General features: G+C 41.5%; 2 protein-coding genes and 3 long non-coding RNA genes across 15 annotated transcripts; 2 read left to right on the top strand and 3 right to left on the bottom strand.

The window, feature by feature from the left end:
• Positions 1-106,662: 106,662 nt before the first annotated feature.
• LOC122466503 lies at positions 106,663-125,928 on the top strand. The gene is made up of 3 exons (XR_006292096.1): positions 106,663-106,706; positions 113,307-113,419; positions 125,393-125,928. It is a non-coding gene; the product is annotated as an uncharacterized LOC122466503 (long non-coding RNA).
• A 16,616-nt stretch (positions 125,929-142,544) lies between these two features.
• Positions 142,545-209,270, bottom strand: LOC102939922 (solute carrier family 22 member 15-like). 8 transcript variants are annotated; one of them, XM_037904542.2, is made up of 12 exons: positions 209,021-209,270; positions 204,812-204,958; positions 187,634-187,766; positions 184,182-184,346; positions 182,337-182,466; positions 178,256-178,477; positions 169,686-169,826; positions 167,166-167,251; positions 161,217-161,325; positions 147,212-147,284; positions 146,340-146,503; positions 142,545-144,739 (listed from the first exon to the last, which is right to left on the bottom strand). In XM_037904542.2, the coding sequence occupies exons 1-12, from the start codon at positions 209,102-209,104 to the stop codon at positions 144,736-144,738; spliced, it is 1,458 nt and encodes a 485-aa protein (XP_037760470.1). In that variant the 5' UTR covers positions 209,105-209,270; the 3' UTR covers positions 142,545-144,735. The 8 variants fall into 8 exon arrangements, 7 of the variants coding, with proteins under 7 accessions (XP_037760470.1, XP_037760468.1, XP_043407302.1 ...); XM_037904540.2 differs by having other exon boundaries at positions 146,345-146,503; positions 209,021-209,251; XM_043551367.1 differs by having other exon boundaries at positions 142,545-143,212; positions 146,345-146,503; positions 209,021-209,251.
• Positions 201,036-203,077, bottom strand: LOC119566800. Its single transcript, XR_006292217.1, has 3 exons — positions 202,503-203,077; positions 201,361-201,931; positions 201,036-201,307 (listed from the first exon to the last, which is right to left on the bottom strand). It is a non-coding gene; the product is annotated as an uncharacterized LOC119566800 (long non-coding RNA).
• Positions 209,271-221,832: 12,562 nt separating the features above from the next.
• On the bottom strand, positions 221,833-287,867 carry REEP3 (receptor accessory protein 3). 4 transcript variants are annotated; one of them, XM_043550907.1, is made up of 10 exons: positions 287,609-287,696; positions 276,722-276,822; positions 260,405-260,477; positions 248,503-248,579; positions 247,812-247,932; positions 247,155-247,268; positions 239,692-239,839; positions 230,017-230,168; positions 228,391-228,462; positions 221,833-227,496 (listed from the first exon to the last, which is right to left on the bottom strand). In XM_043550907.1, exons 3-10 carry the CDS (start codon positions 260,462-260,464, stop codon positions 227,440-227,442), a joined length of 801 nt encoding a protein of 266 aa, XP_043406842.1. In that variant the 5' UTR covers positions 260,465-260,477; positions 276,722-276,822; positions 287,609-287,696; the 3' UTR covers positions 221,833-227,439. The 4 variants fall into 4 exon arrangements, with proteins under 4 accessions (XP_043406842.1, XP_037759880.1, XP_037759879.1 ...); XM_037903952.2 differs by lacking the exon at positions 276,722-276,822 and adding an exon at positions 285,591-285,689 and having other exon boundaries at positions 287,609-287,670; XM_037903951.2 differs by lacking the exon at positions 276,722-276,822 and having other exon boundaries at positions 287,609-287,773.
• LOC119566777 lies at positions 230,304-247,156 on the top strand. Its single transcript, XR_005226108.2, has 4 exons — positions 230,304-236,329; positions 237,295-237,459; positions 239,737-239,907; positions 246,760-247,156. It is a non-coding gene; the product is annotated as an uncharacterized LOC119566777 (long non-coding RNA).
• Positions 287,868-288,358: the final 491 nt, after the last annotated feature.

The raw sequence follows: 288,358 nt of genomic DNA, 5'->3' as shown, positions 1-288,358 counted from the left end.
AATTATTTTTAAACGAATCTCATCATTTGGAGGCCTGGTTCATGATTTTTGGACACTTGGTATTAGCAATACATTATATATATTTTAAAGCTAACAGATCTTTTTGAAATCTCATAAGAATCAATTTTGTCTTTACAAGTTAAATGGAGAAAAATTTTACATAGTGTTAAACTTCAGCTCCTAAATGTCTTTTTCCAAAGTACACTTTTGAAATATCATTCCTTAACATTCATTATCAGTGCATGAATTATTGGTCATTTTTCCTGCAACCATTTACCCTACTTTGAATGTGAGTTTAATACAGTTCTATAATCATTTGTATAAGTAATTGATCTTTTATAGTAAAATTGAATTTTATTTGGAGATACTCATTATTACACAATCTAATATTTGATCTGAACATATAGGATTGTACAAGAAAACCATCTCTCTCAGAGATTGTCATTTGTGCTACAAATGCTGGGCATCAGTTCCACACCTGGGGATAAATCCCCAAGTGGTTAAAAAGTGTAAGCAGTTAACTCCATGAGATTCCTGTCATGGGAGTTTCCTCTTCACAGTCTCCTCAAATGGAAGGATTTGAGGAACTGTGCCAAGAGCAGAAGCCAAGGCCTGCAAACTACACAAAGCCCTAGACTCTACTAGGGAACAAGTTGTCATCCACAGGGATCTTGGTGCAATAGTGCATGAAGGTCAGGAAGATGGTCACTGGCCTCCAAGACCATCCTGATTAATGTGGCTCCTGAGAAAATTGTACTACCTTAGGCTTTACTCAAAGCTTGGGCTTTACCCTTCAAGGTATAAGCAGTTAATGCTTTGTCAAAAAGCATTAAGTACAGTGCAGGTATCTGCTAAGAAACCAATGGGCAGGAGACCATGCCACATAGACCACATCCCCAATCTCAGGCCTGCCAAACCCATATGCAGAAAAGTTATTGGTGGGGTAGATAAACATCCCGGAGAGGTGTTATCTCCCCTTTTGCGAGTGCTGAAGGCCTCCCATCCCTTCTTGGACAAAGGATTCAAAACTCACAGTGGGGACAGGCATGGAGCAGCACTTATGAGACAAGCTCCACCCTTCACCCCGATTCCAACGAAGGCCCTCCAGGTGGGTATGGGGGAGGGGAGGACTACGGAGACAAAAAGAATGGAGCTGGAGAGCAGCCACTCTATGTAACATGGTCCTCTGGCAACTTGGCAGGACCCCTCAGCAGAAATCTATGTGGAGTTAATTTTTCTCTCCTTATAACATGCCTTGACACCTTTGGAGTTGGGCGTAGCAGCATTTTTGCAATGAGGAGCAGATGGCAACATGACTCACTCTATGTGACCTGTGTAGGCAAAGGGAGTGGATTAGTTGAAGATTAGAGGGCTGGTGATTAATCAGATCCCATGGAATTGATGGGAACCAAACTGGATTTGCCTGTGGATCCTCACATTCCTTGAAACTGCAAGGCCAAGGCACCTGAGGAGATAATGACAGAAGTTTACTGTCTCATAGATTGAAGTACTTTTCACACTCTCCTGCCCTTTTGTTTTGTATTTTTGAGGAAAGGAGAGTTGAATCCCTATCTTGTTCTTCTCTTATCTAAGAAGCTGAGAAATAAAGACAACTGGAAATTAAAGATATCAGTCTAGGAATGGTAAATAATTCAGCCTAGAACAAAATGCCAGACCATCAGTACCTCTAAAGTACAGAAGTAGAAATACTTTTGAAGAAAAAATAATCATCTACCTTAAAGTCTATTTCTGATACACAATATTTGACCAAATTCTATACTCAGTTACACACAAGGCCTCATCCACCGGTGGTGTAAATTATGGTACCACCATTGATGTCAATTGACTTCAATGGGACCTGTGTGCATGTATGAGGGCAGAATTTCACCCACAGTTTTTATGTGTTACGCATTGAAAAGGCTAGTGGTTATCTGGGAGGGTTTGTTTTGGCTTACTCTGCATCTGTAGTCTTAGGTCAAAACTCTGTTCAGATCCACATGACGGATCTGGATTTCAAAGTTCTATTTTCCCAATCCATGTATGTAGGCCTAGTTCTTCAGTCCATTCGGCAAAACTCCAGTTGATATCAACACTGTACTTCTCTGTGGGAGTATGGCAGGAGGAAGCCAGTGGAGAAAGCCAGAATATTAGAATGTAGAGCTACTTAAATTCATGAGTATTTTGCCCGCTGAATTTATTTATCAGTTAATAAATGTATTTGGCTGCAGCAAGGAAGAAATACTAAGAGAAAAAGGACAAATATTTATGCTGGATATTTTTGGATGGAGCTGGGGGAAATGTATATGGAATTTTAACAGAATAATGTGATCTGTATTTTAAACTGGGTTACACACACACACACACACACACACGCACACGCAACAATAACTGCCGGTACAGTGACAGGCTTTTCTGCTGGTTGGGGTTTAATCACAGAAGCTTCCTGCTGACAACTGTGGGTCAAGCAGCTTAATCCAGCTCAATAATTCTGAAGCTTCTCATTCCTCTTTCCCCAACATTCATTGTGGTGCACATCCAACATGTTGACATACCTCTAATTGAAGTTTCTACCCAAATTGATTATGATATTCTCACTTCACTGCCCTCAAATGCAGCTGAATTAAGACACCAGGGTAATTAATGGGCCACCATTAACAATGATGTTTCTTCCCATTCCACAGAGCAAACACCAGACTAATTTTCATGTGGAAGTCACACTGTCAGAAGACTTCATTGCTATTAAAAGAATCAGTTAAACATTAACTAATAGACATTTAAACTTTTACTAGGATATGTTTAGTGAAAAATGTTCCTTTGGCAGAATACTAATTGGCGTTCTAAATATCACAGGTCTTTTTAAAATGATCCTATGTGCACTCTCTATTGTGCAACAGTTTCACTGTATACCTCTTTTAATACATATACACATACATAACTATATACTTATCTACAGGCAGACAGCAAAACTATTTCTTCCCATGTTTCATTAAAAACCTCACAAATTGGATTTGCTCATTTCCTAACTGTATTGAAACTTCAGCAGTAGCAGAAATGTAATTGGAGGCTCTGGTCACCTTTAAAAGAAACACATGAAAAGATTGTTAATGTTCCAAAATTCACTGACATTCCAAAAGAAATAGTCATTTCCAAGTACCCTTTCCAAACGTGAAAACATAATGGGTAAATTAAGCTTGCTGTTGCCTGCTTCATGCTACTATATCTCCTCATTTTGAAAAATCAATAGAGGCTATTAATCATTTCACCCAATGTCCAGAGACTCTAAATGCCTTAACGGTGAACTGCAAAGGTTTGTGAAGAAAAAAAATAGAAGAAGCAAAATTGCCATATGAACACACTAATAAGGAGACATTTCACACCAATGTCTGTGTTATATCCTGTATCCCTCCTTTTACAGATCACAAACTCCTCAATCAGCTGAAACCTCCCAGCACACATAAAGATGGTGATTTTACCACCCCCCCAACCAGTCCAGGAGCAAAGAAAAGTTAAATCTGATTTTATTCAATAGCATACAGCTCTTTCAATTGTTCTTTTGCTTCACTTTTATATATGGGGAATGAAACTGTACAATGCTGAACAGACACCTTCCACTTCTCCTTAGGCAGACTCCTTGCTCCAGCACGGATCAGTCGATACTGATGTTACCAACTCAGTGCATGTGGGTTCACTGCAGCAGACCAAAAAGTTTGCAATAGTCAATCTGCCACTTTACAAAGCTGTAAAGTGGGGGGACATGGGGAAAAGGAGAGAATACTATTTTGAAATGGACCCAAATGATACTAATTGGATTTACTTGGCAATTCTGTGGCAGATTCTATTCTATTCTACATAGGTTCTTTTACCACCTTCATCACCATAGTATTTGAGCAGATCCTGGCGTAAATTGCCATATCTCCACTGACTTCAGCTGAACTATGCCAGTTCACACCAGTTGTGGACCTGGCTCTCTGTTGTTTGTAAGGAAGATTACATGTTTTTCTTGAACAACCTTCCAGTGCATCTTAAGTGGAACAAAGTGAGCACTGATACCTGTTGGAATAATATCACCTCCCATCCCTCTCTCATACACAGAACACTGTAACAACAAACCCAGATTACAGTGTGAGTGTAAAGAGGAGCACACACCACCAGTGCTGTCTAGTGGTCAGGCAGGGGTGCAGCAGGTTGTCTCCCTCCCTTTCAGTTATAATCCGGTCTTGTGGAGTCTGTCCCTTCTTTTGTGGCTCAGTTCTCCAGCCAGCTCACATGTTCCAGTCCACGCCTTTCGGCGTATACTGACAGAAGGGCCCATCACAGAGAAGTCTTTCAGCTTCTACATGGGCTTCAGGGCTTTCACATTAGTTCAGTGACTTGGGGTTTGGGCCCTGAACATCCAGGGTCTTCCCCAGCTGGATTCTTCACTGAGGTAGAAACTAAGTTCTGCACCTTGGGGTGCTAAGCAGCTGCCTTCCTGGATCACTTCCTACATAAGTCCCCTTTGTACCCACCGTCAATTAAAGAATCGCAAATAAAGTCTCTGACTGTCCAAGTGAGTCACCAGTCTCTCCTTTGTAGTCTGTGTTGCCAGGCCTCAAGCAACAAGAGCTCCTGGGCAGTACTTCCCAGAGCTCAGGTCTGCTCCCTTCCATTGCCTGCCTCCCCTGACTGGCTCTACTTCCCTTTTTAAACTCCACCTCCAGCTTGTTCAGGCTTTGCAGATATGGCTGGGTGGGGCTACCAGAACTGCTCCTTAACCCCTCGTTCTCTATTGTGAGGTTTGTATGCCCCACCAAAGTGAGGTAACACACTTCAGTTAAAAAATGTGCAAGACAAATTAAGATACACAGAATTGAAATCTTGTCTCACAGGTGGCTCAGGATATAAACTATGAGAGAGCTGGCACCATTACAGCAAATTCTTTAACAACATTTTTATTATTGAATATATATTGAAAAAAATATTGCAGTCTTTCTCTGTTACTGTATGACCAGATTGACAAGCATCAAACCTTACAATAAATGATAATTCTAGATACACAGCTTTTTAAATTTTAATTTTAAACACAGAATTTATCTAATACCAATGAAAAAGCTATTTGTCTATCCATGAAGACATAATGACCCCATCACTGTACTATCTTTAATTTAATGATACCTTTATTTTTGTTATAGTGCAGTCTAATTAAAGTGTTCACATTTTCAACACTTTTTGATTTGTATGATTTATGAATACAAAGAAAATGTAAGCAGTTGAAATATTATTTGGTTTTTTCTTTGTGTTTGGGATTTATTTGAAAATTCTTCTTTCAAAGCATAGATGGGCCAAGCCTGCCCCCTAGAGTATTGTCTTCCCCAGTGAAAAGAAACACGTCTATAAAAACTCATTCATACTCAATATCCAGCAAAGAAATTTGAATTTGTGGGATAACTGTTGTCCCTTCTTAGATAAATTGCAAGTGACAGAATTTCAGTTAGAAGTATTTGAACCCCTGAGCAAAAAAACATTTGAAGGCTCAAGGTTAAGATATGAAGAATTCTCAGCTATTTGAGAGGAAAAGACACTTTGGCAAAATTTATTTAACAAATTAGAACATGATGTTTTAGTACCACGTGAGCCTCCAACAAAGGAACAGAGAAAAATGCCTTTCTGAGACAGACTAATAGTCCCATCAATAACCAAATGCTTCAAAAGAAAACAAAGCTCCCATAATGACAAAATTTCCATATATATTCAGCTGAATTAATCTGGCACATAATACCAGTTACAACACATGCCACAATTTATGCATGTATTAGGATTATGATTATTTCTCTGACCGTGCATTAGTGTTCAATACTTCCTGGAGCTGCCTGATACACAAGAGAAGCACACACCAGCTGCTACATCTCATAAGGGATGCGGATGCATTATGTTCTGTCCTCTGCAATTAGGCAGGTATATTGCCAATAGTGTGTTTTAGGAGGGAGATTATGGCTCTGACTTTTCATCACCCGGCACCCCTCCTTGCCTCTTTTGGGATGGTGAATACTGCTAGTTGCACTAGCAAACAGCAGTCCTTGAGGAGTGCAAGGTCTTCAGTTGTGGCTGGCCCCTATATGGGAGCCCAAAGGGAGATTCCTCAGATCCCTCCTCACTTGCACACCCTTGCACAGAGCAGTCATAACCTGACTCAGTAATAAATAATATGTGATAATTGCACTGGGATAAATGCAGGGGCGCTGAACACCTGCCACTCTCCTAGACTCCAAAAAAAGATGGGTATAATCATTACCTCAGAGGATTTGGCCCATAGGGCTTTTTAACCCAATGTATTTTGACAGCAATGGGGCCAGATTCTCAGCTTCTCTAAGGTCAGTTTACTCCATGTGCTGGCAGATGTCTGTCTTAAACCTTGACTAAGCAAGCTGAACACTGGTGCAGTGTGCACTGGTCCAATCCTCCCCCTAGGCAGACCACCACACTCTGACTTATGCTACTCATAGTGGTGCTGTAATAGAGAAAAAGTTGTGGGGTGGGGATGCAATCTGAGTTATAAAAATTCTCTTCACTGATCCACCCACAAAGGGATGGAAAACCACAGTGTATGTTAGAACAGCCCAAAGCCTTCTCTACAAGGCTTTCGAGTGGGAGATAGCTGTGCAGTGGGGTCCAAGGATACACTAAGGAGCTCCCCAGACCTATCCTGCTCACTTGTTTTGTTGCTCCCTCCTGGACTCCCATTCCAATTTTAGGATACCACAGCTAATGGTTATCAAGGACAGAAACTGAAATTAGGAGAGAGTTGTAGCCAGGACTTGAGTCATACTGAACACTCTAGAACACCACTCCGGCTCTGTTTTTGGGGAGCTGGAATGCCGTTCCAGTATTTCTGATACTTCCAGTAGTGATAGTAGTGGAATAGTGATAGTAGTGGAAGTGAGGGTCATGTCAGATACATTCACATCATAACCCTTTGTAATCTCCCATTGTAACTAACCATGGGAAAGACAAAATCTGACAATACACACCAAGACTGCAATAGAAGCCAGACATAAATGTCGACATAAAATGGCCCCTTTCAGGGCCTCAGCCAAAGACAGTACTTAAAATCATCAGTTTCTGTGTGGAGGGATTTTCGGCAGAGAAGTCTGGCTTGCTGTCTGGAATGAAAGCAGACATTATGTACTTGCAAAAGAATGCAAATTACTGCAAACGTTGAAAGTAACATCTATGCCAGCACAATACTTATACGTGACAAAAGACTGGTGAAAAAACACCACTCAGACTCCATGGTATAATTGAATTTATCATGGTTGAACTCAGTCAAATAGCAGTAGTTTCTATTTACAAACCACCAGGTGAACAGTTTGCATGTCCAACCAACTTTCCCTGTCAGAAAATTCATGCCTTATTATAGGTGTTTCAACAGTTACAATGCCATCTGGAGATACTCCAACAATGACAATATGTGGGGAAGAAATTGAGAAGTGTGCGGCAACAAACAACTTGACCCTGTTCTGGACAAATGTACCTTCCAAAGTGCATGATGGGAAAAGGGGTACAATTTTGACATAGCCTTTGTCACCTCTAAAAGGGCAGACAACCTCAGAAGGGAGGTTATAGCAGTAATCCCAAGATCGCAGCATAGACCAGCTCAAGTGGCTACAGTACAACCCAGGAAAACAAAATACCTTCTGAGAGCCAACTTCAGAAAAGCTAACTGGCAAAACTTTACCTCTGAACTGGATGACTCCATCTATAATATTACTCCAACACAAAAGAACTATGGAGAATTTGTTTCCCTGGCGTGGAAGACTGCCAAAAGCACATCCCCTGGGGGAGGTCGGACATAATAGGTATGTGGGATTTCAGAAGAGACAAGCCAACAGTGTAAGAGATAGTCAGAACTCTGACTGGGATCCCTTTGGTGAACAAATCACTGGGTTCAGAAAATGCTTATTAGAGAAATGGGAAAGATGTGGCCCAATCGCTGAGGGAGCTGATTGAACCAACAAACCTGTGCCACAATAGCAAAAAAAGCATAGGCCACCATTCGTACGCTGAACCATGATGCACAACAACCAAAGCACATTGCTGCAGTCTCCCCCAACCAAATCACACAGCAACTCATTCTAAATGGTAAACCTGCTCACAAAACAAACGTGCAGAATGAAACAAGTCAAGCAGGAACTTTTTTCGCTCCTTAGAGTCCACAATGAGCAGCTGATAATAGACATGAAAATCCTGAAATTGCAAAGACAGCTGGACTTGATGGTATATCTAATGAACTATTATAGTACACTTCGGGATGAGAAAGCAGAAGTCACTGCTTGATTTCAACTCATGCATGGAGACAGGGCAAAGTGGTTGTACTACTCATAAAAGCCCTAATTTTGCAAAGAATTACCACCCAATACCCTTACTTTGTTCAACCTGCAAACTATATGAGCAGAAGATAATGGGAAGAATAGCACCAAAAGTAGAAGGGCAGCTGACCAATGACAAAGCTGTTTTCCGCCCAGAATGTTAGAGTTGTGGCCAAATTGTAAACTTAATACATCAAAGATGGCTTTAAACCTGCAAAATTATGGAAGCTGCACTGGTTGATCTGTAAGCTGTTTACGACACCATGAACCACTGAAATTGGAATGTCATCTCCTCCCTAGTCAAGAATCAACCGTTCCTTTTCAAGATGGATGGTCAGAAAAGTCAATGGCATACTCAACAGAATAGATTGCCCTGAGGTTCAGCACTATCACTCTTGCTGTTTAATATCTATATAAATGATCAACCAGAGTTTCCCGATGAGCAAAGATTTGTTGAAGAAGATGGTATTTACATTGCTGCCCAATCTGAAGGAGTTGAGGAGAGAGAATGCATTGTAACTGGCTCCCTGAGCCTACTTAAATACTATTTCAAATGATTCCTGAGTGCCAACCCTAACAAGACAAGTGTGCATGTTCTATCACCAGGCCAAACAAAATTCCAGGCAGATCATGAGCACAATGAACATCTGATGTATCTCTGGGTCATGTTAGACCAAATGCTGACATTCAAAGGGCACATGAAGAAGCTGAAAAAGAAAGGGAACTCCAGGAATTGCGGACTCCAGAAACTATCCAATACAAAATGGGAAGCTGACCAAAAACACTCTGAGCAATTAATCTCACCCTGTGTTACTCAGTTGCAGAGTACTGTGCCCAAATATGGTCACACTTGAGCCAGGCACACAAAATTGATATTGAACTCAATCAATCCTATAAGACCATCACAGGGACTTTGAAACTGACTCCCACATTGTCGTTATGCCTCCTTGCAGGGATTGCACCACCATCAGTAAAAAAGGAAACACAAAAGTGGATGTACAATTCAAGACATCCACTGTATGGCCACATTCCACCATCTAAGAGGCTGAAGTCCAGAAAGATCTTTGCTTCTGAAAATCCCTTACCTCAAAATACCACTGTGGAAGGCTAAAAAGTAACAAAATTGCAGGAAATGTTGATGAAACTGGAAAACCTAGTTCCTTCAGAACAACTCGCTCCAAGAACTGACCTCAGACAAAAAAACAGGCATAATCTAAATTGAGCGAGAGCCGGAATGGCAATATGACTAAATAGATGCTCGGGAATGACCCCAAAAGTGAATGTGGAGAGCCTATGCAAACACTTGAACATTACCTGATGCAGTGCCCCCTATCAACATCCTGTACTCTTGAGAAATTATTTGAAACAAGTTGTAACACTTGGTCTTGACTGATGAGTCTTGATGAGTCTTAGAATGCACTTCTGGTACTTCCAGTACTCATCTTCCACTTCCAGCACTGTTGAGTACTGTAGCAGTAAGCTGAATTGTGTAGGGCAGGGGCGGGCAAACTTTTTGGCCTGAGGGCCACATCGGGTTTCCAAAATTGTATGGGGAGGCTGTGTCTCCGCAAACAGCCAGGCTTGGCCCAGCCCCCACCTCCTATCTGATCCCCCCCTGCTTCTCACCCCAGAGGCCCCCCTGCCCCATCCAACCCCGGCTGTTCCCTGACGGCACCCCCAGGACTCCTGCCCCATCCAACCCCCCGTCCCCTGACAGCCCCCCCGGGACTCCAACCCCATCCACCGCCCCCTGACAGCCCCCAGACCCCTCACCCCTGACTGCCCCCTGCAGCCCCATCTGACCCCCCCTCTCATTCCTGACTTGCCCCCTGGAACCCCTGCCTGATCCAACCACCACTTCTCCCTGTCCCCTGACAGCCCCCAGAACCCTTGCCCCTGACTGCCCCCCGCCGCCCCATCCAAACCCCCCGTCTCCTTCCTGACTGACCCCCCCGGGACCCCTGCCCCCATTCAAACCCCCTGTTCCCCGCCCTCTGACTGCCCCGACCCCTATTCACACTTCCGCCCCCTGACCACCACCTCCAACTCCCCTGCCCTCTATCCGACCCCCTCTGCCCCCTGACTGTGCTGTCTGGAGCACCAGTGGCTCACAGCGCTATAGCTGCACCGCCCAGAGCACCAGGTCAGGCCGCGGCTCTGCAACTGTGCTGCCCAGCCCCCCAGAGCATTGCGCTGGTGGTGCAGCGTGCTGAGGCTGCAGGGGAGGGAGATCAGCAGGGAAGGGCCGGGGACTAGCCTCCTGGGCCAGGAGCTCAGGGGCCGGGCAGGAGGGTCCCACGGGCCAGATGTGGCCTGCGGGCCGTAGTTTGCCCACCTCTGGTGTAGGGTCATGAGGAGGAAGTAGTGCTGTGGAGTTAAGTTATTGCAGTACCCCCTTGTCCCTGCAGAGAAATGCTGACATGTCATTTGAGCCTACAATATGTAGTGGCTATCTGAGAGTAAGGAGGGTACCTTTTGGCTGATGCATTCTGGGAGATGAGAGAGGATTTATTTCTGGTAGATGACAGAGGTGGCAACATCAGCACAGAATGAGCAGAAATGTAGTAGAATATCACAGTGGCATGCTTTTTTCAGTGTGATTGCATATATTATGTAGAGAAGTGGTTCCCAACCAGAGGTACGTGTACCCCTGGGGTATGCAGAGGTCTTCTGGGGGTACATCAACTCATCTAGATATTTGCCTTGTTTTACAACAGGCTACATAAAAATCACTAACAAAGTCAGTATAAACTAAAATTTCATATGATTTGTTTATATTGCTCTATATCCTATACACTGAAATGTAAGTACAATATTTATATTCCAAATGATTTATTTTATAATTATATGGTAAAAATGAGAAAGTAAGCAGTTTTTAAGTAATAGTGCGCTGGTATACTTTTGTATCGTCATGCCTGATTTTGTAAGCAAGTTGTTTTTAAAGTGAGGTGAAACTTGGGGTACACAAGACAAATCAGACTCCTGAAAGGGGTTCAGTAGTCTGGAAAGGTTGAGAGACACTGATGTAAAGCTCCTGAACTTGGTTTACAGTGCCCCCCACCCCGAATCCTGCTTCATATGTAGAAATCACTTCACCCATCACCGAAACATCTGTTTCCTGAGTGCTATACAACAGCTGTTTAACAATGTACAGATACACTGCACAGCAGGATAAGACAGGAAGTTAGCAATAATGTTTGGCACTTACATGCTGTTGTACATCTTTCAGATACTTTAAAAATCGTAACTAATGTTAATTGTAGAGGAATTTAGTTAGACAACTTGTACCCAAGTTGTACTGCGGCCATGACAATGTGAAAGCACCCTAAACTCTTACAAAAAGTGCCCGAAGGCATGCCGCTCTCTGGCCAGTGAACCCGCTGGTGGCTGGGTGCAGATCAGCAGGTTCTCCTCCTTTAATGCTAGGTCACAGAGTCCCACCCCTACTGGGGTAAACTAATAATCTAACACATAATAGTCCATCAACTTCACATTGGACCTTCAGCCCAAATCTGAACGCACTAGTCCTTACCCCTGCTATCAGTGGGTTTCAGTAGTCCTTACCCCTTGTCAGGCGATGGTTTCCACTCCACCTCCCTCGTGGGGCTGCTAGGGGTACACAGAGCCTCCCACTCCACTGGATTCCAGTCCAAGGACCCTTGAATAGGCAGTCAAGACCCGACTACACAAACCCCTCGCTGACTCCCTGGACCACTTCCTGCCTTGGGGCCTTTGCCTCAACCTCTTCCAGGGTTCCGGCCTCTCTAAGCCTCTTCCACCAGCTCATCGACAAGCTTCTTAGCACTTTCTTCCACTCATCTGCTTCTGCCTCAGGAATGTTTTTTCCACTCCCCCTCGCAGGGCAGTCCCTGACTCAGGAGGAGTCTTCCTCCTCCCTGCAGGTCCCTTCACCAGTGTGTAGAATCTTAGGTAGCCACAATTCCTGCCATTTCTTTCTTAACTGCCTTGAGCTTCCTGTGGCAGATGTACCTCCTTTCTGGGAGGCTTTGTCTGCTCTCTGACTCAGCTCCCTAGCTCCAGTCAGGCTTCTCTCACTGACTGAGGGCCAGAGACCTTCTCTTCTTCCTGGTCAGGCCCTAACTGAGCCTGTTTCAGCACTTTTAATTCCTCTCTCCAGGTTTGACACAACTGCAGATGTAGCAGAGTGGGGCTGATTGTACTCAGAGCCTCTGCCTAACTGGGCAGTTCAGGCCCTGTGTGAGGTTGGTACTTCCTCCCCACCACAGTGCCAAAGGGTCTTTTAATGACCATAAATGGTTAAACATCAGTTTTACACCCCATCAGAAGACCACACCAGCAACACAGTGCCCCTAATGCCATGTTGAGACTTAGAATGGTCCAATACTGATTTAGAGAGAAGAGTACCATCATTTAAATCACCAAAGTCAGTAGTACCATAGGTTGTGCTTGGATATCTCCAATCTGAGTATTAATCTTGCCCAATCATGCTTAATTTTTGAAAGTTAACAAAACTACAATCTGAGGCAATAAGGGTTCATCTTTAGTTATTTACTTTGATTATTTCTACCAATTTCTTCACAAGTTGACAGTTTTACCTATCTCGGCAGCAACATCTCCAATGATGGATCTCTTGACAAAGAATTCTTGAACAGGATACGGAAATCTTCCGAGTCATTAGGAAAGCTACGTAACAAAGTCCTGCAATCCCACAACAATAACCCTCTCAACAAAAATAAAACTTTATAATGCTTTTGTGCTCACATCTCTCCTTTATGGCTGTGAGACCTGGACACCATACAAATGGCATATCAAACAGCTAGAGGCCTTCCATATGCGGTCTCTGTACGCCATTATGGGTCTCCATTGGCAGGACAAAATTACCAACCTGGAGGTTCTCCAAAAGTCAAATGCCATAAGCATCAAGGCCATGCTGATAAAAGCCCAGCTACACTGGGTTGGACACATCATTAGGATGCCTAAATATCGACTCCCCAGAAAAATTTTCTATGGAGAATTGGCACAAGGACATTGGAATCAAGGCCGCCCCAGAAAGCGCTACCAGGACAGTATTGAGAACAGCATACATTTTGGTGCAATAAAACCAGATGATCTTGAGAAGGCAGCTTTAAATAGATCAGCATGACAACACACAACACTCAGAGCTTTCCAAACCTTTGAAGAGGTCAGAAATGATCGATTGTAAGCTGCAAGGGAAAAGCATCATATTACTGATATAGCTACCAAGAAACTCACCAAGGACTTTGTTCATGAGCATGCATGTCACGCTTTGGATTTCACAGTCACTCCACAATCCACAAAAAGGGATTGCAAGAAAATGTCATTGTCAAACCGACGGACTACACACACATGCACACACACACACAAACCAATTTCTTCAGTCTATTATAGTCACTAGAGAACGCCAACTGCATTGATACATTTTACTGAACAACTTCAACAGTGACTCATTTAAGTTCTTCCAGAACAGTAAGTGTCATTCTAATGGACTTAACTTCCACCTCGGGATAATGAATGTGAGATGAATAAATCATCATTGATCTGAGAGCCCACCTGTACTGTAGACTAAGGTTAAAAGGAATGGCACCTATGAAATGTTTGCTGTCATTAAAGTGTTTTAGCGGCTTTACATAATATTCGTTCATATCACTAGAAGACATTTCCCTTGCTATTGAAAAGGCCACCATGTAAGTGATGATGATGTTGTACTTTGAAGATTTGAAGAGTAAGATGCAGTGACATGAAAACAAGAACATTTTGTGGTCATCTAATTCTCACTCTTTCCATCATCCTTTGATTCAAAAATAGTGCACTTAATGGCAGAGTACAGTACTTCAACAGAGGCAAATGTGCATTCAGTGTTATAGTTTACTGAACAAGCTCTGGTCTTTCATATTGTTTTGCATTCTTGTCTTCTTTATTCAGTCGAATTCGTTTCAGCAGAATGCACTTCCTTCACATTTTAATGATACTATGACATTTGCAGAAATGCCCACAAAGTATACTGATAACATATTGGATTGATTAAAGCTGAGAAAACTCTCAAAAGCAAAATAATACCATTGAAATACTTCTTTTACAGCAGTGTTCATTTTATGTCACTGTATTATTTAAAAACAAATGAAAATGTATTAGATGTAGGTGAAATGGCAGGGAAATTTTGTGGAATTTCATATATTTTTCCAGTTGATTTTTTTCCAGTTGAAATTTTGAAGGAAATTTTCCACAGATCAACTTGCAAAATCCACCTCTAGTTCAAAAGTTTGCATTCAGAATTTTGCATGGAAGTACCATCTTTGCTCTGCCAGCTTGTGAAAAGAAGATGTGGCATACAGAGCAACAGTCAGATAGTCACACACATTTGTAATAAAAGATTCTGTGTGTGCAATGCACACACACACACACCCCAGATCAGGCAGGACAGACGTAGCCAGAGATTTATATGCGCTGGTTACACCTTCAAGAACCTTGCAAGAATACATACCATGTTCAGCATCCTCAAGTTCCCACCATTCATGGTCTACTCAGGGTGGAGGTCCAAGCTGAGATGCTGAGAGTCTCCAGGAGTTGGGGGCACAGCAACTACTAGATCTTTTCATTATCTGGAAGCAAGCAATGAATATTGGTACTGTAGGGGCTTCTTACACTCAGAATGAACAGGCACTAGAAAGAGTTGAGCTGATTGTTTCCAATCAGGATCCCACATGTGTGCCCCAAAGCACTATTGATTCTTATGGCCTGATGGTACACTCTGACTGCCAGTGATATAAAATAAAGAACAGAGAAATCCAGCATTTACATAGACAAACTAGCTGTAAAAAAACCTCTTTTTACCTGCCTCTGCACAGCTAATCTGCATGTAAAACGTACGCAGGCCAGCCTCAGCATAACAAAACCACATATAGAGAAAGAATTTCAGAAGACTAAACAACAAACACCAAGTGGCTAACCAACAAAGTATAAGAAGCTTCCTTTAAAAAGTGGAAGTTAAATCCTACTGAGGAAAAGAGAAAGGAGCATAAATTCTGGCAAATGAAATGTAAAAATATAATTAGGAAGGCCAAAAAAGAATTTGAAGAACAGGTAGCCAAAGACTCAAAAAGTAATAGCAAAAAAAATTCAGTACATCAGAACCAGGAAGCCTGCTAAACAACCAGTGGGGCCACTAGATGATCAAAATGCTAACGGAGCACTCAAGGATGATAATGCCATTGCTGAGAAACTAAATGAATTCTTTGCATTGGTCTTCACAGCTGAGGATGAGGGAAATTCCCAAACCTGAGCTGTTCTGAAGGAATTCAAATGTGACATTTCAGAGCTACTAACTCTAGTTTGTAACCTAGTATTTAAATTTAAATCAACTTCTGTACCAAACGACTGAAGGATAGCTAATGTGACCTCAATTTTTAAAAAGGGCTCCAGAGGTGATCCCGGCAATTACAGGCCGGTAAGCCTGACTTCAGTACCAGACAAACTGGTTGAAACTATAGTCAAGAACAAAACGGTCAGACACATAGATGAACATAATTTATTGGGGAAGAGTCAACATGATTTTTGTAAAGGGAAATCATGCCTCACCAATCTACTAGAATTCTTTGAGGGGGTCAACAAGCATGTGGACAAAGGGGATCCAGTGGATATAGTATACTTAGATTTTCAGAAAGCCTTTGACAAGGACCCTTACCAAAGGCTCTTAAGCAAAGTAAACTGTCATGGGTTAAGCGGGAAGGTCCTCTCATGGATTGGTAACTGGTTAAAAGATAGGAATCAAAGGAGGAATAAATGGTCAGTTTTCAGAATGGAGAGAGGTAAATAGTGGTGTCCCCCAGGAGTCTATACTGCGACCAATCCCATTCAACATATTCATAAATGATCTGGAAAAGGGGGTAAACAGTGAGTTGGCAAAATTTGCAGATGATGCAAAACTACTCAAGATAGTTAAGTCCCAAGCAGATTGCGAAGAGCTACAAAAGTATCTCACAAAACTGGGTGACTGGGCAACAAAATGGTAGATGAAATTCAATGTTGATAAATGCAAAGTAATGCACATTGGAAAACATAATCCCAACTACATATATTGTGACAAAGCTCCAACCTTGTCTCAGTGGGTCCCACGCTTCCTGGCGGATTACTCTAGCCTCAGAGGCTCACTGTGACCCACCACGTAGCCCTTCTCTCTCTAGAGGCCAAGGTCACAGCCTACTGAGCCATTTTCATCATAAGCCAGTAAGGGAGGTGAGGAGAAGCTATCCTCCCTCACACAGTCTCTGTTGTCTCCCAGTCTCAGTGATTAGTCAGGGAGGGGAGGGGAGGGGGGAGCCCAGGCCCGCCCTCTACTCCAGGCTCCAGCCCAGGGACCCTGATTGTAGCAGCTCTTGGTAGCTGACTTTTTGGAAACAGGACAAGTACAATTCCGTGGGCCACTTCCCCACAGCAGCCCCCACTCCCTCAATATCTTCATCACCCTTACCTCAGGGCCTCCTTCCTTGTGCCTGATACCGTTTGTACTGCTCCTTTTCTCCAGCAGCATAGCTTCCTTCTACTGCTCCTTACACACACACACCCACCTGACTAAGTGGGAGGTTTTTAACTAATTTCAGCCAGCCCCTGATTGGCTTCAGGTGTCCCAATCAACCTAGCTGTCTCCACGGCTTTCTGGAAGGATCTTAATTGGCCCCAGGTGTCTTGATTAACCTGGAGCCACTGCCATTTGGTTACCATGGTAACAGGGATTTGTTTAGCCTGGGGCTAACATACCTATTTCTCACTACTTTCCTACAGCCATCTGGCCTTGTCCCGTCACAATATAAAATGATGGTGTCTAAATTAGCTGTTACCACTCAAGAAAGATATCTAGGAGACATTGTGGATAGTTCTCTGAAAACATCCACTCAATGTACAGCGGCAGTCAAAAAAACGAACAGAATGTTTGGAATCATTAAAAAAGGGATAGGTAATAAGACAGAAAATATCAGTTTGCCTCTATATAAATCCATGATACGCCCACATCTTGAATATTGAAGGCAGATGTGGTTGCCTCGTCTCAAAAAAGATATATTGGAATAGGAAAAGGTTCAGAAAAGGGCAACAACAATTATTAGGGGTATGGAATGGCTTCCATAAGAGGAGAGATTAATAACACTGAGACTTTTAATCTTGGAAAACAGATGAATAAGGGAGGATGTGCTATAAAATCATGACTGGCATGGAGAAAGTAAATAATGAAGTGTTATTTACTCCTTCTCATAACACAATAACTAGGGATCACCAAATGAAATTAACAGACAACAGGTTAAAAATAAACAAAAGGAAGTATTTTTTCATGCAATGCACAATCAACCTGTGGAACTCCTTGCTAGAGGATGTTGTGAAGGCCAAGACTATAACAAGGTTTCAAAACAGAACTAAATAAGTTCTTGGAAAATAGGTCCATCAATGGCTATTAGCCAGGATGGGCAGGGATGGTACCCCTTGTCTCTGTTTGCCAGAAGCTGGGAATGGGCGACAGGGGATGGATCACTTGATGATTAGCTGTTCTGTTCATTCCCTCTGGGGCACCTGGCATAGGCCAGTGTCAGAAGACAGGATACTGGGTTAGATGGACCTTTGGTCTGACCCAGTATGGCCATTCTTATGTTCTTAAAATGGAATCTGGATGCTCATCTGAACCTCTAAAAAAATACACCAGGCCACCAAAATCTGTCTTCCACAATGCCATTTCCCTCCTGCCTGCTATATTCCATTGAAAAGGGTCAAAGGTCTGCTTTCCTCACTAGAATCTTTGATAAACTGCTGTACCTCCTGTGTCTTCATGGAGGAGAGAGGTCCACTGCTCCATAAGATCCTGGATGATTTCAGGAACGCAAAGTGACCCTCACACACACTACTCTCTGCTGCTGTGGCTGCTGCTAACAAGATTTTTTTTCTGATTGACTCAAAGAGAACGCAAAATAGAGTCACTCTCTATGAGAAAATGAGTCAAAATGGCATTTTTTAATCCTCCTGCACAGCATGTGGCCAGCCAATCAAGGAACCAGTATCAATACCATGCAGCATATGTAGGTAATCACAATAAACCAACCCAGTGCAAAAGCTTTCTAAAAATCATTTGTCAGACTTTTTCTTTCAGATTTTGAAAACTCGTTTCACTTCAGTAAATCTTTCTTCAGTTGTTGAAAAAGGCCAATTTTGATGAGAAAATATTTTTTCATTCATATTTTTGTCCAGATCTAACAATGTACAGAGTAATAACTGCAAAGATGCAGAATTAAGCCCCAGGTTGGCCAAATCATGGCTTTAAAGGTTAGAAAGGAACCTTGTGTTCTTCAAGCAGTCATTCTTGTAGGTAATCTAGAGAAGAGGTTTCACTGTCTCAGCTAGCAGGGTACTTACATACTCTGTCAATGTCAGTCATCAAAATGGCTTTCTGAAATGGATTCTTGACATTTCTTTTATGGTCAGCATCATTTACAAACAAAATTAAATTACACATGGACAAGACCATTTACAGCAGATCACCAGCATCCTACTAATGCACAGGTACATGTGATGTAGAAAGCCAACAGTACAGTTGGTTGAGCACCTGAAGAACATCTCTGGAAAACATGCCTCCTGCAGTTACAGATAATGCCACTGTAGTTATGGTTGCAGCAGCTCTTCTACTAAAAAATCCAGGCTTCTCAGGGGTTTGTAATTCAGCCACAAAAATCCTCCCTGGACTGAAACTTAGTATATAAACTCTCTGAGCCAAATTCTCCCCTGATTTTACACCTTTTGCAATACCATCATGGGGTTGAGTCAGGGCAGAATTTGACCCTTTGGGTGGTAACTGATTTTGGAATATTTAAAGAAAATGTCATTTTTTGTCATTTCTTGAGCAATGTGAATCAAAGAACCCCAGAAATGAGAATATTTAGGGAACTGTATAATGATTTCATAGCTCAAAAACTAATTTCAGAACTCAACATGAGTTAATTCCAGTTGGCATTATACCTGCCAGCTGACTAATGCAATCCACAGGTTATTTAAAAAACAAAATTATATTAGCCATTTACAGGTACTTTGCTAAGGGGCAAATCCAAAGGCTCCCATCCCAGGCAGCAGAGAAGGTGTGGATCTGCTGCAAAAACACGGGAGCTAGAACAGGAGTGTGCACTTCCTGTGCCATCTGGCGCTCAGCTCCACATAAGTCCCCTGCACAGCAGTGCACAGGAGGTGGGAGGGAGATGGCCAAAGGATCCATCACTGCACACACACGCACCCAGGCCAGCCGGAATACATGGCTGGAAGAACGGAACTTTCTCCATCTGACCAAAAAGGGACAGAGTCTAAAAGTTGTGCTTCTCCAAGCCAAGGCAATACACTGTCAGAAACAGAGTACTCAGAAGGAGGAAGTTGAAATAGGAGGGACTTTGTCTTCATTAAAGGAATTGGACCAAACCCAGGGACTCATAAAGAAGGCAAGAGCAGACTGAGGAGAATTGAATTCAGGCATTTGTTGTGTTCCATAGGTCTGTAACTTACTTACGCCTTTTAAGAGCAAAGTATGTGTGTGTTTAAGAATTCCGTTGCTAAGCCTGCATTCTTTGCTCTATAACCACATGGTCTCTAAGGGTGTAACTAGGGAAACCAGAGCTCCCAAAGCAAGGTGGACTCTGGGGAGAATATATGTGAGAACTGGGGGGCTTTGGAGGTCTGAAGAACTGGCACTAAGGTCAAAGTGTCCAGACTACAGGGTCCTACTGCCCAAGAGGGGTCTCAGACAGAGCTAGGATCAGTGAGAAGTCACTACCCAGACCCAGGTAGGATGATCAGACAGCAAGTGTAAAAAAATTGGTGGGGCGGGGCGGTAATAGGAGCTTATATAAGAAAAAGACCCAAAAATCGGGACTGTCCTATAAAATCAGGGCATCTGGTCAGCCTAGACCCAGGAATCTTAGCAGCATGTGGGATTCAGAAGTTGGATTCCTGCAATCCTACTGGTGTCCACTCAGAGAATGGGACTCGGCCACTTTGTGACAATAACCATAAACATTGTTGATACATGCTGCAGTACTTATAGTAATTATTGTATTGAATGATGCATGTTGCATTTCACCTTTAAGGGTGTGATCATTATAATAATAGAATGGAAATTGCTTTCTAATAGAATCTTTGTTGGATGAATACAATATGTTAATTCTGTATTTGTACTGAATTGGGATTCTATTTATAATATAGGATATTTTAGGCCTAATTCATTTCTCACTCATGTAAATTAGGAGTAAGTCCTTTGAAATCAATGTACCTATATTGGTGTAAGACTGATGTGAGAAAAGAATCAGGCCCATTATATTTAGAGTCTGATCCTTACATATGAAGCTGATCCTCATCTAGTGTAAATTGGCATAGCCTCATTGAGTGCAATAGAACTACACCAATTTATCCCATATGAGGCTCTGAGCCATTACTTTCAATTTATACAAATTCAATTAAAGTAAAAATAGTATAAAATGCATAGGAATAAACTTTATGCCATATTCTCCTAGACAGGTCTTAGCTTTTAGTTTCAAAGCCTGAAAGTTTAGTTGGAAGCATAGACTGGACATTAATTAATGCCTCTGGATATCACGTATGACATTTCTAAATCTGTCTGTAAAAGAATGACTACTAATGGTTTATGACTTTTAGAAAAAAATTAAGAAATATAGTAACTTTGTACTTTGGCATAATTTTTTTTATTATGTTCTGGGATTCATTATTCTTCGTTGAAATGCATTAGAGTTTCCTTCCAGCATAAATCTTTGAACGGCAAGATCTTTCTGTCGACTCATATTTTAAAGATTTGGGGCCTAATCCTCCTCACACACTGGCTTTACACCAGTCTAATTCCAATGGCTTCAATGGACTCCTGTTGCACATGCAACATAAGAGAGAGGAGAATCAGACTTTAGGCAGCTGAATAAGTGCAACATGAGAGGCTCCATTCCTCCCAAACACTCCCACTATACTGCCATTGGAAGAGAGATATTCTACCCCTCGAAGGAAATGTTCCGGTTTCCACACTATTGATTAGTGTGAATGATGTGCTTATTTAATCAGCTTCTGGGAAGTGAGTTTTAGTGCTATGAGTGACATTTCCTTAATAACTGCCTAAAGATCCACTTTCTTGTTGCACTATTTTAAAATCATTATTTTGTTCTAAGATGTTCTTTAAATGGTCAAAGATAATTCCCTTTGATAGGAAATACTTGCTTGTTAAAAAAATACAATTGTCTACTTTTTTCTTGCACACTTATATTATCACCAACAAGAGAAATATTCCTTCCCTTTTTTATTATTTTCCTCTCAACTGTTTCTTAGAATGAAGTAGATCAGATGCCAAGGATTCGGGGAATGCAGGAAGAATCTCCAGGAAAACATTTAAAGCAGAAAATAATGTTTACAAATCAGATACAGGATGGAGATGGTCCAAGAGCTGCAGACATTTTCTTTGGTCTTATAAAAATTCCTTATTTTCTTCCATTTATTCAAGTCCAAGCCCTTAAGTTAAACACCATAAACTTTTTGTCACTGCATATGGTCTCTAACCCTCTACTGAAGGAGTTGGCTACCTAAAGAAGATTTGAGTCTGACTTGGCCACCGAGTCCCACAAACAATTCCCATTACATTTGGAATTCCACATGTGGATGATGCTTCATGCAGGGATTGAAGGCAGGATGAGGTTAGGCTATAATATAGATTTTGCAGGCCAAACGTGTTGTACCACACAGTGCAGGGAATGCAGCAAGCAGATACTTTGGATAAATGAAAACTCCAAATGTATAAATATCTACTGTAGACACAAAAGTTAATAAATAAACCCATAAAAGAACAAACTTTGATGAGCAGTTTTGCATTAGATTTTAAAATATGCTTTGTTCAAATAGTAAGTGACATTTTGTCAAGGAGCCAGTTTTTCAGTGCCTTTCATTTTATTTTTGTGACAAAATCCAGCAGCATGTCTTTTACAGTTCCCCCTCATTTATTATTTCCATGAATAAAAGATGTTATTTGTTACTAATTCACCCTGACTTTTTGGCCACCCAGCCTGGCCTCTGTATTCCTCTAGGGAACGGGTTTCCTTCCAAATTGAAACTAAGTCACTATAGAATTCTTTATTGATTTCATAGTACAGAGGGGGTACCATTCTTCATTGTGGAGTTAATTGGCTCATCCTTCTATGACAAAAATCCCAATTTTTAAATTAAGCTGTCTAAATTACATTAAGCTGTCTAAAGAAAAAACATTGAGTTCAGTGGAACTACACTGATTTACACCAGCTGAGTATCTGGCCCTGAATGTTTAAGACTGAGGATGAGAAGACTCTTAAGTTAGTCATGGCATACAAACAGCAGGGCCCATGAGAGGGCTAATGCTTCAGAAGAAAGACTAAAGCAGCATTAGCCATGACTTTGATTTTATCATGGGCACTTCTGTGATTATTGTTATCATAGATAGCTTTTAAATAATAATGGCATCTAAATTAGCAAAAAAAGCGTGCCAATAAGACCATTCATTAGGATGAAATGATAAAATTCTGTGTCATTGTATTATGACATATTACTCAGTGATAACAGCTGTCTTCTTTGTAATTGGTACTAATCCCAGCACACCAAATTATCTGTGTTAGTTAAATCAAATCCAGTCTTTTTATTATTATTGTGCAGGAAACAAAACATAAAAATAAATGTCCTTTTGAGCAAAACCAAGGAATAAATCCTGACCTGGCTGAAGTCAGTGGCAAAACTCCCATTGATTTCAATGGAGCCAGGATTTCACCCCAAGAGTACTGTTACAAAGCAGATAAGCAGCTTCTTCAGGAGCTCTTAACAGTATAACAGTAGAAACATAGGAATGCTAATACTAGATTAAAACAATGATCCATCTATTTCAATAACTTGTCTCCAACAGTAGCCAGTACCAGCTGCTTCAGAACAAGGTGCAAAAACCCCTGAAGCAGGCAGTTATGGGATAACCTGACTCAGAGAATTTTCCTTCATACTCCCAACAGTTAAAGGTTGATTTATGCCCTGAAACTGGAAGATGTATCTCTTTTCCAAAAAGCAGCAGAGATAGATGTTGGAAAACCCAAGAAATCACGTCAGTGTAATAAAATTAAAATAAATAAAAGTCATTTTATTAGCTTTGGTGTCTGACATAGACTGAAAGTAAATTGGCTGTCCTAGACTAGCTTTGCTACAACTGCTTGCTTCCCCGGCATTGGGCCAGAGAAAGGCTGCAGAACTTCAGCTCATGCAAAAGAAGAAAACTGTCATGTGTTGAAAAGGGAGTGACTCTCTGGCAGGCGGATTTGTGAGACTGAGGCTGGGAGGACTGCACGCAGTGGTTCCTGGAACAGAAAAACAGTTAAATCAGGAAGTTTCAAAGAGCAGAGACAGCACTCCACCTTATGAGGTTAAATTGGGGACAGAGAGAATGGAGCAGAAAGAGCAAATCTGAGACCATCTTCTCTCAAAATAACTAAGCCCTATGTGTAAGTTTACATTTTACATCTGTTTACTGCAGAGTGTAAAATAACAAAAACAAACAGCAACTAAAAATGGAAGGACTGCAAAATAACCATGGTCACCAAAGTAAATGCCATGGCCATTAAGAAATAAGTCAAAGGTTAAAGGTCAGTGTCAAGCTATGTTTCCCCACTTACATATTCCTCCTTTTGTTTATATTAACTGCTAGGAAGCTAGAAATGGAAATATGTATCTTTGCCCAATATGCACATTGGGCTCATACAGGTCTTTTGTCTGCTAGGTATGTTCAGCTAATGACATTTTTTAAATTTTTATTTCTTTTTCTTAATTATTTAGAAGAGAACACTGAAGTGTTTTGAAATGCCACCACTAACAGACAAAAAGAGTGCATAGACTTGCTACAAATGCATTTGCCATAAGAAAAAACCCAAAGTTTGTGATATTTGAAGCTTTCCGAACTTGGCATTTTCCCTTCAGCAGCTGTGTCATACAATCATCAATTAACAGGGTGACCAGATGTCCTGATTTTATAGGGACAGTGCTGATATTTGGGGCTGTGTCTTATATAGGCACCTATTACCCTCCACCCCTGTTCCGATTTTTCACACTTGCTGTCTGGTCACCCTATCAATTAAGGACCAAATTCCACCCTCTGGTATTTGTGTGAGGCTCCCATTGACTTCAACAGGAGCTGTGCTGCTAGTGGAAATCACCTCCCAACCACCACTATGGCTGCACCGTAGGCATTGTGGCAAGACTCTGCAGAAGTTAACATTAACATTAACTCACTCTTGGATTTCCTCTAAAACACCTGAGAAAGTCTTAAGTGGAGCATGGCTTGGAGAGTGGATTCCCCTGCTGTTCCTTCTCCCATCCTCAGACAGCCACAAAACTCCTCACAGGGAGAAGGCACAGAGGGAAACTGCAGCTTAGAGGGAATGGGAGTAGCATGTTGCATTGGTTCAGTTGAGAGCACTTTGCATTCTAATTCCATGATCCTTTGCTTCCCCATGGGCCTTCTGTAGTAGGTGGGAAGCATGGCCACAAGGCCACAATTGTGCTGAGCACCCTTCACTCAGTGACTTCAAATAGTTTTTGGTGCTCAGCACTTCAGAAAATTAAGCATTTAATGATATCTGTGCAAGCATTTATGGGAGGCACCACCAGTCCTCTTGCATGCAGATCCCCCTTGACTTCCGTAGGCGTTTTACACAGTAATGGACTACAGGCCTGGGGCCTGCTATACTGGCCCTGAAGTCAGTGTATAATTCTAGACAGAAATTACCAGTGTCCTTCTGATTTAAGTGGACGATACCATCCTGCATCATTTGCGATTTTATTTAACATATACAAAATTCTTTTTCAATATGGCAGAGGCGAAAATCAAGAAAACATAAGATGAATATTTACTGAGAGTGCAGTTAATAGAGTTTCATAGGGATTAAGTTAGGAAATTGAATAGCATGAGAGGCACAAGCAGGGATATATTATTAAATTATACATTTCTCCTCACATTTGAATAATTTATTGCTTAAATTGATAAATTTAGTAAATAAAAGGCCTAGAGACACCAATTTAATTTCTTATATTATTATATAATATATAATATATATTATATATATATATAATTAACCTTATAATTAACACAAATTTAAGTAGTTTTATGTAAGCATTGCACATTTACATTAATTGTACAAAAACACAAAAGCATATCAATGCTTTAATTCTAATTAATATATATTTATATATATATAAAAACCATAAAAAAAACCATCATGAGTAAATCACACTCCAGAAACACAGTTTCTATGGGTATGGCTGGACTTTACATGACACGTGATTATTATTTTTTAATTACTTGAGTTAAAATAAATAGCTTAGCTCTTCATGATAAGGGTGGCAGTTTGGAGATTCCCTGCCGACTAAATATTAGGGCAGAACCTGCAAACACTCCCTATCAAGCATAGTGCTTAATAACATGACTTGTCCGATTGGGTTCTATCAGAACTACTTAGTAGTACAGGTGAAATCCTGGCCTCATTGAAGTCAATGGGAGTTGGCCATTGATTTCCAGTGGGGCTAGGATTTCACCCTATGACTTTGCAAGATCTGGGCCACAGGTAGGTGCAAATATGTATTGTTCTGTGCATTCTTACATTTGGCAAAGTCAAGTATTTTATAATTAGCCTTTACGAGTCATTCTGATAGAATGATTCTTTTATCATGTTTTTTGAAAATAGTTATTAATGTTAGTGATTTGAATAATAGAGTCACAAAAGAGAAAAACAAAACCCCACAATATTTTGTAATTTCTATCATATTTGAAACTAAATGTTTGATTTTCATGCTTGCCCTTCCTCATCCCCTTCTTCCCTGCGGTTTTGCCACCGAACAAACACACACAACTAATTTTGAAACTTAGATTGTAACGTCTTTGGGAAGCAGTATGGGACAGACATGGTAAGGTATTTAGAAGCCTAAAGATGCACAGATGACACAAGAGTTTAGAAAGCAGATGACACAAGGAGTTCAGTTTGTAAAGGTATTAGGTGCATAGTGGGATTTTCAGAAGCATTTTCAAATTGAATTTAGTCACGTAGGACGGTGCTTTTGAAAATCCCACCAGGCACCTAATACCTTTACAAACTGAACTCCTTGTGTCATCTGCTTTCTAAAAAAAATAAATAATGATTCAATTATATCTCAGACTGTGAGCCCACTGACCTATTGAAAACCATTATGCACATCAGTGCTGGTGTTTTGTTTCTTTTTTCCCTGCTATGGATTTTAAAGGGGCAATGCCTGTTGAAGACCCTGGGGAGCTGTGATTCAAAACCAATGCATTGTTCCACCCATTGACTTTAGATGTTTATTTTGGAGGGGCTCATTTTGTGTCTTTAGTTTATTAGAAAAATAAGTTTCTGTAGTTTATTTAATCTGTAACTGTGTAATTTTGAGATTAAATTGGTTGTTTCATCAGTACAGATGGTGATTCAGAGCAATGGCAGAGCCATCACTGACTCAGCTTCTAGCACACACAGACTACAGCACACTCAGAGTAGAACATATGCCACTTCCCAGGCTGCTGATGTACTTGACCTAAAAATCATAGCAGACAGCCATCACAGGACATAAACAGGTTAAAATGAAATATTATCAGTTTCATCTGTTTCTTTTGCTTCTATTAAAAATTAGAATCCATGTGTTTTTGGAAGCTGTTGGTTGAAACAAAGTACTGTAATCCCTAACTTTGCAACTCACACACACAAGAACTGGCTTTGGGTTTGAACTCGGTGTTCTGTATATGCTCTCCCTTTCACTTGTTCCCTCTCTCATATGCTTTGTACTGGGAACATCATACAGGCAATTATTTCAGCTTGGGGATGTATAGCCTCTGTCAATCTTACTTCTCGCAGCAGTACAGCGACACTATACTTGTCAAGATACAGGATAAATTCATAGAACAAGATGTGAGGAAAAGAGCGGGCATCTGAGTAATAATAATTAAATCTACTGTCCTGTAAATACCTCAGAATAACCTCATTACTGTATTATGCACCTTCAACACAGTATTGAATAGTAAACAATCTCTGTAGGAAGCACTGGAATAATATAATGCCAACTCCTATTTCAGCAAATGGGCAGATTTGTATATTTACTTAACTCCATGGCAAGGCATGGGTGGCCTAGATCTATATTGTGGTAGATGACAGTATGTGAGCAGTTAAGGTTCACCATCTTCACCTCCACTATCTTCAGAGCTTTCTGTTGCAGGGCTCCAGGCTCTAGTGCCCCATCCCCACAGGCCATCTGCCTTGGTGTGTGAGAAGCATCTAGTTCAGTGCCCTTTCGGGGCAACAAAAGGGGTAACTAATGTCCAAAGTCCCAATCAATCAGCCATTCTGCTGGGCTCTGTTCCCGGTCCCCTTTCTGGGGCTCCTTTGGAGTCTTCTCCCTACCTCTGCTATTGAGTACAGGCCCCTTCAGATGAGTCTCCCTGAGATGTCTAGACTCCTGCCAATCCTGACTCTAGACCCTTCACAGGAACCTCTCTGCTCCTTGTGGTTTCTTCCCTAGACTAAAAACTCTCTCAGCTTTTTTGAGGGCAGGTGTCCATGAAGTTATGACCTGACCCCCTTTGCTGAGAAGCAACTAGTTAATTATAGCACAAGTATAGTCAATGTCACTAACTGGTGTTTAACACCTTATTGTCCCTGATGGGGTTTCAACCCATCACAGAGACCCAAAGACATATATCCCTCCCCGTTTTCTCCCCTATCAGCTGACGCTTGCAGAGATTCACCCCTATATAGCAGACAGCAACAGAGAAACTGACAGATCCCTGATGGTCTCCTAGCCCCATGTGTGGTAAGCACCTCAGAGCAAGCTGGGCTTATGTGGAGGAAAGATGCCCTCTGTCTGAGGGAGTTGTGGGGATAGTTTACTTTTTTTTTTTAAAGGAACTAATAATGCTAGGAACAAGGATGGCTATGAAAAAGCTAAATAGCAGAGGGAAAGCAAATAAATAAAATGCATAACTAGCAGATAGCAAAGGGTGGATGCCAGAGAGGCTATTTCAGCCTCAGGAATGAAGTAGCAATTGTAAAGTGGCTCCCAAACTTGTGGAGGAGGATTTATCTCTCTCTCTCTCTCACTCACTCACACCTCCCACAGAGAAGGTCAGTGCACTTCTCAGTACCGAGGTTGTGCACTGCTGCACAGGATTTGTAATGTGTAGGGCCTTGTGCCTGACCTCTGCCTTAGGCACTCTGAACTTTATCCTCCATGAAACTGGGCACTAGCCCTACAAAAAGGGATGATTTTCGCACAAAACACCCTTTCAATAAAACACCCTCTGCTACCCTGTGGAACCTGATGACATGGAAGTACACCACAAAGAGATATTTTATTTTACAATTATTTATCTATTAATTATTTGGTATCTGGGAAAATTACAAAGCTGGCTTGTGCAGCAAAGGATCCAGTGTATAGAATCAATTGAAGCATTCAAGACAAGAGACAAAGGGTTTCATTTCAGTTGCTGGCTCAGGTTAAATTCATCCTCACAATAAGGAAAGGCGTTTTCAATTGCTCTCCCCTTGATTATTAAAAAGGGTGGCTACTTAGCGTCTGATTCTTCAAGAAAGATACAATACCCTCAAAGAGTTCTGAGCTGTTGGGCACTACTAAGCCAACAACGACCACAGCAAATTTCACATATTGGTAGATTATGTCAAACAACCCACCACTTCAAAACAAAAAGAAAAGGTTGCTGTTCTCATCATGAATAGGTCAGAATATGAACAAGAGGCTGCTAGGCGGCTCTCCAACACCACTTTCTACAAGCCATTACCTCTGATCCCACTGAGGGTTACCAAAAGAAACTACACCATTTGCTCAAGAAACTCCCTGAAAAAGCACAAGATCAAATCCGCACAGACACACCCCTGGAACCCCAACCTGAGGTATTCTATCTGCTACCCAAGATCCATAAACCTGGAAATCCTGGATGCCCCATCATCTCAGGCATTGGCACTCTGACAGCAGGACTGTCTGGCTATGTAGACTCCCTCCTCAGGCCCTACTATACCAGCACTCCCAGCTACCTTCAAGACACCACTGACTTCCTGAGGAACTACAATCCATCGGTGATCTTCCTGAAAACACCATCCTGGCCACTATGGATGTAGAAGCCCTCTACACCAACATTCCACACAAAGATGGACTGCAAGCCGTCAGGAACAGTATCCCCGATCGTGTCACGGCAAACCTGGTGGCTGAACTTTGTGACTTTGTCCTCACCCATAACTATTTCACATTTGGGGACAATGTATACCTTCAAATCAGCAGCACTGCTATGGGTACCCGCATGGCCCCACAGTATGCCAACATTTTTATGGCTGACTTAGAACAACACTTCCTCAGCTCTCGTCCCCTAATGCCCCTACTCTACTTGCACTATATTGGTGACATCTTCATCATCTGGACCCATGGAAAAGAAGCCCTTGAGGAATTCCACCATGATTTCAACAATTTCCATCCCACCATCAGCCTCAGCCTGGACCAGTCCACACAAGAGATCCACTTCCTGGACACTATAGTGCTAATAAGCGATGGTCACATAAACACCACCCTATACCGGAAACCTACTGACCGCTATGCCTACCTACATGCCTCCAGCTTTCATCCAGACCACACCACACGATCCATTGTCTACAGCCAAGCTCTACGATACAACCACATTTGCTCCAACCCCTCAGTCAGAGACAAACACCTACAATTGGGCAAACTGGACAGTCTCTACGTAAAAGAATAAATGGACACAAATCAGATGCCAAGAATTATAACATTCATAAACCAGTCAGAGAACACTTCAATCTCTCTGGTCACTCGATTTCTGATCTCAAAGTGAGTATCCTTCAACAAAAAAACTTTGAAAACAGACTCCAACGAGAGACTGCTGAATTGGAATTAATTTGCAAATTGGATACAATTAACTTAGGCTTGAATAGAGACTGGGAGTGGTTGAGTCATTGTACTAAGTGAAACTATTTCCCCTTGTTTATTCCCCCCCAACCCCCCACTGTTCCTCAGCCGTTCTTGTTAACTCCTGGAAATGTGCTGGAAATGGCCCACCTTGATTATCACTTCAAAAGGTTTTCTCTCCCCCCACCCCACTCTCCTGCTGGTAATAGCTCATCTTAAGTGATCACTCTCCTTACGATGTATATTTTTTCATGGTCTGTGTGTATATATAAAATCTCATCACTGTATTTTCCACTTTATGCATCCAATGAAGTGAGCTGCTTATGCTTATGAAGTGAAAGCTTATGCTCAAATAAATTGGTTAGTCTCTAAGGTGCCACAAGTACTCCTTTTCTTTTTGTGAATACAGACTAACACGGCTGCTACTCTGAAACACTTCAAAACAATATTTCATCAAAGCAAATACTTTTTGAAAGTATAGGGGTTTAAAACAGAAAGCAAACATAATAAAACAAATTGTCAAATCAGGAGAAGAAAATAAAAAGTTCAAGGAAAAATCATCAGTTATTGAGCCAGTACTTTACAAGCAAAAAAGATCTCTTTCAGTAGATAGAGTACCATATGCTCTATCCTCTGTTACTAGCATCTCTGGTTCTGAAGATATTTAGGTACAATTAACACTGTGTTCATTTCGTCTGATGAGTCCTACAATGCAGTCAAATTTGGGTTAAATTCATTCCTGGGATGAACTTGTGACACTTGGAGTTTATAGCATAGTCTGCTGCCACAAATTCAGCATTTTAACTTCATTACAGGATTGATTCAGAGGGGAGACAGCAGGAAGCAGAAACTGTTTGTTACAACATAAATGTTAACTGATTAACCAAGTGGTGATGATTTGTTTGTGGGAGATTAATGGGCAGGATGTCCATGGAAGCTGTATTTTCCTAGAGGGAAGGGGAGCGGTTCTCCTCCCCAAAGTATGAAAATTGTAATGTTTGCTCCTCAGGAGTCAGGCACTGGAAAGAGTCAGCAGCAATCATGTAGAGGCATAAGTGCCATTCCAGAAAGCAAAGGGAACAGTTGCATTCTACAATAACCTATGATAATCAGGTGGAACAAATCAATGCAGGCAGAGGGACTCAGGGCATCTCCACCTCCCTCTCCAGACTGCATCTCCATCTGTTGTGAATATGTCATTAGCAGCAGCCTTCCCAGTCAGAACACCTGAAATCACCTCTGAACTTGGGCATATTTTATGCTTTGCATTCTTGGTATGTGCTTGCACTGTAAATATGCTAGGAATGTGTAAATATGCGAGGGATGCTAGCTTTTTACCTTTTACTTTTTTAATTAAGGGGCAGGCCAGTTCTAGAGAGGGGTAGCAGTAGTCAAGCCCTTTCAGCTGAATTCCCAGAAGATATTAACCTCTAGATGTCCAAAGTGGTGCAATGCAGCTGAGTTTCTGTTCTACAGTATGACTCCTTGTTGATGTTTAAGGGAAAATGTAGCTTTCTTTTTAACCATGATCACTTTTAGGGGTAAAATATGTGTAAGTCACTAGAGATATTGTTAACATTTTCTATTAAATGCTATTACAATCTAAAAGTAAAATTGCTAAAGAAAGAAGCTCCGGTCACGTAGGAATTTGGACTGATTTCTGTCAAATAGACGTGTAATTCTCCCTGAAGACAATCAGTATTTTCATCTCCAAACTCAGAATATGACCCTTTGTAGGTAAGTTTATTATTTTGCAATTCATGTATTCTAGAATCTATCTTTTTACGAGCATATGTTTACATATAGTAATTCGCAGGTATTTCTTTTTGTGACCTACTTACAATCCTCACCAAAACCTTGCACCCCCCTTCCTGGGGAAGGTTTGATAAAAATCCTCACCAATTTGCATAGGTGACCACAGACCCAAACCCTTGGATCTTAAGAACAATGAAAAGAAGCATTCAGTTTCTTACGAGAAGAATTTTAATAAAAGAAAAAGTAAAAAGAATCACCTCTGTAAAATCAGGATGGTAAATACCTTACAGGGTAATCAGATTCAAAACATAGAGAATCCCTCTAGGCAAAACCTTAAGTTACAAAAAGACACAAAGACAGGAATATCCATTCTATTCAGCACAGCTTATTTTCTCAGCCATTTAAAGAAATCATAATCTAACGTATATCTAGCTAGATTACTTACTAAGTTCTAAGACTCCATTCCTGTTCTGTCCCCAGCAAAAGCATCACTCAGACAGACCCAGACCCTTTTTTTCTCCCCCCCTCCAGCTTTGAAAGTATCTTGTCTCCTCATTGGTCCTTTTGGTCAGGTGCCAGCGAGGTTATCCTAGCTTCTTAGCCCTTTACAGGTGAAAGGGTTTTTCCTCTGGCCAGGAGGGATTTTAAAGGCGGTTACCCTTCCCTTTATATTTATGACAGACCCGATCAGCGGTGCTGACTGGAACCGCCGAGTCCCTTTTCAATGGGGTGTTCCAGTTGAAAACTGAACACCTGGTTACCCTAGGCAGGAAGGGGCAAGGAGAAGTGGGTGAGCTGGGGAGAAGATCATGTCCGCCAGTTGTGGGATTCATTGCTATATTTAAGCAGAAAAAGTTATATAACCCCAAGACGTATCTTTTCCATGGTGCTGCCCCTTCCATACTGAACCATGAGGCAGCCATGGCCAAGGAAGCCCTTGTCTCCAATGGAGTTACACTGGAACAGATAGGGTTGCAGGGTACCACAGCTGGTGCAGAAGCAGATCCAGAAGGTTTGGAGATGGGCCTCCCTGGCTCTTCTTCAGCACAAAGGAGTGAAGCCACTACACTGACTCCTGAAGTAGTTTTCTTCCCCAGGGCCACCCTCCTGTGGGTTTTCCCCTGGGAGGGGATGATCTGGGCCAAAATAGCTTTGTTTCTAAAGTCCACAAACCAGCCTTTCATGTATCAGAAGCCATTTTAGTCCTCTGTCAAGTCAATGAGAGTTTTGCCATTGACTTTAAACAGGATGGGACCCTAGATTTGCCTTCCACTGGCACAGAGCAGAATATATACTTAAGAATTAAGATGTTCTTAATTATTCAGAGCAGCTTGACATATAAACTTAATTTTAAAACTGTTCCAAACGAATATCCGTTTCTATAAAATTGTGTTCCAGCTGTAGAAGCTTAGACATACTTGCATTAAGTTTGATGTATCTTTTTGGAAAGATCTTTAATTTCACTCAATCCATTATATTCTGTTAACAAAAATTATTTCACTTCTGCAGTCTCCGTACCCACAAGCATTCACTGTTATCTGAAAGATGAATGACCTTGAGATGGTATTAGAGGATCATCATGAGAAAAATGCAGAGTAGTTACTTGTATTTCACAATTAATATGGATCTTCTCCTCCAACGCTTATGCACTTGAACTCACCAAACAGATTAAATAAACAGACAAATTATGTTTAAAGACAGGTTTTGTAAATGGATTTAAATGTCGGACAGATTCTTGTAGTTGGCATGGATATGCTATTTATGTTCATACCATATGGAACCTTTCTGCTTCACAATCTTAACATTTCTACTCTGTGTTTAAAAATAACTTCTTTTAAGACAATTGTAACTATTACTAACATTTTTAGTGTAGCCTGGGTCCTTGATATTCACCTCAACGATATTATGCCCAGATTCCTGAAAGACTGATCTTCTGTCAAGTGACAGCTGAAATGCTGTCACTTGCAGCTAGCAATCATTTTACCTTCTGCAAGTAACAAATAATGGATCAGTTGCTATTTTTTTATTTGAGCAATAATCAATATCACAATAATTGAAATTAAACTCTTGATGTGGAAATTGTTATAGTAAATTTTAGCGTTAACTGAAGATGAACAACTAGCAAATTCGATCAAACTAATCTGTGAGAACAATTGTGGTTGTCTTTATATTTCACAGTAATGTAATAAATGAGAAAGGAAACAGTTGTCACATTTCACAGCAGGTGAATGAGTGAGAAAGCAACTGTATAATATTAATAGCACTACAAAACTGCAAATTTCAGAATGACACATACATTACCATTGCATAACAGAATGAATGACAACAATCAATCCTTTACCTGAATTGTACTTAATTCACAATTTTCCCTTTTATGCCTTTCATTATCAGCAAAGAACATAAGAAAGTGTCTAACCATGTCTGGCCAAAAACAACAACTAAAAACCCCTTAATACCCTTTCCTTCCCATCCCACCAGTCTGTAACAATTGTAAAATGCTACTTTTGAGGCATAATAGCACTTGAATTGGTCTTCCCATTATGTTGAGGCTATTCTAGAAGAGAACATGTTATGGTTCTTGACAGGAAGAGCAGGAATCTCAGATGTGACATTGCGTGAGAGCTGAAAGATGACACTTGTTACTTTGAGGGAAAATGAAGATAAGTATCACTGTGGCATAATGTTCTCTGGAGCAGTTACTGTAGACAGCTCTAGTGACAAAAAAATGCCAAGTGGTTTTGGACCTCGCAGTCATCCTAAGAATGACACAACAGCCTAATTAATTGTATTTAAAATGCAAAGAGACTGGGGGTTTGAAAAGTCAAGTGAAATCTTTTAGAACCCAGAAGGAAAGAGATTGTGCCAGGATTCACTGTTAAATCTTTTAAATTTGCTACCATATTAAATAAAGGACAACTGCATACATTATACTCATCTCAACAGTCCAAGGGCATTGGTCTTCACTCTTTTGCACCCCAAGCAGAGTTTCTACTCCAAAAAAGGGAGACGTGCCAGAAACTCCCTGAAGCCCACTAGGACTTGGTTATTGCTATCAGTTTTACGCAGGAAGCACTCTCATGGGTGATCATACAAAATAGAGAGAGAGACCCACTTACCTGTCCCTGAGCAATGTGAATACCACTGCCAGTGTTGTAAGGGAGTAGAGGATTCTGATTTGGTCGTAGTTTACACTCACTTTGCACATAATGCTGTAAATGACTCCTATGTAAGGTGCAAGGTAGTGGAGAAGTAAGACTTTAAGGGTATGTCTACGTGGCAATTAAACATCCACAGCTAGCCCCTTCAGCTGAGGACTCAGGCTTACAGGGCTCAGACTACAGGGCTGTAATATTGTAGTGTAGATCAGGGGTTCTCAACCTTTTTCTTTGTGAGCCCCCCCACCCCCAACATGCTGTAAAAACTCCACAGCCCACCCGTGTCACAACAACTGTTTTTCTGCATATAAAAACCAGGACCAGCATTAGGGGGTAGCAAGCAGGGCAATTGCCCGGGGCCCCACACCACAGGAGCCCCACAAAGCTAAATTGCCCAGGCTCCTGCTTGAGCCCTGGGTGGCGGGGTTCAGGGCCCCGGGCTTCAGCCCCGCACCATGGGGTTTCGGCTTTTTACACTGGGCCCCAGAGAGTCTAACACTGACCCTTCTTGGTGGACCCTGGTTGAGAACTGCTGGTGGAGATGTTCAGGCATGGAGTAGAGCCTGGGCTGTCAGCCTCCACCCCAAACCTCACTTTGCCATCAGCATTTATAATGGTGTTAAATATGTAAAGTAGTGTTTTTAATTTAAAAGGAGGGTTGCACACAGAGGCTTGCTATGTGAAAGGGACCACCAGTACAAAAGTTTGAGAACCTCTGCCTTACACAGCCCAAGGGAAAGTGACCTGGATGCAGGAAGCCCTGACAACACTCCTTGCTCCCCTCACAGCCTCCTAGGGCTGTGCGGGGTGGACAGGGTGGCAAGACAGCAAGTGTGAAAAATTGGGACAGCGGTGAGGGGTAATAGGAGCCTGTATAAGAAAAAGACCCCAAAATAAGGACTGTCTCTATAAAATCAGGACATCTGGTCACCCTAGGGGTGGAGGAGCAGCAGCCCAGTGGGGGATCGAGCAGCAATGCCAGCTGCTTTGTACATCCAGGTCAGTTTCCCCATGTGGGTGCAGGAAGAAGGCAGGGGTTCGGGTGAAGGGGGCACAGTGCAGAGATTAGGGGCACAGGAGGGGACAGGTATTGGGGTGCAGGAGGAAGGCACGAGTTGGGGTGAGAAGGCATGCATAATGCAGGGGTTGGGGCTCAGGAGGGAGGTGCAGGGGGTAGGAATCAAGTGGTGCAGGGGTTGGGGCACAGGAGGGGGCAGGTGTTGGAGTGCAGGAGGGGGGCAGAGGTTGGGAGTGAAGGGGTATAGGTTTAGGGGTGCAGGAGGGGGAGCAGGTGTTGGGGCAAAGGGGGCACAGTGCAGGGGTTAGGGAGGAAGGGAGGGTGGGGAGCACATGGGAGCCAGGGGCAATGGGGGGTGCCACGCCCACAGGGGCCGGGGCACCAAAATGCAAGTTTGCCCAGGGTGCCATTTTCCCTAAGGCTGGCACTGGCAAGGGTCCTGGCTTGACTCAGGCTTCAACCCTCCACCCCACTGTGGTCCTGGGACCTTGGTCTGATCCCTGTGTTAGTGCAATTTGTGTTTAAACTAGAGCCTAAATGTGAACCTTAGGCTTATGTTGCAGTGTAGACATACCCTTAAAGAGCTGTAGCAGTCTCACTAAACCAGAAAGTAGTGCTCAGTATCCATGTCACTTCTAGGATAATAGTACTAATAAAGCACTTGTTTCCTTTGCAAATTTAACACCATCAGCTCAGGATTAAACAAAGACTGTGAATGGCTAGCCAACTACAAAAGCAGTTTCTCCTCCCTTGGTGTTCACACCTCAACTGCTAGAAGAGGCCCTCATCCTCCCTGATTGAACTAACCTCGTTATCCCTAGCCTGATTCGTGCTTGCATATTTATACCTGCCTCTGGAAATTTCCACAACATGCATCTGAAGAAGTGGGTATTCACTCACGAAAGCTTATGCTCCAATACGTCTGTTAGTCTATAAGGTGCCACAGGACTCTTTGCCCCTTGTTTCCTTTGTAACTACATAGGCTTTTCTATGTTTCTTGTTCCTTCCCTGCCTGCACCACAAGACCAATTTGGCTTAGCTCCTCATTCCTCTTAGAAGAACTGGAATACTAGAGTGCAGGCTTGTCAAAAATTAGGTTACTAATCTGAAGTAAAAGTGCCACATGCTTACTTCAGTGACATTAAAGGCTTGACTCTCAGCCCAGAATTGCATGTGCAACTGTTCAACTACTTTATAAGCCTACTACCACATACACGAACACAAGTTCTTTGGCCTGTGTTATGCAGGTCAGACTAGCAATCATAATGGTCTCTTCTGGCCTTCAAATTGAATCTATAAGAGAGTCAAAAGTTAAAAGAACACCTGAATTTTGGCATCCATCTGCTAATCAGGAGAGAAACTTCTAAGATTCTTTTTAAAAGCTGGCAGTGAACCCTTAATGATTTTTATATTATTTTTATTTTTTGGGTCAAATGATGGACCGTAAAGTATTCAATGACTACACATGTCAGTCTGTGCACCAATGAGGCAGGCAATATTAACAATTTCAAAGCAAAAATCAGCCCTTAAACAATAAGAATTGGCATGTTCCCACTGTAACATTCTGCTACTATTGTTCTTTGTTGACTGTTACTGAATTATTATTGTTGCCTGTGACAGTCAATGCAAGATGTTAGTACAAATGCTATCAAAGGCTCATGACCAAATAGCTACTTATACACCAAACTAATGATCAGAAGGTTATTTTCTACCTTCTACAGCTAAAACTGAAGGTCAAATACATCAAAAGAGGTTTTAAATTGGAAGTATGTTTCTTAATTTTGGACTTTAAAAAAAGTATTTCCAAAAGATTTGTCTCTACTGTCTGCCTAGCTGAGACCAGGGTATTCCCATGGTCAGTGGTGAAAAGGTGAGTGGAACATGAATTGTCAACTCTTTGGATTCAATTCTCCTCTTACTCTGGTTTTACACTGATGTAATTCCATTTAAATCAAGTTAATGATTTACACCATTGTAAGGAAGATGAGAACCTTTGTCTTGATTCTGTATTATGGAAGTCAACTGTAGTTTTGCCATAGACTGCAGGGGTGCAGGATTTGACCCTGAGACTGCAAAACTCAGTTTTTCAGGGATCTACTAAATTCCATTGCCGTTCCCTGGCTGTGGAATCACAGTTTACAGAGGATGCCATCTAGCTGAAATATTTTTGCTGTCCACCATTTGACCCAAAAGTGTCATTAACAGTACACTGCCAACTCTTAAAAAAAAATCTTAGAAATTTCTCCAGTGATGAGCAGAAATAGAGTGAAATACCTGACGTTTAGTTTCAGCAAATAGCAGCAGCAAGAAAGACAACAGGATGAGCACAAGGGACTTGATGCTGCAGGAACTTGCACTTGTAGCCCCTTGTTCAACCGAGCAGACCCAGTGAAGTCAATGGGACTGCTCCCATACATAGGGAATTAAGCCCTGAGTTACAAATCCTGCAATCTGTGTGGTTAAAAGGCTAAGAGGACAAGACCATGGGCTACACTGGGTCTGACCTATATGTTGTGGGCTAGGTTGCAGGGAAGGCACAAAGCTCCTTGTGCAAATGCCAGGCACAATTCCAGGTCCTGTTCTGAGGAGCTGGCCCTATCTAGCTTCCTAGGTATCTTCTTTCAATCCCTTGATATAAAAAAATGGATTTCACCTGCTGTAGGCATATTCAGCATGTTTCAATACCAATTTCTTTTCTAATAAATAAAGGGGCAGGGAAGGAAAAGCACTATTAAATATTCATAATACCCGATTAGTTTTCTGGGGTATTAATGAAAGGCTGTGGTTAATGAATCTTAATTTCACCTCAGACCATCAATTCTCAAAACCATCATTAATCCCCAGGAAAAGCATTGAGGTTTTATCATTATTACTTAATTACACGGAAAAATAGACAAATTGTTAATATTAATTTGCATTACAACAGGTTAAATGGATAGTTTGCAAGTTTATCTTTAACTCTCAGCGCACTCCACAGCAACCTTTTAATGCAAGGTAGCATTTAATAACATTATTAATTAATTTAATCAGGACTCTGTCATGAGTAACCTGAGGGTAGAAAATCCTTATATGGACACAGTTCTCAGATTTTTCCACTGAGATGCGACTGCATTTTGTTTACCCTATGTGAGCCCCCAAGCTAAAGCAATTGTAAGCTTTACTTTGAAATTTCTATGTAAATTATGTGACGTTATATACGGGAATCTCATAATGCAGGTTCTGTCTTGCAATGAAGTGAGTAGAATGCTGTTCTAGAGAGTGGAAGGACAAATTTCAGATGAAGGTCATGGGGGCAATAAGGATTTCAGATGTATTTCAAATAAAAATCTTAAGTGCAATGTGCAAAACCTTTTCATTTTTGACATGCTTATGTGGAAATCTCAATTACCTCCTAATCTTAGATATTAGTCCTCTATTGGCCTTAGAGGTAGAACTGAATGAAGGTGTCCATTTTTTAGTCACAGGAATAGTCTCATGAGTTTTCTGGGGTGTTCACTAAGCAGTCTAAGGGCAATTTCCATATCAAAATGGAAAACAAAAAAGTGTTGGCATACACTGGTCAACCAAACTATGATGAAGTTAACATCTTGTGCAGGCTTTGCACCTGAGTGGTATGCCACTTTACCTCCTCAGTGGGCCTGAATCAAGGAAAGGATACAGGTAAAAAAGACGCATACCAGGGTGTCTGAACTTCTTGTATGCTGGAGGGGTTCTTCATATGAGCTCTTGTAGAATGAGCAAGTAGAAGGGCATACCTAGCCCCAAGTCCCTCCATACCAGATGGCAGGAGCAAGGTGGAAGACTAGCCAGGGAAAGGATCCTGTTGGAGAGATATATAGTTTTCCATAAAAGGGGGAATTTAGAAAATTATGATTTTTTATCAAATCATCATCTACAAAACTGATGGACAATATCACGAGAAAGTCACTTTTGTGTTACTTAGTATCCTTCTCTTTTTCAACTCTTTGCATGTTAACATTAAGCCAGAATATGTAGTACCAGTGAAGTAAAGTGACAGAATGGAAGTAGACTTCTGTTATTTTCTGTTTCTTTTCTGGAGAGTACACACTGTGACAGGGTCGGGCCAGATGGCTACAGGAGAGTAACAGAAGGCAGATATATTAGCCCCAGGTTAGGTAGGTCCCTTTTCCCTGAGTAAGGTAACAGGGAAGGTTCCAGAACAATCAGGAACCTTCTGGAGACAATTAAGACAGACAGGCTGATTAGAACACCTGCAGCCAATCAAGAAGCTGCTAGAATCAATTAAGGCAGGCTAATCAGGACACGTGGGTTTAAAAAGGAGCTCACTTCAGTTTGTGGTGCATGTGTGAGGAGCTGGGCGCAAGAGGTACTAGGAGCCGAGAGTGAGAACGCGCACTGTTGGAGGACAGAGGAGTACAAGCCTTATCAGACACCAGGAGTAAGGTCCTATGGTAAGAATAAAGAAGGGGTTGGGAGGAGGCCCTGGGGAAGTAGCCCAGGGAGTTGTAGCTGTCGCACAGCTGTTCCAGGAGGCACTCTAGACAGCTGCATTCCACAGGGCCCTGGGCTGGAACCCGGAGTAGAGGGTGGGCTTGGGTTCCCTCACACCTCCCAACTCCTGGTCAGACACAGGAGGAGTTGACCTGGACTGTGGGGTTCACGAAAACGGCTAAACTGAGGGCTGCCGTGAAGCTCCAAGGCGAGCAAATCCGCCAATAAGTGCAAGACCCACCAAGGTAGAGGAGGAACTTTGTCACAACACATAATTTGAGATTTGTAACCTCACTATATAGCTGGCCATGTCATGCCATTCAGGATTCTAGGATTTTCTTGTGACCAGATAAAGAGACAACGTAGAAAAGAAGGGAATTAAACCACAGGAGGAGTTAAGTGTGACACTTCAGTCAATGGGACTCACCTTATAAAACTTTAATGAAGTGAGATCATCCTGATGAGAAGAGTCCTGAACTTATTGACCAAGAGTCAAATGAATCAACTGAATAAAACTGTCCTGAGTGCCAGAAGATGTGCAGATCTGGATGAATGGTGGAGTCAGTAACTCATCTGGATGTGTAATATATTGTTAAATATTCTCATTAAGATTGTTTATATAGTAGAAGGGTGTGGGGGCAGGAGTGGTGCTGATGTGAATTATCTGACTTAGCTTGGATTTACAGAAGTACAATCCCAAATCTTTGTCAGCTAGACAGAGGAAAAACATCTATTGTAGAGCCTCAACCAAGTTTCCTACCAGAAAAAAAAAATCATCACAGCTCTTCTGGATTCCTTGGCAACATATCCCTAATGCCAAATATCAGCTCCTTTCAGAGTTCCTCATTCTGTAGTGTCTGAATGTCAAAATATTACAATAAAATGCAAGGTTTGCATATTTAGATCCAGCACCACATTTACATGGTGCCACAACAGGCAGTATGAACTGTGATGTAAAAGACCAACAAACAGAACAGAGGTCCCCAGCAGAAAAGCTTACAGGTTAAGGGTACAATGGTGTCCTATTATCTACATTTTAGTGTTTGAATAGAAGGGGAGTGGGTAAGGAAAGATTCCCCTGTGTCTGAGGGAGTTTTACCCTCCTCTCTGTATACTCCAAAAGCAAACAGAATAAGGACCCCTTTTTTATCAAGAGTGATATCTTCACCTTTGGAATACACCAGACTCCACTAAATGGCAGGTTTTTCAAAATTAGTATCAAGGAAGATTCCCCCAACACTTCTCTTATAGGGAATTCACTTCTTCCCGTCCATACCCACACCCTCTTTCCCCTCTCATTTCTCCCTTTCCTCCACAATATACTGAATTAGTTTCTGAATTGCTCCAAAGACATTTCCTGTGACCTGCTAGTCTGGTCCCACCTCAGCTGATCTTGTTGGCTGAAACAGCCTTCTGGTCTCTCTCGGTCTCTCTCATCAGCTGTCCATCTTCTTTTAAATCTCAGTGGAAAACATCTCTTTCCCCCTTTACAGTTAATATCTCTCTGCCTCAGCTTTTATTAACTCCCTAACTGAACTAACCGAACTATTTAATTCTCTAAAGGCATTTTGGAGTTGAGCCAGTGTGTCTGAAAGTTGACAGACAAATTAAGGCTCTAATCTTGCAAACACTTATGCATGTGATTAACTTCTATGTACAGAGTGTAAAGTTAAACATGTATTTCATGCTGGAAGGGCATAATGAGTGGGGGGATCAGTTCTGGGTCTGGTTCTGTTCAATTTCTTCACCAATGATTTAGACAATGGCATAGAGAGTACACTTATAAAGTTTGCGGATGATACCAAGCTGGGAGGGGTTGCAAGTGCTTTGGAAGATAGGATTAAAATTCAAAATGATCTGGACAGACTGGAGAAACGGTCTGAAGTACATAGGATAAAATTCAATAAGGACAAATGCAAAGTACTTCATTTAGGAAGGAACAATCAGTTGCACACATACAAAATGACTGCCTAGGAGTACTGCAGAAACAGATCTGGGGGTCATAGTGGACCACAAGTTAAATATGAGTTAACAGTGTAACACTGTTGCAAAAAAAGCTAACATCATTCTGGGATGTATGAGCAAAAGTATTGTAACAAGACACGAAAAGTAATTCTTCTGCTCTACTTTGCGCTGATTATGCCTCAGCTAGAGGATTGTGTCCTGTTCTGGCTGCCACATTTCAGGAAAGATGTGGACAAATTGGAGAAAGTCCAAAGAAGAGCAACAAAAATGATTAAAGGTCTAGAAAACATGATCTATGAGGAAAGATTGAAAAAATTGGGTTTGTTTAGTCTGGAAAAAAGACTGAGAGGGGACATGATAACAGTTTTCAAGTACATAAAAGGTTGTTACAAGGAGGAGGGAGAAGAATTGTTCTTCTTAACCTCTGAGGATAGGACAAGAAGCAATGGGCTTAAATTGCAGCAAGGGAGGTTTAGGTTGGACATTAGGAAAAACTTCTTAACTATCAGGGTGGTTAAGCTCTGGAATAAATTGCCTAGGGAGGTTGTGGAATCTCCATCGTCAGAGATTTTTAAGAGCAGGTTAGATAGACACCTGTGAGGAATGGTCTAGATAATACTTAGTCCTGCCATGAGTGTAGGAGACTGGACTAGATGAACTCTCGGGATCCCTTCCAGTCCTATGATTTGCAAGATCAGGATATATGATACCATATGTTAATTTAGGTGTGAAAAATATGACTCCAAGAGCAAAGTGTAAAGAGAATACTTGGCATGTGGGATTGTAGAGAAAGTGTTTATTTGCATGAGTTTGGGATGCCCTCGTTTTTAGTCACAAGACACCCTAAACAACTGCCAGCTGAAGCTTTGTACCATACTAATCCATTGTGTATTTGTTTATGCCATGTATTTTGGAGAAAAAAGAAGTTTTTCCTAATGTCCAGCCTAAACTGTTAGCTACTTTAGAAAATGTTTAGAGAGTTTTATTTTAATTTCATTGGTTCTATGTTTCATGTCCCTCTGCCTATGATTGCCCTCTTCTGCTCAGCTTTATAGGAGAGGTGGGGGCAAAACAGGAGAATCACTTTAAAACTCATTTTTATTACAAAACACTTGACAAGGGCTAGGGAAATGGTACACTGTGTCTGCTACTTATTTCACTAACCCTTAATTGTCCCATTGCTACCATTGTTCTCCCAGCTATTTGTTACCTCCATCTGTTGTCTCTCATCTTATAATTAGCCTTTTATCCTGTAGTAGTTAGCCCGGGGGTGGACTACTGCACCCATGCAAAACCCCACAGATGTCAATAGGGCTCAACACACGAGCACAGTTGCAAGACCAGGGCCTCAGATTGCCAATTCAATGGGACAGGGGCTATCTTTTTGGTATGTGAATGTACAGTGTGCTTGGCACACTAGGATCCTGAGCTCAGGTTGTGGCCTCTATGTGCTACAATGATACAAATAATGAAAACAGGGAGTCTGTTATTGTTCTGATGCTCCTAGTTAAGTATAGATAAGTGCAAGTAATGTTCCAAAATGACTTGAAGGGTGCTGTTTTTAGTGTTGTTTCAAAATCTTACTTGGTTAAATAATTCAAGTGAAATAAAGACATGATATATGTCTCATATCAAAACAAAATGAGTGGGAACTTAATATCATATATAAAAACATTAATTTTGATTGATCCAAATGTCCTTACATACCAGCATCCCAAAGGGTCCATCTAGAAGTAAAACATTTTCCTAGAAGGTAAAGTGCCCATAAATCTTTCCATTTCTCACATCTTCAGCACCAACAATCCATTCTCTTTTGATGGACGTCATTTTTTATAGCCAGTAATATAAGTGGGTATATATACTTAGCACAGCGAAGCCACGCCTCCACTCCCACTACCCATGCTACCATGGCTACGCTGCTATTAATACATACACAAGCTCAATGAGAGCTAGCATGAGAATGTATACACAAGCAAGGGAAATCACACCCCTAGCTCATAGCCTTAGTTGCTAAAATTGGTCTATTTCTCCCCCTCTTTTTAATTATTCCTTTACCCTGAACAGTCATTAAATTGAGGGCTTGGTGTGTGACTTTAGTCTAATGATGTACCATATTAGGGCCAAGTTTTCAAAAGTTTGTGGGTCTTCCTGGACTTTGGCAAAGGTCCCAGAAGTGCAGACACAGCAGGTACGGAAGTGGGCTGGCACAGGGAAGCACCTTTTCAACACAGTGGTGCTATGCAGAGCCCCGATCTCTGTGCACCCAGACCTTGGACACATTTTTGAGAGGCCTACTTTTCATTCTGCCTGCATGTGTCCACAAGCCTCACTGAGTTTGTGAAAGTAGTTCTGGGAAAGTTTAGCTTTTAGTTCCATACTGTTCAATGTAACCTGTGCAGGTGGCCTCTTACATCTGCACAGAGTCTCCGTGACATCAATGTGGCTTTGCACAGACACACACAGGGATCTGACTGCAGGTTCAGGACCAACGTGCATGTTTCTAAATTCTCATCTGAACAGAGTTTAGGACAACGCATTCACCCACCAACTAATTTCTTGCATCCATTAACTCTAACTACCTTGAAAATCTTGTGAAAGATTTCAGATTTCATTTCAGAAACAAATGCAGCCCATCATAAAAATGTTGTAAAATAACATAATTCTTTAACTCCTTCTTTCAAAAAACCCAAGACAAAAATGAAAGAAAAGAGAATGTACTGCTGACTAAAAAGCTTTTTGACATTTTCAGAAGAATTCTCTTCATAGAGGTAGCTACAATGTAAATCAAAAGTATATTCTCAATTTTGGTTCTAACAACAAAAAAGCCATTATACTAAATCATTTCCCCATGGTAAGATCTCAGTATATATGAAACTGTCAGACCCCTCCATTATACACATAAAGGGTACTTTTTTATACTTAGCATTGAGGAGTATATAACTAACAAAGGAATGGGAAAGATAAATGAACACCTATGCCAGAAGCTGGGCAATTCCAAAATGGGAAAAGGTCAGAAGAAATCTTCAGGTTATACTATGAAGCATTTCTATTGTCTTCATGACTGAGTAGAGCACAGGGACGTCCATCAATAAACGGCCATATATATTTTATAGTGTGGTTCAATTCAACTTATTTTAGTTTCCACTGACTTGTTGAAAAGAAAGTAGACTTGCCCACAACCACATGGGAAGGGATTGTTAAACACACTGTTTTACATTTAAAATGTTCAAAAGAGAATGAGTGCAAATCTTCTGAGCTGTATATGTCTATTTCATGAAGTATGACTCTGGCCCCACTTCCTGACACAACCAGAAGGAAATGCAAACCATATAAAATGTTAATTATGTTTTGTCATGTCTCTATCCTTCCTCTATAGAATTGCATTAAAACATTCATATCAAATTATCATAAAACCTCCTGTTTTTGAGGAAATGCAGTGGAACTATAACTGATGCATATAGGATTAGTTTTGAGTTTCTATTCACAAGGCTGGATTCACATGGGGTCACCTTCTGATGTTAGTTACTCCAGTGTAAAACCAAAATGACTATACGAATGTCAGTGGACGTACACCAGTGTAACAGAGATCACAATGTGATCCAGTCTCTTTGCAATTTTTTTCCATATTAACTGATGTTATCTGTAATGTGTTTACGTAAAGGGTCACATAAACCCAGTGCTGAGCTGGAGCCAGTTCACACCAGATCGCACAAACCGGTTTTTAAATTTTGAAGTCGATTTAGAACCGGTTGTTAAAGGGGTGGGCAAACTGTGGCCCGCGGAACTGTCCTTTCTGTCCCGCCTGAGCTCTTGGCTGGGGAAGCTCCCCTGAGAATTTTTACTCACCAGCGGCACTCCGGGTCTTCGGTGGCACTTCTGCAGCAGGTCCTTCACTCGCTCCGGGCCTTTGGCGGCACTTCGGCGGCAGGTCTTTCACTCGCTCCGGGCCTTCGGTGGCACTTCGACAGCAGGTCTTTCAGTGCCGCCGAAGACCCGGAGCAACTGAAGAACGTGCCGCCGAAGTGCTGCCGAAGACCCGGAGCGACTGAAGGAACCGGTTCTTCAGCTTCTGGCAGCTCATCACTGCATAAACCTTTGCTTTTTTTTTTTTAATTAAAAACCTTTTCTCAATTTTAGCCTATAATACTTTACAAGGCCTCCATGGTCCCTGATGCACACTAATATAGCAATCATCTGCTCTTCTCAGTCTCATTCTCACGGATAAGAATCAGTGTCATAAAACATTAATATTTCCATCTCCAAAACAGATACAGAATAATTGGCCTCCCAATCTAAAGCCCATTCTGCAAATCCCAGAATAATGTGCTTGTTCCCAACACTGAAATCGTTTATTGCTTTGTTTCCTGTGCATATCTGTCAAACTCAACGAAAGATTAACATGGATGTTTGCTTTATGTCACTAGCTCTCCATTGTGCTGCTTTATGCCGAGCTAGGCAGAAGGGTAGGAGCTCTGACTGTCTCTATAGTCAATAACTTTTTCTTGACCAGTACACATGGGAAATTTACTCACCCTGTAGTTTAGGATGCCATTCTCCACTAAGTAGGATGAATTCCTATTTATTTCAAAGGGACTACTCTCAAAGACTGCAGTATTGGGTCCCACATTCCTACTTTCTTCTTGACTCTGATCTTTGACTGTATTCTAGTACCAATCCTGGTGGTTAAAGAAAGCTAATCTTTATGGAAAAGCCCCACAAAACTTAACAGAAATTGACTGTCCTACAGAATTTAATTTAAAAAATCCTCTGTTGTGCGCTGTTGCGTGGTTCAAAATCCCTAGAAAAAGGGCATCAATTCTCCATTACATTCTATAGATTTTGAGTGTAATTTCTACAGGTTTCGTCCCTATTAATTAAATTCTATAAAACTGTTCTGTAATCTCACACAACTACTTAAAGTGCCGTAACTAAGTGTTGTGATTTATTAGAGCAGTAAAAAGTGCAATCTTGTATGTGCAAGTTGGTTCTGATACAAATCCTGTCTAATTTGACACAAAGGAGGTAACTAGTCTGAAAAAGAAAGGATGCTCAGTGATTAGGGTGCTAGCTTGTGACTCAGGGGAATGGATTCAGTTCCCTGCTCTGCCACAAACTTCCTGTCTGACCTTGGGCAAGTCATTTAGTGTCCCTGTGCCTCAGTTCCCCTCTGTAAAATGGGAATGGTGGCACTTCTCTACCTCACAGGGGTGTTGAGAGGATAAATACATTGACGATCCTGGAATGTTCAGATACTGTAATAATCGGGACTATACGAGGACCTACAATAGATATTGAAAGGTGTCTGCTAGAGAAGCAGTGTATTCATGAGTGCTCCTTTTGATCTTAGATCATTTTGGGGCCCTACAGCAGGAATATTACATTTGTTATAAACTATGATGTCAACACTGGGTGATCTTGTTTTGGCATCGAGCACTATGAAGGGCAGAGAGCCCAGCATGTGTTGGTATTTTAGTGGTCACTACAAGGTCCTGGAGTAAACTTAACACCTCACCAAAGCAAAGTGGCAAGCTTGCAATTCCCTGGGCCTCCCAGTCTAGCTGAGAAATCAGTAATATTACAGCGCAAAGATGCAGATAGTCCTTCCACCAGTAAGGCAAAGAACATCTGAAAAATATGGAGTTACACCAGGGATGATTTAGTCTCATGGAATCTAAAAATAAAACTGTTGAATATTAAGGGCTCAATTCTGCCATTTGCTGAGCATTATGCCCCTGAACCAGGGAAGTACTTAAACTGAGTAGTTAAGCAGCTGCTTAAGAGCTTTGCTGGATCAGAGTCAGAGCCCTCAGTATGATCAAGCCCTAAATTTCTGGAAGTTGGCATGAAGCATAATGCCCATTTTAACATGATTTATGTAAAACAGTTCATTTAAATCTTCTGGTGCTGATTTGTTGCTACAATAAAAGTCAGCATTCGTTTCTGGGCATTACTGACTGTCTTTTTTATTGCACTCCCATCCCCTACTGATCAGGGCTATGGACCATATTATAGGACCATATTTTTGCATTCAGATAGTGCCACCATTTAAGCATTTTTGTTCATGGGAAGGGATTATATAGGAATTGTGTGTTTGTTTCCTCTCACTCTTTACTGTACTATAAGTTGAAAACCCGTTGCCACAGAGAGTACTATTGCATAGTCTGTTATTTGATGTCTGCTTTTAAGAAGACTTCTATAAAGAATGGTAAAAATGGAATCCATTTCTAAATTTGAAAAATTATCAAACTTGCATGTTAGTATTTCTTTTGTCATTTCACTAGCACTGATGCTTTAAAGCATGAGAACAATTTTAATTTCCATAGAAGTTAGCCCTGCCATGATAGAAGTGTAAAATTAGGTTGAAATAGATGTTTTCTTCTGCATAAACTAGGATGGCATTACATGCTTCTCTTTGATATTTAAGCAGCTGAGGCATGCAGAGTCAACACTTTCATCTCAGAACAAAGCATTCAGTAAGCAATACAAATAGCAGTGGTAGCATTCTAGCAACTTTATGCTGCACAAAGGAAAGAGGCTGGATATAAGGAGAAAGTGAGTAAACAAATCAAGTACAATAAATCATATTAACAAATCTATGAAAAAGCAGATAAGATCACAACCTCTGACGTTGTTCTTGTATTTGCTATGGCTGTTCATCTCTGCTTTATGCATATGACAATTTGATTGTGAAGCTTTAAGTTACCACTAAGTGCTGACAAAGAGGGACAAGAAACTTAGAAGGAAAAGACACGTTCTTTTATCTCAATCTCAAATTATATGTAGGCAAGAGCAAAGCTAGTTTACTGCTGCGCTTTCAGCCTCTGGTCTTTGCTTTTCTGTATGGCACATCCAATACTACTTCTGATGTGTAGACTTTTAACAAAGCGGGAACTAGTTAATTCATTTCATTAAAAAGGTTTTAAATTGCAAGTACAGCATTCACCATGAGAATGAGAGATGTGCGAAACTACTTGGAAAGAATTCAGGTCACTCAGAGCTCCCAGGCAGTAGATGACTAGAAAATATTTGCAAAGAAAGAAACTTACTCCACATTTGAATATTTTCATATTGAATGGGTCCATTTTACTAAAAAACACCCATCTTTCACACTTTATTTTTTTATTTCTAAGCACAAAAAGATCCCTTTTGCAGTGGAGATGACTTCTCACTGAAAACAGCTAGCTCTGAAATTCAAAGTTTGAATGCAGTTTGAAGGGAGGGCTCAAGATCTGCTGAAGTTAAATGGCAAAAATATTGGTAGGAGATTCCTGGGGAAATGTACACCATCACTTGCGTAAGATACCAACACTGCTCACCAGGGTTCCTAGGGACAAGTATAAGACAGAGGACCCACATGGATTCAGAAATGTGTGCGGGTTTCTTGGGGTTTTTGGGGGGGGAGGAGCAGGTTTGCAAGAAATACAGATGCCATTTCAATTTTGCTGAAATGTTAACACAATTAAAAGTGAAAATGAAAAAAATATATAATATTATCCTCTCCTCCTTCCCACAAAATATTTTTCCCAGTATGTGTTTTGAAACTAGATAACCAACATTTACATCTCAAGTAATGGAGAATGCATCTGGTTTATTTCTATATATAACTCTTTCTCTTCATCTAACATCATTGCTTCCACTGTTTCAGTGAAATCTTTTATTTTGTGTCATATCTACTATGTGTTACTTCTACATAAAATGTGATTTTGGTTTGCTCTCAGATACATATGATTTCTGTTGGGGCTCTTATATCTTTCCAGTGTCCAGAAATATACATATTTTTGCCACCATCTGACTTAAAGAAACCCATTCATGTGTGCATAATGAATAATTAATCCTGAAACGTCTTCCAAATTGCACAGAGTTGAAATTAGAAAATAGTTATGATTGTATTGTAATTATATTATCCCAGAATTTTTTTCACTCTCAGGCAAAAATTATCCAAAATAAGTGGTTTTCCTATTTTCTTTGAGTAGATCCAGCAGAGATTATTAACCAAAGCTGAGGAAATTTTGAGCAAAAAGATAGATTGGGAGAAAAAATTTAGACAGAGAAATGTGAATGAAAATTAGGAGTTTGAGAAGAGTTTATCAAATGGCCATATCAAGAACAAGGATAGCTTTATCTAAAAGGCCCCTTGGTTCAGTGGCAAAGTGAAGACAGCACTCAGAAATAAAAAAGCAATATATAACAAATGAAAAAGGGGTAAACAGATAACTTCTTATTGATATTGATTGCTATGAAGTGCAAAAGATTGATAAGGGAAGCTAAAGACATCAGGGAACTATCCATGTGCTGCAGGGCTAAGGAAAAATCAGATGGAGTTTAAGAAGTCATAGTAATAGTATAGACTCATTGCTATATGGAAATGGTAAAATTGTTACTAATGATGCAGAAAAGGCAGAAATGTTCAAATGTTTCTGTTCTGTATTTGAAAAGAAGCATAATGATGTAGTTCTGTCATGTAAGGATAATGAAGTACTTTCCAGTCCATTAATAACTGGGGAGAATGTTAGACAACATCTACTAGGGATAAACATTTTTTTAAATCTGCAAGTGTGAATAATTTGCACGCAAAAGAAGTTGGCTAAGGAGATCTCTGGCCCACTGATGTTTAATTTTAAATAGATCTTGGAATACCAGTGAAATTCCAGAAGAGTGAAAGAGAGCTAATGGTGTGCCGTTATTCAGAAGGGCAAACAAGCGGACACAGAATTCAACTGATAAAAAAATTAAAGGACAGAATACAATTAATGCTACACAGTTTTATGGAAAATAGGTCTTGTCAAACACGATATCATTCTTTGATGAGAATACAAACTTAGTTGCTAAAAGTAACTGTATAGAAAAAAAAAGACTTGTGAGGCATTTGACTCAGTATCACACACATTAAGATAAAAAAATTTAGCTCTATACAATATTATCAGAATGATTCAATTGAATTAAGAAGTGACTAACTGGCAGATCCCAGAAAGTAGTTCTCAATGGAGCTAGTTAATATATTATATTATTATTATTATTATATGTTCTAGCGGGGTTCCACAAGGGTCTGTACTAGACCTGATGCTATTCAACGTTTTCATCAATGATCTGGAAGTAAATTTAAACTCGCAGCTGAAAAAAATCTGCAAATGACACACACATTGGCAAAGTGGTAAATAATGATGAGCACAAGGCGGTCACACAAAGCGATATAGATCACTTGGTAACCTGGGCCCATTCAATCACAATGTGTTTTAATACAGCCAAATGCAAAATTATCCATTTAGGAAAACGAAGGCAGGCCATACCTACAGGATGGGGAACTGTATGCTGTAAACAGGAGTCATACTGGGGTCATAGTGGACAAGCAACTGAACATGAGCCAAAAGAGCTAATGTGATCCTTGGATAAATAAACAGGGGTGGAGCGAGTAGCAGTAGGGAAGTTATTTTATCTCTGTTTATAGCATTGGTGAGGCCAACACTGGAGAAGGGCATATAGTTCTAGTGTCTGCATTTTTTAAAAGGATGTTGAAAGAAAGAGAAGAGCCACAAAAAAAGAGCCACAAACTATTCAAGGGCTGGAGAAAAATGCTTTAGAGTGAGAGACTTAAAGAGTTCAATCTCTTTAGTTTATCAGAAAGAAGATTGTAATCAAGTAACCTCTCAATGTATAAGTACCTTCATGAGGAGAAAATATCAGGTACTAAAGTTTCTTTAATCTAGTGGAGAAAGATATAACAAGAACCAAAGGCTGAAAAGTTGAAGCCAGACAAATTCAAGTTAGAATTTAGGCACAAAGGGGGTTTTGTTGTTGTTATTTTAATTAAGAAAATGGGTGTTTTCACTACATAATCCAAGGGAAAATCCTTGAATCCTGGTGTGCCCTTCACAGATAAAGTATTTGATCTATGGATCTCACAGCACCTTATAGCCATTAATTAATTAAACGTTACAACAGCCACTACAGATCATCTTGTGCTCATTTTGAAAATGGGTAATCTGAGGCAGGAAGAGTTTAAACCAGCATTTTCAAATTTGGGAATGATTACCAAATCTAAGAAGGTCTCAGTCAGTCATGGTCACAGCATTCTTATTTTTCTGCCTTAATTTTCTCCTGCTATTGTGCAGAAATAACAGTGTTAATACTATTATGAGCCTGGATAACAGAAGTGGATCTGTGCGAGTTAATTATAGCTGAAGGATTGCATTTTTAACATAGATAATATGGTAATTGCTGCATAAAGATAATTTTAAATTTTATCTTGTGGCTATCATGGAAGCTAAGAGTACTATCCCTTTATGGGAGCATCCACAATGTCTAGGTAGAACTGTACAAGGCAGTAGACAGCTTGACAAATCGAGGAAGCATATAGTTAAATATTTCTAATTGAGCAGTTTTCTGATTAAAAAAATGACTCAAATTGAGACAAGATTCACCAAAGTCCAAAGGGAAAGACGTGTCTAGAATAGTCAAACACAAATTTCTTCCCTGCCTGACTTTCAGCCAGTTTCATCCACTGAGGATCTGCATGCACTGAAGGAACTTCAGAGTTCAACCTGGGAGTTGGACCTAGGCCCCATTTATGCCGAGTGAAATCAAGTGTGGAATAAGTTATTGGCTAAAATCACAAAATAGGACAGAGTGCCAGCTTTGATCTAAAATTCACTCTCAAATTGACAACCTTGGTAACTATTTCCCTTCCTGTGAAGGTGGTGGGAAGGCAACCCTGGCATTACCTAGAGTCCTCAGACTTCCTTGATCCTGATCAATCAGGCTTTATGCCTGGTTATGTTATGAAAGGTTCATCGGCCTAGTTGGTCATTAATTTCCTTCTAGATAATGAAGAAAGCAGTAAATATGGCATCAATACACAGGTAGGAACTCTGATATGACACACTTACAAACATACAAAGCAAAAACATGCCACCACATTCTACACCAGCGTTGGACAGAGCTTCAACGAGAACCCCATTTACAGCACATTACAAGGTAAGAAGGCTGGATTACAGAGGCCAAATCCACATCCAAGTCTCAATCATTGTGCCAAGAAAAGATGTAAAAAGGCAGCCCTGGCCACCACGTCACCCAAGACTCCAGGAGCAATCAGGTCCAGGAGTACACAGTACCAAGATTCACCATCACCACCACCACCATCACCACCTTCACCATCACCACCTGGATTTCTTTGGCCCCTTCCCATCAAAACTCTCACCCCTGCTTACCCATTCTCCTGCTCACTCTGTTTCTTTTCATCTCTCACCCTCTCCTTCTACTGGCACTCAGTTTAATTTTAATCATCTCCTCTGACGTGGCATTTGAAGCATTTGTCTCTCTCAGCAACCTCTCTTCCTCACTCACAGCCCATCCTGAGTCATCACTATGAGCAGGGTGTAGAGATATGGAATGAGATATTAATGCAATTCCTGTTTCATTAAAATGATCAGAGCTGATGCAGTCTGAATCTGGTTACCGTATAATAGCCACTACAAGTCACAGAAGTAAAAAGAAAGAAAAACTACTGTTAACAAAGTAGACAAAGTAATGGAAATATCTATATATCTATCTCTATGGATATATTTTATTTCTGTGGTCATGATATTAGTTATTTGTAAGGCTACAGGTCTATCATGGAGGTTGCGTAAGTCATGGATTCCATGACTTTCTGCAACCTCCGTGACTTCCACAGCTGCAGCGGCTGATGAGGTCAGCCCTGGGGTCAGCCACACCAGCCACTGCTGGAGCAGCCCTGGACCCAGCCACGCCAACCACTGCTGGAGCATCCCCAGGCTACTGGCCCCAGAGAGTGCCCAAGCAGCAGTCCCAGGGGCAGCCCCAGGGAGCAGCCCCTGGGAGCACCTGAGCAGCGATCCTGGGGCAGCCCCGGAGCCAGCCACACCAGCCACTGCTGGAGTGGCCTCAGGGCCAGCCACTTGGACAGTCCCCGGGGCCAGCTACACCAGCCACTGCCCAGGCGGCCCAGGGCAGCTGGCCCCAGGGAGCGCCTGAGCAGCAGCAGTCCTGGGGGCTGCTGGAGTAGTGGCCCCAAGGAGTACCCGAGCATCTGTCTGGGGACAGCCCTAGCAACCACCCAAGCAGCAGTAGTTCCAGGGACGGTCAGAGCAGCGGTCCCGGGAAGCGTGCCACCATTGGTCTTGGGGAGGCCCCAGGGATGGCCCATGCAGCAGCAGTCCTGGAGGCAGCCCCTGAGGCTGTTGGGAAAGTGATCCCCGGGGGCCTCAGAGCAGCGGGCCACTGGGGGCAGTCAGCCCCCACCATTGGAGCAAGGGCCCCCCAGAGTAGCCGAGCCCAGGAGCAGAGATTTAGCAATGGGTATTTATAGTAAAAGCCACAGACAGGTCACAGGCCGTCAATTTTTGTTTATTGCCTATGACCTGTCCATGACTTTTACTAAAAATACCTATGACTAAATCTTAGCCTTAGTTATTTGTGAATATTTATACAATTGTTAATATTCATTAACATCCTCAATGTTTCTCATATTTGTACCAGAAATGTGTTATTCAATATTCATTGTTATTTATCATTCATTATTCTCTCATTAAATATTTTCAGTCAACCAATTAGAGAATAATAAATACACCACAAGACTAAATCAGACATAGTAAGCAGCATTAATAAATAGTACAAATGAACTGTTCCCAATTCACAACAAATTCTATAAATTATCCTCACAAACTATTGAGCAAATACTTACAAATATTAATAAGATTGGGACTTTTCAGCTTGGAAAAGATGATGACTAAAGGGGGGATATGATAGAAGTCTATAAAATCATGACTGGGGTGGAGAAATTAAATAAGGAAGTATTATTTACTCCTTCTCATAACACAAGAACTAGGGGTCACAAAATGAAATGAATAGGCAGCAGGTTTAAAACAAACAAAAGGAAGTATTTCTGCACACAATGCACAGTCAACCTGTGGAACTCTTTGCCAGAGGATGTTGTGAAGGCCAAGACTATAACAGGGTTCTAAAAAGAACTATATAAGTTCAAGGAGGATAGGTCCATCAATGGCTATTAGTCAGGATGGGCAGGGATGGTGTCCCTCTCCTCTGTTTGCCAGAAGCTGAGAATGGGCAACAGGGGATGCATCATTTGATGATTACCTGTTCTGTTCATTACCTCTGGAGCACCTGGCATTAGCCACTGTCGGAAGACAGGATACTGGGCTTGATGGACCTTTGGTCTAACCCAGTATGGCTGTTCTTATGTAATACATAAGTAGAAATCAAAAATAGTTCGTGAATCATTCACAAACTAAAAGAGGCCTATGTTTGTCAAAGTGTTGGGTCAATGAATACTGTTCAATGAGCTGTAATTACTACAATAGTTATGTATTACATCTAAACCAGTCACTCAACAACTCTTAACAAAGCTAAGCAAAAAGGAGATTTCCAAAGGCATTTAGGTGTCTAAATCCCATTTGTGCCTTTGAAAATCTCCTTCATAAATCTATAAATGCTCACCCTGTATGTATTTGATACTTCTCTGTGTGCAATATTTTCAAAAACAAGTATTTGTATTAAAAAGTAAATTAAATAAATTAAAACAAAATACCATAGTTACATTTTTGCAATATAATTAGTCATTCACTTTTTTCATACCTTGATGAAGATGCCACAAAAATAGAGGTTTCAGAGTAACGGCAGTGTTAATCTGTATTTGCAAAAAGAAAAGGAGTACTTGTGGCACCTTAGAGACTAACCAGTTTATTTGAGCATAAACTTTCGTGAGCTACAGCTCACTTCATCGGATGCCTACTGTGGAAAGTACAGAAGACGTTTTTATACACACAAACCATGAAAAAATGGGTGATTATCACTACAAAAGGTTTTCTCTCCCTCCACCCCACTCTCCTGCTGGTAATAGCTTATGTAAAGTGATCACTCTCCTTACAATGTGTATGATAATCAAGTTGGGCCATTTCCAGCACAAATCCAGGTTTTCTCCCCACCCCCCCCCACACCCAACACATACACAAACCCACTCTCCTGTTGGTAATAGCTTATCTAAAGTGATGACTCTCCTTACAATGTGTATGATAATCAAGGTGGGCCATTTCCAGCACAAATCCAGGGTTTAACAAGAACGTCTGAGGAAGGGGGGGAGGGGGGTTGGAAAAAACAAGGGGAAATAGGTTACCTTGCATAATGGCTTAGCTACTCCCAGTCTCTATTCAAGCCTAAGTTAATTATATCCAATTTGCAAATGAATTCCAATTCAGCAGTTTCTCGCTGGAGTCTGGATTTGAAGTTTTTTTGTTTTAATATTGCAACCTTTAGGTCTGAGATCGAGTGACCAGAGAGATTGAAGTGTTCTCCGACTGGTTTATGAATGTTATAATTCTTGACATCTGATTTGTGTCCATTTATTCTTTTACGTAGAGACTGTCCAGTTTGACCAATGTACATGGCAGAGGGGCATTGCTGGCACATGATGGCATATATCACATTGGTGGATGTGCAGGTGAACGAGCCTCTGATAGTGTGGCTGATGTTATTAGGCCCTGTGATGGTGTCCCCTGAATAGATATGTGGGCACAGTTGGCAACGGGCTTTGTTGCAAGGATGGGTTCCTGGGTTAGTGGTTCTGTTGTGTGGTATGTGGTTGCTGGTGAGTATTTGCTTCAGGTTGGGGGGCTGTCTGTAGGCAAGGACTGGCCTGTCTCCCAAGATTTGTGAGAGTGTTGGGTCATCCTTCAGGATAGGTTGTAGATCCCTAATAATGCGTTGGAGGGGTTTTAGTTGGGGGCTGAAGGTGACGGCTAGTGGCGTTCTGTTATTTTCTTTGTTAGGCCTGTCCTGTAGTAGGTGACTTCTGGGAACTCTTCTGGCTCTATCAATCTGTTTCTTCACTTCCGCAGGTGGGTTTTGTAGTTGTAAGAATGCTTAATAGAGATCTTGTAGGTGTTTGTCTCTGTCTGAGGGGTTGGAGCAACTGCGGTTGTATCGCAGAGCTTGGCTGTAGATGATGGATCGTGTGGTGTGGTCAGGGTGAAAGCTGGAGGCATGTAGGACTGAAGGTAAAAAATCCATTACAATCTACATACCACACAGACTATGCTTACAGCTTGTGCCACACGCTCTCAAAGAAACTGCAGAATCACCTGATCAACAGCCTCTACAGCAAACAGGGAAAGATTAAGAATGAGCTCTCAAAAATGGATACTCTCATAAAAAACCAACCTTCCACACAAACTTCCTCGTGGCTGGACTTTACTAAACCTAGACAAGCCATTTACAACACACACTTTGCTTCTCTACAAAAGAAAAAGGACACTAAACTTTCTAAACTACTACATGCCACAAGGGGCCACAGCAATGGTTCCCTCAACCCACCCAGCAATATTGTTAACCTATCCAACTATACTCTCAGCCCAGCAGAAGCAGCTGTCCTATCTCGGGGCCTCTCCTTCTGCCCTTCCACCCCCACGAACATGATACAGTTCTGTGGTAACCTAGAATCCTATTTTCGATGTCTCCGACTCAAGGAATATTTCCAACATACCTCTGAACAACATACTAATCCACAGAGACCTCCCTACTAACACTACAAAAAGAAGGATTCTAGGTGGACTCCTCCTGAAGGTCGAAACAGCAGACTGGACTTCTACAGAGAGTGCTTCCGCCGACGTGCACGGGCTGAAATTGTGGAAAAGCAGCATCACTTGCCCCATAACCTCAGCCATGCGGAACACAATGCCATCCACAGCCTCAGAAACAACTCTGACATCATAATCAAAAAGGTTGACAAAGGAGGTGCTGTTGTCATCATGAATAGGTCGGAATATGAACAAGAGGCTGCTCGGCAGCTCTCCAACACCACTTTCTACAAGCCATTACCCTCTGATCCCACTGAGAGTTACCAAAAGAAACTACAGCATTTGCTCAAGAAACTCCCTGAAAAAGCACAAGATCAAATCCGCACAGACACACCCCTGGAACCCCTACCTGGGATATTCTATCTACTACCCAAGATCCATAAACCTGGAAATCCTGGGCGCCCCATCATCTCAGGCACTGGCACCCTGACAGCAGGATTGTCTGGCTATGTAGACTCCCTCCTCAGGCCCTACGCTACCAGCACTCCCAGCTACCTTCAAGACACCACTGACTTCCTGAGGAAACTACAATCCATCGGTGATCTTCCTGATAACACCATCCTGGCCACTATGGATGTAGAAGCCCTCTACACCAACATTCCGCACAAAGATGGACTACAAGCCGTCAAGATCACTATCCCCGATAATGTCACGGCTAACCTGGTGGCTGAACTTTGTGACTTTGTCCTTACCCATAACTATTTTACATTTGGGGACAATGTATACCTTCAGATCAGCGGCACTGCTATGGGTACCCACATGGCCCCACAGTATGCCAACATTTTTATGGCTGACTTAGAACAACGCTTCCTCAGCTCTCGTCCCCTAACGCCCCTACTCTACTTGCGCTATATTGATGACATCTTCATCATCTGGACCCATGGAAAAGAAGCCCTTGAGGAATTCCACCATGATTTCAACAATTTCCATCCCACCATCAACCTCAGCCTGGTCCAGTCCACACAAGAGATCCACTTCCTGGACGCTACAGTGCTAATAAGCGATGGTCACATAAACACCACCCTATACTGGAAACCTACTGACCGCTATTCCTACCTACATGCCTCCAGCTTTCACCCTGACCACACCACACGATCCATCATCTACAGCCAAGCTCTGCGATACAACCGCAGTTGCTCCAACCCCTCAAACAGAGACAAACACCTACAAGATCTCTATCAAGCATTCTTACAACTACAATACCCACCTGCGGAAGTGAAGAAACAGATTGATAGAGCCAGAAGAGTTCCCAGAAGTCACCTACTACAGGACAGGCCTAACAAAGAAAATAACAGAACGCCACTAGCCGTCACCTTCAGCCCCCAACTAAAACCCCTCCAACGCATTATTAGGGATCTACAACCTATCCTGAAGGATGACCCAACACTCTCACAAATCTTGGGAGACAGGCCAGTCCTTGCCTACAGACAGCCCCCCAACCTGAAGCAAATACTCACCAGCAACCACATACCACACAACAGAACCACTAACCCAGGAACCCATCCTTGCAACAAAGCCCGTTGCCAACTGTGCCCACATATCTATTCAGGGGACACCATCACAGGGCCTAATAACATCAGCCACACTATCAGAGGCTCGTTCACCTGCACATCCACCAATGTGATATATGCCATCATGTGCCAGCAATGCCCCTCTGCCATGTACATTGGTCAAACTGGACAGTCTCTACGTAAAAGAATAAATGGACACAAATCAGATGTCAAGAATTATAACATTCATAAACCAGTCGGAGAACACTTCAATCTCTCTGGTCACTCGATCTCAGACCTAAAGGTTGCAATATTAAAACAAAAAAACTTCAAATCCAGACTCCAGCGAGAAACTGTTGAATTGGAATTCATTTGCAAATTGGATACAATTAACTTAGGCTTGAATAGAGACTGGGAGTAGCTAAGTCATTATGCAAGATAACCTATTTCCCCTTGTTTTTTCCTACCCCCCCCCCAGACGTTCGTGTTAAACCCTGGATTTGTGCTGGAAATGGCCCACCTTGATTATCATACACATTGTAAGGAGAGTGGTCACTTTAGATAAGCTATTACCAGCAGGAGAGTGGGTTTGGGGGGGGAGGGGTGAGAAAACCTGGATTTGTGCTGGAAATGGCCCAACTTGATTATCATACACATTGTAAGGAGAGTGATCACTTTAGATAAGCTATTACCAGCAGGAGAGTGGGGTGGGAGGAGGTATTTTTTCATGCTTTGTGTGTATATAAAAAGATCTTCTACACTTTCCACAGTATGCATCCGATGAAGTGAGCTGTAGCTCACGAAAGCTTATGCTCAAATAAATTGGTTAGTCTCTAAGGTGCCACAAGTACTCCTTTTCTTTTTGCGAATACAGACTAACATGGCTGTTACTCTGAAACCTGTCACCAACTATAGTTGTTGAAACTTTTACCCTTTTATCCAAATCTGAGTCTGACATGCAACTGAGTATGGGCTATTTCTCTTCAGCTTGTGACAATGTTGGTCTCACAATCAACATCAAGAAGACAGAAGTGATGCACCGGAAAGCCTTACGTAGAGCCTGCTATCACAGTGAATGGCCAAACCCTCCTGGCAGTGGACAAATTCATCTACCTTGGGAGTACACTGTCACATGCAGTTCACATCGATGATAAAACCAATGTGTCCTTTGGCAGACTACATGCAAATGTGTGGGAGTGCAGCAGCATTAGTCAACAAACAAAACTGAAGGTCTCCAAAGCCATCATATTGCCAATTTTGATGTATGTATGTGAAACCTGGACAGTGTAGGATGCCATGTTATGAAGCTGAATCAGTTTCACGTGGGCTGTCTGGGGAAACTGGTGAGGATAAGATGGCAAGACAAGGTTCCAGATACTGAGATTCTTACATGGGCAGGTATTCCAAGCATCCATATTCTGTTGATGAAATCACAGATGAGATGGGCAGGCCATATCACCAGAATGTCAAATAAGCAACTGCCAAAGAAGATGTTTTATGGTGAGCTAAAGGAGGGAGGCCAGAAGAAACGTTTCAAAAGACTCCCTCAAGTTATCCTTGAGGCTTTTCAACATTGACCCAGAGTTTTGGGAAGATCTCATTCATGATCATTCTACTTGACAAAGCGTCATCCATACTGGAGCTGCAGTCTATGAGCAGAGGAGAACTGCTGAGGCCGAGCAGAAGCGCCTGCAGCGTAAATCGCACAACAGCAGCATGTCCGCTGTTAATCAAGTAACCCACAGTGACATCTCTTGTTCAGTGTGCCACAGAGCTTTCAAAGCTCAAATTGGCCTGATCAGCCACTCACGTGTTCACAGAAACTAAATCAATCAGTGATGTCATGGGTCATCTTTGAACTTGAAGGACAAACAACAATCCTTTGAAACTCTCTCAGTAGAAGCAGGTTCAAGCCATGCTCTCAGCCCTCCCTATGATCCCACTCGGATCTATGAACTGAAAACATAGGATTTATTTGGCACTGATTAGCACACTTGTTAGCCATCCATGACTTTTTTGTCATCACTAGTTGTTTGAACTGACTTGTTAGAGGAGCTAACAAATTAATTAACAGGCACGAAAACTAAGCTACCCTCTCAACTCTTAAAAACCAGTATTTTCTCAGGGAATAATGCCATCTCTGAGTCTGATAAGATCCTCTATCATCAGATACACTGAGGTTACTGGCAGATTGAGATGTGGGATGGCAAAAAGGAGGACCAAAGTATCCTAACAATTTGGTGTATAGTCATTGCTCTTCAAAAGGTTATAGTACAGAGCATTTTATTGATAAGGTGGAGTGTCTGAATAATGATCAGTATTGTAATGGAAATAACAAAACTAAATGAATTAATCTTCTTGTCACCATATAGCATTAAAAATTCCATGCTTGAATAATAAGAGTATTGCAGGAGGAATATACTATCCACCACCTGACCAGGATGGTTACAGTAATTGTCATATGCTCAGGGAGATTAAAGAGGCTACAAAAACAGAAAACCCAGTGGGAGATTTCAGCTATCTCCATACTGACTGGGTATATGTCACCACAGGACAGGATACAGAGATAAAATTTCGAAATACCATTAATGACTGCTTCTTGGAGCAGCCACTGCTGGAACCCACATGGGAAGAAGCAAATCTGGATTTAGTCTTAAGTGGAGCACAGTATCTCATCTAAAAAGGTTAGTACAGTTGAACTGCTCGGTAATAGTAACCATAATGTAATAAAATTTAACATCTTTGTAACAGGGAGAATACCAAAGAACCCCACCATGGTAGCATTTACCTTCAAAAAGGGAAACTACACAAAAATGAAGAAGCTAGTTAAATAGAAATTAAAAGGAACAGTCACAATGGTGAAACGCCTACATGCTTCAAGGAAACTATTTAAAATCCACCATAACAGAGAGGCTCAAACTAAGTATATACTTCAAATGGGGAAAAAAACTCAGTAAGAGGACGAAAAGAATGCCACCATGGCTAAACAGCATGTGAACTATCTATGATAACTTAAAGACTGTTAAGGCAAAAAAGCATCCTTTAAAAATTGGATGTCAAATCCTACTGAGGAAAATAGAAAGGAGTATGAACTCTGGCAAGTCAAGTCTAAAAGAACAATAAGACAGGCCAAGAAAGAATTTGAAGAGCAACTAGCAAAAGACAAATATTTTTGCTGCTAGTTTTTGGTAAGTATATCAGAAGCAGGAAGCCTGTCAAACCACCAGTGTGGCCACTGGACGACTGAGGTGCTAAAGAAGCACTCCAGAAAGACAAGGCAGTTGCTGAGAAGCAAATTAATTCTTTATATAGATCTTCATTGCAGAGGATGTGAGGGAGATTCCCACACCCGAGTCATTCTTTTTAGGTGACAAATCTGAGGAACTCTCACAGACTGAGGTGTCAATTGAGGTCAATTGAGGTCATAGAGGAGGTTTTGGAACAAATTGATAAATTAAACAGTCACCAGGACCAGATCATATTCACTCAAGAGTTCTGAAGAAATTCAGATATAAAATAGAAGAACGAACATGGTTTGTAACCTATTGCTTAAATCAGCCTCTGTACCAGATGACTGGAGGAAATAATACAACACCAATTTTTTTTAAAGTCCCCAGAAGTAATCCTGGCAATTACAGACCGGCAAGCCTTACTTCAGTACCAATCAAAATGGCTGAAACAACAGTAAAGGACAGAATTTCCAGCACAGCTTTTGTAAAGGGAAATCATACTTGTGATGGGTTTGACTCCATTTCCGGGGTACCACCTGATGTGCTGGGGTCCCACTGAGCCCACCTGTGCCACTAGCCTGGGTTCTCCCCACTCTGTGCTGCTGACAGGCTCTCAAGCCCTCTTCAGCACACACACAGGTAGGGACCCACCCAGCTGTAGAATTACACAGAGTCTGCAATGAGCTCTCTGTGGGAGGGCTCAGCTCGGGGAATTGCCAGGCACTCTGGTGCACACACCCTCTGGAGCGTAAACCCAAAATTATATTGTCTTGCACTGTATCGAGATCTATACAGTATAAGCTCATGAAATTCGGCCCCTCCCTCAGTGTCGAGAAAGATATGCACAGCTTTCCACTCCACCCCCCCCCAGTTATGAATTGCACAAACTGGGTTTAGAACAAACAAAAAAAAACAAGTTTATGAACTACAAAAGGTAAATTTTAAGTGATTATAACAGATAGCAAACAGAACAAAGCGGATTAGTGAGCAAATAAAACAAAACACGCAAACTAAGCTTAATCCACTAAGGAATACTGCCTACAAATAATAATTTCTCACCCTAAATGTTGTTTCAAGCAGGCTGCAGAGTTTCTTGAAGGTGAATGGCACTGCTTTCAGCTTAAATCTCCAGGGATTCATTTTACAGTCTGACTTTTCTTGCCTGGACTCAGCCCCTGCCTCCCCCAGCTTAGTTCCTTTGTTTCTTCAGATGTTTTTAGTAGACTTCCTTCCTGTAGCAAAATGGCAGATGAAATTCATTGACGACAAGAATGCACATTGGAAAACATAATCCCAACTATGCATACAAAAGGATGGGTGCTAAATTAGCTGTTACCACTCAAGAAAGAGATCTTGGAGTCGTGTTCAAAGAACTATCCACATCTGCTCAATGTGCGCAGCCAAACAAGCTAAAAGAATGGTCGGAACCATTAACAAAGGGATAGATAATAAGACAGAAAATATCATAATGCCACTATATAAATCCATGATACACCCACAGCTTGAATACTGCATGCAATTCTGATCACTCCATCTCACAAAAGTTAATTTAGAATTGGAATAGTTGCAGAAAAGGTCAACAAAAATGATTAGGGGTATGGAAGAGCTTCCATATGAGGGGAGGTTAAAAAGACAGACTGTTCAGCTTAGAAAAGAGATAACTAAGCGGGGATATGATAGAGGTCTATAAAATTATGAATAGTGTAGAGAAAGTGAATAGGGAAATGTTATTTACCCCTTCACATAACACAAGAACCAGGGGTCATCCAATGAAATTAATAGGCAGCAGGTTTACAACTGATGTAATAAAGTATTTCTTCACACAACATACCATCAACCTGTGGAACTCATTGTCAGGGAATGTTGTGAAGACCAAAAAGTATAACCATGTTCAAAAAAGAGTTAGATAAATTCATGGAGCATACGTCCATCAATGGCTATTATCCAAGATGGTCAGGGACACAACCACATTTTTGAGTGTCCCTACTAAACCTCTCACTGCCAGAAGCTGGGTCTGGATAACTCAGTTGCCTTATTCTGTTCATTCCCTCTGAAGCATCTGGCACTGTTGGAAGATGGGATAGTGGGCTAGATGGACCATTGTTCAAACCCAGTATGGCCATTTTTATGTTAAACTTCTTGGACAGTTTTACAGTCACAGGATAAATTATGAATTATGTGTATTGCACATAATCACACAGCTCTGGGGGAAGCACTGCAAAGGTGAAATCCATACCCTTCTGTTCATGAATGTCAATGCAGCTGAAGCCATGGAAGCCAGTGTAGCTATCAAACTGCTACAAAATGAAAAGGACAGAAAACAGTTTGAATAGATGCTTGCCACAAATAAAGACAGAACAAAAATCTCACTATTTGAGAATAACCAATAGTAGCACCCAACAAAATGGAATCCTAAGGGTCATACAACAAAGTCACTTAGAGTTTTCACAGGCAACCCAAAAATAAATGAAAAAGTATGTCCAATGTATTCCCTTTGGTTTATCTCATAACAGGGGAAAATGGAAAAAAAAGTCTTCTTTCAGACTTGGTGTATCAGAGTTTCCATCACCAAGCATTCAAAAAATCATGACTCAGACTCCATCAAAAATCATGAGAGATGAAAAAACCTGACATTACTATATTGCCCTCTGAGTTGAGCATTTAAATGAGAAAATCTCCTGCCCCCAATTTGTGTGTGACCTTTTCAAGCTCTGGAATATAGAAGCAGAAAATAGATGAGTAGCAAAGTGAACAAAGAGACTGAATGGAAGATTCAGGTGATGGCAACTCAAGATTATTTTGAAATATACATTCTCTCTCTTGTACAAATGTGCATTTCTTGGACACCTTTTCCTCTTTCTTTTGATATTATTCAGGGTACTCTTCAGATATTCGCACCTCTCCTGACTTTTCCAGTAAAAGATTTGATGGAACCTTGAACCAGCATAATTATCCTGCTTTCTTTTTACTAAATTGAGATTAGCTGTGTTTTAACATATATTGAAACAAGACAATTGAATCTGTAGCTGTGCAGGATTTAAGTACTTTGCAATGCTAATAATGTTGTAAAATGAAAAAAATATATAAATGTTAAATATAAAAAGAAATGCAAACTAACTTGCACAAGTGAAAGTCTTTTCCCCAAGTATTAAAAAGCTCATATTCCCTACTACCAATTTGTTTAAACATATGCAGATAATTTGACATTATTCTAGTTCCAACATTTTTCCATCCAAACTAGTTACTGTGACTACAAAAAATTGCGAATTCTAGGTCTAGATAAAGCAATGTTACATGTGTCTTATCATTTCCACATAAGTTGCATGGCTTGCACCTCCTGTAACGTGAAAAAATGCAACCCAAAGAAAATGGCTAGCAAGTCATATGAATGCAAGTGTGAATGCTTAAAACTGGTATAAATGAAAATGTAAGCATAAATCCTGACAACCAAAATTCTGTACTTTGCAGACTTCTCAGACAGCGCAGTCAGCTGTGTTATGGAAATCCAGAACCTTACACCTGAATTTCCCTGTGGGCCAAACTCATCCCACCATGATTCAGCTGGTCTCAGAGGAATAATGGAGGGATGAATTTGGACTTGTGTTTCCAAACTTGGTACCATATTAACTGTACAACTTGAAACTTACCCCTAAACTTAAAAAATGTTGTTGGGATTTTACCTAAGAGAATACGAAGCTCATGTCAAAAACAGTGGAAACCATGGTGCTAAAACTCTATGAAGTTTTTAAGATATGTTTGGAGTGATTTTTTAAAAACAACATTTAGAAGTAATAGGCACTGCTGGCACCATTTAATATAGCATTCCACATAATCAAATATTTTATTGATGTATATGTGCTGCCAAATACCTCCTGACACTTGATTTGACAAGTGATACCCACAGGAGAGCATTTCATAACAGTGTTGTATATTGAGCTACACAAACAGACCTGTGAATGTATCATCACTGGCACAAGGCCAAGCTTATTTTTTTCTATTCCTGAAAGAGAAGAATAGACCATAATTCTAATGGCAAGACATGTGGTACATCAAGGAGCCCTTATCATGGAAGAAATATTTGCTTTTGTTTACCCTATGCTTTTGATGAAAAAGTTGCCCCCCAAGAAAACTGTGTTCACAGGATGCTTTGAAAGAGATAATCAGGTGATCACATGGAGCACATGGTTTGGATGATTATAAGGCTCTTCCAAAAGTGATAGCTGTTCTAAAATAAAATCTTTTCAAAACATTTTTTTGCTTTGATTCTGCCATGAAACCTACAAGAAGGAGGCACATCTACTGTTAAAAAAATCTGACAAAGTTTGAGTGTTGGATGAAAAACAAAATTTTTACTATTCATGGAAGAAGAAAGGGTGTTGGTCCAGGTTAGAAACTGATCTACCTCCAGAAAGCATTTGAAAGAGGTGGTGAGGTTGAGTTTGAATTAAATCCATACCAAAATGAAAAAAAAAAAATCTTATGCTACTAAAAAGCAAAACCCTGATTTCAAAAAGAGTGAAACTATCAGCATACAAATAACAGGAGTTTGTTCATGATGGGATTCGGTGTGTTCTTTTGTTATTCTGATAGCTAATGACCTCCCCCATTTTGCATCACTTGGTCTTCTTGACCCTGACAGGTTAAAAAAAAAAGAGAGATAGTTCTGAGAAATAATCTTCCAATAGGCCTCCAAGATTTCACTACCTATTCTAGTATCATAATTCTAAGCTGCATGCTTGTCCAGTATAGCTCTTTATATTTAATTAATTACAATTTTGAAAGTGTCTGTCTGATTCAGGTTCTTTATTGGTTGAGGGGGGCAGAAAGGAAGAAACTTAAAAATTCTAAAACAATCTCCTCTCTCTCTCTCCTCTCCCTTTCTAACTCTAATTTCTATGCTAGGAAGGGGCAGTGGGTTGCTCATTTCTTTGGAGCATGCCGTTCAGGAAAGCAGTACAATCAACCTGCATTGTGAGAGCTCAACAATATTTGGTAAAGTTCCTGTGCCCTTAAACTGATTTTTTTTTTGTAACAAACAAAAAAAAGGCAATTCTTATGTGGAATAAATCATGTTCAAATCCTCCCAATCATCTTGTTTCCAAGGGTCCTAGCTGAGACAACAGTTCAAATTTCGAAAGAAGTGATAAAAAGATGATGCTGGACTACTCCAAATGATCAAGATTCCAGCTGAAATATAAGACAACCTGTCAGAGTGCTATACTAGCTTTCAATGGGAATAAAGAAACTGACTTGGAATTATTCACTCACTTGAGACTTAAGGCATCCAAATATAGAAGGTGGTCTGCTAAAGAAAGCTATTCAAAGAGAAAAAACCAAGACTATCATGTCAAAAAAGAACAGGAGTCAAGGGAAGACTTAATACAACTTTACCTGGGGGGTGACTTGTTACTAAAATCCATGTTCTACAAAAGGATAAATATGACTATTATATCAAATTGGGGCTCGCCTGTATGGTGCATTAGTCTGCACCAGAGGGGTGCAAGTTCTAGGGCACACTAGTTTGTCACACACTAACTGGCACATGTGGACCCTGTTGGCATGCACTAAAAGTTCCCTTGTGTGATTTAATTTCAGACAGTGCTACATTAATATGCACTAAGGAACTTTTAGTAAGGAATCTAGGAAATCACACACAAAAATACTACGTTAAGAGAACATTGTAAAGATTACAAAGTCAAGCACTCAGAAGTTAGGAAATGCCAGAATTAGGGTAGCCAGTGCAACCATAGTTCATCCCCCTTGTGATAAGTGTTTAATTACTTAATCATATACTATATTTTCCACAAGACCCCTTCCTGATGCAGTTCTGACTGAAATACCCTCCCAACCCAACCAAGCCAGAGAAGGGACCTCTGGTGAGTGTACCTTTTTAAATATAACATGTTTTAAAAGCAAGCGTTTTTTAATGACTAATTTGCCCTGAGGACTTGGGATGCATTCGTGGCCAGTACACTACTGGACAAGTCTGTTAACGTATCTGGGGATGGAGTGGAAATCCTCCAGGGACATCTCCATGAAGCTCTCCTGGAGGTACTCTAAAAGCCTTTGCAGAAGGTTTCTGGGAAGAGCAGCCTTATTCTGTCCTCCATGGTAGGACACTTTACCATGCCATGCTAGTAGCAAGTAATCTGGTATCATTGCATGACAAAGCCTGGCAGCATATGGTCCTGGTGTTTGCTGGCATTCAAGCAACATCCGTTCTTTATCTCTGTGTTATCTTCAGGAGAGTGATATCATTCATGGTAACCTCGTTGAAATACGGGAATTTAATTAAGGGGACATTCAGAGGTGGCCGTTCCTACTGGGCTTTTTGCTAGTGGCTGAAAAGAAAACCTCCCTGCAGTTAGCCAAGTGGGGGGCGGGCATTGGCGCTGAGCTGTTCGCATTTGGCTAGCAGGGATCTTCCCTGATACCAGCCACAGTGAGGGGAAGGGGTAAAGCAATCATCCCAGAGAACTGGATGGGGCGGGGGGAGTTTGGTTTCTGCTGCTGCACGTTAACACGAAAACCTCAGTACTAAATGGCCAACTCAACGGGCTTTGCTTGCTATGGGAAGGAGGGTGTAGTGTTATGAAGGTTGTGGAAGCCGAAAGACTATGGCTTACCATGGCTGCCTGCAAGCCGAATTCTGTTGCCCAGCACTGTGTGTGTGATCTCTAACACCAAAGCTGCAGGCACTCAATATAAGATGCAAAATGCGACCTTGTTCCAAAATCACATGAGCTATGTAATGTGAATAGTGTTGTTTACCGTGAAAGAATATAGCCATTGTTCTGTAAAATGTATCTTTTTAAATACTTCACTCCCTTTTTTTCCCCTCCGACACCTGCAAATGTTTCAAGCCTCCCTCCTCCTTCCCAAAGGCTATCTCAGATAAGGCGGCAAAAAAAAAAAAAAAAAAAAACACACGCGATGAAATGTTCTCTGAGCTCATGCAGTCATCTGTCACTGACAGAGCTCAGCAGAATGTGTTGAGGGACACAGTAACACAGTACAGGAAAGCGGCCAATGAACATGAGGACAGGAGAGACAATCGAGATGAGAGGTGGCGGCAGGAAGATCAGAGGAGGCAGGATGCAAAGCTGGGGCTACTGCAGGATCAAACGGACATGCTCCGGCGTCTGGTGGAGGTTCAGGAATGGCAGCAGGATCACAGACTACCACTGCAGCCCCTATTTAACGGCCCTCCTTCCTCCCAAATTTCCACAGCCTCCTCACTCAGACGCCCAAGAACGCAGGGTGGGGGGAGGCTCCAGGCACCCAACCACTCCACCCCAGTGGACAGCCCAAGCAACAGAAGGCTGTCATTCAAGAAGTTTTAAAATGGCCTTTTCCTTCCCTCCGCCCCTCCTCCCACACCCCACCTGGGCTACCTTGTGAGTTATCTCCCTATTTTTAATAATCAATTAATAAAGAATACATTAATTAACAGGCTCTGAATGTTGCTCTTATCCTCAGGTGCCACCCCCAGAGCTCTCATTGGCTGCAGTTCCTGGCCAATGGGAGCTGGAGAGCCAGCACACAGAGCAGGGGCAGTGCGCAGAGCCCCCATGGCCACCTCCGAGCCAGAGGAACATGCAGGCTACTTCTGGGAGCTGAGTAAGGAGCCTGCCAGCCCCGCACCAACTGGATTTTTAATGGCTGGGTCAGCAGTGCTGACCTCAGCCACCAGGGTCCCTTTTCGAGCGGGTGGTCCTGTTGAAAACCAGACACCTGGCAACCCTACACCTCACCCTGCATCTTTTGAGGTGATGGGCACTATTGGAGACTTATGGAATGGATAACAGTTTCATGGATCTTCACAAAAGTCAGCAACAAACTCATTCTAAATGAGCAGGAGTTTTGCGTGAGTGTGGCACGGAGAACAGGACCTTTATGCACTGTTACAGTGAGTTACTAACATGGAACAGTGCCTATGTTTGCAGAAGGAGCAGCCCTGAAATAACTAATCCAGCACACTTAGCAACTTCCAGTAGAAGGAGAGGGTTATTTTCCACAAAGACAACATCACACAATTGTTTTTGAGTTTGGAAGATACACAAAGCAGAACATTAAGTTAATTTTTTAAAAAATTACTAGAGATTTCTGAAGACTAAAATGAGTCAGTTTCAAATAAACAATGAACAAAGGAAATTCTAACGATGTATGGAATTCCTTTAAAAATTCCCAGGGATCCTTTAAATACTAGTTGTCCTATAGCACTCAGAATTTCCTTTGATTTTAATACCACTGTAATATATAAATCAGAGTTATAAAACTGGACCAAACGTATGTATTCCAGACTCTGCAGGCTGAGATTTAACACTCTCTGTTCCCTCCCTCTCCCACACAGACGCACTCCTGACCTCACTATTCTTCTTCCAAACACAGTGTGTCTTGGTCCTGACCCTTAGCAGTGCTACATGCCCACTATAGTCTTCATTAATATCACAGACCATGATACATTTTAGTTGAGGTCAAGGGCTCCTGTTTTCAAGAGGTCTCAGAGCTATTTAAACATTGTGGGTTAGCATTTTCCAGAAGAAGCTGACCCTTTTGGTGGCTATTAGCTAATATGTACTTACTTTTACAAAATAAAACACACAACAGCATTTAATAGTGTTGTGAGATATGACTCTAAATAATTAAAACTAAACTCTTTGTGTAAATGTAAAAAGTAGTTAAGTAATGCATACTGCAGTAGTGCCGCTAAAAATCAGTAATAATCACTAAACTTAGATTAGCTCTTTGCAGAGAAGTGTAATGAAATCATTTTTGATGAGGTAATGAGATCTTCCTACTTGCAAAATTAAAGTTAGCAAGGTTCTAAAATGTATATCCAGAGTCTGTAGTTCTTTTATAATACTTTTCATTTAAATAGCTCCTTGTACCCAATGATCTAAAAGCACTTTACAAAAGTTGTTAAATACTGCTATTCCCATTTTACCCACCCAAGGTCACTCAACAAGTCAGTAGCACTGTCATATATCCTAGATGTAGATTTATTCTGCGGCTTATTGTGCCTTCTCATTCTTTGTTTTCTTCTTCTTCTGAATCCAATGATAAACTAAGAAGAATTTACTACTCTCTGCAAATATACATGATTACTCATCTACTTACATTATGGCATGTTATCACTGTTTATTTTCACTTGTGTATATCTTCGCAAGTGAAAGAAGTCATTGCTATTTGCAAGGCCCTTAAAAAAAAAAAAACAAAAAAAATCCCTACCATCAATCACAGGTTCAGCCCTGGTGCTTGTCAAATCTATTAGGAAAAAAAGTGTCATTTACAGTGCTTTTCATTTTCTGTAGCCCTAACCACTAGCAGGTGGATTGAGATTGCCTTTTCATAGTTCACAAGGGACTTTTACAGCTGTCAGATGTAAGTAAGTCTTAAAAACCATTTCTCAAAGCAAGATTTATTTGAGGGCTAGCATCTGGTGACAAATGTTGAAGGAATAACAAAATCCCTTGTACTGTGGGTTCCTTGATGTTCCTGTTTATTAATGTTCATCTTGTCTCAGAACTCAAAGTCATAGCATTGGCATATGCTTAGTACACCCTTTGGAGACAAATAAAATGAAACATCTCTCTTTGCTTCTCCAAATAAGAAGAATCAGCTCCTTAAAAAGTTAACATGCCAGTTGCCCATAAATACATTTAGTGCTTCTCCAATGCAACTTTAACTATGATGTCACTACTAATGCTTCCATAATATAAAAGAAAGTGATATTCTTCCTCTAGTTTTAAAATAAAAATAAAAGAAATACCTTTTTTATTTTTTTAAAAACCGATCTGTGTTATAAATAGGAACCAGAGGGAAAGGATAAGAGCAGTAATTTCAATACACTCTTAAAATCTAAAGGGGGAATTGTCCAATATGCTGAATATTTAACATTGCTGACTATTAGGTGAGGGAGAAGTTTGTCTCTCGCACCAACGGAAGTTGGTCCAATAAATGATATTACCTCACCCACATTGTCTCTCTAATATCTGACATGGCTACAACTACATTGCACGCATTGTTGGCTATAAGCAGTTTATTCTCTATCTTTTTAATACGTATTTAATACATGTTCTACGTTAAAGAAAGAAAAAAAAAAAAAAAAAGATAGGAGACCTGACCCTGCTGTTTTTACTCAGGCAAAACTCCCATTGCCTCCAGTGAGAGAGAGTTTTGCATGAGACACATCCACAGGTTTAGACGCAGAGTCTGGTAAGGTGGGGAAGGCAAGACTCCCTTCCTTACACAAATGGAAACATAATTGCAACAACTTACTGATGTGTAAGGCACACTAAATTAGTGTAACTCACACTCTGAAGAGCCAGAAGAAAGCTTTAAGGGCCTGGCCTACTTTAAGTTACACATTCCTATTAGATGCTTTTGCTCCATTCCTCTCTTCTTGCCCCTTAGTTTCAGAGAGCCAACTTCAGAGGTGGTGGCTAGACCTCCCTACACTAATGTAATCTTTCCTCATAAACCTATCCCTCCAGCTCCATTGCTATTCTTTGAGCCCCCCTCATTCTGTCAATGTCACACTGATAATGTGGGGCCCAGTAATGGGCATTCTATTCAAGCTGCAATAAACACCAGAGCCATATACAAATGCACCATTACCTCTCTGCTACATGAGGAACTGCTTCTGTATACGTAGACCAAACTTCATTGCCCCCTTTTTGCTACCATGGATAACTCACTGCCAACTATCACCACTCATTCTATGTCAGCATTAATGCTTTCCAGGTTTCCACTTCACATGGAAATTAAAAGTAAATAATGCAAAATATTTAGGGAAATAAAACATATTAGCACTATAACCTGATTCTAAGAATAACCCTTATCCTACTAGGAAACAGAAAGAATAGCCACGTTAACTACGCCCAATCAAAACTAACCAACAAAGCTTGAATTTCTAATATTTATTACAAGCTACTTACAAAGAAACAATCTACAGGCTAAGAATTAGGCCATTGATTCTGCAAAGATTTACATTTGTGCTTGACTTTACACACTGTAAATAGTCCCATTGTCTTCAGTGGGTGAAATCCTGGCCACACTGGGGTCAATGGCTGTGACATTAAGCACTCCTGTATTCACACCCTACAAACTACTGTAATAATCTTTGTACAAAATATGCCTGTGAGGTATCATTTGAAAAGCAGGAACTCACTGATCATTAATATTTTTGCATGATCTATCTACACGGTAGGTGTCAAGGTTCCTCCCCCACTCTGAACTCTAGGGTACAGATGTGGGGACCTGCATGAAAAACCTCCTAAGCTTATCTTTACCAGCTTAGGTCAAAACTTCCCCAAGGTACAAAATATTCCACCCTTTGTCCTTGGATTGGCCGCTACCACCACCAAACAAATACTGGTTACTGGGGAAGAGCTGTTTGGACACGTCTTTCCCCCCAAAATACTTCCCAAAACCTTGCACCCCACTTCCTGGACAAGGTTTGGTAAAAAGCCTCACCAATTTGCATAGGTGACCACAGACCCAAACCCTTGGATCTGAGAACAATGAAAAAGCATTCAGTTTTCTTACAAAAAGACTTTTAATAGAAATAGAAGTAAATAGAAATAAAAAAAAAAAGATCCCCCTTGTAAAGTCAGGATGGTAGATACCTTACAGGGTAATTAGATTCAAAACATAGAGAATCCCTCTAGGCAAAAAACCTTAAGTTACAAAAAAGATACACAGACAGAAATAGTTATTCTATTCAGCACAATTCTTTTCTCAGCCATTTAAAGAAATCATAATCTAACACGTACCTAGCTAGATTACTTACTAAAAGTTCTAAGGCTTCATTCCTGGTCTATCTCCGGCAAAGACAAAATATAGACAGACCCACATACCCTTTGTTTCTCTCCCTCCTCCCAGCTTTTGAAAGTATCTTGTCTCCTCATTGGTCATTTTGGTCAGGTGCCAGCGAGGTTACCTTTAGCTTCTTAACCCTTTACAGGTGAGAGGAGATTTCCTCTGGCCAGGAGGGATTTTACAGGGGTTTACCCTTCCCTTTATATTTATGACAGTAGGTATTAAGAGTTATGGATACATGCTAGAATTATGACTAAAGTGTGTTTAAACCAGGCACGTTAGGAGGAATTGGTAAACATTCCTTAGAAAAGGAATGTCTTTGATTGTCTGACCAGCCTGATCCTCAGACAAAGAAGGTCTAGTTACACCTTATTTAAACAAAGCTATTAAACTAAGGAGGGGTGGCGAGAGCAGAGCTTCCTTTACCACCAGACTCCATGTCACCGTCCTCACAGCTTGAATAAACTTCACATTGAGGGGTAACCCTCAGAACAATCCATTTCAAAGTTTTACTGGTGTATAAAGACAGAGGGTTTGAACCTCAAGTGATAAACAATGGAATCAACTGACTGTAGACAATATTAGTGTCTTATAAAATCTTATAGTGTGAGGTCTTCTATGAAAGCTTGTGACACACTGGTGATTAATATCATTGTGAATGGTACTTATTAACACTACATAAGGAATTATGCATAAATCACTGATATTAGGCTTTCCAGTCTGTGACCAAACAGAGGGAGAAACAGGCTTTCCCTCCTATCTATCTGTCTCCAGTGAAATTAAGCAAGCTGTGACCTGAAATAATGGAAGCCTCATTTACAGAAATCAACAGGGACATGGGAAGCTCACAGGAGGGGAAAAACAGCATGAGGTCATCCTTCCCCTTGAACAAAGGTCATTGAGCTTTGGAAGATGTAAGCACATAGAGAAGCCATCTTTGGCATCCATCACAGGACAGATGCAAAGAAACAAAGCTCTTGCAAGCTGTGAAAGATGGGTCCTTCAACCAAGTGGGGGTTGAAGTCTCTGGAAACTGAATAGAGGTGAGAAAACATTTTGAGCAAAGCCTATACCTTACTAGATTAAGTTTTAGACTTTTAGGGTATGTCTACACTGCAGTTAAAAACCTGCAGCTGACCCGTGTCAGCTGACTTGGCTCACAGGCTCAGGCTAAAGCTAAAGACTGTTTAATTGCAGTGTAGATGCAGTTCACTCTCAGTGTAGACATACCCGGTAATGCACGTTTTCACTTTTATTTGCTTCTAACTTTATTCCTTTTACTTGGTATCACTTAATATATGTTATACTGTTAATCAATTTATTTTATTCTTACTACAAACCAACTCAGTGTTGTGTTTAAATGGAAAGATACATATTCCCCAGTTAATAAACCATGATGTGTTTTTGTCTCTGTAGAGAAACAAGTGAACCATATTATGTCTCTGAACTGTCCAGGAAAGGACTGGTCATTGCACAACATATGGTTTGGGGAAATTTGGGACTCAGGGTACGTTGGGGTCACCTTGCTGGTTGCAACCAAGGCTGTTGGAAACCAGAGATGGGCTGTAGACAGACCAGTGGGGACAGAGCTGCTGAACTGGGGCTGTCTAGCATACAAACATTCTGTGCTTGCACACAACGGGGGCTGTCTAGCATGCAAACTTAGTGCTTGTAAGCTGGTTGTGAGCACCCCCGGCTGGGAGTTACAGCAGCAAAGCATCACACAGCACCCAATGTTGCAGGGCAAGTGGTGACAACACTTCACTGGTCTGGATTGCACCCCCAAACTGCAGTCACAATGACAAACTCCCGTTTATTTCAATTAGGCCAGGATTTCACCTATGATCTTCAATGGGACTACTTACAATATGTAAAGTTAAGCACGGGCACAAATCTTTGCGGGATCAGGGCCTGGGGCCTGGTCTACACTACAAAGTTTTACCGGCATAAATTACCTTCTATCAGAACATTTGCAGGCATCCACACCCATCAACCCTGTCACTAAAACAGACACAAGAATTCTTCTGGCCTGTGCAGGATCCATAACTCTGACAAAAACAACGAGGAGTCCTTGTGGCATCTTATGGAGGAGAGATTGAAAAGCATCACAAGAAGTTGTGCAACTTTAAAAAATAAAATCACATGAAAGAAACTTTTTTGAATGAAAAAAAGGGAATTGGGGGAACTTGGCCCCAAGCTCCCATAATTCTCTGAGCAAAGTCCTGGTACCCCACAATGAATTGAAAAAACATCCCAGAAGGCAGTGTGCTGGTTGGTAGCATGGGGAACATTGGAATGCCTACACATGATACACTGTAGCTTTTGCCAGCACAACCTCTCCTGGCAAGGACACATCACACATGCAAAAGCAGCCAACTGTGCACATGCTTTACTGTTACAGCAATGTCAGCAGCTGGCAAAAAGTTCTACTGGTAAAACCTTCTAGTGTACACATGCCCTTAGATTGTAGACTGTCTGGGGCAGGAACTTCATACATATGGATCTTCGTATGTGTTTGTATAGAGTCTACTATAATGAGGCCCCAATCCTGATGTGGGTGTCTGAGTCCCACTGCGCTACAAATAATGAAGTGATGAATTATTTGTAGTAATTATTCAGCAAATCATTTTGAATATCAAATACATTCAGAGAAATCATCAGCTGCTACCAGAAAATTTGCTGACAGAATAAAGGGATAAATTCATCAAATAAATTATTCACTATGAATTATTTTGCAGTTCCAGTAAATATATGGCCTTCCCCCGTTTTTATTACCTTCTTTACAGCGGCCATGTTGAAAATGCCAGTGATCGGCTGTACAATAAATATTAACGGTTCATAAATTAAATGACATTACTCTTCCTGACATGCCACCATTTATTTCCGCAGGGTCCCACAGAAAAGGCACAGTCTGCTTGTTGAACAAGTTCTGAACAAAGAACAATACGCCTCTCCTTCTTTTAGAAGTGCTTGGTTTGTCAAACTTTATGGCATATATCCAGAAGGCTATTAGGGCAAATTTTTTAGGCATATGCAATAAGTCCACAAACATTGAAGAGGAAAAAAAACAGGAAATTATTTTCTATGAAAAATACCTGAGTTATACAATTTTTGAAATGTAATTATATATGCTGTCTGTATAAACAATTTGTACCAGAGGGGCTTGTGTATACCGTTAACACCACATCTGCATAGACAGAAGGCATTATTATTATTTGTATTACAGTAGTGCACACAGTTACGGACCAGGGTGCCATTGTACTAGACACTGTACCAACACAGAACAAAAAGTTGGTCCCTGCTCCAAAGAGCTTCTGATCTCAGTTTATAAGAGGGGGGGAAAGGTAGATACAGATTCAGACAGAGGGGGACATAGGCGCTGACTCTGTGGGTGCTCTAGGGCTGGAGCACGCATGACAAAAAAATAGTAGGTGCTCAGCACCCACCAGCCAACTGCCAGCCAGCTGTTTGGCAGTTGGTGGGAGGCGCTGGGAGGAGGGGGGCGGAGCCGGAAGAAGCAGAGCAAGAGTGGGGCCTTGGGAAAGAGGCCGAGTGGGGGCGAAGTCTCGAGCCAGAGCGGGGGTGGAACACCCACCTGGAAAAATGCAAGTCTGCGCCTGTGGATTGGGGACCAGAAGGTAATATGGGTCTGCACAATGGGCAGGGGACTCAGCACATCAATGGCCTATCCATTGTCTAGCTTCTTGCAAGCATCACAGCAAATGCGGACTTTAAGGAGGGATTTGAAGGAAGATAACAATGTAGCTTTATGGAGGTTTATGGGGAACTCCTCCATTGGAGGAGGAGAAGAATGGGAGAAGACAAAGGCACTTGTTTGAAAATGTAACAAGTGGGCAACAAAGGCTACCTATCAGAGCAGAAGTGGGAGTCAAAGATCTCTATAGCATGAGGGATGATGTCAGGATCCCAACAAGGACAGTCAGGGCCAAGGGGCAAATCAGGGGCAAATCTGAAGTGAAGAGCAGGGCTGGCCTTAGTGATGGGCGAGGATGGCCACCGCCCATGGCGCTATGTACAACACATGAGTACATGCTGTGAGGTATCTCCCAACTGACCTGCTGAAAGCCACCCAGACTTAGGGAGGCAGCAAGGCAGGCGAGCAGCAGAGTCTGGAGAGGGTGGATGGACCCGAGCTGCAAGGGTGCAGCTGAACCAGCCAGGTAACTCCTCTGGAGCAGGGATGCCCCTCCTCTCCCCACTGCCCAGCTCCACTGCTGCTGCTCCTGCACCGCCCCCACCATCAAGCTGCCCCTGGCCAAGCTTCTTGAGACCAGGAGCCTGCCTCCTCTCTGCTGTGCAAAGCCAGTGGGGGTGGGGGGGAGGACTGATGTTGGGTTGTACCCCTCCCCCACCTGTGTACCCAGTCTCGGCTGAGCTGTGGTGAATAGACAGGAAGAAGCCAGTCTGTACTGCTGCCTCTGAGTCAGGAGTGGGTGCTGCCGGCAGCTGCTGCCCGAACAAGCATTCAGGCTCCTGAGTGCTCTGCTGACACACTCTCTCTCTCTCTCTCTCACACACACACACACACACACACACACACACACTCCCTCACCTTCCCTCCCTCTCTTACACAGTCCCCAACACAAACACACACACACTTTCTCACACAGTTCTCCCAACACACATACACTCTCTCTCTCTCACACACACACACACTTGTATTATTATTATTATTATTTCTTGGTACTTCCTGTCAAAATGCACAATGCACAAATATTCTCTGTAATTATATTCTTTCAAAGTTCATTAAGGATTACAGTACTGTTACTTTAGTTTTTTTGACTGATCTGTGCATTTCATAATTTTATTTCTCTCTTATGCTTAAATTTAAGTCTTTGAGTAGTGAGTTCTAAAATGCCTAACCTGTCCTGGCTGGAGTAAGTATCATTATTACTTTTATTACCACATTGTGCTTTGTCATTCATTATTTAAAGTAGTACAATCAAATAATAGAATCCTTCTAGAATGTAAATTTAACTTGTACTCATCTTAGCAGTGCCAGTTTAAAAAAAGTTTGCTAAACATATAACTTTAGACACTGTGCAGGTGAAGGTCGCTTATTTTCAAATTGCATTTTTAGTTATGTCTGTAAAATAACAAAATTTGTCCAAAAATAAATGCCGTTCCAAGTCTGATACAAATAGTAATGATGGAATCAAATGTTAGTGAGTCACTTACTTGATTGTGATTAGTAAACATAAATGGAAAAATAATAAGAAAAATAAATTCCCATTCTTAATAAAAAGAGAAAAAAACCTTAATCGCCTAATTTAAAATTAAGTAAATATGTTTTTAGTGGAGTGAAAAACAATTGACTAAAGTAGAGTAGATAATGGTTGTTACACAGTGTGTCTGTTAGAGAAAGTAAGCAGATTTTAAGCATCTCTACTAAAGATAGTATACAAAATATGAAACTCGTGTTTCTGATATCTGTGTTAAGGCTTCAAAACTGATCTCAAGGCTTGGGATTGGGAATATCTTGCTGTATTATCTCCTGATTGTTCTAAATTTACATATAAACTTAATATATGGCTTTAAATGGTGTTTGTGTATATTTTTTTCTTTCTTTATATAGAAATTACATACAGTGCTCCTGTCAGCTAATTTCTAAGTTATTATCTGCAAAAATACCTAGAGTTCTCAGGTGCCTAAGCAGCCCTTGGAATCACGGTTAAGGCTGCCACTCTCCAACCCCCCAGTTAGTTCTTAATTTGTGTTGGGTCCCGGCACCTCTTTCAATACAAATTAAGCGGGGAGGCAGCAGGGCCTAGAGGTGATGGGGGGAACCTGGGGAATCCACAGAGACCAGGGGCACCAAAATACAAGTTCACGCAGGGTGCCATTTTCCATAAGGCCAGCCCTGGCTTGGAGTAGCCAAGGCATTCATAGGCAGTTCCAGGCCAGAGTTAATACCAAGGGTCTGAGTCAGGAGGCAAAGTGTAAATCAAGCTGAGGTCAAGCCAGGAGTTCAAGAGCATAGAACAGGAATGGTCATGGCAGCTAGAGGAAATCAACGCTTGTTGCCTGGACACTTCCTGGAATGCTCCTTGAGTTTATACAGGGCAGGGAGCCAATCAGGACCGCTAGGGCTGCTGCCTGTCATATCTTTGAGGTGGAACTTCCCATGGTGTGTGTCCATAGCGGGTCATGGGAAGTGGAGCGGAGGCTGGTTACAGCTGCTGTGCGTGGCAGTCTGGAGATGTCACGTGCCTGGTAGCTCTAGTGGCCTGGGCTCTAGATGTGTGGGACATTACAGATGATAGTCAGGATGGCAGTCCTCCATGAAGGGCCTTGAAAGTGAAGACGAGTAGTTTGTGTATGGTGTGATACAGAAAGCAGAGCCAGTGGAGAGATGCAAAGAGAGTGGTGAGTGGTCAAATTGACAAGCCAGGGAAAATATCTTTGCAGCAGTGTTTGGAATGCAAGTAAGTGAGGCAAGAGCACGTTGGTCAGAGAAGATGATATTGCAGTAATCAAGACCTGAGATGAAGAGACCCGGGATGAGAGTTTTAGTTGTGTGGATGGAGAGGAGTGGCCATGTTTTAGACATATTCTGGATGTGAGAATCTAAAAAGAGGGCCAAGTTGAAGATGACATCTAGGTTACAGGCCTGAGTAACAAGAAGGATGGTAGTGTTGTCCACAGTAACTGAGAAAGGTGGGGGGCTTCAGTGGGCCCTATTCCTTTCCATTTTGACTTTGTTAGCTCCTGTCACCTGGGATCCTGGAATGGCAAAGCCAATGCACTGTCCAGAAGGCAGAACACTATGCTGACTTGAAAGGGTCTAATCACGAGCCCTCCTACCTCCTTAAGCCCCATAAACTTCCTCAGTGTGATTTTCTGCCAGGATCTGCTTGCACTATTCTGTACATCCTCTAACCTGGGGATTGCACTCAGTGAACAGGAAGCTATAAACAAAGAATAGCACAACACCTGGAACGGGCTAAGTTTCATTAAGGGATTCACATATGTTCCACCCTGGAATTCCACGTGTTGCAACCCCACATCTATGCCATGATTCCCCCTTGGTGGGACGTTTTGGTGGCTACAAGACCCAGCACTTAGCATCTCATTTCTTTTAGTGGCCCCAAATCCCAAAGACAAGACTGGCACATGTTGCCTCCTGTAATGTGTGTGCCTGCATCATGGTGCCATGCAGTAAACCCATGAACTCCTTCAACTTCTAGAAACTCCACTTAAATTCTGGGTGGCTATTGCACTAGACTTCATCATGGAGCTATCTGAATCCAAAAGGTATACAGTGATTTTGACTGCTTTTCACAAAGACAGTTTACTTAGTTCCCTGCAACCAACTGTTCTCTTCTGAGGAAGCAATCTGGCTATGGGTGAACAAGGTTGTCCTCCTTCATGGGCTTCTGGATTGCATCACTTCTGATTTCAGCTCACAGTTCATCTCCCGTTTCTAGCATGAAGCACTTGGAATATGAGGGGTTTACTTCTGCCTTCTTCTCCCTACCACCCCCCAAACAAATGGCTGGATGGAGAGATTAAATCAAATACTAGACCAGTACCTACACTATTATATCTGCCATCACCAGAACAACTGGTTTTTGATGTTACCCTATTTGGAGTTCGTATAGAACAACACAGAACTTGCCTCTACTGCAAAGCTCCTCCCACTTTTTTGTGCAAATTACAGGTTCCATCCCAATTCCACCAGAAGCTACCCGTGATCTCTTCCAATCTGGCAATCTCAGATTGGATACAGCCAATCCACCAGACCCAAGAGAATTTAAATAACCACACTGAAATAGTGAAAAAAAAAATTAAAAGTGGTATGTGGATCCACAATAGCAGAATGGTCCCACTTTTTCTGTAGGCCAGAAAGTGTGGTTCTCAGCTAAACATCTCCACATGGAGAACGTCCCGTAAACTAGATCAGCAGTTCCTCAGCTCTATTAGTGTTGACAAGTCAACCCTGTTACTTTTGAGCTCCATCTGCCTCAGTCCCTCAGAATACACCATTTGTCATGTGTTGTCCTGAAGCCATGTAGAAAGAACCCATTTCCCCATCGAACCCAACCCCACCCCATCCCCCAATCAGTACATATCCAGGACCATAAAGAGTATATAATCCATGAGGTCCTCTATACTAAGGTCAAGCAAGGCAAACTTTGGTACTTGATCAACTAGAGGAGCTACAGGCCTGAAGAATGCTCCTGGGAGAAAGTAAACCCCCCAGAGCTGATGCAAGCCTTCTATAAGAGTTTCCATGAAAAATCCAGTCCAGTGATGCCCTGAAGGTACCCTAGGGGAGTGGGTGATGTGAGGATCCACAGATCTTCAACCTAGGTCTGCAGGCCCCCAGACAGCCTTCACATCCCAGCCACCATCTGGTGGTTTGTTAGAAACGGGGGGACTGAGTAGCTAATGGAACCCTAACCCCACCAGAGGCTCTCCACTTACCCACACAGGCCTAGTTCCACTTGTCACTGAAGATGGAAATGGGGCAATTGCCCCATTCCCTCCTTGGAGGCTAAAACAAGGGAAGCACAAATACAATGATTGCACCTGGTGCATCAGAGAGGCAGAGAGAATGCATAAACTGCACTTGTGTACACAATTGTACATTCTCTCTCTCTCCCTCTCTGAAGGACTAGATGCAATCATTGTCTTTAGTGCTGTGCTCTGTAGCCTACTTATGATATAGTTTAATAAATTCTATAATCCCGAGACCAAAATGTAACTAACTGAGGAGGCACTAAAACTCAGAGAAACATGTGTGATATGTAAATGCAAAACTAAACTATGTTTGTGGCTTCTGTTCCCATGCAGTAAAACTATTCTCTTCCGCTCAGTTAATTTTTTTCGCAGTTCAGAAATCCATGAGACTGAAAAAGGTAATAGCAGTCACAGTGAATAGAAATTCTCTCCACTCGGTTAATGTTACTTACCTAAGTATTTGGAGTTAGTTCATTTTTCAGATACTTTACAATAAAGGAGAGCTCTACTGGGGGTGCCTTTTCTGCAGTTTTACTGCGACCCTGAATTGTGCCTCATGCTGCTACTTGAGCAGTTAATGCCTTTCTAAATGTACCATTTCTGTTTGCATTCACTGCCTGGGTCAAAAGAATCATGTATCCAGCATCCAAAGAACCCCACATACCTGTCTTTTCTCAGGACCAGTAATAAGTATAATATTTATATTGAAAGTAAAGGATATAAAAATACAGAACACCTGCTCGCTACCTTCTAAAGGACTGCTGGGCTCTAAAACGATTAAATGTGGTAATTTGTAAATTTATCAAGCAACAAAGGCAATAAAGTAGGAAGCAACACCACAAACAGAAAAAAAAGTGGGCGAGTCAGGTGGGGGGAGAGGATGAGTAGAGGTAATCTGGCCAGAGGTGACATAGATATTCCTGCTACCTTCAGCAAATAAAACATGTTCTGTCAGCCAGAAACAGCATTCTGGCTCTGTCGTCCATCTTACAAGAAGGATGGTGTTGAAAGAAGGTCAGCTGGCACTGCTGTAGAATATTTAATGTGATTTTGCTCTTGTGATGGAGAGTAGTGCTGGGGCTTCTAATAATCTGAAAGAACTCCATTTTATACCCTATTCAAAGGGCCAATGGGCAAGGCTTCAGCTGAAATTTCAAGGAAGAAACACTAAAGTCAAACAGCTCTTTAAAATCCAAAAAGATCCTGCCTCATCCCAGACCATCAGAGTTATAGAATGTGGAGTGGGAAACAAAAGAATTAAACATTATAAGGTGTTCACATGAGCCTTTGCCAGTTCACTCTTCCCCTCTGCCCATTCCCCCTCTCCCTCCCAAGGGTTTATTTGTACTATACTTTCCTCTCCCATCCCAAAAGTTCTTTCCGTACAATGGCCCAGATCAGACCAGGTGTAACCACCATTGACTTCAAGGGAGTTTCACCTGTTTACAAACAGAATGGAGTTTGCTTTACAAGGATTTCTTATGCTCCTGGAAAGTTTTGACACCAATGTCACAAATCTAAGTCCAATGAAAATAAAAGAGTACATCAAATCGGTACATACACTTCTCTTCAGAAAACAAAAGAATGTCTGGGGCTCAAGATCCTATCACTCAGAAACCACTATAGGAATATGCCCTTATTATGTAGAGATTTGGTGGGTTAATCTGGATGTGGATCTACCCAGTAATTTGAAGACTTATTTTTTTTAAACTAAAGATCACAACATTTCCTCGAGATGTGATAAAATTATGTCTCTGCTGAATAGTAATTACTTGTTGAAATTACAATAACCGTGATCTTTAAAAAACAGGCTGCCCTCTTCCCCCTGCAAACAAAAAAATAATAAGGAAATATATTGATGTTTCTTATTTTCATGAGAGTTAACTTTCTACACAGAATGGGGGTGGGGGTGGGGAAAGAGAGTGTATAGCAAGAAAATCAAACATTTACTTGAAGGAGAACTGGGAAATTCCACACACAGCCCTCCCAGACTTTTGTTCACTGCCCCTAATGTTCAATAACTTCCACCAAAGAAGGTGCTGTTGTTCTCTAGTCAGCATCATAATTTGCTGGGAGCCAAATTCTCCTCTAAGGCATGTTGGGTAAATCTGTAGTAACTCTGTTGGACGTCAATGTAGTAACACAGGTTGATTGTCTTCTCAGACCAGTTTATACCAATATAGCTCCAGTAACTTCAACAATTTTGCTCTCGATTTGCATTGGTCAATAATAACCAGAAAAAATAGAATTTGACAATATATAGATCTCCACTATGCACTTTGAAACTGGCATGTTGCTTCCTCCAAGCAACTGCACAAATACATGTAAAAACGGTGTGGAAAAATCCCACAGTTCCACACAATGTGAAATCAGCCAGTGTACATCGCATATATTCCTTTGCCTTTGTTGCATCTGACAGGTGTTCAATTTGTGACTGATGACAGAAATGGTCTGCTCATCAAGCACATAGGAGGATTTAAAGATAGAAACCTCTTGAACAGAAGTACTTCAGCTGTGGCGTCAAGTCTGCAATGTCACCTCCAACATGGTAATAATTTGTACTCTATTTTCCTATAATGTAACTTTTTATAAAAATATTAGAGAGATTGTTAAGCTGAATTTAAATGCTTTGGGTGGATTTTCCTACTGCACAATAAAACTAAGAAAAGTGAGCAACTGGCAGATTCTGGATATCATAATATATGCAGAAGCACCTTTCACCTCTAAACTGCCAATTCAAGAAAATAATCTGCCTCGGTCAACTGTTTGCTGACAAGAAAAATTAACTGGTGGAATCAGTCCAGCTCCAGTGAAGAGGAGATTCTGATCACATTTAAATCAGTGTGAAATAGGAGTAACAAAACGTTATTGGAGGAAACCCCAGATTTTTATTGGTGCAACTGGGATAGGAAAATCGTGTTGCTGCTATTGACATTACAGTAACTATCACCATGAGGGGTGCTAAAAGTTCATCTCAGCGGAGAGAGCAAGGATTTAATAGACCTACGGACTAGAACTGGGGTAAACTTTTCAGGGCACCAAACCTATCCGCAAATTCAAGTCAAATTCAACAATTATTTTGGCCAAAAAAAACGAACACAGAAACATTGGAAATATTGGAACAGTTTGTTTAGAAAAATTTAAATGAACCATTGAATTTCATTTCAAATTAAGATTTCCTGAATGAAATGTTGATTCAAATCAACACTTGAACTGTTTTGTTTGACCCTGAATGAAATTTTCTTCATTTTCTATTTCATCAAGAAAAAAGAAAAAAAAACTTAGAAAAAAATCAGTTTGCTTGAAATGAAGCAATTTTTTTCTAATTTATTTATTTGGTCCAGCTACTAAACTGGGTGGGGAATGATTCTCTCATATCTGCTAAGGAAACAAATACTTCCTCACACTTGTGGAGATGGTATCTCCAAGCCAGGTTTGGCATAGTGTGGAGAACCTCATCTGACCCCTAGGCTACTCCTGTTCTACTAACTAATTCTCCAGCGTGTTTCACAAATACCAGATTCACAGGGAATGCTTTGGCTTTTCAAAGGAGCTAATAGCATTAGAAGATAATGTTCCACTTATAACAAAGAAAAAGTATACATACCTTATCAGCCTGCGTCTCATGAGGTTTGATGCACCAGTATCAAGGAGAAAATGAATAACTGTACAACTAAAATGGCTTACACTCAATCTAGCTTTAGGACTTGGGTCATTTACATGAGTTTTGTGTTTATTTGGCAGAAGAAAAGGGCAGAATGAACATTTCCACCGGAAAAAAAAAATCTAGTTTTGCTATTCAACATGATCTTTCTACTCTGTAACCAGACATCTTATTTCTAGATTATGGGAATGTGAAACATAATACTAAGGGGAAGGAGGCACCCCTGTGGAAGCATCAGAACATAAAAAAATTGATGAAAGAAAACCATTAAGGCCAAAGTTGAGTAGGTTTCATGATACTATAGAAACTCATTTGGATTTTATGCTGCTGTAACGTGGAAAAAACAGAGAAATCCCATCAATACTATTTATACTGCATTTTTTGAATGTTAAAGTACAGTACTGTAAGGAATCCCTATTTGGACCTAAGAATTAGGCTGCTTGTTTAAGGCAAGACAATAGCAAATAAAGGGTGAATGCTGTTGGTTATTTTACTCTACTTTTATTTACGAATCCTTGCAGAATCTGTGGCCAGAATGGATTTCAACAATGAATGCAGTTCATGGTTGCACTGAGAGATTAGCAGATTTGTGATCTCACACAAAGCAGGCTACACAGCCCGGAGCCTTTCATTAACAATAGAATCATAGAATATCAGGGTTGGAAGGGACCTCAGGAGGTCATCTAGTCCAACTCCCTGCTCAAAGCAGGACCAATCTCCAATTTTTGCCCCAGATCCCTAAATGGCCCCCTCAAGGATTGAACTCACAACCCTGGGATTAGCAGGCCAATGATCAAACCACTGAGGGTTTGGTGACTCAGTGGAAACACTGATCATATGCTCCCTTACATGGGTGTGCACAAGATGTGTGCTCTCAAGAACAGCAAGGGCCACTACTCCACAAATATACACACACTGGTTCCTGACCTCCTGCATCTAGGTAACCCTACAGCCATGGCTCCATGCTTGACTTTAACAACAGATCCATGATATGGCCTCAGGGGCCTGGGCTTTTTAGCTATGCCTACTATATTTATACCACTCTGGCTTGCACTCATATGAGATGACATGATGCAGTACCATTTCTGACACCACTTCATTTCACACATTAGTGTGACTGTCAGCTCCTCCAGTGTTGATATTAGCAATATAGGAACATACTATCCTTAATATCAAATTCAAGCTGACACTGAAGAAGGTTCCTCAGGAGTTAATAATTGGTTTTACATTCACTGTCCTCTGCGGTCACGATAGTTGAGTAGGTGGGTCCTGCTGATTCACAGAGGGCCAATCTGGCTCCCATTAAAGTCAACAGCAGAACTCCTATGATTGAATCCTACAACCTTTGGTAGGATTCAGGGCTTAAATTCAACTGGAGCTGTCCAGAGCAGAGCTCTGGTAAATATTTTCAAACCCTCTGGAGTTTTATAGTATGTTGAGGGGAAGGCAGGGGGATTCCAGGAAATACTTAATAAGGATTTAAGCCCTGAATAGGATACTAAGTATCTTATTGTTATAGAAGCAAAACAATGAGAACTTTTCCTGCTTGCACATGCTAATTTTTCCACTTTATGCAAATACCATTAATATTCATTTATAATATAAACCAACTATTCCCCCATACATACCACGATACATCGGGAGATGCCCAAAAGCCACCATACACCTACATGGCAGTTACTCCATGTGTATTTATACATGTATTTTTTATTAATTTTCCTTAGCAAACATTGGAACGTATGCTGCAGAAAATGAGGACTCAAGTTGTACATGTTGGACAAGGAATCTAAAATAAAAGTAACAATTCTTGTGTGATGAATAAAAGTGAACAGCTGAAAGCTGTTGCCAGCAGTCACTGTAACAATCAATGCAAGAAAGTAGTGACACTAAATTAGAGTAAATGTTCAATGACAAGATGTTCTCTGTGCCCTTGAAGTCTGTGTCAACTTAAGTTGCCTTCATGAAATTTCAATATTGTTGGATCTTTGGCTGTTTTACATTAAATTAGAATAACCTTAAACAATGATCACACTTGGATTTCCTAAGAAGCCATGTTGTGAAATAATATGTATGCAGGAAGAGGGTATTAGAGTTCAGGGCAACTGCACCTGTTTTCCCCCTCCATAGTCCCTCAACGGAACCACAGTATGCTCTGGGCTCCTCAGCCATCACCCCTTCCAGAAAGAGACCGTGTCTCTCTCCCTCATGGCTGGTGTTTTTCCAGGCTGCACTGTGATATCCCTAGCAAGCCAGACTGCCTAAACAGGCTAGTGTCTTCACTTTGCTTTCCTCTTTGAAGGCTATAAATAACTAATTGACACCAGTCACAACTCATCACACAGCTCTTCATAAGCAGGCACATTTATTCTTAAGGTGAATGAATAGAAAAAATTGCTTATATGCGGGCTAATAGCTTACCAGAAATCATCCATCAATCTCATGGGGAACACTTCCAGCTGCAGGGCAGACATACCCTGAGCTTCAGCCTGGCTGCACTAACTCCAAACTCTGGCTGTCCAAAAAAAATTTTAAAAAAAGTATTCTGAAGTGCTCTTGAGCAACAGGGACAGAGATCTTAAAGTCTCAGTATCCATATGAAGGACATCCAGATTCAGCACAGTACCGCCAGTAGCATTGCGAAAGCACTAGAGATAGAACTCTATAGCTAACCAATATCAAGGTGAGTTCAAGGTCTAGCTCTATTACTGAACAGCCTGCCTAAGTCCAAGAATGTTCACAGCTGATGCAGTTAGCACAGGTTCTATAACAGCCAAAGATCAGCATTTCCTTGTGTGTATAAAATGTAACTGTACTGCATTACTTATTAAACTGAAACTAATTGAAAAAAAAATCCTAACTCATATCACACAAGGTACTTATTTCTTTAAATTTTATTTGTTTTCCATCTTATCGCTTATAAACAATGTAGGCATTGGTGTCAGGCAGCTCACAGCTCATGATGGATATAAATGATATTGGATAGATTCACTATGATACATTTCTTCTTTCTCACAGTTTTCAGTGGGAAACTTAAACCCTTGCCCCATCTTGCATGTACCACTGTTTAATTACTGTTACTTATATATCTGATTATTTTGTACTTTCTTCCACCTCATAATATTTTCAGCTTTGTTAAATAAGATCTCATTTGGATTCCCTAGGTCTGACATGGTGTTAGAATAACTTGTCATAACTGCTTACATTGGTACACCACATTATGCATGCCAGCAGGCAGGATGAACCCTCCCAACCATATGTCAACCCTGCTAACTTCAAAAGGACAGTTCACTAAAATTGTGTGGTTGGCATTGTTTATCAAAGCACACTTCCTACAGTTTACATTGTTTGTATAAAAGTACACGAAAGAACAAGTGCATTGGCATTGCCTCTTGCCATGAGTCAGAGCATGTACTGAGAAGTTCTCACTAGCATAATTCTATTGATTTTTTGTTGTTTATATTCTGAGGATTACATTGCTCTAACTACATAAGAACTGCCATAAAGGATCAGTGGTCCATCTAATATTGGCCAAATGCTTCAGACAAAGAGGCAAGAAAGCCTAAGATGGACAATTATAGAATAACCTGTTCTTAGGGAAGGTTCTCTCTGAACAGATGCTGTCATTTACTGCAAGTGAGAAAATTACTAGGTGCAGGCTGTCATTACCTGACCATGCAAGAGCCTTTACTAATGACAACACCATTTAAAAAGATTACTCATCTGAGTAAGGGTTTGCAGAACTGGGCTCCAAATTTATTCAGAGACAACCTCTTTTCCAATTCATCATATTAATGCTTTTCTTGTAAAAAAGTTTTTTACTGAGCATATGGATTTTCTTGTGTTAGAATTATTTACCAATTTTACTTAATTTGATAAAGATAATTTTAAAAGTATGTTTTCTCTTTTACCATCAAAATAACCTAACATGTATACAGCACAGAGTCTGAAAACTGTAAGAACAGGACCATGTTAAGATTAGGTCTCTAGACATGGTATATAGATTAAACAGTGCCATGTAAATGGGGAACAAAAATGAACACTATTCTAATTTAAATCAATTGTTAGACATGACTCATGGGGGGCAGGAGGGAGAAGGAAACTTTCTCTAATCCTCTAAGTCCTTGAAAAGGTAATGACTTAGCGTTAGGAGAAGTTAACCATCTCCCTAGATGATGGATTTTGAATGCTAAAAAGTCTAATGTTAGTTCTTCCCATTCAAAGATATTCAGCTAAATCAAGCCATCAGCTTTATCTGTAACTGTAACTACTTAGAAGGCAACATCTCCAAAAGTGGAAAAATACACATTCAGTTTTTTTCATTATGTTATATTTTGTGCACATAATTAGCAAGCAGAAGGCACAAATTATAGCACCCAAGTTATTTTTAGCAAACGTTATATCCAATCTGAGATATAATAGATATCCAATCCAAGCAGAACTCTTTACTCTCACAACCAGTTCCCACACTGAGTTGAACAGGGCTATTCAAGATCAGGTGTTTTTATTGTTTTTTGCAAACTTCATTAGCATTATCTAACAAATGTAATTTTTATCTTTGTCCTATGATCACACTGCCCCTAGTGAGAAATCACCAGTTCCACAGGAGTTTAGATCAAAAACGCAATTATTCCTCCCTATACTTGCTGTGCAGAGGTGGCCTTCTGCACAAATCCTCACCATCCCATGGGGCTTTTCTGGATGAGGGAGAGTCATCCACCTCCACATGTTCATTCTCACCTTCTCCTAGACCCTCCCACATGGTTGGAGTTCCACGGCTGCGAATGACAATGAGTGGGGCCAGGTTGGGAGCAAGGTGACCCATTCCTACACACACATCCTAATCAAACTTGGGGGGGGATTCCTCTTTCACCCTTTCAGATATCCCTTAAAGGGGGGTTCCCTCCAGTATGACAGCCTGGCTTAAGCCCTTGCAGCCTCACTCTAATACAGCCGCACTATCAGCAAGCCATGGGAGCTGAAGAACCAACACAGAGACACAGGGCTTCCATGGCACATTTGGGCAGATCGATATCTTCTGGGGCAGTACCACCATCTGTTCCATTGCAAACCAAATCCAAGCACCACAATCATGGACTAGCTCAAGGGAAATTCAACAGCATCTTCCTCTCTCCAGAGCCTGCTCCCACAGGTATTTCAGAGGAAAGGACTAATGATTCACAAGCTTTTGTTCATTCATGAAGCCAAGATCAATCATTCAAAATCTGATACTCCTGCCTTTATTCAGCCTATTTATATGGCTGGGACTGAGTAATTTTTGACAGACAATATTACTAGCTCCTTGGGACGAGCTTCATCTAAAAAAATAGCAGTACTACTATATATATTTTTCAGTTTCAGAATTGAAATAACTCAATGCCTCACATACTTTTTAAAATTCAGAATTGTAGAGATTATGAGCAATAATTGGGATTTTAAAACAATTCTGATCCTTCCGGTTCAGTTAAGGCCTGATTCAGTCCAGGAACTCTCCCTTGAAACTTTACAAAATACATAAAAATACATAAAAATAAAAATAAATAAAAATACATAAAAATACATAAAAACTATTAAATATATCCACATCACTAATTTCAGTGCTTTCATCTTGATTTTCTTGTGACTTTTTCACATACTTACAACCTATTTGAACATCTCTATTATAATTACGACACTGGATTTTCATACATCCAGTCTACAATCCAATAAACTCATTACCTACAAGACACTTTAGAAATCTACTGATACCCTCCAATGCAGTCGTAGACTTCCATACTGACTAGTCGTCAGAGATAACTAGTTAAACCCACACTCCCTTTATCCCAAGAGTTTCCATATACCACTGGGCTGGTAATAGATACATTTTCTCAGTGCCACTTACTTGCTACAGTGCTGCTTATTTTAATATTCTGCTTCTGGAGCTACTCTTGTTTGCTTGTTCCTCGTGACTCACCTTTCTGAACTTTAGTCTCCTGCACTGCTTTTTTCGCATTTATATTTGTGACAAGTAACTGAAGTTTGTCCTGTTGTGAGCAGTAAGCTCATGACAGGATGTTTCCAGTATCTAATGCAATGAATTTGTCTAGGCTCTTTTTTTCCTTCCTTCCACACATTAAACAACATTAATGAAACTGTAAGTGCTCTCTCTCATGCTATATCTCACAGTATCTACTGACACATCTAAAAATCTTATATTCTGACTTTGAGCAAATACTTTTTTTCTACAAAAAGAAAAGGAGTACTTGTGGCACCTTAGAGATGAACAAATTTATTTGACCATAAGCTTTCATGAGCTACAGCTCACTTCATCGGATGCATTCAGTGGAAAATACAGTGAGGAGATTTATATACATAGAGAACATGAAACAATGGGTGTTACCATTTTTATGGCTGACTTAGAACAACGCTTCCTCAGCTCTCGTCCCCTAATGCCCCTACTCTACTTGCGCTACATTGATGACATCTTCATCATCTGGACCCATGGAAAAGAAGCCCTTGAGGAATTCCACCATGATTTCAACAATTTCCATCCCACCATCAACCTCAACCTGGACCAGTCCACACAAGAGATCCACTTCCTGGACACTACGGTGCTAATAAGCGATGGTCACATAAACACCGCCCTATACCGGAAACCTACTGACCGCTATGCCTACCTACATGCCTCCAGCTTTCATCCAGACCACACCACACGATCCATTGTCTATAGCCAAGCTTTACGATACAACTGCGTTTTCTCCAACCCCTCAGACAGAGACAAACACCTACAAGATCTCTATCAAGCATTCTTACAACTACAGTACCCACCTGCTGAAGTGAAGAAACGGATTGACAGAGCCAGAAGAGTACCCAGAAGTCACCTACTACAGGACAGGCCCAACAAAGAAAATAACAGAACACCACTAGCCATCACCTTCAGCCCCCAATTAAAACCTCTCCAAATCATCATCAAGGATCTACAACCTATCCTGAAGGACGACCCATCGCTCTCACAGATCTTGGGAGACAGGCCAGTCCTTGCCTACAGACAGCCCCCCAACCTGAAGCAAATACTCACCAGCAACCACACACCACACACCCAGGAACCTATCCTGTATCACATATTCCCCAGACCAGAGATAATGGACGATCGTTAAACCTTGATGGCTCCCATTCAAGTGCGAGCACCTCAGGACAATGAGATTGCTGAAGCCTAGGGAAAACAGTCTGACCAAGTCTGTGTGTAGGGCTGGCGTTTAGAGCAATGTAATTTCCTCAGGAGAACAAAGAAATCATGTGTTAACACTGAGGGCAAGTCTATGCTACAAGCACTGCTGAAGCTATGGCACTGTAGCACCATAGTGTAAATCAGAGGTTGCCAACCTGTGGCTCCGGAGCCACATGCGGCTCTTCAGAAGTTAATATGCGGCTCCTTGTATAGGCACCGACTCCGGGGCTGGAGCTACAGGCGCCAACTTTCCAATGTACCGGGGGGTGCTCATTGCTCAACCCCTGGCTCTGCCACAGGCCCTGCCCCCACTCCACCCCTTCCTGCCCCCTCCTCTGAGCCTGCCGTGCCCTCGCTTCTCCCCCCAGAGCCTCCTGTACACCACGAAACAGCTGATCAGGAGGTGCAGGGAGAGAGGGGGAGGCGCTGATCAGCGGGGCTACCAGTGGGTGGGAGGCGCTGGAAGCAGGGGATGGGGGGCTGCTGACGTATTACTGTGGCTGTTTGGCAATGTACATTGGTACATTCTGGCTCCTTCTCAGGGGTTCTTCTGTCAATGTAGGTAACCTACCTCCATGAGTGACAGTAGCTAGGTCAACGGAAGAATTCTGTTGACCTAGCCAGGTCTACACTGGGAGTTAATTTGGCTTAACTATAGTGCTCAGGGATGTGAATTTTTCACACCATTTAATGCCATAGCTAGGTCAATCTAGATTAATAATTCACATACATTATCAGTTTTACTCTTGGAGTAACAGTATCATACTTCACCCTGACAATAACCAAAAAAATAAGATCAGCCAGGAATACAAATAATAACAATAATAATGTTAATAGAGAAGTGTAAATAACAGGCAAGATTCTCTCCTGTGCCAGGAGTTCCATTCAGCCCAGGAGAGATGAGGGCATCAGGGAACCAGTTCCAACTCTCTGATTCTTGGGCCAACCCTGGCCGAGACACAGCTTCGAGCTGCTACTGGGCAACTAAGTCATGCCAGTGACATCAAGTCCTTAGTGGAGCAGGCATCAGTGGAGGAATGCTGCCTTCCAAGTTCAAATTCTCAACCAGTTCTCCCTATTTGTCAAATCAAATCTAGAACAGCGTCTCCTCAAGTTGCTTCTTCCACCTTCTAAGAGAATAAAACAGTAAACCACATGGCTCACACCTTGGGATGGAGTTCTGGGAGAGGGTAAATTTAAGAGACAGGGGAATCTGAAACATCAGCCGTGAGCAAGGGGCAAGGCAACTTGACAACAGGTTCCAGCTTTTATGAGAGCGTGCTAGACAAAGGGTGTGAGCCTTGAGAATGTACCTAGGACACTCCTCTCTTAGAAGACGATGGCAGGGGCTGGACTCTGTTCAGACTCCAGCGGCTTAAAACACCCAGTGATCCAGAAGTTTGGATTTCCTTCACAGCAGTTGAGTGGGTGGACAGCAGGGGGCACATGACTGGATCTGTGACAGATTCCATACTATACAGTAAATCAAGAAAATATGAGAGCTGTTGAACCACAATTCAGAAATGGGCTGCCCTCAAGAGCGTTTATACACGACTCTTCACTTGCTTAAAAATACCTGTAACAATGACAACATAGGTCTTGTGACTCCATTTTATAAAACCTATGTCAGGTGGATAATTTTACAATGGCTGAATTTGACACACTGATCATTTTAGATATTGCTTTCCAAATGAACATCCTAGTTTTGTTAATTTTCTGACGCTTCAAAAATCAGTTTCCCAATCAGCCTTAATTCAGCTATTTCCTAACTTTTGAGCACTAGACTTTATGGTCTTAACATTCTCCTAACATTGTTATTTTGAATGTAACATATATAAAGGGTGACGTTCAGACTACCTTAATTTTTTCCTCACTGATCCATGAATAAGGAGACTGGGATTATGCTGCACTCTTGCATGCCTTTTAACTCTGGGAAAATGCCCTTGTTCTACAAAAGTACAGAAAAATATATTTACTCCTACATAATCTTCCCTGAATTTCTGTTCTATGCATAATCCCCAAAGGAGGACAATAGCAGAAGGGTGAAGAGAAACAAAGGGGAGCGGGGAAGTAGGTGGCTGATAACACAGGTATTAACCAGGTCAACCTATACACATTGCACTGAAGGAATCTGCTGTTTGCTGACTCTACACATAAAGATTTTTGACTCTGCTATATTAAATATTTTATCAGTTCTTTGTTGGCTCTTTCAAGCAAACATGGAGGACTCGCTTAGCAGGGGCTATGGAGACCTAGTAAATATTAAATTATACCTCAGAACCCTCTAGGGTCCCATCCAGTGGTGATGAGAAAGCAGGAGTACCTATGGGGAACCTTGAGGAGAAAGAATTGGAGGCACCTTAGTTCAAGCAGCAAAGCCCTTGCAGGGCTTTCTTAACTGTGCTTCTCAAACCCAGATTGCCAGCAGAACTGAGAACCCCTCAGTTGCAAGGAGCCTCAGTCTCTCCTTATATGAAATAATATTTGCAGACCTATTATCAGAGGGTCTGAAGAGTCGGTACTGCCATCTCCTACTAGCAGGCAATTGTCAGCACAAGCACCCAAATGCCATGGCTGCAGCACTAGGAATGTTCACCAATTGCTTTCACAGATATTTTCCTAATACAATTTACAGTGACTAATTCCAGTCAGTTTTCCATCAAACATTGGTGATTTTGTTGTGGAATTTATGGGCCCCTAAACCTGTATGGTCACAAGGCCCCAGATTTCTGCACACTGGCTCCTACATCTTTTACCCAAGCACTTGAGGAACTAGAAGCCATGTGACCACAGTCTGGAGATAAACAGACTTTGCTGCTCATCTTTTTCTTTCGTTCCTTTTCTTTCCTTGTTTTCCTACCTGACATCTGGCGAGCTCTGCCTTCCTGTCACACCTGCCTCCTGCAGACACCCGAGCTGACTGTTCTGAGGCAGCATCTCCTGCCTGTGCAGGATAAAGAAGACACTCAGAACTTTCTGGAAGGTTGGATTTTCTCTCTTCTTTTTCTTTCTCTCTCTTCTGTCTGTTTTCTCCTTCACTCGCCCTTGCCTGAGTGCTTTCTCCCTTCGTTTTCCTTCTCCTCTCCCTTGTCTATGTTTTCCAACCTTTTCTCAAACATATCTGCCTCTCCCATCTCACACTCGTCAGTGCTGGTCTGAGGCTGCTCACTGGACTCAGCACAAAGCACTGAAAAGGAGTCAAGCTCTCTTCCTTTGACACATTCCCTAAGATCCTTGTCCTGTCTTTCTTTCCTCCTCTCCCCATTGTTCCTCACGACACACACATCCCTTCCCACCCCCCATATATGTATTCATTCCTACCCCACATAATACAACTGTAAAATGGTGGCTTTCCAATGGGCAGGAGAGCCTGGTGCTAAGCCAAGCCAGCCCTGATTAAAGATGAGTCTCATCTGAGGAGGATCACATGCTGTAATATAAAAGGCAGCAGGAAGCTACAGGTGCAACTGTGAGAGAGAAAAAGGAAGCAGAGATAGAGGGGTCAGCTTTTCCCAGAAAAGGCTGCAGACTAACAACTTCAGGTAGAGCAGACTGACTAAGAGCCAGCTGTAGATGTGGCTAAAGAACCAGAGCTAAGTATGAAGTGCTGAATTATGATTTTGGGCTATGTTGAGGATTCTTTGGCTTATTTTGAGATTAATGACTCTGAAGTCTGTATGAACTTTATTTGAAATTAAACCAGCCCCAGAAAGGGGCACTGTGAACCACAACACAGACTGACCGGAGTCTTAAGGAGCCTGTGAAAGAGAGCTAAAAAGGGCAGGCTGCCTGTAAAACCACACCATAGGCCAGCAGGGGGCACTCAAGAAGCAGCCACAGCAGTACAGCAACCTTCAAAATTTAGGATCCCTTACATTTGAACCCTGACTGGTATCCCTTCCCATCAACTCAAACTGCACCAATTACACAATACATATGGGCCATTGCCCTTCTCCAATATCCACATGTCAGAGTGAGGAGTAGAGCACTGATGCCAAGGAGCACTGTGATGGTAGGCTTGGTAGTATGAGAACAGCACAAAGAGCGTCCCATGACTGAGGGAGAACCCAAAGCTCTTGATTTTAGCTTCCATACATGCTCTGTTACCAATTCCATGATTACAGATTAATTCCCCTCAGCAGATTAATGTTACACTCTTTCTTCCTTTTCACTGCTTGTCTCTAGCCAGTCAATTTTTAAGTTATTTACCTATCTTAGGTTGTATAGTGTGTATTTAACAAGAACACCCCATGGTACCTTTTATCATCTTGTCACAAAGCTGTAAGGGGAAACAGCAAAGCAAGAGTCTATTAGATCCAGGAGCTTCTTGTTGCAGACTGAAATATATTCAATTATTTTCCTTTCCTACTGCAAGAACCTACTAATGAGACTTGTGCACACACAGTGAGGGGGAAACACACACACACACACAGGTATATTTGTAAAGGCAAGTTAACAAATACCAACATTATTTCAAGTCTGACATTCCTCCTATACAGTGGGATACTTTTTCCATTTGTGCATCCACATGATTAACTTTCATCTCCCTGGCCAAGTGTCAACACACCAGTGAAATCATGTTAGTTGAGCATCTATACACTTGCAATCAAAAATATTCTTACATTTTTAATCTCTCAACTTCATTCAATACATAGAAAAGTTTTCAGATCAAGTAATAAATAATATAGAATTGTGACAGATATATAAATTTAGATCATTTATCTAAATAATTACTACGTTAGCATGCCATTGAACACCTGTGCAACTCTGAGGTTTATGATAGCAGCAAAAATCTGAGTTAGTAATGAACAGTAATAAGTATTTCTATTTATATAGCACTTTTTATCCAAAAGAAACCAAAACACTTTCATGCTTCATATATAGAGAGAGTCATTTTCCCTCCTACAAAGAAGCAGCCTCTTCTGGGATAGTAATCTGTAATTATTGAAAGAAAACCACAGAAAGTAGGTAGCTAGAGACTCCCACCGGTAGGGACAGAAGAAACAGCCAAAACTATGACCTTTGGACTTCAGACATTGAGAACTGTCTACAGTTCTGACTAAACTTTCTCTGCCTTGTGCTGATTGGCTGTTTGCCACAACCCCATAGCTCTCCTCCCCCACTCCTTCAGGCTCTTCACCTCAAATTCACTCCATCTCTGTCCCCTCACCCCTCCTTCTCCTTCGCTTTTCTTTCCATTTTGCTTATTCCCTCCTAAACTCACCCCCCACACACAAACATTTGCTGCCTTCACATTGTTCATGCTGCTTGTGTGTTCTACCACTCCCCTTCACCCTGGGTCTGTCTTGTCGTCTTAGATTGTAAGCTCTTTGGGGCAGGAACAGTCTGCTATTCTGTTTGCACAGTGTCTAGGACAACTGGGCCTCATTTTTGGTTGGCCCTTAAGCACTATTGTAAAACTGGATGGATATTTGGTAACTGCACCAATATTTCTACACAGTAGTTCAGGACAAAAAGCATTTTATTTAACTGGAACCACACAGAAAACCGAGAAGACAGTATATTTACTGGGTTTGGAATTTAGCCAGGACACCCACATTAACACTTTTACTCTTAGAAAAGGAGCTGTGGGATCTTTTATTAGTATGGGTTGTCAGGAGCTTAGTTTTGTCACATTTGAGACACAGCACTACTGTTTATGCATTTCCCCTTGGACAATGCAAGGCTATTTCTTCAGTACTCAGAGAGAAGAAAGCTACATGTTCAGTCACCACTTTCTGCAGTACCTGAGCTTCTGAAGAGGTCTATTGCAAAGCAAACTGCACATGGTTTGTGAGAACTGGAAAGTTCACAACCTGAGGTGATAAGATTGCAGACAGTATTCACTCTCCTCCTTTGCATACGACTAATTACAAAGTAGAACAGTAATATTTTTACACAGTTCAAATTTTAAGGGAGGTGCTGGAAAGAATATGTAGTCTATTTCTGACCAAAAGAATAAAGGATACATCAAATGTCTACATGGTGTACTGTTACATAAAACAAAAAAAACTACACAGGCAAGAATTCTAGAATTAAATTACTGTACAAGCTAAAGAGGAAAACTGAGCAAATATAGGCAGGAGCCACAGAAAACAGATTCTGCAGCAGGGAAAATTGCATTCAATTGTTGGTCAGCTATAGAATTTAGGGCTGGCCAGAGAAGCTGCTGAGATGAACTTTTTCTCTAGGTCCCTTCTCCTCATTCACCCATCTCAGGTGTTAGAGATGCTATATTAATGAGTGGCAAATAATAAGTATCTACAAAAGTATAAGAAGAGAGGGAGGCACTATAGAGGAGGGGTGGAAGAGATTAAGAATGTAGGATGGGAAAGGAAGAGTGCTATCCAAGTAGGAGGAAAGCACGCATTAAGAGAAATGTTTGCAGGAATTGTTAGATGATCATATCCTGTCACTCTGTCAGTTCAGGGCACAGCTATAGCTTCTGCATATCAGAATAAATTCTAGTTCATATTTTCACTTTGCTTATAATGTGTTTAAAATGGTACCAAAACTACCTAGAATTTTTATTTTCTGGTAGTTTAATGAAGAATTCCAGATCATTGCTATGGATGTGAATACTGTAGTGCAAGCTTTTTGTTGGCATGATCCCATTTTAATTGATTTACTCCAGGACCCCAGACAGCCTGGAGGGTACGATATTGCTCAACCAAATGGCATCCTCACCACAGAAAGACTTCACATGCATCCTACTTGCAAGGTCATGCGGTGTGGAGCAAAATGGCATCCTCTGCACAGTAGGGATCTTTGCAACCCCATCTGGTGATGGTGTTACCCCATTTGGGGTCATGACCAACAGTTTGGGAACTGCTGCTGTAGTATCTGAAGCCAAAAAGAAGAAGAGTTTTTGTTCGGGCAAATTAAGTAGGGCGAGAGAGACAGAAGAGACATATTCCCTTTTATTTCCTCTTTTAACCTTTCGCTGAAGCTTTCTGTTGACACGTTTTTCTGTGTTCTGTTTTTTTAGTACTAAAACTTCTGTCATGGGCCAAAAGACCTGTTCCCTGCGCTGAGCTGCATCAGTCCAGGATCATGTGCAACAGTGGGACTGACAGCCAATTTGACAAAAAGTAAGCATGTATTTGAATAACATGGGTAGAAATGAGCAAAAAAGAGTGGATTTGGCTTCAGAGATTTTTGACTTAAAACTGAAAGTGTTTTAAAATGAAAACTTTAAAGAGAAATTAAAAGTGAGAAAGTGTGCCAAATTCTACAACTGTGGAGAACTACTTGCTTCCCCCATCACAACTCACTTTTTCATTTACATCAAGTCTTCAGAAACCTTCTATGCTGGAGAAACCTGAAGATTGTTCATGGCAAACTTAGCAAAAGTTCAGCAGGGAGAAGACCATTTTCCCTCCTCTTTACAAAGGCACGTTTCCTTATTTTTTTGCTATGGCCCTGATTCAAGAAAGCACTGAAGCACATGCATAAGTCCCACTCAAGTCACCATCTCACTGCACTCTGACTTCCGTGGGACGTAAGCATGTGCTCAAGTGCTCTCTTAAATAGGAAATCCTTCCTGAATTGGGGTTTATATGTATGTGACTGTTTATACCTCTTGATAATCACCAGTAGCAAGTCACTCCAACAACAGCTGGAGGGAAAATGCTACAGGTAACAGGGGCCTATTATGTCTAAGCCCACAGAGCTAAGTATAGTATGTGTTAACAGAAAGGAGGGGTTTTAATACAAATTTTATATGAAGTGTTCTCTCTGTGTCCCACTTATCAAGTTTTCACTTTGAAACTTTAGCTTTCTAATCTCTAGGTTAAATGCATTGGAGACAGCACAGCATTTCTGCCTTGGTTGTCATTGTGAATGGAGCCTGGCAGCAGCAAGAAATATTGAAATCCCTGATGTATTTCTGTTGTTTCTTCAAGAGGGACCATACCTTCCAGTAATGAAAATCTTCCAAAAATAGTGCCAGGCATGAAACTTCACTCATCATATTGCCCAAATTTGGCAGTTCTGACAGTTTTATTCCAGTGTATTATTAAAGCTTAGGACTATATTTACATAATTAAACATTGATCTGCTTTTTCTCTCTGCATCTGTCACTCATTTCTGTGGAATACATTAATTCAATCTCTTCTGCATAAGTGAGATTTAGGATATATCAGGTGGTGTCACTCAACTGTACAAATTGTCCACTTGCGGAAACGTACATGAAATGTTTTAATCATAAAGTCAATACATTGTTGGGATAAACATCAGAGTTAACAGAAGGAAATGTCTGTGTAAACAACTATGCTTTGGTACATCAGTTCCCATATTATTCAGTTATATGTATTCAACATTTTGAACAAAGCACAGAGTGTCTGTAGATCTGATGTAAAAAATGCATACATCCCAAAGTAATTGTGACATTTATATTACTAAAATACATTTTAAAAGCACCTACACAGAAGAGTAGACACTTTCACTATATGCAATCAAATCATACTAGCACAAAATAGCCTCTGGTTCCTCCTCCTTCCCTCAAACGCCCAATCCAGCCACTAATAGCAGCCTCAGTTTTGAAATACCAGTACTGAAGCCTGGGAAAAGAGATGGGCTTTGATGTATATTACATACAAATATCTGTAAAGGCTTCTTAGTTAAACAAGACTGTGTAATTCTGTGATAAGTCTTTGGCCTTGAGCCTAGTTTTCTGAGTCCATGTAAGATTCTAGAGAACAATATTAACACAATATAATTTGCCTTTGAAGAGAAGCACACCACTATTAAAAGCTTTTGGCAATTGTATTTGTATTACTCACAGTCTGATCCAGAAATTGACTCAAAATGAATATCAGGTGCACAGCCCTAGAACAGGCAGATACTATAAATGACCAAGTTATTGATAGAGATGGAAGAACCTATTAAAATATATTTCAAATTCCATTGAACTTCATGGTCTTACATATATTCAGGGACAAAACTTTTATATAGTTTTAAGTTTTCTACCATATAAGGTTTCCTTTTAACTGTACAAAGTGCTTGCAGAGGTTGACATCCTCACAAAACTCAAAAGCACTGATTCAGTCAGAATTTGCCTCTTTCAGTGTCAGTTATTTGAGGTTTTCTAGTTAGTTCCAGAAGGGTGGAGTACCACCATTTTAGGATTCTCAGACGTTATCATGAGGAAGGTTGTACCCTGAATAAGGTAGCAGCAAGAGAAAACCTGTGATGCTTTCCAGGGTGCCCATGGCTAGGAGCTGATCCACAGCAGGCACAGACTCCACCAGCCCCTGGTAAGCATTACCGTCCAGGTCTCCTTAGGCCTCACTCTCTCTCTACAGATTAACGATACAGACACACCAACTGCTTCATCCTCCAGAGTGCTCTGTTTCACTGAACTCTTGGGGCTTGTCTTCACTACCGCACTAAATTGGCACCTCGGTGCAGTGGCATCAATTTATCAGGGCTGGTGAAGACTCAAATAGTCAACAGGAGAGCACTCTCACATCAACAACATAGCAGCAGAAGTTATGTCAGCAGGAGAGCATCTCCCACTGACATAGCACGGTGTAGAAACTGTGTTAAGTCAATGTAAGTTATGTCGCTCAGGGGAGTGGGGTTTTTTTACACCACTGAGCAAAATAACTTACATTGACTTAAGCAGTAGTGTAGACAAGGCCTAAGGTCCTCTAAACCCTATGGAAAAGTACACACCAGCTTAGTGTATTCAACTGAGGATCACCACTCTACTTAAGACACAGTACTTAGCTGTATTTATAGTGAATACAAGAATAAGTTTATCATCAAAGACAAGATTCAAATGATAGTAAGTAATATTATTGGAAATTTGGTTACCTATAAAACAAACACATTTTCTAGAGCCTAAACTTAATTCACAAAACCTTCCCCTGTCTCCTGCAGGATAGATTACCCCAACTCCTTTTCCCAGCATTTTCAACTAGGATGGCTGAGATCCCCTTTTCATAAGTTTAAGCCCGCTCTCAACTTGTCTTCATAGACTGAAGGATGCCAGAGCATTTCTCTGCACCCCCAGCTATATCAGTCCTTCAATTTTTACCAGAAAAGAGGATCTCCCCTTCCCTGCTGTTTACCTCTTCCTATTAATTTCCTACTGAAGTCTTCGCAAGCTCTTCATTAGCATTTGATTCAGTATGCTAATAGATTTCTATTGTATGACACACAATGGTCCAAGACAGAGATAAGTGTCTCCTACCTCCTATCTGGAGAAGTTTGTCTCACTGCACACCTCTGAGGGACCTTCCTTTCACTATAAGGCCTAGAGAACATAATTTTCATCATGTATACATAACTCCTCCCATGTTTTGCATAATACATCTCTCAAGGATTATGATGACCAGTGTGACACAGTCTTTCATGAGGGGCATTTCTTTGATGAACCCAGAGGACACCTGTGCCCTCCGTCAGCTGGAATCAAGAGATCCTGGGGTCACAGGTCTTGAAGAGAGACCCTGAAGAAAATTAACATTTCCTCTCCTGTAAAATGAGATTGAGAGAAGAAAAGCATGTAAGCCCCAGTTCTGTCAAGTATTTAAGCACTTGTACATGAGCTGCCTCATTGACTTCAGTGGGACTGCTTACATGCTTGAATGATTTTCTGGATCAGGGCCCTAGAGAGGAGAAAAGAGAGGGACCTAAGAGCATTGGAGTAAGCTTTAAGGTGGGCACAGCCTTAAACAAAAAGAAAGACCCTAACAGATGAAGAGGAAGAATTGGAGGGAGGGGAAGAAGGAAGAGAATGCCCTTTAAAAAAAATAAAAAGCTTCTCCCTCTGAGTGGCAAGACCACTTAGGCCAAGACATCACAATGGGAGACACCGAGGTATTTGCACAGGCAAGGAGCAGAGATTTTAGTTCATTTATTTACAAAAAGTCATTTCCTTGGGTTTTAAAAAAAAAGCGTTTCTGAAAAAAATCAGAAGATAAGCACAGTTGTCAGAGAGCAATCCTTACAGGGCCTGAGACGCAGAGAGCAATCCTTACAGCGCCTGAGATTGAGTCACTGTGTTAAGTATCAGGGGATAGCCATGTTAGCCTGTATTCACAAAAACAACGAGGAGTCCGGTGGCACCTTAAAGACTAACAGATTTATTTGGGCATAAGCTTTCGTGGGTAAAAAATCCACTTTTTCTGATGCACGGAGAAGTGGGTTGCAGCTGAAGAAGTGGGTTTTTTACCCACAAAAGCTTATGCCCAAAAAAATCTGCTAGTTTTTAAGGTGCCACTGGCCTCCTTGGTGTTTTTGTAGTCACTGTGTTGATCATCATGGAATTACTGTAGCTATTTGTCCTGTTTCCGTTGAACCTAATGTGAAAAAAATGGGTTAGCAGTTGTTTTGTCCCCTGAAAAAGAAAAACAGGCAGCTGTCCAAGGAGGTAATGAGTGCCATTGTGGAAATTCTACTGGCCATAGAGAGCTAGTAAAATTTGGGGATACGCTCATATGGACTTTACACCCAGCTAAATAGGTCACAATTTATTACTAATCTTAATGAGGAATTAGTCAATATTTCTTTGCGAAGAGTGGTGAGCTCAATGAAATTACTGACGGCGATTCAGGCACTGATTGCAGAAAGGATGAGAGACAGTGTGTACAGCCCTCACTAGCAGACTTATGAACTGTGTTCTCACAGGTAATGTTATAGTTTCTAACTTTTGATATTTCTGTTTCATGGACAAAAAAAGGCTTGTTTGTGGATGACTTTTCATGTTTCATTAAAGACAAATCAAATGGGAATACACAAATGCTGTACCAAAAGGACTCAGCTTTATTCAGCCAAATGCAAAAAAAATCTACTTCTCTCATACGCATTGATGCTTAAGGGAGAAGGCACCAAGTGAGTCTCCCCATAACTCAGTCAAATGACAGGGAAAAAGTGACACGGCGCATTGCAATGGCAGCATCTGGCCACCTTTTGCTAGTCAGAAGAGAGTCCTCCTGATGCCACACTCAGAAGTTTGAAAATATTTAGCATTCCTATTCTCATCAGAGTGCTGGAGTAATGAATGATGCACCATTCTGTCAACACAGTGGCTGAGCCTGTCACTAGAAAAAAAAAAAGTTACCCAAGCATCCTTCGAATTCACCACAATATTGTCTGACACTTTCGGGATCCTGAACTTCTCCATGGCAGAGTCTTTTTTTCTTTGTCAATTATTGCGCTGAAATATTTAGGTCATCTAGTAAATGGGTAGCTCAAGTCTCTCCCTGAAGTTCAATTTTTGTTAACAGGATTGTCATAAATATAAAGGGAAGGTTAACAACCTTCCTGTATACAGTACTATAAAATCCCTCCTGGTCAGAGGCACAATATCCTTTTACCTATAAAGGGTTAAGAAGCTCAGGTTACCTGGCTGGCACCTGACCAAAAGGACCAATAAGGGGACAAGATACTTTCAAATCTTTGGGGGTTGGTGGGGGAGGCTTTTGGTCTGTCTGTTCTGTGTGCTTGCCGGACACAGATCAAGGAAGCAAGCAATCCAACTCCATTAGAATTAGTAAGTACTAGCAAGGGAATTCATTCGCTTATTTTTGTTTTGGTTCGTGATTTTCTCTGTGCTGGGAGGAAGGTGTATTCCTGGTTTTCTTTTTGTAACTTTAAAGTTTGGCACAGAGGGAAATCCTCTGTGTTTTTGAATCTGATTGCCCTGTAAGATTATCTTCCATTCTAATTTTACAGAGGTACTTCTATCCTTTTTTATTTTTATAATAAAGTTCTGTTTCTTTTAGAATCTGATTGGGTTTTTTCTTTAGTGTCCTAAAAAAACCCAAGGTTGGTCTGTGCTCATCTTGTTTATTCTCAAGCCTCCCCAGGAAAGGGGGTGTGGCGGCTTGGCGGATATTAGGGAGGAGTAGGAACTCCAAGTGGTCCTTTTCCTGAGTTTGTCTAAATCACTTGGTGGCGGCAGCATTACCCAATCCAAGGTACAAGGGAGAATTTGTGCCTTGGGGAGTTTTTAGCCTAAGCCGGTAGAAATAAGCTTAGGGGGTCTCTCATGAGGGCCCTACATCTGTACCCTAGAGTTCAGAGTGGGGAGGGAACCCTGACAAGGATGGAGATCAAGTTAGGATGCAGATCAATAGTCAGGCTCTGAAAGCTTTAAGACTGACTTGCAGTCATCACAGAATGTGGGGGTATGTGTATTCTTACTTTGGCACTGGTGAAGAATGATCCTCAAAGGATTCAGTTTCACCCAATTGTTCAGATTTTTAAACAGATCTGGCCCATAGAGATTTTGATGAGAAACTGGGCTGAAAGTCTGATAGCAATAGCATTTCTTCTATGAAGGCTGTTACCGTAGTTTCTGCTTCCAGCTGGGCCTCAAGTATTGCATACCACTAGAGTGCCCATTTTTGAGGGATTTTGGTAATTATATTTCTGATGTTACTCAGAAGCAGAAAGGCCAGTGAAAGTGAAAAGTAATAAAAATATTCTGAACTTTTTCAGTTCTGAGGTTTAAACTTAGCTCAAGTTTTGGGCAAAGGGTCACTTGCCACCAGAATACTTTCCCCAATACTATTCTTAGACTCAAACAGTGATGGGCAGCATAGTGTGCAATACCTATGACTGCAGAGACCTGGAATTGCATGTGCTTATCTGACGCTATGGTACAGCTTCTATGCTTTCCAAAAGGTTTAGGGTAAGATTGATAGAATGTTTCATAGCTGGCTAAACATCCCCTTCCATGTGATCTTAGGGACATCCACAAATGGAAGGCTCCATTCACATGCATAGTGTGTTCCAGTGTTTTTAAGTGCTAATATTTACATTGGGTCTGTACATTAGAGGTCTAGTCACAGCACCACTCTGTTGAGATTCCCTCTGAGACCGCTTTTCCACTCAGCTTCTCTAGAACTCATTGTGACTCCAGACTGTAACTGAGATCTTTATTGGGCATACAGCAACACTACACTGAGTTAATTAGACTCGTGGGATGGGTGGGTGTAAGGTACAATCACAGCTCCAAAGTAATACAGACACCCTCTACCTTTGTATGCATTGCACATTTTGTTGCAATTATATACAATGCATTACATTTTTCAATTTGCTTGGTTACTTTGCAGGAACCAATCCCTGTGCAGGATGAGCTATCCACACACTGTCCATGTTCGACCTACTCTTTACCTCATCTGTCTTCCTAGTTTCTTCACAAATATAGGAAGCTACTACAGGTAGTATTCACTTCAGCTATGGTATCTCTTTTCTGCCTAAGCCACATCAACAACTACTAGAGCTGGGCTCTTTGAATGAGCGTCCCTTATAGGCCTCCCAGACCATGCCCCTTTTTTAGGGAATTATTTTCTCATTTATATACCATGTATGTGATTTCTCTATGTAAACACAAAAATCATACAGAATACATGAAAATACTTAAATGAAATGTTTATCCAGATGAAATAGCTAAAACTTCAAAAATATCCAAATTCAGAGAAGTTTGGGAGCTGAAAACAGAAACTTGTATTTACTATTTTACTAGAAATGATGATCCCATTTAAACACAATCAATAATATAAAACTTACCCTAGGCAGTTTATCTGCTGATACATAAAAAATATAATATTTTCCCATTTTAATTTAACCACATTCATTTTTGTTCTATTTTCTAACACTATAAATTGAAGAATTACCATTGTCTGGATACAAAAGAATGTCTCCTAAGAGACAGTTACATTTTCTGAAGTTTTATCTCTTTAATCCCTATCAGAATTTTTTTTGTAAATGCACATCCTGAAATCCTGACTAGTAAGTGAGAGATCTGTTATGCTTGACATTTGAGATACATGTTTTGCCTTTTGTTTTGGGGCCTGCTTTAAAGGGCAGTGAGCATCAAACCTAATCTGACTTCTAATGACTCTAGTAAACATGTCTGAATGAATAAATGCCAACACATTTAAAATACAGTGTTAAATGTACTTGTTTCTGTACAGAATGAAAGACAAAACTACAGCACTAGTCAGACATTGCAATTTATAGACAAAGGTGACATTTTATATTTATTTAAATAGTCTTGTCTTGACAATCTACTTGTCTTTGTAAGACCATTTTTCTCTCCAAATGTTATCTTTGTTCACTGCTGTATAGTATGCAGTGCAGACATTTGGAACAAAATCAGTATCTTTCACATTCAAGAAAATAAATGTTAAGGAACGACTCATTTTCATTTACTTCATATATCTGTTACAGGTGCAGTGAAATCTAACAGGCATATGCCAGAGGAATATTATACCTGATCACATAAGTTGCTAAGGAAACTCACTGAATACACATTTTAAAATTTTCCCTGAAGGGAAAAGGGGAACAAGGAGGGAGTTAGACAATCTGGGTGAATCCTTTGAAGTGGAAGCAGAGTCCCAGGCTCATCTGGTGAGTGGATCGAAGACTTGCTTAAGGATTGAGTTGTCACTCCCACGGTGTAAATAGCAAGTCCATATGTGCCTTTAGACAGTTGATCCAGGTTGCCAAGGAATAATATCTCCAGTTTCTAAAGCAGCAGTTGGAGGAAAACAAAATCTATTCAATTATTTTTGAACAGGACAAGATATTATGGGTGGGGCTGGCATCACCTGTCCAGACAAAGCATGACAACCTAATGGTTACTCCATTTGTTCAAGCAGCAGAGTGCTGTCATGGATCTGAAAGTTTCCAATCTTGCTGATGAATCTTGTGGGGGCCAATAGGATCTCTGTGACTCAAAGCACCCTACACACTATTCTAATATTTTTGTACAAAATATAGCTTGTGAGGTATCATTTGAAAACTAATAACTTGCTAGTCAATAATACCATGGTGAAAAGTATGTACTGTTAATCTAAACCAACAGTGCTGTGTTTGTACGAAAGCAAGTGTCAGCTCCAGTTAATGTGGTAAGCTGTGGGGTTGTGTCTCCTTAAAAAAGTAAATGGATCTTATTGTTCTGAGTTGAAACAGGACTGGAAATTGCAGAGCACATGGTCTGGGGAAGTTCAGGACTGGGGACATGTTGGAGGCACCTGGTTTCATTAACCAAGTCTAGTCAAGACAAAAAAGTGTGTCCGTGATAATTGTTAGCAAGATAGTTGGATTCAACCACCTTGAATCAGAGCTGTATAGCACACAGAACATGAAGTGCATGCTGGCTGTATGTCTCCAGCAGAGAGCCACAAGTAGCAGAAGCATTTTGGGGAACTCAGGATTATAATACAAGTGGTGACACAACCTCTTACTGGTCCAAATTTCACCCCAGAATGTGACAGCCACATGATAGAATTTGTCTTTTCAGTTTGCTTTTTTTAAAAACCTATGAAATTACACATAACTCCTGTTAAAACGATCATAAAAAGGTAGTAAAGTCAAGCACTTACAAGTTAGGAAAATGCCTGAGTTAAGGTTGCCTGAGCAACCTTAATTCAGCCCCTTGTACCATCATGAATGCAGTCTTTCATGTTATTTTCCCTCCCTCCGCCAGGTCCCTACCATATTTAGGATATGTCTATACTTCGTACACACTTGGGGCAGCTAGCCCCTCCCTCCACTCTTGCCACTGTGACTACACTTCTATTTTTAGTAAGCTCTCTCAATCAGAGCTCCTTGAACTGGAAACATATATCTTTAGTGCACAGCTTGGACAGCACTCACTCAATGACCAGCTATTCAATATTTTGTTTTCTCCTCATTCAGTGTGACACGCACTAATTCTATCTTCAGAGCAGGATTTAAATGATGTTCTTGTGGGCTTTTCTATGGTACTCATTACTATAGTTCCCCTGTGAGGTGAGAGACTGTTATCCTCATGTTACAAATGGGGAGCTGAGGCACAGAGTATCCACTAATTCTGAGTGCCTGAGATTTTTTTTCTGTGTACAAAGAGCTATATAATGCTAAGCACAGCTCCCATGGATTTCAACTGCCGTGGTGAGTGATTAACGCTTCTGCAAATCTGGACCCAGGGTTTCAAGTTGGACATCTTGAAAATTCAGAACACAACCCAAATTAATGGTAAGTGATTTGTCCAGCACTTCACAGGATCTCTGGGGCACAGGTAGAGAGGAGTCAGTTCTCCAGTGTTTTAACCATGTGTGACAGAATGGGGAGTGGGGAGGATTGACCTGGGGATGTTGCAGGGAGTTTTACTGGTACTGTCTGCATTGGTGATGGGATATCAGGGTGTGACTTCACTTGAGGGAGGATACCTGAGCATGTAACCTGAGCCCAGGATGGGGTTGGGGCCAGGTGACACCTTTTGCCCAGGAAACTGGACAGAGGCTGGAGGAAGAGCTGGGGAGGCGGGGGTGTGGCTGGAGGAGATTGCTGGAGGGGGTTTCAGTTTGGAGCTGGCTGGCGAAACAGAGGGAGACACAGGGCAGGGATCTAGGCTCCCTGCCCCCCAAGATGGACCAGACTGAGGGGGTCCTGTTGTGAGTACCTACAAGCTCTGTTTTGGACTGTGTTCCTGTCATCTAATAAACCTCCTGTTTTATTGGCTGGCTGAAAGTTACAGTGAATCTCAGGAAGTGGGGGGTACAGGGCCCTGACTCCCCCACACTCTGTGACACCATGAGACGCTGCTTTCTCTTCCTGCAGTCCCCTGACTTATTCACTACTTATCTTCCAGCTTCTGCAACAAATGAGGCCGGGATCCTACAGACATTATCCTCCTTCACTACAGAGCCTTGATTCATCCCCAGAGCAGGTTCACATTGTGCATTGAATGAGGCAGGGGGCCTGGAGAAAAAATAAAAATAAAAAAGTTTATCATGTAATTATAGATTGTATCATAATGCGTACTCACAAGGAGGCTGAATTTAGCATGCACAGGCCACAGGAAATGGAGCCATGTACCCTGTATTATCTTTACCACATTGTGTAAAGTGCTAGAAAGCTCAGCACTGCAATCTTTATTCAGGCCAAAAACTTGCATGAAAGTTAAATCAGCATTTTGTGTAATTAAGAACTTCAGGAATGGGCCCCATCATGAAGGAATGTAGGCATTAAGAAACCAGATCTAAAGTCCATTGAAGTCAAGACTCCCACTAACTTCAGTGAACTTTGAATCAAGCCATATTTCTGCAGAGAGCTGTGAAATGGAGTTTAACAATGGAAGCGTATGAAAGAGTTGTATTATAGTTTTCTCAGAGAGGGCATTAATCTTGTCTGTTTCCTCCCCCTCTTTAGCAGGCTTATACTTAGGCCAACCGCCTGTGCTTTCTCAGGGTGCTATAATGCATTTTATAGCCACCTGACAGTTAGGGCATAAGATCAACATCTTGTGAGCTATTCTCCTGTGCTAGGACAAGAACATCTTGTCCTCAGTGTTCTGTTCTCTGATTGCCCACTGAATGAGAGGACTAAGGTTATTATACAGGTTGTTACCATTTAAGACACCAGGCTGGCTACTACAGCATTATTGAAACAATACCACCGGTAAAGAGGAAATCATAAAAGAATCTAGAGTGACCCCACACAGCACAATTTATTGGATAACAACTAGAATTGGCAAAAGCTATTTTTCAAGAAACTTTTTAGTTCATTTTAAACAAAGCTTTGCTGCAAGGACATTTCCAGCTGTTTCAGTCAGACACAGGAATAAAATAAAAAGGACAATGGAGAACATTAGGTCAGGAGGGTAATAGAGGGCTAGATTGTGGTATTCAGCTACAGCCCTGAGTAAGCGGCTCAGAAAACTCACAATAATTCCTAGAGCACCGATCTTGCCTAGGAGATGAAGGGGGAAAAATTTACTACAGCTAACTAGAAATTTGATTAAATGTTTTCATTAGAAAATGCTCATTCATCCAAAAATATTTTACTTACCTTGCAACTGTGATTCTTGGATGTGTTGTTTACACAGATACCATTCTAGGTTCTCCATAATCTTTTTGAATAGCAACATCCATTGTTGTTGTGCCAGCACCCTAATGTGCCCTCACAACCACTGTAGCAGAGGGTGGGGCAGGGTGGCCTCAACCACCACTTAGTTCCTTTGGCAATAAGAATCCCAAGTGGATAAGACTCCAAATTGGTGGGCAGGTTATGCAATCTGCATAGATAGCACATCTCAAAGAACCTCAGTTGCTGTAGGGTAAGCAAACATGCTTTCTTTGTGTGATTGTCCACACAGATTCCACGCTAAATGACTGACACACAGTTCTCAAACATGGAGGTGGGAGTAGGAGTTCTACTTAAAGAGAGACTGCAGGACATCCCTATCACAGCTGGCACCTAATCTGGAAGGTAAGTAAGTAAGTATGAACAGAACTCAGGCTATACCTAAATCTGAAATATGTAGGTATCTTACCCAAGAAAACAGAGAGGCTGCCTGAGGCCTACTGCAGTGGACTCTAATGTGACCCTTTTACAACCAGAAAGTGAGCAGTCTAACCTAGCAGACAGAGTGGGAGTCTGGAGTCAGCCCAGGTCTGGCTGGCAGAACTTGAGAGCCCAAGATAGGCCAGAGGGCAACTGGGAGTCAAGTGTCATGAGGGAGGCCAGGTCAGGATACTAAGAATTCAAAATCAGGTAGCACAGGGAAGGCCAGTTGCACAGATGACTTCCTGGACCCCTGTTTGGTTTACATAGAAGTAAAGAATCAATCAGATCCCAGGACTGAAGTCTTCTCCTGAAGTTGAGCTTTGAGTTCTGGTGACTGTTACCAGGTTACTGGGTGGCAGGTTGAAACATATTGGCTCCTAAGAGCCTTCTGGACCAGGGTTTGGAGACCTGTGGAGCACCTGCTGAACAGTGTTGGACTGGAATTTTGGGGTGCTTCCTATGGAACACTTGTACATTTTTCCAATGGCTCCCAGGTGCACTCCTCAGAACCATATCCCTCCCAGCTGATAAACAGGGGAGGTTGTGGTACTTTGTCCAGAGTTCAGGACCTTGTAAAGCACAACCCTGTACCTAAGCTGGAGGAGGCGATGGCTGGGTCATAAGAACATAAGCTTTGCCATACTGGGTCAGACCAAAGGTCCATCCAGCCCAGTATCCTGTCTACTGACAATGGCCAATGCCAGGTGCCCCAGAGGGAGTGATCCGAACAGGTAATGATCTAGTAATCTCTCTCCTTCCAACCAGTTCCACCCTCTGACAAACAGAGGCGAGGGACACCATTCCTTACCCATCCTGGCTAATAGCCATTAATGGACTTAATCTCCATGAATTTATCCAGTTCTCTTTTAAACCCTGTTATAGTCCTAGCCTTCACAACCTCCTCAGGCAAGGAGTTCCACAGGTTGACTGTGTGCTGAGTGAAGAACAACTTCCTTTTATTTGTTTTAAACCTGCTATCCATTAATTTCATTTGGTGGCCCCTAGTTCTTATATTATGGGAACAAGTAAATAACTTTTCCTTATTCACTTTCTCCACACCACTCATGATTGTATATATCTCTATCATATCCCCCCTTAGTCTCCTCTTTTCCAAGCTGAAAAGTCCTAGCCTCTTTAATCTCTCCTCATATGGGACCTGTTCCAAACCCCTAATCCAGTGGCTCCCAAATTTTAACAACCTGTGAACCCCTTTCACTAAAATGTCAAGTCTTGCGAACCCCCTCCTAAAAATGAATATTTCCAGGGATTTTCTCCTTTACCTGAATATAAATTATAAAAGCAGTGATCTTGGAAATATAAAATTTGTTTTTATGACATGCTTATTACACACTATTTATTATTTATCACTACAGTATTTTTATTACATTATGAAAACGGCAACACTCTTCCAAGATCTCACTTTCATATCACTTTGAATAAGCCTGTTACAAGACAAGGCTCCTATGTGAAACAGCATCAAGGTATTTAAGAAGCCAACTCAAAGAGTTCCTCCTATAGAAGCATTCAGGTCTTGTTTGCCTAGACTGCTCAACTCACGTTACAACAAAACTTAAACTTGTTCTTCGTAATAATTTTAAAAACAATACTAGCTGCCTATTTAATTTTAAAAACATCAAAAAATATCCACCTCCTTTTCCATTTCTTATGAGTCTTGAAGTTTAAATCTCCTCAGTGTGTGCTTGCTTTGATCTGTTTAGCTCTTGGAAGTCTGCTGTTGGCCCCGTGCTGCCTGGGGTCCCTATGGACAGCTCTGTCCACCATTAGGAAATTCCCCCTCCCCCCCCGAGAACACCCTGTAACATTTTGTGAACCCCAGTTTGGAAACCACTGCCCTAATCATTTTAGGTTTCAGAGTAGCAGCCGTGTTAGTCTGTATCCGCAAAAAGAAAAGGAGGACTTGTGGCACCTTAGAGACTAACAAATTTATTTGAGCATAAGCTTTCGTGAGCTACAGCTCACTTCATCTGATTTTAGTTGCCCTTTTCTGAACCTTTTCTAATGCCAGTATATCTTTTTTGAGATGAGGGGACCACATCTGTATGCAGTATTCAAGATGTGGGTGTACCATGGATTTATATAAGAGCAATAAGATATTCTCCGTCTTATTCTCTATCCCTTTTTTAATGATTCCTAACATCCTGTTTGCTTTTTTGACTGCCGCTGTACACTGTGTGGACGTCTCCAGAGAACTATCCACAATGACTCCAAGATCTTTCTCCTGATTAGTTGTAGCTAAATTAGCCCCCATCATATTGTATGTATAGTTGGGGTTGTTTTTTCCAATGTGCATTACTTTACATTTATCCACATGAAATTTCATTTGCCATTGTGTTGCCCAATCACTTAGTTTTGTGAGATCTTTCTGAAGTTCTTCACAGTCTGCTTTGGTCTTAACTATCTTGAGCAGTTTAGTGTCATCTGCAAACTTTGCCACCTCACTCTTTACCCCTTTCTCCAGATCATTTATGAATAAGTTGAATAGGATTGGTCCTAGGACTGACCCTTGGGGAACACCACTAGTTACCCCTCTCCATTCTGAAAATTTACCATTTATTCCTACCTTTTGTTCCCTGTCTTTTAACCAGTTCTCAATCCATGAAATGACCTTCCCTCTTATCCCATCGGTCCTGCATGGGAAAGGGATTTTCATGTCAGGTTTCAGAAGTGATGCCTGAAATATTGGTCAATCTTCAGAGATTAGAGTAGTTGCAGTTCAAAGGGACTGGGTTGATCTGTTGCTGGATCCTAGGAACTGAAAGTCCAGTGTATGAGTGGGTCTGCATATGGAGGTGCAGAGCCATACTTTTCCCCACTGAATAGGTGAGACCTTGCTGTTGATGCTGATCCACGTACTGTTTGTGGTCTATTCTCGCCTTTTCAAAGTGTTTCACCAGACCCAGGAAAAAGGTGAGGAATCTGCCACACTAGGTGTCAGGCAGCCAGCTTCAGAGAGAACACGGTAGTTGTGGGTGGAAGCTATATCTGTTTTTTTTTAAAAGGGGGTGGGGTTTTGACCCATGGATGTATGGTCTGCATTCTTATACGCAAACTCCCTGTAAGGGAGAAACAAGGACCAATCATCCTGGTGATGACTGACACACCATTGTAGATACTGCTTGAGGATCTGGTTCATAGAATATCAGGGTTGGAAGGGACCTCAAGGGGTCATCTAGTCCAACCCCCTGCTCAAAGCAGGACCAATCCCTGATTTTTGCCCCAGATCCCTAAATGGCCCCCTCAAGGATTGAACTCACAACCCTGGGTTTAACAGGCCAATGCTCAAACCACTGAGTTATCCCCTCCCCCCCCCGATTGGTCATTTCCATTTGGCTGTTGGACTGGGGATGATAAGTGGAGGAAAGGCATGTGCAGAGCCCCATGCCAGAACTGGGCCAAAATTTGGGACCGCAATCAGAGGTAATGCACTCCAGAAGGCTATGGAGATGGACTTCATGGCTAATCCATAGCTGGTACATTTCCCCAGTGAGGGCAGAGGAGACCTGTACAGGGAATGAAGTGGTTCAATACAGTCAAAATTGTTGTAAATTTGTTGGACTCTGGTAATTCTACAATGAAGCCTGTGGTGATGGCTGTCCAGGGATGAGATAGGGTGCCCAAGGCCTGGAGGAGACCACAGGTTTTGTGGTGTGGCATCTTGAGAAAAATTAGGAGAAAATACTTTCCACCAGAACTGCCAGTGGTTTAATGTTTTCATGCTATGCAGGCACTCCAGTTTTTGATCAATGAATACCTGGAATGGGTGGTGAGCTACTAGTTGTGTTTTAATTTGCATTCTGAAGCATCAACTGCATTGTTGTTTCCTATAGTTTGTTGGTGTTACTTGTCAAATAAGGGAACTTACTCCTTTCAACTATTGCAATACAATTTCAGTATCCATTTCTATAATCAGAATATAATTTTTTAGTAGCATTTACCTTTCTCCTGTGAGGATGGAGCCCAAATGCAGTCTGAAATCCTAACAAAAAATTCCTGGTTTAAAAAAATTCCACTTTAAAAAGTCAAAAATAAGTAGCTTTCATCCTTCTGAACCAGCTACTGTGTATCATTTGATACAATATTTAATACAAAGATCAATCTCCAGCACTTATCTGAGTTAGGAGAGAATGGCTGACTATAAAAAAAAAATAGAAGTAATTTTCAAAATGCAACTGTTGGCAGAAGTCAGGATGAGCAAGTTGTCAGACAGTATTCAACTAATACGTGTATTACTTTTGCTAAGCCCACTAAAGATAGTTATGAGACTCTTAATACACCATATTGGTGCACACACAGAGGAATGGAAGTGTTTAAATTAGATCAAGACTAGACCTTTTTGAGGAATGAAAACATCCTGACAATCTAGAAAGAATATATCACACACACAAAACAGGTATCGTCAAACAGATCACATTAACTGAGTTTTAAACATCCTCTTTCTACACAAGCAGTGCAGTTAACAGGGATATACACTGTATAAAATAGTCCACAGTTATTATAGTCTCACCAAACACTTCTGTAAATAGCTTAATGCATGTTAAGGCTAGGTTTATTGCAGGCTGCAAGGACCCAGATCTTCAGCATGTTAATTGGCAGTTATGTTTTGGAGGTACACTGATTTACCCAAGCTCGGATCTATCTGTTTATTTTTAGATAAAGCGAATGTTGACAGATATAACTGCTTAGGGGAAAAGAGACTGAAATTATACAGTACTAAAAGTATGCACCAGCAGGGTCTACACACACCAATTAATACACAACACATTAGGTACACTAAAGGCATGTGATTTCTAAGGTGCACTATTACCCCACCATGTAGACAAATCCTTAGTCTTTAATCACTATTATATTGTAAAAAGTCCTGTATTACAAGTATTAATTTTTCTAGTTATCTAAATCTTGTTCGATGTTTTTCTCTAACATACGTTTTGTCAAAGTTCAAAATTCTTAGTTATACCAATTCACAAAGTCAAATGGACATAATGTTTTGATGTGTTATATATAAAGATTTCCTTAACCCCTTACTTTTTATCCAGTTAGAACAAATAAAAGTTTAATGAATGTTTCTAGTATTGTGCCAATGCTGTAAAGGTTTACCAAAAAAAACAAACCCTGAGTAGAGACACAGTGCTGTGCATTCAGAAGTGAGCAATGGAATGTTATTAAAATGACTGGAAATGTGTTACTCTCCACTCAAGAGGAGTTGTCAAGTCCTTAAAAATACACAATGTTGGGCTTTAACAAAAGTTTTGCACCAACATTAAAAAAATTGCAATCTGCAAAGCCAATCTGGAGAAAGGGAATTAAACACATACTTTCTGATATCTTAGCCCTTGCTGCCACCTGCAGCTCTCATAAAAAACAGTGTTTTCTCATTAAGAGTTTCCATTTCAAAGCCCTAGACACCGTAAATTGAGAAACCGTTTCAAACACACTAACTATAAACTCTCCATTACAAAACTGTGGTAACAACTTAAATAAAGCTATTGCCACGATTGTCAGTTCCAATGTAAGTGTTGTACCTCATTTAATATCCACATTACCCAGGAGAATACAAGGAGCCAGACTCTGCTCTCATTTACCTCACTGTATATCAGGAGTAATACTACTGCAGGCAATGGTGATAGAGTGGTATAATACCAGTGTGAGAGCAGAGTCAAAACCTGTATCTTTTTGTTAAAGCCAAGGTTACCAACTGTCTTACTGGGAGTCTCACAATATTTAGTGTTTTTCTAAAAGCCCCAGTCCATGGAATCACATGATTAAAAGAGAATCTCAGTTTTCATTTTTAAGTAGCCTTTGGTTACAAGGAAAAGCTTGAAAATCTATGAATGCTACACTCTAGGCTCAAAAACTAGAAGGCAAACAAAGAGAACCCAAAATGTATCATTTTTAAGATCTCATGATTTTTAAGCCAATATTATGACCTGAGTCTTGAACAGTTGTGGTCAGTAATACATCTCATACTTATCCACGTAGGTTGTTGTTGACAGTATATTTTTACAAAGCAGGCTATAAAGGATAATGTACACTATATATAGTGCATTTGATCTGGATCTTCAGCTAACTGGCCTCTCTGAGTAAGCAGTCTGTGCGGTGTGCCCATTTGTCTTCTCCTCAATACTCTGGCCCTTTATATTAATTTTCTGGAGGGAACTTGCCCAGGGTCATTCCACATCTGGACAGTTATCAAAATACAACTAGATTCTACTTTGCATCACAGCAAGCCTAATAGCCCCTTGCTTTGTTCAGCCGCAGGACTAGAACCTGGCACCAGACCGATGCAGGCTCCATTGTGGCTGGGAGGCTCCTGGGTTCAGCTGCTCCCTGAATTACCCCGTCATTGAATATTAAGCCTGATTTGGGGAGCAGAGAAGATATGCTAGTCTGAATAACTATGGTTATGGCTACTCTAATCGGGATTTACCAGGTTGGTCCTCCAGGACTCCAACCATAGAGACCCATCCAGGAGGGCTCTACCCAAAAAGATGTAGTCCAGAACATCGTTTCCTCACCAAGCAGGTTGCAACTCCAGAGGGTCACAGAAAGTAATGGGGGGGAGCTGGATAGAACAGAAAATATTATTACTATTTAAATCAAAGAAAGTCTGACTTCTCTATACCCCACACATTCTTATCCTTCAAGGCCATATGTTCTCCGTCAACCTTTCAAAACACCCACACAAATAAATTGTATAGACTTATCATGGGTACAGTTTTTACTCTTATTTTTATAGCAAGTATAAACAGGTCGCAAAAGTGTTTTGACTTTGAATAAGAGATTGACAACCTGAGAAGGCTGAAAAAAACTGGCCTTTCAAGCACATCATCTCACAGTTAGCTATAGCTTGGAGCTACGGCTAGAGCACCATCTCTCACCCATGCCTAGGAGCAATAACCAGGGGAAAGCAGATAGAGCTCATCCCACAAACCAGGGTGCAACCAGAGCTAGACACCCAGCAAGGGACCAGTCTCCCAGCCAGACCACCCCTCACAGACCAAAGAAAGGAGCAACTGGCACTAGGGGCTAGCAACCCCACCCCAGCCTTCCACCCACTCAAAGGTTGGAGCAACCACTGTCAGAGACAAGGATGTGGGTAGTAATACCTACTGGCTACTGCAGGAGTCAGGAATCAGTGCCAGAGCCAAAGGTCAAAGCCAAGGATCAGGAATCAGAGCCCAGGGCCAGGATCAGAGCCGAAGTCAAAAGTCAGGAATTGGAGCTGAACGTCAGAATCCAGGTTACCTGGAGTAAAGCAAGAGTAAGGCCAAGGTAGGCACAGGTCTGAGAACAAGCAGACACAAGGGCTACCACAGCCATAGGCAAATGTTTAGAGAAGCTACTACATTGCTGCTTCTGGGCTTAAAACCTGATCTGCTGACACTTCTAACCAATCAGGCAGTATAGCCTGTCAGGCAACCTACTACAGACCAGCTGCGCTTGTTAAATTGCCCAGAGACTGGCTCTGCTGCAGATCCTGCTTCCAGACTGACTCTATTGCAAGCCCTGATTCCTGACACCCATCAAAGTTTTCTGAAGAACAAAGGCAGGGAGATAGCCCAAAAAGCCTGCCAGAAGCATAGCAAATCTTATGTTCCTGAAGCTCATGCCACACTGTAGCCTTGGCAGGCTTAAGTTCCAGCAATCAGAATATTTGCTGTTGCTTCTGTAAATAAGGCAGTACATATTCAGATTTGCAAATTAGCATTTTGAGTAATTTGCATAAAATCTCCACATTTTTATGCCTTCAGCTTTGACAGGCATTCCTGAGACCTTCATGCTACAGCACAGATCATTACCACTTTACAGAGCATGAATAATATCAGGAAAAGGTTATCTGATAAGAACTTATGTGTCCATGTAATCCATCCATTGCTTTATGGACAAGCAGTCAGTTCAGCATCCAAATCCATATAATATTCCTGTATGCTACAATTTCCATTTTGATTGCTGACACGTGAAAAACTATATGTTACCACACACCTCTTCTGTGATTACATACATGCAGCTGCTGAAAAGCTCACGTTATTCCAGCTAAAGTCAGCATCAATGCAAGCTCAAAATGTTTCATTCTGGTCCACTCTCTGCGATTATATATTACAGTTTAGTGTTTTGTTTTGTGTTTTTTAAAGATTCCACTAACTTTTCCTCAGACCTCTTTCAACACAGATCTCCAGATCTTCTTTTTTATTTTTTTGCAACAGAGCAGCATAGAATCTGAGCCCATGAAGAGAAGATGCTGTCAGGTTTTCAAACACATAAGTAACATGACATTTCAGAAATATGCAGTGCATATTTATTTATATTAATATGTCATTAATATTCTGGCATTTGGAATCATATTTAATAAAGCATTTTGGAATGGAGTTAATTCCTGTTTTCCCCAACTACTGTCTATTTTTTTATTATAATCACCACCACTCTCCTACTTTTCTAGATCAGAAGGTAGACAAGCAACTTTATCAAGATTTGATGCTGTATCTCAAATCATTGTTATTCTGTGCTATATCTGAAATGCAACCTAGTGTGACTGGAAGCATGTCGCCATAGGCATTAGTCAGAATTTTTTTTTTCTCCATGTGAGTATATTTTACAACCATGGCAGAAACAATGTTCTAATTTGCTCTTCAGATATTATAATTTAGTTTATTATGGTAGAGTCCAAAGACTCCAGGGCTCCACTGTGCTAGACACTGTACAAACACAGTGAGAGACAATGCCTGCCTCAAAAAGCTTACAGCACACCTCCCAAATGTTCTGGATTTCCCCCCAAACCTCCTGTTCCAGTTAAAGCAGGGCATTTCCCATATTCAGGGACATCTGGGGGGCAGTTTGCCCCAGGCCTCCCATTTGAGAGGGCCCTTAGATCAAGTGGCATTGCCACCTGGCACACAGGGTCTCCGTGCCACTCTGGTTTGGTCTGGCCACCTCTCTATCTCCATTTGCAGAGTGGTGGCCAGGTCAAACCTGAGTGGTACTGCTTCCTGTTTTAACCAATTGAAATGCTGGGAGGTACGTTACAGTCTAAATAGATAAAACAGATGGGGCAGAGTGGCAGGGAAGGAACAGAAGCTTGCCCAAGGTCACAAAGCAAAGAAAGGAATAGAACCCAAGTCTCTTTTGTCCTAGTGCAGTGCCCAACCACTGGACCGCTGTGCTTCTCTAATCCTTAGCCACTCATCTAGATGTTGCAATCAAATCAAGCTGCAAAAAGATTCTATGCTTGTTGCCATGTATTAGGAATAATTAGGGAAACAACATTCTTAAAATATAATGCCTTTATGGTAACACTACTGGCATTTGTTTTCTTAAGTCAGCCCTGTTTCCTCATTTCTAAAAACCTTCACTCCAGCAGTAGGGAAGCAGGAATCAGAGGGGTAACCGTGTTAGTCTGTATCCACAAAAACAACGAGGAGTCCGGTTGCACCTTAAAGACTCCTCGTTGTTTTTGTGGAAGCAGGAATGGTTCTCAATAATAAATACAGTGATTAATGTGTTGGCATTTATTATGTCTACACTGCAGTTAGAAGGGTGTTTCAAAGTGTGAGTAGACAGACTCACGCTAGCTCTGCTCAAACTAACACTAAAAATAGCAATGCAGCTTGTGGCAGCATGGGCAGTGGCTTGTACCCAGGCAGAGCTAGCACACGTCTGTCCATCCATGCCAGGAAGCATGCTCCCAGCTGCAGTGTAGACATACCCATACATAGGAGTTAGTTCTCCTCACACTCTGTAGCTTACCTAAGGAGCACTAGCTATCTTTAGATGCATGAAGCAACAACATAATGTACTGGGGTCGACTTGCTGTTGAAATGATAGATTTCATTATTCTCAGCAAAGGAAGGGGTGAGAGCAGCAGAACAAGGACAGTGGACTTCAAAAAAAAGCAGACTTTAACAAACTCAGAGAACTGGTAAGTAAGGTCCCATGGGAAGCAAATCTAAAGGGAAAAAAGAGTTCAAGGGAGCTGGCAGTTTCTCACAGAGACAATATTAAAGGAACAACAGCAAACTATCCTGATGCAAAAGAAATAGGAAGAACTGTAAGATGCTAATATGGCTGCATCAGGAGGTTTTTAATGACCTGAAAATCCAAAGGGAATCCTACAAAAAGTAGAAACATAGACAAATTGCTAAGGATAAGTACAAAAGAATGTTACAAGCAGGTAGGTACAAAATCAGAAAGGCTAAGGTACAAAATAGTTATACCTAGCAAGTGACATAAAAGGCAATAAGAAGAGGTTCTATAACTACGTTAGGAAGAAAAGAAAGATGAAGGAAAGTATAGGAATTTTAAAAATTACAAAAGAAGAAGTACGTGTAAGTCCTGAAAGGGTGGACCGCAATTAGAATTTTACAAATTACATTTGCAGCAACGTCTTGCATAATTCTGACAAGAAAGCAGATTTTCAAGTTAAGAGCACATAAAGTCTGGTGGTTTTTGGAAACTTAGTGCCATCCAGTGCATCAGGATGAACACTACATGATGTATATAAAGATGCTAGTAGAAGGAAAATTAAAGAGACAAGGTGGGTGAGGTAATATCTTTGATTGGACCAACTTCTGCTGGTGAAAGAGAAAAGCTTTTGAGCTTACACAAAGCCCTTCTTCAAGTCTGGGAAATGTACTCAGAATACCACAGCTAAATACAAGGTAGCACAGATTTTTTAGCATAAGTAGTTACTGTTACATATTTCAAGGGGCCATTCAAGATGAAGTGGCCTGTTAATGCCTCTCAAGTCATAAGGGGTAAAGAAAGGGGAAGGGAAGGACAGCTGGGGAGGGAGGTTGTTAGAGGAAAAGTAATTTTTCTGGCAAGTATGGTGTACTTGCTAATGAATTCTGACTAGTAGAAAACTTATGGTTTTTATCAGGATACCACAGAGTAGGGAATTTTTTTAAAAAGTTTCTATATTATGACAACACTGGCCAAAATACAAATTGAAAGAAGTCAGACACATTTCAGTAGGATTTTTTTAAATGTTTGTTTTAGAGGTGATATGATAAGATCCCTGATATGGTATGGAGACAAATTGATGAATGATAAGATTATACAGCAGAAAAGGAATGTCTTTCAGATAATTCATATAATTTCATCACCCATGTTTCTATGCCAGACATAGAATGTGAAAAAAAATCCATTTACCTCAAGAAAGTTTTAAATAAAAATTAGCATAATGTTGAATCTGTGTCCAGCACAGCCTGACAAGAAATAATTGTGGGTTTTTTTCCTTCCTATTTGTAAGAGGCTGAGAATAAATGGAAAAAATATCAGTGAGTTACTCAGAACTTCATTACTTTTTAAAAATAATTGCTAGAGCATTTTAGCTGCAAAGAAAAGGACAAAAATAAGGATGAAAGTAATTCTATGTGATTCAGTATTTTGGGAATAAACTAGCAAAGCACATTTTCTCTACATACAAGACTGAATCCAAGTGCCATTTAAATCAATGGCAAAACGCCTCTTTGACTTCACTGGGAGCAAGATCAGGCCCACTATAAAATGACAAAAGAAAGTGCAGGGCCTGCTATTCCTCTTTCCCAGTTTCTTAAAGAATTTCCAGTTAGCTGGACATGTTGGGTATAATTGAAATTGGCTAATAGTTAAACTTGCACCAAGGCTTTGAGGGTTTTGCTATTCATTCATTTAAGAGGATTCTTCTGTTTTAGGTAATGTATTGTAATTTGGTAAATGGATAATACATTTTTAATAGATCTATTCTTACATAATATCAATTTTTCTTGCATTTTACTTTTTGTGTTCTTGAGGTTTATTCTTTTAACTCAGTGTTCATTTTCTATGTTTTCAGTGTATTTCTGGATGGATTTTGGTTCAGTGCATGGAAAATATAATTTTAACTTTTTATTCCTTTTCCAGGAATCCAATCACTGTGACCTCTGTGTACTTGTTCCACTACTCAGTATGTACAATGAACCAGAAATCGTAAAACAGAAATCAGATTTGGAAAAGGATTATACTGAATGCCTACCGTTGTATCTCATAAGCAACAAAAGCTTTTTTCTGAAAGATGAGGAGACTTCTCCTGATGGGAAGAAAGAAAAAGGGAATCGTGTACTGTAATGAGAAGGATGAAGAACATGAATCAAGCTGTCTCACATGAAGGCATATACAAGTTATTATAACTGTGAATCACACAGTAGGTGAAGCTCTATGCCAAGAATAGCAAGGAATGTGAAGTGAGAAGAGAACAGCGATTTCATATTGAAAGCAGCAAAACAAAAGTAAAAATCAAGCCTATCCAAACCATAGAGTTTCTGAAAGCCATGTTTCAAGCTCTTTGACTTTTATTTACAAATCCCATAACATGATTCTTTCATGGTTTTATGTTATAGAATGTTTTATTGTCTAGCTGAAAGTATTCATCAAAATCACCAATATAATTTATTGTTGTAACCTGAAGTAGCAAGTCGATCATCAAACACTATTACAAAAATATTCTGTTCTCATTTCCAGAAATAAAGTCAATTAATTTGAATTCAGATTAATCAATTCAGATACTACAGTGATAGCAACCATGTAAATACCTGGATAGATAGACCGACAGACAGACAGACATATTTTGTCAGTCCATGTACTTCTTCGATACAAGCTTAATTGTGATCTCAGATATTCAGATATATTGCCACATTTTTGCACAAACACAATTTTACTCAGCACAAAACTAACGAGCTTTGAAATTCTTGAGCAACAAGTTCATAATATATGAATCATGTCATTACCCCAGTCTACCACCATATTTTCAAATTGGAAAAACAAGTACACAGGCTGATAGGTTCTTTCATAGTAAATGTTTTACATTCACCATGGGAAACTGGTATTTTTCACTTAGCACATAAAAAATGCAAATTATGTGATGCCATACATAAATGGAAAAAAAACGGTCTCACCATAGTGGCACAACAATGTGCTGCACCTGTGAAAAAGGCTAATGTAATTCTGGAGTGTATTAACAGGAATGTCATGTGTAAGACACAGGAGATCATTGTCGTGCTCTATTAGGCATTGATGAGGCCTCACAGCTGGAGTACTGTGTCCAATTCTGGGCACCCCAGTTTAGGAAAAATGTGGACAAATTAGAGAGAGTCCAGAGGAGAGCAACAAAAATGATAAAATGTTTAGAAAACCTGAGCTATGAAGAAAGATGAAAAAACTGGGCATCTTCAGTCTAGAGAAAAGAAGACTGAGGGGGGGACCTCATAACAGTCTTCAAAGATGGCTGTTATAAAAAGGACAGTGGTCAATTCCTCTCCATGTCCACTCAATGTAAGACAAGCAATAACGAGCTTAATCTGCAGCAAGGGAGATTTTGGTTAGATATTAGGAAAAACTTTCCAACTATAAGGGTGGTTAAGTTTTGGAATAGGCTTTCAAGGGAGGTTGTGGAACCCCCATCAATGGAGGTTTTTAAGAACAGGTTAGACAAACATCTGTCAGGGATGGTCTAGATTTACTTTGTCCTGCCTCAGTGCCAGGGGCTGGACTTGATGACTTCTTGAGGTCCCTCCCAGTCCTACATTTCTATGATTCTATGATACATACATACAAATAATATTTTTAGTTGGAAAACCACAATCAATTCATCAATCCATATTTCAGCTAAAGGAACATGAATTGCTGAAGCAAAACTTGCTCTTCAAAAATAGTAAACTTTTTCCTTTTTTTGTTGCAAAATGAACACTAACAAAAACAGAAACTCCCCTTATAGACTTGGGTTCACACATGTGACGTGATACTATAACCCAACATTTCCACACACAACATTTCCTGCCCTCTCTAAGATGCCTTATCATTGGATGAGGAATGAATCAGAAAGGCCTTATGTTCAGCAAAATCCTGAGAACCAAAAACCTTGAAAAGGTCATAAATTTGGCTTTTAACATTCTGACAAATCAAGTTCTTCACTGGGTCAATATCCATCATCTATCTCGTGGGCCACAGAATCTTCTAAGGTGTAAAGGGCTTCATCTGTCCTGCTATTGCACAGCTCATTATTACAACTAATCAAAACACAGAATTTGCCTTCTGTGGGAAATTTCAACATTTCAAACTTTCCAACAACAGAAATTCCATTAAATTTTCATTTTGGAAATAATGACACATGGTGCTTCTGAAACAAAATATGTTCTCTGAAATCCCAATAATTTGTGTTAGATGATTGTTTCCAGGACCTCCATTTGGATTCTGAAGAACTGAAAACATAGCAACTTCCTCATGGCCCAAACAGACACTGCTGGCCAAAAGAATCTTAACTCACATGCACAGAGCCCATGAGTGGCATGAGTGCGGACAATCACTTAAAAGAAGACAATAAGATTCCCTAAATACTCTCAATTAATCGTCAGACAATTTCACCAGTTTATTATTCAGTCAGATTGGGGAGAATGTAATAGGGTTATATATAAGGAGAAAGATCCTATTAAACATTTTTTTCCACAAATAAAATTAGCATTTCCTGAAAGCAAATTTCTTCTTCTTTGCTGATGGTGTTCACAAATACAATTTTATGGCTAATAATATAACCATAAATTCTACTGTACAGTATTCACTTTCAACAGCTCAAGGTTGGAGATAAAGAAAACATCTATGAAATTTCAGGAAGTTAATAGCCTCCTGTTCTAAAAGCTCAGTTGTTTTCTTCTTCTTGCTGAAGAATGTCTTAAGGGGCCCAGCAACTTCCTGCTGAAACCAATCAAGTTTACCTTCAAGAGATGTTCCACTATCGCACCCTGGGTATTGTAACTGACCGCAGAGCAGAGTATGGCTGAGAGTGTTGTGGTACTCTAGGCCCTAAGTGTCTGGTAGCATGTTTGATGTACCACAGCCTTGGAGGCAAGTACTGTTGATGCCCCAAGCGCTACACTGTTCAGGCTCCAGCCCTCTGTTAGTTCCCAAGAACACTCACACACTTCAAGTAACCAAGAGTGTTTCTTTACTAGAGTTGCCAGAAATGAGAGCTGCAAACGGCCTAGGCAACATTGTTTTAAGTAACAGCACAAAAGAGAAATAACAGTTTCTAACTAGGCCATTAAAGGCAGCCCAGTTCAGGGCTGGGAAGGTAAGAGTACAATTGCAACCCTTCCACAATGTCGTCCTGCCTGCAGGCCACTACTTGGTATGCTATTGTAGCTACTGCTGGCCACCTGCAAGCAATAGGATGTGTCTCTGGTCAGCTTTCCTGGCTGCCTGTTATCCAGCACTCCCTCCATAGCCTGCTTCCAGGCTGTGCCTCCAGCCTCCCTCCTCTGCCTGGTCCACTCTGACCTGAGGATATTAATTCTCATTCCTGAGGTTAAGGGATTATGGAGCCCACTACTGGCTAGAAGTTAAACTGGGTGGGAACAGTGCCCAGAAATGACCTAGCAGGTTACAATACAGAACTGCAGTGTCTGTTTGGCATACCTCAAGACTTAAAAGCTTTTATTATGTTGGTTCCATTGTCTCAGGGGGCCTCACTGATAATGTATCCAGCAATCTGCCATTTATCAAGCATGACTAGAAGTGTCTCCAGAATAAACGTGCCCATGAGTTTGCTATCAAAATCCTTGGTGTGCAGCACAACTGTGTTTCTTATTAACTAGTTGCTTCATGTCCACATATCCACAGTAAGATCCCAGTCAAAGAACTTAAGACACTGCTTCACTTTAAGGATATGAATAAAAGTCAGTGGGGCTAGTCACATGCTTAAAGTTAAGCACATGCAAGGTGCTTTGTGAGATTGGGACTTATAGGAGTAGAATTTCATGCTTTTAAAATCTAATTTATTTGCTTCCAAACATTTTCACACATCTAAGACATAACAGCATGGGGGGAAAAAACTTTGGGACTGGAACAGGTAATGAGGGTCTAATAGTTTGATGTGCTGACCCAAACACAAATCTTTAGCAACTGAAATTGACTACTGAACAAACTTAGCATTGAGGACAGTTTCTCTTTGGGTTTGGAAAATAAATTTATCAAGAACTCATTGTCCCAGGAAAGGCAACAAGATTTGTCCCTTCTCCCTAAAAAGCCAATACTAACATTAAAGTAACACTCTATTTTCAAGTATTTTCTTCTTTAAATTTAGCATTTTATAACTTTTCAGTGGGCTGTCCAGCAGCTTCATTGTAAACAGGGATTAAAATAAGGGAGGGTGAGGTAGAGTTTAGTTTCCTTCCTTCCTCCCTCCCCTGACCTTTATTGCATCACTGTGACCTTTGGTAAATCTTATCTATATTCCAGAGTGCTAGTCTTGTTCTCCCAGTTATTAAGCCAGTATTCAACAACCCCAAGATTTTATAAGTGGCTCATTTTTCACTGTATGCCCTTCATCATCTGAACAGTATTTTCTAGTACGGCGGCTGATGACTCTTTCCTTCTACCTAGACTTGTAATGGATTGCACCTTGTGGGAATTTCAATATACCAGTGGTTCTCCAACTTCATTGCACTGTGAACCCCCATTAGAATGACCATCACTGTAGTTTCTGGGTAGGAAACATTTACAAAATCCTAGCCCCCCGGACTTGAACAGAGGGATTTGAAATTGATGGTGCTGTAGCAGTAGTGCTAGGATAAGCAGTACATTTTGTCACTGTAGATTTCCTCATTAGCGCTCCGGATTTACGCAGGCTTCGCCTAAACTGTTCAAGAGAAAAGACCCTACCTGGTGTCCTGAAGCTGGGGAACAGTGGTTGGACGATAACGTCCACCAAGAATGCAGCCCCAAATATGATGAACTGAAGGAGCAGCAGTTGAAAGTTTAGAGAACACTCTGTGATTTCTATATTTCACTTATCAACTGAGTCCTCAAAGTAAAAATAGGAAATGTCTTATGCCCAAATCTGCCTCCACTGAATGCTGAAAGTCCTATCATGACTTGCAAGAGAATATGCATGGTATGCCACTACAACATCACTGGCAATTATAGCTATATTTTTCTCAAATAAATCTGCGTAATTCCAGATACCTTCACTATCAGTGGATTCATGTACTACATGAATTTGAACTGGGAAATATTAGCCCCAGAATCTGTACCTGCAGCCCAGTTTTCAGAGCTTACCCGTTTTCTCTAACCAAATCTCAAATCACTGCTGTAGCTGTTCTCTTAGGAGAGCAGTTGTAGCTGCATGCCAAAAGGGGAGATAGAAGACATTTGCTGGGTAGACAAATGGGCAGGGAGGTGCAGTTGCAGAGATGGCTGAAGAATGCTGGTCCTGAAAATAGAAAGAGTACTGTAACTCTTATCTCTAAGCTGTTCCCGAGAAGCTACTAAATTGGTTTTTGGGGACTAAAGGGCTAAGTACGCTGCAGGGATAGAACTATATAAAATTCTCATTCTCTGTCATACTCATCATGTGATCCTGGAATGCAGCAGGAAAAGACTTGGTGCAAATGTAGGGAGCCACTTTTCAGAAGGTAAATTAATGAAACACCTCACAGACACTTTGTCAGGTTGGTTCTTCCAGGTGACTACCTGCATCTATTGTTCAGATACTAGCAGATAGCTAGGCAAGCTCAAGTGTGGTACTTCAAAAGACTACGTATGCTTAGTTTAGATTTTTTTTAAATGAAGTAAATGGTTTATTCTGAACTTTTAAAAACATTTACTTCAGCATTCATACATTTTATTTCATGGGTAAATGCGAAGAGTATTAATTGCTCCACTTGTACTGGTAAACATTCTGCATCATGCCATAGATCCATTTGAGACCATCCATCAAACGTGCAGTCAATTTTTCTGCACATGTACCCTGCCTTGAACATTCTATTTTAAATGCTACCCATTATTCCTCTATGCTAACTGGCACATTAGTTATAGCAAAGGGCCATTTGCCTACTATCTCTTAAAATGTCTTCCAAATGCCTTGATTTCCCAAAGCCTCTCTAGATTTACAGTGTACTGACTTTTGGAGTCCATACAATGGGGAGAAATGAATGTGAATGAAACTCTATTCAAAATAAAACTATAAATGTTGCTCTTAGCATTCAGATACTCAGCAAGTTATTCAGTGAGTGACTTTTTCACAGCTGGTATTCTATTTCACTGGTAGTGCTACCAGTTTTGCATTACCTTTCCATTGAAATCAATGTAATATTAGGCTCTAATGGGTACATTCAGTAACACAATAGATAGTTATACCTAGCTGTACAATGCCTATAATATTTCACAGCACTCAATTATTTAACACATGTGCCTTTCATTTCTGGGGTTAGGTTTAATCCATGGCCAGGATACATATGTGATATGAGTTTTAGTTGTTGAACCTTTGATCCTAGTTATTGATTTCTGTGTAATATTTTGGTTTAATCATGGTTTGATATACAATACTTTCATACCTACAAAATAAATGCTAAACATTTAGTTTATTATGAGGTTGCAAATGCATGTTGGCCCTATTCTCTTCTAAATGATGGTAGCATGGCTGTAAAGTGTATGTTTAGACCTTCTTCTCTCCTTCACAAGAGCAACCGGTCTTTGGCTTCGTCAAATACACCATGCAAACCACAGACCTTATTCCAAAGCTCCTTCCTCTTCTGCAAAAGCCACCAAAATCTTCTGTGGTTCTCATAATCCTCCACTGCAAACCCCTGACTCTCACCGAGCTGAGCCGAGCCTCTCCAGATTCAGGGCTGCAAGATTAGTCCCATAATTTAAACAACTGTGAACTTTTTCTTGCAATACATTCAGATTAGGCTTCAGTTCTGTTTAATCATTTGCAGAGGGTTTCCAGCTCACAGAAAACAGACTTCATTCACCAATTACAGTTAATTAGCTTCACTTCATTTTCTGACATGCACGAGGAAATTTATCTAGTTTTACATTTTCTGAAATAATTATTTCAATATTCCACACTACAATTTTTGACAAGTTGATTAATGGCCTAGAAAAAACAGTGACATTTTTGGCATATTATTACATGCATAGCATATTATTGTAAAAGTGATAATGTAGTCTTTTGTGAAGCAATTTCTCATATTATAAATACTTTGTGGTATGCATGCTATAAATCCTGTGCAAATTTAATTATTTGTAATTAGTTAGTTGTGTGTTTGTAAACCTAACAGTTTAATCACGTTTAATTATACTCATTGTCATTGAAACATTTGATAGCTGCATGTTGTCTTATTAAACTGACGAACACCTGGAATGTGTAATTAGTTCCACCAACAACAAATTAACTTTAACTAAAATCTGCTATTAATAATTATTCCCCTTCCTTTCTGGTTGATGACTAGGCAGAGGATCATAATAAATATCCAGTTTACAGCCAATGTAATTTATTTTAAAAAGAACATGGCTGCATAAGCCCATCAACTACCAACTTTACTCTTCAGAAACACATACTAAAATACATGGGTGCCTTAACAAAGATGCCTATGTATTTTTGCCCAGGGCATTGTTTTTCCTGTTATAAAAACAGCAGACAAAAGTTTACTTGTATTTCCAACACTAATTTTCAAACTCTAGAGATTGGGTGAGGCGTAAGTGGGTGGGTGGGTAGAAATCAAACAAAGGGGAAGCCCTTGATGATACATTTTCATGTACTTCCTCAGCACTGGGAATTCTTTCATGGCATTTTCAAGTAGTCTTAGGCTCTGGAAGCTATTTTGATAAATAACTTGAAAGAGCAGGGTTTCTTCTGTAAAAATTGTCCATCAAAACCAAAATTAACAAAATAGTCATATGTGAGGTTAAGATTTTGAAATGGTTAATTTTAGTAAAAGTCATGGACTGTTGTGGGCAATAAATAAAAATTCATGGGAGCTCTGACTTCTCTGTGACTTTTACTAAAAAGAATGGGAGAGAGAAGGTGGGTGGGGAGAGGAATGACAGCTGGAGCCCCATAGGGAAGGACTGACAGCCCCAGCCCCAGCCCAACCAGCACAGCCCAAGCTCCAGCTCCTGCTGTAAACAGAGGAAAAGGCCTCAAAGCCCCAGCTCCGGCCCCAGCAGACGCCGCGGGGAGGGGGTACACAGCCCCAGTTCCATTACCGGCTGAAGCCACGGTGGGCAGGAGGACCCCCGCAGTTCCCCAATGTGGCAGCAACAGGGGGACCCCTGCAGCTCCCCTCTGCGGGGGGAGGGGAAGGGCCGGGGGTCCCTGAAGCTCTCTAAGTCCCCATGGGTGGTGGGGGGCCCCAGAGCTCTCAGCTACCCGCAGCTGCCCAGTCCCTTCCCATTTTATCATGGATATTTTCAGTAAAAGTCAGGGACAGGTCACGGGCTTCCATGAATTTTTCTTCATTGCCCATGACCTCTCCCTGACTTTTACTAAAAATATCCATGACAAAATTTTAGCCTTATCTATGGTAGATCTCCAGCCTCAGTGGAAATTAGTACTGTAACCATGACTCGGAGCCAATGGATACTTATCCCTGTCATGTGACATTAACCTTTTGTAATCCTGACTCATGTTAGGTGGGTGGGGATCAGGAAATATGGCCAATGCCTTCCCAGCACTCCTGTGTTCCACATCCTTATCACAACTACAGCCCATCTTGTGCACTTCTTCTAGTCACAAAGAAGAGAGAGAAGAAGAGGACAAGAGCCTCTTCTCTTATTTTACTGTACAAATTTTAAAAAAAGGTATATGCTTGACTTTCAGGCAGGAAGTGCCTTCCACTGTCAAATGCTGCTAAGAGGACACTGGGGGCACTGCACCCAATCAATCAGTCCTTGTTCAATTAATAGTTACCTTCCTTATCTTCTCTCATCCTTCTACCTCCCATTTGTCCCAAATAAAATAGAGGGAGGTACACCTCAGCCTAATGCACAAAGAGTTCTCTCTGGCTAGGACTGCATTTGTAATCTGTCTGCCAGGGATCATTACTCTGGCTCCATGATCCCTTTAAGGATTTTCCCTGTCTGATTTGATAGTTAGCTAGGGAATACAAGCCCACATCTAGGGTATTGATCCTGTTCAGTTTAATTTTAGACATTATTCACTATATATAGCATGAACTTTCAAGAAAAATCAGCCCAAAGTAGACACATAACATGGAAAATTTCAGCCCGAACAATCAAGTTTCACAAAGTTATAAGCAACTGAAAACTGGGTCTTATAATGGAAACTGTCAGACAACTCTAACTATAAGCACAGTACTACCTGCACTGCCAAGAACATAGAGCACATATGGCCTTTAGGAGGTATCAAGTTTGTCTATTTCCCTGGACTGGGACTAGGCTGCCACATAAGAATGACACCAGAATGACATCAATGGTCTGAGAGATCTGTGACGAAGGTTGAAGGAAACTGAAGCTAGACAAATTTAGACTAAAAATATGAAGTTTTTTTAAAAAAAACAAACAGTGATTGCAATTAAGTATTGGAACAATTTATGAAAAGTGGTGGCGGATTGTCTATCACTGAAAATTTTTAAGTCAAAACTGTATTGTGATTGAAGTGGACCAGATAAGTTATAAGGTTCTGAATACTGTAGGTGTTGCTCTGTATTAATCATAGAATCATAGATACGTAGGGCTTAAAGAGACCTCGAGAGGTCATCTAGTCCAGCTTCCTGCACTTAAGCAAGACCAAGTACATCTACACCATCTCAGTTAGCTGTTTGTCTAACTTATTCTTGAAACCTTCCAGTCATGGGATTCCATAACCTCCCTTTGGTCACCCATCCCAGTGCTTAATTACCCTTAAGAGTTAGGAAGTTTTTCCTAATGTCGAACCTAAATCTCCCTTGCTGAAGATTAAACATTACTTCTTGTCCTGCTTGAGTGGACATAGAGAGCAATTGATCACTGTTCTCTTTAAAACAGCCTGTAACTGGGGTCCCAGTGAGGGCCAGCCGTGGTCACCCAATTAGGGTGAACTGCAATCCCCAAAAAAGCTGGTGGATATTCCAATACTTAGATTTATCAAGCCAGCATAAAGCAGCTTCTTTATTACCTCACTGGTGACTCAGAAGTCCAAACAACACAGTTCCCTTAAAGTGATTCATCCTCAGGCTCCATCTAAGTCAAATATGATGATTTCTGAAAATCTTATTTCATCATATAAAAGAAAAGTTTCTACCAATCCCAAAGGATTGGACACATTACCTCCCAGGTTAATGAATGTTTCAGCTCTTGCCCAAATTCTTATTAACTAAACTAAAATTTATTTAAAAACAAGAGAGAGAGAGAGAGTATGGTTAAAAGATCAATATACATACAGACATGAGTTCAATTCATTGAGGTTCAGATTCATAGCAGAGATGGTGAGCTTTGTAGTTGCAAAAGAGTTCTTTTAGAAATAGAGTACTTGTGGCACCTTACAAGTACTCCTTTTCTTTTTGCGAATACAGACTAACACGGCTGTTACTCTGAAACCTTTTAGAAATAGTTCATAGGTTATAGTCCAATGTCCAAATATCATATTCAGGGTATACCAGCATAACTGGGACCGAAGTCTTGTAACTCAAACTTCCCCTGATGAAGCCTAAGCAGTTCTGAGATGACAGAATCAGGACCCAAGGGTCTTTTTATACAGTGTTCTAGCATCCACTTGACCACACAGTCCTGGTTAAACAATAGGCTTTTGATGTAACCAATTGCTTTCTAAACACCACCAGTAATTAGTTACACAAATTAACATAGGACAATTTATCCATTAGGCAGTCTATTACAAACTTCAAAGGGTGTGTCTACACTATGAAATTAGGTCAAATTTATAGAAGTTGGGTTTTTAGAAATCATTTTTATATAGTCGATTGTGTGTGTCCCCACACATAATGCTCTAAGTGCATTAAGTGCATTAACTCGGCGGAGTGCTTCCACAGTACAGAGGCTAGCGTCGACTTCCGGAGCGTTGCACTGTGGGTAGCTATCCCACAGTTCCCGCAGTCTCCGCCACCCATTGGAATTCTGGGTTGAGATCCCAATGTCTAATGGGGCAAAAACATTGTCGCGGATGGTCCTGGGTACATGTCTTCAAGCCCTCCTTCCCTCCCTCCTTCCATGAAAGCAACAGCAGACAATTGTTACGTGCCTTTTTTCCTGAGTTACCTGTACAGACGCCATATCATGACAAGCATGGAGCCCACTCAGCTCACTGTCACCGTACGTCTCCTGGGTGCTGACAGACATGGTACTGCATTGCTACACAGCAGCAGTTCATTGCCTTGTGGCGGCAGATGGTGCAATAGGCCTGATAACCATCGTCATCGTGTCTGAGGTGCTCCTGGCTGCCTCGGTAAAGTCAGTCAGGAGCGCCTGGGCAGACATGGACTAAATTAGGAGTGACTCGACCAGGTCATTCTCTTTAGTCCTGCTAGCAGTCCTATCGTACCATCTTATGGCGAGCAGCCAGGAGATGAGGATGGCTAGTAGTCCTATTGCACCATCTTCTGCCGGGCAGGCAGGAGATGAGGATGGCTAGCAGTCCTATTGCACCATCTTCTGCCGAGCAGCCAGGAGATGTGGATTGCATGCAGTCCTACTGCACCGTCTGCTGCCAGCCAAAGATGTAAAAGATAGATGGAGTGGATCAAAACAAGAAATAGACCAGATTTGTTTTGTATTCATTTGCTCCCCACTCCCTCCCTCCGTGAAATCAACGGCCGACAATCGTTTTGGTGAGGTTTGTCAGGGGCACCTTGAAAAGTTTAATGGAGATTCAGTCCTGCCTGAAATACCAGGGGAAGGGACAGCTCAGTGGTTTGAGCATTGGGTTGAGCATTGGCCTGCTAAACCCAAGGTTTTGAGTTCAATCCTTGAGGGGGCCATTCTGTGTGACAGTTGTTTTTGTTTCTCCTTGATGTAAAGTCACCCCCTTTGTTGATTTTAATTCCCTGTAAGCCAACCCTGTAAGCCATGTCGTCAGTCACCCCCTCCCTCCATCAGAGCAACGGCAGACAATCGTTCCGCGCCTTTTTTCTGTGCAGACGCCATACCACGGCAAGCATGGAGCCCGCTCAGATCACTTTGGCAATTAGGAGCACATTAAACACCATGCGCATTATCCAGCATTATATGCAGCACCAGAACCTGGGAAAGCGAAACCGGGTGAGTAGGCAACGTCAGCACAGTGACAAGAGTGATGAGGATATGGACACAGACTTCTCTCAAAGCATGGGCCCTGGCAATGTGGGCATCATGGTGCTAATGGGACAGGCTCATGCGGTGGAATACAGATTCTGGGCCCGGGAAACAAGCACAGACTGGTGGGACCGCATAGAGTTGCAGGTCTGGGATGAATCCCAGTGGCTGCGAAACTTTCGCATGTGTAAGGGCACTTTCATGGAACTTTGTGACTTGCTTTCCCCTGCCCTGAGGTGAAAGAATACCAAGATGAGAGCAGCCCTCACAGTTGAGAAGCGAGTGGCAATAGCCCTGTGGAAGCTTGCAACGCCAGACAGCTACCGGTCAGTTGGGAATCAATTTGAAGTGGGCAAATCTACTGTGGGGGCTGCTGTGATGCAAGTAGCCAACACAATCAAAGATCTGCTGATATCAAGGGTAGTGAGTCTGGGAAATGTGCAGGTCATAGTGGATGGCTTTTCTGCAATGGGATTCCCTAACTGTGGTGGGGCCATAGACGGAACCCATATCCCTATCTTGGCACCGGAGCACCAAGCCGGCGAGTACATAAACCGCAAGGGGTACTTTTCAATAGTGCTGCAAGCGCTGGTGGATCACAAGGGACATTTCACCAACATCAACATGGGATGGCCGGAAAAGGTACATGACACTCACATCTTCAGGAATTCTGGTCTGTTTCAAAAGATGCAGGAAGAGACTTTCTTCCCAGACCAGAAAATAACCATTGGGGATGTTGAAATACCTATAGTTATCCTTGGGGACCCAGCCTACCCCTTAATGCCCTGGCTCATGAAGCCATACATAGGCAGCCTGGACAGTAGTCAGGAGCTGTTCAACTATAGGCTGAGCAAGTGCAGAATGGTGGTAGAATGTGCGTTTGGATGTTTAAAAGTGCGTTGGTGCAGTTTACTGACTCGCTTAGACCTCAGCAAAACCAATATTCCCATTGTTCTTACTGCTTGCTGTGTGCTCCACAATATCTATGAGAGTAAGGGGGAGACGTTTATGGCGGGGTGGGAGGTTGAGGACAATCGCCTGGCCGCTGGGTACGCGCAGCTAAACATCAGGGTGGTTAGAAGAGCACAGGAGGGCGCGGTGCGCATCAGAGATGTTTTGAAAATCAGTTTCATGACTGGCCAGGCTACGGTGTGAAAGTTCTGTTTGTTTCTCCTGATGAGACCCTCCCCTTGGTTCACTCTACTTCCCTGTAAGCTAACCACCCTCCCCTCCTCCCTTCGATCACCGCTTGCAGAGGCAATAAAGTCATTGTTGCTTCACATTCATACATTCTTTATTAATTCAGCACACAAATAGGGGAATAACTGCCAAGGTAGCCCAGGAGGGGTTTTGGAGGGGGGAAGCACTGGGAGGGGTGGTGGAGGAGGGAAGGACAAGGCCACACAGCACTTTAAAAGTTTAAAACTTTAAAACTTTATTGAATGCCAGCCTTCCATTGCTTGGGCAATCCTCTGGAGTGGAGTGGCTGCATGGCTGGAGGCCCCCCCCACCGCATTCTTGGGCATCTGGGTGAGGAGGCTATGGAACTTGGGGAGGAGAGTGGTTGGTTACACAGGGGCTGTAGCAGTGGTCTGTGCTCCTGCTGCCTTTCCTGCAGCTCAACCATACACTGGAGCATATTAGTTTGATCCTCCAGCAGCCTCAGCATTGAATCCTGCCTCCACTCATCATGCTGCCGCCACCTTTCAGCTTCAGCCCTCTCTTCAGCCCGCCACCTCTCCTCCTGGTCATATTGTGCTTTCCTGACATTGTCTGCCTCCACGCATTCGTCTGTGCTCTATCAGTGTGGGAGGACAGCATGAGCTCAGAGAACATTTCATCATGAGTGTGTTTTTTTCGCCTTCTAATCTTCACTGGCTTCTGGGAAGGAGAAGATCCTGTGATCCTTGAAAAACATGCAGCTGGTGGAGAAAAAAAACAGGGACAGTGGTATTTAAAAAGACACATTTTATAGAATAATAGGTACACTCTTTCACGGTAAATCTTGCTGTTAACATTACATACATAGCACATATGCCTTTGTTACAAGGTCGCATTTTGCCTCCCCCCACCACATGGCTAGCCCCTTCCCCCTCCCCGTGGCTAACAGTGAGGAACATTTCTGTTCAGCCACAGGAAAACAGCCCAGCAGGAATGGGCACCTCTGAATGTCCCATTAAGAAAAGCACCCTATTTCAACCAGGTGACCATGAATGATATCACTCTCCTGAGGATAACACAGAGAGATAAAGAACGGATGTTGTTTGAACGCCAGCAAACATACACTGCAATGCTTTGTTCTACAATGATTCCCGACTACATGCTACTGGCCTGGAGTGGTAAAGTGTCCTACCATGGTGGATGGAATAAGGCTGCCCTCCTCAGAACCTTTTGCAAAGGCTTTGGGAGTACATCCAGGAGAGCTGCGAATGCCAGGGCAAATTAATTATTTAACAGGCTTGCTTTTAAACCACGTATACTATTTAAAAAGGTACACTCACCAGAGGTCCCTTCTCCGCCTGGCGGGTCCAAGAGGCAGCCTTGGGTGGGTTCGGGGGGTACTGGCTCCAGGCCCAGGGTGAGAAACAGTTCCTGGCCGTTGGGAAAACCGGCTTCTCCGCTTGCTTGCTGTGAGCTATCTACAACCTCATCATCATCATCTTCCTCGTCCCCAAAACCTGCTTCCATGTTGTCTCCATCTCCATTGAAGGAATCAAACAACACGGTTGGGGCAGTGGTGGCTGAACCCCCTAAAATGGCATTCAGCTCATCATAGAAGTGGCATGTTTGGGGCTCTGACCTGGAGCGGCCATTTGCCTCTCTGGTTTTCTGGTTTGCTTGCCTCAGCTCCTTAAGTTTCATGTGGCACTGCTTCGGGTCCCTGTTATGGCCTCTGTCCTTCATGCCCTGGGAGATTTTGACAAATGTTTTGGCATTTCAAAAACTGGAACGGAGTATGGATTCCTCTCCCCATACAGTGATCAGATCCCGTACCTCCCGTTCAGTCCATGCTGTCATCTCCTTCTCTTTTAAGTAGCTGACCTACAATGTCCTTCATCTTTTTCCTGTTCCTAACATATTTATACAACTTATTATTATTGCCTTTTACATCTCATGCTAGTTGTAGCTCACTTTGAGCCTTAGCCTTTCTGATTTTATCTCTACATGCTTCCACTATTATTTTGCACTCATTCATAGCAATTTGTCCACATTTCCACTTTTTGTATGATTCTTTTTTGATATTCAGGTCATTGAAACGTTCCTGATACAGCCATATTGGCCTCTTAGTGTTCTTATCTCTCCTTCACAACAGGATAGTTTGCTTCTAAGCCTTTAATATTGTCTCTGAGAAACTGCCAGCTCTCCTGAACCCTTTTTTCCTTTAGATTTTCTTCCAATGGGATCTTAGCTACCAGTTCTCTGACTCTACCAAAGTCATCCTTTGAATCCATTGTCCTTATTCTGGTACTCTCACTCCTTTCTTTCCTTAGAATCATGAAATATACGTGTTTCATGATCATTTTCACCCAAGCTCCCTTCCACCTTCAGACTCACAACCAAGTCTCTCTGTTAGTCAGAATGAAGTCTAAAATGGTTGCCCTCCCAATTACTTCCTCCACCTTCTGAAAGAAGCTGTCTCCAACAAAACCTTATTAGACATTTTGTGCTTTGCCCCATTACTACTAGACCTCCATTATTGCTGTGAATCTTAAAATATGATAATGGTACTAAAACTGTATGTGACCAGGTGAGTGAGAGAAGTTACTTCATATTCAGTTATAAGACTTTCATGTGTGATTGCATTAATCTAAGTTGTATTGGAATAAGTGGAACATTTATTAGATGCCTTATAATGCTTGAAATCAATGAGATGGCAACAGATAAGAATACCTAGATGCACACAACAGAGAGACACTGGGGGCAAGTTGTTAGCTTCCATGATCCTTTATCTTGTCTCCAACATGCTGTAAACCCAATAGTGTAATGCTAGAAACTACCAGACCAAAGGGCAACAAACCATTTAAATGTGTTTTGATTCCTGGAATGGGGCTTCATTTGTGAGCAGCTGTCTAGCGAGAAAGGCTGGCACAGACAGGCTCTGAGGAATAATCTGAAGGAATTTCCCCTCCCCACATCAGATCCAGACAATGGTAAGCCTTACACAACAACCAGATGTGTATAGTATTCTTTATTGTTTTTAAGGTATGTGTCACCAGCTATTGGTTGAGAACTCCTGATGCAGACCACCTAATAGCTGTCAGTAGTTAGGACTTCTTTGATACAAAATGATTTTTGAACAAATAACCAAATTGTGTGTATTAAATGTCCAAATGTGAATTTACTGTATTGTCTGTCTGACTTCATAGGAGTAATCATGACCTATCAAGTATTTAGATGTTGGTTTTTCCTTTGTGTTTTTGTTTTTAAATATATCTTTAAAATTAATATAATTGAAGTAAATTCACAAAAAAATGTAAATTAGGAAGTCTAGCTCCTTCTTTAACACAATCTGTTGTGCCTACATGGTGTGCTAACAGGAAATCTCAAAAGTGGCTGATATTTTGTATAGCTTGTATATTGCAGTACCACCTCACCCAAAGATTCTCCTTTTGTGCAAAGCAAGGGGAAATAAATTCTGTTCTGCATTTACAAAATAGAGCAGGGGTAGGCAACCTATGGCACTCTCACTGCCCGGGTCCTGGCCACCGGACCAGGGGATTCTGCATTTTAATTTAATTTTAAATGAAGCTTCTTAAACATTTAAAAAACCTTATTTACTTTGCATACAACAATAGTTTAGTTATATATTATAGACTTATAGAAAGAGACCTTCTAAAAACGTTAACATGTATTACTGGCACACGAAACCTTAAATTAGAGTGAATAAATAAAGACTTGGCACAACACTTCTGAAAGGTTGCCGACCCCTGTTCTATATTAATATGCCTAATAAGGAATCTATTTGTCAAAAAATATTTCTTGAATCTTTTTTGTTGTCTGTATTATTACAGACATACTTGCTGACAGGTATTTTCAAATAAACTACCAAAATAATTGCAAATGTCAGGATTATATTGTGTTAATTTTGATTAATAAAATAAGCAGAATTTTGCAGAATTTTAAAATATTGTGCACAGAATTTTTAATTTTTTGGCATAGAATTCCCCAGGAATAGACTTTCACAAACTGTCAAATTTACAAAAATCTTAGTAAATGCTGAGCAGGATACATTCCAAATTTTAAAAAATTGGGAGATATAAACACATTTTAAATACAATTTATTTTTATTACCTGTTTTCTACAAGAACTGGAATAAAAGGATGTGGAAAATTCATTATTGAGGCTGATACATTAAACATCTGGCAGAAGGGGCACATGAGACATTCACCATACAATGATGTATTTATGGAGATCCTATCTCAATGTGTTATTTCTGCTTCTAAGAGAACGATATGTTTAAGATTCAATTTTTATTACCAAAAAAATAAGAATCAACAGAGCTTTTCATAATAAAAAGTTCTAAAGCTCCTCTTTACCATTTCCTTGATGATGTAATTATCCTTTGAAGAGGTATCCTCAGTTGTTGTGGTTATGAACATTAAAGGAAGGTAAGAGACTACCAGAAGGTATTCAAGAACACTTTCACCAGCTGAGTTCTAAAGCCTGTAAAAATGGAATATAAGGCAACTAAATATACATAAGAAAATAAGAATTGTGTGCTTCGTGTTACTTTGAACTTTGGCACAGGTCTTAAAACAAATGCAAATATATAGATGTTTTATGCAATCTAAAATCACAACTTTCTCTGCAAACTGTAGTTTGTGATTTTAAATATTTTTATACAATTCAAGGATTCAATCATGCCATTTATAACACTCAGATGGACTGTTGTGCCCCTACAGACTTTACTGGGGTTCTACAGAGGCACAGCAGTCTGCCCATGTGTTATAACTTGCAGGCTCATAGTCGAAATATGAAAATTATGTCAAAATACACTGGCTTTTCCTACCAGATGCATTTAACAAAGTCCAAATGATAGGAAATATCCTTATAAGAGCATGACAAATTTATACGTAAAAGAGACGCTAATTTTATATTTATATATATATTTTTATTTAAATTACAATACTGTTTTGGTGAACCAATCGTAACAACTATGATATCCCTACTGCAAAATAAATATTTTAATTGGTAAGTGAAATCTATTGAATTAATTTTTCGTATTGCAGATATTTCCAATTCTAATTGAAAATAATAATTTTTGATTATATATCATATTTGATACATTTTTGATAATTTTATTCTAGTTTTGCAATTATAGCTAACATTTAGCTACTGGATAATTGCATTTTTTGAATTAATATTTCACTAAATGTTCAGTACTAATTTACTCCCTCTTTTACATGTACCTCTTGTCTGCAAAGACCTATTATTCTTTCCAACGTTGCAATTTTTCATGTTAAATTCCTTTGTTGTTCAACTGGATCTTATAAAAAAAAAAACCCTACTGTATCCAGCATTAAAGTTAATTTACTTTCCTTTGAAATTTCCTGATCAATTTGATTGAGTTTCTTACATTATTAATGTTACGGTTAAGGCAATAATCTATACAAATCTTTGGTCTTTTTGTATTATGAGGTATGCAGTAGTCTAAAGAAAATGAAAAAAGAAAAAAAATCTGTTGAGTACATTAGCATCCACAGGATACAATTATTTCTAACAATTACAGAATACCTGAATATACTAGGCTGCCCTGCAACCTTCCAATCAGAAAATATCTTTTAAAAAACACTTATTACATATTACCTCAATTTCATTGTTACATTTCAATTCACAGCTAGCAGTTACATCTTACAAAACAAAATAAGGAATATTACATTTTTTTTATATATAAAAACTGTATCTTGTGTCCAAAGAGTGTGCTTAAGTAAGTCATTAAATTAATGCAAGGATTTGCCATCTCGTTTTCCACAAATTTTGGCAAACTTTCTCCATTTTCTCAATTGACCTCCACATAAAAATAAACAGTGCAGCATACTGGAAGTGGCATTATACTTTATGCCCCTTGACATTTCCATTCTGGTATCTCAGTGGCTCCACATCTTCACTATGAAAGCACTTTACCAAAAGATGCTTGATTTTTCACCAGAAAGATTTTTTTGAAATTGTGTTTTCTCCTAATTGGTTTACCTGTTAAACAGATGAAACAGAAATTATTAAAACCATTTTAAGTGTCTTATTTTCCTGATGTTCACAGGTTAATGTCAAATGGGGAAATCAGCACACATTCAGTTGATCAAAATTCAAAAATGAAGTGAAATTAAAAAAAAACTGCACAAATCTGAGTATAAGAAAAAACAATGAGAAGTCCTTGTGGCACCTTAACAAATTTATCTGGGCATAAGCTTTCGTGGTCTAGAACCCACTTCATCAGATGCATGGAGTGGAAAATACAGTAGCAGGTGTAAATACACAGCGTATGAAAAGATGGGAGTTGCCTTACCAAGTGGAGGTCAGTCTAACGAGACAATTCAATTAACAGTAGCCAATTAACAGATACCAAGGCAGAAAAAATCACTTTTGTAGTGGTAATGAGAGTGGCCCATTTCAAACAGTTGACAAGAAGGTGTGAGTAACAGTAGGGGGAAATTAGGTTTTGTAATGACACTGTTTCAACTTCTTTTCATTTCAACTGAATTCAGTACTACCAAATATTAAGCTACATTAAGTATATATGGACTTTTAATTTCTTAAAACTCATTAATTCTTTAGTACAATAATTAACATAACTAACAAAACTCATTAATTTGTTAGTGTGTTAAGGACACTTAGTATTCTTTTATTTCCAAGCTACCTGTGTTGACTTCATAGGATAACCTTTGTTGTTGTCATTAGAAATCCTACCATTCATATTCATCTGAGTAAGACGACATACGCAAAAATCTTTGAATGTGTTACACATTCTATATCATGAGATAATTACGTTTTGATTCTTCACAGTAAAGTTTGTGTCACCAAACAGGATTGGAGGGGAAAATGTTTTTGTTTCTACAGTATAACAGTGATAGACTGATGCTTGCTGATTTCTTTGAAGAGACTTTATGCAAATTCCATCAATTTGCATGAAGTCACTGTACTGTTAACTGTAGTAATAAATTTCAGCTAAAAACTAAAGCTACAGTATATCTTTTCAAATGGTCCTCGTTGTATTTTTGAAACTACCATTGTTGACCATTAATCAGAGAAAACTAAGTTACTTTTCAGTTTCAAAAGTTTTATTAGGCATTCATCTACTAGAGGAAAGTATTCCAAATGCTTCTAACAATAGAGGAGAAATAAATAAGCGATTAAACACTCACCTCAAATATCATACACTGTTTTTTTAAATATTATATTCTAGTAAGGGACTTGACATAAATAAAAAGGGTACAATGCAATACATGAGAGTGACTTAATTGCCTTACTGTATCAACTGTGACTATTTCAGGTTGCTTTTTAAAATTATGTTCAACAATAACAAAAATGCACTATGGCTTATGTGCTGTATCACATGCACAGGTGAAAATGAGTGCAAGAAAATTTATTTTAAAGCTTTCTTGTTTGACATACAAACTATTTTTAAAACTCTATTTAACAAATACAGAGCAAAGATGTTATTAATAAAGAAAAAACAGAAATTTAAGATTAATGCCCAAGCTGAATAACTTAGAAATGTGTGCTACAGTGGGACTTGCATAAGATGTATGGAAACTGCTTTAATAAAAAACTAGATTAAAAGAAGTTTTTTTACTCTGCCTTTTTGTTTTTAAGCATTTGGCATACAGGACTCTGAAGGTCTTCAATGCTCTCTGCAATTGGCTTATTAAGAGTTTCCGGAAGAAGAAAAGTCAAGAATCCTGCTGATACTCCACTGATTCCAAACACCATGAATGGTAAAGATGGGTGAAGAGATTTCTGAAATTAAAAATCAGTGATAAAAACCCAAAATTAGCTCATGCCCCAGTATATTTCTAAAACTATTGCAGCATTATTTGTTCATGTTTCATAAATATATTTCAATTAATTATATACAAAAACAAGTTATATCAAAAGATCTGTTCTTCACAGCATTCTTGTAAGTAATATCCATTAACAACAATGGTAATTATTTAGACATACATTAAGAAAAGAACAGATCAAAAATTCACTATACAAGCAATTATTCAGATCAAAATCTCCATTATGAATGTTTGCAAGCCAAAGAGCATTCAAGTACTAACTAGGTATCCATACAAAATTTGCTTACAAAGACAGCAGCAGCAGATAAATACTAGGTAACTCACTTAATGTAAAAGATAAAATGTTAATTTGCGTTTTTCTCAAAGGAATGAAGTTTTATAAAAAGATATACTGTTTTGTAAATACAGAAAAAACAACCCCAAAACACACAACAACCAGAACACCCTCTCTCATTAGTTAAGTCTGGAATTTGACTATATCAATATACTGTAATTAAATAGAGCTTAAATATACATTTGCAGAGGTAGTATAAGTATCCCTTGAAAAAGATCTACCTGCCATGCCAGAATCATGAAAGCAATTCTGAGATTATTCCAATAAACTAGAAGTCTTGGGGGGAAAAGTGTCAGTAATTAACATGAATAAAATAAAAAGTTAACTTACCATGGATGGCACAAATGGAGCCAAAACACCACCAAATCTGCAAGTCATTGAACAGACACCCAAGCCAGCATTTCTGTACCAAAGGGGGGAAAAAAGGACGTGTAGTTTCACAACGTGATATGATTAGAATGATCCCTTAACAAGTAATTCTATTGTCAGGTATCATCCAAGGTTTGTTTTTCTTTTTTAAATGAAATTTATACAAATACATTTTTAAAATGTCAATCCATGACTCGAGAGACCCTAACAATGGTTGGGGTTTGGTTTTTTTTGGACGGGGGGGAAGGGAGAGGGGAAATCAGTCTATTAATGTAATTAATATAAGTCCAGCAGGTAAATCAACTGTGTAACAGTAAAAATTACTATAACCAGCCAATGGAGAAAATATCCCACCTATCTCCCAAGGATATCCATGCCAAAAAACCCATCCTTGGATGCAATCCAGTACTTCCCAAAAGTCTGAACAAACAGGTAGGCTTTACATCATGCTCTAGAAATCAATAAATGTGGGCTACTCTGGACTGGGCTACAGAATGAATTCCAAAGTTGACAGGAACCTCATGGAGAATGATCTAGCAACTCCCTCCCTTATACACTGAGTAAACTCCAGCTTAAGGACCTCTAATGCAATATCTCACAGGGAGAGAGGCAGTCTCTGAGACAGGCAAGGTCCTAAGTCATTTAAGTCTTTATTGATCAAAAAGAAAATCTTAAAGTTCACAAAGAAGCCAGTGGCCTGTCAGTGCAGATCCCAGAGCACCAGTGTATCACGTTCCTAGAGAGATACACCAGCTACCAACTGCGCTGCTGCATTCCACTCAGCTTTCAAATTAACTTTAAAGGTACAACATCATAAAGGGTGCACTGTAATAGGACATGGATAAGCCTAGAAAGGTCCACCTCAGAAATAAATGGTTGCAACTTCCTGATCAAATACAAATTCTTTTTGGGCCACTGCAACTACATGACTGCCTAACAGCAGCTGGGAGGTCTATTAATACCACTGGTTGTGAACCTGAGTGACAGAGAATAGACACAGATGATATTATCTTCAACAAATCTTTCAGTTGCTTCTCCCAACCTATCATCACCTCAGTCATATCCGGTCTGAGCTTCAGCCTGGTTGTCCTCATTTCCCTAATCTCAACCACAACCTGGCTACATCACTGAACCACAGCTAATGGATTAAACAAGACAGATATAAAATTAGTGATAGGTCACCAACATACCAAAATGACTGAGGTCCAGGTCTTCTCCTCACTAACTTCTAAAAGCCCTTTTCCCATGTTGAGTAAAACAGATGACTGCAAAGAACCCCATGGAAGCCCACACAAGAGTAACTTTGGGTTTTAAAAAAGAAGCAATTCACTACTATCCTCTGGCATTCTCCCAAAAGAAAAATAAGGAAGTCACTCAGAACCTCTGCATCTACCCCTCTCATGTTTTCAGGAAAGCCAATAATGCCTCAGGCAATGGTACCACAAGTAGCTGGCACATCTAACAGCAGCAGTGTGGACATCTGATCTTTGGCCATTGCCAGTAGGAGTTGTGCCAACAAAACTCAGGGCAAACCCATGTCTTCTCCCAGGATTACATGGGTCAAAAATTCTTAATTCTCATCCTTTATCAGGTATGGTTAATATTCTCCCAACCCCTCTAGATTACCACCAGCTCCAAACACCTCCTTTCTCTGACAGAATCCATACAAAGAAGAACAACCAGTTAACATATTGAACAAAAAATCATAATAAAATGAATCTTTCCTCTCTTTTCCATAAAACCTAGGTCTCTCAAATCCAGAATGTTAGTGGATTTTGTAATAATAATGGGGGAAGAACACAGCGTTCTAAATGCAAAATACTTACTTCTTTTGTATGCAGATGAAAATATGAGTCAATTAAAAAATTAGTACTTAACTAACCTAATCCAAAATTCAACAGAATGTTGCTCATGTAAAACACTGTCACTACAACTCAGAGAATTGAATCCATTAGCATTCCAGAATAATTTAGGGAATATTTTCTAACATGGTACATTTTGTTCTAGCTGACTAGAACCTCCATTACCTCAATAATATATCTACTGCAGGAACTATCAAAACTGAAATGAAGGATTATGGTTAATAAACAAAGTATAGAAAGCCTATGCCAAAGCAAACCATGGATAAAAAAGGCAAGTGTGTTTTGAAGAACAAACATATCTACCATCCTTCTCCTCCATTGTTCACATAAAAATTTTATGACACCTTTCAGACCATTGTGAAAGCAAGTCTTCAGATGCCATCTCAGACAGTCTAAAGGCCTGATTCTGAGATCAGTGTAATTCCAGAGTAATTACACTGTAGTCAACAGAATTACACTGGTGTAAAACCAGTGTGAAATCAGAATCAGGCCCTAAATGTTGTTCTAATTAGAGGTCATCTAAAATTCACCTGTCAAGTTTATTGTTTTACTTCTACTATATCGTTTATACATCAGGATTGTGGAAGCACCATATAAAGCTTCTCACAGTCAAAAGTGGTGGTAAGCTTATTATATCCAATTTATCTATCATATACGTAGAATTTAGTGGCAGGTAACTGAAAACCAGAAGAACATTTAACATTTCAGTTCAGTGGATACAAAAATTCGTCAAGCAAAAAGGAAATCTGTTCCCCATATTCTTAAAATTGATTATTTGCAAATGCTTGAGTTTCATATACAAACAAGAAATAAGTATTGATAATATACAGTTGTCTATGTGGTTGCATCAGGGTGAATGACAATCCATCCAAAGGAGTTTAAAAAAAATGTTAATACATTAACTTTTATTGGTCCAACTTCTATTGGTGAAATAGACAAGCTTTCAAGCTTAAACAGAGCTTTTCAGGTCTGGAAAAAGCTCTGTGTAAGCTTGAAAGCTTGTCTTTTTACCAACAGATGTTGGTCCAATAAAAGATATTACCTCCCCCACCTTGTCTCTCTAATATCCTGGGACCAAAATAGCTACAACAACACTGCAACCAATAGATTAACTGGAATTAACAAAGATTGCTTCACTGCCTAAATATTCAAATAAATTGGTGTTTAATATTCTGGGAGGTTCACATATAAATATTTTCTCCGTGGTTTTATCTTAATGAATTCTAATGATTTGTTCCACGCATCTGAGAGTTTACACTACATTACTACTGATGAGGCTGAAGATCTCGCTATAAACATTCTGTTCACAATATGTACTCTTAAAGGGTAAGGTGCTAAAACATATTCTCAATAACCAGAGTACTCATTTTCTGAAAAACTGTATACCCTATATTGTATTAGGCTCTGAAGAATCACTGACTGATATGTTTAAGAAGATTAAAAGAACAAAGAAAAATGATTTCTAATCAGCAAAGACCACAAATAGTCTAGGGGTGTTCCTGAATGATTTTATCCTGTTAAGGTAGTACCAATGCCCTTACTACAACTAGTGTACATAGCTTAGTTTCCCCAGGGTTGAGTGAGGCTTTGGGAAGAAAATTGGGAGATGAATAAACTGGTTCATATGACCTTTAAACAACTTTGGGCAAGAGGCCTGAGAGCAATCCTGTCCTTAGAAAATCATGTGTAGTAAGATGAGGCCCTGAAACATAAACCTTTTGGTATCAGAGGCACGGTATGAGACCTACGGCCTGAGCTAAAGTAATGATCAAGACTTTGCTTACATAAAGCAAAGTTAAGCTGTGGGCCAGAGGCAGGCCCTGCTCACAGAAGCTGGCAAGGAAAGGGCTGATGTTGCATAAAGATATGCTGTTGCATAAACATATATCTAAAGTGCATTAGATACCAGAGCCACACACAAATGGTACAAGAACATTCTTATACCGTCCACATAGATAACAAGGACAGGGGCAAAAGGCTAGTATGATGGACAGAGTTATTTTGTTCGAATCAACATGTATAAGGTAAGAGGCGGCACCTTACTGTGTAGAAGCATGGTGCATTGTTACGTAAAGGGGTTGCACCTCACTACGTCAGGAGTGTTATGTAACTTGTTTGTATCTGTGTATAAGAATACATCCCTGGGGTGGTGGTGTCTTTTGTCCGGCGTAGGGGGCAGTGGAAAGTCCCGCCACTGACTGAGCTGAGTCCATTGCCAGGGAGCACAAATTCATAGTATGCCCTGTAGAGTCTATAGGGAACTATTACTGTGCTTCGTTTAACAATAAAACTGGCCGATGTTCCTTCGTACCTTACTGGAGTCTGTGGTCATTGGGGGTTCTCTCGGGGTCTGCTGTGTTAGCTATCTTCGCAGAGCTGGGGCAGCACACAGAAGGAACACGCACGCAGCTGACTGTTATCATCATCGAACAAGAGCAGAGCACCACACCGGTAGCTACTGACAACATCATGTATAGTGGGGACCTGACATAAGGGCCTGAATCTCCCATACCCTTCAAACTGAAGTAATGGCTCCAAAAAAGTCTTCACTGACAGGTGATATAGCGAACAGGTTGCTAAGGGCTCAAAGTAGAGGACCCATCAACCTCATTAATGCTATACTGAGGTCCCAAAAGGGAGCAGACTACTGAACTAGAGGAAAACCATCAATAAAAGCCTTTTAGGAATCTAGCCATTGGAGGGTGAGAAAATACAGTGATGACAGCCCTGGAGAGGAGGGTGATATGCAGATATTGCTATTAGATGGATTGTTGTGGAATTAATGCAAAGATTGTTTCAGAGCTAGTAAATAGTCCAAAAACAGTGTTGAGAAAGGAGCCAGCTGGTGCTGAGATGCCCAAACAGAAAAACCTTTTCCACTTCAGCTTTCTAAGTCAGTCTAGATGAGACTTTCCTGCTTGGGAGCAGAATGTTCTTTACTTCAGCTCAATAAGTTGTTTCAGTGGATATCAGCCAGTCACATCTAGGCCGTCAGACATAACTATGATGGGTTTGGATGGAGAATGACCACTATTCTGCAAGACTATGTCAGGCAGAGCAGAGAAGGTGACTGGGGCTGCACTGAGAGGCTGGTGAGGAAGGCTGACATCTTACAATAACCTGCTGTGGTCATCTTCCTCAGATCAACTCATGAACAGACTATGGGGCAGACGTGGATCACTTGTCTCTAAACGTGTGGTTATCTCTAGCAAGCACTTGGTGAACACCCTCAGTGCTATAGAAAGACCAGAGGACAGGACCCTGCACTAGAAGTGAAACATTCCCACCAAGAATCTGAGGTATATTCTGTGAGCTGGATGTTGAGACATCGAAGGTACAGGGGTAGGACTTCAACCCTCTTTCTTCTTTTGAATGAGAAAATAATGGGGAATAAAAATCAGAATCTCATGAAAGAACTCCTGACGAGGGACAGGGAAGGTGGGTGGGCATGGTGGTAGAGAGATATTAGAACATGTACAGTACAGATTGCTAACAAATCTCATGGTATTTCCAGTCCAGGTGTCCAAAAAAAAGGCAGTTGCAAAAAGTGATAAGGATGTAGCAAGGCAGTGAACTTCAAAAAGTTCTGCTAGGCTTTCAACAGTGGTGTAGAAACTGCTGTTCAGAGGATGATGTCAAGTGGGCTGTAACTGAGAAAGGTATGTTGCAACCTCTTTATTCCTCAGTGGCTCTGATGTTTTCTGTGAATTAAAATGAGGTCACTGTCCACCATACTATCTGAAGGAAGTTTTAGGTCTGGCTTGCTTTCTCCTTGGATAGAGTATACAAGCCCAGTGAGAATGCACAAGTAGCTCTAAAGTCCTTTAATGAATGAAGGGCTTTATCAGTTTTTGACTTGAAGAGATTGTGGCCCTCAAAGAGAAGACTTGCTATGGTGGTTTGGACCTCGCTAGGTATTCCTCATGACTGGAGCCAGGAGGATCTTTGCATCATCTCAGATAGCTACCCCCCTCCCCGCCCCGGGCCAGGCTCTCAGCTCCCAGCTCTCTGCCACAGCCGGGCGACTACCCACATGCTCCCAGATCCCCGCTCAGAGCCTGGCGGCTGCACTGGAGTCCAGGAGCCACCCAGACTCCAGGCATGGAGCTCACAGTAGTAATTACTGCAGTGGTTGTAAGACGACCTACGTTTCTAGTGTAGACGTGCCCTAGTCTCCTCAGGAATGCGGCTACCAAAGACATATGTTTTGTGAAAACTTGAGGAGCTGCCGACAGGCTAAAAGGAGCACAGTGGATTGGTAATGTGAGTGCTTCACTGTGAACCTGAGAAACTTCTGTAACCTTAAAATATTGCCACATGAAAGTAAGTGTCCCTTAAGTCAAGGGAAGAATACCAGTCCCCATGTCTGGATAGGGGAAGGCACTGATACAGAGACAGAAGGAGGAGATTGTCTAGGCCTATAACCCCTACTCTTCTTTCTCTGCAGGTCTAGCTGAGGAGCAGGTTCAGAGTAATGGTGGGTCTGCAGCATTGGCAGGGAGGCTAGCCCTCCCAGCCCCACCACCTCTGTCCGAGGCTCCCCCACAGTGGCTGAAGTCCTGAACACCCCCATCCCAGAGAAGCCCCAATGCGTGCCCCTGTGGCTGGAGCCCCGAGCACCCCCTCTGCTTTCCTATGGCTGGAGGAGCCCCGGGCCGGCTGGAGCCCCGGGCCAGCTGGAGCCCTGCCAGCCACACCACACCTCCTCTCCTGAGACCCCAAGCCACACAGCGGGAAAAACTTATGTCTCTTCTGAAGAACCTGAGCTTTTTATATGTGCCATGCAGCTTCCAGGGCAGTTGAGGAGACAGTATGTGTTATGTAGCTTCCTGGGTTCATCAGTAATCTCCTAGAGTTCAGGGAGATTACTGATGAACCCAGGAAGCTAAGTAGCACATGCAGCCTCCTCAGCTGCCCCAGAACATGCATGGCGCATAATAACAAGCAAAAACTTTCTCACAAATTTCGCAACTGGCGTCCAGCAGCCACAGCTGTGCCAGGGAAGGCTTAGCCTGCACTGGCCTATTATACCCACTGTCTATGGTCTGCTGCAGGTAGAAGTGCTTCCTGGAAGGTGCTGGAGTATACAATCACAGGGACTTTAAGGTTGCCCTCAAATCCTTCAAGCCACTGAGCTTAGAGACTGCTTGCTCTGAAAAGAGCAAGGACCCTTCAAAGGGCTGGTGCTGCAAAGTTTGTTGGACCTGCAACCAGGCGCTCCTGCACATGGCCACTGAAGAAACCAGGGACCTGGTCATCAAGTCCACTGCATGCAGTGCACCTTGCAATGAAGCTCTTCAACACAGATTTCCCCTCATCCACTAATGAGAAGAACTCCTCCCAGCTTCTTCTGGGAGCAGGTCTCTAAACTTGGGCATAGAATCACAGACATTAAAATCATATCAGCCCAAGAGAACATGCTGGTTGGCAATTCTAAATTGCAACCCCCCCCCCGCCCGCCGCCCCAGTAGAATAAATTTTTTTACTAAAGAGATCTAATTTTTTGCATCTTGATTTGGGGGTCACGCTTGGATGCCCATCATTCTCTCTCATTGGTCACGGATACCACCAGCGAGCCTGGGGGTGGGGAAGATGAGAAAAGGAGAAACTCAAATCCCTGTGCTGGCACATAGCATTTGCACGTGGTCCTTTTGAGGTGGGGGAAAAAGACGAAGATCTGCCGGAGCGCCTTAATGGGGTCCATAATTCCCCACTGAGAGGCAAGGCCACTCTGGAAGGACCTTCTGTTGCCAAAATATGTTGTGGGGGTGTAAGAATTCTTTCACTTACTCCACCTGGATGCCCAGGTTCAATGTCACCCTCTTTAACAACTCTTGGTGTGCCATATAGTCATCTGGGGTACGTGAAATGCCTCCTGAGGAGACTACCTCATTGGGAGAGGATTAAGAGGAGCCCGATGCAGATTGGGACTGCTCTTCCTCAATCACTTGTCCAGCAGGGTCCACCTGAGCCAGCTCTTGGTGCCTAGTACTGGGCTTGTTGCCAGGCTCAGGAACTGGTGTTCTCTGTTGAATAGGTGCTGTATGCCTCTCCGAGGCCACTGAAAAGGAATGCCTCGAATATGGTCTGGAAACCGGGAAGGGGGATGCCACAGATTCCAAAAAGGCCACTGGACAGGTTTAGGACCCCAATGACCTCCTGGCCACCCACTCGATGGTGCTCCGTCTGAAGGATCCATGGCAGGGTAAGTAGTGCCTCAGTGGGGAGTAGTGAGGGCAGCTGTGAGGTTGGGAAATGTAGGATTCAACCTCTGAATCAGAGCAGGATAACTCTCCTTCCGTTGACTGATGGTGCTAGTGACTGATGCCGAGCTGGAAAAGGAAGCAATGTAGTAAGTGTTGCAGGCTTCCCCTTTGACAGTACTGAAGGATGAGCCATACGAGGCAATCAGGGCTGACCTGGCACAGAGTCCTGCAGTGATATTGTTGCAGCTCCCAGGTCTGTCGGTACCGAGAGCACAGACTCCTGTACCGTTGGCAATATCAGTATTGAAAAGCTCAAGAGATCTCTGGCAGCCACAAATGTCTCCAGCATAATCAGTACCAAGATGGTGTCAGTACAGTGTGGTGCTACAGATGTGGAAGGTGCTCCCTCAGGCTCCAGACTCAACAGTACCTGCCTCAGTCCTGGAGTCAACAGTCCCTGTTTCTGCATTGCCAGAGAAGAGATGTGCTTGGACTTTGGCAGCACTTTACTCTTAACTGCACTTCTAGCAGATTTCAGTCCCAGAGATCTACTCTCAGCGGTCTACTTGGAGGCTTTATGCCTCTTCTTAGGCAATGGAGAGGGTGAGCAGTGTCAGGACTCAGGCAAGCAGGAGATGCATTCCTCACTGAAGCCAAAGCACTCAGTGCAGAGTCCAACTGACCTGGCTCTGACGGAGGTCTCAAGCCCGCCTCCATAAGTAAAAACTTTAGTCTCTCTTCATGGCCCTTGTTTGTGTGAGGCTTAAAATTTCTGCAGATCTGGCAGTGATGCCAAACACAAACTTCTTCCAAACACTTCAAGCAGCCTAGGTGTTGGATGCTCACAGGCAGCAGCTTACTGCAGGAAACACAGAGGCTTGAAGTTCAGTGACTGAGGCATCCCTCTGTACCAGGTATTGGATGAAATCATCAGGTGTGGTAACACTTAATCTAACTACACTAATAACTAAATAATAACTTTAATAATACTATAAAACCATTTACAATAAAATCTAGAAAGAGCCTACTAAGAATCCTTGCAAAGGCAAGGCCGGGTGGTAAGAAGAAACTCAAGGGGCTTGAAGTCAGCTGGACCCTTTATATTGGTGCCCGGAGGGGCATGACAGCTTGAGCTTGAGCCACCCCAACAGGTTTCACTAAGGGAAAAATTTCCAACAAGTGTAAGCGGAGCGCACAAACACCAAGAGTGGAATGCATCTGTGCAACCACTCAAAGAACTTCTGCTTCATGAACTACTTTGAGATTTTGAAATATGGCTTAATTTCAAATCTGAGCAAAACCCAAATTATTCAAAATTCTCTGATGGAAAATTCCAGAAAAAATTGTTTTGGATTGAAACATTTTGTTTCAGCAGAACTGATTTGTTTTGGCTTTGACTTTTTATTATTATATATTATCTTCTAATTTATAATACAAAAAAGAAAAACAAAGTAATTTCTAAACAAAAACTGATTTTTTTGGTTTTACTTAAAATTTCTGTGAAAATAAAATTTCACAGTTTCAATTTTGACCAAGCTGTATTTTCCATCAGAAAATGTTCTGTCAAAATGTTTTTATAACCAAATCTATTAATACCTATCTATGAAAAATTAGTATGAACTAGTACAGATTTTAATTTTTTATAAAGCCAAGAACCAAACTAAAAGTTACAGTAACACAAACTGTAACAGAGTCACAGAGAAGCACACGGACACTGCAAGGGTTCACAGGTGATAAGAAGGATCTAAGTGACAATTGGGCCTGCCTCTACACTTTATGACCTGGGAGTGGAGAGGTGGAGAAAAATCTAGGGTTGGGGTGTGGCTGCAACAGACACTCCTGGCCAAAAGAATCGTCTTGCATATGCCTGGGGTGCTTGTGCACCCAATAGTAGAATTGATATGAACAATCATTTGAAGAAGAAACAAGTGTTCTTAGTGGGTACTGCAGCTTTGTGTTGGTTCTAGTAAACTATATTCCTAGAGTTAGTCATTTTCTGCCATTGTTTCTGTTATAGGATTAGTCTCTGGACCAGCAGACAATGCACTTTTGTTTTCTTTCTATAATTTCTGGATGCTGGGAGTCTTTGGCACTAAACAGGTGTTAACTGAACTTAAAACCTGCATGTATTTTACAAGTAATAAAATTGAAGAAATGGATTATACTATGACATCTCTGGTTTCCTCTAAGTTTTTAAATTTTTGCTTTTGAACAAAATATTTAATTTAACATACAGCATAGTTACACTTCAATATAAAATGAGGAAAGGAATACTGAAGATGTCTGCAAAAGTTCATAATACCACGAGGTGGTGCTAAAGTTTTGTTTTCAAATTAACCATCTGGCACAAAAATTGAAGTACTAGTGTGACATTTTTCTTGAATAAAACAATGAAAATATTTGAAACTGATTAAAATATCAAGAATATATAAACATATTTATATGTTTGTGACACAATCACTAACCTGTAAGTGAAAACAGTTTTGGTATGGGACGTGCGATGCAATAGCATACTGTTTTATTAAACGTAATCAAATTTCAAGAATGAAGATAGTTTAGAAAAATGGTACTCTTCCTCTCCCCACTGCTACACTCCACCTCTCCAAATATAACATTTGGTTATTTCTGTTCCAGAAATAAGTGTACAGATTCTCCAGGGGGACAGAGCTGTACCTGATTAACTGCCCCTCTCCCCCCCGCCTCCATCACAGAGGACTTATTTCAATTACAATTGAGTACTGGTATAATTCTCAGTAAATATGAGCTGTTGCATATCTGGCAATAGCAGCAATCTGACTTCGGAAATAAAATGTTTAAACCATGTGATCACTGTGAAACAAACAAAAGCCAAGAAATTAAAACTTATCACTCCAGGCTTAACTCACACAATTCAGACTCAGAGAATGATAAGTACAGGATGAGGAGGCAAACATTAAAAATACACAAAATGTTTGTAACAAAACCCAAATTCAACTAGTTTTTAGGTAAGTTAGTTATAAACCTAAAACTTGGCCCAGGTTTTCAAACACAGGGATTTGTTTCATGTAAAGCTCCTCCCATGGTCTGTGACAGAAATTGCAAAATCCTGAAGAGTCAGAGTGTGCAGATCTCCTTCAATTGTGATATCTTATAAGCTGAGAATTACTATGAACCTTTAGTGCTTAGTGCAGTTCAAGGTGTTGGTGACCACTTTTAAAAGTTCTGGCTCTCCTACGACCACCCTCAACTCAATGTTAACACACTTACTATTAGCTGGGATGCTTCTGTTGTAGTTCCTAGCTTATAACTCTCCAGGAGCATCAGTGGGTTTTCCTAAATGGAGGGCCTCAGCCTATGGAATTTGCTCCCATTGACTGTCCCCTAGAGCTGTAGATTCATGTATTTCAAAGCAGAACAGCATCTCTTGGGTGTGCAGCCAGCTCCAATGAGCTGCAGGGAATTCGATAGCAATAGAGCTTGGAACAGCAATGACAGCAGAGCAGGCAGAGGCTCAGCCAAAGGGGTTTTAACTACCACGTTCTCCTGACCTCTACAGCTAATGAAGTCAAACTGATTTTTACTATTTGAACTCTGAACATTATTGTCTGGTGTTTGGTCCAACCTCTTCCAACCCCTCTCTCTCACATTCCTTCCACTAACAGCCTCACTCTCCTTGTCTACTGCTCCTTCCTTCCCCATTTCACTCAGCATCCCTATCCCCTTTCTTACTATTTACTCATCTCTTACTGCTATTTCTCCCTACCTTCTAATAAAGGAAAAAGAAAAGGAACTAATAAGCAGTGTGCCTACCATATTCCTGAGGACTTTGCTTATATGTGGTTGCCCCTCACCTCTTTTCTCCTTACTTATTGTTTTACTGTCCTTTCTGACTGTAAGCTTTCTGGAGAAGGACTCATATCTTCCTTTATATTTGTTTACACAGTGGCTAGCACAACAGGGCCCAAATTCTGACGAGCATTTTTGGGACACTACTCCCATATAAATGATAATATTTTGGTGGCATGGGAAAGAGGGGGAGAACAGGAAGGGTATTGTGTACTTCACTTCTGTAACTTGGCTGTTAACTTACTCTTGATAACAGGTGTGATAATTCACAATAGGTTGACAAAAAACTATGTAATATATGGTGCGGTTTTCAGTTCATTTGTTTGCATATTATACTTCTGTAAAACAATGTGTGGTTGCTAAGGCTCTATATAAATTCTTTGATAAAAATATTTAATTAAATAACATGAAGGTATAAACAAGTAACTGTTTTTCAAAAGACATCATATAATTACTACATAGGGGACTTTAATTATACAGCAGTGTTATAAGAACTCAGCTTTTTATTGCATGTGCCATACTGAAGAATTAAGTTAAAATGTTCTTCCATCATGTCAATTATGGTATTTTGTATAAGAGCAAGAAAAGGGGAAGTCATGGAGTAGAAATTTGTTTTTATGAATAAGAATTTTACTAGTAAAATTAGTGATAGAAATAGGAAAAATATACCTAGGATTATATTTAAGGAAGGATTTTTATTTTACCCCGGTGTAGAACATGTGTCTGACATAAAAAGTATATTCAAGTAATAAATTTTATTATCAGTTGCCTTGATAAGTGTGAACTCATGTTATTTTACTAAAAAATTAACAAACAGAAATTAAAATAACCCAGCCACTAGTAACTCCTTTTGTGTGAAAATTGTTTACATTTACATACATGCTATATCAACTGTTTCAGACTCTTTAGCCTAACTAAAAGAAGGCTATGGGGAGATATGATTGTTCTCTATAAATACATCAGACAGATAAACACCAGGGAGGAGGAGGAGTTATTTAAGTTCAGCGCCAATGCTAACACAAGAACAAATAGATATAAACTGGCCATCAATTAGTTTAGGCTTAAAATTAGACTTCCATCAGAGGAGTGAAATTCTAGAAGAGCCTTCCAAGCGAAGAAGTGGGGGCAAAAAAAAAATCTAACTGGTTTCAAGGATGAGCTTGATAAGTTTATGGAGGGTATAGTATTATGAAACTGCTACAATGGCATGTAGTTGATCTGCGACAACTATTGGCAAATATCTCCAACAGCCAGTAATGGGACACTAGTTGGAGAGTGTTCCGAGTTACTACAGAGAATTCTTTCCCAGCTACCTAGCTGCTAGATCTTGCCCACATGCTCATGGTCTAACTGATCACCATATTTGAGGTCAGGAAAAAATTTACCACCAGGTTAGATTGGCAGACACCCTGGGGTTTTTTGCCTTCTGCTGCATCAAGGGGCATGGATCACTTGCAGGTTTAAACTCATCTAAATTGTGAGTTCTCCGTAACTTGAAGTTTTTAAATCATGATTTGAGGACTTCAGTAACTCAGCCAGTGGTTATGGGCCTTTTACAGGAGTGGGTGGGGCAAGATTCTGTGGCCTGCAATGTGCAGGTCAGACTAGATCAGGGGTTTTCAAACTTCATTGCACTGCGACTCCCTTCTAACAACACAAATTACTACATGACCCCAGGAGCAGGGAGTGAAGCCTGAGCCTATCTGAGCCCTGCCACCCCAAGCGTGGGAGCCAAAGCCAAACCCTGACCCCACTGCCCCAGGCAGGGTCAGGGGCAAAGCCGAAACCCAAGGACTACAGTCCCAGGCAGTGGGGTTCAGCTTCAGCCCCAGGCCCCAGCAAGTCTAAGCCAGCGCTAGTGGCTCTACTCACTTTGGGGTCCAGACCCACAGTTTGAGAACCACTGGACTAGATGAGCATGATGGTCCCACCTGGCCTTAAAGTCTATGAATCTAAATGTTTTCATTTGAGCCAAGATTAACAATTAATTCAGTAATACAAATTTAAACAAATCATTAGCCAGAAGTTACATTTCGTACGTCAAAAATTATTCAGATCTAAATTTTCAATTACCTCACTACTGTTGGGTAGAGTTCAGAAGTATAAATATACACTATATTGAAGGCAGCACTGACGGTCAATTTTCCGCACAAGGCTAACAGAGTTGGACTGAAGAATAAACCTTTGGAAGAGAGAAAATAAATAAATGTGACTATAAAGAAATATACACACTTTTCTGGGTTTTTTTGTACTAAGTTGAAAACATGGTCCTTTTCAAGAGACTTAAACACAAGTATAGCATTTACTCTTTGCTACTGAAGTTTGTTCGTCCAGCGTAAAAGCTATCTATCCTATCACTTACCAAATATCCTCCTGAACTGGGATAGGAAGGAATTAAAGACCTCTTTCCTGCAAAAAAAAAAAAAATTCCCCTACAGTTCACTAATTAAGTATAGACCTTTTTTAAAAAATTATTTTAAACCACTTGTAAATGGGTTTCGCATAGTAATATTTTTATACATTTATTGTCTGACCTTGTGCATTCCCTGTGGGATCATAAATTGATGCCCTAGCTGATATACTCTAATTTATGATGCTACTGCACCACATATACAGGACTTCATCACACTGACAGATGTCTTTCCGACAACTAAAATCCTTGCCTCCAGAGAAAACATATATTCTGTCATGTGACTAAGATGTATATTTCTGACCAAGAAGTCTCCCCCAGTGCTTTTGGGAAACCCAAGGTTACTAGCAATAATAATGACGAGAGGGAGAGAGAGACACACACACACACAGAGAGAGAGGGAGGAACAGAGAAAGACAAACACATACACATGCACACAAGAAAAGATGGGACTTTTTAAGGTAAAAATGAAATAAAAACATGAATGTATTATGACAATACAAGTACAAAATCATGTATTATGTGACTGAATTCATAAGCCTATTCAATCAAAAGGCATACATTTTCTAAAAGGAAAAGCTTGAAATTATGTAAGTAAAAACAAGAATATTGTAATTGATACCCTAATCTACTAACTAGATAGGCCTACTACTCCCTTGTATTTTTCCTTAGATAATGACACTTTTACCAACTTATTTGCCTTTCGCTAAACACACACTCAATTGATGCTACATTGACTGGAGAAGAGTGCAGATCTTTTAAAATCTGAAAGAATTAAGTTTAACTCTCCTGTTAACATGATTTTACTTCCACCATTTTGATAAAACAAACTATGACACAAACTCATTTGTAAAAAGATGTTTTGGGTAGAAATCTGGATCTTCAATTTTACTTGCTAGAAAAAAAGGAAGAAAGTCAGAATTATGTTCCAAGAACTGTATTTCAGATTCTTCCTCCAGTTCTGGGTTCAACTTATTTGGATCAAATCATGTTGGCTAATTATTGGAATAGATTGTTTCTCAATTGTTTATTTTGTCCTTGTATGATTCCAATTCTTTTTAACTGGATCAAGCCAGATTTCTACTTGAACTGAAATACTAGGCTCATCAGCATATACACTGGAACTCTGAAACTTCCTTCAATTGCTTTTCCAAGTTTCATGTCTTCTTGCAGAAACCTTTGTAATGTAAAGTGGATACAAAGATTATTTTAAAAAATCCTCCATGTGCTCAATGCAAATTTCAACATACATCTAATAGCTGGATGCAAACGCAGAAACCCAGTCTTCCTGATAGTTACACTGAGCGTAACTGAGAAACTGGAGCATCAATTTTCTTTTTTTCAATCAACAAATCATGAATCTGATGGTAGCTGCAGTGCATTTCAGAACTTCAATTTTTACTGCTTTTTCAGTGAGGCTTAAATGATGTGCTGAACAGCCATACATTAGACATTTAGGATTATTATACCCGAGATGTTATCGTGTTATTGCTGAGGCAAAAGACTCATTTGCCATATTTCCCTTTGCATTCCTGGATGGCATTGTTAGCAACTCTGACACAATATTCCATGGCCTTTTTTCCAGAAGTAGAATCAACAGTATTAAACACATTTTCTCCTGAATGGATGTTGGTAGCCATCAGTGAGGCAATTCTAATTTTCAACCAGCAACCTCACATCAAGTGTCAACGTGAAACCTTTCAGTTCTTCCTTTATTTCTTCACCTGAAGCATCTAGTGGCGGCCTTGTGAATTTAAATCTGTCTAGTGGAATATATCCAAAGGGAAGTTCTTCAAATATTTCTGAAAATGGGTAATTTTGTGCTACTATTTTGGGCAGAATTTTGTGAAAATGATGTTAGAAAATAAGAAAGTTCCAAGTTTCTTATCAAGCTCAAATATTTGCCATTCAGTTATTTTTTATGGTATAATCACCAGTTGGTTGATCTTTGCCATTTTGTGTGTGTCAGAGATGACCAGAGATTGTTCATAAATGAAATTGATATTAAGAAGCTGCTGGAGCACCTGGAATGGGAATGGTCACCATGACTATGCTTTTATGATAATGGCATCAAAAATGTTGCACATGGAGTGTCATCATACACATTAAGGTTTTGCTCTTCTACTTCAGTAGGCAAAGTTTCATTCAGTGGCACTTTCCATCTTGAAGAACCCAAATATATATTTACATTTTACTGTAGAAGAACTATCCATGCAGGATAATGTAGCTCTCAAAGTCCCTATTACACAGATTAAAACTCTGACTGGCACTCACGGTCAAACACTAGGAAAAACATCCCAGGATATGATTAATTCAATATGAATTGCTTTTTAAAAAAATTTCCCTCCCAGATACACAAAATAACTTTCAACTTCAATGGACCATTGACATCAATGGAAGAGCTGTACAAGTTAAAAGAACATTCATGTTGTATACTACCACGCAAATCTGAGTAAATAATTTTCTCCTGGTTGGAACTTGCTACCTTTGTTCACCAGAGTCCATTACAAGAGATGAAAATGGAGGAAGCTGCTCCTACCTCTTAGAATTATTTTTGAAATCAAATAAAATTATAGCTTAGTTTGCCCCATCTTCCAACTCAAAGTTCCTATGAATGAATGTCTTAATCCTAAAGGAATGGGAAGAAAGGGTGGAGGGGGAACTATAAGAAAGTTCTAATTGTGTTTTAATTTAAAAAATAAGTTTTTAAATTGACCAATAGACATCATCTTTAATGGCTGAAAAGCTATAATTTGTCTTATTCCACGTGTGAAATTATTTGGATCTATTTTGGTTGATAAACAAGCTGAGCTATCTAGAAATCAAGTTTCTGATAGATGAGGACATGCAGTGCATGTGTTTAGTACCTAATTATAATTTTAAATCCACTATAATAAAAATCAAGATTTTTTTTTTGTTAAATACTTCAAGGAATGCAGACTGAGACTAATAAAAATTGCTTTATTCTAATAACTACAGGGTCAGATTAGAGAGGGAACAATCCTCACTTCATGCTGGGAACTGAATCAGACTGTATGATGCTGGGAGCTGAATGGTTTAACTGACTACAAATATTCTGGGCCCAAGAACCAACTTTACTCAGACCAGGCTAGAAACTGACACACACATGGTAACTTTATCAGTCACCCACAACATCAAAACTCCAAACGGAGTAGATTTTATGAAATTCAGCAGTGCTTTAGCAATCCTTACTCTGTTCTGGTGCACTATCTTTAAAGATGATTTTTTTTTTTTTTTACTCTTGCTTTGACACGTGGATGAACAGACCTACATGCTGTTTTTAAAAAATCATCAGAAAAAGTAAAAAATTAGTTTGGATTGAAAGGGACTGAAATGAAATGAAATGGGGGGGAGGGATAGTTCAGAGGTTTGAGCATTGGCCTACTAAACCCAGGGTTATGAGTTCAATCCTTGAGGGGGCCATTGGGGATCTGGAGCAAAAATTGGGGATTGGTCCTGCTTTGAGCAGGGGGTTGGACTAGATGACCTCCTGGTCCCTTCCAACCCTGATATTCTATGATTCTATGAAAGTCAGTCCATCACATAAAATAGCAGAAGTTACTAGTTATTTCCACCTGCATGCCAAACATAAATATAACTTTTTCTTAAATCAGTCTATTTTAAAAAGTGGTTAGAATTCAGTGTCTATGGAAAGCTGATAATTGGGGCTGCAGCCCCACATTAGCAGAATAAGCTACCTGTTGCACTGAAACTGACACCAATGTTATATGGTTTTAATAAATGTTTGATCCTTCACTTGCTCACCAGTATAATATAAATGGAGGTTGCAAATGCTCAATGCAGTTTAATATTTCAGACTGAGTGATCTTGCATTCTATTACCATTGTATTGAAGTTTGTTATGGTAATATAGTATACCTTATCCTCCTCAAGGACTCATGCAAATGAGATGTGTATCTCATGAGGCTATCCCATTGAGAAAAGTTTTACATTAAAAAGGGGAAAAAATGCTTACTTCTACTTCTGTTTCTCTGAAGATATAATTCCAAAAAGATTTCTATTCCTAAGCCTTGGGTCATTACCACAAGCCTGGAAGAACTACCTCAGTGCTTAAAGAATTTTGACCCTTGAGGCTTGCAGTAGTAGGACAGAGAGAGAGAGTCAGGTCCCCTACTGGCTGATGTATGCTGGATATAAATGCTTCCCTTTGAATATTCCAGTCAGTTCCTTTGGTTTCACAGGACGTGAAACTCCCAGGATGGTCATCCAATTCAAAATGGTTAATTAGGACTCAAAATAAGTCCCACCCCCAAAACACAAAAACTAAGTGCAAACACTGAGGCACCTTAAAGAGGGACTAACCCCCAAACTCTGAGGAGAGTTATGATTGCTGAATGAGAATCCCTTCATAATGGTATCTCCAGAGAACAAGACTTACACATAAGTAATTCTTTCTTCTCTAAAGATCCTATCCACCATGATTCTTACTCCTAAACAGTAGGAACCGGGGAGAATGTCCCAAAAGAAAAAATAGGCAATCTTGATACATGCAGCAACAACATGCCCATTGCCAATAGCGAGAAAAAGAAGCAGGCTTAGTTTTAATTACAAATGAGTTCAGCACTTTGATGACAACTGCCTATCTAGTCGTAGTCAGGGGAAGGATCTACACCAGCATGGGAGGCGTTAGCACCAAGTCCTGGAGCTCAAAAGCTGTGGCTAGCTCAGGCTTACACTTTGAGAATTTACCCTTTGTAGTACTCCGGTCTGGCCTTGGGCTAGACTTACAGGAATCCCTATGATTCCTTAAAGAGGGATTTCAGGCACTCCAATATCTTTTTCAGTACACTGGGTAACAAATTGACAGGCAAATTGACATACCCACATATCAAGGTCAGCTCCTAGGCAAATGATGTACCAAATACAGCTATGCAAACTGGACACAATCGTGTTGCACTAATATTCATATGTTCGCCGAACTTAAAACTACAATCTCTTTCTAGTTTCCATTCTTATATTTCTTTCCATTCAGTACAAACTAAAAATTCATACAGACAATGACTTGTTTATATTGCTCTATATTCTATACACCGAAATGTAAGTATAATATTTATATTCCAATTGATTTATTTTACAATATGGTAAAATAAGAAACTAAGCAATTTTTCAGTAATAACTTGCTGTGACACTTCTATATTTTTATGTCTGATTTTGTAAGCAAATATTTTTTAAGTGAGATGTAACTTGGAGGTACGCAAGACAAATCAGACTCCTGAAAGGGGTACAGTTGTCTGGAAAGGTTGAGAGCCTCTGCCGAACTGTATCTCAATAGTAACACTACTATTTTGTAACATTAAGTAAAATAAAATGTACATGAGTAGATAGCGCAAGATTCTACAATGAATCTGGTAGGATTTTTTAAAAACTACTGTAATTGTGCAAATACAATTTGTCACAACTTTATTCAATAGTTTGTACCATGTCCAGTTCTAATGCAACCAAAACATCTCCAAAATATACAGTCTTTACTAGGTCCCTACTATTTCCTAACAGATTAGTTGAGTTTAATTGTAAAACAATTATCTGTAGATAGACTAGCTCAAGTTTACTTAGACAACAGTACATACTCACCAGAATTTTCTGGTAAAAACATGGTAAATATACATGTAAACCCTGCAAATATCAGGAAAAAAGTTGTAGTTTTACGTCTTCCAGACCTAAGAGGAAAAAGAGTACATGGTTAGATAAGGTTAAAATCTAATCTCATCAAGACAGAAAACTTGCCTTTTTGTATTTGTCTGTGAAAAGCCCAGGGCTGTAATAATAATAATTATAGACATATTGTACCATGTTTCAGACAGCGGTTTCAGTTATGTAATTACATACTTTTTTAATTACGATGCATTAGTATTCTCAGAGACTGCTTTCTAGCAAAATGTTTCATTTTTTTCAAAACAGTTTTAGTGAATTCATTGTTCATGAAAACTATCAACTTCTGCAACAAATGAGCGAGGGTGTCCTACAAACAGCAGCCTCATTCACTACACAGCCTTGATTCATTCTGTGAGCACAATCCATTCTGTACAAAGAATGAGGCTGGGATCCTGTGGAAAATACAATACGTGTTCGAGTAATTAAGAGATTATATACTAATGCATACACACAAGGGGACTGAATTAAGGCTGGATAGGCAACCTTCATTCTGGCCTTTCTAACCCCTGAGTGCTTGATTATGAAACCTTAATATTCTTTTACATAGTTTTTGTTGTAATATAAAGTAAAAAGTATAAAATTCATTTTATATTTAAGTCTTAACAAGAATACATACGACTCCACAAAGGCTATTTCCACACCTGTTTACTCTGGAATAAAAGTGAAGTGGACCTGACTGAGAAGCACCAGCCAACAATCATATTTGCAGTACTATATTATATACAATTGATATTTACTTACAAAGGATTACAAATAAATTTGATTCTCAGTCAGTAAATTAGAAAATCACTGATAGTTCAACTGAAAAGTTAAATATATTTCTAGAATAGTGAATGTGCCTGTTACTCAGTTTACACTGTAAAATATATTAGCTATATCTATAGATTTCTCTTATCAACAGCAGAATTCTGGATTCTTTACAATCAATGTAGAATATTTGCATTAAAATGATCCTTTTCACCCTTTTGAAACAAAATGTAAGAATTTCTTAATACGTTGTAGATTAAGGCTAATACCAAACTTCAGGCTACCTGGCTTGTTACAGATAATACCTTTTAAACTTTTATAACTACATACATCGCTATGCCCTCATAATAATGAATAAAAAAAAAAGTTCTCAAATACAGATGAATATATTTTCAACAAATTACACAGGGACTAAGCCGCTTATGTCCCATGAATGTATGTTATGCAGTTTAAATTGAAGTCCTTGATCATTTTAGCTTGGCAATCTTACAAGCTCAGTGAGTTTATATGTGAAATCCTGGCCCCAATGATGTCAGTGGAGTTTGCCACTGATGTAAATAGGGCCAGGACTTCACACCAAGTTCCTTGAATGGCAGTGGGACTGCAGTTTTACATAGCTTTGGATTTCTAGAGCTAATGCTTAGCTTTTGGCACTGACAAAATTTTTTGTAACTGAGGGCCTCCAAAAACAGAGAGAAATACGAAAAATTATGGTCTAAGTGATTATGACTTTAAAAATACTGAACCATTTTTTCTTCATAACTGGCTTCATATTTTAATGCTTGATAAAAACAAGCTAAGTTCAAAGTTCTTGCTACTTCAATTTGTTTAGTTATTTGGGTGCAAACTTTCTAATCCTGTGGGAATTCTGCGCCACTGCGCATGTACAGAATTAATGTCCCCAACAAATTTCTTTGTCTCTCCATACTAAGCCCCTCTACTTTTAGATTCTGCTGGGCTGAGCCTGCCTGCCCATACCTGCTGTGCCTAGCACAGAATGACAGGGCCTGGGGTGTTTCTGGGACAGGCCTAACCCTTGCACTGTGTCAGGGTTGGGTACAGCCTCACCACTGAGTCCCTGCCCGGGAGTAAGGGGGCTGCAAGCTGATCTCCCACCTCTATGCAGCCAGTGGCCTGTGCTCCTCACTGCCATGCTGGAGCCTCCATATTTATATATTGACAAAAGTTTGCAGAATTTTAAAATATTGTGCACAGAATTTTTAATTTTTGGCACAGAATTTCCTCAAGAATAAGATATATAAAAAGAGTATTCTACCCATACTGACAATTATTTTACTCAGATTTTTTCAAAAATAAAAAAAGTTCCTACTTAGGCTGACACTAAACATTGAAAAATTCAACCTAATAGGACAAAGTTAGGTGACACCAAAAAGAGAGGGGTGGAAAATGCTAAACACATTCCTACCTTAAGTACAGGAAGCCCTACAGTTAACTGCCTCCCAAGAGAAAGACAAAGAGGACAAGGTAACATCTTTTATTGGGCCAACTTCTGCTGGTGAAAGAGACAAACTTTCAAGCTTACAGAGAACTTTTCAGGGAAAAACAGTTTCAGGAGTACATAGTATCTTACCATTAGAAAAAAAAAAGCTAAAATAAGCTTTTCCCTATTTTATATATATATGATTCTAGCCTTACAATACAGATATAAAACTATAAAGTTAATATTCTTACCAGGATTTCTCAATAAAAAACATGCAGAGAGGAAATGCAGGAACTTCTATAAGGCCATAAAGAGCTACATTTAGATATAGATTTCCTCCTAATTCACCGGCATTGAATGTTAGGCCATAGTATACAAGGCTGCAGACATACCTGAAAACATCCATAAAGTTTGATTAGTTTTGGTAATAAGCATTTAAAGCTAAGATCTTAAGTTAAAATTTCTTTAAATACGTACTAGTAGTACAAAGAGAATTATTTCACACACAGCATTATGGATCCCATTCAAAGAAAGAAAAGATACCACAGTTTCTACTTAAATTCACAAAGAAACCCGATCTTCTTGCCAAAGTACCACCATAAATATTATATAATATTATATATATATATATATATACACACACACACACACCCCAACCTGGGGAGATTTGACATTCCATAAGTATTTTTAAAAACTCTTTAATAGACTGAATAGATGTTAACTTCTACTCTATTAAATATATAGCTAAGTTTGCTATATATCAGACAGGTCAATGAAAGTAGAACAGATTGTCCAGCCTCATGAGAAAAATTCATGTAACAAATATAAAAAAGGATAATAAAGTATATTGTCCAGGTAGGAGCAAAGATTCACTCTCATGGATTAAATATATTACCTCTTTTGACACAAGCAGTTTGCCAAATTCAGGGCGTTGCAGGTTGTTCCAGTTAGAAGTTGATATTGAAGTCAGGTATTTTCTTTGATGCTGTCACTGTGCCTCAGTGGGTCACAGCTGAGAATGCCAGATTCAGGACTAACTGCTGAGAAATAGGGCAGACTCTCTCCAAACTGGTGGTCATTCTTTCATTCGATTATACCAAACCAGTAACAAAAGTAAACTACTGGAATAAACTGCTGGCTTGTAAAGTCTCTCTGGTAACTTCTGTTGTTCAATGTTTGGCTGCGTGTGTGTTCTCTCTATTCCAGTTCTGCGCAGATAGTTGGCACAGACTTGACTGAACGGCTCAATAAGCATAGACCCGTTCGTAGTGAAGGAAGATGGTCAGGTTTATTGTTAATGAAGCACAGTTCTAATGTCCTGACTCAATGGTTACGGGCATGGGTGGCAGATATCATACGTTGTAGGAGGGTGGGCCTCCCCAAACAGCCAGGCATGGGCCTGCCCATGCTCCGCCCCCAGTTCCCCCTGTGTGGTGGCCCCAGCTCAGGCAGCTCAGCCTGCCCTCCGGGGCTCCGGCAGGGGGTGGGACTGGGGGGCTAGGCTCCCCCAGCTGGCAGTTCACATGCCGCCCATGGTTACAGGTACACTAACATGGGATTGCCTGTTGCAATGGACTAGCTCAGTTAACAGCAGGACTTCCCATTATCCCCTAGGCCAGCCAAAGACACTCCCTCTGAGATACCGCTTTATACGCCGATACAAACAAGTTACGTATTGCCCCTCTGATGTGGTTAGGTGTCATCCTCTGATGTATTTAGGTGACCCTCATTACCCTGTACATGTTGGTTCAAACAAAAAAAATTTCTATCCATTATGCTGTCATCCTGACCTTATCTTTAAGATGGGTCAGCGTGTTCCTATTATCTTTGGGGAATGTGTTGGTATCGAGGTGTTCTGGTACCACCTTTCTGGAATCCGTTTGCATGTGTGTTCTGTACCTAGCACTTCTTAGTAATGTGTGTTTCTGAAATATCAACCCTGTTCTTACCAGATGCTGTGAGCAAGGCCTGTCTCTTGCTCACAGCCTGACTTTGCTTTATAGCAGCAAAACTTTGACCACTACTTCAACCCAGGCCTCATACCAGGCCTTTGATACAAGGGCTTATGTCTCAGGCTCTCTTCCTACTACAACTTCCAAAAGTTTTTGTTGCAAATCCACAGTCTAGAGAATCAGAGCAGGAAAGAAACAAAATGGAGATTTCAGGGGTATTTCATATCCTCTGCCATGTGCCTGGAAATTTACTGTCTCAAACAAAGCTCACACCCCAGTTTGTGGAAAGTTACTGACACAAGATGGAGTCCAGGGTCACAAGAGCATATCACATGTCCTTACACCGCTTGATGACTCACAGGGGATAGGCCATTGGCCCCTTGGAGGCTAGGGCATCCACAGGAAGAGCTATCTGGGCGGAATGAGTTTCTTCTATGGCCCATTGTGAGAGCTAAGTGTCATTGATGAGTTATCAATACATAGCTGTTTGGTCTTGATGTAAATCTCATCTGGTTGGTGTTACCCAGGAATACAGCACATATGTATGATGCCAGCACATAGCCAATATTTATGACTTCAGATTAAAAAAATGATACATTCATATAAATAGGATAATCATACTTACAAATCATAACTTTTCCATTGACACCTCACATGACATACTTTGGACAAGATTTCTTGCAACTGTATAACAATGGCAATATCAATGATATAAATGGCCCTATTCAATCATTCACCATCACAGATGCAATCTTGTTTATTTACAAAGAATGTGCAAAGTCCTCTTTGCCGCAAACACAGGAGGAACCCAAAAACAGGTGATAGACGTGAGGGTTAGGATTAGCAATTCTTTTGCCAGCACCAAATCCAGAAACCCTACTGTCTCTACGCTTCTCTCAAAGTCACAGACCACGCTTGTCCAGGCTGTGTGTGTCATAGAAATCACAGAATATCAAGGTTGGAAGGGACCTTAGGAGGTCATCTAGTCCAACTCCCTGCTCAAAGCAGGACCAATCCCCAATTTTTGCCCCAGCTCCCTAAATGGCCCCCTCAAGGATTGAACTCACAACCCTGGGTTTAGCAGGCCAATGCTCAAACCACTGAGCTATCCCTCCTCCCTAAAGGAGGTGTCTTTCTCCCTATATTACTGCACATGGTGAGTAACCTTTTCTTCATTGAGTGATGTCCCTATGGGTGCTCAACTGTAAGTGACTATATAGCAGTGCCCCTAATGGAAGGCTGGAGCTTTGGAGTGGCATTTAATGCAGATGATAGGACAGTGTGTCCTAGCAGAGTATTTGATGCCGCGTCCTGAGTAATGGCGTAGTGAAGGCTAAAAGTGTCCACTAATGCCCATTGGCCACTTTGCTGACATTTGCAATCGGAACATTGTTGAGAAAGGCAATCAAGATGGAGAGAGAGTGGGTGGAATGTGCTCTAGCTCCAGAAGAGTGTTGATTGTGTAGCTGGTAGGACAGAAGTATACACTGCAAGATCCCCTTGGAAAGGCGCTGCTTAGAAATGGCCCCATCTGTTGATCTTTTGGCTATTGAGAGAAATAAGGAGGACTTGGACTCTGTCCCTTTGGATCTTGTGGAGTACTCTGTACAGAAGGCAGAAGGGAGGAAAGACAGAGTCACCGCACTTCCCAATTAAGGAGGAATGCATCTCCCAGGGATCCACATCCTAGGCCCACTCTCAAGCAAAATTGAGGACAGCAGGCATTCTCTGGTTTGGCAAATAGATCTATGGTGGGGAATTCCCAGCAGTTGAAGATGTGCTGAAGGGCTCGCGTATCTAGCTCCCATCTTGATCGTGGAAGAAGCTCCTGCTCAGTGAGTCCGCAGTGGCGTTCTGGTGTCCAGGAAAGTATGCAGCTGAGATGGTGATGCCGTGCTGGATACACCAATTCTATAATTTCAGTGCCTCCAAGCATAGCGAATGGGACCTCGCTCCACCTTGCCTGTTGATGTAGAACATGCAGGCACTATTGTCTGTCATGACTCTGATAGTGCGATGTGTGATCAGTGGGAGAAAATGTAGGCAGGCATTGTGGACTACTTGTAACTCTAGGAGGTTGATGTGTAGAGTGAATTCGGTTAAGGACCATCTGCCCTACACCGTATGAGTGTGAAGGTGCGCTCTCCAACAGATTAAGGCGGCGTCGATTGATAGTATCATGGACGGTGCTAGCTGAAAGAAAGGAACCCCAACACGGATGTTTCTGGGCTGTGTCCACCAGAGTAGTGAGTCTTTGATCATCATAGGCATGGATAGAAGTTTGTGAAGGCTGTGTCTGTGAGGAACATAGACTGTACGTAGCCACACCTAAAAATAGCACATGTGTAACTGTGTATACTTTACTACAAATGTGGCAGCTGCCATATGGCTAAGTAGCTGATATGTCCTGGCTGAGATCTGGGGATAGGTTCTCACCATGGATACAAGATTGACTATGGCGAAAAATCGGTGAGCTGGGAGGAAGGCTCTGGGTTGTATGGCATACAATTGTGCCCTGATAAACTCCAGTTGTTGCACTGGTATTAGCATAGATTTCTCCAAGTTTATGTGAAGGCCAGGGCTCAAGAAAAGGTCCATTGTCATTCAGGTAGCGTGAAGGGCATCAGTTTCGGATGAGGCCTTGAAGAGACCGTCAAAATATGGAAATATTACGACTCCCTCTTTGCGTAGGTAGGCAGCCACTACCACAAGGACTTTGGAGAATGACGGGCTGTACAGAGTCTGAAGGGCAGTACTTTGTATAGATAGTGATCAGTCCTCATGATGAATCAGAGGAACCATCTGTGGGCAGTGTGCATTGTGATGTGAAAATACATGTCTTGGAGGTCAAGGGCTGAGAACCAGTCCCCCTGTTCCACTGCTCGGATAATGGTGGAGAGAGTAACCATCTTGAAGCATTGCAGTTTGTCGAACCTGTATAGGTTTTGAAGATCTAGGATCAGTCTCTACCCGTTGGATCAGAAAATAATGGGAGTAAAAACCCTTCCCTCTGTGCTGCGATGGGACCAGCTCTATGGCTCCCTGTTCCAGAAAGTGGTTTATTTCTTCTCATGGAATGCGTTTGTAAGAATGGTCCCTGAAAAGAGAAGGGGAGGGAGGGAGGGTGGCTGGGTGGGCTAGATAGGAATGGGATGGAGTATCCTTCCTCGATGATCTCCAGAACCCATTTGCCTGAGATATTCAGCAGCCATGATGGAAAGAAAAGGGCTATATGGTCACCAAACTGGCAGGCTGTTGGAGATGGTTGTTGTGACTGGAGCAGGCTTCTTGGGGCCTTGACCACACCTTCAAAATTGTTGTTTGGCCAAAGGTGCATGAGAGGTAGCTCCTTGAGGAGTCATATTATCTGCATTTGGTAGGGGGCTTCGGTCAACTTGTTGGGTGTCCTACTGTCAATGGGGAGTGTACTGTGGTGATTGGGGTTGCGGGAGAGGTTTGTATTTCTCTGGTCATCTCTTCAATACTTCATGCCAAGAGAGCAGAGAGTTGCTCAAATGTCCTTAATGGAATGTAGGGATTCAGCTGTAGGCTCTGCAAATAATCTGGGGCCCTAAAAGGGTAGGTCCTCAGTGGTGGTTTGTACCTCCTTAGGGACGTTGGAGAGGTGCAGTCATGATGCCCATCTCATAACTATGGCAGTCGCAATGGAACTGGCAGCAGTATTCGTGGAGTCCAACAAGGCTTGTAAAGCTGTTTGGGCCAAGAGATGTCCTTTGGATACAATGCCTGGAGTTACTCCTTTTTGTCATCAGGAAGGTCTTGGCAGAGTTCCTGTATTTTGGAATAATTGAGATAATTGTATTTGGCTATGAGAGCCTCACAGTTGGATATTTGGAATTGGAGCATAGTGGATGAACAAGCCTTCCGACCAAATAGCGCCAATCACTTCCAATCCCTGTCATAAGAGGTGGATAGAGGTTGGTATTGGTGTCCCTTTCCATTCATAGCATTGACCACTAAGGAATTTGAAGTCAGATGCGAAAAAAGAAAATTCCATGTCCTTTGTGAGAATGTAATATTTTTTGTCTATCCAATTGCAGGTCGGCAGGACAGACGCTGGGGTCTGCCATAGCACCTTGATGGGATTGAGAAGGGCCTCACTGACACGGAGGGCTATTTTGGAGGATGCAAATGCGTGCAGGATGTTGAGCAGTTTATGCTGCTGTTCTTTCACTTCCTCGAAAGGAATCTGGAGAGAGTCTGTTATCATGCCAAACAACTCCTGGAAGTGTTTAAAGTTGTCAGCGGACATAGGGAGTAGAGGCATGATAGCCTTATCAGGGGAAAAAGTGAAGAAATGGAGTGGCAGTAGAACTTCCTCTGCCAGTTCTTCTTCCTCATCTGCTATGGAGAGCGGCTCAGTCTCTGGTGGTCAAGAGACCAATGGAGATGGCAAACCTGTAGGCCTTTGACTTTGCTCTATGGGAGGCTTCCCAAACTATGCTCTATACATGGCCCAAGGATCCCAGTATGGCCAATATGGAGGGAGTGGCACCTGGGGTGCATCCATGACAGTTCATACCAGGGCCCTGGTCTGGTTGTGAATAGTGACTACATGTAGAGGATGCAAACCAAACGTAACCAAACATCCTGGTCTTTTCTGGACCTGGTAGTCAGGTTGTGGCAATGAGTATACTTTTGTGGGAAATGTCCCTCTCCTAGGCAGCAAATGCCCTGTGGGTGACCGTTAGTTACCGGGAAGGCATCCTGGCAGAAAACACACCTCTTAAACCTGGGAGTTCCAGGCATAAGGGTGAGGGGAAAAGTTTCCAGATAGATAGATAGCTAGATAGGATGAGAAAGGTAAGAACTACTAAAACTAACAGGTTTCAGAGTGGTAGCCGTGTTAGTCTGTATCAGCAGAAAGAACGAGGAGTACTTGTGGTACCTTAGAGGTTATGCTCAAATAAATTTGTTAGTCTCTAAGGTGCTACAGGTACTCCTTGTTCTTTCTGCTAAAATTATCAGATAAGACGCTATCTAACAGGTCAAAATGAGAAGCAGGCTCTGCGGCAGATTCCATAAGAACAGCCATACTGGGTCCGACCAAAGATCCATCTAGCCCAGTATTCTTTCTTCTGACATTGGTCAATGTCAGGTACCCCAGAAGGAATGAGCAGAGCAGGTAATCATCAAGTGATCCATCCCCATCCCAGACCAAAGATAGTAGAGAAGGAACTGGGCAGCGGTTGGGCCGCACAGCGCTATATCTAAAGGTAATAAAGAAATCCAGACTAATTTTTTATCCTGGCATACTGAAGACTTACGAAAAACATAGACTAGTTAGTCAGTCACAGGTTAGAAGGTTAGTGATAGGTGTTCCTGATCAGCTTACACAAAGTCAGAGCTCTTCCTATGACTTATTGCTGCTCTGGTCCAGGGCCTTTATTTCCAGATGTGTGATTTTCTCTCCCATTATGGGCCCATTTTTGAAACTGTGCTTGACGCAATCAAGGGCACTAAGCCCAGTGCACCCATATATCAAGAGTGCACCCAAATCTGATATTTAAAAAAAAAAAAAAATTGCACCTGCATTTTGTCTTTTATGTAGCCCTGTAGTAATTACAGCAGTAATTAGAAGATAAAGGGGTAAGAAACTAACTGCAGGAATGCAAGAGACCTACAGGCCTACATCTATAAAAACAGCTTAAGCATTTAGCATAGGCATAAGGCCTTAGGGAGCCTGAGTAGGAATAGCTGCTCAATAAGTTAGCATAAGTAAGTAAACTAACAATGACCTTAAGTCACAAGAAGGCATTAGACTTTGTTTATTGTTTTGTAACAATCACAAGTGCCACAAACTGCTGGTAGGTAACTACAAGAAGGCAGTTTATACCACTTAAAAGTATTTTTGGAGGGGAACATTAGCAGATGCTCAACCGCAGGTAACCATAGTAATCCAATTGACCTATATGTTAATCAGCTTTGCTTAATTAATATACTAACTTATAGGATAATGACATCCCAATATTATCAGGGCGAGAAAGTTAAGATACAGTAAAGGACGGAAGAGTTATGCATACATATGCATAAGGACCATCAAGGCCTATAAAACATATGATTTTATGTACAACCATTGGAGTGCTTCATCAGCATGCCAGAGTTGGACTGGATCTGTCTCAGCTTTTAGAGCTCTCCCCAAGGATAGAGTGAGTATATACCTGTAATGGTGCCAGTCGCACCGACAGTGTTCTATTACATAACTTTATTTGTTTGGATTGTTTTACTTATTGGACTAATCATTGCAATAATAAAACTTTCACAGTTACAGGTCTTCCCTAAGTAGTGTTGTCACTGCAGTGCCCCACAGGCAGTAATTCTGACAATTCTAACATATTAGAATGCTAATTGGACAAACTAATCAATAATCTAATCAATAATTAATTAATAGATCAGGCAACATGTGAAAGCTCATGACTAGATGTCGTGCCCACACTTTGCCCCCGCTTACATCTACACCGGTCTATTTTGAGCTCAGTGTTTCATTTTTACACCTACATTTTGACAATTCATATATTTAGTATATATTCAGTCAGAATGTAAGATGGAAACAATTATTAATTTCTGTATTAGCATTTAATTTTTTTTTTAATGTTTTGTTGTCTCCAGCTAATGTCCTATTAGTTTTTGGAACAGTTTCCAGATAATACAACTTGATCAAAGGTATTACAATGCAATACCAGCACAATGTTTCAGAAAACCAACGACTAGAATTACTAACAGAAAAACTCAGAATTTTATTCTGAGAATGCTATTATTAAATGAAGGGAAGAAATTGAAAATCTTAATCAGTTTCTCATCTTTGACTAATTTATGCCATCTCAGCACCACTCCTTTTTACTACTTACCAGATATACATCAAGATGATAGTTCGCCACCGAAGGACTGGGTGTTTTATTAGGTTTAGGACACCAGATGCTGAGTCATTCTTTTTCATTGTTCCTGCACATGGTTTCAATTTTATAGTCAACCTTTCTTTTCCATTACCACAGGCCAGGTATTGAAGCACATCCTCTGCTTCTGCAGTATTCCCCTGGGAATACAGCCATCTCGGTGATTCTGGAAGCATACTACCAAGGCAAGATACAATAGTGAAAGTTCAGTCCTACCAACAAAGTACTGTATCAACCTTCTTTTTCTGCAAAACACCTCAAGTGTCATCTTGTAAAGCAACTGTATATTAAATCTAAACATTTGAGATCTAACTTATAGTACAAGCAAGTTAAAACCCAGATATTTTCTCAGTCAGTTTGTATCAGGTACCCAAATTCTTTTTTCTAATACCACGTAAAATATTGTAGGCAAAATGCTATGATGTCTAAGTATTTCTAAAATGTAATTTAAAGCCAAATCTTGACCTCTGCTGAAATGACGCACAAGGGAACAAAAAAAAAGAGCACATCAGAAACCTTCTCAATTCCCATTCACTGTGCTGCCCAAGGCAGAATTTTGTCCTTTATGTTAAAGAATGTCTTAACTCTTCACCCCCTAACAGAATACCCACATATTCATACCCAAGGAAAATACCCTCACTTGGTAATTACCTTGACGCTATACCTCAGTACCAATTAATCTCCAGTCTCAGAAAAATTTGGAACTTTAGTTCCACAGTAATATCAAAATGTTTAAAGCCAACTCCAAAACAGTAAAAATCATAATGAAAAATAGTAATATTGAATTGTTAAAACATTTCACTAATTCAAACAAACAAACAAAAAGCTAGAGCAGAAAATTAGGCCTCGCTGCATTTGATTATAATCAACATGATCTTTTTCACATTTGCTAGCCTAGCAAATAAAATAATGTTTCAAAAATTCTCTGCTCTTCAAAATCAATATATTTAAAGGTAATAAAGAAATCCAGACTAATTTTTTTTTCCTGGCATACTGAAGACTTACAAAAACAAACACATTTGCCACAAGACAAAAGCATACAAGACACATGCATACACAGTATAACTTAATATTTACTTATTTATTTTGTATTTTAATATTTAATATTTATTTAATTGCTGATTTAAATGATAACAAGCCTCCTAGATAATGTTTGGCAAGTGAGGAATCAACTTTTACAACAGAAAATTATCTTAAAGACACCATAAGCTAGTATTTCTAGAAGAGACAGACCAAAGCTGAACGGATTTAGTCAATATGACAAAAGCAACATTAATAAACTACGCTTTGATATTATTTTAGTGCCAGTATAATACTGAATTGCTACTTGTCTTAACAGTATCTATCCAATTTAAATATGTGGAGAATTATTTATTATTGCGGCCTAGCTCATGTTGTGGATGGGGACCTGATATGTGCAAGTGAACCAGAAGTCATCCCCACCCCCATTTTTTTTTTAAATAAAAAAAGGAAAAGGGTTTTCCTATTGTACCTCTGAGTGACAAAAGTTTTACCAACGAAAGTGCAGTGTAGACATAGCCTAAGTAATTTATCTTTCACTTTTGCTCTAGATGCTATACTGTGTCTGAGAACATGAGTTTTACAGAACAAATCTAGGTAGCATTGCATGCAGATTTAAGGATCTTATTTTCTTCACTGGGAAAACAGTTCTAACAAATAGTTTTAAAATAGCAGATCAATTAAATCTGATACTCAATAAGTCTATTTTTTTTTGCAATAGTACAATAGTTTATAGTTTACAGACAATATTTGTTGATTTCTTACCACTTGATTTCTCCAGTTTTTAGAAGAATATCTTGCTAGTCTACATTGCGAGAGAAAAATGTCTCACCTTTTATTTGTTGTTTTAAACAGGAACGAATATATAATGTCTGCTGGAAGTATTTATCAGTATTTATACTTCTAACTTCTGAAATGTAACAGTGCAAAGTGCAAATCCTATCATCCCCTCATTATTTTCCCAAAATGTTATTGGATTAAAATGGTCATCAAGAAGAAAAACTTTAAATTGCTTATCAAAATGGAAGGAGTGGTTCTCTTCAAACAGCTTTATCCCATGATTCCTCCCCCTTTTACATTTCAATTTGGACATTTTGCTATTGTTTTTGTACAATATTGTTCCAATAAAAGTCATAAAAAACAAACTAGAAACTATAAAAACATTTTAATTTAACTTGGTTTTGTTCCATGTTGTATTTCGGTGTATAAGTCACTTTGTCAGATTCCTTGAAACCAATGTTAAACTTTTCTCATTTCAAAATCTCTGATGCTCTTTAATTAAAATGCAATTAATTTTATTAATTATGTGGTGAGTGGGCTCTTGGAAATAATATTCAAAAACGAAAAATAGGTTTGATAAGACTACATGCATTTCAATTTCTGAAGGAAATTAAATTTTTTTATATGGGCCTCTCCTTTTCATCAAATTAATCTTGGGCCCTACAATTAAGTATCTCAGAAAACAAATTCTATGTCAAAGAGATAGCTCCATTTCTATCATAAATATAACATGCTAGAGAAGCAAATGATGTTAGATGAGGCGTCCCCTCAGCTCTCCCAAATCTGCTTTTTGGGGGGTGGGGGGGGGAGGATTTTTGTACACTGCAGTATCTTTGCATGACAAGTAATTTCAAAGGCAGGCCTATGTGGAGCCAATATCATGAAGGTGAAACATTGTTTTTGATATTTATTTAGTGTGCATACTTTTCTATTTCTATGACGATACTATATTATGCTAGCAGCTTTAACTACAGTTTTCTGATAATATGTATATGATGCATGATTTCTTTTCACATAATACTTCTAAAGTGTGTCCTGCAACAGCACAAGTCAGACAAAAATTTATTTGACTCTTTAAATATGCATGTATCTAAAATTCACTCTATAAATAATGTGTATTAAGAGAATCAATTTAGTATCACCCATCTATCATATAAACAGCAACCACATGTGGTACTTTCACACTCAAAACAAGCAAATTCTCCCCTGACCCTTTAACGATACATGCAGAACTCAGTGAATGCTAAAATTACTTGATAACAGAGCCCACTCTCTTGGCTAGCTCACAGCTCATACCCTCTGGCAGCCCTCATCTTCCCTCTGCAGATTTGCCACTGCATTTTCTTGGACAGTTATCACACAACTGCTTGCTTCATGGGTCTTTGTCCACCACAGCTTTAACAGCATGCTGGCAAACCATCTCCTCTTATGACAGGTTTCAGAGTAGCAGCCGTGTTAGTCTGTATCCGCAAGAAGAACAGGAGTACTTGTGGCACCTTAGAGACTAACAAATTTATTTGAGCGTAAGCTTCATGGGCTACAGTCCACTTCATCGGATGCATAGAATGGAACATACAGAAAGAAGATAGAGAGAGAGAGAGAGAGAGAGAGAGAGAGAGAGAGAGAGAGAGAGAGAGAGAGAGATGTATATATATATACGTACACATACAGAGAACATGAAAAGGTGGAGTAGGAGGCTAATTAATTAAGACGAGCTATTATCAGCAGGAGAAATCTCCTCTTATGGGTTCCACTGTCCCTACCCTATGCTGCTCCTGTCCTCTTATTCCTCCATTTTTACCCCAGCTCCTGATGAGTCACTCGTACTTCACTTATTACACAAGTCAGAAGGAAGAGGTTAAAAGATTTCTGTGTACCAGCACTAACCAAATGGAGACATATTTAACAACATTAAGGCAAAGCTTCTAGCTTCTAATGCTTCAGTGTCAATGAGGTTAATATCTCTACCTACATGATAAAGACAGGGAGGGTAGGCTTCCTTTGGCATCTTTTCTTCAAAGTCAAGTAAAATCTCAAAGCCTTTGTTTTATTAGTGAAAACATCTGCCAAAAAAACTCTTCGACCTTTGATTTCATATATGCACTAATCTTATCTTGCTTTGAATATAAAAATCAACCGTACTTCCATTGCTCTATCTTTCAATAACAAAATAAGGTATTTTTGTTAAACTGCTACACATTATATTCTTATACAATAACAAATTTGAACTACTTACAAAGAAAGAAGAAAGAAGAAAACCCCAGGAGAATTTGATACAAATGCGAGGAAGCGCCATTCTCGTATGTAGTAACCCAGTAAGGCATAAACTGCTATGCCGACTGCAAATGTTAAATTTGTTAACGAGCCTGAAAATAAAAACAAAAAAAGTTACTACATCAAACAATGACAAAAGCCCACACTCAGATGCCTCAAATTTCTAAGCAGTGAAATACACTAAGTATATACTCTTCCTACAGTACATAAAGTCTTTGCAACATTCTTGTGCAGTTATTATATTGCTTTGAGTTCATTTGAATAAATTAACTGATTCTGATAGTATATGGATTATGTATATGTATTTACAGAATTTTAATATTTAATTGTTTTGTGGGAGGCAATAAAAGCAAAGCTCAATGTAAAAACTGTATAGAGAAGCTGAGGTGGGAGAGGAAGTGAAGGGAAATACTATAACGGATTTAATTGGATGCATGATGACAATCTGGAGCCGTCGTGAGTCAGGCAAAACTGGAAGAGAACTCTAAAACTGGAAGGGTAGTTTGTGTTGTATAGAAAAAACATGAACTTGAGTGATGCTAGGGTAAACTTACCAAACCTTTCTGAAGAACAAATATCTATAAAAGGTGTTATGGAAAATATATAGTCAATGTCAATCACTAAAGCCTAAGAGCAAACTTTTTCAGTCAATTATGTGAAATATAGTACTAAACTGGAAGTTCTCAAACTGTGGTTGATGGAGTCTTGGCCACTGCTGGCAGCTAGAAGCTCTTCTTTAGCACTGCTATCAGGAGCATTATTATTAGCTCCCTCTCCCTGCCAGCCATTGATCTGTTCTTCAGCACTCCCTACTCAACAGCTGAGAAGTACTAAAACAACAAAGCACCTGAAATGGCAAGGAGCGGAGTATCTCTTCAGCCCATCAGGGGCCAGCCCTGCAGGGGAAAAGACTGGGAAGAGCTGAGACAGACAAACAGGAGGCAGACAGAGACAACATGAGTTGGAAAAGTAGAGACAAACAAATGGGAAGGACCATGGGGGGGCAGAAATCAGTAATTGAAAGAACAGGAAGATAGAACAAAAGAAAAACCTACTCCCTCATTCCCAAAAGGCAAGAAAATATAAAGAAACAAAAAAAAGAGTGTGTAAAGATTGAAGAAATAAAAGGGGAAAATAAGCTCACAGCACCACAGTTAAACATTTAGGGCCAAATTCTATCCTCAGTTACTCCAATGTAAATCCACTAAAATTAGAGGTTTTTTACATTTACAACAGTGCGATGGAGAACCGAATCTCAACCTTTATAATTAAATGTACATTAAATACTCGCACTGTCAGAGCAGAGAGACATTTTTAAAACATTTGATTCAGTACAGAATATGAAAAAAGCCCCAGGTATGTGCTAGCATTATTTTTGTGGGACAGGAGAAATAAACTACTTTAAAAAAATGGTGATGGGGGAAGGGGGGAAGACTTCTTGCCATCATAAATATTTTCTCAAAACACTGATGGTGAAATTGGGAAGTTGGGGGAAAAGGGGGTTTCTGGTAAAAAATCTGTAATGCAAAATAGTTCACAGATTGTTTTGGGAATCATTATGCTAATCTTGAAATATCACCACTACACTGTTGTTAATCACACTGACCCCAATCCTGCAGTCCTTATTCAAGCAAAATTTTCACTGAAATCATTGGTATTTTGGGTGGAATATTGCATTTATTTGACTCATGATAGTCTTTAATATGTACTAAAATAACTTCATACATTTAGAATTATTTCTAAAATTGCAAGAATTTACAAAAAAGAAAGTTTTGGGTAAGATATTAGCATCATTCTTAAATCTTACCTGTTAATGCCCAGAAAGACTTTCCTACATATTCTTGTGTCAAGACAAAAGACACTAGAGACATTCCACCATTCATAATCCCAACAATGAAGCGTGACATTGCAAAAATTTCATAATTTGGAGCAAATGCTGTGACATATCCAAAAATGACATCGAAGAACAGACCTGAACAAAACAGAGTATAAAAATCTGGTCTATCAGTCTTCTCAAATAGTGTAAATTCAGAAAAGAGGGAAGGAAGGAAGGAAAGAACAGGACTGAATTATTTACCGTAACTAGTGTTCTAAAGGTAGTATCTCTGTGGATTCATACACTTGGGGTTACAAACATCTCGGGTAACACGAGGACTCCAAGGGGCTCCAAATTGTTAGTATCTATTACCTCACCTTCAAGTCACACACCTGAGGTCTGTAATACCAAGAACGGATATCTACAAGAGGAAACTTACCTTTAGGCAATACTATCATTCAACACTAGACCCTTCAACTGGAAGTACAACTACAAAATAAATGACCATGACATGAGTTATCAATTGTAATCTGAAAATTAAGTCCCGATCAATTAACTCACACCAACACTCCTACCAGCAGGAGTTACTGGTAACGAGATAATGTGACTGGTTGATAGCAATTCAGCGATAGCACAATAATCACGTAACCTCAGTGTTCTAAAATATACTCTAAATCAATTAACAAAACGGTTTAAGAAAATTACCATCTGCAGAAAATGACGATTACACAACTAAATTTCTTCCTTCAAAATTAAGTACAACCATTGGCCTACAATCTTCAGTTCTGAACTTTAGCGCTAAAGGGATGCTTCATACAACAATTTAGAAATCAGGAAATTGAGTCCATAGGGAACCATGGGCACAACTATTTTATTTCATACAAAGGTTAAAAATGCAAAGAGCAACTATAATTTAAGAAAATACAACTGTGCCTCAAGAACCTGTTAATGCCAGCTGGCAAAGGGGCAGAGAAGTTGTGCACAGAGGTTACAGGTAGCTCCCGAGTCTGGCATGTACATTCTAGTTCTCCAAAGAGAGTCACGTGAAGTCTCTACTAAAAGCTTATGTCATCCTGAGCCGCATAATCACTGAGAGATGTACATATGGATCACATCAATGGAGCTGTGGATATGTACTGAAAATATGTTTTAAACTTTACCAGAGAGGAAAACAGGTATTCTTCCAGACAGCAGGTAAGATGTGTATATCTCTGTCAAAATGTAAGTTAAGCATTGTAAGCCAACACAGTGAAATCCCAGTTTACATACAGAGTCAACAGGAAAGGCAGCACACCATAGAATAAACTACAAGGGGGTCATCATGACTCTGGGATACAAACAATGAACTTGGGGAAATATAAGGAGAAAGCAAGGAAGACACCACTTTATCCTGCACCTCTGAAGTAATCGAGCAGTATGATTACACACATGAAAACGGGTTCTCAAGTAGGCTTGGTTGAAAACACTGCAAAGGACATGTTGGGTGAGATAGGCTAACTTCCAATCTAAATAAGTTTAAGTTAAATTTAGTCTCTAGGAATCATGTTATGATTTTGTTTTATATGTAACCCTTCTAGTTCCGTTATCCTTACTCACTCGCTCTTAAATCTTGATCTTTGATAATAAACTTATTGTTTTCACTGTAAATATATCTCAGTGCTATGGTATTATAAAAGGAGCTGATGCTTAGTTGAATCAAACAAGTTAGTGTGTACATTGTCCCCTGGGGGACAGCAGGCCTGGTATTTCTGTGAGTGTTCAGAGGATAAGGGGCTGGACACTTCTGGGGAATGCTTTGAAGGGGCTCAGGGACTGAGTTACACCTGTTGTTAACCTGCTAGGCAAAGTAAGGGTTGGCATAGCAAACTGGAGGTGTCAGGGAGCTGATACCCATTTAAAGCACAGCAGTCTCCCGCTTGCTGGAGGCAGGAAGATAAGGTGACTCTCAGCTCTGGTACTCCGAGAATCATCACAACAAGGTTTTACGGTAGTAATACACAAGTTAAGGAGATATAACTAAGTTTCTGGAGAAGGAGGAACTATAAAAAATCAAGATGGAACTAAAAAACTCAGGAGAAAAGAACCATGATAAAGAAACTATTGATAAGGTTTCTTTAGAGCATATGGAAGCACTGTAGTATGTGTCTGATCAATCTTGAAAATATCAGGCCAGGACATAGACTTTCCTTATTACTCAAAATGGCTTGGATGCTATCCTTTATCCAAATAGAGTCCCTGATGCCAGGTGGTTTTGTGCTACACAAAGGGGTCCTAGAAAAGGAAGTAATCTTTTCTGAGAAAAGCAGAAGCAGGCCCAGGATTTCAATGGGACTGACTGAGAAATATTATAGGGATGGTAAAATGCTACCTCAGTTGTGAGGTTGCAAGGGAGTGTGACTGAAATTGACTTTCAAAAAAAACCTGAGAATGGGATGAAACTGTGCTGTTTAGACTACACATTAATATATTTTGACTTCATGCCCTGAGACATGAAAAGCTGCTACAGAGAATTAGTCCCAGTACTGCTAACTGTATCTAGACGATCTGCTTTAGTTTAAGTAGTAGGATTAGTGATTTGGGATCCAAATGTTCAAATCATAGAAGGGATGTATTTCTCACACACTGGAAACAGTGTCTCTTGAGGAGCTCAAATCACTTTAAAAGCACTAGAGGGACAAGGTGGATGAAGTAATATCTTTCATTGGATCAGCTTCTGTTGGTGAGAGAGAAAAACTTTCAAGCTTACAGAGAGCTCTCTTCAGGTTTACAATAAGAACACTCATGACACAATAAGAAGAAAATATATTGTATTATGTGCTGGAGAAAGACTTAGCTTTACACATCTGAAATTGATGGGTCTATGTGTTGCAAATTCTACCAGAAATTGCAACATATTTTCTCATCTTCTTATAGCAATGATTTGTGAAAACCCACAGTACCAACTCCCCTTATAATAGACAATAATTACTGGAAGGCTGGAGAATGTAAGTCAGGTTGCATTATAGCTGGCTAAGGAGTAGTAAATTCAAAATCCTATGCTGAGGTCTCAAACATGAAGAAAACTCTGGAAGTTTAACATATTGTGCTATACAATATAGCCAATTTGAAAATCTTTGAACCAGGAAATAGATTGCCAAATAGTACAGAAAAACAAAACAGACAGACCACAAGTTCAAATGGATTTTTTTAAACCACAGCTGGTGGAACACCACAATCAACACAAAACAATACAAGCTTTCTTTCCAAATACTCTTGCCTCAAAAATATTCTTGTCCCCATCAAAGAAATAAACTTCTAATTGAAAAGCATGATGAAATGCATATATGTATACTCCCAATGGAAAAATATTAAATGCTCTTATTCTGGCCCTCATTTCCTACAGATTCAGATATTATGTCCAAATTGAAAACGTATAAGAAACAATTATTTTACTTTTATCTTACCTGACATGTACACTGGTTTCCTGCCCAATTTATCAGACAATGGTCCAAAAATTATATTTCCAATAAGCAATCCAGAAAAATACAAGGATGATGCCAGGTTTACTTTATAGGCTTCATGTCTGATTAAGTACCACTGTTGAAAATAAAGGAATCTGTAGTTTAAAAACAGTAATATAAATTCATTGGCTTCTTGAAAATATTGAAGAAAACTTAATACTTTTACAACTATGAAATATCTCATGCCATTATTCTGTATTCTGACCTTGTGTTATGTTCAACTGAGTTTTGTTTAAAGCTCCATGGCAGATTATGGCCCAACAACTTTTTAAATTTACATACTTCTGTCAAGAAGTTTCATTACAATATATTTCTCATGCTAAGTTTCAATGTTATATGTTCAAGCAAAATAGAAATGTATCACAACAACTTTGGCCCATCAACAGCAACACAGTCAAAGTTATTAGAAATAGGAGATACTGAATTTTTAATAGCATGAACTGGAAATCTTCAGACTTGTTTCTGAAGCACAGGCTTACAATAATAATACGCTATTAAAGCCATTTTGACAGCTTAAAATGGAAAAATAGCAAAAAAATATTCATCAGGGACAAAGCAATAAAAGATATGCTTTACTTGACTATTGTCTTGCCCAGAACAGTGTTACTCAGACCACCAGAGGTCCATGGAGCCTTTTCTGGTAGTCTGCAGAATAAAACACTGAAAACCAAACAGAAAGGGATCAAGGGATTGCACAGGAAGGTGGTGTAGGAGAATTGTTCTCTTATGAGAAAAAGTTTGAGAACCATTAACCCATATTACTCTATTTCAGGGGTTGGCAACCTTTCAGAAGTGGTGTGCCGAGTCATCATTTATTCACTCTAATTTAAGGTTTCGTGTGCCAGTAATCCATTTTAACGTTTTTAGAAGGTCTCTTTCCATAAGTCTATAATATATAACTAAACTATTGTTGTATGTAAAGTAAATAAGGTTTTTAAAATGTTTAAGAAGCTTCATTTAAAATTAAATTAAAATGCAGAGCCCCCCGGACTGGTGGCCAGGACCCGGGCAGTGAGAGTGCCACTGAAAATCAGCTCGTGTGCCATCTTTGGCACGCGTGCCATAGGTTGCCTACCCCTGCTCTATTTTGTAAATGCAGAACAGAATTTATTTCCCCTTGCTTTGCACAAAAGGAGAATCTTTGGGTGAGGTGGTACTGCAATATACAAGCTGTACAAAATATCAGCCACTTTTGAGATTTCCTGTTAGCACACCATGTAGGCACAACACATTGTGTTAAAGAAGGAGCTAGACTTCCTAACTTACATTTTTTCGTGAATTTACTTCAATTATATTAATTTTAAAGATACATTTAAAAACAAAAACACAAAGGAAAAACCAACATCTAAATACTTGATAGGTCATGATTACTCCTATGAAGTCAGAGAGACAACAGAGTAAATTCACATTTGGACATTTAATATACACAATTTGTTCAAAATTGTTTGATTTGTTCAAAAATCATTTTGTATCAAAGAAGTCCTAACTACTGACAGCTATTAGGTGGCCTATATCAGGAGTTCTCAACCGATAGCTGGTGACACCCTGGAAGATCACAAAAAAAGTTTTAATGGGCTTGTAATCTACCCTCTTTCTCCCCATTTTTCCCTTGCATTTTATATATATACATTGTGACAAAGTTCCGAGACTGTAACTGTGGGTCCCAAACTTCCTGGCGGATCCAGGGGCCTCAGAAACTCACTAAGGTCCCAATGTGACCTTTCTTTCAGAGGGTAGTGGCAAGAGTCACAGCCTATTGAGTTACTTTCATCACAGGCCAGTATGGGAGATGGAAAGGGGAAATACCCCACAGTCTTTGTTGCTCCGTAGAGCTCAGTAGGCACAGTTCGGCCTCCTGAATGGACCGAGTCTTGCTTCCTCCCTCAAGGGGATCTCTGTAGAGTATGGGCGGGGGGGAACCCGGGCCCACTCTCTACTCCAGGTTCCAGCCCAGGGATCCTAATGGGGCTTTGCCCGCGCACTTCCCGGATCCCAATAGGACCACTCTCTTATATCTTTGACCGCACTCCTGTCCCTGTTATTTCATTAGTTGTCCCCCATAATCATTTGGTTTCCAGGTCCTGTGGATCCCGCTCTTAGGCTGGGGAGGATCCTTTAGCAGTGGATCTTTTAGCCCGCGCACTTCCTGGATCCCAATAGGATCACTCTCTGGTATATCCTTCTGGTCTGACTCCGTCACAATATATGTAGTCTCTAGCCCTTGAAGTTGCAGAGATAACCTTGAAAATGTGCACCAAGCATAAACTGAAGCAACGATACCAGCCTGAACCTACAGACAGCCTGCAAGAGCAACTCTGAAAGTTATGAGCTGCCCCTTTTATCTATTCTGTATCCACAGAATTTGACTTTTTTCCCCAATATGCCATGGAATTCAGCATTTCATTGTTTTGTTTTAGTCAGAGCTCAGTATTTTGGTTTGGTCCCCCTGCCCTGCTGGCTGTTGCCTCTGCATTCTCAGCTTTTACTCAGGGGAAGATATTTGGATTATAGGGCACGCCTCCAGCACTGTTCCATAGAGCCAAACAGCAAGGCAGACATGGCTACCCTCCATTTCTTCCCTCTTCTATGGAATTGGCTCTTTCAACCAGACTTTCCTCTCTGCTAGCCTCTGACCAAAATGAACATCAGAATACTTATCAGCTATTACACCGCTTCAAAAGGGTGGCTGCAATATCTGACAAAGGATTCAGGGGCATATACATAGCCACTAGAAAGAGAGGACACCGCCATTTGAAGGCTAAACATACATCTTTCCAAAATAATTCTTCGATCAAAAGTTTACAAAATCAGGTGACCTTCATTATATGCCAATGCTGTAAACATGAAAGCCCTTGGAGAATCATACTTGGTGTCATCCCAAATAACAAATGTCTCAAAGTCTCATAACTAGGGAATCACTGTTTGTTCCCTTAGTCTCAGATATTAGAATCGAGTGCTGCCAGGCCAATCAAAACACTGTGCCCTCTTCAATATCAGTCAGCAAGATGACAAATTAATGACATGGCTGCTGATGTTTGGAAACAGATATTTAGAAGCCAGTAGTCCTCAACACAGAAACTTTCAATATTTGTCCACTATGAGCAGCATGGACTTCCTGTTTTGCTATCCACTGAGATGATCACTACAAAGGAAAAATATCTTTGAAGCTTTCATTGGGACCGATTGGTATCACTGTATTTGATATTCAACACTGACGATGCCAGAGATATGACAGGAAAACACACTGGCTTTATGTCCAGGATAGCATACCAGGCCATTGGAACACGTCGATCAATTCAAGGGGAAGCTTTTGGCAGCAAAGAGGATGGCAACAGAACTGAAAACTGGTACTTGGAAGAGGTTGTAGTTATGAACTTTACAACCTCTTATCTATATTATGTGAAGAAATGGGCATTCAACATGAGCAACTCCTCTTCCACAAAGAAGTTTGTTGGTTTTTACTCTGAAGTTTTGAATTTCTTGTCTGAGCTCAGAGAAGACCTTTTAATTTGGCTCTGCCCTTGCAGAATAATTCACAGATCAGCATTCGATTATTCTGAATACTTCTTTCCAGGAATGGACCATGACATGGGTTCTCAAACTGGGAATTCCAAAATCCTGGAGTGGGGATGAAGGGCTGGGTTTTCATAATTCCTGAGAGGTTGCAACCACCTTGTACTTCCCATATTGTTAAATGGGAAGAGAGACCCTGGGTTAAATGTTGCCATATCAGGCCAAGTTTGAGAACCACAGGCCTACATGAAGTGTGCTGGCATATTCAGTCCAGGTCATAGTGATCTGGTGTCCACATACCTAAAACCACTACCACAATTATCACAAACTGACATTGTTGTTGTCAGTCTCTTTACAGAGGTCAAACTAAACAGGTATGGAAGTGAACTATCCTCTCCATCCCTAGATGTGGCCTCTTCAGGTCACAGTTAGAGCAAACTGAAGGGGAGTGTGGGGAAGCATGAGTATCATATGAGATGCATGACATCTGGCAGTCTGAGAAAATAAGCATGGAACCCCAGGATGCCATTTTCGCACATACAGTAACTCCTCCCTTAAAGTCGTCCTGGGGAGTCGAAAGTCGTTGTTTCGTTGTTATATTGCTGATCAATTAGGGAACATACTCATTTAAAGTTGTGCAATGCTCCCTTATAACGCTGTTTGGCAGCTGCATGCTTTGTCCACTGCTTACAGGAAGAGCAGCCCATTGGAGCTAGCTGGTGCGGGCTTGGAACCAGGGTGGACCAGCAGCCCTCCTATCAGCTCCCCGTTCCCCTAAGTTCCCTGTGCGGCAGCCACCCAGCAGGCTATCGATTGCCAGCAGTTCAGCTGTCCCTCCCCACACTGCCATGTGCTGCTCCTACCCTCTGCCTTGAAGCTGCTCCCAGGAGCCTCCGGCTTCCTGTTGGGGGGGGGGGGGAGAAGGGAGAGGGGGGCTAATGTCAGGGTGTCCCCCTCCCCCCTGCTCCTGCCCCCCACCTACTCCCTCTCCATATAGAGCAGGGTGGGGACATGACAGGGCTCAGGATGGAGAGAGCTTGCTGGCTGCAGCTGCTGTCTCAAGTTCCTCATACTCTTAAAAAGGCAATGTACTTAGAGTGGTGTCAGCGTACTTAAAGGGGCAATGTGCATTTCTCTCTCTCTCTTTCTCTCTCACACACACACACACACACACACGGTGTATGTCTCTGTCTGCCATGCTGTCTCCCCTCCCTCCATTCGTGCTGCCTTGTAGTGTATGAGGCTATATTAACAATGTGTTAACCCTTGAGGGCTCAGCCGAATGCTAGTTTATCATTTAGCAGTAAGGCATCCCCTGGGAAATATCCCATCCTCTAACTTCACCTCCTCAAGGAGCTTGACAATCATCATTGCTATGTACAGTATTAAACTGTTTGTTTAAAACTTATACTCTGTGTGTGTATATATGTTTTTTCGTTTGATGAAAAAAATTTCCCTGGAACCTAAACCCCCTCCTCCCCCACATTTACATTAATTCTTATGGGAAAACTGGACTGGCTCAACATCATTTTGCTTGAAGTTGCATTTTTCAGGAACATAACTACAACATTAAGCGAGGAGTTAGTGTACATATTTCATATCTGAACTTTAAGGAGACTGAGCAACTACTGCAAATTCACAGTAAAATATTCCATAGCCATCTTCAAAGGATCCACACAATCAAGTCCTAGCATCTTTTGCAAAACAGATTACACACACACAGTTACTGTTGCTCATGTCCATAATATGGAAAATAAATAAAATGGGAAGATCTCTAAAAAAATATTAATAACCATCCCATTAATTTCAAGAAAATTACAGAGATTTTTTTAATTACCACCATCAAATAATGTATAATATAAATTGATAACAGTTCAGCCCTACTTTCCAAGTGAATTGGCAAAATTCATAAAATGATCTGATCATGACAAAATGTAGAAAAAAGAAATAATTAAAAGTCAAAAGCTGAAAAACAAAAGTATATGATAAACAGTGGCAAAGATCAAGTCTTATTTTATATTGTAAAAACATACTATCAAAACATTAAGAAATGGATTTTAAATCCAAAAATCTGTAATCAATCAAGTAATTATAAATGATGTATGTTTAACTGACTTCTAGATGACAATTATTGTAGTTCAGTACAAAGCCTGAGAAAAACTAAAAATACTGCCAAATCTTATTTACTGGGTAACAAATCATTGTGTCAACCATGCAAAATGTTGACAGCAGGCTCTTTATGTTTACACTGAGAACATATTATGTAGTCCTTACTACAGGAGTAAAGCCCCTCTTGAATACATCTGGAGCTCTGCTTGAGGAAAAACAACAGAGTTGAACATTGGTTAAGTGACTAACAAAATGTCAAATTTCAGAGTGGTAGCCGTGATAGTCTGTGTCGGCATCTGATAAAGTAGGTTTTTGCTCACAAAAGCTTATGCTCAAATAAATTTGTTAGTCTCTAAGGTGCCACAAGTACTCCGAAATGTCAAATGGAATGCATAATGACTACATTTTAACAACTGGACCTCGTTTCAGTCTGTGGCTAGAAAGTTTTGGATTTGAAATACATGATGAAGTCCTTGATATGTAGGTGAAACATCAGTATAAAAATACATTAAGCTATATCCTGGCACGTTTATCCAAGAAGAAAGGATCTGAGCTACAGGAGCCATTGCCTTGATAGTAAAATTTAAACGCAGAGGATCAAAACTTGCATTGTAAATGTTAGGGTAGCAACTCTAATTATGGCAGAGAAAATATCTTCACTTATATATCCCTAATTCAGATATTTAACTTTTGGGGTGAAAACCAGTTTTCTGTAGTTTCTCACCCTTACTCTCAGAACATTTGGAGACAGTTTGGAGAAAGAGGGGAAAATATGTTTACACCAATTAATTTTCAGATAATTCTTGGTGTAAATGAGTAAGTCAAACAGCTTCTTTTTAAAACTTGAGAACTTACCAGGGACTTGGTCCTCAGTAAGAACAATTTTAACATGTTTAAAGTAATGTAGTTTGACATTTATAACTTCATTATTTCTAAAGTGTCATGTGCAGTATTGTACATGAATTTTCAGTCGTGATTTTAAACAATGCAATGAGGCACAATGCTCCAAATAATCATATGCATTTGCATATGTGCATTTTAAGCATCACATATTTTATTACGTCATCTTCAAAATCAGACCGATATCCATTTAAATAGGGACAGAGTACAACAAGAAGGATGTGAGATCTCTTGTGTCTCTTCTGATGTCCTGCATGTCTCTTGTAAGTAGAGATGTCCTAATTTCTTTATTTTTAACATTAATTTTCTTTAATTTAAAAAAGCAAGATAAAGCATATATATAGTTATGACAGCAATGTTATAATTTTATATACAGAAAAAATACAGGAAAATCTAAGTTGTAAATCCATTTGAGGGAGGGACAGCTCAGTGGTTTGAGCATTGGCCTGCTAAACCCAGGGTTGTGAGTTCAATCCTTAAGGGGGCCATTTGGGATCTGAGGCAAAAATTGGGGATTGGTCCTGCTTTGAGCAGGGGGTTGGACTACATGACCTCCTGAGGTCCCTTCCAACCCTGATATTCTATGATTCTACGATATTATATAGTGTGGCTGAATTAATACACAGTAAAGAGTATATCAACTCAAATAAGACAGAGGTATCGCTGAAGGAAAAAGGCTAAACTTGGAGGAATATCTAGGAAATGCAACCTCAATCTTCATTAATGGCATCTTCCAAGTGAATATCGGGACAGTCTGAAAATGCAAGACATTTAATTTTTCATGGACACAGCAGCAGCCAGAAACATCTTGTTTCACCTTCTACCAACCAGGAGACTGTGCTCCTTTTTCCCAAAGGCAGACTTGTTCACAGAGATCCACGGTTTGTCACCTCACACCTAAACTTCCACAACATGCTATACCTTGATGTGATTCTCAGACTACAGATTGCTCACGGCTCATAGCACACATGCTAAATAAAGCAGGGTTGGTAAAAATGGATAATTAAAAAAAAACAACAACAACAAAAAACAAAGATTTTTCAGATTTCATTATTTAAATTATAAGTTTTTCTTTTTTAAAATGAACCTGTTTATAATAAGTTTAGGCCTTAACATATTTTACATTAAATTCAGATTTCATTTTAATCTCTTAAAACATTTAAATAAAAATAAATATGCTGAATCCATGAGCCTCTTTCAAAACCTTTGAGTTAAAGGCTGCTTTTCTATATAAAGAAAGAATTGGGGGAAAACATCAAATTTTTAAGGTCAAAGTTTATAAATATGGCACAATAGATTATGTACTGTATTAAGGTCCTGATCCTGTAGGGGACTCAAGGGTTGTGATACTGGGTGCAAGAGACTGGCTAAGTCATCACAGGTGTTGGGATCCAGCCTCTGGCTCCAAGAGAGACCATCATGTATCTGATCAGGATCATCCACTGAGCCCACGTGGGTGTCTCATACTCCTGTTTTATAGCTTCTCCCTACCTGAGCTGTGACTAAGTTCTCAAATTATGTATATTTATGACTCTACCCACCACAAAAACTTACTCTCCAGCTCATGGAAAAACACTGAAGTTTAGGTATCCAAAACATTGAAGGTGGTTGTGTTTAATAAAAATAAACTTTATATGCTGCTTTGTGTATTTAATTAAATTCCATTTACTATCCTAATGCAGCTTGGCACAAATCATGAGCAAAATGTTAATTATCTAGTATTTATCATTCAACATTTTCTAACACACTAAAAATGTACAATTAACAAAAATCTAAAAATATTAAGCTATATAATTGCTTAAATAAATGTACATAGTTATAGTGTACCCTTCAAGGTAGCAAAAAAAAAAAAAAATGTACCAAATCTAGTATAAAGGCTCTATTTAGTTGTAAATCTACATGTTTTAATGGTTATATCAATCAATGAGAGTGCACCTTTCCTTAGAAAATAACTGAAGTACAAATAGAAAAGTTGATTAAAATTGATGACATAAATTGAGGTTTTCCACTTGGTGATTTAAATCTTACACTGTTTGCAGTGTTGTTGAGTCATGTCAGCTCCAGGATATTAGAGAGACAAGGTGGGTAAGGTGATTTTTTTTATTGGAAGAACTTCTGTTGGTGAGAGAGAAAAGCTTTCAGGCTTATGCAGAGTTCTTCTTAAGGTCTGAGAAACGTAGGCTATGTTTATATTGTGCACCTTACAACGGTGCGGCTGTACCACTGCAGCCACGCTATTGTAAGGCAAGCAGTGTAGCCGCTCTTTGTCGCTGGGAGAGAGCTCTCCCCGTGACAAAATAAAACTACCCTCAATGAAGGGCGGTAGCTTTGTTACTGGGAGAGCATCTCCAGCCGACAAAGCGCTGTCCACACTGAAGCTTTTCATAGTTAAAATTTTTGTCATTCAGGGGTGTGTGGTTTTTTTTCACATCCCTGAGCGACAAAAGTTTTAATGATGAAAGTGCATGTAGACATAGCCTTACTCAGGCCAGGTACACCAGAAACTTACATTTGTATAATTACATCGCTCAGGGATGTAAAAAATCCACACCCCTGAGCGATGCAGTTTTACCGAACTAACACCTGTTGTAGACAATGCTTTGTCGACGAGAGGGCTTCTCCCGTCAACACAACTACTGCCTCTCATGGAGGTGAATTACTACACTCAGGGGAGACTGTCTCCCCTCAGTGTAGTAGCATCTTCAGTGAAGCGCTGCAGCTACACCACTGCAGCGTTTTAAGCATAGATCTACCCTCAAGTGTCACACCTAAATACAAGATGGAACAGATTGTTTAGCATACGTAGTTAACACATATTTTAATGGACCATTGAAGGTGAAGTGGCTCATCATCAGAAGCAAACTCCTCACAGATACTCTAAAGTTTCCTAAAGAAAAGCTCTGTGTAAGCTCAAAAGCTTGTCTCTCTCACCAACAGAAGTTGGTCCAATAAAAGATATTACCTCAGCCACCTCATCTCTCAAAGAACATATACCGTCATGCTCCAAATTGACTGTCAATACAGTTCTTAGCATAGTTCAAGTTGCTAGATCTTGTTTTCAAAGCACTGCAAATGCCATGAACAAGCCACCTCAAGACACTGTCTCTCACAGGGAGAGACCTCAGAGTGGAATCAATTACCATAGGAGGTGAGTACAGCTCTTGCAGCCTTCTGATTGTGATGCAAGACTTACCTCTTTCAGAAGAAATGCCCTTAATAGCCAAATAATAAAATAACTCCAGCAAGTGAGCATACAGCAAATCAGCTATATCCAGACACCTTTATATGGCTCAAAATACTGAGGAGGGGAAATACCAGGCCAGAAGAATCATGTCCCTAATTTTCAGTGTATGTAATGGTGCCAAGATACTGCCATGATGGAAACTTTAGAAATGCCTTTTCTAACAAGATATTTAAAATACCACCACATACTGGAATACAAAATACAAATGAACAAAGCTATGGTTCTTATTGCAACCATTTACAACTTCTGTTATGTGTATAGTAATACAGTACACAGGGTACCACCAAAACTATGTGGTCTGAACAATCTCAAGGATTTTCTTCAAAACTGTTGTATAGTTTTCAACATGGATAACTTGACTGTAAAGTTCAGATATGCATGCAATCATCTTTTTCTTTTCATAAGTTATTTCTCAGTTCAAATTTGGTATGTTTTATTTATTTTATATTATTATATTGTAAAAAAGATGGGAAAGGAAAAGTTACGGAAGATTGAACATATACCTACAGAAACATCTGTAGTCAATTGCAGATACATTACAAATTTCAATAAGCAATTTATTTAAAAATTATAAAAAAGTTAATCATAATGCTAACAATAGATATGCTTTTAAAGTTTTCTACATCCTCCTGAAATTCCATGCAGTAGCATCCAAAACAGTAAGGCTTATCTCATGTTTTTAATTTTTTCAGAATCTGTTTCTTAGTCCTGAAGGTAGCCCTACATTAGTGTTGAATTAATAAAGATCTCTAAATATATTAAGAATATTCTGAGTCCTTTATTATTCTAGACTGGACAATCATGTTTATCTTTAAATATTTCTACCAGAAAGATTTCCACTTATTACTCATCCACATGATGTTTTTCTTTTGCTTTACACACACACACACACACACACACACACACACATATATGATAATACATTTTAATTTGATGGAAAAACTCTGTTAAAATACCACCTCATGACTGAATTTCTTACATGTAGGTTCATATTCTCTGTGGTGGCTTTGCAGATCACATTACCCCCTTTTCTACAGATATAGAAAGATTACTTAACATATATAAATTTAAAAAAATTAGAAAAAAATTCTGATACCAAATCCCAGTTAAATCTGCTTATCACCTTACAGAGAACTAAGAAAGAAGTGTTCTGCTTGAATTAGAGGATGGCTACTTGTTCAAGTTTATCAGTCATATATTCTAAAATAGTCTTCCTTTGTTTTATTCTATTCTTCAATGTTTTTTGTAGTCTTCTAGAAGCTTGAATATAAAATTGTGATGGTCTTCGCTTGTGGGGAGCATTGTCTAATGGTCAGGGCTTAGGTCCTTCAAAATGCGGAGGGAGTTGGGTCTCCCACTACACCAGGCTCCAGTCCGGGACTCTGTAAGGGTTATCCAAAGTCTGACAGCCAGGAGTGCCTTAAGGCTGCCCTCCCTGGGCCACTTCCTACCACCCCCACAGTTGTCCAAAGTTTGACTTCTCTAGTGAGGAGATGCACAGCTGGTCAGTTCACTGCTTGGCACCTCCTTGTGGCCACATGTGGCAGCTCCCTCTTTCTCAGGGCAGTGGCTGCCTCCTCCTGTGGCTTGGCCCTCAGCCAGGTCAGCTTCAAGTCTCTCCTCTGCTGGGTGGTCCATAAACAAAACAAGGGAAATTGGCACAAACAAACTGAGTCCTTTCGGTGGGGCGGGGAGGGGGGGAGAATGCTTCCCTCTCGGGTTCTATCAGAAGCAGGTCCTCTGTTCCCTCAGGGAGGGACCTTTGGGCAGCTGTTATAGGAAGAGATCCTGCCTTTCCTCAGCTCTGTTCTCAGGAGCTGCAGGTCTTCTCTCTTCCCTGGTCTGCCCCAAGGGTACGTCTACAGTATGAAATTATATCGAATTTATATAAGTCGATTTTTCAGAAGAGATTTTATACAGTCAATTGTGTGTCCCCCCACGAAGCGTGTGAAGTCGGTGGAGTGCGTCCACAGTACTGAGGCTAGCATCGACTCTCGAAGCGGTGCACTATGGGAAGCTATCCCACAGGTCCTGCAGTCTCCGCCGCCCATTGGGTTAAGCTCCCAGTGCATGATGGGGCAAAAACAGTCTCACAGGTGTTTCTGGGTGCATGTCGTCAGTCACCCCTCCCGCCGTGCAAGCTACGGCAGACAATTGTTTCACACCTTTTTTCTGCCATCGTCAACCGTACACCACCGCTTCCGCTGCCGCTCTGCTCTCCTGCAGCAGATGGTGCAGTAGGTCTGCAAAACTCTGCTGTCCTGCAACTCGTACAGAAGGCCTGAAAGCCATCTTAAACCATACACCGCTGCTTCCGCTGCTACTCTGCTTTCCTACAGCAGACAGTGCAGTAGGTCTGCAAAACTCTGCTGTCCTGCAACTCGTGCAGTATGCCATTGTAAACCGTACACCACTGCTTCTGCTGCAACTCTGCTCTCCCACTCTCCTTCATTTCACGCCTTTTTTCTTGGATTATCTGTGCAGGTGCCATAGCACAGCAAGCATGGAGCCCGGTCAGCTCACCACTGCAGTTGTGACCATTGTAAATACCTCGCGCATTATCCAGCAGCATGTGCAGAACCTGCAAAACCGGGCAGGGAAGCGACGACAGTGCGACTACGATAGTAATGAGGACATGGACGCAGAAGTTCCTAGAGGCACGGCACATGGCGATTGGGACATCATGGTGGCATTGGGCCAGGTTCATGCCATGGAACACTGATTCTGGGCCCAGGAAAAAATTACAGACTGGTGGGACTGCACAGTGTTGCAGGTATGTGATGATTACCAGTGGCTGAGAAACTTTCGCATGCGTAATGCCAATTTCATGGAACTTTGTGACTCGCTGTTCCCTGCCCTGAAGCACAAAGATACCAAAATGCGAGTAGCCTTCACAGTTAAGAAGCAAGTGGCAACAGTCCTGTGGAAGCTTGCAACACCTGACAGCTACCGGTAAGTTGCGAATCAATTTGGGGTGGGCAAATCTACTGTGGGGGCTGCTGTGATCCAAGTAGCCAAAGCAATCATTGACCAGCTGCTATTCAGGGTAGTGACTCTGGGAAATGTGCAGGCCATTGTGGATGGCTTTGCTGCAATGGGCTTCCCTAACTGGGGTGGGGCCATAGATGGAACGCATATCCCTATCTTGGCACTGGACCACCAGGGCAGCCAGTATGTAAACCGCAAGGGGTACTTCTCGATGGTGCTGCAAGCACTGGTGGATCACAAGACACGTTTCACTGACATCAACGTGGGATGGCTGGGAAAGGTGCATGACGCTGACATCTACAGGAACTCTGGTCTGTTTGAACAGCTGCAGGAACGGGCTTACTTCCCAGACAAGAAAATAACTGTTGGGATGTTGAAATGCCTATAGTTATCCTTGGGAACCCAGCCTATCCCTTAATGCCATGGCTCATGAAGCCGTACACAGGCAGCCTGGACAGTAGTAAGGAGCAGTTCAACTATAGGCTGAGCAAGTGCATAGTGGTGGTAGAGTGCGCATTTGGCCGTTTAAAAGCGTACTGGCGCAGTTTACTGACTAGGTTACATCTCAGCAAAACCAGTATTCCAATTGTAATTGCTGCTTGCTGTGTGCTCCACAATCTCTGTGAGAGTAAGGGGGAGACATTTATGGCAGGGTGGGAGGTCAAGGCAAATCACCTGGCGGCCAATTCCGTGCAGCCAGATACCATGGCGATTAGACGAGCACAGCAGGGCGTCCTGCGCATCAGAGAAGCTTTGAAAACCAGCTTCATGACTGTCCAGGCTACAGTGTGACAGTTCTGTTTGTTTCTCTTTGATGTTACCCACCCCCTTTCTTGATTCTAATTGCCTGTAAGCCAACCGCCCTCCCGCCCTTCGATCACAGCTTGTGGAGGAAATAAAGTCACTATTTCAAAACCATGCTTTATTAGTTGATTAAAAACACAGGGAGATAAATCACAAGGTAGCCCGGGTCAGGTGGGGCAGGGAGGGAGGAGGGAAGGACAAGGCCACTCTACAAATCAAAATTTAAGAATATGCCAGCCTTCTGCTGTTTGGGCAATCCTATGGGGTGGAGTGGGTGGGTCTCCGGAGCCTCCCCTTCCGTGTTCTTGGGCGTCTGGGTGAGGAGGCTATTGAACTTGGGGAGGGAGGGCGGTTATACAGGGGCTGCAGCGGCTGTCTGTGCTCTTGCTGCCTTTCCCCCATAAGACCCACCAGACAGCGGAGCATGTCAGTTTGCTTCCCCATCACCTTGAGCATGGCATCTTGTCTGCTCTCATCACGCACCTGCCTCCTCTCATTGCGGTCATTGAACGCTTTCCGGGACTCTGCCATTGTTTTCCTCCACGCATTCAGCTGGGCCCTATTAGTGCAGGAGGACTGCATAAGCTCTGCAAACATGTCATCCCGAGTGCGTTTTTTCCGCCTTCTAATCTGGACCAGCCTCTGGGACGGAGTTGATAGGAGGCACGTTGAAACATTTGCACCTGCGGAAGGAGAAAAAGGAAGGGTAGAAGTTTAAAATATACATTTTAGAGAACAAAGGGGAGACTGTTTCTCAGTGAAACAAGCAATTCATAGTACCTAGCACATGTTATTTCTGTACAAGGTCACATTTTGTCTTTTATACTGAGTGCCTGCCAGTTTGCTGTGACTACATCACACGGGGCTGAGCAACAGCATTCAGCTTGCAGGCAGCCACGGTAAGCCCTACAGGCACAAGGAGTTCTGCTTCTTCTGCATTCATTACAACGCTTTTGAACTGCGGTGCCCTCCTTTCCCATACCAAGCAATGCCTGGTGGGTTGGCCAATTAAAAGGAGGGCCTGCAGTCTCCCTGGGATGATCGCTACACACCCCGTGCCCTTTAGGTCAAACACCAACAGGCCAGCGTGGATGGGTTTCCCCCCACCGCGGGGCTCTGATCCTTTAAGCCAAACACGAACAGACTTTTCCTGTTGCTGTACTGGACGCGAATGAATCCCAAGTCTTCAGGGCAAATGAATAGTAAACACACTTTCTTTTAAACCCTGTATCGTATTTACAAAAATACACTCACCAGAAGTGCCTTCTCCGGCGTCATGGTCTCGGAGCCCACCTTGGGAGGGGGTGGAGGGTATTGGCTCCAGGGTGATGAACAGTTCCTGCCTGCCGGGGAGAACGGATTCACCGCTTGCTGCCCATGCACTGTCCTCCTCCTTCTCCTCTTCCTCCTCCAAAAAATCATCCTCCCCACTCCGTGAGAGTCCCCCTTGCAGGTGTCCATGGACAGTGGTGGGGTAGTGGTGGCGTGCAGCTCATCGTAGAAACGGCATGTATGGGGCTGCGAGCTGGAACTCCCATTTGCCTCTCTAGTCTTTTGGTAGGCTTGCCTGAGCTCCTTGATTTTCACACGGCATTGCTGTGTGTCCCTGGAGTAGCCTATGTCCGTCATTACCCGGGAGATTTTCACAAATTTGTTTGCGGTCCGTTTTTTGGAACGGAGTTCTGCCTGAACAGATTCTTCTCCCCAAACAGTGATGAGATCCACTACCTCCTGCTCGGTCCATGCTGGAGCTCGTTTGCGCATCTGGGACTGCACGGTTCACCTGTGCTGGTGGACTCTGCACGGTTCACCTGCGCTAATCAGGTCTTCACGCTGGCCAAACAGGAAATGAAATTCAGAAGTTCCCGGGGCTTTTCCTGACTACCTGGCTAGTGCATCTGAGTTGAAAGTGTTGTGCAGAGCAGTCACAATGGAGCATTCTGGGATAGCTCCCAGAGGCCAATACCATCGAATTGTGTCCACAGAACCTCAAATTCGGAACAGCAATGTCGATTTTAGCACTACTCCCCTTGCCAAGGTGGAGTACAGAAACCGGTTTTAAGAGACCTTAAAGTCGACAAAACCGGGTTGGTTGTGTGGACGGATTTAGTTTTAATTTGATATAACACGGCTAATTTTGATATAATCGCATACTGTAGACCAGGCCTAAGTGTGCTGTTCTGCTCCCAGGTGTGGTGGGGTGGGGCTGACCTTGTTGAATTCTTTTTGATCACATTTTCAATATCATTCTGCTTTTAAGCTCAGAGGGGATGGACATATTGAAAAACTGACCACAACAGTCACAAAATCTGTCACACAGAGGACTTGAGTCAATGTTGCATCATTTCTCCAATTGCATCTAGTCCTTAAACCCTTCCAGACAAATGTTACATGGCCAGGTTTTGGGACAGCAGTAAGAGAGGAGAAACAGATGAATAGTTTCTCTAGATCGACAAGTACCAGACTTTACCGGTTCACATACCAATTCTTAAAAAACTGTTGTGAAGTAAATGGATAAGCCATCGCACTCACGTACCACAGTTTGAAAACCCCTGGCCTAGATAACATTCCCTAGCAAGTTAACTGAAAATTGGCAATCAATCAGCATAACTCGTTTCTACGAGAATCCAGGCAACCATCTCAAAAAAAAGTTTTGATGCAGGCAGGGATGTTCCTAAGGCATGTATTTCCTGGGTGATGGGTGCCCAGGAAGTAACACAAAGAACAGCTGGCTTTGAACAAATGCAACAAAACACATAAAACTAGAGGGCGAAGTGCTCTGTCCAGTCCCCAGGATGCAAACCCTGGTCCAGTCCACCTCCACCCCTCAAGATGGCATGATATTTTGGGAAATCCAGAAGAGTTGTGTGAACTTAGTTTTCAGAATAATTTTAATCCTCCTATAGGGCAATCTATGGGAGGACATGATGCAGCTATAGTCAAGATTTATTACACTGAACAATACAAAACAGAACAAAAAATCATTCCAACTCATTAGCTCTTCCTGAGTCATAAGTATTTCTTCAGAGGCTGAATTCATTTTCAGTAGGAAACTGACTCTATAGTGGGCTGATGTAAGATTTCAAACATGTAATTAAATGATGTAAGCTACAGTAAGTTGTCCTCTTTAGTGACGGGCTCAAAAAGATCTGGGATGAAAAAAAAACCAATCCTAAAAATCATGAAATTAAGACTATAAAGCGAATTTAACCCCTTTTACTCAGAAGAATACTGAACTTATGCTTAGTAAGCCAAAGATAATAGTATGCATAATTTGAACAATTAGACATGATTACAGATTTAAGGAAACTGAAGAAAATAGTAATAAAGCAGAGACATGTGAGTTATAGTAAGTCAATAAGTGAGACGCCTGGCCCAAGTGACCTTTTTATCTTCAGCAATTCCTATGTCCTCATGTACAGAAGAATTACAATTTGTGCAAGCAACATATTCAACTAAGTCTTCTTCAGGCTTCACAAGAGAGAATCCTGCACTGATGATAAAGGAATAAACCAGAGCACAGAAAAGAATCGTTAAGAAAAGATATAGCACAAACTACTTGCCTCAGTTGCTATAGATGTGAACTTATCTGCAAATCGGACATGTCTGGCAAGCTCCTCTGTGCTAGTAGGAATTTCTCCCTGGTCAATATGATACTCTGGCACAGCTCCCACTAGTACAATAAGCATAGACTGACAGGCCACATATACCTAAAAAGAAGAGACAAAATTGTGTAGGATAAACAATTTACATGATATTTTGCCCTCTTGTTTATCATAAATATTTTAACCTCTTCATTGAACTAATATTTAAAACTTGAGCTAAAACAGTTCTCTTAATTCAAAATCACAACAGCTCAGCTAGTATATTGTCTTTAAGTCCCTGGACAGGAACGCACAGGCCAGGGCATTCTGAAGGGACAGCAATCATGTCATATTTAAGATTTTCAGTGGGTTTTTATTAACATTTTGATTTTGCAACCCTCCCGCAAATTTCAAAATTCTTCAAACTTCTTTTTTGCTGCTTTGTAGCAAGAACACAGAAAGGAGATTATAAACTACTTTACTAGGGACTTCTAGCTGATCTAGCACCAAAGGCCAAAATTTAATTCAATTAAAGTTTGTTTCCAAGAGTTACTAACATTTTATTTAGTAACATCACTGAGGAATACCAATTCCAGCAACAAATCAGTACAGCAAATCAATGAAGTTAGAAACCTCTAGCTTTTCTCCTTACAGAGACTGAACCAGATCACTAGGGAGGTTAGATCGGGGTGGTCAAATGGCCGCATGTGTTTCTTTTACAGTTAAAGTGCAGCTCACAGAGCCCCATCCCTCCCCCCATTCTCCACCTAACAGACTGGGGTGGGGGGGAACTTGAGGATTCTGCCCTGTGGCAGAGCGGTGGGGCTAACGGCTTCTGCTAGAGACAACTGGTGCCTGATGAGAGTGGGGGGAGCATAATGTAAAGGTTCCCCCCAACAGCTGGAGTCATACTCATAAGCCCTCGGCATGCCCCCCATTACCCTCAACGGCCCCTCCCTGCAGCTCCCAGGCATTAGCTCTGCATGGAAAAATCAGTGGCAAACAGCTGGAGCTGCCACTTTAGCTCAGTGGGGAGAGGCAGCAGCAGCAGAAGCAGTGGCTCTCCCTGCATCTCCCAGGTGTTTGCCATAGCCTCTCCCCACGGCTGCAGCTCCCAGCTTGCTGGCTCCAGCAGCTGCCATGCAGGGAGGGGGCCCTCCAGCACAGTGTGACTGATTTGGTCCAGCAAACCCTCGCAAAAATCTGGGAGGGCACGTGACCCTATGTGCCCTCCCACACACGTCACCTCTGGTTTCTGCCCACTGGGGTGCGGGGGTCTCAGGGCTTCAGCCCCACGGGGCCCAGCTGCCAGGACTCAGGGCTTCAGCGGGACCCCCTGTCCCCGCAGGGCTAAAGCCCTGAGCAGGTGCCTCTCACAGTGACAGGACTGAAACCCCAAAACCCCCCTCCCTGCAGAGTTGAAGCCCCAAGCCCCAGCAGGGGCGTCCCCTGGGGCTGAAGCCCCAGCAGGCGCCCCCCGGCTCTCAAACTTCTCAAGTTTGTCGTATGTGGCTGGGAGGTTTGGCCACCCCTGGGCTACATAGTAAAAAAAGAAAGTTTTCCATCACAAGGCTCATGAGGAGGCTCTCCCTTCCTGCAGGCCTCAGGAAGTCCACAGTAAGTTTGAATGCCTTCTACGAGAAGTGCAATCTTAGTTCTGTGTTTCTAATTTTTTTTTTATTTAAACCAACTTTCCTGAAAAATAATATATACCCAAACCTTAACCACCTTTTGATGCTGTATTGTCAATGAAAGGAATTCAACTCTGGAGCTAGTTTCCCCCAACAGGTCCAGCAGGGCCCCATACATCTAGTTTTGCAGTTTGATTTGGAGATTGGATCTGTTTATATTTGGATTAGCCAATTTTGTCATTGAAAACAATGCTTTTACATGCCTAGTCATAAATATGATTTATGCATAAATAGATGCAGTTTTAGAAATAAAAAAAAAAGAAAGTATGCTGTACTTAGGAATGAAACAAAATTATACACTTTTTCCTAAGGCTTGACATTTTAATGAACTAAATAAGAGAAGTATTCAATTAAAAGGTCTTATTTAAAGAAACACTTAAGATACACTATTCATTGAAAAAATGTTTTTACTATTACCTCTTATGTTTTAAATATTTAGATATTTCATATCTGTCTTTTTAAAATGGCACTTTTAAAAAAAAAAAACAGTTTGCATATGAACCATGCCCAACTTTCTCAAAAATGGGTACCTAATGTTAGTCAATAATTAGGTCAATGGAAGTTATTGGGTATTTAGATCTTCTGAAAAACCAGATGAGCTAGAGACAGCTGCCCGGCATCAGCCCCAAGACTTATGGGCAGAACAAAAAACTTAAGTGCTTCTATAGCCAAAGACAATCAGTTCTGAAGAAGTTACAAAAGAACGGTGGGGACTGAAGAACTACTACAATAAGCATGCCAAACAGTTCAATTACAAATGCAAGAGAATGTTAGATTTCAAACAGAAAGCGGCCAGCAAACTGCCAAGGTAACAGCTATTCTATCTACACCAAGGTCCTAAATCATCTTGCGGCTCATTCCTACTGGCAGAACTGAAAACCATCTATCTAAAACCATGGAAGACGCTACCTCTTATCTCCAGATGAAATCTAGAAAAATGATAGCGTTTTCTTGATGAGAGAAGTTCACATATACCCCCAAATACTTCACCACATCTCTGACAATGAAAAATGCAAGGAGCAGCAAACATAGGGTTCATCTAGCAACTCCATCTCAGATCACTGCAGAAGAAATCCTGAAGAACAAGAAGTGGTCGTGATCAAAAAGACACTGGTGGTCTGTTTGTTTTCTTTACATTTGATTTTTTTAAAAAGGAACGATTTAGAAACAGTAAACTCCAACACCTTCATCTATCTCATGGGAGTGGAGCCATAAAAGATCAGCAGCTTTTCCAACACCATTCATGCTGTTTTGTTACACTGTAGCTACAAGGCAATCTTCCTGGAGTTAATCTTGAAACGCCAGTTGTAAACTTCGCTACAGAAAAATGTAGCAATTATTCTCCACAATCCTACAAGATATTTAAGTACTATCCCAACTTTACAATAGGGAAAAATAATATGTAAAGAACTTAAAAGACTTGCCCAAGGTCGTACAGCAGGTCACTGACAGATACAAGAAGAGAACACAGGAGTTCTTGACTTGCAGTTCTATGGCTCAATCTACTGATTGCATGGGGTGGTGGGAGGGGGAGATTACTTCTCACACTGTGTCAACATATTCACATGCTGAAATATAAAACTTACTACCAAAGATTATTTGTATCCTGGCTCGTGCATATCCAAGCTTCCTCCTTATATTAAAACAACACATGTAAATTTTGCCATCCTGGCCTTCTAAAGCCCAAGGGAACTTCAAAAGATAAACAACCAATAACAACATCTGTTTAAAAGGATAAAAAGTTACCGGTTTGTACTGTAGGGGATGTATGAACAAGGAACAGCCTAGTTTAATATTCAATAACCTTCTTGCCTAACGATAGAAAACTATTCTGACAGAACTTTCTTCTGACATCTATTTTTATAGTACAGTATCCACATTATTTCTTTTGGACGCACTACTCAGAGAGGCTGCACTCCTGTGAGAGCCAGCGAGATCTTCTGGTTGTTTGTCAGTGCAAACATCCCAGGAGGTTACAACGCGAGGCCAGCGTCGGGGTCACAGCAGGACTCCGTGCCAATAACCCAGAAAGAAACCCAGCCCCGCGGCTGAGAGGAAATCACGCTCAGGGCCAGGATCCCCTCCTCTCCCCTGCCAGCCACGCTGAGCTCATCCAGTCACGCCCAGCTCCCCGCTGGCAGGGGGACGCGGCGCAGCCACTCAGGCTCCAGTTTGGCACCCCCGCCCCCCAGTCCAGGGCTCACGGAGGGTCTAAAACACGCACAGCCGGCGGCGCGGACGGACGCTTGCTGGAACTAAGGGAAAGAGCCTCCCGCGCCCTCTCCGCCCTCCCTCCCGCCCGTCCTCCGGGCAGCCGCCACCCGCCCTCGTCCCTCTCGCGCCCCATGAAATCCCGCCGTGCCCCTACAGCGCCCCGCCCGCCCCAGCCAGCGCCCCGTGGCACCCTGGGTCTCCACCCCGCCGCAGCGAAGGGGGGCAGGCCGCCGCCCGGGACCGGGACCGGCCGGGCTGAGCAGCCGCGCGTCCCGCCGCCCACCTGCAGCAGCACCAGGAAGGCGGTGAGGCGCTTCTGGCTCGGGCCGAACTCCCCCACCGAGCCGAACGCCTCGTCCAGCTCCATGGCCCCGCTGCATCCCCGCTACCAGGCGCGACCGGGGGGCGCCCTCTGGCGGCAGGAAAAGCCTCCGCTCGCAGGGGAGGGAAGAGGCAGCCGGCGACAGCCGGGAGGCGAGCGTGGCCCTCCCCCGTCACCAACGGTCTCCTCCCCGCGCGCGAGGCTGGCGCGACGTCCGCGGCCCCAGAGGCGCCGCCCCCGTGTCGGTGGGAGTGTCCGCCCGGCGGCGCTGCCCAGGGCTTGGGCGGGCGCGTTGTAACTTCCTCGGGCCGGGCACGGCGGGAGCAGCGTCTGCAGAGAGAGGCGAGTAACTGGCCGCGAACAGCCTTGGCGGCGCTGAAGGGACCCTGCCGCTGGGTGACCAGATAGCGTGAAAAATCCGGGCGGGGAGGGTAATAGGTGCCTATATAAGAAAAAGCCCCAAATATTGGGACTGTCCGTACAAAATCAGGACACCTGGTCACCCTAACTGCCCCAAACAGCAGGGGCAGAGCCTGGGGTCTCCCTGGGAAGCACATGGCCTGAGGCACAGTAACTTAGAAAGCAAAACAGGAGCGAGGCCCTAGCAGAACTTGTGGAGCAGGGAGAGGAGCTGAAGGCTTTGTCTACACTGCAGCGTAAGCCCAGCGGTCGAACTGAAGCCCACCCCCCCTTCCATCCACGCTAACCTAGGGCTCAGACCCACCATCCCCTGGGAATGGAGAATCCACACCTGAGTCAAGCTGGGAATCAGGCTTCAAGCCCTGTTGTTTTGCAGGTGGTGTAGCTGCAGCTCCACTAGCATTGTACACTAGGACTCTACTGAAAGTAACGCCCAGGCTGACTTTCTTCTTTTCTCCATAGGGAAGTTTGGTGGACAGTTGGGTTTTCCCATACTGCACTGCAAACAAAAGGCTAGAGTGGCCATATTTTTGGAGAGCACGAAGCAGTCTGGGACATGGCTGGGTGGATCCGGACTTGCGTAATGCAGTATAGATGTTGGAGCCCTAGGTTGGGACCCAGGGTTCAACAGTTCTTAGCCTGGGGTCACAAATTAGTGTAGACACTTAAGCCTTAACCCAGTGTCGGTTAACTCAAGTTCAGCTAACCGTGGGCTTACATTGTAGTGCAGACATCTGCTCTGAGGCCCACTAGGAACCATGTTACAGTAACTGTGGGTGCCAGTATAAACCCTAACATAGATTTGGAGGAACTATACAAATGATAGCCAGCATGCTGACAATCACACTGTTTCTCCTGAATTAGAATGTATGCTTGGTGTAGACATTGTCCAGATTAGCCTCAGCTTCCTTTCATTCTGTGATGGTATTTTTTCCCCCACTCTGAAAAGACACAAAGAGTTGGCATCCGGCCCAGTTACCACAGGTGGTCTTGAATTTGAGATTTATTTTAGTCCAGCCACATAGTACAACAGTGAGATGCCCTAACATCACAAAATTGCCATCACACAGCTTACTTTTGGAGGTTTGCAGCTCTCATCTGTAGCAGAAGCATTTTGAGAGGTAAGGAAAGATTTCAGCAGCAGTCTCTTCACAGCGCAGATCAGGACACCCATTCTTACTACTCTGTGCTCCTCAGGTGGAGAGGCCCATGTGGGTAGCCTCTTCACCAACAAAGTCCATTTCCAAATGTCATACTAGTGTTGTTTTTTTTTCCTCTTGATATCACTGTTGCTTCTCTGATGCTCTCGTCTCTATCTTTTGCCACTAAGTTCTGTTGCTCCCAGATCCAGTCTAACTTCCCTTAAAATATCAGTCCCACCAACTACAGTAGAGTTGGATCAGAACCTTAGGACTTGTCTACACTGGCAATTTACAGTGCTGCAACCTTCTGGCTCGGGGGTTTGAAAAAACACCCCCCTGAGCACAGCAAGTTTCAGCAGTGTAAAGCGACAGTGCACCAGTGCTGGCATCCACGCCCCTCGTAGGCGTAAAATAACATGTAGAATTCCCATCATGTGGGAGGAGATACATCGTTATAAAGCTGTTATTTGATTTCATATTAGTAATGCTCCCTAAAATTCTCCTTTGTCGGTCCTGTCAGAGCTGTTTTTCCAGGTTTCAGGCCACAAGAGATCCTGGGCAGTACTTGGCCAGAGCTCAGGGTAGAGGTCTGCTCCCTTCCATTGCCTGTCCTTTTTGTACTGCTCTGCTTCCCTTTTTAAGCCCCATCTTCAGTTTGTGCAGGCTCAAAAGCAAAAAGGTGATTACTTTCAAGCATGAATTATGGTGCCATGGAAGGAACAGTGCCTCTTTCCCCACATCTGTGAAGTTACTTTCCTTTGTAATGTGCTTTGAGTTCTATAGATGAAAAGAGCCAAGTATTTCATTAATAGGAAGTTAACTGATGCATAAGACGGTCTTTCACCTTCCATATTTATGGAAGCGGAATTGCAGAATCTGACTGGCTCAGTGAATGTAGAATTCCCATATTATGCTTTGGAGAGGGGAAATGCAATCCAGTCCTCTGTTCCCCTAGCCCTCTGCACCCTCCCAGTTCCTTGCATATCTATATCCAGTGATGCCAGCTGTAACTTGTAGGGAAGAAAAAAAAGTAGTTTGTTGGGAACAGAACTGTTGTTCTGCAGTTCCTTAACCAATTGCAGCATGTGATAGCAATGCAATATTAGGACAGACACATTAAACAATTGAAGGGGCAGAACATTGTTAAAGAACTGTGACTCATAGATTCCAAGGCCAAAAGAGACCATTGTGATCTAGACTGACCTCCTGTATAACGCAGGCCCTAGAACTTCCTCAAAATAAGTCCTAGTGCCAGAGCCGTCATGTCCATAGGGGTTGGCCCGGACCCTGTGCTTCAGGGAGGCGGGGCGATAGGCAAGCGCCACGGACCCTGCGCTTCAGGGAGACGAGCGGGGGCCTGGTGCTGGCAGCAGGGGTCGGGCCTGTGCCCTGCACTCACCAGCCCAGGCATTTATTTCTTTTTCTTGCTTGCAGCCTCTCAGGTTCAGTCTGTGTGGTAGCAGCAGCAAGCGGCGCGGCCCCAGCCTGCTCTGCTCCGCTGGCTCCCGATGTTGCCTGCTGCTGCAGGCTCCTAGCACCACCCCTCTCCCCCCAACCACTAGTGCCAGGGTAAGTTGACCCAGGCTGACCCTGACCTTCTGCCTCAGATGGACCCTTCCCTTTTCCAGCAGGATCCTCCACCAGCACAGGTTATTGCCAGCCATTAGTCTCCATCATCCGTGGCCCAGCATTGGTGTCCCCCAGTGCCCCACACCTCCCCCTCCCACTGCTCTTTCTCCCCTCTCCCAGAACTGGGTGGGGTCCTCTAATGCCACCTCTAGGCCAGTGCCAGACCTTATCACTCCCCTGCCTCAGGGTCCTCCTTGCCTTTCTGCTCTCCAGCTTTGGGGTCCCCCTCTCCGCAGTACCAGGACCTGGGGTCCCACAACTCTGCTCTCTCCACGACCCACCAGGACTGGGGTCCTCCATCCATCTGCTTTTCCACCTTCCCTCCCCCTCCCAGCCCCCAGAGAAAACAGATCTTAGAGCCCCTGCTCCATGCTGGAGGGTCCTGGGGTCCCCGAGCACCAGGGCACATATAGGCCTTCCAAGAACCACCCAGTTTCTGAGGCAAGGAAGTCCAGGAAGGTGGGTTTCAGAATGTAAGCAGTGCAATACTGATCATGATCAGTGAGGGTTTTTTTAACTATAGGAACTTAGATTCATAGATATTAAGGTCAGAAGGGACCATTATGATCATCTAGTCTGATCTCCTGCACAAAACAGGCCGCAGAATCTCACCCACCCACTCCTGCGATAAACCTCTCACCTATGCCTGAGCTATTGAAGTCCTCAAATCATAATTTAAAGACTTCAAGGAGCAGAGAATCCTCCAGCAAGTGACCCGTGCCCCATGCTACAGAGGAAGGCGAAAAACCTCTATGGCCTCTGCCAATCTGCCCTGGAGGAAAATTCCTTCCCGACCCCAAATATGGCGATCAGCTGAACCCTGAGCATATGGGCAAGATTCAACAGCCAGATACCCAGGAAAGAATTCTCTGTAGTAACTCAGATCCCACCCCATCTAACATCCCATCACAGGCCATAGGGCCTATTTACCATGAATATTTAAAGATCAATTAATTGCCAAAATCATATTATCCTATCATATCATCTCCTCCATAAACTTATTGAGTTTAATCTTAAAGCCAGATAGGTCTTTTGCCCCCACTGCTTCCGTTGGAAGGCTATTCCAAAACTTCACTCCTCTGATGGTTAGAAACCTTTGTCTAATTTCAAGTCTAAACTTCCCAATGACCAGTTTATATCCATTTGTTCTTGTGTCCACATTGGTACTGAGCTTAAATAATTCCTCTCCCTCTCCGGTGTTTATCCCTCTGATATATTTATAGAGAGCAATCATATCTCCCCTCAACCTTCTTTTGGTTAGTCTAAACAAGCCAAGCTCCTTGAGTCTCCTTTCATAAGACAGGTTTTCCATTCCTCAGCTCATCCTAGTAGCCCTTCTCTGTACCTGTTCCAGTTTGAATTCATCCCTCTTAAACATGGGAGACCAGGACTGCACACAGTATTCCAGGTGAGGTCTCACCAGTGCCTTGTATAACGGTACTAAAACTTCCTTATCTCTACTGGAAATACCTTGCCTGATGCATCCCAAGACCGCATTAGCTTTTTTCACGGCCACACCACATTGGTGGCTCAGTCATCCTGTGATCAACCAATACTCCAAGGTCCTTCTCCTCCTCCGTTACTTCTAATTGATGCGTCCCCAGCTTACAACTAAATTTCTTGTTATTAATCCCTAAATGCATGACCTTACACTTCACTATTAAATTTCATCCTATTACTATTACTCCACTTTACAAGGTCATCCAGATCTTCCTGTATGATATCCCGGTCTCTCTCTAAATTGGCAATACCTCCCAGCTTTGTATCATCCGCAAACTTGATTAGCACACTCCCACTTTTCGTGCCGAAGTCAGTAATGGAAAGATTAAAAAAGATTGGTCCCAAAACCGATCCCTGAGGAACTCCACTGGTAACCTCCCTCCAGCCTGACAGTTCACCTTTCAGTATGACCCACTGTAGTCTCCCTGTTAACCAGTTCCTTATCCACCTTTCAATTTTCCTGTTGATCCCCATCTTTTCCAATTTAACTAATAATTCCCCATGTGGCACAGCATCAAACGCCTTACTGAAATCAAGGTAAGTTAGATCCACAGCGTTTCCTTTGTCTAAAAAATCTGTTACTTTCTCAAAGAAGGAGATCAGGTTGGTTTGGCACGATCTACCTTTTGTAAAACCATCTTGTATTTTGTCTCGTTTACCATTGACCTCAATGTCCTTAACTACTTTCTCCTTCAAAAATTTTTCCAAGAACTTGCATACTACAGATGTCAAACTAACAGGCCTGTAGTTACCCGGATCGCTTTTTTTTTCCCCTTAAAAATAGGAACTATGTTAGCAGTTCTCCAATCATACGGTACAACCCCTGAGTTTACAGATTCATTAAAAATTCTTGCTAATGGGCTTGCAATTTCATGTGCCAATTCCTTTAATATTCTGGGATGAAGATTATCTGGGCCCCCCGATTTAGTCCCATTAAGCTGTTAAGAGTTTCGCTTCTACCTCAGATATGGTAATATCTACCTCCATATCCTCATTCCCATTTGTCATGCTACCATTATCCCTAAGATCCTCTTTAGCCTTATTAAAGACTGAGGCAAAGTATTTGTTTAGATATTGGGCCACGCCTAGATTATCCTTAACCTCCACTCCATCCTCAGTGTTTAGCGGTCCCACTTCTTCTTTCTTTGTTTTCTTCTTATTTATATGGCTATAGAACCTTTTACTATTGGTTTTAATCCCCTTTGCAAGGTCCAACTCTACTTGACTTTTAGCCTGTCTCACTTTATCCCTACATGTTCTGACCTCAACAAGGTAGCTTTCCTTGCTGATCCCTCCCATCTTCCACTCCCTGTATGCTTTATGCTTTTTCTTAATCACCTCTCTGAGATGCTTGGTCTACAACTCCTGCCTATGAATTTTTCCCCCTTTCTTAGGATGCAGGCTTCCGATAGCTTCTGCAGCTTTGACTTAAAGTAATCTCAGGCCTCCTCTGCCTTTAGATCCATAAGTTCTTCAGTCCAATCCACTTCCCTAACTAATTTCCTTAATTTTTGAAAGTCAGCCCTTTTGAAATCAAAAACCCTAGTTGCAGATTTATTTTTGTTTATCTTTCCATTCAGTTTGAAATGAATTAGCTCATGATCACTTGAACCAAGACTGTCCCCTACAAGCATTTCTTCTATGAGGTCCTCACTACTCACCAAAATCAAGTCTAAAATGGCATCCCCTCTAGTCGCTTCAGCAACTACTTGATGAAGGAATCCATCAGCTATCGCATCCAGGAAAATCTGAGCCCTATTATTATTACTAGCACTCGTCCTCCAGTCTATATCTGGGAAGTTAGTCTCCCATGATCACGCAGTTTCCATTAGTATTTACTTCATTAAAAACATTAAAGAGGGCTCTGTCCATATCCAAATTAGATGCCGGCGGTCTATAGCACACCCCAAGCACGATCACAGGGGACGCTCTAGTAGTTTTCTTCCCCAATGTGATTTTTGCCCAGACGGACTCTGTCTTAATCCATTCCATCACTTATTTCTTTACATTCTACCTCATCATTGATATACAATGCTACTCCACCACCTTTACCTTTATTTCTGTCTTTCCTAAACAGCACATACCCTTCAATACCTGTAGTCCAGTCCTGACTACTATTCCACCATGTTTCTGTTATCCCTATAATATCTGGTTTCACTTCCTGCACCAGTAGCTCTAGTTCCTCCATTTTGTTACCTAGGCTTCTCGCATTGGTGTACAAACATCTTAATTTTTGCTGTTTGGCCTCGCTCACATTCTGTACCCGATTAGGCACGGTCATTCTACAGCCAGTATGACCTATTAGACTGGTATCCACACTTTGTAATTATAAAAAACTACAATATAATAACAATTATACAGCGGGGTGCTATCACTATTTAACCTGCAGCTAGCAGCTGCTCTTGAAGTTCACTGTAACCAGATTTCACCTGTATAAAAAATGTTAAGGGAGGTCCCATACAGGCTGATTTGCTCCAGCCCCTGTACCTCCCAGGAACAGCCCTGCCTAGAGCGTATCTTTTAGGAAAATATCCAATCTTGGTTTAAAAATTGTCAGTGATAGAGAATCCCCTGCAACCCTTTGTAAATTGTTCCAGTGGTGAATTAACTTAAAAATGTACATCTTAAACTTTCAACCATGGGATTGTGTTATACCTGGCTTTCTCTACTAGACTGAAGAATCCATTTATATATTTGTTCCTCATGCTGGTAGTAGTAGACTGTAATTGTCACCCCTTAAACTTCTTTGTTAAATGAAAAAGATAGTGCTCCTTAACTCTAATCACTATAAGGCATGTTTGCTAATGCTTTAATCATCCCTGTGAGTCTTCTCTGAACCTTCTCCAAGTTATAAACATGCTTCTAGAATTGTGGACACCAGAACTAGACACAGTATTCCAGCAATCATCAGTGCCACAGACAGAAGTAAAATAACCCTCTCTACTCCTACTCAAGGTTTACCTGTTGATGCATCCAGTGATCACATTCACTCTTTCGGCCATACTATTGCACTGGAAGCTTATTCAGCTGATTATCCACCATGACCCCCAAAAGGTTTTCAGAGTCATGGCTTCTGAGGATAGAGGTTCCCAACCTGTAAGTACGGCCTACAGTCTTTGTTCCTGGATGTATACATTTAGCTGCATTCAAATGCATATTGTTTGCATTAGTGACTCATTCTCTTCATTGTTTAGGATCACCACCAGTTATCCTGGGAGCTGGGTGGAACCTCAGTGAAGTTGGACATGATAAGCTCCATTTGGAATAAGATAGCTAAAACAGTAGGACCACCACCCAAAACACAGGCCATGTGAGAGACTGGGGGCGAGGGTGAATGCAGATACTGTCTCTATAATGGTCTGGGATCTGTGTAATAGGATTCCTTCGAAGTGCTACCTCTTCCTGGTACCCCTTTCCTCTCTACCTGTTTCCCCTCAGGCTTTGTGCATCAGACCATCCCAAACTCTTAAATGGCAATGCTCTGTGATGGACAAGACTGACCAGTAGGCAGTAATACCTTTAAGGGGTAGACTATCCCATCACCATACCCTAGAGCAGCACCATAATGTAGGACATTTACTATATTGACAGTTTTTTCCATTGATAGTTAATTCATCTCTCCCAGAAGAAGAAGCTAGGTCCACAGAAGAATTTTTCCACTGACTTAGCCGCATGTATAGTGGAGATTAGGTCAACTTAACTACAGCACCTAGGGTCCAAAATTTTGCACTGCACTGAGCAATCTTGCTAGGTGAATCTAATTTAAGTGTAGACTACTCCTATGTTTAAGTAAAACAATACACATCTTGACCTTTTGTAGTTTTAATCCTTTTCTCTCAGATTGCTAACTTTTATGAATCAATAAAACTTTGTTTTGAAGAAAGCATTGTCACTATCTACCACCCTCATCTCTAAAAAGGAAGTATAAGGGAGGGCAAACTCTGGCTGCCAACTGCTGGTAAACAGGGATGCTATAATTGGGAGACTCACCGTATAAGTAGGGTGAATCACAGATTATGGGTCTGGCCTTTAGAAGGATGGCTATGGAAAGAGTGAGCAAGGGGTCACAGATATGGCTTACTCTGGAACAATGACACTATGTAAATATAGAACAGTGATTTCCAGAAGGTAATTCACAAAATACTGGTACAATCTAGGATTTATTTAAACGTTAAGAATATTTGGCCACTGTTTACCACTATTCATTACTTTTGCCCTTGCACTTTAAATACACATTTCTGGGACGCTGGCATTGCTGAATATAGGCTTAATCAGCTGCAAAGGTTTTTTGTTTCCTTTAATAATGTCATTGTTTCACTAATTCTGAATTCAGCATAAAATCCTCAAGGGGGGGAGGGATAGCTCAGTGATTTGAGCATTGGCCTGCTAAACCCAGGGTTGGGAGTTCAATCCTTGAGGGGGCCAATTGGGGCAAAAATTGGGGATTGGTTCTGCTTTGAGGAGGAGGTTGGACTAGATGACCTCCTGAGGTCCCTTCCAACCCTGGTATTCTATGGTTCTGTTAGCCAGGACCTGAATTTCTAGTGGAAAACACAACTGAGGGGAAAAAACAAAACAAATTCCTTAAAAGAGCGAATTTTCAGTGTCTTCAGTATACATCATAAAACAGTAAAAGAAAAAGGTCACAATCTCTTTTCGGGTCCTTCCCCCAACAGAGCATCAAGCATGGTAAGTAGTACCTTTATTAGTGAGAAGGGCACTCATTTATGGCCTACTCCTGATAACACTTTGTTCTTCTCCGTAGAGAACAGTGTCTGCTGGATCAGGCCCAAAAGCACTTGTCTACACTAGAGAAATTGTCTCTCAACTTCCCACCATTGCTACAGCTGCTTCATCTCAGTCAGTGTTAGCAATGCTGATTTGCCATCTGACACCACTTAACATTGTCATGTTTTCTATGGCTAAATAGATTTCACACCATGTAAGGGATATTTGAAAGCAGACAAGATTAAATAGTTTTAAATGTGAGTTGAGAAGAAATAGGAGATACATACTTGGTACATACATCAAGGAGCATGCTACCTGAAATTCCATTGTCATGAGTCCTTGTTCAGTAAAAGCTGTGCACGTTTGAATTCTAACAGAAGAGATCCCCAGGTTGCAAGAATGAACTCAACATGTACCGCCAATAACTAAAGTAACGATGGAAACAATCAACGAACAAAGCTTCACAACACAGCAAAATTAAGTTAGCAAGGTTTTTCATTTGGGATAAGGAGCGGGCATGTAGCAGTAACCTTTAAATGTTATACAGCACCCCCTACTAGTTAATCTGTGAAACTTTATTTTGACTTCAACGATAACTCTTTACCTTTGTCAGATGAAAAGCATGGGTGCCATTTCAGATTTGGGGAATGTGGGGGGCGGGACTTAAACCATGATGCCAGGGGCTACTTAGGAACCTGAAAATTCTCAGTTTTTTTGCGTGCGTGCGCAGATAGCTAATTTCTAAGTTGTCAGGAGCATTGTATTGAACTCCTATATAAAGAAAAAAAAAGTATGACCACCACTTAAAGCCATATTGTAAATTTATATGAAGTTTAGAACAGGCAGGTGATAATACAACAAGATATTCCCAAGCCCTAACCTTGAGATATCAGTTTTGGAGCCTTAACACATATCAGAAACACAAGCTTGATACTTCAAACACTCTTTAGTAGAGAGAAAAAAAAAATCTGCTTACCCCTGCAATTATTTTTAAATGCAGTGGAGGACAGATCTGAAGCAACTCAGTGTACCTACTTAGTGGAAAAGTAGATGGAGATTTTAAGTCTGAACAGGAATGTCAAATTGACAACTTGTTTAAAAAAAATGCACAAAGTAGGGACATTTAAATAGCTTTAATCAAAAATAAAGGAGTCTTCATCCAAATCAAAGACACTTGGAATTGGAAGGTCTATTTAAAAGTCAAACTCCTGTTGGATCCCAACCATAACCCTGTGAGAATAATTAGTAGTAACCTCCAGGGCTTGAGCATGGAATCTCTGGTTATGAAGCTAAGTGATTTATTACTATTGTCTAGATTACAGTTCAGACAAACTATATTTAAACCACATTACATAATAGTAAAGGGTTACTGTAATAATAGGCTACAAATAAAGACTTCTATCAATTAATGTTTTTCAAAGTAGGTCATTGGAGGAAAATAAAGCTTTGCTTTTTGATCTAAATGAGCTAAACTTGCCAGTTATAACTTTACTAACTTCAGTGGAATACTCGGACCAATATTGTTAATTAATAAACAAAACAGTCTTCAAAGAGTCTCAAAATTATTTTACAAAAGTTTATTTCCTGTTTTCTAATAGCTTTGGAAAATATTAAAATCAAATTTCTTTCCCGCTATGTTTGTTTGATTTGTATATTTCACTCAACTTGGCTAATGAAAACAGCTGTGTCCATTGCCTGTTTATGTATCTATCCTCTAGTTCTTTCACAATACTATAATTTCGAGTTGCAAACATGACATGGAGAATGTCTGAATGGGAACAAAAAACAGCTGTCTGTCTGTGTAAACATTTGTTAATGTTAGGTTTGGTATACAAATAATTTTAAGCAAACCGACAATATATATGGAGACTAGACTGATTTTTTTTAACTGACAACCTACCAAAGATATTGGTAGCAGTCTTAGGGGAAGGTGATTTATGCACCTCATTGAGTAGGGCATATTAGGGAATCTCCATGCTACACACCAACTTGGCAATTTCAGGCCTGATTCCTAATTCCCCCTTTCTAGTCCCATCTGACTGATGCCAGCAGCCTGGAATCAGTTCCCTAACTATCCTGCTTAGAAAGGTGTTCACCTCGTGACTTCCCAGTCTATGGCTCGACTTCACCACAAGAGCCTCCCAAATGCCAGAGAGGTTCAGCACTGCTTCTAGCCATCCCAAGGAGGCCAAGGATGAGTACTCTGAGCTGGTGTACCTGGGAGATACTGGCACTGCTTTGGCACCCCAAGTGTACCATACATACACCATTGAATGAGGGATGGGGAGCACCCGGTCATAGGGAGCATGAGAGCACTTGGAGTCCCACATAGGTCTCTTCACCCAGGAGAACCTGAGGAACCCTGTGCCTGGGTTGACAGAGGTGCTTCCACAAGTGCAAAGCTGGCTTGGCTGCGAAGTACCAGGCTCTCTCTGTACTGAGCCAACCAGGGAGACGCCCCCTTGGCCACACCACTGGCCAGACTTCTACCTTTTTCAGAGGACTCCTTAAGGTGTAATGCTCCTGTGTGTAAAAGTGGCCTCTTTCCCCAGAGGCTCCAGATGCATGGCTCAAGCTGACTACCTGCAGCTGGAACCAAGCGGGGCCAGCCAGAGCTCAACTTGCTCAACTCCCCACATGCCAACAGGCCCAGCCCCACCAAGCCATGGCAGGGGCAGCACAGGAGGAAACATGTTGCAGCTGCCTCCCAGTGCTGCTTCCCACCAGGCAACTGCAGCCATAAATGTGGCCTGGGGAAGGCGAGGGTGGGGCACTGCCTGGAGTCACCTTGCTCTTCATATGCCTCCTTATGCCCTAGTACGTGAGGGAGAGGAGTATGCTGTCCAAGGAAGTTGACAAATCTGTGACTTCTGAATTTGCATGTAAAATTATCAGATATGAAATAAAACTTGGGGGGCAAGTGCCCTCCCCACCTCTGTAAATGGTGCCCCTGCATAAAAGCTGCTTCAAAAGAAAAAGGAGTAGGAATGAAAGGCTTTAAGTATGTTAGTTAAAATGATATGTTTAATTCAAAAAAATCCACTTGAATATCCTAATTGATAGAATACCTGAGTAGACTTGCAGTTTAAAAACCAAAAAAAACCCAACCCTGACATTTCCTCATCAGATAACTACTCATTTTGTTTACACACGTAATGCTTTACTTATTTCAAGTCCGCATTAATGGAACAACAAGCTTTTATGCATACAATAGCGTCCTCTCTCTCTCAAATCAGGCACTCCAAAAATATTAAGTGACAATTTAACCATACGTCAAACATTCTTTAAGGAGCTCCCTACAGTTAGTGTGCGGTTTCAGATGAGGAATTTATAATAAAAGTACAAACAAGTAAGTTTCTAGTAAGTCTGCAGTTTATTTTACATTGTTTTTAAAAGTCATACTTACGGTAACATACGCATTGCATCCTGCTCAGAAAGTAGATTTTACAAAAGAATTTCAAGAGAAATGGATTAGTGTTTAAAAAGCGCTCTACAATACAAATATGTAAACAAATTGACAGTAATTTAATTTTACAATAAAAAAAGTTAAAGCTTTTATTTCATGATTTTTAAAGCTACTATCTTTAGTCTCAATGCAGACTAATTTGGGGGTTCTTGTAGCATTGCAGAATGCGAGTTCTTGAAAATGTTACAATATTCCCTTCACAAACATGCATCCTTTACAGAAAAATATTTTCAAAAAATACTGAAGTCCCAACTGATAAAATCAACATAAAAAAATATAAAATGCATCTAGTCATGAAATCACTGCTACATACTTTAACACTTACTTTGTCATTCTGTAAACCAAATTTTTCAGTTTTTCCTATAGTGCTTATCAACTTAAGTTCATTTATGTTTGAGAAGTGTTCAAGATATCCGGTCATCTGATAGGCAGGGAAGTAACAAATAAAATAGTCAACACTGGTAATTGCTTTGCTTTCACGGTTTGCATTAAGTTTTTCAAAGACGCTTATCAACAGTTCACTCTTTAGACTTCTATTAGTGTTTGTACATGTGACCAAGATGAATCTGTTAAACATTAATACAAAGTTCAAACATTTTCCAAAATGTATGTTGCTTCTCTGGCTAATCTTGTTTCATCTGGTTTTCAAATCTTGCATAAATTGTAATTTTAAGTAACTAACATTACAAATACTGTAGATGGCAGACAAGTCCAGAGCTCCCTGAAAATGCTTTCTTCTTTATACCATATTTGGGTTATTCTGTTTATATATTTTAATTTGCATATTGATAGAATAAAGTGCTAGTTTCCTCAGAAGTGGACTTAGATTTCTCAAAAAATGTTAAATAAAAATGTAATAGCTAGAACTATACAGATCATGTTCAACATCACTCAAACCAAATCCTCAAGATACTCTGCCACCAATGTTTGAAAGACTGCACAATATTTCAGATAATTGGTTGACACAGTTTATCTAGCATGGTAACAGGACAGCCAATAAATAGGTATAATTTGGTTAAACAATGACTAACAGGACAACGAGCCTACACTTTTGAAGAGTGTAAACTCAAGGAGTGAGAAATTTACCACTGAGTCATGATTAAAAAAGATAAATTTAACAGAGAAAAGCATAGGCTGTCAGGAATCAGTAGGTAGTAAAAGCTATTAGATTGAAAAACAGTCTGACAGGAAACAGTCTGAAACAATGAAAATTAGATAGGACAGCATGCAAATACCTTAATTAACATGGGGCTAAGGTTGCCAGCATCCCCATCCTGTAATTCTCATCCCCTTCCAGGATAATTTAATTCCCAGAACTCAAACACTGGAAAACCAGGAATGCAGACAATCGGCTTCTGTTCAGCAGCACAGCACAATGAGTTACTCAGGGCACATCTGCACTACAGACTTAAGTTGACCAGTGGCTGTAAGTTGACTTAACACAGAAGTAATTACCATGGTGGCTGATGTCCACACTACCCTCCTTTTGTCAGTGGTGCGCACCTTCACTTGGAGCACTTCCACCAACTGAAGAGGGGCAGTGTGGGGAGCTGAGCCAGGGAGCCTAGCTGCCCCCCGGCTCTCAGCTGGGAGCAGGGAGCAGCTGCCCAGCTTTTCGCCTATCCACTCACGACTGAGAGCCGGGGCCAGGCTTCTTCACTCCCTGAGTGGGGAGTGTGGAGCAGGGAGGCTGGGGCAACAGCCAAGCTTTCTTGTCAATTTCACGGCCCAGCATGGAGCCATGAAATTGACAAGACAGTCAACAGCAGATGTAAGTAATCCAGTGTCTACACAGGGATCGTGTTGCCCTAACTACACGGACATAAGTGCTGTGCCTCTCATGGAGGTGGTATTATTATGTCAGTGTAGTAGAGCACTTACATCGGCGGAACAGGGCTGAAGTGTGTACACTGACATAATCAGGTTGATGTAAGCTGCCTTAGGTCGACTTAACTGTATAACATAGCCCAGGCCTCAGACGAGCAAACCCCACATCACTCTGCCTTGAGTGAGACTATGAACACAGCTAAAGTACCTTCTTACTGAAGTGCTAAACACAAAATGCTCACTCAGTGGTGTAGTGCTAATCAAGTTCTGTTGCAAGTGCAATATGTTATTAAAGTATTTAAATAAGAGGAAGCAAATATGGTAGAAGAAAAGTGATTGAGCCATACTAAGAAAGAGGAGTGAGTAGCAAAACACTGAGAATGGGATGAGAGAGGCGCAAAAAAGAAGGTGTACCCCCACTACATTTTGTATCTTCAATGGAATAATTATTGGGCCACAAGACCACTTTATTATAATATAAATGTCTGGCTAAATCCTTTTATGGTTGAGATTTTCAAACCAATGTATCTAAACGTCTGTAGAGATACCTGCATTACAGAAGAAATGCTGCAAAAATGATCTGTGAAGTTACTGAGCTTGGCAAGTCAAGTAAGCCACAGAGGAACCAATCTTAATGGTCCCATGTGTAACAGACTATGTGTCATGGATATGGCTGTGCAATTGTGTTTCAGAGTCTAAGCTTTAATTTAAAAAAGTCTCTAGCCCTTAAAATCGCAAAGACCCTTAAAATGTGAAGAGGATGTAAACTGATGGAGTAATTATGTGTGAGTAGGGAGACCACCTGAAACTTCAAATTTGAAAGGTGAGAATTGCCCCATTCCTCTACAAGGAATGTTAATGATGCCTAATGAGAACACCTTTACAACTATCATGTTATCAGAAAATGAAAGCTAATGTTAGCAATTATTGGTGGGTTACAGTAGCAAATATTAGAGTAATGAGATGGGGAAATGAGGAATTCAAATATCAGTCTTTCCAAGTTTAAAGTCACCTCTGCCCATCCAAAGAAGGGACAGGGAAAGATGCACTTCCTCCAACTACGAAAGCCTCAACTAATTCCTGTGTCTTCCCAAGTGTCACAAGGCATGAACATCCCCTCCTACCCTTTTGTCTGGACAACCAGCCTTAACATGCCACAACAGTTACAGGGTTTCAATACAAAAATATGCAGCATACTGAAAGTTTGGGCCTGGTATTAGATCAACTGAATTTATCAAAATAAAGGCTACTATGTTAGCTAGACTAGGATAACCGGGAGAGAAAGGATTTAGGAAGGTGGTCAAAAGGAAATCAAAAGGTCCCTGCTGCATGATTTAAGTCTAATGGGCAGCAAAGGACACAAAGCCCAGCCGATGGTGCTCAGATACCATGGCAATACGAATGGTATAAGATCCTAAGTAGAACAGAATGGCAGAACAAGTCTCTAACAAAAACTGTTGCCCAAGTATGTAAGGAAAGAGACTTCACCCCCTTTATAAAATTGGGACCAGTAACCTCAGTTCTATTTGGTAGCATGACACTGGCATCAGTGGTACTATACTCATTTCGGAGAGGGTGGATGTCATCTGGTATGTCATTGAAACTTTTTGTAAAGCTGTGTGAATCTTAGCCCTTTTAGTCCCTTATGGAATGTAACTGATACCAATTGAAGTGTTTCTGAAACTCCCTTTGCACAATACTCCCACTGTTCCCATCAGTATTGTCACTCTTGTCTATAAAGCTGTCTCTACAGTAATTTCACCTAAATTCCTATAGTTGCAGCCCCACTGCTTGTAATGCTAATGTAAACCAGCCCTCATTTTCAACTGTGTCATTTAACTCTGCTCAGAGATGATCTACATGGCAGTAACAGTAGGAATAAGAAAAATTCTAGCTAAAACAAGTAGGCTGCACTGGGCCAGTAGAGGGGGTTGCTACTGAATGGGGGAGTGAGGGGTTCCAGAAAGAAATGTGATTTTACTGCCCTCTTACAGTCTCTACTTGCTGTATTTCTCTCCTATCTGGGAGAAGGTGCAGGGCAGGAAGTTTTTGGAAGTGATCCTATGACATACCTTCCTTTAAATTGAGAGAGTGACACTTCTGTCAACACTCAATACATTTTAAATTCCATTTAATTTTTAAACATAGTATTTTCCTTCCATCCCTACTGGCTACAGAGATATTTGTATAAAAAACTCACAATAGTATTTTCCTTCCATCCCTATTGGTTAGAGATATTTGTATAAAGGATTTTTAAAATTAAATAAAATCATGATGTCAATTGGGTTACCACATTCCTGACTGAATCAGCAAGAAGACAGTCTTGAAAAGAGCTATTTATACACAAATATCTTAATAACTTCATGAATAATGAAAGGTATATATTTTAAACATTTATCAGAACTCAAGTTTGATATCTAAAAGCTATTCTGAAAAAGAATATTCTAAAACAAGCCTTAGCAAAAACCTATAATCTAGGGCCTGAACAGTCCATCAGATGTGACTGCATTACTCCGATTCACTTCAATGGCAGTTGTACCACACAACTGATAAGTTGATCAGATCCCCGATATCTAGCAGATGCTGCAAATTTGTATCTACCATAATTTAAAATTGAGAACTGGCTATTAGTCATAAATCACTTTACATCTGAATGTGCTGGAGAAAGTACTCCCCCTAAAACACAAAAGGCACCTGATGAAATTCTTTAAAGGTTAGTAGCCGTTATCTATAACATCTTCCGTGTGCTTAAGTAACCAAGAGTAAGATGTGGTAATACAAGGATTAAATTGCTGCCATTTAAAAATACATTGGTGAAATCTGATTTTTTTTTTTAAATCACTAACATTACATGGTTACTGTTTTACAGCTGTACAAGTATGCAAAACCGTTGTACAGATATCAAAGTGCACCTATTAATATTTAAAATATTAGGAAATAAGGTGTAAAAAGTTCTTTTAAGGACATACCAAATATAATTGGCTTTCCCTTTTTCCTTTCCCCACCTTCATTCAACTGTCCTCTAAAACTGTACATTTTTACACAATTATGAAAGCTTTTTCAGGAATCCTGGTTTAGAAAAAAATTCAAGTATACCTATTTTTGCATTGTAAACTAGGAAACACTATGGGCTTAAGTTTTGTAAGAGCTGAACACCAGCAAGTTCAACTGATGTTAATGGAATTTGCAGCTGTTCAGATACCTTTGAGAAAATCAAGCTTTGTTTCTGGCATTCATTAAATTCTTACAAAGTTTAATGAGTGCAGAAACCTAGGATTTTTCCTAGACACATTTAACAATCAAGTCAAAATGATCATAGAATCATCGAATCTCAGGTTGGAAGGGACCTCAGGAGGTCATCTAATCCAATCCCCTGCTCAAAAGCAGGACCAATCCCCAATTTTTGCCCCGGATCCCTAAATGGCCCCCTCAAGGATTGAGCTCACAACCCTGGGTTTAGCAGGCCAATGCTCAAACCACTGAGCTATCCGTCCCTCCCATGATAAGCCATTAAAGATTAGAAGCATTTTATACAGCTGTTTAGACTGATAAAAATGAGTCCTACCACCATGCTTAAAGTTTTTATATATACACACAAATCCTGAACACATGATGTGCTAAGTAAAGTTACTTGTAGTACAGCAGTTTGTCTTTAAAGTGTAGTACCCTTAAAAATACACCGTAGGCCTCTTCTTTACTTTATATTTTAATGAGCCGTACCGTATCTGAAAGAGAAAGTGGTGTTAGAAATCATGGGTTACCATTTAAGTTGCATAAAAATTACCAAGACAAAAAGGTGATTTTTTAAAAAAACAAACATTTGTTATGATTCAACTTCAGCATATTTCAATTCAGTTACCACAAGCAGGTATTAAATAGGATTAGACCACTTGATACAGGACTAGATTAAATAAATTCATCCAGCTATCACAGGGGCGGGCAAACTTTTTGGCCTGATGGCCACATCGGGTTTCCAAAATTGTATGGAGGGCTGCTTAGGGGAGGCTGTCTCCCCGCAAACAGCCAGGTGTGGCCCAGCCCCGGCCTCCTATCTGACCCCCCCGCTTCTCACCCCCGATGGCTGCCCTGGGACTCCTGCCTCATCCAACCCCCCTGCCCCCTGACAGCCCCCTGGGACTCCTGCTCCATCCACCACCCCTGGACTCCCCCCCCCCGGAACCCCATTCCTGACTGCCCCCCCCCAGGACCCCTGCCCCATCCAACCCCCGTTCCCTGCCCTCTGACCGCCCCGACCCCTATCCACACCCCAGCCCCCAAACTCCCCTGCTCTCTATCCAACCCCTCAGTCCCCTTACCGCGCTGCCTGGAGCGCTAGTGGCTGGCGGCGCTACAGCCACGCTGCCCAGAGCGCCAGGTCAGGCTGCGGCTCTGCAACTGCGCTGCCCGGCCACCCAGAGCATTGCGCCGATGGCACAGCGCACTGAGGCTGCGCGGGAAGGGGAACAGCAGGGGAGGGGCCAGGGACTATCCTCCCAGGCCAGGAGCTGAGGCGCCGGGCAGGAGGGTCCCCACAGCCCAGATGTGGCCCGCAGACCATAGTTTGCCCACCTCTGAGCTATCATGACAGGGACTGAACATGTTACTTGTTAAGATCTTACAGCAGTCATGAAACTCCCAGAGAGTGGTTTACAGAATGTGCCCTTCTGCCCAGGAGCCTCTTGTATGGGATTCTGATAGTACAAAACAAAACGAACATATTTTATATATCAGAATATATATATATATAGGGTTACTAGGAAGTTGTCTGAGGAGGCAGGATGCCAATACCCAGCTGTTTATCTCACCTGATTCCACCAATGCTATTACGCGCCTTACCCAAGGTTAGGTAGAGGTTGGGGCATAGAGGACTAGCTGATTGAAAGTCAGCAAGACCAAGATATATTGGCAGGCTGGAGAAGTAACCAGAATATATACCCTCTTACTTGTGGTTATGGCCACTAATATTAAATACTAATATTAAAATTCATTGCCTGGTGACACTGCTGGACGCCCAGCTGATGTTACATAGCCATCCAGCAGCGAGCATATTTATTTCAGCTACAGCTGGCTTGAAACATGGAGCCATTTGTTTTGTATAAAGACCCTGCTGTTGCCATCCATGCATCTGTCACCTCCAACTCAGATTATTGCAGCAGGCTTTACTTGGAGCTTCATCTTAAATAAACTCAGAAGCTAAAGTGTAAAATGGCATAGTCCATAGCAGCTCACTCGGTAAAAAGGTATTTGGAAACACAATGCCAATACTCTAGGATCCGCTCTGGCTGCATCTTGATTTCCAGACAGAATTTAGAGTGATGTTTTGAGTTACAAAGCCCTAAATTACCTGGGATGTGTATATGTGAGAGACTGCCTTTCCCCCTTTTGTTCTGGCGCTCGAGCATGAGACGGGGCTGTCAGCCAGGCATTCTCCATGAGGGGCTCTCAGCTTAGAAAGCTACTCTTTCCCTTTCCCACCTCCATTTGCATCTAGAACAAGCCAAAATTTGTTGACCTTCAGGATGTGCTGAAAAACCCAGACTTCTGAATGGCAGAAATGTTGTTGTGAAGAGGGCTGCCATGTGTGTTTATGTTGCAGTATTACTGGTTTGTAATTTGTTTGATGATGCTCCTGGTTTCCCATTGTATCTTTAAATCTGTGTGAAGAGCATGTAGAGCCCTACATTGGATCTTTTTTCCTCTTTGCATTATAAATCGAAGTACAGTGTTTATTGGCACTTGTTCAAAGTATCCATAGGATACAACAAAAATGTGAATGGTCCTATCCCCTATAGGATCCCTGTATGCATAGTGAGGGGCTGTATTGGTGTATCAACCACACCTCAAGTGAGATGTCATGACAGTAGGCTCCCTCCCTCCAAGCTGTTTCTAGACTCTGGGCCTGTAGTTCCACCATTACTATGATAATTACACATTTGAGAGATGATGCTCAGAGATAAAGAGCTTAATTTCTTTTATTCAATTATATTTATATGTTCAGTAAGTTTTTTCCCTTTGTCTTGTATAGTTGACGAGTTTATTCTTCTCTCGTTTCCCTTTAGAAGACAAACACGAGTGGTGGCTTTTTAGAACGTAACTACACCTGTTGTGTTCCACATTCCACTTACAATTTAGAACCACCCTATGTCCTTTATAAATAAAATATTCTGATCTCTTGGACTACTATACTTGCAAATTACATTGTTATTAATGGAATGCAATACTTTCAAGTAAAACGCTGCACTTGCCTCTTTATGACCTTTAATACTTTTCACAGATTTCATGCTTTGTGATCGTCGGAGACCCCTCTGAGCAAACATCTCATCTTCTGAATGAGTCCCCTCCATTTCCTCATCTGTTTTATCATCTCCAGAATCTTTTTTCAATGGAATTCTGTAACCTAAAATAAAGCACATCAGGCAGAAGTTTGTATGCCATAAGTCTGTATAAATAGTTTAAAGTTTGTGCTACCGCTAAGTTTTTGTAGAGACAGTGCAAATGAGGACATTCAGGAAAGTTAAAGCTGTTTCTTAACTCAGATGCTATAAGAGCTTTTCAATTTATTGAATTTTGCTGAAAAAACATGAAAATTTAGTCCATTTTAGCATGTACATTCTTTATTCATCTAAAACACAAATCATAGCTATTGATGGAAAAATCCATCAATTGTCAATCTGCCATCTGTTTCAAGATAGGAGGGCAAACAATAGTATACTATAAAAATGTCAGGCAGCGCAAAAGCCATTCATTGGCCCTTAAAACTAATCCTTAAAACTATGCTGGCCATGATACAGTGATCTCCTTTAAGTTGTCTCCACTGACAGTGTAATTGTTTATATAGTGAAAATCAAAGCTACCCTACTACCATTTGCTGTTTTCCTGGAGGAGTGTTCTTGAGTCATTGCAGTTTGGGATTAACACCAAATACTGCACACACCTGGCAAGTACAGAGCTACCTTTTAAGATATACTTGAAGTTTCAAATCAGGTTTTTTTTACTGCTGTTTTAAAAAGGGACATTTTTTAAATGAGCTATTTCAATTTTCAGATGAATAATCTCTGGAACCTTGTCATTTAACCATGGTAGGTTTTTCTCTATTCAGGATGTGCTACATAAAGGATTTTTTTAAGACAGACAGGTATCCTTAAGAAAATGGAAATGCAGTCCTAATAAAGCCAATAGAAAGCAGCGTAAACTATGACAGGCAAAATGTAAGATGGAAGGTAAAGGGCTACGATAGAACTTGAATAGTCAAAAATATAAAAGAAGAAATTATGTCAGGAAAAACAAACAGTTACCTACCTTTTCGTTACTGTTGTTCTTTGAGATGTGTTGCTTATATCCATTTCAAGTGGATGTGTGCGTGCCACGTGCACAGTCAGAAAGTTTCCCCTAGTGGTACCAGTCAGGTCAGCTTAGATGCCCCCTGGAATCATGTTGTCATGGTGCCGCATATAGGTAGGTCCCTGCCAACCTGCTGCCTCCTCAGTTCCTTCTTGTCGGAGGCTCCAACAGAGGGGAAAGCGGGCGGGTCTTGGAATGGGAACGAGCAACATATCTCGAAGAAGAACCGTTACAAAAAGGTAAGTGACTGTGTTTTCTTCGAGTGCTGCTTCATGTCGATTCCAAGCAGGTGAGTCCCAAGCAGACTGTCGGAGGAGGGTCGGAGCTCATGGATTCGCTGAAAAAGTGCCATTCTGATGAAAGCTGAATCGTCCCTGGCATGCTGGATGAAAGCTGTATTGTCCCTGGGATGCTGGCATAATGCAAAGTGAATGTGTGGATTGACGGCCAGGTTGCTGCCCTGCACATCTCCTGCATAGAGACTTATGCCAGGAATGCAGCTGAGGAGGCCTGCGTCCTTGTGGAATGCGCCGTTAGCGCTGGGACTGGCACTTTCACCAGGTCTTAAGCTCAAATGCAGAACGTGATCCATGATGAAATTCTTTGGGATGATACAGGGAGACCCTTCATCCTGTCTGCTAGAGCGGCAAAGAGCTGGTTAGACTTTTGGAACTGTTGTGTCCTTTCAATATAGAAAGCCAGTGCCTGCCTGACATCCAGAGAGTAGAGCCTTTGTTCCCAGCTGTAAGCATGTAAAACACTGGGAGAAAGATGTCCTGACTTGCGTGAAACTGAGGTACTACTTTTGGCAGGAAGGCTGGGTGAGGCCACAACTAGATCTTGTCTTTATAGAATGCCATATATGGAGGCTCGAATGTCAAGGCCTTGAGCTCAGACACCCTCCTGGCTGAAGTTATCGCTATCAGGAATGCTACTTTCCACAAGGAGGTAGAGGAGCGAGCATGTTGCTAAGGGCTCAAAGGGAGGTCCCATTAATCTGGAGAGCACCAAGTTAAGGTCCCACACTCATATCAGATGGAAGACTGGAGCATATAACCTGTCTAGGCCCTTGAGAAAATGACCTACCATCGGACCTATCAAAGATCGATCAACCGTCCACCCTGGGTGGAACTCCGAGATGGCTGCCAGATGAACCTTTAAGGATGACACCAGACCTGACTGCTTCAAGTACAACAAATAGTCCAAGATGAAGGGTATTGATGCTTGAATCGGAGATGTGCCCTTTTGTGTCACACAAATCGAAAATCTCTTCCACTTGGCTAAGTAGCTCTAATAGACAGCTTTTGGCTGACACGTAGGACCTCCCTGACAGATGCTGAGCATGCCAACTGCATGTGGTTTAGCCAGGAAACTTCCAGGCTGTGAGGTGGAGAAACTTGAGGTCGGGACGCTGGAGGCAACTGTGGTCTTGAGTGATGAGGTCCAGCACCTATGGCAGGGTGATCGGAGAGGCTACTGACAGTTCCAAGAGTGTTGTATACCAGTGTTGGAAGGGCCAGGCCAGTGCTATCAGGATGACTGATGCTGTCTCTTCTGACCTTGAGCAGGATCTTGTGAACGAGTGTGTGTGGCGGAAGACATGCATAGAACAGACAGTCCTTCCACGGTGTCCACATTTGAGCCTGGGCTGTGATTCAGGAAGGAGCAAAACTGCTGACACTTCCTGTTCAGTTTCATCGCAAACAGGTCCACTTGAGGAATTCCCCACCATTGGAAGATCCTGTTCACAATGTCCGGGCGAATCAACCACTTGTGGCCTTGGAAGGATCTGCTGAGGTGGTCCATCAGCTCATTCTAGGATCCCCGAAGTTAAGACACCTCTAGGTGTATTGAGTGAGCTATGCAGAAGTCCCACATAGCTGAGGGCTTCCTGGCATAAGGGAGGAGAGAGCTCCACCCTGTCTCTTTTATGTAAAACAAAGATCGGTGTTGTATTGTCCATCATAACTGATACACACCAGCCCTCCAGGTGGGATTGGAAGGTTTGATAGGCTAAGCGAACCGGTCTCAGCTCTCTGACATTGATATGGAGTGAGTTCTTCTTGGGACCAGAAGCCTTGTATCCTGAGGGCCCCTAGATGCACACCCCATCCCAACATTGAAGCATCCGTGGCCAGCGACATCGATGGTTACCACCTGGAGAAGGGCACTCCTGCACAACTGCCTGAGGGTTGAGCCACCACTGGACGGATTTAACAACCCAAGTAGAAAGCGAGACTACCTTGTCCAAGCTGTCCCTGCTTGGACAGCATACTGAAGCCAGCCATATGTGCAGCCGGCCATGTTACTGAGCAGCTTCAAGCAGCTTGGTGCTGTCGTGGTGGGGAAAACGTTGAGTCTCCTCTATGATGGGGCACATGAAAGCGCAACTCTGGCAGGAATGCCCTGGCTTGGGTGGAGTCTAGGACTGCTCCTATAAACTCTATCCTCTGGTTTGGGGATAGGGTGTACTTGGGCATATCCAGCAATAAACCCAGACATTTGAAGGTCAGTTGCATCAGATGTACATGTGCCTCTACCTGAGCCCTGAAGTGGCCCTTGACAAGCCAGTCAATGAGACACAGGAACACCTGTACCTGCCGTCTTCTCAGGAAGGTGGCCACGACTGTCACACATTTGGTGAACACCTGAGGGGCCACTGACAGGCCGAAGGGAAGGCCTGTAAACTGTACCATTCACTACAAACCTGAGAAAGTCTCTGGGATGGGACTATAGATACGTCCAAGTATGTGTCCTTCAAGTTCAGGGTGGCATACCAGCCCCCTGGATCCGGGGAGGGGATGATGGTAGCCAAAGAGATCATGCTGAACTTCCATTTCTTCATGAATCTGTCGAGAATGGGTCTGAGACCCTCTTTGGCTTTGGGGTTCAAGAAATATTGGGAGTAAAAACCCTTACCCCTTAGGTCCTGAAGGACCTCCTCTACCACTCCTGAGACTGGGAGCCTTTGCACCTCCTGCATGAGAAGCTGCTTGTGAGAAGAGTCTCTGAAGAGGGACATGGAAGGGGGATGGGAGGGAGGGGAGAAGCAGAATTGGAGAGGATAGCCCATGTCTACCGTGCAGAGAAAACTCAGCATTCTGAGCTTATCTGGACCCACACAGGATAGAAGTGGGATAGACGGTTCAGAAAACAGGGAGAAGGATCCAGTGACTGGACTGGTGCATCGCCCCTGGACACACCATCAAAAAGGCATGCTTGGAACCGAAGGACTGCCTCTTCAAGCCCTGGCCTTGATTGATCTGTTATTCCTTCCCTGCTTCCTGGAGAAGTCCTGCCTAGGCTGGGGAGGACAGGAAAGCGGGGGAGGCTGGGCCTTAACATGCTTTCTCTGGGTAGCCGGAGTATGCAGTCCCAGGGATTTAAATGTTACCCTTGCATCCTTTAGGCTATGGAGTTTGGAGTCCTTCTGCTCCGAAAACAACCCCGAGCCATCAAAAGAACAGGTCTTGGATTGTCTGGGGAACCTCTGGGGAGAGGCCCGACAGCTGAAGCCACAAACTTCTCCTGGCTATGGCGGAGGACATGATTCATGTGGCTGAGTCAGTTGCATACAGGGAGACCTGCAATGAGGTCCTTGCCCCTGACTTGCTCTCCTCCACCGCAGCTGCAAACTCTATTCTAGAGTCTGTAGGGATCAGCTCCTTGAACTTCATCATGCTATCCCGTGAATTGAAATTCTAGCAGCTCAAAGTTGCTTGCTGGTTAGCAATCCGAAGCTGGAGCCCCCACTCCCACCCCCGGTGGAGTACACCTTTCTGCTGAAGAGGTTCAGCTTCTTCGAGTCCTTGGATTTTGGAGTTGGGCCCTGTTGCCCCTATCTTTCTCTCATTCGCAGCTGCTACCACCAGTGACCTCAGCTGTTGATGAATAAAAAGGTATTCGTATCCTTTTGAAAGTACAAAAGATTTCCTTTCTATCCACTTAGCTGTACGTGGAATAGAGGCATGAGTCTGCCACAAGGTCTTAGTGGTGGCCTGGATAGTTTTTATGAGGGGTAATGCCACCCTTGAGGGCCCCTTGGTGCTAAGATGTTCACCATGGGGTCCACTGACTTGACCACTTCCTCGGCCTGGAGACCCATGTTTTGGGCCACCCTGTGCAACAGCTCCATGGGCTCGATTGTCAATGGGGGTGGGATGGTAGCGCAAAAAGATCACCACCTCTCCACTGCCTCATCGGCAGAACGATGACAAGGATGCCCTGGGCATTACCGGGCCCTTCTGACCCCCAGCTTTCATCCTGCACAGTGCCCTGTTTGGTGCCGGGAATGGTCACAGTGCCGGCATCTGCACAGGCCTCTTCTTCGAGGTCCAAAGCTGTCTTTGTGCCTCATGGTAGGAGAAGGTCCCGGGGCGGTTAAAGGGCATGCCCTTCTGAAGCGACAGACTGGGAGCCCCTGGAATAGGTACCTTGGGCCTGATGGTATGCCCACGGGGTCCAGAATGGCCATTCCTTGGGCCTCTGCCACTGCACCGGCCACGGTACCATGGTGGGTGGCTTGACCTTCCTATAGTGGCGCCATTCTGAACTGTGCTGGCCGCACCTTGAGTATTAAGACTCTGCCTCGGAGTCCAGCGAGTGACTCCAAGCACAGACACCACAGCGGTGCCATCTGGGACAGTGCAGGGGAACGGTGCTGGGGGGCAGGAAGAGGAAAGAAGGCGTGCGATGCTCCATCGCTGCTGGCTTGCCTCTGGATGGCGCCATACCTTGTGGTGCCAGAGGTCTTTCTCACCTGGCAGGGGACGGTGGTGCCATCATGGCCGCCTCGAATGTGTCTGGGGTGGAAGGGAGCTCCAGCTCCTCCACCTGGCACTCCCTAACAGGAGAGTCCACTGGCACAAAACTCTACGGACCCCTTCTTGTGCCTCTGGTCAATGCCAACTGCATATGTGGACTTCGGTGCCAGGGAGTGACAGTGATGAGAGTCTCTATGCGTAGAGTCCTTCCTCAGTGCTGTAGCGCCTCTAACAGAGGCCAGTGCACTACGCACAGAGGTGCTGGGTGCCGTGTCCTGCTAGCCTGGAGCCGGTTGGGGACAGAGGGCTGACTCCATGATGAATTGCTTGAGCCTGAAGTCCCTTTCTTTTTCAGTTCCAGGGTGGAATCCTTTGCAGATCCTGCAATGACTTGTTTGATGGGATTCCCCAAGGCACTTTAGGCAGGAATCGTGGGGATCACCCTTTGGCATAGGTTTGTGGGAGGTCCTGCACAGTTTAAACCAGTGGTCTCACACTCAATTTATCTTAGGACCAGTGCCAGTCCTCAAACCTTTGCAGAGGGCCAATAATGTCACTCATGCCACCCAGAACCTGCCCCACAAAACTCCATTCCCCCCCCAAACTCTGCCCCCAACCTGCGTACGGCTCTAGGAGGGAGTTTGGATGAGGGAGGTGGTCTGGGGTAGGGGATTGGGGTGCAGGCTCTAGGAGGGAGTTGGTGCAGAAGGGGTGAGAGGTTGGGCTCTGGGAGGGAGTCTGGATGGGGGAGGGTCTGGGGTGCAGGCTCTGGGATGGAGTTTGGGTACTGGGTGCAGGCTCTGGGAGGATGTTTGGGGGGAGGTGTGGGGAGGGGGTGGGGACAGAGACTCTGGGAGAGAGTTGGGGGCGGGAGGGGGTATGTCGGGAGGGGTGGGGTGCAGGCTCTGGGAAGGGGTCAGGGATGCGGCACTTACTTGGGGCTCCAAGACGGTGCTTCCCCAGGCACTGCCCCTGCAGCTTCCCATTGGTCGCAGGAGTGCTCGGGGCGGGGGCAGCGCACAGAGGCACAGCCCTGCCCCACCCCGGGGCCACAGGGAGGGGCCAAAAGCCACATGGAGCGAGCAGGCAGAAGCTGCTCAGCTCCGCTGTGTGGCCGATGGTGGGCGGGGCCCCAGGCCATTGTAAATGGCCCAGGGGACACGCGGGGCTGCGGGGGGGGGGGGGCGCAGAAGGCAGGGCCAAGGGAGAGACTCAACCCCAAAATTCCTGGATCCCCGCGGGCCACATCGGGGAGATTCTCGGGCCGCAGGTGGCCCGTGGACTGGGAGTTTGAGTCCCCTGGTTTAAACCCTTGGGATCGAGACATACCCTGAACTCCAAGAAGGGAAACAAATTGGGGGAGGGGAGCCTGAACACAAACTAACTATAACTAATACTAAACTATTTAACGATTTACAGGTTTGGAGATAAGAGAAATCACTAGAGAACTGCTTGCTGAAGCAAGAGAAACAGGTCCAACGACCGTCACTGGCGGTGGAACTGAGGATGTGGAGGGTTGGTCTTGGACTTCTGTGTGGCGCCATGAAGGAGCAACTCCAGGGGATGCCTCAGCTGACCCAACAGGTACCTTCTGATGACTGTGTACGTGGCATGCGCACACCTACTTGGAATTGACATGAACAGCACTTGAACATACATACATTTTGGTTAACTGCACTGTTCTTGAGGGTTTAAGAGGGCTTACTTTTTAAATATATGTACTCAACCTTACTGATGTTTTGTATTTGGGAATATATATTTAAAAGAACAACCCACATCACTAGCCTCCCTATCCCAGTATTAAGAGATTTGCAGTTAGAGATCACCTTATAAGATTTAGAACAGGCAAGCTCCTAATACAAATCTTTTTTCAAATTTCTGTGCATAGAGGTAAGTGCAAGACATCCTTATCTCTATAAACACAGTGCCAAAACTTGTTTCCACTCAGGTATAGTATCTCCTGTTAGCTACAGAAATAGGATCAAAACTTCTTTAAGAAAAGGAACTCCTGTTTAAGCACTGAGGAAAAGGACAACAGGTCCCTACCTTTTGCATGCCGAGTGCAAATTATGACTGTACCTACCCTAAATTTAACTGAGTTATTAAGATTCTCACCAGAGGGCGCAGCTGTTTCCAATATACAATTTCAAAGCTTAGCTACGACCTTTCTGAAACATTTTATTTTGTATCTAGAAATAGAAAATACATATAAAATGCAAAAAACAAACAAGTAGATTACTAAATGGATTAAGTTTAACCAGACTAAATATTTTACGATTTAATAATACAGATAATTTAGATGAAACTAATTTGTATTAGGATAAATGTTCATTTACTCAAACAGGAATGTCAGTAGATCATTGTCAAACAATTCAACAGATAATGTATTAGTTACCTAGAAACACCATGTACATAGCAACTGCATCACCTGTAATACAGCCATATGTACACATACAATAGGAATTTGTAGGCTTTTCCACTGACCAACTCTCATATTTTATTTAGATGACGGTCTCTATGCCAGGCACTCCCTGGGAATTGATCCTCAGCTCAAGCTAATGTCATCACCTGCTCCAGATAGCTATTAATCCCCAGGAAATGCCCTGTATGGATATTATTTAAATAATGAAAGCCATTTTTCATGTAATACTTACCGTCAGCTTTTCAATACTTAAATCAGGGGTAGTCTATTTTGTGTCAAGGTCCAAATTTCTTGGTCAAAGATATAGTCAAGGTCTAGCCTCCAGAGAAAAATAATAATCATAATAATAAACCAACACTAATGATAATAAGTAAATGAAAAGATTTTGGGGTCCGTTCAAAAGCGTCTGGCAGTCCGGATTTGGCCCACAGTCTGCCTATTGACTACCCCCGACTTAAATGAAACAGAAAGGAGGAAAATAAAGCAGAACTATTCCTTTGTAAGAGGCAGCAGCTATTTTATAATTTTAGTCAGACTTCAGCTACAAGTAAGGCTACAATTATGTCACAAAGTCATGGAATCCGTAATTTCCACTGTCCTCTGTGACGTTTTCTGCCCCGGGGCTGGAGCTCCCAGCCACCCTCCTCAGCTCCCACCCCCTGCCCTGGTGGGGATCCCGCATCAGCCCGGCCGCAACAGGGGGACCCTGCAGCTCCCAGCTGCCCCGAGGGCAAGGGGACTCCACAGCAGCCCAGCCCCACAGGCAGGGGACCCCAGAGCTCCCATGCACCAGAGAGGTGGGGGACCCAGGAGCCCCAGCAGCACTGTGTGCTGAACCCACCTACCTGTTTTGTCAGGGATATTTTTAGTGAAAGTCAGAACAGGTCACAGGCTCCCGTGAATTTTTGCTTATTGCCTGTTACCTGTCCAGGACTTTTACTAAAAATATCCATGGCAAAAACTTAGCTATAAGGGATGATTTCTACCCTTCTGAATTTTTTCATTTTCTTTAAAGTAGCGCAGAGATTCATAAGCGCTATTCATTAATAATGGAAGTTGTGATACCTTCCAGAAACTTTACTATTTAATCTACAGTGTCAAAAAATTCTGGAAAACCACCTGTTAACTTGTGCATTTGCACTTAAGATACAGCACAGAAACTGAAATGCTGTGTCACTAAGTACTATTCTTCACTCCCAAATTTTAATTTTCCTATGGCAACTCCTCAATGGACTAAAATTACTTTTGTTGCTACAAGCATGGAGGAAGAGATTGGGGTTTTTTCCACCACAAATATTTAAGAGAATAAAAAAGTTCTGCTCTTTCCACTTCCTGGCTTTTACATATCAGAATTTAACAACATGAGTACCCCAAAACTTTAATAAGATACATACCCAGAGACTCACTGACAGAACTTTTCGTTTTCTTTTTGGTTTCAGGTAAAGTCTGATAGGGTCTTTGTCCCACTGGCTCATCTCCTTGAATAGCTGTTAAGTCATGCATACTGAAACTTCTCAACCGTTCACTTATTGCACCTTGACCCTGGAACACAATGATAGCACTTTTCAAGAACAAATGGAGAAACCTTTAGATTTGCTCTTCAAATTGAGGTAAGGTTAAGTACATGCTTTCTTGCTGTATTACAAAATTCTCTTAACAGAGACATGCAGTAGATGTTCATTTGTTTTAAGCAGCATTCATGTTTGTGTTTTTTCTTCATGTAAATACTGTGACATACTATGGACACATGGAATATTCAAGATATCAACTTTATAAATGTTACGTGTGTCTTTATGGGATTGTATTCTGGCTCCACTGGAAAATTACAGGAGCTTCCTGCAGGAACTAAAGTCACAGGGCAAACCCTTAGACAAGGAACAAGTCTGGAGAAGCTTTGCCCTCTAGGGAGATCGTATATACTGGCATGACCTCATTAAACAGGCTGTCAAAGAAATAACAAAAAACTGTACAACGTGACCACCTTAACATGGGGAGAGAGGTCATTCCCCTTGATCCAAGAACTGACAGACTTCAGACTGGGCCCAGAGGGGCAGGCCCTCTGAGAGGACCTGAAGTACTTTAAAAATCTACTAAGGTCCCCATGTGGAAGATGGGTGACACCTGGGAAACCAGACATGCATGTAAGCAGTTTATTGTTTTTAAGATGTGTTCTCTACAATGCTTTTGTTCCAAATAAATACTTGGCTTTACAAAGCCTGACTGGTCACAGATTAACTCTGTCACTGCCCCTGAGAGACCAGGACTGTAAGTGCTAAACTAAATACAGACCTGCTGAGATGATCACAGTGAACTGAAGAATTGCAGCCTAAATCCGCAGTCTAGACAGAGAGAGAGTTGTGGGACTCCGCCCTAAGAAAGATAATGGCTAGAGGCCTGATGCCTAGTGGGGTACCCTGAAGGAGGCCACAAAGGGGTCAGAGGTGCAGTTACCCTGAGAACTGTGACAAGGAGCATTTTGTTCAAGCTTAACATTAGACTATACCTTGTAAAAGGAATTTTTAAAAATCATGAATTAAGTTAGTAGTCCCAATTCCTAATGCTTTTGGACACTGCTTTTTATTTCTGATTTATTTATTCCTTATTCTAGGTGGATTAAAAGAGATTTTTCCCCAAAAAAAGCCTTTAATGCCCAATCCATCAGACAATGTACCACCTAGTACCACTTTTCAAATATCTGAATGTAGTTGTAATAGCCCTTTAATTAAAATTACCAAAACATATTACATAAAGATGTACTTGCACTTGTTTCTCCACAGTATGAAAAGTATTTGATACAGAATATCAATCAATAAACATGCTGATAAGATACTATACTTTTATCCTATATACACATTAGTGTGTTTTGCCTAGGGTCACCCTTGTGTCTGTGCATTGCAATACAATCTGCATGCAGTGAATGAGGCAAAGGAGATATATTTTTATCACTGATCAATAAGTAGACCCCAGCTTCCATCACTACACAATACCCAATCTTTGCAGTGAGGGACCCAAAATGAAGAACAGGCCCACACGAACACCCATTTACAATCTAAACTCTTTCACTAAGCATTACCTAATTATTTCTGTGGAACTAATATAATATATGACGACGAAATGGACTACTGTAATGCACATGCACAGAGAAGAATTAGAGTTGCAATCCTAGTATTTAATGTTCCCCAATTTTAGTAATCTACTTTGCTGCTATATTTTTTCAGTGTAGGTTTTAGATAGAACTTTTAAGTTTATTTTCAAGAGAACATAGAAAAAGCAAGTGTGTTTGGCAGAGAGGAAGGTAATGCTGTGTCCTATGAAAGCTGTGCACTCAGTGAGACAAGGGCTCTTGTGGAGCACTGCCTCACTCAATGTGCATATAAAAGATGATACAAAATGGCTCCATCAGGGCTCCTTCATCCCATATACACCCTCCAAGATTGAAAATGTCAATCAACTTTGTTATGCAGATAGCAAATACAACATTGGAAATCTTTTTTTTTTTTTTGGTTAAATGAATAGGTCTTGCAAATCCTTAATTACATTTTACGGAACACAGAGCATGAAACTGGAATAACTTTCATATACTATTGGAGAGCAGTGACTGTGACTTACTACACACGTTCACTGTGTGAAGCACAACAGGTCCCTATCCTGACTGGGGCCTCTAGGCACTGCTGCTAATGAACAATAATGAAGGAGCTACTGAAGAAACAATTCCGTGGCAGACCATACAGCAGACCAATATTATTCTTCATATCATGATACAATGGAACCCAAAATGACAGCCAAAAAAGCCACTTCTAATGACTAGAATTTAAGGGTCACAAAATGATGAAAGATATTTAATAGAAAAATATTTTTTAAATAATGCATTCATCAGAATCAAGTCTTTTCTCTCTCTGCAGCTCGAATTTCCACAGGAACATTAGTTTACTACATGATGAAATACTCTTAAATCCAATTCTCAACTACACACACACACCTCTGTGACTTAGTTGATAACTTGTTAAACTCTCACTAATTATCTTCCAGCATGGTACTTCCCACTACGCTGCCCAAAAAGCATAACACCCCTCTTCAGGTCTCAGACACCATGATTTTATAACTGTGGCCTGGCTAATGTATTCAAAGGCAACAGGGAGCCTTTAACCATCCAGGAGCAGAGCTCCCTGAGCATCCGCAGCTGTGCTATTTTGCCAGTCTACACCTCTGACTCCTCCTGCTCCCTAGTTCTGGCTCTCTGACTCCCTGGTGCTTGGTCCATGGAACACTGCAGGGAGAATATACTGTAATTAACTCCCTCTCGTGGAAAGTTGGAGAGGAAGAGGCAGCTGCAGGCAAATCCTGGCAGGCCAGGGCAACAAAGGAAAATTTTATCTGCAGCGAATCGATGTATTCCACAGTAAAAGTGCTGCAGTGTGAAGTCCATGGTATCTTGGAAAAATGCCAAATTCTGCAATTTCAGACTCCATGAGCTCCTGATTGAACTACCCCATTCATCTCACATCTCTCACAGCTACTGTTACAGACTCTCTACAGACACAGGCAAATATTGCTGAATCAGTTTACACTGCACATTTTCAAGGCTATCTCCACATAAAGATTAAAATTCTCCTTTTAAATGAATAAAGATTTTTGAAGCACAATTCCACATGAAGGGGTTAATTACACAGCTATGGAATCACTGAATACCTGGGACACCAAATATACCCACTAAATAAAAGATTAAAATACAAGCCTTGTATTTAGGGCTTCCTCACCATAGTGCACTGCTGCACATATTAACCCATGCTTGTGTTTTTGTTTTAATTAGTTTCTTAAAATGTTATGACTGTGTGACACCTTTATGATTCAAAATCCAGGAAGAGAGGTGCAGGCAGAGCTTTGGGTTCAATATCACTATCCATTCCCCGCACACAAGTCGACATGTAACAGCCTCTCAGATGATATATTTAAAATAGTTGACATGCTCTGGCAAAAAGCATGTGGTCACTGCACATAAACTAACTTCACAAAACCTGACCAAGGGCACCTCTAGACTAAGAAAATTGACTGTTTTAATTTGTGTTAGCTAATGCACGTTAACTAACAATGGTTGAAACATCAATTAGCACCTATTGTAAACAAACAGTGATGTTTAAATACTTGTTAGCTGATGGTGATTAACATTGGGGGGGGGTGCATGCCTCAGTATACCTTCATGTTGTTTACTTAAGATGGAAAAAGTAGCTGTGTCGTCTAAGCTCTTCCTTGGGACAAAAGCAATAGTTTTGTCCAAGGCCTTGTTTTCAGGAAAAATTTTTCCTGAGCTATACAGTGGAAAGAGTAAGCCTATCCCATTAGGCTGAGATTAGTACTGAACAGAAGGAGAGGTGCCTGTGATGTTGCAGCCCTATATTCCCCTTATCTATGAAAGGTTTTGGCTGCTGGAGTTCTTCACCAAAAGCAGCCCTACTGAAAGGTTAAGTGACCAATCTGGCCTTAAATATCTGATCAGCCAACCGCTGCTTCAGCCAAAGAAGCCTTTCTACTGTTATAAAGGCCACTATGGTTCTCAACATGGTCCTAATGATGTATGTAAAGTCTGACAAAGATGAAACTGCAGACTGATCATAGCAGCCTCTGAGACAGTTTTGACTGTTCAGCCCTCCCAAATGCAGCTGAGTATTCCTCTAAAGCAGGATAAAACGTTTAGATAGCCATATCAAAAACTTGGCCAGATAATTCAAAATGATCTCCCTGCGTGACCTTGGGCAAGTCACTTATCTCTGTGCCTCAGTTTCCCCGTCTATAAAATGGGATTTTAGTATTTTCCAACCTCACATGATACTGTGAGGGTGAATACATTGAAAATTGTGAGGTGTTCAGATACTAGAGTGATGGAGCCATAAGTACTGAAGATCTCTTCAAAAGTAGACTCAACCTTTGTTGATTTGCCCTGAGGTAAGCACCCAATTCAACAGAAATTTTTGTCCACGTGATTCTCCAGACTTCTTGAGGGAGGGTATTCTCATTTACCAGCCAAGTGCAACTATCCTTGCATCGGCCTCTGGGGATCAACGTGGGTAGATGCTGGGAGGCAGATATACTAAATCCATCACAAGAAGTCCACCAAGGCAGAGAGACAGGCAGGCTCGAGGCCATTTGTAACACCCTGGGTATAGATGTGGAAAACTACAGCGTGGGTTGTCCCAGTCGTAAAATAATTTCTGGAATTGCAAGCCTCCTTCTTCAATGTCAGCTGTTAAAAGGTATTGTTCTCTTCACTTGTTGGAGGCAGGAACAGCTGACTTGGGCAAACTAGCAAGTCCTTTATATAGCAGGAATGAAGTCTCCAGAAAGAACACATGTGCAATCGCCAAGTGCAAACATGAAGGAATTACACCCAAGCTTTTGGAATGGCATAGGGCATTAAAGAGAGAATTTCTGATATTAATATAGCTTAAGAGTTCTAGGGAGTTTGCTCTCTCTCTCCCTCCTCTACAATCACATTGATACTGTGACTGTCATTTTCCCCAAGCAACTTATTTGCACTGGATTAATTGTACAGATATTCATGAGGATGCATAACAAAATTAAAAACAGAATAAGTATCCTTCGATTCACAGTTGAATGGCTTTGAAATCCAAACCTTATTGACACTGAGGCAGAAATTATTTGTTACTTCAGAGAGGAAGGAATAGCTGGGTCTGAATGTAACTTCAGATTCTGTATCTTTGAATATTCCTGGCCAGCCAGAAGTAAATCATTGTGATGTAATCATGGCCGGCGGGCCAGATATTGGAGGGAGGGAAATGACCACAAAGCAGTAGTGTAATACTGCAGGTGGTCATTTTATCTTTTCAGAGTGCACAGTGTGGCAAATTAAAATAGGAGTGTTCTGCTCAAACAGCAATACTAACCTCCTTTTAAAAGAGTTCACATTAGTTAAAAACGGCTATTTTTTATATTCCCTCCCAGTCCCCAGTTCCCACTCTGATATTTAGGGCATACTGCCATAGGAATATAATTTGTTTAAAATTGTTATGGCTTCATGCATATAGCATTAATAACTTAAAATGATTAATACATGAGAACAACCACCCACCACCAATATGAAACAAATGTCCAGCAAACATAAGCTCACCATGCACTTTTCTTTATAATTACAATGATCTTTTGAAGCACCACTCAGGCAGAAAAATCTCACTTTTAAAGAGTTAAGGAGTCCTAGAAAATAAAAGTTTGGATACTTTTTCCAAGTCTTGTTTAAAAATAAACCTTTACACAAGAGAATGTTTTCTTAATTATAACATTTTAAAAGGTGGACAGCTGTTTATACAAACTCTACAATAGTATGAATTACAGTATTCACCAATTTTATTTGTATTATAAGTTACATTTAGGTAATAAGACGTAAGGTGTATTAGATGTTGGGATAGCAACAGGCTAGTTTTTTGCTGGGCTAACTGGCATCACACCAGAGACTGCTGAATCAATTTATCACATCTTAATGATACAGGTGAATATTTAGGTTTATAGATCTAAATTTTAAATTTCAGACCAAGGAAAATGTTTTATAATTAATATTCCAATGGAAACTTTGAAACACATTCCGTGCAGTGTCTGAACATCCCAAACAGTGCAACATGCACTAGTGTATGAAGACCAGAAAGTGAAACTGCTTACAATGTTGTCAAGAGAAATACCAAAATCAGGGCAATCTGGGGCATCGTATCTGACAGATGTCTTTAAGTGGTAATGTGAAAAATATTCCTTTTATGGAAGTCTGTTTAATTTTCCTCATTGGATCCAAAAGCCCAACAGTCAACATGTTTCTCCCAAACAGGTCAACTGTGTTGCCATTTTAAGATGTTTACATAACATTTCTATATATTACTTTTTAGTGGCTTATTTGGAGCTTTAAAAACTTTTCAATACCATTACTTTAAGCATTCTAGTTTCACTTGTTTTCACTGGAAATTACACCTGAAATTGTTTACCAAATCAGAACGTATGAATTCCAAATGCTATTTCCTGCATTTTTTTTTTTTAAAGTAAAAAAGTGCAGTTTACACTTCAAAGATTAAACTATACTAGTCAGTTCAACCTCTTCAATCTTTATGTTAACCAAAATAAATCTTTCAAGCGTACAAGTTGTTTCCAGACTTATTTCACGAATTAAAAGTTGACAGCTTTCTTGGTTACCTTCAGTTAGTGGCTTTTCAATCAAATATTTTGGGAAACCCCCTTCATTAATTTCAGTTAAGTGGCAGGCAACCATGAATATGTACAAGTTATTAAACTGACATTACATTTAATATAAAAATGCTACTCAAAGCAAGAATATGCAAATCAGACAACTATGAGGCAAGCTTTCATGTAGTGCATTACTTTAAAAATTGGATCTGAAATCACAAACTAGGAATTAATCGCACAAACCAGCTTTTATCTGGGGTAGTAATATTTCATGCCTTATTTTGCAGATGCAGTTACCTCAGCTTGATTGAAGAAAGACCGCAGAAAGAAGCCAGAAATCCTGTAAACAGTGTGATTACCAGCAAGAAAGTGTAACAAAGACAGAAAAAAAAGAATGTTCATCTTTCACTAATAGCTTGAACATAACAGTGTAGTCTATATTTTGATTTACCACACTCAGCGGATCTCCATGATCCAAAAATGTACACGCTATTCATTTTAAAACCAACAGACATAGTATAAAGATGCTCACAAAATTGCAGTCCTTAAATTACATCCCCCTATTTTTAAACACGTTACTTTTAGAATTAATTCTTTGACTTAAGATGGGTAAATATCCAATACCACTTCACTTTTTTGTCCATAATATTTACTCTGAACCGTTTAGTATAAAGGAATTTACCTTCACAGCAGCAGTGACTGCAGCAGTAGCTGCCAAATTTAAACCCTGTCTCCCAAAATTCACCATAGTTTCATAACCTCGTTCTTTGGCTTGTACAATATACCCATCGATCTCCTAAAAAAAAAAAAAAAAATCAAATCAAAATACATATTTAAGTTTGCACACAAAATCCCTGAAAGTCATGAAGTAGTATTACCCCATAGCATTATTTTATCATCAAAATTTTGATAGAAGACTTGAAGATGAAATATAAATATATTTTAAACTTATATTAAGTGTATTAGGCTATGTCTACACTACAGACCTTACAGTGGGACAGCTGTACAAATGCAGCTGCACCACTGTAAAATCTCTCATGTAGCCGCTCTATGCCGACAGGAGAGAGAGCTCTCCTGTCAACATATTTAAACCACCCTTAATGGGCGGCAGCAGTAGTTACGTCAGTGGGAGAAGCGCTGTGCATGCTACCACTTATGACGGTGAAACTTGTCATTCAGGGAGGTGTTTTTTCATGCCCCTGAGCAACATAAGTTTCGCTGGCATAAGTGGTAGTGTAGACATGGCCTCAGTTAATATATTAACCTTTAAGCACAAAAAAAAAAAAAAAGATTTAATTCTTGCATTTAATGCCAAACTTTGAAAATAATAATTTCTTACCCGTTCCTTTGAAGAAAGAAGAGGATGGAGAAACTTCCTATACATTAAACTTGCCCCTCTAGTATATGGAGAGAGCAGCCAAATAACAAAAGCGATCTTCAACTCATAATACAATGGAAGCCTGCAGATAAAAAGTTATGCAAGTACTCTGATAAGAAGGTAGATGTTAATTCACTAACAAAAACAAAGCCTTGCAAAAAAATGTGTAACAAGTTTGTTTTTTGCAACAAAATGTGACACTATCTTTTCATCTAAGGTTCTTAACATCTATAGTGATTTAAAATTAACTATTTAAGAGAGCATTATCTGATACGTTGACTTTTATTTGGTTTTCATTTAATGTAATACCATCAAAAGCAGAAAGGGTAAGAGATTTAAAAATCTTTCCATATTTTCTTGCAATATACTATTTTATTTATGACACCAGATTTTTTTTGCATGAGTTTTACAACTCCATTCTCCTCTCTTGTGCTTTACTGCATGAGTAGCATTTTTCTATCCCCACTCTGTAAGGAATTAAAAGGCACCGCAAATTTAGAAATGGGGGACACTATTCATTATGCAAGTTCCTTATAGCAGTTCTTGGAAAGGTCACCTATAAATAAAAGTTGGTAATTACATTATCATCTCTACATTAAATCATCAGAAAAAAATTATACCATCCCGTGTTCCATATTATGCAAAATCTTACCAAGAGATCATTAGGTCTGCTACTGTTTCAGTAACTGTATAAAGAGCAAACACAATCCAGTACATCATCCATCGAACCTGAGAATGAAAAGACATTATCTTTAATAGAAAAGTTTTAATTTAAATTTCCACTTCTATAATAAAAAATGTTTAATTGCTGCTATAACACAAGAAATTGAGCAGTGTCTTTCCCTTGCTCATATTGAGTGGGGGGGGGGGGGACACCCACCACGCAGATGTAGAAGCCCAGTTCCTCACCAGATTTGCCAACCAATCACAGACTGTAACGTTAGCCTCCTATTACATGGCCTGGCACATAACCCATGCAAAAAAGCCCTACTCTGAAAGTGAGTTTATAAAAATGTGCTTCACTAATGTGATTTCAAACCTGTCACCGAAGAAAGAATCTACAGAAGAAAATTTCTGGCCTGCAGCTTTCATGCCACACAATAGAACGCAGAATCTCCGACCTGAACAGCGACATTGAATCACAACTGCAATTGCAACTTCAGCAGTGAGAGTATTTGAGCATCTCTTTGCATGAGTCATGCGATGTACAAGATAAACCTCAATTATTGGTATTTGTCCAGACTGTGTCTGACAACTGTGTTGTAAGGGAAGAACTCCTCGATATCATGCCACTGAAGGACACCACTTCCCTTTACAGAAGCTCACTGCCATCAAGGGATGGCAATAGCACCCCCTAATCCAAAGCTCCTATTAAAGGAGAGAATTACCCACTGCCATGTGAGAGATAAAAGATCAAAGCCACTGAATAGCTACCCCATCCACTATCACCAAGGTCTGCAGGTGAGTCAACAGGACCTTATGATTAAAAGTACTGAAGGTATCAGATAATTCCAATATCAGCAAAGACACATTGGCAATGAGTGAAGATAAAGGAGATTCGTCAATGCAACCAATGCAGTCTGTGACAAAACCATATCTGTACTAAGACTGACAATAACCAAAAGAGACCTGAGGCATCTAGATAAAAAGAGTCCTCACTACAACCTCTCTCAAAAAAGTAAGATGTGATATATTACTGGCCACAGTCAATATCAAACAATTGTTTCATGAACAAAGGCCATACCACTGCTTCCTTCAAGGCAGTAGTCTCTAACTTTAAGGAAGACGTTTATGATCTGCATCAACAATAGATGAAGAACTTTACCAGCTAAGGCAGACGTGGGTTTAAGGCACAGATGTAAAACAAATTTCTCTCAACATTTCAAATCTCTCACTGAGTGACAATTCCTCAAGTAAAAGACTTTATATACCTTCCTCCTCCCCCACACCACTACCTGGGCTCCTGCACTTGCCTAAGGAAGTTATGGAAGCTTAGAGTCAGCAGAATCCAGAACTCCCCACAATATTAACACCTCCTATTGAATTAACACAGAGGTGGGCAAACCACGGCCCACATCCAGACCGTGGGACCACCCTGCCCGGCCCCTGAGCTCCCGGCCGAGGAGGCTAGCCCCCGCAGCCACGCAGGCAGCATAGCTTGCGCCCACCCACCTCCCAGGCTTTCCAATAAGCCTGTCCTGCTGCTCGGAGTGGCATGGTAAGGGGGCAGGGGAGGAGGGTACTGGATAAGGAGCAGGAGGTCCCAGGGGGTAGTCAGGGGGCAGTTGGATGGGGCAGAGGTGGGGAGGAAGGTCAGGAAACAGGGACGGGGGGGGGGGAGGGTTGGATAGGGGGTGTGGTCCCGGGAGGGGGAGGACAGGGACCAGGGGGGGGGGGGTTAGATAGGGTGTGGCGTCCTGAGGGGGGCAGTTAGGGACGGGGGTCCTGAGAGGGGGTGATCAGGGGACGGGGGGCGGGGGGGAATGGATGGGTCAGGGGTCCCAGGGGGCCTGTCAGGAGGCGGGGTTGTGGATAGGGATCAGGGCAGTCAGGGGACAGGGAGGGTTGGATAGGAGGTGGGTTCCTGGGGCTGCGGTTAGGGCCAGACTGTTTGCAGAGGCACAGTCTTCCCTACCTGGCCCTCCATACCATTTCACAACCCCAGCATGGCCCTCAGGCCAAAAAGTTTGCCCACCCCTGAATTAACAGGTTTATCTTTGTAAACAGGCAAGCAAAAAGAGGTCAGACAAGGACTGTGCTAGTCCAAAATGATTAATGTCTGCTTGAAGGACCATCTTTTTCCTCAAAGTAGTTGAGTAAGGAGATCTACATTTTGTAAAATAGAATGACTTCAAGGAATTATATTAAACTATGATATAAATAACAGGGATCAAAAAAAGGTTAAGGACAGAGACTGACTGGCATAGATATGACACTTCACAGTCACTGTGATGCTGACTAGCACATGAGACAGTTCTGATGTCCCATTCTCCAGAAAAACTACTACTACAAAAAGTAAGAAGTCTGTAGATTTGCTAAAGTAGCCATACTCTAAAAACCAAGTCCCTATTCATATATCTAGGAGGCCTGCTTCTAGAATAGCCAATCAGACATCATTCTGAAGGACTATATATTACCAATAAGATCTGATAAGCATGTGCAACCAAAACATATTCGTTCACTATTGTGCTCCATATTGCTCATGTCAGGTTTAGACTGCACTGACCATTTCATTAAAATCACAGCTCTAAACTCTATTACTTTGGTGGACTTTTTTAAACCCAATTTATTCCCAGTAAGTAAAGGAAAGACAAGGGATTTGGGTATGTGATGGAAGCCAGTTACATAATCTCCAGACATACGAATTCTCTCCTCTGCAATAAAACCTCATTTTCAGTACAGAATGCTGTCTACCAGTGCCAGTTAACAAGTCACTCTTAAAATTGTACATAGCTATACTTGATTTTTAGGCTTATACTGTAGTATAAAGCCAAACACCCTAATTTGTGGAAGACGTTCTGCAAGTTGTCAGTAAAGGTAATACATATCTATAGCACTGTTTGCCACAAGCAAAGAGTGGCCTGCTCTTAAGTTAGGCAGATGAATGAAAATATTTTTACTACCAAGATTATGTAGATATAGCTGTGAGTAAAGTTAAGCACATACGTGTTTGTAGCTTAAGGGGCTAAAATTTTATTTTTATTAAAAATTTCAGAGGAATAAAGTTTGTCACTTCTAAACAAAACTCCTTCAGTGTTAACAAAACAACATTTAGACTTTCAATACATTAGAGCTATTCTGAACATTTCACACAAACACACACACACACACACACACACACACACACAGCCCTCCCCACCCACCCCGAAGTGTTCAGAAATAGAAATAGGGTCCTAAACCCATGCTGAAGTGTTCAAATATGGATTTTTCCTACATGACATGAATGATTCGGGTGTCAGAAAAAAGTCTGTAAATCTGAAGTGATAATTTAGTAAGTTTCATGCTTCAAATGCTCATCTGCAATGAAAAAGACAAGTATGGAGCGCCTCATTAGCATCCTTACTGTGGTAACACCACAAACTCAAATGCAATTGATAAGCAAATACCTCATTCTATATTTGCAACTACCATCACCTTTATATTGTACTTCCACAAGTTAGGAAAGCCAAAATGATTCAGCCAGATTTATACTTCATCAGGGTTTGTAGTTGGAACATAGGCTCCAGAATGACTTCAAAATGACTTAGGAGCACAAATTTCGGTACTATTGTGAATACTTTGGCTTGTGTGTAAACAAAAAACGCATATACACCACATTTCTAGTTTAAGGCTTTAATCTAAAATAGCAGAAGCAAAAGTTCTCAAATTAGCTTTATGATCTTTTGACATGATTTTAACCATTTTCATTTTAAATGAAGTGACTTAAATTATATTGATATAAACTGTTCCACTCTGCTACAAAGCAATATTACCATTTCATGAAATATTTGTGGATCTAAATCAACTAAATGGGAAGTAGTGTAGATACATAATACCTCACTCTAATAGCAGTATTTTCATTAAATATTTTATGCACTGAACATTCAAGAAACGCACGCTAACTGGACTTTGCCATAAAAACACTAAAATAAAAAATGGAATTCAATATTATTTGGCATTACTTAGCTGTCATTTCAATTGCCCTTGTCATACAGCTGAACCAATCTGAAAAGCTATTATACCCTTAATATGCAAAGCCTAAAAAAACCAAATACTTCATTAAAGCTGTACTGATTCACTAAGTGATTTATTAAGTATTCACAGATCTAATCGGTCTGAAAGGACCTTCATTAGTAATTTAGATCCAGATATGTAATCACCATTCATCTAAGTGACCTGCATAAGGTACAGCAAAGCTAAGCACACTTCAATAATTGCTGGAAGAATGCATTTATTCAAAATCCTTTGAGTTTTACAACCATCCATTTTCTCTTTGAATGGCACCGGAGTAAAGCCAAATGCAGCTTCATATTTGGAATCTAATTATCAGAAAAACCTAAGTGAAAAACTTTAAACAAACAGCTACTATACTTTACAATTGGTTCTCTCTCCATTTTAACATTGGACAATTAGCTTAAGCAAAGACACAGCATTAAATTAAACCATGGCTTTGTCAGAATAGCAAAATCAATCTTGCAATTGCTCCCCTCTTGCAATTGCTCCCCTGACTTCAGTCAATCAGGAAAGCTCAAAAATCAAACCCAAGCATTCAGAAGAAGAGTCAGCAGTTCTCAATTTTATTTTATAATAATTTAGGTAATATCTTAGAATATAGAAGAATCTAAAAGACTTGCTCCCCTCCTGATTACAACTGTAGATCATCCCTCTGGTAATTACAAAAATTGCTTACATGGAAGAGTAGTAAGAAAAATTATGTATTTTTAGATATTTAATGGCAGCATAGTTAATTACACTGTCTAGTCCAGCATGGCATTTTATTTCCCCTCTTATCTGTTCTGTTCCCTCCTATGCTACCTGAAACCCCCTTTGTCTCGTACTGCCTAGTCCTCTTCTCCCTGTACATTTGCTTTCTCTCCTGGACATGCCGCCTAGACAGCCACTTGATCCTCTTCTCCCCTTGCTCTCTTCGGTAAAGTGTCCCACTGCTTCAATCCTATCTCCACAGCTCTCCTACATATTCCTCTGCAGGTGGCTGGAAACTGCACTCATTATTGGCTCTGTCTCAGAATGGCAGCTACCATTTTCCTCTCTACTTATGTGGCAGCAGACCCTACTCAAGGCTTTTAGGCTGGCTCCTCTTCCTCATTTTTAGTAACTTAGAGAGACTTCTAGGCTCCTCTTCAAAATATAAGGAAGGGTCAGGACACCATGTGGCCAACCATGTACAGACCATCTGTGATGAATGAAATAGGGGGAGGGTAGCTCCCTTTTATGAACGCCCAGCCAGCAGCTATAAAATCCCTCTTAATAGCAGTCTCTAATTGCTCTACCTGTAAAGGGTTAAAAAGTCTTACTGCTATGCACAGGTAAAAGGAAAGAGTGGACAGCTGGCCAAAGGAGCCAATGGGAAGGCTAGAACTTTTTAAAATTAAACAAAGACTCCCCTTTTGTCTGTTTGTTCTCCGGGAGAGAGGCGGACAAGGCAACAGGTATGCTCTGAGAAGCTTGGGCCAGGTATGGGCGGTGGGGGGGAGGGAGGGAATCAGTATCATACCTAGAAACTACTCATTTAAAACCCCAGATATGTTCTTAGATCAGGAAAGGTCTAGGAAGATGCGATTAGGTTTATCCCTTTTATTTCTTTATGGCTTGTGGATTCCTCTGTGCAAACCCAAGTGCTTTTGTTTTGCTTGTAGCCTTTAAGCTGGATCTCAAGGAAAATATTCTTGATGCTTAGATCTTGTAAAATAAATAAAACAAAAAAATCTGGCAATAGCCTGAGTTCCCAGATGTATTTTCTTTTCTTTTTTTTAAAAAACAAAAATTTACCTTTTTTAAGAACAGAATTGGATGTGTGTGTCTCAAGAGGTTTGTGCACATGTTTAATTAGCTGGTGGCAACTGCCGATTCTCCTCCCCCTTCTCAGTTCTTCCCCCATGGGGAGGGGCGGGGTGGGGCTTGAGGGTACCCCACAGAAAGGAATTCTCAAGAGTGCCTTCCTGGGCTCTCAAAGGGGTTCTGCACTTGTGTGGTGGCAGCATCTACCAATCCAAGGTCAGAGAAAAGCCATTACCTTGGGAATTTAATACAAGCCTGTAGTGGCCAGTATTAATTTTTAAAATCCTTGCGGGCCCCCATCTTCTGCACTCGAAGTGCCAGAGTGGGGAATTAGCCTTAACTTATCTAAAGATTAATTTATTTAACCATGTACACACCATTAAGTTTCACTCAAAAATTCAAAATTCACTACCTATTTATTTCAAATGGAAGACTGTTCCTTTTCAGCATGCCCACCCCCCCACTACTGCCATACTCTAAAAAATTAATTAAAAAGATAATTTTCACCTCCATTGTAGAGACAGCCATCAGACGGTCAATCAACATGGAGCTATAGTTATCCTAACCCTGCAGAAAACTGGCATGCAAGAATCCTAGGGTAGGTCTATCCTACCCGCCGCATTGGCAGGTAGGATTGATATATTGGGGGTTGATTTATCGCGTCTAGTCTAGACGTGATAAATTGATCCCCGAGCGCTCTCCTGTCGACTCCAGAACTCCAGCACCGTGAAAGGCGCAAGTGGAGTCGACAGGGGAGTGGCGGCAGTCGACTCACCGCCGTGCAGACGCCATGGTAAGTCTATCTGGGTACATCAACTTCAGCTACGCTATTCTCGTAGCTCAAGTTGCATACCTTACATTGACTCCTCCCCCCCCTTCCCCCACGTAGACCAGGGCCTAGGAGCTGCAATAGTAGGAAACCACACCTCATTACACCCTAACTAGGTGTTTCCTTAATGCCTAACTAGTTCCCTTAAATGCAGTCAGTATTTAAGGAATACTGCCAAATCACATTTATGCCTGAAAGATTTTTTACCTACTGTTTACAAGATTACCACAACTTCAAAATTAGGATATCACTTTTATCTAGTCAGCTTCACTGTTTCCCCTGGGTAGTCAATGTCACGTATTTGGAGAGTCACACATCAGCAATAGGATAAAAGCTTAAAGAGGGAAATGTGGTTTTCAAGCCACAAAAACTGGCTAGGGAAAACAAGATCAGGTTTAAATTAGGGCTGTCAAGCAATTAAAAAAAGTAATCGCGATTAATCACCACTGTTTAAAGAAATGGTATTTTATTATTTAATATTTTCAGATGTTTTCTACATTTTAAAATATATTGATTTCAATTACAACATAGAACACAAAATGTACAGTGCTCACTGTGTGTTTATTATAAATATTTGTGCTGTAAAAAAAAAGAAATAGTATTTTTAAATTCACCTCATACAAGAACTATAGTGCAACCTCTATCATGAAAGTTGGACTTACAAATGTAGCTTATGTACAAAAAATAACTGCATTCAAAAATAAAACGATGTAAAACTTTAGAACCTACAAGTCCATTCAGTCCTACTTCTTGTTCAGCCAGTCACTCAGACAAACAAGTCTGTTTACGGCTGCAGGAGACAATGCTTCGGGTTCTGTAGTTTCTGCATCAGACTGTTGCTCTTTTAAAACTTCTGAAAGCATGCTCCACACCTCATCCCTCTCCGATTTTGAAATGCACATCAGTTTCTTAAACCTTGGGTCGAGTGCTGTAGCTATCTTTACAAATCTCACATTGGTACCTTCTTTGTGTTTTGTCAAATCTGCAGTGAAAGTGTTCTTAAAACGAGTATGTGCTGGGTCATCATCCGAGACTCCTATAATACGAAATACATGGAAGAATGCAGGAGAAACAGAGCAGGAGACATACTATCCTCCCTCAAGGAGTTCAGTCTAAATTTAATTAATGCATTTTTTTTTTTTTTTAAACAAGAATCATCAGCATGGAAGCATGTCCTCTGGATTGGTGGCTGAAGCATGAATGGGGGATACGAATGTATAGAATATCTGGCAATACTAGCTACAGAAGTCCCATGCGAACGCCTGTTCTCACTTTCAGATGACACTGTAAATAAGAAGTGGGCAGCATTATCTTCCATAAATGTAAACAAATTTGTTGGTCTTAGTGATTGGCTGAATAAGTAGGACTGAGTGGACTTCTAGGCTCTAAAGCAGGGGTAGGCAACCTATGGCACGCGTGCCAAAGGCAGCACGTGAGCTGATTTTCAGTGGCACTCACACTGCCTGGGTCCTGGCCACCGATCTGGTGGGCTCTGCATTTTAGTTTAATTTTAAATCATAGAAGCTCAGGGTTAGAAGGGACCTCAGGAGGTCATCTAGGCCAACCCCTTGCTCAAAGCAGGACCAATCCCCAATTTTTGTCCCAGATCCCTAAATGGCCCCCTCAAGGATTGAACTCACAACCCAGAGTTTAGCAGGCCAAAGCTCAAACCACTGAGCTATCCCTCCCCCTTCATTAAGAAATGAAGCTTCTTAAACATTTTAAAAACCGTATTTACTTTACATACAACAATAGTTTAGTTATAGACTTATAGAACGAGACCTTCTAAAACGTTAAAATGTATTACTGGCAAGCAAAACCTTAAATTAGAGTGAATAAGTGAAGACTCGGCACACCACTTCTGAAAGGTTGCCGACCCCGCTCTAAAGTTTTAGATTGTTTTATTTCTGAGTGTAGTTATGTAACAAACAAAATCTACATTTGTAAATTGCACTTCCATGATAAAGAGGTTGCATTACAGTACTTGTATGAGGTGAATTCAAACACAATTTCTTTTATCATTTTAACAGTGCAAATATTTGGAATAAAAATATAAAATGAGCACTGCAAACTCTATATTCTGTGTTGTAATTTAAATCAATATATTTGAAAATGTAGAAAAACCATCCAAAAATATTTAATAAATTTCAACTGGTAGTCTATTGTTTAACAATGCGATTAAAACTGCAATTAATCATGATTAATTTTTTGGAGTTAATAGCGTGAGTTACCTGTGATTAATCGACAGCCCTAGTTTAAACATTAAAAATTCTTTAAAAAACTAAGTTTTGAAGTTGGTGTCACTTAATATATACTTCTACTCTGAAACATGACTAAAAAGCATCGTTGGGCTATTTTCATAGAATCATAGAAATTTGAACTAGAAGGGGCCTCAATAAGTCATCTAGGCTGGTCCTCTGCACTGAGGGAGGATTAAGTATTACCTAGACTATCCCTGACAGGTATTGGTCTAATCTCTTCTTAAAAAACCTCCGATGACAGAGATCCCACAACTTCCCTAGGTAATTTGTTCCATTGCTTATTTGCCCTTACAGTTAAGTTAAGCATTAAGAAAAAGCTTCCTAAATCTCCCTTGCTGCAATTTAAGTCCATTACTTCTCATCCTGTCCTCAGTGGATAAGAGAGCAGTTTATCACCCTCTTCTTTACAACAACCTTTCACACACTTGGCGACTTATGTCCCCCCTCAATCTCTCTTCTCCAGAGTAAACAAACTCAAGTTTTTTAATCTTTTATCATGGATCATGTTTTCTAGACCTTTAATTATTTTAACTGCTCTTTTCTGGACCTCTTCCAGTATGTTCCACTCCTTTCCCCAGGTGTGGTGCCCAGAACTGGATACAATAGTCCAGCTAAAGCCTTATCAGTGCTGAGCAGAATGGAAGAATTACATCTCATGTCTTGATAACTGGTTGGTGAAATATAAGTATACAACTCTCAACCAATTTGGGGTTTGTGCTCTGCTTCTTAACAATGTGTCCTGAGGTTGCTAGTCACGCTCTGGAGCCAGCATGAGACAGCCTGACAGAGAATATCTGCACCTTGGTTGGTGTGGTTCCTAGGGATGTAAAAGTTTAAACTGTTAACCAATAAGCTTAATGCTTATCAGTTTCAGGTCAGCTGTCACCCCGCGCCCAGGGTGGCAGGCAGCAGGGCCCCATGTAAAACGTGGGTGTGCTGCAGCACCTCCCACACCCTTACTTCCCTGGTTAAAATGTTTAACCAACAGAATTTTAATAGGTTACACGGTTACGTGTTTTATATGCTATTTACATTCCTAGTGGTTCCACCTTTCATTTTCTGAGTTCATAGGTGATGGAATCTTAAGACTCCCAAATGCTACTTGATTAGCTAGCTGCAATGCCTCACACACCCTCTGTCCATTCAAGACCAGAAAGATGCAATTATTTCTTTGCATGCAGACCTTGCTATTGTCATTCATGCCTTTGTCACTATGGGCTTGTCTACACTACCTGCCGGATAGCAATCCATCCAGCGGTGGTCAATCAATCACGTCTAGTATAGCTGCGATAATCGACTGCCGAGTGCTCTCCCGTCGACTCCAGTACTCCACCAGAACGAGGAGTGCAAGCAGAGTCAATGGGAGAGAATCAGCTGTAGACTTACTGCAGTGAAAACACCGCGGAAAGTAGATTGAGTACATCAACTTCAGCAACGCTATTCACGTAGCTGAAGTTGTGTATCTTAGATCGACCCCACGCAGTAGTGTAGACAAGCCCTGAGACTGGACTAATGCAGTGTAATGTTAAATCCATGACCTATGATCTGCATTGCCTGCTGTCCGGTTTCTGGGTGGAACACAAGGTGTTGGTTTCGAAATGCTAGTTGGCCTAGAAACTGCTAGAGACACCATTGATTATTTGTTGCAAACCCCAGCTATACTTTTGGGAAAAGGGAGACTTCATTCTCTAATGGCCAGGAAAAATAAAACTAAGTGGACTAAAGAAACTAATAACTGGCATTACTATATATGTTTTCTTAACTATTAAAGACACCTAAAATTATTGGTAGGAGACCTTCTTATATTTTATGCATAATACAAATAGTAATATTTCTGCGGGGCTAATGAAAGCCTTTGATATTTGCAACCCCTTGGTCTTCACAAGGTTTTCACAGCACAGACAGTTGTGGAGCAAAAACAATTATGTTGACATAAAATGGAGTAGAAATCTGTTAAGTCTTGACTATTTTGTTTCAGACGTGCTAACATTAGAGAAAAGCCACAAAAACCTCATGGAAGTCAGAAGACATGACATGACTGACTATACCAAAGGGAAAGATTTGTTGAGTAAGGTGGTAAAGCATGGTTCTACTTGAAAACTTAAGTAGCACCAACCTCTCCAAACTACAAAACCAAAGAAGTTAGATGCTAACAATACTTAATGTTTCATTAAGGCAGCATAGTTAAGATCACAAAGGCTATATCTACACTACTGCCAGATCAACACTCCCATGATCGATGCACCAGGGGTTGATTTAGCGGATCTAGTGAAGACCCGCCAAATCGACCGCAGATCGCTGTCTGGTCAACCCCGGTAGTTCACCACGAACGAGAAGAGAAAGGTGAGTTGACGGAAGAGTGTCTCCTATCAACCCAGGGCAGTGTGGATACCACAGTAAGTTGACCTAAGCTACGTCAACTTCAGCTACGTCATTCATGTAGCTGGAGTACTGTAACTTAGATCAACTTACTGCAGTCGTGTAGACATAGCCTTAGTCAGGAAACTCAAAAACTAAACATCTTACAACGTCAGTCCCCAATCCTGCAAACACTTATGCACATAAATAACTTTACACACAACTACACCTAACAAAGTCAATGAGACTACTCAAACATACAGTCATATAACTAAGTTGGCAAAACCAGGGACCTAGCTTGACCGTGGTACGTATTATTGGAACATATTTTATGTTGTTCTTCATATACCATAATTATGTGTGTTATGCTGTGTGACTTATATGGAAACCTTAACTTCATTTCTAAATTAGCTAAGCATTCATAAGCCTATATAATGATGTTATAGTCATAATTTTTGTACCTAATATTTATGAAGATCTATTAAAGTCGTGTCACACTTTCATGTGACCAATATGTTACACTGAATAACTTGGTGAAATTTATTTCTGCTAAGTTTCAATTGAAGCATTATGTTTCATTGGACAAACAAGACAGAGGTGGGACTTACATATTCCTTCACATTTTTTGTCTTCACAGCTTTGTAAGAATAATAAGCAGGGTACAACATCCCGAACACCAGCCTACGGAAAAATAAACATTTTAAAAATCTGACAAACTGTATATAAAACATAGCAATAATCTCAGATATACAATTAAAAGGGTGAACAACCTAGCAACAGCACTCTAATAGCTTAACACAAAATAAAGATTTTACAGTAGTTTGAAGGAAGCTTTGGGCAATGTATAATGGCCCTGCTTTAACTCAGGGATGGCTAAAATGACCCTGTAGAGACTGATCTATTTCTTAGGACCTGGCTCTTTAACAGAAGACTGTAATATTGCCAATTAAAGAAAGTGCACTAGTAGCAATGGTATGTGTTTCAGGTGTCGTTCTACCACACATCCACATGTAGCTCCATGGTAAGTGTTGTCATAGCATTGCCCTTCGGGGAACTATTCTGCAAGTGCAAACCCAGTTCCTTGAAACAATGATTTGTGGGTGGTTTTGAAATAGATTCTACACTATCAAGAGAATTATGGAAAGTCCAAATCCATTTTCCTGGAACTCCCCAGGAAGCTCAGCCATTTCTACAACGTATTGCTGAGATGGAGGCTAATCCAAATGGTAGAAGCTCAGATTTTGCGCAGACAGCTAATTTCTGCTCCAAGTTTTGAAAGTTCTGTACCCCTCCCCTTCAAAACAGAAAAGAAAGAAAGAAAGAAAAAGGACGACCCAGGAGTGTGTCCCAGCAATGCACGCTGAGAGTCAGAGCAAGACCAGCAGATAACTGAATTCACACTACTGCCTCATGAGAAGCTGTATTCTCTTCACCCCTACTAATTTGTCATGGTAAAGAGCTTTTAAATGAGAGCCCCATAAGCATGGATTCGTGGGACAGTGAATTGAGACACGGAATCAACAGCAGGGGCTAGAGCAGGGGCCAGCAACTTATGGCACGCGTGCCAAAGACGGCAAGTGAGCTGATTTTTAATGACACGCTGCTGCCTGCTGGGTCCCAGCCACCAGCCCCGCTCAGCCCGCTGCCAAACCCAGGCCAGGACCTCAGCAGGCCGCAGCATGCCATTAAAAATCCTGTCCGCCCCAGCCCGCTCTTCTCCGTTGCACTCCATAGGTTTATGGAAATATGCTTAGGAGTGTAAATGATGTAACTGGAATATGCTTTATGCAAAAGGTCTCTTGTGAGGTATCATTACAAAGCTTATAATCTACTGAATGCGTTCATCCTAGGTGTATGAATGTATCATTCTTGTATCTGAAGCTAGAAATATGAAGTGTTACTCTGAAATCCTATTGTAACTATGCAAAGTGTGGGCCATTAATGGTGGTTTAGAACAGTGGTCCCTAACATGGTGCCCGCCAGGGCGTTTTTATGTGCCCGCAGGACACGCTGCTGGAGAACCGGCCACTGAAATGCCGCTGAGAAGCATTGCCATTTTTCAGCATTATTTCCGCGTCCGGTTTTCTGGCAGCCGCACTCGTCGGTGGCATTTTGGCGGCGGAGTGTCCGGCGCCCACCACAGCCTTTTGAGAATAGCAATATGCTATTCCCACAGAAAGGTTGGGGACCACTGGTTTAGAATCTTGATGGCTCCAATTAACCAGGATAATTCACTGTAAATGGCTGTTTACTTGTAAGCCTTCCTGTGTTCATGTGAGTCAGGCCGGAAAGAATGGAGGCTTGGGGTCTCACAGGACATGTGACCATGTCACCTGGTACTGGAATCCATCTTAAACCTGGTGCTTTTCCATTTAGAAGGAGAGACAAAAGATTCCCGCCTTGTGCCAAAACCATAAAAGGGGGCTGCCAGACATGAGAAATCCCCTAGTTGCCACCTGAGCTAGAACTAAGGGCTTGTCTATATTGGCACTTCACAGTGCTGCAACAAAACACACATTCCCCTGAGAGCAGCAAGTTTCAGCACTGTAAACTGCCAGTGTAAACAGTGCACCACACTGGTAGCTATGCCTCTCGTGGAGGTGGATTTGTTTTTTGGGGGGGTTTTTTGTTTTGTTTTTTTAATAGCGCTGGGAGCACTTTAGCATTGCAGCACTTTAATGTTGCCAGTGTAGACTAGCCCTAACAAGAACAGTACCAGGGGAAAGGATTGGGACCGACTAGGAAGGAATCTAGTCTGTGAAAGAAGCTTATCAGAACATCGCTGAGGGTGAGATTTTATCTGTTTCTAAATGTATTAGGCTTAGACTTGCATGTTTTGTTTTATTTTGCTTGGTAACTTTGTTCTGTCTGGTATTACTTGAAACCGCATAAATCCTACTTCTTATACTTCATAAAATCACTTGTTTATTAACAAACCCAGAGTAAGTGATTAATACCTGGGGAAGCAAACAGCTGTGCATCTCTATCAGTGTTATAGAGGGCGGACAATTCATGAGTTTACCCTGTATTAGCTTTGTACAGAGAATAATGGATTTATTTGGGGTTTGGATCCCACTGAGAACTGGATGTCTGGGTGCTGGAGATAGGTAACCTGCTGAGTGGTTTTCAATTAAAGCCTGCAGCTTTGGGGGTGTGGTTCAGACCTGGGTCTGTGTTGCAGCAGACTAGCTTTGTCTGGCTCAACAAGGCAGGGTTTTGGAGTCCCAAGCCATCAGGGAAAAACGGGCTCAGAGGTCATTTCAGCACATCAGGTGACAGTCCCAAGGGGGTCTCTGTAACTGAACCCGTCACAGGCTCGTGTTGAGTGCACTGTGATTCTATCAGATGGAGGTACGATGGATTGGTTTTAGCATTCGCAGATGCACCCAGAGACCCATTTGGAGATTCATTGGGACGAGAGGGCTTCACCACTGGACTTTTCAACTGTGGCCACAAATAGCTTTGGTGATGCGTGAAAGCGTCGAGTCCTGTGGAATGCCAGTGCACAACGGACATCAAGGGAGCACAAGGCCTTGTCAGTAACGGAGGAGTGTGGTTTGGGGCAGAAAAACAACAGGTGTATGCACTGATTTGGCAAGAAAGGAATGGGGGGAAGCGTAGCACAAATTGCCTGTCCAGGGGAAGAGGAGAGCATTGCTCTGCGAGTCCTCCCTTAGAGCAATTGAGAGTCTCATGAGGAGCAAAGAGGTCCCATCAGGGAGGGAGGGAGGGTGCCCCACTTCACAAAAGAGGTACAGGAGCATGACATCGTGTAGCTCCCACTTGTGATTGAGGTAGACGCCTGCTGAGCATGTCAGCCAGTGAATTCTGGATGCCTGGTAGGTATACTGCTTGAAGTGTCACATAGTTCTTGACGCACCAGTTCCAAACCAGACCAACTCAGCGCAGAGGGAGGGAGACTGCCCTGCTTGTTGATGTACACCTCTGCTGCTATGATGTCGGAGAACAGTTGAATGTGGAGGCACTGAATGAGCAGGAGGAAGGCCTGGCACGCTTACTGGAAGACCTAACACATTTATGTGCATCCTGGCTTCCTGTGGCATCCACACACCCCGAGCTGTGAGATGGCCTAAGTGGGCTCCCCAACCCGCGAGAGAGGCATCTGTCACGATGCTGGCCTGTGGTGTGAGAGGGGTAAAGGGGGTGCTGATCATAATCTTGGAGAGATCACACCATCCTGTGAGGGAAGACAGCATGGCCTGGGGAACTGACACCCTGGACTCTATAAGGTTTCTGTTGGGTCCATGATGTAGAGGAGCCATGCTTGAAGACAACGCACATGGAGACATGTGTGCAGTGTCGTGTAGGCTACCATGTGACCCAGGAGGGAGAGACAACAGCTGACCATGGTGAACTCTCTGTGACACATGCCCACTATGACAGCTGTCAGTACTACAAAGTGGTCTGCTAGGAGAAAAGCCCTCTCCACATTTGAGTTGAATTACACCCCAATGAAGTGTATTGGTGTGTACGTATCAACACTGACTTTTCCTCATTAAACACATATACCTAGAGATGCTAGAAGACTGTGAAGACTGAGGATCGTGGAGATTGCTTCCTGTCACTTTAGCAACACAAGGAGCCAGTCATCGAGGTAAGGGATTACTGAGTAGGCTAGTTGGCACATCTGGGATGCTAGCATGGCAAAGACTTCAGTGAACATTCCTGGCACTGTTATACCAAATGGGAGGACCCAAAATTGGTAATGCTGGTGCCCTACCTGAAAATAGAGGAACTTGCAGTGGGCTGGGTCAATGTGCAGGTGAAAGAAAGTGTCTTCTATGTCAAGAGTCACAAACCAGGCTCTCTTGGATAGGGAGGGGGATAATCAAGCTAATGTGAATTTGGACTGTCTGATCAACATGTTGAGTACCAGAAGATACAGAAAGGGGTGGTGACCTCTGCACTTCTTCAGGATGATGAAGTAAGGTGAGAAGAAGTCTCAGCCCTTGTAGTGAGGTGGGACAGGTTCTATTGCCTCCTTGAAGAGTAGAGAGTGTCTGCATCTTGTTGGAGGATCTGTTGATGGGATGGGTGGGGGGGGGGGAGGAAGAGGGAGTTTGATACAGCAGGAAGGAGAGGAACTCTATGGAGTGTCTGGGCTGAATGATCTCACCCCAATAGTGAGCAAATAGGGCAGGACAGCACTCAAAAGACAATACGGGATTCCAGGGGTGGCATTGATGGAGGTTCATTGGGTCTCAACCTGCATGTCAAACTGAGGCTCGGTCTTCTGCTGGGAGGTAGTTGAGGAGATGGCTGTGGCAGAGGTGGGGAAGGAAGGCTTCTGTGATTGGTGCTCCTGTTGGCGCGGACAGTAGACTGGGCAGGTAGTGTGTGGGGGTGGGCAGAAGGGTTGTTTCTGCTGTCTGTGTCTCAGGACCAGAGTACATATACATCAACGGACCATAGTGTGGCTGTGGAGTCCTTCAGCCAGTGGAGGGATTCATCCCTCTTATCATTGAACAGCTTGCACTCATCAAAAGGGAAACCCTCAATCGTATTTTGGGCCTCACTGGGGAAGCCGAACGATTGTAGCCAGAAGTTTCTTCGCATAACAATCCCGGTCACTAGAGAGTGAGAGGACACATTGGCCGCATCCACAGCTGCCTGAAAGTCCACATGGGTGACCATTATCCTTTGTCTAGCAGCACCTGGAATTGCTGCTGGTGCTCCGGTGGCAGCTTGTCCTTGAACAATACTAACCTATTGTAGTAGTTAAAGTCCTACTTGGCTAGCAGAGCCTGGTACTGGTGATGCAGAATTGTAGTCCTGCAGAAGGCTAGACCTTCCTGCCCAGGTGATCCAGTCCCTTAGCTGCCTTGTCCAGCGGAGTAGACAATTATGGTTGCTGCCATGCCCATTCCATGGCCTCTTGGACAACCAGGGAGCTCAGGGCAGGGAGGCTGATGGATGAAAAGAAAATCTGGCCCTTTAGAAGGCACAAAATATTTCCTCCCCACCTGTTTAGGTGCATTTGGGAGGGGGCACAAAGCAGGGGTATGCCACACTGCTTGTGCCAGCTGGAGGATGGCCTCGTTGATGGATAGGGCTAGCCTAGATGGCCCCTGGGTTCGATAACGTCTAGGAGTTGTTGATGTGAGTCCTGAACCTCCTCCCACAGGATTCCCAGGTCTGTCACTACTCTCTGCAGCAAGTCCTAGGATGACCACTGCCAATACAGTAAGAAAACAGGAGGAGGATGATCACCTCATCCAGCAAGGATGACGTTCCAGTCGCGGCCAGTAATACTGGTTTGATGTCTCCCTCTTTTCTGTACACTGATGGCACTGGTGGATGCGCAGGAGACAATCAGTAGGATGCCTGAAATAGTACCTGGTGCCTGTGGTAAGGATCCCAAAGTCCCCAGTACGGCCTAAAGCAGGGGTCTCAAACACACAGAGCTATTTCCTGTGGCCCAAACATAGGCGCCGACTCCCCACCTCTGCCCCCTCCCCCTCCCATAGTGTGCCACATCCCCACTCCTCCGCCTATCTCCCAGTGCTTCCCACTGCCAAGCAGCTGTTTGGCAGCGCTTAGGACTTTCCAGGAAAGAGGGGGGGAGGAGCGGGGATGCAGCACACTCAGGGGAGGAGGTGGAGAAGAGGTGGGGCAGGGAAGACATTAGCTGGATCAGCAAAACATAACCCACTTCTGGCCCTGCTGCTGCCAGCTCCCCCACACATGCTCTGGGGAGGAGGGTGGGCAGGAGGGCTCTCGGAGCTGCTGTTTAAAGCAGTGTTTACAGTCACTCTCGCTCTGGGGGATGGGGATGTCTGCTGCATGCATTTCAATGAGCCGCTTCCAGTCCTCTGAAGCTCACCTGAGTCAAACTGCCCAAGCTTGACAAACAGCCTTGCAGCTCCAAGCTCCCGACCAAGCCATTGAGTCTGCTCTTCCTGAATCCCCAATCCCCCCTCCAGCTATACCCCGACTCACACCAACCCTCAGCCAGCTCCTTTGCCACTCTTCAAATCTCCCCTCCCTCAAGGGAAGGCCAAACACACCCACCATTGAAATCTGTCCTCATTGATCCCATGCGCAGTGTGAAATGCTGGGGAAGAAGGGAGCCAGGAAAGCAGCAGCAGCCAGTCACTGGGAAAAGCTCTTTTCCTTTAAGCCTGGGAGGGAGGGAAAGGGAAGGTGAATCAGAGAAATATCACGGGGGGGGAGGGAGGGGACGGGACTTTTAATAGCATACTATATTACAAAAGTATAGTCAAAAATGAAAAGTATCATTGTATGAAAAGGTTTCAGTGATGTGGCCCTCGGGCCAATGTACTAGTCCTCACGTGGTCCTTGTGGTGATTTGAGTTTGAGATCCCTGGATTAAAGGAAGGGCCCCTCAGATGTGGTGGGCCCCACAGAAAGGGGTACCAGGCCTCTGTTGTCGGATCATTTACCAGAGGGTAGGGCAGTCTGGAGCGTACATCCAGACTCCAGCATGACGTCTGGAAGATGGAAGGTTCCAGCTCCGAGAACTCCCTGGACTCTGAAGACTGTTTCAGCAGGGTGGGGCGGGGGGGGAGACGACAACTATCAGTACCAGAGGGCTGCAGTGTGACAGAGGGACAGTCTTCTCTGGCAACAGCAGAAGGGGCTTGTCCTCTGGAATCGGGATGTTGTGGGTGAGCAGGGGGCTGGATAAAAAGGGAAGACTGTGAGTAGGGAAGGATCAACTCTTCCACCAACAGAAATGCCTCTGAGTGTCCAGGCATCCATGGGGTACCTGTGGAGATGTTGAAGGGACCTTGTGGAGTCTGCAGGGCTGGCCTGTATGGCAGGCACACAGGTAGTGGTGGAACAGGCGGCACACATGCCAGTGACTTTTCTGAATACCTGGGTGCAGAGGTCACCATCGAATCCCATTTGTGCCTGGCCTTACCCTCCAATCTTGGGCACCGATCCAGCCGGATCCATAATGGACATCTCACCCGACCTGGCACAGCTTGGGGAGGAAATGCTTGTGGTATCCGCTCTTGTACCCATGAGTGTGTTTTTTTGTTCTGATGCTGGAACTTCTCCTTGGTCTTCAGTATCACCAGTTCTGGGGAATTCAGAGTGCTCGAAGGGCCACTCACCACTGCCACACAGGTGTCTCCTGGGCCCAGATCCAAGTACACCTTGGGTCTCATTCCTTCAGATATTTACGAAGATGGAGCTCGCGAGATTCCCAGGTCTGGGGCAGGAAGGATTTTCAAATGGCACAGTGAGTCAGGATGTGTGCCTCACCAAGGCAATAGAGGCACCGCTGGTGCTCACAGAGAAGGAGCGTGGGCTGGAAACAGTTTTTGAAGCATGGAAACTTGGGTATAGTCCCCGGGTGGGGGAGAAGAAGTCCCCAACCAGGGGAAAGAAGAGCTATACTAACTATACTAAATATATCTAACACTATAAAAACTATTTACAACTATTTATCACAAAGCAGAAGTGAATCACTCTCTTAGAAAACCAAGAGCGCAAAGAAACAGGGTGTTCTGACTCAGGCCATGGAGAGGTCAGAAGAAACTGGAGAGGTGTCAACTCTCACTGCCTCTTATACCCTCGGCCGGGAGCACAAGGAGACACAGTAAGCGTGGGCGGGTCAGACACTGCAAAGAAACACTTCCAGACTCCAGTGCATGGCATGCATGGCATGCACATGCATCCATTTGTGGACTCTCCACAGGGATCACGACTCAAAGAAAAATCTTTTTTCTGTGAATGAGATCATAGTATTCTAGATGGAGAAGATCTACTATGGATGAATAACTTTGGGGACTGTCCAGTTGGGCAGTGCATCTCAAGCATGCATGCATCTCATCCGAAGTACTTGGAACAGTCAAAAGTCATTCATTGCATACAGCTACTACTGGATTGCAGAGGTCTCCCTTTATAGTAATCCAGAACTAGAGCCATACATTCAATTTAAACCTTACTCTTCACTGATTTCAAAAGTATCAAGAGCAGCCTGAGTGGAAAAGAGTACTATACTGGGCCATTAAGTATTGCCTTTTCATTTGAGTTATTCTTCAGGAGGTTCATATGTCTGGAGCTTAGATTTAAAATTGCCTTAGATAAATCAAAAATTACAGTAGAACCTCAGAGTTGCAAACACCAGAGTTATGAAGTGATCAAACAACCTCATTTAGAATCCGAAGTACACACACAGCAGCCAAGACAAAAAATAAAGCAAGTACAGTTCTGTGTTAAATGTAAACTGCTAAAAAAAAATAAAAAAAATAAAGGGAAAGCAGAATTTTTCTTCAGCACAGTAAAGTTTCAAAGCTGTATCAAGTCAATGTTCAGTTGTAAGCTTTTGTAAGAACCACCATAGCGTTTGTTCAGAGTTAAACACTTCAGAGTTATGAACACCTCGGGAAATGGAGGCTGTTTGTAACTCTGAGGTTCTACTGTATTCCCCCCCCCCAGCCCAAAGCCCTCTGAAATTGTCTGGTATAAGCGAAGACTACATTATACAAAATTTCTTGAAGAGACAGATCCTGGAAGAAATTATCTTCAAACTCCAATTTAATAAAGCACAAAGTTCTTCGATTTACATTAATTAAATCTTCATGATTATAAAACAAAGCAAGGACAGGAGAACCCCCTACAATCTAAACCAGCTGTTGGGATGCTCTTGCTGGAAAAATACAAAATTGAATTCTGGTCTTGGCAAGTAAGAGAAAAATAGATTTTCACATTCAATAAATCAGTGCATGATTTATGGTGGTTGATCAAGACATCTGCACAGTGTAAGAAAGAGTTTAAACTCAACAATAGTGGTTTTCAGACAACTTTTTATTTTTAAAAAAAGGGATTTGAAGGGCCACATGAAAACATGAACCAAGCATTGAAATGTAATTTTCATTCTGCAGTAACCAGCATCATATTAGCTAGATGGTCTAAAACCCTAGTTCATAATTCTAGCCTGAAGTCTGCTAAAATTGTGTTGGAATTAAGATGGGAAACAGCAAGATAAAGTCTCAGACAAGGCTTTTCCTAATCTTATAGTCAGAGTTTAAGGCCAGAAGGGACCACCAGATTATCTAGTCTGACTTCCTGCACATCACAGGCGACCAACACAACACAACCCAGCACCTGCACACTAAACCCAGTAACTGAAAGTACTACAGCACACAGGAGACTAGACTACTACGTGCCACAGACAGAAGACAGTAGGGACTGAGGTGCAACAGTGCCTGAGGACTCTCCAATGGCAGGGAAATGATTAAGTGAGATGTACCCACACAATCCTGGCAAGTGACCTGCACCCACACATTGCAAAGGAAAGTGAAAAACCCTGAGGTCACTGCCAGTCTGACCTAGGGCAAAATTTCTTCCTGACCCAACATCCCGCCATCCATTAGATCATGAGCCTGTGAGTAAGAACCAGCCTACCAATCACCTCAGAGAGAAAATACTCAGTGCCACCTCAGAGCCCTAGCCGCCCAATACCCTATCTCTAGCCATGGCCATCTCTGATGCTTCAGAGGAAGGAAATTAAAAAAATATATACATTTTTGGGAGAGAGGTGATCCCTGCAAGTGTCCAGCTGAAACCCTGAAGAATTAGCTTTTAGTAACGTAAGACATGAACTGAAAGTGATCCCCGGCACTGTTGAGCCCGCCCCCTACCATCACAAGCAACCCCATTGTAAGAAAAAAAAAATCACACTCAAATAGGGACTGAAAGCAACATATTTAGCCAACTGTGATGCAAGCAGGTAGTGTGAAGTTTCCCCATATGGCTACCAGTGGTCCTCAATCAGAACATGAAAAATTCATCTAATCCAGAATCATCTGGAAAGTGCACCAGTTACAAAACTGACATTTTTGCCCACACCTATGATCTAAACAAAGAATAGATTTTTTTTTTTTAAATGTTTACTTGCATCTTCAGATTTGCTTCCAGATCTAAAGAGGGATCAGTGTGTGTGGGTGAGGGGCTGCAGCTGACTGGGTACTGAGGACAAGCATTGGATCTCAACATTACACAATACTGCTGCCACAGCTACAAAAAAAAAAAGAGTGCAGCATCTACTGAACTCTATTCCCCTGCAGAAACCAATACTAAAAAGTCCCAGCATTTGAGAAACACTTACACATTCCACCATGTGACAAAGACTTCCATCCTTGGAAATAGATATTGTGGGAATATCTAAGTCAATTTAAGGACAAATCAGATTGTCTTTATGCTTGTCCATCTTGTGTGTTTCAGACCTTAAAATTATTAAAAGGAATTTGTGTTTAATAGTTGATATTGGTGCACTGCTCATGTAGCAGATGAGAAGAAAGCCAGCTTCTCAAACGGAAGCTGGTTTCAACTGAATCTAATTTATTTTATTCCACACTGCTAGATTTATAGGCAATCCTGTTTACTAGTGTGTCTTTACTGCTAGTTGTAGGCATGGCTATTTCATTTTTCCAGCTGTATTCAACATTAACGTAGCACTCTTAGCAGCATAGCTTAAATTCTCTCAATATTTTCTTAGACTCAAATATGGCGAGAGCAGACACTGATGCACCTTGACTCCATCCTTCCAACTGAAGATCTGCAATCAGCTCATTCAAAATTAAAAAGTTAAGAATTTCATAAACATCTCCAACTGACATCACATTCAATTCAGATCCAAGTGGGAAAGCATGCAAGCATCAAATAGCCAAATTTGACATTTTCAGCTGCATCAGAGCCTTCTCAGTTCAGACAACAGGAAAAGAAAAAAACAAACCAAAGAAATTACATTTCACAAGTTCCACAAAGTCCCACTCATGAACTGACCCTCTCAGGGGCACAAAGAATTACAAAAAAATACCAGTGGAAATACTATCGTGTTTCTTATTGATACCATTTATCACTGTAGGAACTCAATCATATCTGCTGGACAGATCACATAAAAAGCTAAGGGTGGTATGACCTACTTTTGGGGACTGCCCTTAGAATTAACTTTCTCGTCACACATACTACCCTGAAATATAGCTTTCAACATGACAAAAAAATCTAGCCATCTATAACTGTGAAAATACCCCACAAACTCTGCAAAACACCTATTAAAATCTCAACTGCTAGAGAACCCTGAACCATCTAGAGCTTGTAAGAGAGAATTATAGTTAATATCTAGGTAGACATAAGAAATATGGGTAAAAGTGCAGCATATGAGCCATATAAATAAAAGATATCTTGTATTATCCAAGTGAACTTGAACAAATCAGTGTGAATCTAAAAATATAGATAATCATTTAAAGGAAAGATGGGGTTTAGCAGACCTGAGATTCAAAACACCACACAACTCACCTTAGCACCAAGAACAACACACACAAAATAATTCTGGTCTTACAGGGATATAAAATAGATACAACAATTTTAACTACATCATGCCACACAAGTCTCTATATTAAGGACTCATTTACCTGCATGCTTATTACTTGTTCACTGATATATTGTGCCAAACACTTCTGACTTCTTACTTTAAATTTAAGAGACTTAATTTCTGTATTACTCCCTATTTAGATACTTACAGGGTAAACTCATGAATATTTAGTACATCTAGAGGTTTACTCAATTTTTCATAACTATCTTTGAGACAATTAAAATTGAGGGTATCCTATTTCCAATTACTATAGCCATTTCCTGTAGCATTACTTCTCCACTGAGAACAGAAACAGAACACTGCCTCTGTCAACTCCATCCATCTCCAATTTCAGGCTTAGTCTACACTAGAAAATTAAGTCATCTTAACTATGTCGCTCAGTATGTGAAAAAACACCCCTGAGAAGCGTAGTTAAGCTGATCTAACCCTCAGTGCAGACAACACTAGGTAGACAGAATTCTTCCCCTGACCTAGCTACCACCTCTTGGGAGGTGGATTACTTATGCTGATGGAAGACACCCTCCTCCATTGGCATAGGTAATGTCTACACTGAAGCAATATAGCAGTGCATCTGCAATGATACCACAGTAGCATTTCAAGTGTAGAAAAGCCTTCAGAAATCACTGTTCTGATTTTACTGTTTGCTATATTTCTGTTAATCTCTACACCCATGAAAAGCACACAGACACCAACTGCCTGAAATTGACTCACCCCAAATTAATCTGTTCTTGTGGATTATTCACCACTGCAAATTGTCACTGTTTGTGACATCACGGCAGCCATCTGTGGTATCAGACAGATGACTGTAAATTAGAAATTAATAGATCAGGTCAAGAATATATCTTATCCTCCAGTTCCTGGTAATTAAGGTAACACAGCACACTCCCCTCTTCCTGCAGAAGTACTCAAAAGGCTATGTTTATACTGCACACCTCATGGCAGCATGCAGGGTATGTGCAGCTACAAGCCACAGTGAAAAGTGGGATGCATCCACGCTAACACGTAACTACACCTTAGTGAAAGGCTCGAGGAGGTGGAGGCAGCTGGGAAAGGTTTGGCAGTGGGGAGCTACCAGTCTTTCACTAAGGTGGGGAAAGACTCCAGCAGCAGGAAGGCAGCCGGACACTACACTGCTAAAAACAGCAGTGTCGACAGAGAAGGCGCTGTTTGGACAAGAGTCCTGCAAGGCACATACCCACAGGGTTCAGGAGTGTCTTTAACCTACTCACGTAAGTAGTGCCTCACCCTCTACGCTGCTATTCATACCCATGCCCAGGGGGCGGGTAGCGCTTGTACGCTACACATTGACAAAAGGAGTGTGCAGTACAGATGAATCTGAAGTGATGGTCATAGTAAAAAAAACATGGCTTAGTAAAAAAAAAAAAAAAAAAAAGACCCTTTATTATAAATAAAGTTATAAAGAATGATGGACAGACTAACCAACGATTTTCAGGAAAAAGTTATGACAAACTTTGAACTGTAGCTTCAGTTTACATTTTGAATACTTTCAGCAATGAAGAAGACTAGAAACAATTTATTTTTAAATATGAAAGCTGATGTTTATTATGACAACTTTTTTGCAGTGGGGTGGATAGGTTACTACCTCATGAAAGTGTGTTTGGGGGATGAAGAACGGAAAGAGGAAAACAACAGGGCTGACATAAGAAATGAAGATAAGGAATGTTTAAGTTGAGAAGAGATAGCAGGTGTCATGAGCAAGCAACTGCCACTCATGACAGCAAAGGCATGATGGTCACAGCAGAGAGAGAGAGAGAGAATGGGACACACCCCTTCTCCCTCTTGAAGGCTGAAGAATTAAAAAATTTAAAATGTTCCTCATTATACGGGTTCTATTTAACTTTTGACAGTAAGACAGCTTTAAATACTCATCCCTCATTTGTACTCTACGCAGCAATTATCTATCCATCCTCCTGAGGAAAACAATCCTTTTGTTATTTAAAAGGCCACGGGGTACTGAGTCAACCTTTCCTTTTTCTTGGGTATATTTTTCCAAAGTTATATTAGTCTCAAAACAGACACAACATAGTCACTATTATGCTAATCATTCTGTAACATGGAAGAGTTTCTTAACTTCTGAATCTTTTTGTGAATAATGTTAAAATATCGGTTAGGAAAAAGTTAAAGTTACACTGTTATGTGCTTGAATGTCAAGTGGTGGCAGTTACCTATGTAACCTATCCCAGGGCATTATGCATTTAAGTTATGATTAGCTGTTAATCATATACCATTATTGTAATATAATACACCAGAATGGGCAGAGCTACCCTTCATATTTTTCCATGTGGCAGCTGTAGGCCTAAGGTTAGATACTGATGTTTTCATTAAGCTTATTTACCAGAGGCAAACTTTGTTTATAACTGGGCTCCTGTTGGTCTAACTTCAGCACCAGCATGTGAACTACTTCAGAAAAGGGAATTCCATTCCTTATGGGCAAGGAAGTCATACTTGACTGGCAGTACCTAGAGACTAAAAGCAAGTTTGCATGCACTGTTGTACAGGCGTTGGTTCCAAGATATTAGAGAGATGAGGTAATATCTTTTATTACAGCATCTGTTAATGAGAGAGACAAACTTTGAGCTTACACAAAGCTCTGCTTCAGGTCTGTTTAAGTTGCAAAGCTTGTCTCTCTCACCAGAAGAAGTTAGTCTCTCTCTCTCACACACACAAAATTACCTCATCCACCTTATCTCTAAAAATATGGTTGACCACCTAAGGAATTATGTAAACCGCTATAGGTTTTCAGAAGTGGATTTCTTTCCACAAAGCATTTCACAACTGAAGGGAAGCATAGCATAAATTTGATCTCACTGTATCCTCATCTACACAAATACATCAACTTTCTAGGATTTGTATTAACCTCAAGTACTTGTGTCACAGAAACGTAACACCTAAAACTTTACATGTCTTGGATAATGGAACCTACGTGAATAGGAAATGAGAAACTTAACACCGAAGATAGGAATATAAATCCACAGAACCCCAAAACTGTGAGCTACAGAAATTTTCATGGGAAACTTGTAACTTCTTAGGACGGTAGTGTGTATATATACACACACACACACACCCCATACTTTTGTGTGTCTAAATAGTCATTAGATGTTACAAGTAGCATCAGTTAATCATGTAAAATTTAAAGAAAACATTTTCAAAACTAAAGGAAATGTGTGAAAATTCAATTTACAGTAAAATTTTCTTGGTGACATGTTTAAATGTTACTCCTGGTGTCACAGAACTAAACAAGAATTTCCTTCTACAAACTGTTTTCCCATAGATTCCTTTGAGGCTTGGCTATGAAAGTTACATAAGGAGAAAAATATGACAATTAACAGCCAGAACAAATACCAGAGAGTGAATGGGAAGGAAAGGAGGGCGCATTTTTCCCTATCTACTCTTTGCTTCCAAAGCCAGGATTTCTATTACAACAGCCACATTAGCAAAGGGAAGCAAAGCAAAAAGCATTATATTGGAACTCTTCACAGAAAGTTCTTCTGTCTTGGATTCTTGCACTTAAAAAAAAATAAGTAAAATAGAAGTAAAAGCAGGGGATACACATTTCTTTCCAAAAAACTTTAGCTCAGATGAAATTGTGACATCTGGACATGGGAGCAGATTGCTGATCTGAAGTTAGAAAACAAATGGGGAATGTTCAATATTAGTTAACACCTCTTCTGTGTCTATACTATTTTATTTGAGAGTTCTTCAGTCTTGTTTACAAAAGTAGTTCCCTCATTACTTTAACAAAATTGTAAAATGCTTCCTAATTTGAATAATTGCTACCTACTACACGTTTATGCCGAAAAACAAAGGCCCAGTGTTCGGTTTAATATTTGGCACTTCTGGAAAACATTTTCCAAAAATGTTACATTCAAATAGATCATGTACCCTGCACTTCCTTTGCTGGTTACATTCAAATCACATCTGCCATCAAAAAGCTACATTCTTAAAGGAATAAGGGCTATTTCTGTATCATTACAGCATACACCTATCACAGGGATAATTTTCCAGTGGCAAATTGGAACCAAATTGTTTAGCATCACTACTACTGTAGCTAATAGTTTGCTACAATCCAAAGAAACACCTTTAAATTCAAAGATTACTAACAATCCCTTTGCAGTGTCTAATTCATGTTCTTTTCAATAGTCTTCAAAATCTGAAGTTTCTATCATGGCATGTTATTTTCATATAGTGAAAATTCTGGAATTTCATGACAAATTTCAGTTGTCTTTTATAAGATCAAACAGCTTATCCACAGCAAACAGACAGCTTCCCTTTAAACACGAAACAAATGGGAGAGGGGCTGTTTGTTACAGATTCACATCTTTTAGAGACCTGTGTTTTTACGGACTTGCTCATCAGGGATTAAAAGCCATCCGGATCCAAAATGCACATGAGGTATTTGGATACCAGATTTGGCTTTGGACCCTTAAATTCCTGAAACGTATCTGTATTAACATATTAGTTGTTGGCTTCACATAAGATTACAAAAGATAAGTTACTGCACCACAGGTATGGAAGTGTTTATGAGCTTGAATACCTCAGTTAAGCATATTCGGGATAGCAGAACACGCATGAGTGTTGTTTTGTACTAGGAACACCCTTTTATGCCACAACACAATGCTTTTGGTATTCTTCCATCTGAAATGCGGGAGACACATGCATTTAAAAACAGTTTGTAATCTGGAATATATGCCAAGAGCATTAACTAAGAACGTCATCCCCCACAGTATACCTTTAGCCATTCTCCATCCGGTCCAAGCATGCTTCAGCCCCTCAGTTTGCTATGGGTCAACCGCACTGAGCATGCTTCCAGCCCTATAGAGGTCCCTATGTAGCACCAGAGAGTATGTAGGCAAAGCAGCAGCTGTAAAATACCATTTGAACTAACAAAAAGGTGTGCTGGGCTGCAGAGCATAAGACTAAATTCCAGCATCAGCTCTACTCCTGGGCGGATTTTGTATGACTGCATGCCTGCAGAAAACACATATCCTCCTGCAGAATTCCTGTGCTTCCCTGCAGAAAACAGCAGTGAAGCAAAGGGAAGCCATGGGGGAAGAGAGGGGAAAGGGAGGGAGGGTGAGGGGGTAAGACTACCATGGGCACAGTTCTTGGGGGGAGAATGCCCCCCCAACAGAGGCAAAGCACAGGGGCCACACGTGGTTATGAGCCACTGCCTGCCTGCCCCCCCTCCTGCATTTCTGCAAGCCCAGAGCTGCTCAGCTGAAGGAGGCTGCATCTGCGACTCTGCAGATGAATGCCGCCTCCTGGGTCCTAGTGCCAGTCATGTTTCCCTTCTGCATGCTAGGAGCCTTCCTGGTTTCTGTGCAACAGAGAGTGCCTGTGGTGGAGTGGGATATGGGGGGGGGGGCTGGAGGGGGGGAGGAGCAGTGGAATAGGGCAGGGGAATGTGGGAGTAAGGAGAATCAGATGTTGGGGGCGGGGGGGGGGCCGAAGAAAAGCAGGAGCACAGCATATGGCATCCCCTCAGCAGCAGCCGGAGCTCCCCCATTAAGCAGGCCCACTGAACCCTCACCCTGACAAGCCCTACCCCCCTACAGTTGGATTCCTCCAACAAGCTGCACCTGGACCCCCACCCCATCAAGCTCCACTCCTCCAGCACCCAGACTGCCCCCATTGAGCCCCCCGACATGCAGACATACCCCTGCGCTGTGTCCCAACCACCTTCTTGTGAATCCCCTGCAGAGTCCCATTGCCCCTGCACCCAGAAACCCTCCCTCTTGCCCCCACAAGTCCCTGTGCCTCCAGGTTTCACACCCAGACTGCCCCACACAGAAACCTCTCACTCCACACCTAAATCCTGCCACACTAAGCCCCTCCACACTTGGAGCCCACTGGGCTGAGCCTGCCCACCAACACCTGGTGTGCCTGGCACAGAACCCCAGGATGTTTCTGGGACAGGCCCAGCCCCTGCACTGTGTTAGGGTCAGATGCAGCCTCACTGCCGAGTCCCTGTACTGGAGAAGTTGGGGGGCTTCAGGGTAATCTCCCACCTCAATGCAGCCAGTGGCCTGTGCTCCCCACTGCCATGATGGAGCCACATTTAATTGACAAATGAGATTTGCAGAATTTTAAAATATTGTGTACATAATTTTTAGGCATAGAATTCCCTCACGAGTAACTGATCCCATTACTCTCACCCATTCTCTTCCTGCAGCATGCAGTTTACTATGCCAAAGACTGAAATATTTTAGTTTAGCTTCAGTCTTTGGGCTTAATATAGTGGTATCCAGGTGAAAGGTATGGACATATGATATACAGGAGGTCAGACTGGGAGATCTAATGGTCCTTTCTGGCATTACTCCATGAAACTACTAGCTCCGTGTGTTGTATGGAGAAACTGTTTTTATTCCTTAATGCTATCTGAAGCATTCTGGATCCATTTCAGGCTCCAATGCTTTTGACAGTAACAGAGTGATGGGCAAGCGGGAGGCGGAGACAGTACTTTACTCTTATTGCTGTGCACCCAAAAAAATTGCACTGCACTCCGCAGAAAGTAAATAACCAATTTTTACAGATACAGAGGGCAAGTCACTGACAAGTTCACTTAAGGTCACACGTTAGTGACAACTGGGAATACAATCCAAGTCTTTTGGCTCTTTTGCATTTTGTGTTCTCATCACTGGACCATATTATTGTTTCCCTTTAGAGCGTGCACCCTCAGTTCAAACGATGTATTATGCTCCAGGCTTTGGAAATTCAAGGAGACAAACAAGAAAACCCTTCAGCATGCTTCCCAAAGGTTTAACACAACTCAGCATTATAAATCATTTATTTGGTGCAGACAATGGAAGCTTCAAGCCAAAGTGGTTTGTACAAGCTTCTCTTCAAAACATATTATAATTTAAAACAAAACCAAGCAGCATTTCAAGTGTTACACGATGCTGGGTATTTTTATCATCACTAACAAAACTTTTATTCAAACATCAATTTCCCACATATTTTGTTTAAAACCAGTATTAAGAGTACTGTAGATGACAAAACTAGGAATAAGAAAAGGAGTACTTGTGGCACGTTAGAGACTAACCAATTTATGTGAGCATAAGCTTTTGTGAGCTACAGCTCACTTCATCGGATGCTGTAGCTCACGAAAGCTTATGCTCAAATAAATTGGTTAGTCTCTAAGGTGCCACAAGTACTCCTTTTCTTTTTGCGAATACAGACTAACACGGCTGTTGCTCTAAAACTAGGAATGGAGTTGCAGTTAAATGCAGACAAGTGCAAAATGTGTGTTAGGTGGACACACGTTTTAAGCAGTGGACTGACACTAACATCATTCACCTCTACAGTGACTGGTCAGTGTTCTAAGAGTCACAACCAGACTGAACCACATCTGAATCGTGGACAGAAGCTGAGACTTATCTACCCTCAAAGCCATTCAGGTGCCTCCAAAGTAATTTAACGGCTACCAGGTTTTTGTCAAATAACACATTTAAAACTGGACTGAGAACGCTTATTTAAAAAAAACAAAAAAAAAAAAGACCATGTTGAGAACAATCCTACTTTGGAAGGTAATACACTACATGGCACAACCCATCTGTCACCAGCTTCTACACTTAAGTGGATTACCAGAAAAATTCCAATAGTGTCTCTGGGCAAAGGCAAAGCTATGTTTAACTACAGTATGAATGATAGGTTTCAGAGTAACAGCCGTGTTAGTCTGTATTCACAAAAAGAAAAGGAGTACTTGTGGCACCTTAGAGACTAACCAATTTATTTGAGCATAAGCTTTCGCGAGCTACAGGTCACTTCATCGGATGCATACTGTGTAAAGTACAGAAGATCTTTTTATACACACAAACCATGAAAAAAATGGGTGTTTACCACTACAAAAGGTTTTCTTTCAACTCCAGGGTTTAAAGGCTGCTGCACTTACCCATCCATCTCTTCCTTTAATATTCCATGTTGGAGAAATAAATCATGATTAAGGCTACGTTTTAGTCATGGGTATTTTTAGTACAAGTCATGGGCAGTAAACAAAATTTCACAGCCATGACCTATACATGACTTATTATATACCCCTAACTAAACCTTAGGCCAGGATCCACACTGGGGCTCGGCGCGTGGCCCAGGACCCCCGCTGGGGCTTGGGGCAGGGCTGGCAGGCTCCCTAGCCGGCTCCAACTAGTATGTCTCTGCAGCTCCTAAGGGGAGGGGCGACCAGGGGGGTTCCGGGCTCTGCTCCTGCCACAAGCACCGGCTCCGCAGCTCCCATTGGCTGGGAACCGCAGCGGTGGCACCTGCAGGTGGAGCCCCCTTCCTCCTCCACCTCAGAGCTGCAGGGACATGGCAGTGGGAGCTGCCCCCTCTCCCCTATGAGGTAAGTGGAATCCATGACTTCTGTGACAGACACTCAACCATAGTCATGATGAGTTCTAGTAATAAGTACAAGTGACAGGAAGACAAGAGAATCTTCAGTTCTAATATGGACCAATAAATTATCTTTTGACAATCCATCTGAGCTTCCAACTCAATCAACCCAGTTGGCTAAGTTGTATGTACAATATTACAGCTTTGTCTCAGTTAAAAAGTCCCATGTATGGGAGACCTTTCGTTTCTAAAGAGCATAACGTGGTAACTAGGGGGAAAAAAAAAACAGTCTGTTTTTCACAGGTTTTTTTTTTTTTTTAAATAAAGAGGACATCTACTTTTGTTTGTGTAGGACACATCACATTATTATTATTAGTGCCAAACATGCTGCTACAGAATAGCCTCATCTCACCCATACCAGGCTGTAACTGACACCTAGCATATAGATAATTTAGTTTCAAGTTATGACAACATATTGTCTTCCAGTAACTGATATATACACAATTGCTAAGACCCTACAAGTGAGAAGGAATGCTTTGATTCAAACTTCAAGATCAGAGAAAAGTTTTTAAACAGTAGAAGTCACCAAAACATGTAGAAACAAATCCACTCAGTCCTACTTCTTGTTCAGCATGTGACTCAGATAATGAAAATGAACATTCGTCGGTCTGCACTGCTTTGGATCATTATTAAGCAGAACCCATTATTAGCATTGAAGCATGTGCTCTGGAATGGTGGCCAAAGCATGAAGAGGCATATGAATATTTAGTGCATCTGGCACTTTAATACCTTGCAATGCCAGCTACAACAATGCCATGGAAATGCCTGTTCTCACTTTCAGGTGACATCGTAAACAAGAAGCAGGCCCCATTATCTCCTGCAAATGTAAACAAACTTGTTTGTCTGAGCAATTGGCTGATCAAGAAATCAGACTCAGTGGACTTGTAGGCTCTAAAGTTCGACTGTTTTGTTTGAGTTCAGGAGGGTTTTTTTTGTTTTTTTTCACACACACAATTCTACATTTGTAAAATCAACTTTCATGATACAGAGATTTCAATACAGTACTTGTATGAGGTGAATTGAAAAATGCTATTTATTTTTTCATTTTTCAAGTGCAAATATTTGTAATAAGATATAAAGCGAGCACTGTACACTTTGTATTCTGTGTTGTAACTGAAATTAATATATTTGAAAATATAGAAAAACATCCAAAAATATTTAATAAATTTCAAATTGGTACTCTATTGTTTAACAGTGTGATTAAAACTGGGATTAATCACAATTAGTTTTTAATTACAATTAATTTGAATTAATCACGAGTTAACTGTGACTAATTGACAGCCCTATAATAAAGCATTTGCTTAGACAAGTTCAGATATTTCATGAAGGATTAGTCAAAGCACTGACAATATATGGGCCAGTTATTTTAACCCCTTCTAGTATTATTCAAAACTGTCCACATATTAATCAAAAGTATGTACTCCAATCGTGGCTCTGACCTGATTCCTTCCAGCCCTAGCAGTCACTACATATCACTGTAATTTTACTAAATCTGAGATGAGTCTCCTGAAATTGAAGTCTATTCTAGAGAAACTATAATTTTAGGTTGTTTTGTTTTAAAGACAGTTGGGGCAAATGTAGCAAATCCACTGTCTGATAACAGATCAGCAGAGGGCCAGGTTATGTCTACTTCAGATGAATCTGCTGCGGCTCTTCTGACTACCAAATAGAAAGCAGTAGGTCAGCCAGGAGGTAAAGGTTCTATGGCAGTTGGGACAACAGTTGGAGACCTGGAGGGACACCAATAAAGGCAGCTGTTCCAGGAGGCTGCTCAGGATGAATAAAACCAGGGTTTCTGGAGTTGTTTGTGTGCAGTCTGGTCTGTCTCTATTTAAAATATACAGGACTCATGTAGATATTATATAGATACGAACAACTGCACCATACCCAATTCAGTTACATTATTTCCCTTTTCAAACACTAGACAACTCAACTTCTGCAAGGCTCTGAAATAAGCACCGTTTGGCTGAGGGGCACCAATGTTTATATCTTTCCCACTGTGTCATTCCATTTCCAAACCCACAAAACTGGGTCCAGCAAAACAGGGCTAGGGGAGGGGGGGCAGGGCAGGGCAGAGCAGAGGAGCAGATCAAGAAGCAAAAAAGGAAATTTATCAGGGCAAGGAGCCAGAGCAAGCTTGGGAGTTGGGTAAAAGAAGCAGAAGCAGGAAGGAATCAAAGACTGGAGACCATTTAATTGAAAGCCGGCTCTTATAGCTGGGGCCCGACCAAATTCAAGTCCATGAAAAACGTGTCACAGACCATGAAATCTGGTCTCCCCACTCCCACGTCAAATCTGGTCTTTTGTGTGCTTTTACCCTATAGTATACAGATTTCACTGGGAAGACCAGCGTTTCTCAAATTGGGGGTCCTGACGCAAAAGGAAATCACAAGGTTATTTTAGGGGGATTGCGGTATTGCAACCCTTACTTCTGCACTGCCTTCAGAGCCGGGTGGCCAGAGAGTGGCAGCTGTTGGCCGGGCGGCCAGCTCTCAAGGCAGCACCCCACCAGCTGCAGCACAGAAGTAAGAGTGGCAATACCATACCCTGCCATCCTTACTTCTGCGCAGCTGCTGGCAGCAGCTCCGCCTTCAGAGCCGGTCCCCTGGCCTGCAGCCACTGCTCTCCAGCTGCCCAGCTCTGAAGGCAACACCGCCACCACCAGCAGAAGTAAGGATAGCAATACCGCAATGGCCCTACAATAACCTTGCGACCCCCACAACTATTTTTGGGGTCAGGACCAATGTTCCCTCTAATTTTTGACAGGCCGTGTACACAAAAAATTTCTTCTGTGCAAATTTTTGTGCACGCGGTGTTTCAGGTGTGCAGGGTTTAGGATCTGTGTGCGCATGCACACATGCACACGCACACAGCTTAGCAGGAACAGTGGTCAGAACCCCTACAATTATACCACCATGAAATTTCAGATTTAAATAGCTGAAATCATGAAATTTAGGATTTTTTAAAATCCCATGACCGTGAAGTTCACCAAAGTGGACTGTGAATTTGGTAGAGCCCTACTTATAGCATGCCCCATACCTTCTCCTGACCTCCTTCCCCATTTCCCACTCCAGCTCCCTTCCCTCACCAACTCCATTTCAGTTTTTACTCCCTAGCCTCACAGTCCCTTAGTTTACCCTCCTGGATGCAGTCATCCATCCTCCTGCCTCCACCTTTCTGAGATACTGGATATAGCCACTTTGTCAGGGCTCTGCAGCTAGGAAATGGGGCAAGCAGAGTATGAAGGGGGTCTTAAGACCTGTACTTTTAAACATCTCCCCTTCTCCCAGAAAAGACAAAAATTATCTGAGCCTCTCAAGGAGAGTCAATAAAGAGCAGAACCACACTACATACTGCCTCAGTTCTCCCCTTCCTCCCCATAAAAATCTGAAAAGTGGGGATAACAACTGCTTCTTGCACAGGCTGCTGTAGCATTAATTTACTTTTAAGTCTCTGGATGAGAGATGTGCCAAGTACAACATTCAGTCATTTTGTGTAAAATAATGCCCAGCATCATCAATATGGGCCATATGTCATAATTACAAACTAAGGTTCTCAGCCATGGCTAGTCTAGGACTGTTGCTTTCAACAATACATGAAACTACTACATGAGATAGCTGACTCTGCTTTTTTAACCCACTGAAGTTCTTATCAAACATTATATTGCTTTGTATTAATTATATGTGACCTAATGCAGTAACAGAAATAAGTGGAAGCAGGTGACTGCATACTTAGCTACACATTTGATATGATCATGTTTACATATGACTGTATGCATTGAGTATCTGAATAGGGATGCTTGCAGTCACAGTCTACTTTAGCCATCAGTGATCTAAACATTGACTAGCAATATCTTTGACTACAACATTTGTTTGCGAACTGGGTAAGTTGACTTAAGATTTTTCTGGACTCATTTAAGCATCTGCTATCAAGACTGAACAGTTAGTTTGGGGCTTTGTTCTGTGAAGTTTGTCAAAACAAATAAAGCTTAATTTACAGGGAAAACTGTCAAAATCCAAAATGAGGGATAAGACAGCAGCAGAGAAACAAGCTCAACAACATGGGAATGATTTCCTTACAACAAATAAAAAGTTTACAGCCTCAGCTTCATGACTATTACTGTAAATAGAAACAGCAAAAAAATATCAGCTTCATGAGAGAAAAGCATTTTCTCTAAAATGGATAGAGATTATCAAGCAGTTTAGGTCAAAGTGTAGGCATTTTCATTACAATATAGCAGTCAATATTTGAATACACAAAAGGCCTAACACTTTTCACTTTTAGAATTTATCTTCTTAAGCGCCATCTTACTGTTGGCATTAGGAGCATCCACAGGAAAGCTAGTACACCAGCACATCTCTCCTCTTCACATTTGTTTCCTCATCTTTTATGGCCATACACTCACTCAGCAGCCCTCCCACCCTCACTCCAACACCTATTTTCTTTTGGTGCAGCCAGGGAAGCACTATGGGATGTGCTAAACCCCGATCTCCAGCGCCAAGGTAGAACGCAGCCTGGATAGCATAGGCAGAGATACCATGCAGCTCTACAGGCCTCAATCCCCCCCCGCCCCCGCCAGTCCCCGCAGAAAGGCTCAGCATCGAGGCTGCAGTACCCTCCCTGCTGCTTCCCTGTCCACAGCTTTCCCTCCCAGTCCACAGCACTGGGACACTGCCAGGGGCTCCCCAGTTGGGCAAGGATTGGGCACCACAGCCCATTATTGCTTGAGAGAGAAGGTGGTCGCTGGCCACAGGCAGGTTTGCAGAAACACAGACAGGGAAGAAAGCACTGGGGTTGGATGGACCTCTCCCTGAGCAAGTCGCAGTGCTTCCTTCCTTAGCTGCAGCCTAACAAATCTGCCTATGACTGAGGTCAACCACCCCCCGCAAAAAAAACACCTATCCCCCCCAGTTGTCTATATGCAGCATGACAGTTGCTAATATCCGAATCCCATTAACACTGTAGTCAATCAGATAGGATTGGTTCTCAGGTAAGTGCTGCTGATAACCAAAAGTCACCTTTATCAGGATTGGTAGCATCCCTTGTATTCTGTTCTTGTGACAAGTTTCTTTGGTGAGGTTTTTTTTTCCTTTTGTTTCTAGTAAGCATTTTGAACCCTGTGAAATTTAAGAGGTCAAACTGCAGTTGTTCCTAAAAATTCAACACCATTCTTCATTAAAACTGTTACTGGACAAATGTTTTAAACAGTTAACTTGCTTATTTTTTTAACTATCACATGTTACGGAAATGTAGCTATTATTTAATACAATAATTATGTTTAAGCTATATGCCTATTGTATACTCTAATAAAGGGGAGGGGGGGGAAGGAAAATGGCCAATCACATTGTAGGAGAAGCTCTGGTATCACACAAAGCTACTCTTAGGTTAGTATGTAGATATATCAACTATGGTCAGGAAACTGATTGCCGCCATAAATTCAGCAGTATTAGCTTACACAATTATGATTGTTAGCAAAGTCTGAAGGTGTAATGTTATAGACTAATTAATAGCTAAAATCCCACCCTCTCACACAGGTGTGCTAGTTGGGCCAAATACTCCATCATCTGTTTAGTCTCCCAACAACAACCAAATTGTTATATGCAAATTAGCTGTAAAGTCAATGTGGTGATTGGTTTAGTTACCTATCTCTGATATCACAATGGTCTAGGACTCTTGAAGCATTGATACCTGAGTATACCCACACAAGTCAAAATGGCTGATACTTAAATTGTAGGATAACAAACTTCAAACCCCAGTGAGGATTGTTGAAAATATCACCAGGTTCAAAGAGCCCTCAACCATGCTTATAGCTCTGTCCATCACTCACTCAGACCTTGCAAGTACCAGAGTGGCAATCCTGGAATCTTATTCTATAGATACCTATTAGCCAGGGGCCTGGTTGAGTCTCTCCCCAACTCACTATTACATCTTTTTAATTTTATTACAGCACCTTTTTAATTTTAAGCACCAGCAATCTGCTTCCATTTTGGTTAGATGGAGCCCAGGCTTCCTGTATAAGCCCCCCCCCTTCCCCAAAGTTTCCCCAGTGTCTAATAAATGTAAACCCCTACTCCTTACACCATCACCTCATCCATGCATTAAGACCCTGCATTTCTACCTGTCTAACTGGCCCTGGGCATGGAACCGTAAGCATTTCAGAGAATGCTACCATGGAGACCCTGGACTTCAATCTCCTACCTTGCAGCCTTAATGTGGTCTCCAGGACCTCTCGCCTATCCTTCCCTATGTCATTGGTAGCTACACATACCACAACCACTGGCTCCTCCCCAACACTACACATAAACCTGTCTCGATGTCTCAAGAGATCTGCAACCTTTGCACCAGGCAGGCAAGTCACCATTCGCTTCTCCCAGTCATCACATACCCAGCTATCTATGTTTTTAATGATCAAATGGCCCATTACTAATATCGGTCTCTTCCTAATAACTGGAGTTCCCTCCCCCAGAGAAGGGCACGAAACGTTTCTATGCATTACTAAGCCGCTGGAAGCATAGGCAGACAAAGGTCAAGCCCACACATGACCGAAGCAGGCTGCCCGAAGGCACAGGAATCTGGCTCAGGCTGTCACACTGGGAGCAGGGAGCCCTCTGGAGACACAGCGCTGGGGGCCCATTCCCCAGGACTCGGCTCCCCTCCCCCCAAGCTGTCTGCACGTTACTGCAGCGCAGGAATGTCAAGTGACAGCAACCAGACAAAGGGCCGAACCGGGAACACCAGGCCATAAATGCCGCCCATTGTCAGGGGCCCAGGAGCAGAGAGGCCACCGGGCGGCGCTTCGGCTGCACAGGACGGCCTTCGCGTCCCTCCTTGATGGCACTAAGGAGACGCTAACAACAGCCCCGGGGGCGCACGGCTGAACCGCGCCAGCTGAGCAGGGGCCTCGGCAGGGTCGCCGTGATCACCGGCCGCGAGCCATCCCCCGCAGCTCCCCCAGGCCGACCCCTCCCCACACAAAAGAGGAGACACTTGGGCTCCCGAGCACGGTCCCCACAGGAGACCGGACCGGGTCACTTACACAACCGCTCGGGAGATTATCCACGACACCATCCTGGCCGAGGCAGCTGCCGCCTCTCTCCGCGAGCAGCAGCTGAATGCAGAACCCGGCCCTAAGTGGCTCCACCCCCCGGGCCGCCTTCCTTCCAGCCCCTGCAGCCCCACTCACTCCACGCCCAGGCTCGGAAAGGCCACGCCTCTACAACGTGATTGGCTGCAGCACAAGACGCTGCCAATACGCTTGTTAGGTTGCAGAAGCGCTGTGCTCACATGCGACGGGGCGGGGAGCGGGCCATTCCCATGGTCAGCGCATGCGCCCAGCTTTCTCTGGGCGGGGCTGGGTCCCCTCTGGCCTTAGCCTGGCCCAAGGAGGGGTTCTGATGGTTCCCACAAGACCGGGGGTGCGGGGGAACAGCTCTGCCGTCTGCGTGGACCGAGGTCTGGAAGCCCGCATTCTTCAGCGGGCGGCGGGCACCTCGGGGTTGCTCATGTCTCTTCAGAGCCCCCAGCACGGAACAGAGCCGGTGGAGACAGGGCCACGGGTGGAGGAGGGGACCAGTCTTTCTCCCAGGAAGACAGATACAACAGCAGCCGCCTTATAGGACCAGTGAAGGGGTCCTGGTGCGGGATGTTGGGGGTGAGGCCGGCAGGTCTAATTAAAGGCTAATAACGGGCATGTCCAGCTACCTGCCTGTGAACTGGCCAAGTGTCACCACAGCAGAAAGTTAAAACTGATTTTTTCAACACCCTAAATTAGTTCTCCAGCTAGTCA

Source organism: Chelonia mydas, chromosome 7 (assembly GCF_015237465.2).
Source record: "Chelonia mydas isolate rCheMyd1 chromosome 7, rCheMyd1.pri.v2, whole genome shotgun sequence".
NCBI classification, from domain to species: domain Eukaryota; kingdom Metazoa; phylum Chordata; order Testudines; family Cheloniidae; genus Chelonia; species Chelonia mydas.
This window is presented reverse-complemented; position numbering and strand designations above follow the sequence as displayed.

Excerpts from the sequence above, each read along its gene's own strand:
- REEP3 (XM_037903951.2), bottom strand. The coding sequence starts at position 287,640 with ATGGTGTCGTGGATAATCTCCCGAGCGGTTGT. Across the intron at positions 248,580-260,404 it reads CAAAAAATGTGAAGGAATAT|GTTCGATGGATGATGTACTG; the intron begins GTAAGTCCCACC and ends TTTCATTCTCAG. Across the intron at positions 227,497-228,390 it reads CTGGGAGTTTCATGACTGCT|ATACGGTACGGCTCATTAAA; the intron begins GTAAGATCTTAA and ends TTTCTCTTTCAG.
- LOC102939922 (XM_037904540.2), bottom strand. The coding sequence starts at position 209,104 with ATGGAGCTGGACGAGGCGTTCGGCTCGGTGGGGGAGTTCGGCCCGAGC. Across the intron at positions 167,252-169,685 it reads TTTTTTATTGAGAAATCCTG|GTCTGGAAGACGTAAAACTA; the intron begins GTAAGAATATTA and ends TTTTCCTCTTAG. Across the intron at positions 161,326-167,165 it reads GTTTTTACCAGAAAATTCTG|GTTTATTCTTCAGTCCAACT; the intron begins GTGAGTATGTAC and ends TCTCTTCCAAAG.